General features: G+C 45.2%; 2 protein-coding genes across 6 annotated transcripts; one reads left to right on the top strand and one right to left on the bottom strand.

The window, feature by feature from the left end:
* Nucleotides 1-30,292: 30,292 nt before the first annotated feature.
* On the top strand, nt 30,293-90,284 carry FAM117B (family with sequence similarity 117 member B). Of its 2 annotated transcripts, XM_056533866.1 has the most exons (9): nt 30,293-30,994; nt 45,970-46,055; nt 48,469-48,561; nt 53,378-53,485; nt 73,096-73,242; nt 73,469-73,540; nt 79,495-79,705; nt 82,068-82,188; nt 84,359-90,284. In XM_056533866.1, the coding sequence occupies exons 1-9, from the start codon at nt 30,451-30,453 to the stop codon at nt 84,675-84,677; spliced, it is 1,701 nt and encodes a 566-aa protein (XP_056389841.1). In that variant the 5' UTR covers nt 30,293-30,450; the 3' UTR covers nt 84,678-90,284. The 2 variants fall into 2 exon arrangements, with proteins under 2 accessions (XP_056389841.1, XP_056389842.1); XM_056533867.1 differs by lacking the exon at nt 73,469-73,540 and having other exon boundaries at nt 30,298-30,994; nt 84,359-90,283.
* Nucleotides 90,285-96,516: 6,232 nt separating this feature from the next.
* On the bottom strand, nt 96,517-215,048 carry ICA1L (islet cell autoantigen 1 like). 4 transcript variants are annotated; one of them, XM_056536189.1, is made up of 14 exons: nt 214,698-214,832; nt 200,513-200,647; nt 192,043-192,211; nt 170,861-170,933; nt 170,337-170,460; nt 161,016-161,214; nt 160,145-160,270; nt 144,023-144,121; nt 141,386-141,465; nt 137,158-137,207; nt 135,754-135,810; nt 109,690-109,914; nt 102,624-102,704; nt 96,517-97,022 (listed from the first exon to the last, which is right to left on the bottom strand). In XM_056536189.1, exons 3-14 carry the CDS (start codon nt 192,202-192,204, stop codon nt 96,907-96,909), a joined length of 1,392 nt encoding a protein of 463 aa, XP_056392164.1. In that variant the 5' UTR covers nt 192,205-192,211; nt 200,513-200,647; nt 214,698-214,832; the 3' UTR covers nt 96,517-96,906. The 4 variants fall into 4 exon arrangements, with proteins under 4 accessions (XP_056392164.1, XP_056392163.1, XP_056392165.1 ...); XM_056536188.1 differs by lacking the exon at nt 200,513-200,647 and having other exon boundaries at nt 214,698-215,030; XM_056536190.1 differs by lacking the exons at nt 96,517-97,022; nt 102,624-102,704; nt 109,690-109,914; nt 200,513-200,647 and adding an exon at nt 116,133-116,421 and having other exon boundaries at nt 214,698-215,038.
* Between the last annotated feature and the right edge of the window lie 15,374 nt (nt 215,049-230,422).

The following is a 230,422-nucleotide window of genomic DNA, read 5'->3' as shown; positions in this document are numbered from 1 at the left end:
CATGGAGGGGGCGTGTCGGCTGCAGCTTTGTGCTGAGGTCGAAAATGCTTGTTTCATGCAGGAAGTCGGGGCTCCGTGTGGGAGATGTCACGCCCCCTCCCGTAGGCTTGCATTGAGGGGCGGAGCGTGACATCACATGGGGGCAGAGGCGTGAGGTCACACGCCGCCGGCCGTGTGGCCGCTGGTAATCAGACCCGGAGCGAACATGCTCCGGGGACTGATTACAAATGGGGTGCGGCGTGCAAGATCCCGGGGGTCCCCAGCAGCGGGACTCCCGCGATCAGGCATCTTATAAGCACCAGAGTACCCCTTTAAAAGCAGGTGTAGATTATCTCCCCTTACTAGTTTCTTCTCTAACACCCTTCTTATAGATGGGTACAACACTGTCTATTGGGATTGATGCCATCTGGACCCATTGTCTTTTTTTCTTTAACTTGACAAGTTCACTTAAAACATCGGGCACTGAAAACAATGGAGCTTAAACCCTTACAGCTAGGGGCAATGCTATGCCATGTTATGGTTTACCTTCTGAAAATACTCGATAGAGGTAGCTATTCAAATGAGCAGTGATTGTCTTATCCCCATCAATAGAGATATTTTTCCCATTGCTAATTTTTGTAATTTGACACTTTTTCAGTCACTAATGTATCAGAAAAAGGATTTATCCAACTACCTAATAGATTTAGCCATTTCTTTCTCCTTTACCAGCATTAATATTTTGTTTTGCCTACTTCTGTCTGATCTTAAATGCCTCTCAGATACCTGTTAGCTACACTTTCAGTTTCTCTTGGGTACAAACATATGGTCAGGTTGTATTGCAGTTTGTAACTGCAATGCATCAGTTTCCCATAAAAAGTAATGGAAGCATTTTATTGCAGTGTCAGAAACTGCAATGTAAACTGATCCTATGTTTTCACTCCCATACCGGGAGGCATGGAGGAGATGCTGTACAAGCTGCAGCTACCGAAGGTAACGGCTGGGCGAGCTGGGAGCTGCTGGTGGGGCAGCCATAGGATCTGCTGTGTGGTCCCCCGAGGTAGTGAAGTGTGGGGGGAGCTGCCTGCCATTGTGAGGCAGTTCGTGGGCGGGGCTTTTGGTTGCCCTGGAGACTCCCGTGCAGGGGGAGCACTGGAGTGGCTGAAGGCTGCAGTGGCTCAAGAGTGAGTGAATTGTGCCTGTATTTACCCTTTGGGCTCTCTGTGGACTTTGCTGAAGTGCTGGACCCTCTTTCCCCCTGCAGCTCAGGTGCTGCTGCTGTTGACTGGTGGCTGTGGGAGAAGCTGTGACATCCTTCCTCTTCAGCTCTTTATTAACCTCTTCCCCCCTGTCCGCTATCCACGTTTGTATCCTGCTGGTCGCTCTGCATTATTGGATTGCTGGAGTTTGTGGTGCTTACGGTGTTGCTGACTATGGGGGGACTGAAAGGACGTAACAAGAAAGTTAAGCCTGCAGCTGAAGCTGTGAGACAGTCTACAGAGGATGAGGTTTCCTCGAATAAGGGACCTCCACCTGACCGGGATAACCCTGGCCATGAGTCCTGTGCACCTACCCCGCTGGCCACTAAGTTGTCTGCACAGGACATTAAGGCCCGCGAAGGCTACAGTTGGAATGTCTCCTGCACCTTCCCCTCCTATGTTCTTCCGGCTCTCCTGGCTCTGAGAGATGTGATTGTCCTCATCATTCCTCCTCCCTGGCGGATTCCGTGGATCAGAAGATTACTCACTTGTTAGCAGAGTTCACCTCTTGCCAAACCCTGATGGTTTCCAAAGTTAATGAGCTCCGACAGGGCTTTGTGATACTTCGGCATGAGACTCAAAAGCTCCGTGAACGTAATGGGGAGGTGGAACGCCGGGTCTCCACCATTGAAGATACTCTACAGCCTATTCCTGTGCAGCTTTCCTCCATGCAGCGGCAAATTAAGATTGTGTTAGACAGAGCTGATGATCTTGAAAATAGACTCAGGCGCAATAATATCTGCCTGGTGGGTATCCCTGAAAGAGTGGAAGGAGCGGATTCTGTGGCCTTTCTGGAGAAATGGCTGAAAGAAATATTGCTACCTGACACCATCTCACCTTACTTTACAGTGGAGAGGGCACATCGGGTTCTGGCCCGGCCGCCCCCTCCGGGGGCCCCTCCTAGACCTTTCTTTGTAAAGATCCCCGTATTAAAGGTGCTGTCCGTATTAAAGGTGAAGTGCGTTTTAATGACAGTCGGGTGGCCTTTTATCCGGATTTTTCTGTGGAACTACATAAACAGAGGACCAAGTTCACTGAAGTTCATCTTCGACTGCGAACCAAGGGATATCGTCATGGTATGCTGTTTCCGGCCCGCCTTAGGGTGGTGGATGGGACTACTAGCAGATTCTTCACTTCCCCATCTGAGGCCCTGCAATGGGTAGATGTGGCTCCTGTGGCTCCGGATGCAGCTCCTCCAGACTGAGTTCCTGATTGCCTGCTGCTGCTGGACTTTTCTATCCTTTACTGTTTAGTTAGTTAGTGTTAGAGGCTAGGACTTAGGTTAGTCTCCCCCTAGGTCCTGAGTCTAGATTTCTGCTCTGGACTTTACCTCTGGACTTCCACTATTTGCCCTCTGGAGGGGTTCCCAGTGAGTTGGCCCGGATTAGTTAGTTGGGGCTGGGTTGGGGGGAGAGTGTGGGATTGGTTAAGTTGCTAATGTTCTTGCACCCTCCGTGAGTTAAGTGTTGCAGGGTCTAGGTCTGCACCAGTTTAGTGTTAGACAGGGTTTTGTTGGGGATGCGTTTGCTTTTCACTGAGTGTTTTTTTTTTGTTTTTGTGTATGTTTCCTTGTCCGTTTGTCTGTCTAGTCTTGAGTTTTGTATGTGCAATTCCATGTTCTTTAACCCCTTAAAGGAGTACTCTAGTGCAGAGTATTCCTGCTCCGTCCTGCACGGGCTACAAAATAAATGAAAATGAACCATCACTCACCTCCATGGGTTCCCGCGGAGCGCCACTACAGCTGATCGATCGATCCTCCGGTCCATCTTTTTCATACTTCCGGGTGTAACGAAGCATCACATGGCGCTCAGCCTATCGCCGGCCGAGGCAGAACATTGCGGCGGCCAGCGATAGGCTGAGCGCCATGTGATGCTTCGTTACACCCGGAAGTATGAAGGAGATGGACTGGAGGATCGATCAGCTGTAGTGGCGCTCCACGGGAACCCATGGAGGTGAGTGATGGTTCATTTTCATTTATTTTGCAGCCCGGATTTGGCCCGGATTAGTTAGTTGGGGCTGGGTTGGGGGGAGGGTGTGGGATTGGTTAAGTTGCTAATGTTCTTGCACCCTCCGTGAGTTAAGTGTTGCAGGGTCTAGGTCTGCACCAGTTTAGTGTTAGACAGGGTTTTGTTGGGGATGCGTTTGCTTTTCACTGAGTGTTTTTTTTTTGTTTTTGTGTATGTTTCCTTGTCCGTTTGTCTGTCTAGTCTTGAGTTTTGTATGTGGTGTGCATGTTGTTTGTTCCCGGAATCTCCCAGGAGGGGGTTTGGCCCAGGGTTGCTGGTCTATGTCCTCTGTTCTCTTACTGAGGTGGGAGGGGGCTCTGCCAAGTTGTACATTCTGCCGATTGCTTTTTCTACTGTCAGGTATGGGGTCACTTTGGATATTGAGTTGTAATGTACTAATTCTAAATTTAAATGGGCTTTTTGTGTCTGGACTTTGTCAAAAAACAGTCCCCTCACTTGATCAGTTTGCAGGAAACTCATTTAACCGGGCAGAAAATTCTGGCCTTGAAGAGGGCTTGGATAGCGAAAGGGTTCCATTCCACTTATTTTTCCTCTGCAAGAGGTGTCTTGCATATAAGAGGTGTTATTTTGGTAACTAAATCCTTTCCTTTAGTCATTGACCAAGTGGCTTGTGATCATTTTGGTAGGTTTGTGATTATTCAGTGTTCCCTGTATGCTTTTAGTTTTCTCTTGGTGTCTTTGTATGTCCCCCCTCCATTTCATGTTGAGGTCTTGGATTGTGTTACGTCTAAATTGTTAACGTTTCCCTCTCTGCTAGTTCTCCTTCTAGGTGACTTCAATGCAGTCCCAGATCCAAGTGTCGATCGCACTGGTGCAGCCAATTCTGGTTCTCCTGATCTCAGGAACTGGAGCACAGCATTGTCATTTACTGAGGTTTGTTGCTGCATAAATCTTTCTCCAGAATAGATTTGTCATTTGCCTCCTCTGATCTGCTACCTCTGGTATGCGATGCCTAACACACTACTAGGGGGATCTCTGACCACTCAGCTTGGGCCCTCGCACTTTCTCCAAGGTCTGGCGGATGCACCCTGGCTGGCTGCATGATGATGTGGTGACGGCTTCCATGCTGGAGGCTCGGAATTGTTACTGGGAACATAATAGGTCACACCCTGATAAATTGGTGCAATAGGATGCTTATAAAGCTCATGTTAGGGGAGCCTTTAGGGCAGGGGTGGCTGGTCAGAGGCAGGAGTTTTCAGCTAAAGAGAGGGTATTGCAGGTGGAGATTGGGGTTCTGGAAGCGGAGGTGGTAAGGGACCCGTCCCCAGATGTTGAACGTCAATGGTTGATTGCCCAGCGATCTCTCCTAATCTTACAGAAGGAGAAGGTTCAGAAGAAATTGGTTGATAGGGAGGCGGCATTATTTGAGTTTGAGGATAAGAATGGTAGGCTGCTGGCATATTTGGCTAGAGAGAGTAGACCTGTGGCTGCCATACACTCTATTCGAGGGCCCGATGGGACAATGGAGACTGACGATGAAACTAATAATAGTGTGTTTAGGGAGTTTTGTAGTGACCTTTATTCCTCAAAATTATCCACTGTTCCTGTTGGTTTGGTGTCTTTCTTGAGGAGTCTGCCCCTTACCCCCCTGACTGAGGCTCAGGCGGCCGCTTTAGATGCCCCCTTTTCCGAAGAGGAAGTCTCTGTAGCAATTGCTTCCCTACAGCCAGGGAAGACTCCTTGTTGGATGGCATGATTGGGGACTGGTACAGGATGAATGCAGAGCGGCTGATTTCTATTTTGCAAAATCTGTTTCAGGTAATTTTGGAACTGGGAGCCTTCCTGACTCCATGAGGGATGCCCTGATTGTGGTTCTCCCCAAACCAGGCAAGGATCCGACATAGACAAGGCCTATTTCCCTCCTTAATGTAGATATCAAATTGCTGGCTAAAGTGTTGGCTAATCGGTTATGTGGGGTTATGGCTGCTGTCATCCATCCTGTCCAGACGGGCTTTATGCCAGGGAGGGCTACCGACATTAATGTTCAACGATTACACCTTAACATAGCTGGGGCGGATGGGGAGGCCTCTGGGGGATATGTGGTTAGCTTGGACGTTTATAAGGCCTTTGATTCCATGGAATGCCTGTATCTGTGGGGTGTTTTGGGAGTCCTTGGGTATGGCCCTCGGTCCCGGGCATAGGTGCGGTTGTTGTATAATAGCCCTAGGGCCCGGGTGCAAACTAACTTGGAGGTTTCTGAGTCCTTTCGGGTAGAGAGGGGAACGAGGCAGGGCTGTCCTTTGTCTCCTTTTATGTTTGCTCTGGCGGTAGAGCCCCTGGCTGCAGCCATCCGAGCATCCACTGACATTTATTTGGTACATAGGGGTTCCTTGGAGGAAAAGGTGTCCTTGTATGCGGATGATACGCTGGTCTATTTGGCAGATGTTCAGGGCTCCCTGGAGGCCTTGTTTTCACTTTTAGGCAATTTTAGTTCCTTTTCTGGCCTCAGGGTTAAATAAGGGAAATCTTCCTTGATGGCTCTGTCTATGACTAAGCACCCTGGACTGTCTCTCCCCCGTGGGCTGCAGCGTGTTACTCAGTTCAGATATTTGGGAGTGGAGGTTTCTCCTTGTGTGAAGGACTATGTTAGAATGAATTTGGACCCGGTGCTGGTATCTGTGACTGTTAAATTGCAGACCTGGTCTTCCTTGCCCCTTTCTCTTGCTGGCAAAATTAACATTTTTAAAATGATTTATTTACCTAAATTCCTGTATCTCTTTCATCTTTCTCCAGTGATTCCCTCTAAAAAGTTTTTCAAGCAGCTGAATGGTGTTTTGAGGTCCTTCTATTGGTGAGGCAAGCCTCCATGATTGGGTCAGGCGCTGTTACAGGCATCCAAACAACAGGGTCGTTTGGCTGCCCCTAATATGTACGATTACTTCCTAGCGTCTCAATTGGTGTACCTGGACCTGGCTAATGTTGCCACTGCTCTGGCAGGAGCTCTCATGGGTTCATATAAAACGCTGACTAATGTTCTCTATAGATATACTTCTTCGTCCAGACGGTTGATCCCCATTAGAACAGTGGCTGGGGTGTGGGCGGTGGTCTCTGGGCACTTCCCGCATCCGGTAATGTCTCCTAGGGCACCTCTGTGGGGGAATCCTCATTTTGAGCACCTACAGGGGTTGGAAGCTGACGGTTTCTGGAGTGATCATGGAGTCAGGTTCGCAATGCATTTGTTTGGGGGAGTTTTCCTCCTTCCCTTCTTTTCTCCTTCCCTTCTTAACTCTCCCTCGGAGTGCCCAGTTTCAGTACTTCCAGTTGAGACATGCGGTGATGGTGCAATTTGGCTCTCTTGATGTGACCCTGGCCTTTTCTGATGTGGAGTTGCTCTTGGGAACTGCTGACCTCACTATGTCACTGACTCGTATGCTTTGCTGTGCTCGATAGGTCCAGATCCGTTTGAGTTGGCTTATATTAATTGGGCGACTGTCAGGATTCGGCAGGCTGGAGGTGGATCCTCTGTGTCAGAGAGGGATAGGCGTGGACCATACCGGTGGACCGGTTCTAAGTTGCTACTGGTATTCACCAGAGCCCGCCGCAAAGCAGGATGGTCTTGCTGCGGCGGTAGCAACCAGGTCGTGTCCACCGGTAACGGCTCAACCTCACTGACTGCTGAGAGTGGCGTGGGACAGGAGGAGTAGACAGAGGCGAGGTCAGACATAGCAGAAGCTCAAGGCAGGCGGCAAGGTTCGTAGTCAAGGGCAACGGCAGAAGGTCTGGTAACACTGGTAAGGCAAACACAGAAACGCTTTCACTAGGCACAAGGCAACAAGATCCGGCAAGGACAAGAAGGGGAAGTGGGTTTTTATAGGCATGGAGCAGATGGGAGCTAATTACACTGATTGGGCTAGGCACCAATTAGTGGTGCACTGGCCCTTTAAATCTTAGAGAGCCGGTGCACGCGTGCCCTAGAGAGCGGAGCCGCACGCGGCAGGACGTGACAGCCGGGGAATGGGACAGGTGAGTAGATTGGGATGCGACCCGCGTTTTGATAATGGCCTGGAAGGATACATCCCCTCCCCCTATCACAAGGTGGTTCAATTTAGTTAATAAATATGTTCCGTTGTACAGGACACTTTATATTAGCCGTAAATGCCCCAAGAAATGTTATAAGGTTTGGATGCCCTGGTTACTTATAGGTGAATCGGTGGTTCCCCCGGAAAGGGTTTGTTCTCCGGGATAATTTGGTTGTCGGTGACCGGGCTTGGGTGGAGGGAGATATCCGGGAGTGTGTGTGTGTGTGTGAATGTATGTTGTTTGTCTTAGGGTCTATTGTCTGAATGTTGGCCGGTTGGGTCACCTACGCTTCTATACTCATTGCTAACATATAACTAAGTGTTTGTACCTAGGAATGAGGCGCTGGGGCCCTCTGTTCGGCTGTTGTGGTTGTTATTTTTGTTGTATTATGCTCAAAAGTTCTAAATAAAAATGTTAAAAAAAAATATGCATACAAAAATAAACATATGTGGTATTGCCGCGTGCGTAACTGTGCGTCAAAAACTATAAAAAATATGTTAATTAAACTGCACGGTCAATGGCGTATATGCAAAAAATTCCAAAGTCCAAAATTGCGTGTCTTTGGTCATTTTGTATACCCTAAAAATATGTATAAAAAGCGATCAAAACAAAAATGGTACCAATAAAAACTTTAGATCATGGCGCAAAAAATGAGCCCTCAAACCGCCCCGCTTGCAGAAAAGTAAAAAAGTTATTGGGGTCTGAAAATGACAGTTTTGAACATACAAATTTTGGTGCATGTAGTAAAAAAATTTTTTTTGCAGTAAAATAAAATCAAACCTATATAAATTGGGTATCCTTGCGACCGTATGGACCTACAGAATAAATATAAGGTGTCAATTTTACCAAAAACTTCACTGCGTAGAAATGGAAGCAGCCAAAAAAAAATTCAATTTTGCCCCACAAATAATTTTTGTCTGGTTTCATCGTAGATTTTGTGGTGAAATTATTAATGGCATTACAAAGCAAAATTGTTGGCGCAGAGAACAAGCCATGATATGGGTCTGTAGGTTTAACCCCTTAACGACAATGGATGTAAATGTACGTTATGGTGCCGTGGTACTTAACATTTACTCACCACCATGACCATGAGCACCGGAGCAGTGATCACGTCATGCGCGGCAGGTCCCGGCTGCTATCAGCAGCCAGGGACCCGCCGGTAATGGCGGACATCCGCGATTAACCCCATAGATGCCGTGATCAATAGAGATCAAGGCATCTGCGGCAGTGCGGTACTTTGAATGGATGATCGGATTGCCCGCAGCGCTGCCGCGGGGATCCGATCATCCAGCATGGCAGCCGGAGGTCCCTTCACCTGGCTCCGGCTGTCTCTCGTGTTTTTCTGCTCTGGTCTGAGATCGAGCAGACCAGAGCAGAAGATCACCAATAATACTGATCAGTGCTATGTCCTATACAGAGCACTGAACAGTGTTAGCAATCAAATGCTTGCTATAAATAGTCCCCTATGGGGGCTTTTAAAGTGTAAAAAAGAAGTAAAAAAATTTAAAATTTGATAAATCCCCACCCCCAATAAAAAAGTAAAACATCCGTTTTTCCCATTTTACCCCCAAAAATGCGTTAAAAAAAATTAATACACATATTTGGTATCGCCGCGTGCGCAAAAGCCTGAACTATTAAAATATATTATTAATTATCCCATACGGTGAACGGGGTAAACGTAAAAAATTTTAAAAAGTCCAAAATTGCTGCTTTTTTTGTCACATTTTATATTTTATTCCTAATTTTTGTTAGAAAAAATTTATAAAAAGTAAAACCTACGCAAAAGTTGCACTGATAAAAACTACAGATCATGGCCCAAAAAAATGAGCCCTCATACCACCCTATATGCAGAAAAATTTGAAAGTTATAGGTGGTCAAAATAGGGCAATTTCAAACATACTAATTTTGTTAAAATGGTTTGAGATTTTTTTTTAAGCAGTACAATTATAGAAAAGCATATAACATGGGTATCATTTTAATCGTATTGACCCACAGAATAAAGAAAACATTTCATTTTTACTGGAAAGTGTACAGCGTGAAAACAAAACCTTCCAAAATTTGCTAAATTGCGGTTTTCTTTTCAATTTTCCCACATAAATAATATTTGTTTGTGGTAAACATTTTATGATAAAATAAGTGATGTAACTACAAAGTAGAAAAAAGAGATTTGGGGACTCACACTATATATATATATATATATATATATATATATATATATATATATATGCCGAGGTACTTGTGTTGCATGTACCCTACGTGCCAAAAAAATAGTGGTATAGAGTAGAAAAGAGATGACAGACCTCTAAGGTAAATATATGTGTGTAAAGATGAACAAGCTAGTTAGATATGCATAAACAATTTATTAGTGAAATAAAATTAAAAGTATGTCCAAGCAGGGCCCTTGCTGTGGACTGTATACTTATTGGTACTCAAAATTCATACATGAACAAAAATGAACTGTTAAAATGATCTAAAATCATATAAAATTACTTAAAAGTAATTGGAGGTATATATGTTGTAGAAAAGCTTCATAAAAAATCCTCAATACAGCCACCCGCAAGTAGTTCAATATATTGATATTGTATCTGTGGTATTTAGTAGCAAAGTGATCGTTTGTAATAAGAGGCTCGTGCTATGCACCACTCACCGCACCGCTTCTAATGATCTCCGGGATGGGAACCTCGCTTGTCAGGACTGGCACGGCTGTTCGGCCGGCCCGGGGATGGTGTCCGTGCGCTGGTCTGGCTTGGTATCCGGAGTGGCACAGGTTGGCGTCTGGACGGTATTTGGCGGTGGAGTGAAGTCAACAGTCCGGCAGTGAGTGTGAGCAGACAGCATCCTCGTTTGTGTCCAGCACTGCAGAGAGCTTGTCTGAGCGGTGGGCTGCAAATTGGGGGGTTCCAGCAATTGAAAGTGCTGTAAATGCTGTAGATGGTTGCTTCTTCAGGGTGGTCTGTATTGACAAGGTGGGTAAGTATGCTAGACGCGTTTTGGGGAGACCCCTTTCTCAATAGCAATGTAATTACAGTCCTGACAAGCGAGGTTCCCATCCCGGAGAGCATTAGTAATGGTGTGGTGAGTGGTGCATAGCACCAGCCTCTTATTACAAACTATCACTTTGCTACTAAATACCACAGATACAATATCAATATATTGAACTACTTGCGGGTGGCTGTATTGAGGATTTTTTACGACGCTTTTCTACAACAAATATACCTCCAATTACTTTTAAGTAATTTTATATGATTTTAGATCATTTTAACAGTTCATTTTTGTTCATGTATGAATTTTGAGTACCAATAAGTATACAGTCCACAGCAAGGGCCCTGCTTGGACATACTTTTAATTGTATTTCTCTAATAAATTGTTTATGCATATCTAACTAGATTGTTCATCTTTACACACATATATATACCTTGAGGTCTGTCTTCTCTTTTCTACTCTGTAATTACAAAGTAAAATTGGTGACGCAAAAAACAAGCCCTCATATGGGTCTGTGGATGGAAATATAAAAGAGTCATGATTTTTAGAAGGCGAGGAGGGAAAAACGAAAACCTAAAAATAAAATTGGTCTGGTCCTTAAGGCCAAAATGGGCCTGGTCCTTAAGGGGTTAAAATTGAAATTGTTATGATTTTTAGAACGGGAGGATGAAAAAGCAAAAGTGCAAAAATGAAAAATGGCCAAAGTGGGAAGGGGTTAAAAATGAAAGAAGCCATCTGATTGGTTGTTATGGGCAACTGCACCACTCTTCCTCTGCAGATTTTGATAAATTTCCCCCTATTTGGCCAAATGGTAAGCTAAGAACTTCTATTTTTCTCTATAGCAGTATTGCAATGAAAAATTTTGTTTTATCTATATATATAAAACTCAATTTGTGTGTGTGTGTGTATATATGTCTGTATGTTCCACAAAAACTTCCAGACGGCTAAAGATATTAACATGAAACCATAGGAAAGGTGATTTAACCCTTACTTACCCCCATTTGCCAGGGGCGGGGTTTATGTTTAACCTCTTCAGGACATAGGGCGTATGGATACGCCATGCATTCCGAGTCCTTAAGGACTGAGGGCGTATCCATATGCCCGTGGGAATTCCGGTCCCCACCGCTAGCCGGTTGGGGACCGGAGCCGGATGCCTGCTGAAATCGTTCAGCAGGCATCCCGGCATATCACCCAGGGGGGTCATTATGCCCCCCCATGTCTGCGATGGCCGCAGATCGCTGGACAATTCAGTCCAGCAATCTGCGGCGATTCCGGGTCAATCGGGTCTCCAGTGACCCGGTGACCCAGAATTACTGGCTGATCGGGGCCGTCTCTGACGGCCCCAAACAGCCAGAGTCTGCAGGTGTGAGGTGGCACTGGTGCCACCTCACGATCGCCCTGATTCGTCGGCCGGATTACCGGCAGACCAATCAGGGCGCCTGCTGCGGGTGTCACTCCCGCAACCCGCTCCGCCCCTCTTCCGGAGGACGTGAGCGGGTGCGGGACGTGCACCCCGGGTGCTGGGGACCCCGGGTGCTGGAGGCACATTTTTTCTATTGAAAAGTGTACCTTCAGCTGTTGAATAACTACAACTCCCAGCTTGCACAAACAGCTAAAGTGCATGCTGGGAGTTGTAGTGGTGCATCTGCTGGTTGCATAACTACAACTCCCAGCATGCCCGTTGGCTGTCGGTGACTGCTGAGAGTTGTAGTTTTGCAACAGCTGAAGGCACACTGGTTGTGAAACTTAGAGTTTTTTTTTTTTTTTACCTAACTCCGTGTTTCACGACCGGTGTGCCTCCAGCTGTTGCAAACTCCAACTCTCAGCAGTCAATGTACACCATGCACCGTACATGCTGGGAGTTGTAGTTTTGCAACAACTGGAGGCACACTGGTTGTAAAACACCGAGTTAAGTCAAAAACTCAGTGATACATAACCAGTGTGCCTGCAGCTGTTGCAAAACTAAAACTCTCAGCATGTACAGTATTTCAGTGCATGCTGGGAGTTGTAGTTTTGCAACAGCTGGATGTTACCCCCCCCCATGTGAATGTACAGGGTACACTCACATGGGCGGAGGTTTACAGCAAGTATTTGGCGGCAATTTTGAGCTGCGGCAAATTTTCTGCCGCAGCTCAAACTGCCAGCGAGAAACTACTGTGAACCCCCGCCCGTGTGACTGTACCCTAAAAACACTACACTACACTAACACAAAATAAAATAAAAAGTAAAAATCACTACATATACACATACCCCTACACAGCCCCCCTCCCCTCCCCAATAAAAATTAAAGTGTCTGGTACGCCACTGTTTCAAAAACGGAGCCTCCAGCTGTTGCAAAACAACAACTCCCAGTATTGTCGGACAGCCGTTGACTGTCCAGGTATGCTGGGAGTTTTGCAACAGCTGGAGGCACCCTGTTTGGGAATCACTGGCGTAGAATTCCCCTATGTCCACCCCTATGCAAGTCCCTAATTTAGGCCTCAAATGCGCATGGCGCTCTCACTTTGGAGCCCTGTCGTATTTCAAGGCAACAGTTAAGGGTCACATATGGGGTATCGCCGTACTCGGGAGAAATTGTGTTACAAATTTTTTTTTTTTTGGGGGGGGGGGGTATTTTCTGCTTTTACCCTTTTTAAAAATGTAAAATTTTTGGGAAAACAAGCATTTTAGGTAAAAAAATTTTTTTTTTTTTTTTACATATGCAAAAGTCATGAAACACCTGTGAGGTATAAAGGTTCACTTAACCCCTTGTTACGTTCCCGAGGGGTCTAGTTTCCAAAATGGTATGCCATGTGTTTTTTTTTTTTTTTGCTGTCCTGGCACCATAGGGGCTTCCTAAATGCGGCATGCCCCCAGAGCAAAATTTGCTTTCAAAAAGCCAAATGTGACTCCTTCTCTTCCGAGACCTGTAGTGCGCCAGCAGAGCACTTTTCACCCCCATATGGGGTGTTTTCTGAATCGGGAGAAATTGGGCTTCAAATTTTTAGGGGTATTTTCTGCTATTACCCTTTTTAAAAATTTAAAATTTTGGGGAAAACAAGCATTTTAGGTAAAAAATGTTTTTTTTTTTTTTTACATTTGCAAAAGTCGTGAAACACCTGTGGGGTATAAAGGCTCACTTTATCCCATGTTACATTCCTCGAGGGGTCTAGTTTCCAAAATGGTATGCCATGTGTTTTTTTTTTGCTGTTCTGGCACCAGAGGGGTTCCTAAATGCAACATGCCCCCCAAAAACCATTTCAGAAAAACGTACTCTCCAAAATCCCCTTGTCGCTGCTTCCATTCTGAGCCCTCTACTGCGTCCGCCGAACACTTTACATAGACATATGAGGTATGTGCTTACTCGAGAGAAATTGGGCTACAAATCCAAGTAAAAATTTTCTCCTTTTACCCCTTGTAAAAATTAAAAAATTGGGTCTACAAGAACATGTGAGTGTAAAAAATGAAGATTGTGAATTTTCTCCTTCACTTTGCTGCTATTCGTGTGAAACACCTAAAGGGTTAAAACGCTGACTGAATGTCATTTTGAATACTTTGGGGGGTGTAGTTTTTATAATGGGGTAATTTATGGGGTATTTCTAATATGAAGACCCTTCAAATCCACTTCAAACCTGAACTGGTCCCTGAAAAATATCGAGTTTGAAAATTTTGTGAAAAATCGGAAAATTGCTGCTGAACTTTGAAGCCCTCTGGTGTCTTCCAAAAGTATAAACTCAATGTATGTAAACATAAAGTAGACATATTGTATATGTGAATAAAAAATTTTTTGGGGGAATATCCATTTTCCTTACAAGCAGAAAGCTTCAAAGTTAGAAAAATGCAAAATTTTCAAATTTTTCATCAAATTTACGGATTTTTCACCAAGAAAGGATGCAAGTATCGACAAAAATTTACCACTATGTTAAAGTAGAATATATCACGAAAAAACAATCTCGGAATCAGAATGATAACTAAAAGCATTCCAGAGTTATTAATGTTTAAAGTGACAGTGGTCAGATGTGCAAAAAACGCTCCGGTCCTTAAGGCAAAATTGGGCTTGGTCCTGAAGGGGTTAAAGTCCTATACAAGTCTATGGGAAATATATGTTACTTCATAACTTCCAAATGGCTGGAGATATTTCGATAATACTTGGTCACATGTTACTTATATGTCCACTAAAAATACAGGATAGTTAATTTAACCCTTAACTACCCCCATTTGTGAGGGTCGGGGTTTTTGTTTAAAGTCCCATGCAAATCAATGGGAAATGTATGTTTCAATACCTGGAGATATTTCAATACCTGGTACACATATTACGGGTCAGAATATGAGGACGGGATGGGAGGTTGAGATAGGAGGTCAAGATAGGAGATCAAGATAGGAGGACGGGATGGTCGGGATAGGAGGTCGAGTTAGGAGGTCGGGATATGAGGACCGGATATGAGGTGGAGATAGGAGGATGGGATAGGTGGACGGGATAAGAGGTCGAGATAGGAGGTCGGGATAGGAGGTCAGGCTAGGAGGTCGGGATAGGAGGTTGAGATAGGAGGTCGAGATGGGAGGACGGGATAGGAGGATGGGATAGGAGGATGGGATAGGAGGACGGGATAGGAGGTTGAGATAGGAGGTCGGGATAGGAGGTAGGGATAAGAGGTGGAGATAGGAGGACTGAATAGGGGGTTGATATAGGAAGACGGGATAGGAGGTCGGGATAGGAGGACGGGATAGGAGGTCGAGATAGGAGGCTGAGCTAGGAGGTCGAGATAGGAGGTCAGGATAGGAGGTCGAGATAGGAGTATGGGATAGGAGGTCGAGATAGGAGGTCAAGATAGGAGGACGGGATAGGAGGACAGGATAGGAGGTCGGGATAGGAGGTCGGGATAGGAGGTCGAGATAGGACTACGGGATAGGAGGACGGGATATGAGGTCAGGATAGGAGGTTGAGATAGGAGGATGAGGTAGGAGGTCGGGATAGGAGGACGGGATAGGAGGTTGGGATAAGAGTTCGGGATAGGAGGTCGGGATATGAGGACGAGATAGGAGGTCAGGATATGGGGTTGGGATATGGGGTTGGGATATGACAACAATATATGAGGACGGGATATGAAGTCAAAAGCTTCCTCCTTTGTTTATTTTCCTCCCGAACAAGGATTAGGAAGGAAAAACCGGGCAACGCCAGGTACTCAGCTAGTCTATATATTTAAAACTCAACGTGTGTGTATGTATGTATGTGTTTATGTTCCAGCATCACGTCCAAACGGCTAAAGATATTAACATGAAACTTGGCACACATGTTACTTATATGTCAACAACAAACATAGGATAGGTGATTTAACCCTTACTCGCCCCCATTTGCCAGGGGCGGGGCTTATGTTTAAAGTCCCATACAAGTCAATGGGAAATATATGTTACTGCATAACTTCCAAACGGCTGGAGATATTATGATAATACTTCTTCACATGTTACTTATATGTCCACTTAAAATATAGGATAGCTAATTTAACCCTTAACTACCCCCATTTGTGAGGGTCAGGGTTTTTGTTTAACTCCTTGGGGACGAAGGGCGTATGCATACGTCGCGTCTCCGTATTTCCGATCACTGCCGCTCGCCGGGCGGTGATCGGACCGGAATGCCTGCTAATATCTATCAGCAGGCATCCCGTGGCAATGCCTAGGGGGGTCCTGAGACCCCCCCATATCGGCGATCGCAGCAAATCGCAGGTAAATTCAGACCTGCGATTTGCCGCGATCCGGGCAAATCGGGTCACTGGTGACCCGATCTCCCGGAAAATAAGACTGATCTGAGCTGTCAGAGACAGCTCCGACCAGCCTAAAGCATAGGAGCGAGGTGGCAGTGTTGCCACCCCCTCCTATCCCCTGCCATTGGTCGGTCAGGCTGACCACCAATGGCAGGAGGGGGGCGGGGGGTTAGAGTTAATTTCCCCCCGCTCTGCGCACCGATTGAAGTCGGTACAGAGCGGGGGGAACACGGGCGGCGCGGGGGGGGGGACATGGCCCGGCTTACCCGGACCTGCGGTGGCGGAGGCATCCCGGAGCAGCGGCGGCAGGAGGAAGAGCGGCGGGCGGAAAGTGCGTCGGAGAAGGCTGCAGTGAAATCGCGATAAGTGATCTTCACTGTGGCCTTCTAAAATCTGCAAAACTACAACTCCCAGCATGCCCACACAGCCAAAGGCTATGTGGGCATGCTGGGAGTTGTAGTTTTGCAACATCTGGAGGGTCACAGTTTGGAGACCACTGTGTAGTGGTCTCTAAACTGTGGTCCTCCAGATGTTGCAAAACTACAACTCCCAGCATGCACTGACTGTCTGGGCATGCTGGGAGTTGTAGTTTTGCAACATCTGAAGTGGCACAGTTTGGAGACCACTATATGGTGGTCTCCAAACTGTAGCCCTCCAGATGTTGCAAAACTACAACTCTCAGCATGCCCAGACAGTCAGGGATGCTGGGCGTGTAGTTCTGCAATATCTGTCAATTCAGATGTTGCAGAACTACAACTCCCAGCATGCCTGGACAGTCTGGGCATGCTTGGAGCTGTAGTTTTGCAACATCTGGAGGGCTACAGTTTGGAGGCCACTGTTCTTCCCCAGTTGTTGCAGAACTACACGCCCAGCATCCCTGACTGTACGGGCATGCTGGGAATTGTAATTTTGCAACAGCTGTAGGCACACTGGTTGGGAAACACTGAGCTAGAGTCTGTTTACTAACTCAGTGATTCCAACCAGTGTGCCTCCAGCTGTTGCAAAACTACAACTCCCAGAGTGCACTGACAGACCGTACATGCTGGGAATTGTAGTCTTGCAACAGCTGGAGGCACATGGGTTGGAATCACTGAGCTAGAGTCTGTTTTCTAACTCAGTGGTTCCCCACCAGTGTGCCTACAGCTGTTGTAAAACTACAACTCCCAGCATGTACGGTCTGTCAGTGCATTCTGGGAGTTGTCATTTTGCCACAGCTGAAGGTGAATGTACAGGGTGGGTTTACAGTGGGTTTCCTTCATTGCCTGTGTGAATGTACCCTAAAAACACTACACTGACAAATAATAAAAAGTAATACACTACACATACACCCCCTTACACGTCGCCCCCCCCCCCCCCCCCAATAAAAATGAAAAACGTCTCATACGGCAGAGTTTCCTAAACGGCGCCTCCAGCTGTGGCAAAACCACAACTCCCAGTGTTGCCGGACAGCCTGGCAGGCTGGGAGTCTTGCAACAGCTGGAGGCACCCTGTGGGAAACACTGCTGTAGGGTTTTGGTGGAGACAAGCCCCATCCTTGTAACCGGGTCCACCCCTACCGCAAATTCCTTATTCAGGCCTCAAATGCGCATGGCACTCTCTCACTTCAGAGACCTGTCGTATTTCAAGGCAACAGTTTAGGGCCACATATGGGGTATCTCCGTACTCGGGAGAAATTGCGTTACAAATTTTGGGGGGATTTTTCTCCCATTACCCTTTGTAGAAATGGTAAATTTGGGGAAAAAACATGCACTTTAGTGAAAACACTTTTTCATTTACACATCCGAATTTAACGAAAAGTCGTCAAACACCTGTGGGGTTTTAAGGCTCACCGGACCCCTTGTTACGTGCCTTGAGGGGTGTAGTTTCCAAAATAGTATGCCATGTGTTTTTTTTTTTGCTGTTCTGGCACCATAGGGTCTTCCTAAATGCGACATGCCCCCATAAACCATTTCAGCAAAACTCACTCTCCAAAATCCCATTGTCGCTCCTTCCCTTCTGAGCCCTCTACTGCGCCCGCCGAACACATATCATGAAAATGAGGTATTTCTATACTCGAGAGAAATTGGGTTACAAATTTTGGGGGGCTTTTTCTCCTTTTACCCCTTGTAAAATTTCCAAAACTGGGTCTACAAGAACATGCGAGTGTAAAAAATGAAGATTTTGAATTTTCTACTTCACTTTGCTGCTATTCCTGTGAAACACCTAAAGGGTTTTTTTTTTTATTATAAATTTAATACATACCAAATCCATTAATGCTTACATCACCATCACAAACACCTCCCTTTTCCCTCCCTCCCTTTAAGACAACCTGCCCGAAATCCATTGACTTCCTTCCTTTCCCTACTCCTCTCATACTCTTTTCTCCTTTTCACTATCTGCTCTCTTCATTCTCCCAGGGTAGCCATTTATTCTCGATTCTTTTATTTCTTTCACTGTCCTTGAACCACAACAACTCATAAATTCTAACCTTATTTATACCTCCTAACCATTCTTCCCTTGATGGAACCGCTGGGGCCAACCATTTCCTAAGAATCAAATTCTTTGCCACTCCTAATACTCCAAGTATAAGATCAGTATGCTTAGTTCCCATTGTTTCTAGTCCATAAATTGCGACCTTAGGTTCAAAGAGCAATACCACACCTATTCTAACTTTAATAGTTTCAAACACTACACTCCAAAATTTTAACAACTTCGTGCAATTCCATATCATATGTAACCAATTACTTCCCTCAAACCCACACTTGGGGCATTGTGCATTTTCCCTAACATTAATTTTATACAAAAATTGCGGTGAGTACTGTGCCCGATATACTAACATCAAAAAAGACACCCTATTGTTTGCATTGATCATTGTTGTTCTCATATTCTTTAACACCAGTTTCCACTCTTCTTCTAAAATTCCACCTACATCAAGTGCCTGTCCTAACCGGTTGACTACGTCCTCCCAACCCTTCTGACCTAACATTTTATATAAAGTACTCATTATTTTCTCCCCCCCCCCCCCCCTGTGCACTTTTAATATATTCTGTAATGTGATAACACCCTACCTTTAATTTCCCTTTCGGTTCTTCTTTTCCCAAGGCATCTTTTAACTGTACATAACCGAAGTAGTTAGTATTTTTTAGATTAAAGCGTTCACTCAAACACTCCCAATCTATTATTTTCCCATTTGTGCAAACCTGCTCTAACAACCTAATTCCTTTATCTTCCCAATTCACATATTCTGCAATTTTCTTTATTTCTGGGAAGTTCTCATTTTCCCATAAGGGGGTACACCACACACTACTCATTATCCCTGTTGCTGACTTCATACTATCCCATACTTGTACCAATAAATCTTTAGCTATGTTCTCCTCTTCTACACCCTTCTTCAAACTCCCACTCTCCAACCACTCCCATATGGACCTATATTTCTTACACCCCCTTTCCAAATAATCAAACAGTGTTTGTTGCTCTTGAATAACCAATGTTAATTTGGATGCTATGAAGTATTGATGAAAATTAGGGAGACCCAGCCCTCCTTCCTCTAAGGGATGGTACAAATATTGACTCTTGATCCAGACTCTTTTTCCACCCTATATAAGATTTTTTAATATACTTTCCAATTTTTTAAACCAAGTCTTATTAATCCATATGGGAGAAGCTCTCAAGTAATGTGTTATCATGGGGAGTAATACCATTCTCAGCAGTCCTATTCTATCTGCCATTCCCAAACTCATTTTCCTCCATGTATTTACCTTTCCCCTTACCTTCCCCAACAGAGGTACCAAGTTTAACCCCTTAACGACGCAGGACGTATATTTACGTCCTGCGCCGGCTCCCGCGATATGAAGCGGGATCGCGCCGCGATCCCGCATCATATCGCGTGGGTCCCGGCGCTAATCAACGGCCGGGACCCGCGGCTAATACCACACATCGCCGATCGCGGCGATGTGCGTTATTAACCCTTTAGAAGCGGCGGTCAAAGCTGACCGCCGCTTCTAAAGTGAAACTGAAAGTATCCCGGCTGCTCAGTCGGGCTGTTCGGGACCGCCGCGGTGAAATCGCGGCGTCCCGAACAGCTGATCGGACACCGGGAGGGCTCTTACCTGCCTCCCTGGTGTCCGATCGAGGAATGACTGCTCCGTGCCTGAGATCCAGGCAGGAGCAGTCAAGCGTCGATAATGCTGATCACAGGCGTGTTAATACACGCCTGTGATCAGGATGAAAGATCAGTGTGTGCAGTGTTATAGGTCCCTATGGGACCTATAACACTGCAAAAAAAAAGTAAAAAAAAAGTGTTAATAAAGGTCATTTAACCCCTTCCCTAATAAAAGTTTGAATCACCCCCCTTTTCCCATAAGAAAAATAAAACAGTGTAAAAAAAAATAAAAATAAACATATGTGGTATCGCCGCGTGCGTAAATGTCCGAACTATAAAAATATATCATTAATTAAGCCGTACGGTCAATGGCGTACGCGCAAAAAAATTCCAAAGTCCAAAAAAGCGTATTTTGGTAACTTTTTATAACATTAAAAAATGAATAAAAAGTGATCAAAAAGTCAGATCAAAACAAAAATCATACCAATAAAAACTTCAGATCACGGCGCAAAAAATGAGTCCTCATACCGCCCCGTACGTGGAAATATAAAAAAGTTATAGGGGTCAGAAGATGACATTTTTAAACGTATAAATTTTCCTGCATGTAGTTATGATTTTTTCCAGAAGTGCGACAAAATCAAACCTATATAAGTAGGGTATCATTTTAACCGTATGGACCTACAGAATAATGATAAGGTGTCATTTTTACCGAAATATGCACTGCGTAGAAACGGAAGCCCCCAAAAGTTACAAAATGGCGGTTTTTTTCGATTTTGTCGCACAATGATTTTTTTTTCCGTTTCGCCGTGCATTTTTGGGTAAAATGACTAATGTCACTGCAAAGTAGAATTGGCGACGCAAAAAATAAGCCATAATATGGATTTTTAGGTGGAAAATTGAAAGGGTTATGATTTTTTAAAGGTAAGGAGGAAAAAATGAAAGTGCAAAAACGGAAAAACCCTGAGTCCTTAAGGGGTTAATCTCTCAAAATCCAAGACAGCGCTAGAGATCTGAACACCCAGATATTCCAAACTATCATTAAGTCTTAGTACTTTTACAGGGCCAATAGGGACCTCAATTTCTTCATCCAAAGGCATGAGACCGGACTTCTGCCAATTAATTTTCATTCTTGAGAAATATCCAAATTTTTCCACTAACCTAATCACTTCCTGTACTTTCTCTACCGTATTCCTAACAAACAAAAGCACATCATCGGCATATAATAACATTCTTTCTCTATCCCCTTGTACCCCAAATCCTTGAAAGACTTCTGTATTCCTGACCATAGCTGCTAGTGGCTCTATAAAGAGTGCAAATAATAAAGGTGATAACGGACATCCCTGTATTGAACCTCTTTTAAAAAAAAAAAAACGTATTCGTAAATTTCCCATTAATACTAATTTTTGCTATAGGAACTGAATAAACCATTTTTATAGCTTTTAAGAATAAAGTGCCCAAACTAAATCTTTCCACCACCCCAAAAAGGAAACCCCACTCCACCCTGTCGAACGCTTTGTTGGCGTCCAACGACAGGATGGAGCGGGGATCCCCTCCACGTGTTTGAATGGTAAGGAATGTCCTGTGTATATTAGAAAACATATTCCTACCTACCATAAAACCCCTTTGTTCTTGCCCTATCATCTCACCCAAAACCTTTTTTTAATCTTCCTGCCCATTATTTTGCAAAAATTTTGTAATCCGAATTCAATAGTGATATAGGACGGTAATTCTCCATCTTTTCCCTGTTGCCCCCCCACCTTGGGGATCCATATTATCACTGCTTCAGACATTGAAGGGGTCATAGCCCCTCTTTCCAAAGATTAATTAATAATCTCCAACAAGCAGGGCAACAGAGACCCATGAAATCTTTTATAAAAATCAAATGAGAACCCATAAGACCCTGGGGCGGAATTCCCTGCACATGTTCTCAATGCTTCTTGGACTTCCCCCAGGCTAATCCCCTCATTCATTTTCCTCTTCCCCGCCTCATTTAAACTTGGCAGAACAAAATTTTGTAAGAATGTCTTAATCTCCGATTCTGATTTTTCCCCTTCAGATTCATATAATGTTTGATAATACTCCATCACTATCTTCCTTATCTCCTCTTGATCTGTTACTATTAATCCCTGCTTATTTTCTAAATTACCGTATATACTCGAGTATAAGCCGAGTTTTTCAGCATGATTTTTTGTGCTGAAAATGCCCCCTCGGCTTATACTCGAGTGACTATTTCCATAATATAGAACAGGACGGCCGGGCTTGTCAGGAGCCCGGCGGTCCGGTTCTATATTATGGAAATGTATAATATATAACATAGAACAGGACCGCCGGGCTCCTGACAAGTCCGGCGGTGGGGGCGGGGGTTTCGCGGGTCGCAGAGGGGGGGGGGGTGGGCGGTAGAAGCTGTTACCTTCTTTGCTGCATTCTTCATGTGTTTGCCGGCCGCGTGTCTCGGCGGTGGGGGCACAGATTGGGAGGCGGCGGAGAAGCTCTAACTTACTGCCACTTTGCTCGGCTGCGTGTCTCGGCGGTGGGGGCGCAGAAAGAGGGCTGCCCGGCCACAGAAGCTGTATCTTACGTTCGCAGCAGCTCCCTGCAGCTCCACTGTGTAACTCTCGCGAGACCCGCGGCCGGCAGAGCATTGTCATGGGTTTCCATGGCAATGCTCAAAGCGCGCACAGTGGAGCTGAAGAGAGCTGCTGGGAAGGTACAGTACTTCTCCCAATGTTCAGCCCATGCCACTGGACCACCAGGGGATAGCAGATCCCCCTTCCCTGGCCAAGTAACAAGCAGGGAGGGGGAAGTAAAACAAAAAGTAAAATAATAAAAATTATGAAATAATAGATATGCCCCCCCCCCCCACCCCCACTCAGTATTATATGTGTATGTATGTATATATATATATATATATATATATATATATATATATATATATATACACACACACATACAAACACACACATTCTTCATTCATACAAACACACATTACACAAATCTGCATTCATTATATACACACACACACCCTGCATTCATTATATACGGTACACACACTACACACACACACACATACACTCTGCATTCATTATATACACACAGTTTATTCACTGTACACACTACACAAACACATACACATATTCTAGCATGTACAGTATATTTTGTGCATTTACCTTAAAGGACAACTGTACTGCAGCACTTTTATGTCCCTCTGGTCCCGGGCTGCAAAAATAAACTCACCTGCCTATGCTCCCCCGTTGGACCAGTACCAGTCTCACGGTCCAGCGCTGACATCCTCATTCCACTTCCTGGGAACGGAGAGGGTACAGTGCCGTCAGTGTTTCACCAGCAGCAGCAATGTGGTACATCGCTGTGGCCAGTGATACGCTGACAGCACTGTACCCTCTCCGTTCCCAGTAAGTAGGAAGAGGATGTCAGCGCTGGACCGTGAGACTGGTACTGGTCCAACGGGGGAGCATAGGAAGGTGAGTTCAAGTTTATTTTGTTTATTTTTGCAGCTCGGGACCAGGGGGACATAAAAGTGCTGCAGTACAGTTGTCCTTTAATAAATGGTAAATGTACAAAACATCTGAAAGTTAACAGATTTTTGGCATCAGCCTTAAAAAAAAAAAAATCCCTCCCCCCGTCTCTCATCTGTGGGCGCCTGCAGCCTCTGCGTGGTCCGTGCCGTACTGGGCACTGCTTGTTCCCTCTGGAATATTATATCAAACTATCCAAACCCTGAATTATTGTCTGCTTCCTTGGTGATCCAGCAGGTTTTGGGTCTTGTGGTGTCTTTTTTTGGGTCTTTCAAAGTGTTTTATTTTTTATTTTTTTTACCTGTTAGAAATGGATCCCAATACTTCCAATCCCAGACCAAAACAAAAACGTAGGTCCTACGAAGCTGGTTTCAAACTTAAGGTTGTGTCAAGAGCAGAAGAAAGCAACAACAGTATTGCAAGTAGGGAATTTTGTGTTGACGAAAAACAAGTGAGGGCGTGGCGGAAAATGAAAGCGGACTTGGAAAAGCTTCCAAAGGCAAAAAAAGCTCGACGTGGTTTAACAACTTCATATGGGGCTCTAGAGACTGAATTGCATAAATGGGTTATGGAGTGTCGTCAAAACGGTTACTGCGTAACACGAATGGGAATTCGTTTACGTGCCCTTCAAATGGCTAAAGATGACAAATTAAAAGCACCAGGCATTGAAAATTTTGTTGCATCAGCAGGATGGTGTACCCGCTTCATGAATAGGTTTGCCCTATGTTTAAGGCAAAGAACAAAGATTTCACAGAAGTTGCCAAAAGACCTTGATGAAAAACTGATGTCATTCCATTCATTCATAATAAAACAAAGAAGGATCCATAATTATGACCTGGGAGATATTGGAAATATGGATGAAACACCTATGACGTTTGATCTTCCAAGCAACAGAACTGTGGCAAATTTGGGAGAGAAGACTATTTTACTCAAAACCACAGGAAATGAAAAAAACCATTTCACAGTTGTTCTGTCATGTTTGGCTAATGGAACTAAGTTGCGGCCTGTCATTATTTTTAAAAGAAAGACCTTGCCTAAAAAGGTCAAATTCCCACCAAGAATTACAGTGCGCGTGCATATTAAAGGTTGGATGGATGAAGACGGAACAAAAAAATGGCTGGAAGAAATTTGGAACGGACGACCAGGAGCAGCCTTAAAGAAAAAAAAATCATTGCTAGTTTGGGATATGTTCAGAGCCCACACATCTGATGACATAAAAAAATTGGCAAAGTCTTCTCAAGTTACTTTGGCCGTTATTCCAGGTGGGCTTACATCTGTATTGCAGCCCCTAGATGTGTGTTTAAATAAACCTTTCAAAGATCGTGTGCGAAAGATGTGGCATGAATGGATGTCATCTGGTCAAGTCCGACTGACAAAAGTTGGAAATCTGATGAAGCCCGACATAGAATTGGTAGCAAGGTGGGTTCGTGATGCATGGGAAGATATTCCAGAGGACATGGTGAAACACGCCTTCAAGAAATGTGGCATTAGTAATGCTATGGATGGCAGTGAAGACAGCGCTTTGTATGAAAACGACAGCAGTGATGGTGAAGACGGCGAAATCAGTGATGATGACAATGTCTATGCTGATAACCTCACACCAGCTTTAGCTGAAGCTCTGTTTGGACATACAGATGACGAGGAGGAATCCAGTTTTGAAGGATTTTAACTCTTTTGTTTTAGCTTGATTCATGATTGAGGTTTTTGTACTTTTAAAGTTATTTTTGATACCATATGGTTTTTGTTGACCCTCTTTTCCACTTACAGAGCTAGTTTACAGTTTTTCTTTTAAATAAACATTTAAAAACATTTAAACTACCGATGTCTCAATTAATGTAATTTCATTGGTATTTACCAGTAGCTGCTGCTGCATTTCCCACCCTAGGCTTATACTCGAGTCAATACTTTTTTCCAGGTTTTTGTGGTAAAATTAGGTGCCTCGGCTTATATTCGGGTCGGCTTATACTCGAGTATATACGGTAGTAATTTCTGTATTTTCCCTTTGATTTTTTATTATACCAGAGAGCACCTTATTGGATTTCCCCCCTTCCGCATAGCGTTTTTGTCCCCAGAAAAAAATCCTATGTTGTACCTTCTCAAGCATTAACTCTTTATATTCTTTTTGCGCTTGTTCCAGTTTTTCCCAGTTCTCATCTCTGGCATCAGTTGCATAAACTTCCTCCAATTTTTTAATCTGATCTACCAAGTTATCTTCTTTCTTCCTTACTTTCCTCCTAAACTGGGTTATATTTTGGGACAAAATCCCCCTCAAATATGCTTTCATAGCATCCCAAACCATAAATATATCGGCAGAACCTTTATTTGTAGCCCAAAACCATTTAATCTCCTCCTCTATACCCTTTGTCACGTCTTCCACCTCAAACCAATGCGGATTAATATTTCTATTCATGTTCTGGGGGGGGAACCGATCTTCACAACCGAAACTACAGACCACCATGGAGTGATCAGACAGGCCCTTGGGCTCATAGACAATTTTTTTAATACCCCTTGCTCCACTATCATTGGCCAGAATCATATCGATACGTGATGCAGTTTTATGGCTCAAATTGAAACAGGAAAAATTTTCTCGCAAAGGATTCAGGTTTCTCCATACATCTCTCCATCCTGCTTCTTTACAAAAGTCTGCCAGGACATTCCTCCCCTCCCTCATTACTCCTCCTCTCCGGTCCCTTTTGTTATCCATTACTGAGTTAAAATCCCCCATAATATATAAATCTTTGTAATTTTTATCACTTAAAAAATTCACCAGATTAACCAATACCTCTGTTTTGAAAGGGGGAGGAATATAAACAAAAGCAAGAATAACTTGTACCATATTCCACTCTACGTGGAGAAAAACAAATCTCCCTCTATCATCACAGCAAGCATTTTTAACCTGCATATTCATTTTAACGTGAATCAACACCGAGACCCCCGATGAGTAGTTTGTTCCAAACGAGTGGAATTCCTGAACAGCCTATTTCTTTTTCATTAGATGGACAGATTATTTTGTTAAATGTGTTTCTAGCAAACATACCACTGCAGGTAGATAATTTTTAACCCTATCCATAATAGCTACTCTTTTCTTCCTCTCCTTAATACCTCGAATATTCCATACTAACATTTTACCTCCTTGGCTACCCTGGGTCCCCATACTCTTTTACTCCATCATCTCTACTTCTAACCGATTTCCAGGCTGTCTTCCCACCCCCCCCCCTCCCCCCTATCCCCCACATCAATCCGTTTCTATCCACGGATCCCTTCACTATTCACTTGGCTCCTCCCTCACTCCTCCAGCCCCCTCCCCCCCCCTCTTTTTTTTTTTAAATATATAAATAATAATCAGTACAGAGCTTTTACAACCCCTGACTTTTCATCCATCTTCCCGTCTCTACTGCGGACAGGAAAATTAGTGTTTTTCCATCATGAACCACCCTCAAACGGGCTGGGAATAACAGTGAAAAAGCAATATTCAAATTATGGAGTCTCTTCTTAATGTCTCTATACTCCATTCTTTTCCTTTGAGTCTCTTTTGAAAAATCCGGATAAAAAAAAACACCCGCACTCCCAACTTCAATTTTTCCCCTCTCCCTTGATAACTTCAATAGGGTGTCTCTATCTTTAGCACACATAAATTTTAGCAGTAAAGTCCTAGGCAAAGCTCCGGGCGGTGGTTTAGTATATGGTATCCTGTTGGCTCTTTCTATAACATAACAGGTTGAAAATGTCCGTTCTCCAAAGGTGTCAGCTAGCCATTTTGTGCAGAAGACAATAGGGTCCGCTCCTTCTTCCACTTCCGGAAGGCCAATAACTCTCACATTAGCCCTCCTTGATCTATCCTCTAAATCTTCTATCTTCCTTTTTAAGAAATTATTTTCCTTTGTGAGTTCTTCCTGCACTTTCTCGATGCTTTGTAGTTTACCGTCCATCTGGGGCACCATGTTCTCTATTTTCCCCACTCTTTCTTTCACCTTTTTTATATCTTCACGGATAAAACTCACGTCTGAGCTGAGACTGCCCACTTGAACTGTTAAGTCTTCTAATGCTTTATTACTTTTTTCCACACCACTTAATATGGAAGTTAGCATAGAATTATTCACATCTTCACTCTCTCCCTTCTCTGTTACTCCTTCCTCCTGAAGGGCTGCATATCTAGAGCCATACATGCTATCCCCATGTCTTTGTGTTCTGGTTTTTATTGTTTCTTCAGGTGATTTTAGAAATTTATCCATTTTGCCTGCTTCTCCTGTAACATTCCCGCCTGATCTCCTAGGCTGGATCTTGGGAGCCATCTAAATTTGTTTGGCTTTTTTAAGTTATACTCAAGGAAAACACAGTTCTGTTGTTCAACTCTGCAGGCTCTAAGCTGTAAATCTTAATGCATACGTCCGCCGCTTGGACCCTTCCCACCAGTCTGGCGCTGATCCTGGCCTCTGTTACCCGAGCTGATTGCAGGGCTCCCAGAGCGGCCAGCGTGTTCCGTCACACGCCGAGCCTGCGCACGTGGTCCCCCAAGCTGCTTTGCACCACTCGCACTTGCGCTCCGTCTCCTCCTCTTCTTCCTGCCGGATCTCTTTTCTGCTGTCTGTGCGCCTCTCAGCCCGTTCACCTCCACCACCACTGTCCACTGCAGCGAGGCCGCCAAACCCCCTCCCACACCGGACACCTCCATCTCCATACCACCGGGGGGAGCAGATCCGTCCGTCAGGTTGTTTCCTTTTTTCTCTCTTTCCTCTTTTTCTTTCTTTTTTCGCCCTAGTCAGGGACGTTCGTCCCGGGGTCAGCATCATGCCTCCTGGGGGGGGGGGAGAGGAGGGAGAGAGCCCTGGGGCGGACGGAGCTGACGAGATCACATCCTCTCGTCGCGTGACCCTAAAGGGTTAACAAACTTACTGAATGTCATTTTGAATACTTTGAGGGGTGAAGTTTTTATAATGGGGTAATTTATGGGGTATTTCTAATATGAAGGCCCTTCAAAAATTCCGAATTTGAAAATTTGGTGAAAAATTGGAAAATTGCTTCTGAACTTTGAAGCCCTCTGATGTTTTCCAAAAGTAAAAACATGTCAACTTTATGATGCAAACATAAAGTAGACATATTGTATATGTGAATCAAAATATTATTTATTTAGAATGTTTATTTTCCTTACAAGCAGAGAGCTTCAAAGTTAGAAAAATGCTAAATTTAAAATTTTTTCATCAAATTTGGGCATTTTTCACCAAGAAATGATGCAAGTATCGACAAAAATTTAACACTAACATAAAGTAGAATATGTCACGAAAAAACAATCTCGGAATCAGAATAAAAAGTAAAAGCATCCTAGAGTTATTAATGCTTAAAGTGACAGTGGTCAGAATTGCAAAAAATGCTCCCATCCTTAGGGTTATAATGGGCTCCGTCCCCAAGGAGTTAAAGTCCTATGCAAATCAATGGGAAATGTATGTTCCCACATAACTTCCGTACGGCTGGAGATATTTCAATACCTGGTACACATATTACGTTTCGGGATAGGAGACCGAGATAGGAGGTCGGGATAGGAGGTCGAGATAGGAGGTCGGGATAGGAGGTCGAGATAGGACAGGATAGGAGGTCGAGATAGGAGGACGGGATAGGAGGACGGGATAGGACAGGATAGGAGGTCGAGATAGGAGGATGGGATAGGAGGACGGGATAGGAGGTCGGGATAGGAGGTCGAGATAGATGGACTGGATAGGGAGACAGGATAGGAGGTCGAGATAGGAGGTCAAGATAGGAGGACGGGATAGGAGGTCGGGATATGCGGATGGGATAGAGGACGGGATAGAAGGTCGAGATATGATGACGGGATAGGATGTCGGGATAGGAGGTCCGGATAGGAGGACGGGATAGGAGGACAGGATATGGGGTTGGGATATGACAACAATATATGAGGACGGGATATGAAGTCAAAAGCTTCCTCCTTTGTTTATTTTTCTCCTTAACAAGGATTAGGAAGGAAAAACCGGGCAACAGCCGGGTCCTCAGCTAGTTACACATATATCTGCGCTAGCAATGTGCTGCTGTAATTCTTTTTTTTGTAAATTAAATTCACGTCTCTCCTCCATTTCCTTTGTTTTCCCTATGATTATAAATGTCTCTACACCTTTCCTATCACTGTATGCTATTTGTAAGCTAATATAGGGGCATAATGTTCCACAATGAACACCCTGGTATTTTTACTGACCTGTCGCCTCCCTTCCCCTATAAATCTCTTATAGGTATAGATGACTTTGTGTGTTTTCTGTATGAACACATCGCTTAGCAAGCGCCATTCATCGCCAGATGTTGTACTAGACAACCTCCTCCCCCTCCCAAGCTGATGCCAGAGGCATTCTCCTGTTACTACAGCCATGACGACAGTGGAGCTGCCGCGCAGGGTCCAGCCTCCCTACGCCATGACTGACAACCCCTGGCAGCTGACTGGACGCCTCTGTGCTGCCCATGACAGAGTAGCGGGCGCATTTTCCCGCCTCCTCTCCGCTTCAGCCTCATCCTCATCCCCTGAAGGCCTGGGAACTGCGCGCTCATTGGTCAGCTCGCTCTAGGAGACGCTCGGTAGCCAATCAACCACTGTTGCTCCGCACAACACGGTGCGCCTATTGGTGGAAAGGAGGCGACAAATCAGTAGCGGTGTAGAGTGTCGGTGGGCGGGGTGCAGGGTGTTGTGTTGTTTCCAGACACGGCAGTCGCGGGCTCCACAGGTGCAGCTGCCGCGGACCCGATATCGGGGTTCCTCCCGACTACCATTCTCACTGTGGCTGGGGTACTACCACTGCTACCATTTCTGTACCATAGACTCCTTAGGAAGAGTGGGACATGTCCCAACAGCGGGTGAGGAGAAATGGCTCCCCTACACCGCCGGTGACCCCATCTAACGGCAGCACCGGCGGAGCACCGGGGAGCCGGCTACAGCCTATGAGAGCCACGGTGCCCTTCCAGCTGAAGCAGCACGGCAGCCCTACACGGGTCAATAATAACATCAACGGATCCGCCCACCGCAACTCACCCCGGAGCACCAGCCCCGGCAGGGGGAGCGGAGGTAACGGGGTGGAATCTCCCCCAGCTATCCCCAGCTCCCGGAGCAGCCCCACCGTGTCCACACAGACTGGGGCGTCTCCCACCCGGAGCCACCACCACCACCATCATCATCACCACCATCATCATCACCACCACCATCATCACCAGCAGCCGGCTCTGGGCTCCCCTACCTCCACCTCTCCGGTTATCTCCAGTCCAGCGGCGGATCCCAGCACACCGGGGGCGCCCTCCTCCTCCTCGTCCCCGTCTCCGGTGTCCTTGTCTAACGTCAGCCGGTCGGGCTGGCAGCAGCGGAGCTCTCCTGAGAGTGTATCCCCGAAAGGTAACGCTAACCCGTGTCGTGTCCATGGTTTACAGGGTCTAGTATGGTGGTCATGGGGTCTGTGGGGAGGAAGTACCTGTCAGGTTCTGGGTATTGCCCGCACAGGCCGAGGTCTGCAGGGAGGGATCACCTGTCAGGTTCTGGGTAGTGCCCGCACAGGCCGAGGTCTGCAGGGAGGGATCACCTGTCAGGTTCTGGGTAGTGCCCGCACAGGCCGAGGTCTGCAGGGAGGGATCACCTGTCAGGTTCTGGGTAGTGCCCGCACAGGCCGAGGTCTGCAGGGAGGGATCACCTGTCAGGTTCTGGGTAGTGCCCGCACAGGCCGAGGTCTGCAGGGAGGGATCACCTGTCAGGTTCTGGGTAGTGCCCGCACAGGCCGAGGTCTGCAGGGAGGGATCACCTGTCAGGTTCTGGGTAGTGCCCGCACAGGCCGAGGTCTGCAGGGAGGGATCACCTGTCAGGTTCTGGGTAGTGCCCGCGCAGGCCGAGGTCTGCAGGGAGGGATCACCTGTCAGGTTCTGGGTAGTGCCCGCACAGGCCGAGGTCTGCAGGGAGGGATCACCTGTCAGGTTCTGGGTAGTGCCCGCACAGGCCGAGGTCTGCAGGGAGGGATCACCTGTCAGGTTCTGGGTAGTGCCCGCACAGGCCGAGGTCTGCAGGGAGGGATCACCTGTCAGGTTCTGGGTAGTGCCCGCACAGGCCGAGGTCTGCAGGGAGGGATCACCTGTCAGGTTCTGGGTAGTGCCCGCACAGGCCGAGGTCTGCAGGGAGGGATCACCTGTCAGGTTCTGGGTAGTGCCCGCACAGGCCGAGGTCTGCAGGGAGGGATCACCTGTCAGGTTCTGGGTAGTGCCCGCACAGGCCGAGGTCTGCAGGGAGGGATCACCTGTCAGGTTCTGGGTAGTGCCCGCACAGGCCGAGGTCTGCAGGGAGGGATCACCTGTCAGGTTCTGGGTAGTGCCCGCACAGGCCGAGGTCTGCAGGGAGGGATCACCTGTCAGGTTCTGGGTAGTGCCCGCACAGGCCGAGGCCTGCAGGGAGGGATCACCTGTCTGAGGATGGGCAGTGCCAGCACAAACGGGGGTCTGCAGAGAGGGAGCACCTGTCAGGTAGGTAGTGCCAGCAACGTGTGGGTCTATAGGGAGTGATTACCTGCCAGAGCATAGACAGTGCCAGTACAGGCTGTTGTCTGCAGGGAGGGATCACCTGTCAGGGGTGGGTAATGCTAGCACATGCCTGGGCCTGCATGGAGGGATCACCTGTCAGGGGATAGGCAGTGCCATCACAGGCTGGGGCATTGCAGGGAATGATCTCTTGTCAGGGGATGAGCAGTGCCAGCACAGGCCAGGGTCTACAGAGATTGAACATCTGTTGGGTGGGTAGTGCCAGCAGCAGTCTAGGTCAATAGGGAGTGATTACCTGCTAGAGCATGGACAGTGCCAGCACAGCTTAGGATCTGCATGGAGAGATTGCCTGTTGGGGTGGGCGGAGCAGTGGCCTCACAGGCTGGTGTCTGCAGAGAGGGACCACTTGTCAGGGGTGGATTGTGCCAGCACAGCCAGGGGTCTGCAGGGATGGATCATTTGTCAAGGGATGGCAGTGCCAGCACAGGCCTGGGTATGCAAGGACGGATCACCTTGTCATAGGGTTGGTAGTGCCAGCCCAACTTGGGGTCTGAAGGGAGGGATCACTTGCCAGGGAATGGGTAGTGCAATCCCTTGTAGGGTGTTTGCAGCCAGGGCTCATGTGTCAGCTGCTTCTTTATTCCTTGTATTCTTTTAGTATTAGGGATGTGATTGGTTTATGAGAAATCAAGTAGAACTTTGCACACCTTAGCTGATATTTTATTAAGTATGCATAGTTAATGTGTACTCAAGAAAAATTACCTTGAGGCAAGAAACACATCATGCATAAATGCTTCAGATTTTCTGCAGCGGAAAATGTGCCAAAGGCAGAAGTGGATCCTGCTGGAAGAGAAATTATAAAGGAAGGTCTTATACTTTCATCCTTTCCCACTTCTGCTTTTTGCGCAACATGTGTTTTATTACCCTTATGAGGCTAAATCCTAAGGTGTAAAGAGTTGTATGATTGCCAAAAGGTACGTTCACACATACAGGATCTGCTGCATATTTTGGGCATTGATTTGCTACCCATTAACTTCAGTGGGTTGCAAAGTCAGCTGCCGAAAATATGCAGAAGATCATGTACGTTAAAGGAGAAATGCAGCATAAAGTTATGTCCCCAGTGCCCGAGCTACTAAAAAACACTTTAACTTACCTTCCTGCATTCCATGTTGCAGAGATATCAGCCTCCGATTCTGCGGGCTTCTTAGGCTTGAAACGTCACACTGCAGTCAGTTTATCGCCATCGCATTGATGTGATAGGCTGAGGCGGGGAAGGAGCCAAGGCCCGTCTTCTCCTTGCTTCCCGGGCTTCTTACATGACAGTGCGCTCAGCCTATCACCGGTCGAGGTGGGAGAATCTCGCTGCGGCCAACTATACGCTGCCTATGCTGTGACATTTCGAGCCTAAGAAGCCAGCAGCATCGGAAGAACGGGACGCCGATATCTCCTCAATGGAGGAACATAGGAAGGTGAGTTAAAGTTTGTTTTTGCAGACTGGGCACAGAGGGACTTAAAAAAATGTATGCTGCAGTTCTCCTTTAACGCCTTAAGGACCAGACCAATTTTATTTTTGCATTTTTGTTTTTTCTTCCTCGCCTTCTAAAAATCATAACTCTCTTATATTTCCATCTACAGACCCATATGAGGGCTTGTTTTTTGCGTCACCAATTGTACTTTGTAATTACATCACTTATATTACCATAAAATGTACGGCGCAACCAAACAAATATTATTTATGTGGGAAAATTGAAAAGAAAACCGCAATTTAGCAAATTGTGGAAGGTTTTGTTTTCACGTGGTACACTTTCCGGTAAAAATTACATGTTTTCTTCGGTGGGTCAATACGATTAAAATGATACCCATGGTATATGCTTTTCTATAATTGTACTGCGTAAAAAAAAAAATCCGTCAGACACCTGTGGGGTGTAAAGTCTCACTGTACCCCTTATTACATTCCGTGAGGGGTGTAGTTTCCAAAATGGGGTCACATGTAGGTGTTTTTTTTTTTTTTTTTTTTGGCGTTTGTCAGAACCGCTGTAACAATCAGCCACCCCTGTGCAAATCACCTCAAATGTACATGGCGCACTCTCCCTTCTGGGCCTTGTTGTGCGCCCCCAGAGCACTTTGCGCCCACATATGGGGTATCTCCGTACTCGGGAGAAATTGCGTTACAAATTTTGGGGGGTGTTTTTCCCTTTTACCTCTTGTGAAAATGAAAAGTATAGGGCAACACCAGCATGTTAGTGTAAAAATGTTTATTTTTTACACTAACATGCTGGTGTAGACCCCAACTGTTCCTTTTCATAAGGGGTAAAAGGAGAAAAAGCCCCCCAAAATTTGTTAGGCAATTTCTCCTGAGTACGGCGATACCCCATATGTGACCCTATTCTGTTGCCTTGAAATACGACAGGGCTCCAAAGTGAGAGCGCCATGCGCATTTGAGGCCTGAATTAGGGACTTGCATAGGGGTAGACATAGGGGTATTCTATGCCAGTGATTCCCAAACAGGGTGCCTCCAGCTGTTGCTAAACTCCCAGCATGCTTGGACAGTCAATTGCTGTCCAGAAATGCTGGGAGTTTTTGTTTTGCAACAGCTGGAGGCTCCATCTTAGAAACACTGCCATACAATACGTTTTTCATTTTTATTGGGGAAGGGGGGATGGTAGGGGGGGCAGTGTACGTGTGTATATGTTGTGTTTTACTCTTTATTTTATGTTAGTGTAGTTTAGTGTTTTTAGGTTACATTCACACTGGCGGCAGATTACACTGTCTCCCGCTAGGAGTTTGAGCTGCGGCGGAAAATTTGCCGCAGCTCAAATTTGTAGCGGGGAACTCACTGTAATCTGCCGCCAGTGTGAATGTAGCCTGTACATTCACACGGGAGGGGGGTCAAAACTACAACTCCCAGCATGCACTGACAGACCATGCATGCTGGGAGTTGTAGTTTTGCAACAGCTGGAGGCACACTGGCTGGAAAACCTTGAGTTAGGTTCTATGACCTAACTCAGTATTTTCCAACCAGTGTGCCTCCAGCTGTTGCAAAACTACAACTCCCAGCATGTACTGATTGCGGAAGGGCATGCTGGGAGATGTAGTTATGCAATGGCTGGAGGCACGCAAGTACAACTCCCAGCATGCCAAGACAGCCTTATGCTGTTCCTGAATGCTGGGAGTTGTAGTTTTGCAAGATTTAGAGGGGTTCAAGTTGTAAATCACTGTCCAGTGGTCTCAAAACTGTGGCCCTCCAGATGTTGCAAAACTACAACTCGCAGCATGCCCAGACAGCAAACTGCTGTCTGGGCATGCTGAGAGTTGTAGTTTTTCACCATATGGAGGGCTACAGTTTGAGACCACTTAGTGATCTACAACCTGAACCCCTCTAAATATTGCAAAACTACAAGTCCCAGCATGCCCACACAGCAAACAGCTGTCTGGGCATGCTGGGAGTTGTAGTTTTGCAACATCCGGAGGGCCACGGTTTAGAGACCACTGTAAACTGTGGCCCTCCGGATGTTGCTAGGCAACAACTCACCTAGCAGGACCCGGAAGTATTGCTGCCACCGTCGCACGTGGGGGAGGATCGCGAACGGGGATCCGGGATCCAGGTAGGGACCTCCGGCGCCGACCTTCCCTGGACGGTTCCCCCCGTTTTGCCCGGACACCGATAGGTGGGCAAAGCGGGGGAACCGAAATTTAAACCCCCCTCCCCCGGTCTGCTATCGGTCGCTCGGCCGACCAATAGCAGGGATAGGAGGGGTGGCACCCCTGCCCCCAAACTCCTATCCCTTTAGGGGGATCGAGGGTGTCTTGGACACCCCCGATCCCTCTTATTTTCCGGGTCACCAGTGACCCGTATGACCCGGAATGGCGCAGATCGCAGGTCTGAATTGACCTGCGATTTGCGCACTTCGCGGTCATGGGGGGGGTCTCGGGACCCCCCTCGGCAATGTGCCGGGATGCCTGCTGTTAGAGAACAGCAGTCATCCCGGCCCGATTACCGGTGACGCTGCGCTCCCGGAACCCCGCGACGTACATGTACGTCGCCGCGCGCCAAGTGACACTTCGCGGCGCCGTACATGTACGTCGCTCGTCGTGAAGGGGTTAAAGGTGAGGAGTTAAACATGGAAAAACCCTGGGTCTTTAAGGGGTTAAGCATGAATATTTTTCACATTGAACTAAATATTTATATTTTATAAATAAACAAAAGCTGCTTTCATCAATGTCTTTCCTGTTCTCACACTATCTGTGTTTTCATTAAAAAAAAAATAATAAATTGATCTGTAAAACTTTAACATTAATTAAAGTTAACAATTTAGAATTGTATTTCTGTATTCTTAAAATGTTCTTTTTAAAATTATATTCTTGGAATAGTGTTACATAGTTTAAAAGAAAAGACATGCACTGCATAGAAAATGTATTCCCCATATTTTCCTATTTCTGGTACTTCAAGGTCTATCATCTACTTGCCAAGTGTTCTTCGTGTTCTTCTGTATAGTAGACGTATCCTAAGCATAATGGAGAGTGTGGTATTTTGCTGACTTGACCTTTTGGTGTTTTTACTCTTTAAAACCCATGATATACATTATTATAAAATGGATTTCTACTTGCAAATTAGATTTTGGTTTCTTTAACACATATACCCAGGAATATACACCCAGTATTCCTGTTAGTCTTTTTAATCAAATAAGATATGCAGCACTTTTTAACCCAAATAACACTTTGCTTATGGTAGCAATGTTTACAAACCTGGTAAATTAGGGCTGTAGCATGTGGTAACTTTCCTGACACAATGCAGTGTAATGGCTTTTATGAAACAATAATGCATTTTCCAGTTAGGGTGGGTACCAAGTGTAACATGATCCTTAATATCAAGCTGAGTCAGCAGTGAAAACTGAGATGCAGGAGATCAGATGTTGTTGTGCAAACAATAAGGGTTTGCAGGAATCTATGGCCTGGAAACTACAGTTTCTTTAGGAAAAGTGCAGCCACCTGTCAACAGATGTTGGGTACAGCCATGTTGCCTCCCATGTGCCACTGATCCAGCAGGAGGAGTGCAAAACCAGCTGCTGACTTATCTGTGTTGTATCCCATTCAATCCAATGTCCAGAAGGAGTCGGCTAGTGACCATTTTCCAACTGTATCAAACTTTTGGCCCATACTTAAAACTGCAGCAGACCAGATTTTTAGTCCTATGCAAAAGCTTGGTACAGTCGGGAAAATTACTTAAAGGGGAACTCCCGTGGAAATAAGTGGAAAACAAATGTTTTCAAATCATCTGGTTCCAGAAAGTTAAACAGATTTGTAAATTACTTCTATTTCAAAATCTTAATCTTTCCAGTACTTATCAGATGCTGTATATATACAGGGATGTGGAAATCCTATAGCCCGACGCCCAGGTCAAGTAGTTTTGGGCGCCGGGCAGGTGAATTGTTTATAGATTTAGCCCTGTATCGGGCAGGGACAGACAGACTTCTCCCTTATTTTTCTTTAATGTCGGTGTGAGGTGCAGGAGCCGATGGAAGTCTACACCTCACACCGGCGCTCAGAGTGTATGGAGGGGGCGGCGGACTCCAGCTGACTGCAGAGCCCCCTTATCTCCCCTCCCGGAGGATGGAAGGAGCTCAGAAGACACAGCAGGTGAGAGAAGGGATGTAGACAGCTCCGTGCACAGCTCCATCCCCCGCACACAGATCTATCCCTCCCCCTCACCCTGATCTGTCTCCCCCTCCCCCTGATCTGTCTCCCCCGGACCTAATCCACCACGGGGCGGTTGCTAGTTTGCACAGGGAAAACGCAGAGCAGGGGGGAGGACGGAAATCTCACCTCACATCGGCCGGGACTACAGCTCTGATGTCCACTCATGGCGGCTCAGGTGAGGAGGCCGAGAATGCAGGCGGCGGCAGGAAGGGTGGTTGTAAATGTATGGTGTGAGTGTATGTGTGATGTGTGTAATGTATGGTGTGAGTGTATGTGTGTATGTAATGTATGATGTGGGGGGGCAGTGGCGGGGGTGTGTGTATGTATGATATGGGGGCAGTGGCTGGTGCATGTATGATGTGTGTATGCATGAATGTTTTGTATAGGAGCGGACTGTCACGTCGGGCATTAGGGCAGTTGTGCCATCTAATTTTATTTATTTTTAGTGGCACCCGCACTAAATTGCACCCCCAGAATCCCACCCCTTCATACTCACCCGCCAACCAAGAGCCCCACGGATGCACACAAACACGCCCGAACCAAAACTCCCAGCATGTTGGACCATAAACTAAACTGTAGAACTATAAAGTGTAACATGCTGGGAGTTGTAGTTTTGGTTCAGGTCAGCTGCAGAGCTATAGGCTGCATCAGGGCATGCTGGGAGTTGTAGTTATTAACTGTAATTCCCAGTATTCCTTGACACATCCTATGGCTTTGCAGCTGACACAAAACAAAACTACAACTCCCAGCATGTTACACAATAACCTTAAGTGTCCTACTATACAGTGCAACATGCTGCAACACCCACACAACCATAGGCTGTATCAGGGCATGCTGGGAGTTGTAGTTATCTAGTAACTAAATGCAACTTCCAGCATTTTCTGACACAAAATGCAGCACATAAACTGGAGAAGCAGAACCCCCCCCCCCCCACCCCCCCAGTAACACATAAGTCCCTATTGAGACTGAAAAATAGTGATTAAAATATTTTAAAAAGTGAGTATATATGTGAATAAGCCCCTTTCCTAATAAAAGTTTCCTTTTTAAATAAAAAGAATGTACAAAAATAAACATAAGTGGTATCGCTGCATGTGGAAATGTCCAGACTATTAAAATATGATGTTAATTAAACCGTACGGTGAACGGTGTAAATGTAAAGAATAGTCCAGAATTGCTCATTTTTGGTCACTTAATATGAGAAATTTTTTATAAGGTGATCAAAAAGTTACATCTAGACTTTTCTGTGGTTGCCTCGGGCGTAAGAGGAGCTACAGCTCTCCCGCCGCTATTAACCCGACATGCTGCGATCACCTATTAAACCATTAGATCACCGCTGTCAGCAGTGTCTAAAGGATCTTATATCCATCCCTGGTGGTCTAGTGGGGGGATCAGACTATTTTGGTTGAAATTATTTCATCAACCAGGACAAGTGGATTTTCTTGAGGGACAAGTAGATTGTGTTCCGCTTTAGTCCCTTGGACAAGTAGTTTTTTTTTAAATTTCCACACCCCTGATATATACTACAGAGAAGTGTGAAGTTCTTTCCAGTCTGACCACAGTGCTCACTGCTGACACCTCTGTCCATGTCAGGAACTGAAGTAATTTACAAATGAAGGAAATAGAAGTGATTTACAAATCAGTTTAACTTTCTGGCACCAGTTGATAAAAAAAAAAAAAAATATATATATAGTTTTCCACTGGAGTACCCCTTTAACCCCTTAAGGACGCCGGGTGTATCCATACGCCCCTGTTTTAAAGTCCTTAAGGACTGAGGGCGTATGGGTACGCCCATGGGAATTCCGGTCCCACGCCGCTCGCCGAGCGGGGACCGGTCCGGGTGACTGCTGATATCTATCCTGAACCCCCCCCCCCCACCCAATGTCTGCGATCGCCGCAAATTGCCCGACAATTCAGACCGGCGATTTGCGGCTATTCCGGCTCTATCGGGTCTCTGGTGACCCGGAAAGAGGGTAAATGGGGCTGTCCGAGATCATGACCATGCTGGGCGGCGATCGGGACTGCGATGATGGCAGCAATCACGGCCGGTGGGGTCCCCTCAGGATCGGTGGCAGCAGTGGCGGTTGTCCCGGTGGCAGGATAAAGCAGGAGGTGAGGCCTGTTAACCTCCAGCTGTTGCTTAGCAACAACTCGCAGCATGCACAGCCAAAGGGCATGCTTGGAGTTGTAGTTTTGCAACAGCTGGAGTTCCAACTACAACTCCCAGCATGCCTTTTGGTAGTCTATGCATGCTGGGGGGGGTGGTTATGCAACAGCTGGAGGCACATTTTTTCATAACTGCAACTCCCTACATGCACAGACTCCCAAAGGGCATGCTGGGAGTTGTAGCAGTGTGCCTCCAGCTGTTGCAAAACTACAACTCTCAGCATGCCCTTCGACTGTCAATGCATGCTTATTGTTGCAGTTTTGCAACAGCTGGAGACACATTGGTTGTGCAACAGAGTTTGTTACCTAACTCAGTGTTTTTCAACCAGTGTGCCTCCAGCTGTTGCAAAAATACAACTCACAGCATGCACTGAGACTGGTTGCGAAGCAGAGTTTGTTTACAATGTGCCGGGTTTACCGAGAGTTCTGCTGCAAGTTTGAGATGCGGCAAATTTTCCGCCGCAGCTCAAACTCCCAGAGAGAAGGTCACTGCAGACCCAACCGTGTGAATGTACCCTAAAAACACTACACTACACCTACACAAAATAAAAAGTAAAACACTACGTACGGCAGGGTTTCCAAAACAGAGCCTCCAGCTGTTGAAAAACAACTCTCAGTATTGCCGGACAGCCACTGACTGTCCAGGCATGCTGGGAGTTTTGTAACAGCTGGAGACACCCTGTTTGGGAAACGCTGCCATAGGGTATTTTTGTGGCGGATTCAGATTCCCAATTTAGGCCTCGAATGCGCAAATCGCTCTCACTTCAGAGTCCTGTCGTATTTCAAGGAAACAGCTTAGTGCCACATAGGGGGTATCTCCGTACTCGGGAGAAATTGCGTTACAAATTTTGGGGGGCTTTTTCTCCTTTTACCCCATATGAAAAGTAAAGTTGGGATCTACACCAGCATGTTAGTGTAAAAAAAAAAATTAATAAAAAAAACAAACAAAATTCTTTTTACACTAACATGCTGGTGTTGCCCCATACTTTTTATTTTCACAATAAAGGCAAAAGGAAAATAAGACTCCCAAAATTTGTAACACAATTTCTCCTGAGTACAGAAATACCCCATATGTGGGCATAAAATGCAACAAGGCTCAGAAGTGAGAGCGCACTATGTACATTTGAGACCTTTAATTGGTGATTTGCACAGGGGTGGCTGATTTTACAGGGGTTCTGACATAAACGCAAAAAAAAATATACCCACATGTGGCCCCATTTTGGAAACTACACCCCTCACAGAACATAACAAGGGGTATAGTGAGCCTTAACACCCCACAGGTGCTTGAAGATTTTCATAAAAGTTGGATGGGAAAAATTAAGAAATTTTTTTTTTACCCTAAATTTTTCATTTTCACAATGGAAAAAAGACCCCCCCCCAAAAACTTGTAACCCCATTTTTTTAATTTTTTTATTATTATTATTATATTGCATCGCATATCGCAATTGCCTGATTTAGGTCCAAAATTGCAATCGCACATTTTTCCCATATCGTGCAGCCCTAGCAGAGTGTTTCAAAGTAAAAGAAAAAAAAGCTACATTTTCAAATTTTTCACCAATAAATGATGCAAGTATCGACACAAATTTACCACGAGCATAAATGTCACGAAAAAACTATTTTGGAATCAGAATGAAAAGTAAAAGCATCCCAGAGTTATTAATGCTTAAAGTGACAGTGGTCAGATGTTCAAATAAGGTTGCATCCTTAAGGGGTTAAGGGGGCAGGGTGTGATGTCATGAGGGGGTGGAGCCATGACATCACAAACCGCTGGTCCCTGGGGATGCAGGAGAGATTGTGAGGGTCCCTAGCAGCGGGAGCCCTGCGATCAGACATCTTATCCCCTATCCTTGGATTGGGGATAAGATGTCTGGGGGCCTAGTACCCCTTTTACGGGGATAGAGAACAATTAGAAGGTGGGAGGGGGGGTCTGGTTCTGCTGAGGTGTCTGTAATTTTGGCTGGAAAAAGCAATGATGCAGCTGTTTTTCCCATCCCCAATAAATATCTCAAAACAATGGAAAAATAACCAGAGCCTTACATAAAGCAGTGTGATTGTCATGCACTGTGGCTCAGATTTATCAAACTGTGTGAGAGAAAAAAATAGAGGGATTTTCCCACAGCAACCAATCACGGCTCAGCTTTCACTTTACCAGAGCTCGTTAGATGAGCTGTGATTGGTTGCTGGGGGAAAATCCCTCTATTTTTTTTTTCTCTCTCACACAGTTTGGGTCTGTGTGTCTATTTGGTACATACTGTCTGTAGCACAGGACATGAAGGAATCCCGGCAGCTTTATTGGCTGTTCAGGTCCTAAATATTTACATTCAGGCTTGTGATGCAGCCAAGGATCTGACACAGTAGAACAGTGTACAGTTATTAATAGTTGTCTGCTGGGACGTTGGCATTGCCTGCAGACATGTGTTATGAGTCTCTAGAATTGTGATAACCGTAAAACCTATTATGAATGGGCCCTGTTTACTAAACTAGGTTTCTTCTTAGATTATTTTGTATAATTATTATGTGTTCACTGGACCTGCATTGTTTTTTTTCTTAAGACAACATCTGACCTTCATAAACACAACAGGAGGCATTTACTAATGTGATCCTAACTGCGAACACTTCATGCATGGGGTCTGGACTGCTATTACCGGCTACAGACCCACCAGTAATGGCAGTCATCAGTACTGATCACGGCATTACTGATCAATACTGATCACAGCATCTGAAGCATAATGGGGGCAGGGGGGCTTAGTTATTCTGATCAGACCAGTATGTCAGCATTGTGTTAAAGGGGTACTCCGGAGGAATGTTCATTTTTTTTAATTTTTTTTTTAATCAACTGGTGCCAGAAAGATGCAGTCTTGTAAATTATGAAAACCTATAGCTTATGCCTCTAGGACCTCACCAATGGTGCATAATGGTGTGGGCAAAGATAGTCTTGTAAATTACTTCTATTAAAAAAATCTTAATCCTCTCAGTACTTATTAGCGGCTGTATACTACAGAGGGAATTATTTTCTTCTTAGATTTCTTTTCTGTCTGACCACGGTGCTCTCTGCTGACACCCCTGTCCATGTCAGGAATTCTCCAGAGCAGGAGAAAATCCCTATAGCAAACATATGCTGCTATGGACAGAGGTGTCAGCAGAGAGCACTGTGGTCGTGACAGAAAAGAAATCCAAAAAGAAAATAATTTCCTCTCTAGTATACAGCTGCTAATAAGTACTGGAGGGATTAAGAATTTTTAATAGAAGTAATTTACAAATCTGTTTTCTGGTTGATTTAAAAAAAAAAATAAAAAATAAAAATAAAATAGTAGTAATTTCCACCAGAGTACCCCTTTACCCTCCTTAAGGACCCAGCCCATTTTCACTTTACAGAACCGCCCATTTGGGGGGAGCCTTGTGCGTTTACAAAGCCCTCCCGTGGTGCCAGAACAGAATGTAATAAGGGGTGCAGTGAGCATTTACACACCACTGGCGTCTGACAGATCTTTGGAACAGTGGGCTGAGCAAATGAAAAATTACATTTTTCATTTTCACGGACCACTGTTCCAAAAATCTCATATACCTGTGGGGTGTAAATGCTCACTGTACCCCTTATTTAATTTAGGCCTCAAATGTACATGGTGCGCTCTCACTCCTGAGCCTTGTTGTGCGCTTGCAGAGCCTTTTATGCACACACATGGGGTATTTCCGAAAGAAATTACGTTACAAATTTTGGGGGTCTTTTTTTTTTTTTTTTTTTTTTTTTTTTTTTTTTTTCCTTTTACCTCTTGTGAAAATGAAAAGTATGGGGCAACACCAGCATGTTAGGTTACATTTTTACACTAACAGGCTGGTGTAGACCCCAACTCTTCCTTTTCATAAGGGGTAAAAGGAGAAAAAGCCCCCCAAAATTTGTAATGCAATTGCTCCCGAGTACAGAAATACCCCATATGTGGCCCTAAACTGTTTCCTTGAAATAAGACAGGGCTCCAAAGTGAGAGAGCACCATGCGCATTTGAGGACTAAATTAGGGATTGTATAGGGGTGGACTTAGGGGTATTCTACGCCAGTGATTCCCAAACAGGGTGCCTCCAGCTGTTGCTAAACTCCCAGCGTGCCTGGACAGTCAGTGGCTGTCCGGAAATGCTGGGAGTTGTTGTTTAGCAACAGCAGGAGGCTCCGTTTTGGAAACACTGCCGTACGATACGTCTTTCATTTTTATTGGGGGGGGAGACACAGTGTAAGGGAGTGTAAATGTAGGGTTTTACTCAGACTGCTGTCTGGGCATGCTGGGAGTTGTAGTTTTGTAACATCTGGAGGGCTACAGTTTAGAGACCACTGTATGGTGGTCTCCAAACTGTAGCCCTCCAGATGTTGCTAGGCAACTCACCGGCTTCCGTAGTCTGCACCAGGGAGCCAGCTGCACGTCCATTGCCGCTGATTGTCGCCACCGATGGTAAGTGGACCTCCGGCGCCAGTCACAGGACAGTTCCCTTGTTCTGCCCACACTACTGTGGGTGGGCAGAACGGAGGAACCGAACGTTAACCCCACCCCGAACGCTCACCATGCACACTAGGCTTTCCCGCGGCAGCCTTGTGTGTAGTGAGTTTTGGAGGTGGAGCCGTGTGTCGGCGTGTCTGTGATGTGCGGCTCCGCCTCCAAAACTCATTACATACATACGGCTGCTGCGGGAAAGCCTTGTGTATATGGTGAGCGAGGGATACTTAGCGTATTTCCCACTGCTGCTGTAGGTTTTGCGCAGTCTGAAATACGCTGCGTATATGCCAGGTGGGAATGTACCCTATTACATAGTGTGTGTTTGTGATGTAGGGAGAGATACACAAAATAATTTTTTTGTTTTATGTCTAGAATAATTTTCAGAGAGTGTATTTTACATGTTGGTGTCATGTGGTGGTGGTTTCTCAGCAGCAGGAACCTCATGGCATCTGCAGTCAATGAAAAATGTTTTGTTTTTTCCCCCTCAGGCGGTCAGCTTGCTTGCTGCAGCTCCACTCCCATTTGCTTCTATGAGAGCTGAGCTACTGTGACCCAGCACAGCCACTACACCAGTGTTTTCCAACCAGGGTTCCTCCAGCTGTTGCAAAACTACAATTCCCAGCATGCCCGGACAGCCACTGTCTTTCTGGGCATGCTGGGAGTTGTATTTTTGCAACAGCTGGAGGCACCATGGTTGGGAAACACTGTGTACACTGTCTGCATATGCAGGTGCCACGGCTCTGGCAAACAGCTTATGGCAAGATGCCAGGAGTGGACACCTTACCGATCTGATGTAGATCTCCTATCCTGAGGAAATGTTATGTAGAAGGTCAAATAATCTGTTACGAGACTAGGAATAGAATGGGAGAATTGTAACATACAATACATATGGCAGTGGTTCTTTACAGAATAGTAATCATGTAGGGCCTATTATGGACATTTATCAACGGGTTTAGTCAGGTTTTCTTTACTATAATTGTTGCAAAATTGTCGCAACTGCGACTATGCGATTTTTCGTGCGACATTTTGACTGGAAAGCGAGAAAAGCAAGTTTTCCAAAAATTAACTACGTAGTAATAATTTTAAAATGGACTACGGGTAGTCAGGTATTTATTAACTGCGACAGTCGCAACTGCGCAAAAAAGTCGCAACAGGGTTAAAATTTGACTAAATTTACTCCAGCTCAAACATGGAGCAGAAAAAGCTACTACCAAAGTAAAAAAGGAAAAATTGCTTACGTGAAAGAAAATTATCAACAGGCGGAAACCAGATGATAAATAAGTCACACATAAGCAAAAAAAAAGGAAAAAATTACTAAAAAAAAAAGAATACATAAGCGAACATTGATAAATGTCCCTCTATATCCACATGACTGTATATTGAATGCATCCTAGCCTAGGACACCTTTACACTGAACAAAGAAATGTCTATACCTTTTGTAAAATGTTTATTTTAATAAGGGGTTAAACCATGTAGTCCTTCTAGTTTAATATGACTCACATCTTCCCTAGATACCCTGGCTGCACCGTATCTCTCTGGACAGTGGCCTCGAGACCATGGGCATGTGGCTCCTTGCATGAAAGATCAGTCAACACAGGTAAGTTCAAAGTTTACTCTTCATAACCTTATTGTGAAAATGGCTGCAGTGTAAGTCAATGGGAAGAAGTTTCATCCTACGTTATAGTAACACTGATTGCCTCCTCCTGTCTGGAAAATCTGGAAAGTCTCACTAATTTGCTTACTAGGGCTGCATGATATACCGTAAAAGCAATCGAATTGCGAGTTTTGCGAATTGCGACATGGCCAAAGGCAGGGGAAAGATGTGTCGGGGGGTGGAGTGGTGATCTTACGTGAGTAACGTGACAGTGGGGGCGATTGGACATGAAATGAGGGGGGGATTTCACCCTTGTATTATATCGCATCGCATATCGAAATCGCAATATTTAGGCCCATAATCTACTGCACAATTTATTAATATTGTGCACCCCTAATGTATACTTTCTGCCTCATGTGTTTAGAACATTAAATTATTTAGATAATCTTCCATTGTGGCCTGCTTATTACAATATAACTGTTCACATCAACATTTATCTCTCTACATCCAATGTAGTATCTTGGAGTATGATGCTTGTGTAGAAGGTTCTTGTTGTCATAGACGGTAGTTTTTGGAAAACTGCCCAGGGGTGTGGAAATAAAAAACAAAAAACAAAAAAAAAACTACTTGTCCAAGGGGCTAAAGCAGAACACAATCTACTTGTCCCTCAAGAAAATCCACTTGTCCTGGTAGATAAAATAATTTCAACCAAAATAGTACGATTCCCCCCACTAGACCACCAGGGATGGATATAAGATCCTTTAGACACTGCTGTCAACTTAGACAGTGGTGATCTAATGGTTTAATAGCGGCCACAGCAATCGCAGTATGCCAGGATATTAGCGGCGGGAGAGCTGTAGCTCCTCTTACGCCCGAGACAAGCCCAGAAAAGTCTAGATGTAACTTTTTGATCACCTTATAAAAAATTTCTCATATGAAGTGACCAAAAATGAGCAATTCTGGACTATTCTCTACATTTACACCGTTCAATTAACATTATATTTTAATAGCCTGGACATTTCCACATGCAGCGATAACACTTATGTTTATTTTTGTACATTATTTTTATTTAAAGGAAATTGGAAACTTTTATTAGGAAAGGGGCTTATTCACATATATACGCACTTTTTAAAATATTTGAATCACTATTTTTCAGTCTTCATAGGACTTATATATGGAGTCTTTTGATTGGAAAACACTGAACAACGCTGTTACTGGGGGGGGGGGGGGGGTTCTGTTTCTCCAGTTTATATTGTGCATTTTATTTACTCTAATTTATGTGTCATTATGTTGCATTTAGTTACTAGATAACTACAACTCCCAGCATGCCCTGATACAGCCTATGGTTGTGTGGGTGTTGCAGCATGTTGCACTGTATAGTTAAGGTTATTGTGTAACATGCTGGGAGTTGTAGTTTTGGTTCGTGTCAGCTGCAGAGCCATAGGCTGTATCAGGGAATACTAGGAATTGCAGTTAGTAACTACAACACCCAGCATGCCCTGATGCAGCCTATGGCTCTGCCGCTGACCCAAACCAAAACTACATCTCCCAGCATGCCCTGATGCAGCCTATGGCTCTGCCGCTGACCCAAACCAAAACTACAACTCCCAGCATGCCCTGATGCAGCCTATTGCTCTGCAGCTGACCCGAACCAAAACTACAACTCCCAGCATGTTGCACTTTATAGTTCTACAGTTTAGGTTACGGTGTAACATGCTGGGAGTTGTAGTTTTGGTTCGGGCGTGTTTGCGTGCATCCGTGGGGCTCTTGGTCAGCGGGTGAGTATGAAGGGGGCGGGATTCTGGCGGTGCAATTTAGTGCGGGTGGCCAGAAACCACAAAAAATAAATAAAATTAGATAGCACAACTGGCAGCAGCGCACCCCAACCCCCCCCCCCCCCCCCCCCCCCCCTCCTGGGGATTGCCCTAATGCCCGACGTGTCAGTCCGCCCCTATACTAAACATACATACATACACATATTCAGAGGCCCTTTTTTTTTTTTTTTAAATGAAAGCGCTCTAATTGGTCAGCAATTGGACAGGTTTTTATAAATCTCCCCTAATATGCTGATGTGAAATGGGCCCTACACAGTATCCTCACATTACTGGGTTGTCTATGTAGTGCAGGACAGGATAAATCCTTCACAGCAAGAGACACACTCACTACTGTACGCTCTAATTTTCTAATAGAATAAATGTAAATATATTATTTTAAATTAGACCGCCTCACTTTATTATACTGCTTCCATTCAAACTTTGATTTAAGTCAATTTAATGTTAGTATGTAATTTACATTGCGTGAGTATTTTCCTTTCATTAATGCAAATAATTGTACATTCCCTTAATGCGGTAATTAAACAATGCATGGTACTATAATAGAAAAATGTCAACTTCTTTTTCCTTCATCTGTTATGCAGACTGAGAGTGCTTGGGCCGAGGAGTACGCTGAAAAGAAGAAAAGCTCTCACAAGCGATCTGCGTCCTGGGGCAGCAACGAGCAGCTGAAAGAGGTTAGACAGCTGCTGTGTGCGGATTAATGGGCCGTCAGCCTGCCTGCATATATCCGTTCTTGTGTGGTCACCTATTCAAAGCCAGGCGGTTGGGGCAATGAAAGCTGACCATTGTCCTGTCATAGATTTTCTGTAGGATGTGCAATTTAATTGGTTTTGAATATTTGCACAGAAAATATTTAAACTTGAGGTGACTTGTCAATGATGCCTCTTCTTTGCAGTAAGAATTAGTACTTCTCCGAAGCTTATACACTGCTCACACTCAAATGCTGCATTTACTGTAGAGCATTGTTTCCCAACCAGGGTGCCTCCAGCTGATGCAAAACTACAACTCCCAGCATGCCCAGACAGCCAAAGGCTGTCTGGGCATGCTGGGAGTTGTAGTTTTGCAACAGCTGGAGGCACACTGGTTGGGAAACAATGCTGTAAAGAGATTGTATTTAACTGTGTGGTTATACAAAGAAATATGTTACAATATGTGCTCAGTGTATACCCGTGTTTGATGTATGCTTGCAATGAAGAGTTAATGTGTTTATATGCAATCACTGTTAGGGCAGTATAACTTGTATGTGATCTGGTGCATCAATAGGGGCATAGACGCCCACGACAATGAAATAATTCTACCACTGTACAAATCTCTAGTCAGACCACACATAGAATACTGTGTACAGTACTGGGCACCAGTGTACAAGAAAGATATAGTGGAGCTGGAGAGGGTTCAAATAGGGGCAACCAGAGTAATATGAGGAATGAGAGGACTACAGTACCCAGAAAGATTATCAGAATTAGGGTTATTTAGTTTAGAAAAAAGAAGACTTAGGGACGACCTAATAACTATGTATAGATATATCAGGGGACCGTACAGAGATCTCTCCCATGATCTATTTATACCCAGGACTGTATCTATAACAAGGGGGCATCCTCTACGTCTTAAGGAAAGAAGGTTCCTACACCAGCACAGACTGGGGGTTCTTTACTGTAAGAGCAGTGAGACTGTGGAATTCTCTCCCGGAGGAGGTGATCATGGTGAACTCTGTAAAAGAGTTCAAAAAGGGTCTGGATGCATTTTTGGAGAATAATAACATCTCTGGTTATGGATACTAGATTTATAGGGACAGAAGGTTGATCCAGGGATTTATTCTGACTGCCATATTTGGAGTCGGAAAGGAATTCTTACCTCTAGTATGAGGTTTTTTGCCTTCTTCTGGATCAACTCAGTAGGGACTCATTAGGGATATAGGTTGAACTTGATGGACTCTGGTCTTTTTTTTCCAACCTAATGAACTATGTTACTATAAAGCAGATAATCTAGATTAAACACTGTTCATTGCAACATGCTATTCATTTAATATAAAATATCCAAGTATAGCAGTCTGTAATTTGTTGCCAGAATCCTCTTGTTTTCACAGTATACATAAGTTGGGGAACCAATTTGAACTGCAATAAAACTTTAATACAAACAGTGTGGATATACAGTCCAGTTTGTGAGCTGATGGGCACAATGCAAGCAGAAGGAAGCTATGCACACATACATTGGATATTTGTCACTCTGTGTAATGTTTCTCTAATGACTCCATTAGGGGGTAATAAGGGTTGAATATAGCTAGATTTCTCCAGAGAAAGGTTGTGCCTTTGGTGTCTAGCAGCTGCTTCTCAAAATAAACTCTGCATTTCCTATGTAGGGAAAATACACGTTTTAAGAGGATGTAAAGCTGATCCTTTCATGTAAGGTGGGATTTTAGTTGCAGTCTAAAATTAAGGAAAGGTTTTCCTTCATGTAAGTGTTTCTCTAAAAAAATAAAATAAAATAAAAATTAGTGTACCTGTCACTAATGAAAACTTTTGAGATATATATATATATATATATATATATATACACACCATATTTATCGGCGTATAACACGCACTTTTTAGGCTAAAATTTTAAGCCTAAAGTCTGTGTGCGTGTTATACGCCGATACACCCCCAGGAAAGGCAGGGGGAGAGAGGCCGTCGCTGCCCGCTTCTCTCCCCCTGCCTTTCCTGGGGTCTAGAGCGCTGCTGTCGGCCCTTCTCACCCCCTGGTTATCGGCGCCGCTGCCCGTTCTGTCCCCTTGACTATCGGTGCCGGCGCCGATAGCCAGGGAGAGAGAAGTGGCGCAGACAGCCAGGGGGAGAGAAGGGGCAGCGGCACCCATTGCCGGCGCCGCTGCCCCGTTGCCTCCCCCCCATCCCCGGTGGCATAATTACCTGAGTCCAGTCCGCGCTGCTCCAGGCCTCCGTCGTGCGTCCCCAGCGTCATTGCTATGCGCTGAACGGCGCAGCGCATGACGTCAGAGCGCCGCGCCGTGCATAGCAACGACGCTGGGGACGCACGACGGAGGCCTGGAGCAGCGCGGACCGGACTCAGGTAATTATGGCACCGGGGATGGGGGGAGGCAACGGGGCAGCGGCGCCGGCAATGGGTGCCGCTGCCTCTTCTCTCCCCCTGGCTGTCGACGCCGCTTCTCTCCCCCTGGCTATCGGCGCCGGCACCGATAGTCAGGGGGACAGAACGGGCAGCGGCGCCGATAACCAGGGGGTGAAAAGGGCCGACAGCAGCGCTCTAGACCCCAGGAAAGGCAGGGGGAGAGAAGCGGGCAGCGACGGCCTCTCTCCCCCTGCCTTTCCTGGGGGTGTATCGGGGTATACACGCGCACACACGCACCCTCATTTTATCATGGATATTTGGGTAAAAAACTTTTTTTACCCAAATATCCTTGGTAAAATGAGGGTGCGTGTTATAGGCCGGTGCGTGGTATACCCCGATAAATACGGTATGTGTGTGTATATGTATGTATGTATGTGTGTATATGTATATATATGTATATATATATATATATATATATATATATATATATATATATATATATATATATATATATATATATATATATATATATAATATATAATATAATATATATATATATATATAATATAATATAATATAATATAATATAATATAATATAATATAATATAATATAATATAATATAATATAATATAATATAATATAATATAATATAATATAATATAATATAATATAATATAATATAATATAATATAATATAATATAATATAATATAATATAATATAATATAATATAATATAATATAATATAATATAATATAATAATATTTTAGTTTTATCTAGATTATATGTAATGTACAGTGATTAAAAAATTGGTATATTTTTGGGTGAAAAATTGCCAAATACAGGAACTGAGGGCGGGACAAGCAGGGCTCTGTGCAGACTCCTGTCTTGTCAATCATCCTGATGTGTGAGCCCGTAGCATGTCACAGAGCCTCACTGCACAGAGTCCTGTTTGTCCACCTACACTTTCTGTATTTGGGCTCCTCATAGAGACACATATACTTTGGTGCTGAAAATGCTCCTTGGTTTTTAGAGATGTCCCGATACCATTTTTTTTAAGACAGAGTACGATTACCTTTAATTCTAGTACTGGCTGATACAAAGTACGAGTACCGATACTTTAAAATTCTAGTACTGGCCGATACCAAGTACGAGTACTTTTATTTTAAAGGGAATCTGACAGCATGGTGACGCGGTTTCTGGCGCTGCTTACCGTGCTGATATGTGGGTCCTTGTTGTGTACAATGAAGGCGGCTGCTGTAGTATGAGCCAAGATTTCTCTCTTCTCCATTGGACAGAACAGGGAATTTGAAATGGCGGCAAAACCGATGTCTCTGGAGAGATTGCGCTGATGTTCACATGGTGAGCAGCAGTAGAAACCGGGTCACCTGCACGATCTACCCATAAATTCAAGTTAGTGCAGGTGACTCTGCTGTAAGATTGCCTATAATAGTAGGGAGTATTCCCCCTTTAGACATAAGCAGGGCCCCCCCCCCTTTAGACATAAGCAGGGCCCCCCCCTTTAGACATAAGCAGGGCCCCCCCCTTTAGACATAAGCAGGGCCCCCCCCCTTTAGACATAAGCAGGGCCCCCCCCCCCCCCCTTTAGACAGAAGCAGGGCCCCCCCCTTTAGACAGAAGCAGGGCCCCCCCCCTTTAGACAGAAGCAGGGCCCCCCCCTTTAGACAGAAGCAGGGCCCCCCCCCTTTAGACAGAAGCAGGGCCCCCCCCCTTTAGACAGAAGCAGGGCCCCCCCCCCTTTAGACAGAAGCAGGGCTCCCCCCCCTTTAGACATAAGCAGGGCCCCCCCCCCTCTTAGACATAAGCAGGGCCCCCCCCCCCTCTTAGACATAAGCAGGGCCCCCCCCCCCCCCTTAGACATTAGCAGCCCCCCCCCCTTTAGACATTAGCAGGGGCCCCCTTTAGACAGCAGGCCCCCACCCTTGTGGACAGCTCACCTGCGGCAGTCCTCTGTCAGGTGCTGCTGTTCCGTCCTCCCGTCCCCATCATTGCGTTCTATGGAGGAGCATGTGACACACACATCACTCTGCTTCCTCCACAGGGTTACGCTGGGCGCAGGGGAGGAGGAGTGACGTGTATGTCACATGCTCCTCCATGTAATGCCATGATGCGGATGGGAAAACGGGGGCAGCGGAGCAGCAGCAGGTGTATCGGACATGGTATCGGGGGACAATGAAGGAGTCCCCAATACCATGGAAATGGCCATTATTGGCCCCGATACTAGTATCGGTATCGGGACATCCCTATCGGTTTTATTAGGTCTAGTCTGACCCCTCCATAGTATAATTAGTAGTATGTGTATAGAATATGAAGTCTTCAGACAGTTATTCCTATAGGCCATATGAAAAGTGATGTTTTCAATTATGTATATAAATGTACATTGTAATGCCTTGATTTCTCTTCAGATTGCAAAACTACGTCAGCAACTTCAAAGGAGCAAACACAGCAGCAGACATCATCGTGACAAGGACAGGCAATCTCCGTTCCATGGGAACCACACTGCTATTAACCAGGTAAGAACTAGTACAACCCCACAAGCAATACAACCAATACCCCAGAGACCAGCTATTAAAGTAACAAGCCTTGAGAAAATTAGCACATAGATTTAAAAAACATTTTATCCCCTATCCAAAGGATAGGGGATAAGATGTCTGATCGCAGGGGGCCCGCCGCTGGGCCCCCCCCGCGATCTCCCTGCAGCCCCCGCATTCTATGTAGGAGCTGCATCTCCAGTTTCGGAAACCTCTGGGTTTCCGGGACAGGGGACGTGAAGTCACGCCACACCCCTTCCATTCATGTCTATGGGAGGGGGTTTGATGGCCGTCACACACCCTCCCATACTTCTATTAAAATTATCTTAATCCTACCAGTACTTATCAGCTGCTGAAGTTGAGTTGTTCTTTTCTGTCTGACAACAGTGCTCTCTGATGACACCTCTGTCTGTCTCAGGAACTGTCCAAAGCTGGAGACGTTTGCTATGGGGATTTGCTTCTACTTTGGATAGTTCCTGAGACAGACTGAGGTGTCAGCAGAGAGCACTGTGATCAGGTAGAAAAGAAAGCTCAACTTCAGCAGCTGATAAGTACTGGTAGGATCAAGATATTTTAATAGAAGTAATTTACAAATCTGTTTAACTTTCTGGAGCCAATTGATATGAAAAAAATCGTAATTTTACATTTTCAATTACCTATTGTTCATACAGCATAGAACTTGTGCATGATACAAATTATATCCACATATATACACTGCTCAAAAAAATAAAGGGAACACTTAAACACAATGTAACTCCAACTCAATCCACTCAGGAAGCAACACTGGCAATCAATTTCAATTGCTTTTGTGCAAATGGAACAGACAACAGGTGGAAATTAGCAAGACACCCTCAGTAAAGGAGTGGTTCTGCAGGTGGTGACCACAGACCACTTCTCAGTTCTTATGCTTCCTGGCTGATGTTTTGGTTACTCTTGAATGCTGGCGGTGCTTTCACTCTAGTGGTAGCATGAGATGGAGTCTACAACCCACACAAGTGGCTCAGGTAGTGCAGCTCATCCAGGTATGCACATTAATGCGAGCTGTGGCAAGATAATTTGCTGAGTCTGTCAGCATAGTATCCAGAACATGGAGGTGCTTCCAGGAGACAGGCCAGTACATCAGGAGACATGGAGGAGGCCATAGGAGGGAAACATCTCAGCAGCAGGACCGCTACCTCTGCCTTTGTGCAAGGAGGAGTAGGAGGAGCATTGCCAGAGCCCTGCAAAATGACCTCCAGCAGGCCACAAATGTGCATGTGTCCAAACGGTCAGAGACAGACTTCATGAGGGTGGTATGAGGGCCCGACATCCACAGGTGGGGGTTGTGCTTTCAGCCCAACACCGTGCAGGATGTTTGGCATTTGCCAGAGAACACAAAGATTGGCAAATTCGTCACTGGCACCCTGTGCTCTTCACAGATGAAAGCAGGTTCACACTGAGCACATGTGACAGACATGACAGAGTGGACGCCGTGGAGAACTTTATGCTGCCTGCAACATCCTCCAGCATGACCGGTTTGGCGGTGGGTCAGTAATGGTGTGCAGTGGCATTTCTTTGAGGGGCTGCTCAGCCCTGCATGTGCTTTCCAGAGGTAGCCTGACTGCCATTGAGTACCGAGATGAGATCCTCAGACCCCTTGTGAGACCATATGCTGGAGCGGTTGGCCCTGAGTTCCTCCTAATGCAAGACAATGCTACACCTCCTGTGGCTGGAGTGTATCAGCAGTTCCTGCAAGAGGAAGGCATTGATGCTATAGACTGGCCCGCCCGTTCCTCAGACCTGAATCCGATTGAGCACATCTGGGAGATCATGTCTCTCTCCATCCACCAACGCCACACTGCACCACAGACTGTCCAGGAGTTGGAGGATGCTTTAGTCCAGGTCTGGGAGGACATCCCTCAGGAGACCATCATACGCCTCATCAGGAGCATACCCAGGCATTGTAGGGAGGTCATACGGGCACGTGGAGGCCACACACACACTCTACTGAGCCTCATTTTGACTTGGTTTTAAGGACATTACATCAAAGTTGGATCAGCCTGTAGTGTGGTTTTTCACTTAGATTTTGAGTGTGACCCCATATCCAGACCTCCATGGGTTGATAAATTTGAATTCCATTGATAATTTTTGTGTGATTTTGTTGTCAGCACATTCAACCATGTAAAGACGAAAGTATTTCATACGACTAGTTCATTCATTCAGATCTAGGATGTGTTATCTTTAGTGGTCCCTTTATTTTTTTGAGCAGTGTAAGTGAGGTATATTAGTCAAACCTTTACAAGTAAACAGACTGGCCAGTGGGGCCTACAACTATTGGAAGGGTCATCACTTTCATGCTGCCTTAACCGCAAGTCATTAGAGCAGTCCCCAGTGACTTTTCCCACCCCATCAGCCTTGATTGTTAAATCTGTTAGGCTGCTTTCACACTATAAAAATGTATCTGTTACAAACGTCCGTCAGAAAACAGACTTTAAACGGGCGTTAAACAATCCCATTCAAGTCTATGGGATTTTTTTTATTACCCGTTATGAATCGTTATAGCCCGTCATGAATAATGGCCATTAGTTGTGACGCTAGAAATAACGGGACATGCACAAATTTTTCGCCTGTCACAAGAAACGGGTAAATTAACGGCCGTTATTTTTAACACTGAAGTCTATGGCAAACGGATGAGCCTATGTCATCCGTCTGCACCTGGTTTATAATATCCGTTATTACTTCTGAGCATGCTCAGAAGAGGTGACATCAGCAGACTCCTGCAGTGCTGAGGGACTACTACTACTACTACCATCATTGAACAGACTTGTTTCCATGATGGGAGTAGTAATTCCCTGGCTGCGGGAGTCTGCAGACAGTTGGGGAGGCTACATTAGTGTTTGTACTACTACCCCCATCATGGAACAGAGTCTGTTCCATGAGGGGGGTTGTAGTACAGGGGCTGAGGAATTGATCGCATCGGGTTTCACTTCTGAGACCCGGTGCGATCTGAAGTTATTAAGCAGGGGAGTGGGCGGCATGTTCCGCAACCTTGCGATGTATCAGTGTGTTTTAACTAATTTTTAAATCCCCGCATGGAGCCCTGAATGGTCAGTACCGAGGAGCCATTCAGGGCTCCCAGTGGGGTTTTTAAAATGAACATTGTGAGTAGCAGGGGGCCATATCTATATTAAAAGCGCTGTGGGAGGCAAGATTTACTCCATAAACTGCTGTGCTGTGCTCTGCTGTGTCAATAATGTTTGTTCATAAGATTATTTGCATATTTTTAATATTGAACGCCAAGCCAAGGCAACCAATACACAAATTTGTTGCTGGGCCGAACAATAAACACCCAAACATGGAAAACGTCAAACATAGATTCAGTGATGTCCTTGACAGGGGTGTCCGGAAACACCTGACTGCCTTACAGGACTCCTGACCCACCACTCATAGGGCTCTGTTTGAATACCTTCAATTGAGACATTTCTACTCTGCCCTTCAGGGCACCCTCCTTCGCTAACTCCATTTGAACAGCTTTGCACAGCCGCGTCCTGCCGCCCGGCATTCCATCTCTCACCTGTACGCTCTTTTGCTTTCCCCTGGATTTTATAACCTCCCACTAGGGATCGAGCGATTATCAGTTTGGCCGATAATCACGATTTTGGGCATTATCGGTATCTGCAATTACCTTGCCGATAATGCCCCGCCTCGCGACCGCCCACCACCACCCCGACCCGCCGCACCGCTTCGGCCCCATTGCCTCCCCCATCCCCGCTTCTGGCTCCTGCTGCGTCCTGCGTTACGCTGTGCGCAATGACGAGTAACGTGACGTCAGTGCGCACAGTGACAGCTCAGTAGGACGCCACTGGAGCCAGATATAGAGTGGACCCCGTGAACAGGTAATTAGAAAACCGGGGATGGGGGAGGCAATGGGGCCGGGCGGTGGGGGGGGTGGCGGTGATAGGACTCAGGACCCCCGGACAGGCAGGGTGAGAGAAATGGGTGGCAGCGGTGGTCTATGGCACCACAAAAGCCACTGCAGTTCATTGATTTAAAGCGCCCACTTTAAATCAATGAACTGCAACGGTGTCGCGGGGGGATAAATAGCCGATAACTTATACCGGAATATCTGTATAAGTTATCAGCTATCGGCCCTAACCTGCACCGATTATTGGTATCTATATCGGCCCTAAAAAACAAAACGATATCGGTCTATCCCTACCTCCCACCCTTCTGTGCAATGTGGGAGACAGTTGGGTAAGCGATACTCTCCTGAGCAATGGTCCTGATGCATCACCCTCACTAATAAAGCAGTAATTGCTACCAGGGCCCTGGAGACATGCTATAAAATTCTCTCAAGGGCACGATGTCGCACATCAGGTGGAGTTTCCCTGCTTGATCCTCGTTTTGGGATGTGGTCCTTCATACAGTGTCTGAGGTCACAGGTATCGGTATCCCTCGTAACCTGGGCGCTGTTATTATTCATGTCCCTATGGCCGTGTCTAAATATAGGAGATCACTGGTGCGTCATCTCCTCCAAGCAGCTAAGACTGTCATCCTGCGCCACTGGCCTTCCCCGGAAAAACCCCACATGCCAGGTGTTGGTCTCTGAAGAGGCACAGACCCAACGATTGGAAGAGCTTCTAGCTACTGTCCCGCGGGAGGTGGACCGCTACACCGCCATTTGGCTCCCCTGGATGGAGTTCTGCTCGCCCTCTCGCTCCTCTTCCCCTGGCGCTCGATCTCCTGGTCTCTCTCTTTTCTGCCTTCCCTCTATGTTCTGATGTGTCTGTTCTCCCTGCTTTTATTTTCTTATTTATTTTCTTGATCTGCACTATTTCCTCCCATGCCGTCTTAGTTTTGTCTCATTCTTTTGTGCAGTTTATTATTTATGCCGCACTCGTCCTTTTGGCTGTTCCTGATATATCTGCCATTTTGTATTTGTCTGCATGTTTATCTTTGAGTGTACTGTGATGCCTGTATTTTTCTTGTAATTTTTATATGATCATGTTCAAGTAACAAAGATTTTTGCACTGTAGTTATGTTTGGTCCATCTGATTGTTTGTTTATTACCAGATGTACCTTTTTTCTTCCTGAATAATTCACTCAGATTAGATGTTGTAGAAAGTTGTAACTATGCACACATACTTCTACCCAGAAGACAATGTACGGCATTTTCTATTCTGCTTTTTACCAAGGCACAGATTTGTTTTATGCCCCCTGTGTCCATTTGCTTTACCATATGCAGATATTTTAACCTTTTGTGTGTTTCTGCTCCCCTAGCAGAGGCAGTGGGCCCCTAGAGAGGTTTGTCCCTTCTGCTTTGTATTCTGAGAGCACGCACCCCCTGCTGGGTGCTACAGATTTACTACACACATAAGCCCTAAATGCAGGTTACCAGCTGCCACTTGTGCAAAGCCCAATCTGCTTCCCTGGACTTTTTTTTTTATTTTTTGCCAGTTACATTCAAGAGCTTGAAGTATTCCCTTTCAATGCTTTGAATATTTACTGAATTATGTAGATGAATGTGAGTGTGTGTGTGAAGCCAAATTTGTATGTATTGTAAACTTACAATTTTGAGGCAAGTATTTCAGAAAAGTGCTTTTTCTAAAATGATTTTGTTACCATGAAAATTATTCCTGCATACCCTTGTAATATGAACTTGTCATAAAGATGCCATCCAGCACCCTTAGGTAAATTCTGCATTAAAGCTAAAAAATAGAGATTAAGTGTAGTGACACCATGCTTGATTGACCATCAACCCATTAAAATGGCAAACCTAAGACCCCAGATCTTATGATTGGTGAATAGTAGGACCCTCAGTGAAAGATAGCACTGCTTATGTTGCCCCCATACCTCTGCTCGTCCTGCTATATATCTTCTCTTTAGACGGTTTGTTAGAGTACCTATCGTGAACTCATCTGTCCCTAATCCCCCCCCCCCCCACCCCCCAATCTGTCCCTGACTCTAATCTGACTTTTTTTTTCTTCTAAAACCCCTTATCTTACCTTTATTAGTCCCTACTTCCTTGCTCAGTTCCCTGCCATCTGTGAGAGAGGAAAGGGGAGTGGCCCAGCAGGCGTGGCATCAGCTGAAACCTACCTTGGCTCGCTTCTGCCCTTCTTCCTCGCTGCGGGCCGGCTTGCAATCGGGGGGGGGGGGGGGGGGGGGAGTTTGGCTTTGGGTGTTGCCGGGGCTGCGGGCCGGCTTGTATTGATGGATGGGTTTGGGGGGGGGGGGGGGGGAAGAGAGCTGAGGGTGTCAGGAGCTGCGGGCCAGCACATGTAATCACAGGTTTGCTGAGGGCATCGGAAGCTGCGGCCTGGCACAGCAGCCATCCGGTTTGCCGTGCACATCGCTCGCTCCCGCCTGTCTGACAGGCAGGGAGATGTGCTGTCCTTTTTTTAGTGCCCCGGCTGCACTGAGAGTTCGGTCTCATGCCAGGCCGGCATGAGTCCAAATCTGATGAGCTGGGACATGTGAGGAGACCCCTAGTGGTCAGTTTTTAAAAGTAAAATATAAAGATACATTTTTGTTAATCACATGTTATTAAAAAGTGGTTTCTAATAAATTAACAAAATATAAAGTTTTTGTGGGGACAGGTTATCTCTCTAATTTTCAAATTGTTTGAATTTGGCTGGGTTTAGACATGGTGTATCTGCTGCAGATTTTTTGTGAACATTCCCCAATTAAATGGCCACTGTCACTCTTAAAAGGGAATGTGTCATCAAAAAAATTACCTATTGTTAAAGTTTTTGTGTTAAGAGTACTCCAGTGCAGGAAAACTTACCCTGTATCTAAAGGATAGGGGATAAGTGATTGCAGGGGGTCTAACTGCTGGGACCCCTGTGATCTCCTGTGTGGCACCTCTGCTCTCCCCAGAAAGAGTGTGTTGACCTCCGCACAAAGCGTCCCCTCCATGTACCTCTATGGGAGAGCTGAAGATACAGTGGGGTAAAAAAAGTTTAGTCCGCCACCAATTGTGCAAGTTCTCCCACTAAAAAAAGATGAGGCCTGTAATTTTCATCATAGGTATACCTCAACTATGAGACATAATGAGAAAAAATCCATAAAATCACAGTCTGATTTTTAAAGCATTTATTTGCAAATTATGGTGGAAAATAAGTATTTGGTCACCTACAAACAAGCAAGATTTCCGGCTCACAGACCTTTAACTTCTTCTTTTAAGAGTCTCCTCTGTCCTCCACTCGTTACCTGTACTAATGACACTTGTTTGAGGTTGTGGACAGGTGTCTTTTATACTGATAACAAGTTCACAGTCACACTCCAAACTCCACTATGGCCAAGACCAAAGAGCTGTGGAAGGACACCAGAAACAAAATTGTAGACCTGCACCAGGCTGGGAAGACTGAATCTGCAATAGGCAAGCAGCTTTGTGTGGGGAAATCAACTGTGGGAGCAATTATTAGAAAATGGAAGACATACAAGACCACTGATAATCTCCCTCGATCTGGGGCTCCAAGCAAGATCTCACCCCGTGGTGTCAAAATGATCACCCGAGCAGTGAGCAAAAATCCCAGAACCACACGGGGGGACCTAGTGAATGACCTGCAGAGAGTTGGGATCAAAGTAACAAAGGCTACCATCAGTAACACTACGCCGCCAAGGACGTGTAGTGCCAGACGTATCCCCTTCTTAACCCCTTGGGGTTTAAGGGTTTTCCAGTTTTTGCACTTTCCTTTTTTCCTCCTTAACTTTTAAAAATCATAACAACAGTTTCAATTTTGCAGCTAAAAATCCGTATGATGGCTTATTTTTTGCGCCACCAATTCTACTTTGTAATGACATCAGTCATTTTACCCAAAAATCTACGGCGAAACAGAAAAACAAATCATTGTGTGACAAATTTAAAAAAATGCCATTTTGTAACTTTTGGGGGCTTCCGTTTCTACGCAGTAAATTTTTCGGTAAAAATTACACCTTATCTTCTGTAGGTCCATACGGTTAAAATGATACCCTACTTATATTGGTTTGATTTTGTCGTACTACTTGAAAAAGTCATAACTACATTCAGGAAAATTTTCTAAGTTTAAAACGTCATCTTCTGACCCCTATAACTTTTTCATTTTTCGCCGTACGGGCTGGTATGAGGGCTCATTTTTTGTATTTATCTGACTTTTTGATCACACTTTATTCGTTGCTTTTATGATATAAAAAGTGACCAAAAATACGCTATTTTGGACTTTGGAATTTTTCGCGCGTACGCCATTGACCGTGCGGTTTAATTAACAATTTTTATAAATCGGGCATTTCCGCACACGGTGATACCACATATGTTTGTTTTTGTTTACAAAGGTTTTGTTTTTTGTTTTTTAATTGGGGAAAAGGGGGGTGATTCAAACTTTTATTAGGGAAGGGGTCAAATGATCACTTTTTTTAATTTATTTTTATTTTTTATTTATTTTGCACTGTTATAGCTCCCATAGGGGGCTATAACACTGCACACACTGATCTTTTACATTTATGAATGGTTTCTCATAGGAAACCATTGATCAATGATTCTGCCTCTTGACTGCTCATGCCTGGATTTTAGGAACTGAGCAGTCATTCGGCAAGTGGACAGCATGGAGGAAGGTAGGGACCCTCCTGCTGTCTTTACAGCTGTTCGGGATGCCGCGATTTCACTGAGGCGATCCCGAACAGCACCCTGAGCTAACCAGCACTGCTTTACTTTCACTTTAGACGCGGCGTTCAACTTTGAACGCCACGTCTAAAGGGTTAATAGCGCGGCACCGCGATCAATGCCGCGTGCTATTAGCCACAGGTCCCGGCCAATGTTAGAGGCCGGGCCCGACCCGCTATGACACAGGGCCCTGCGTTATAGACAGGGAGCGGGCTGAGGGCGTATAGGTACGCCCTCTGTCCCCAAGGAGTTAAGCCAGAACATGTCTGGGCCCATCTGAAGTTTGCTAGAGAGCATTTGAATGATCCAGAAGAGTATTGGGAGAATGTTATATGGTCAGATGAAGCCAAAGTAGAACTTTTTGGTAAAAACTCAATTTGTCATGTTTGGAGGAGAAAGAATGCTGAGTTGCATCCAAAGAACACCATACCTACTGTGAAGCATTTCAAGGTCCTGGAGTGATCTAGCCAGTCTCCAGATCTCAACCCCATAGAAAACCTTTTGGAGGGAGTTGAAAGTCCATGTTGCCCAGCGACAGCCCCATAACATCCCTGCTCTAGAGCAGATCTGCATGGAGGAATGGGCCAAAATACCAGCAACAGTGTGTGAAAACCTTGTGTCTGACCTTTTGTCATTGCGAACAAAGGGTATATGACAAAGTATTGAGATGAACTTTTGTTATTGACCAAATACTTATTTTCCACCATAATTTGCAAATTATAAAAAAATCTGACAATGTGATTTTATGGATAATTTTTTTTCTCATTATGTCTTTGAGGTATACCTATGATGAAAATTACAGGCCTCTCATCTTTCTAAGTGGGAGAACCTGCACAATTGGTGGCTGACTAAATACTTTTTAGCCCCACTGTACCTGAATACTTTTTAGCCCCACTGTACCCCACTGTACACTGAATCTCCTGCTCTCCAATGGAGTTACAAGGAGGGGGCTTGTCGGGTGCTGCTTCCTGCAAGGGTCGACCTGCCGGTGCATTGCCGTAGAATGAGATTTGCCATAAAATGAGATGGTCCGCCTCCATCACATCCTATTGGCTCACTCTTGTCACGTGACATATTTAAACGTCACGCATCGATGCGCACAGCAGTGTCAGTTTGGCTATCACAGGGAGAGGATCTCCTCTCCCTGTGATAGCTGAAGCTCCACGGAGCTCTCATGGCCTCTGTGGCCCGACAGAAGTTCACATGTACGCAGCTCATACGGCTGCCTCATATACACTTACTCTATTATTACATTTATTGTTGATCCACAGCGCTATCGGCGCTGTCATCAGTGTGCGTCCCCGCGAGCGCCCCACGGCCGTAGCTCTACTCCCCGTCCCCCGGAGCTGTACTCCCCGTCCCCCGCAGCTCTACTCCCCGTCGCCTGTTAACGCTCAGGGAGCGATCCACATGGGGGATGGGGATTCCTATGCCCGATGGCGCTGTCATCAGTGTGCATCCCCGCGAGCGCCCCACGCCCGCAGCTCTACTCCCCTTCCCGTTAACGCTTAGTGAGCAGGGAACAGAAAGTAGAGCATCGGGCGCAGGTAAAGTAGTACTGCGCATGCGCAGCACTACGCGAATAACTTAACCTGCGCCCGATGCTCTACTTTATGTTCCCCGCTCCCTGAGCGTTAACGGGACGGGAAGTAGAGCTGCGGGGGACGGGGAGTAGAGCTGCGGCCGTGGGGCGCTCGCGGGGACGCACACTGATGACAGCGCCATCGGGATCCCGATAGCGCTGTGGATCAACAGTAAATGTATATGAGGCAGCCGTGTGAGATGCGTACATGTGTGAACTTCTGTCGGGCCACAGAGGCCATGAGAGCTCCGTACAGCTTCAGCTATCACAGGGAGAGGAGATCCTCTCCCTGTGATAGCCAAACTGACACTGCTGTGCGCATCGATGCGTGACGTTTAAATATGTCACGTGACAAGAGTGAGCCAATAGGATGTGATGGAGGCGGACCATCTCATTCTATGGCAAATCTCATTCTACGGCAATGCGCCGGGTTCCATGGGATTGCGGGGGTCCCAGCGGTCGGACCACCCACTATAAGACACTTATACCCTATCCTTTGGGGATAGGTGTTCATGCACAAGATTACTCCTTTAGGGTATGTTCACACGTATAGGATCTGCTGCAGTTTTTTTTTTTTTTCTTTTTTTTTCCCCTGCAGCTGATTTTGCTACCCATTGAAGTTAAGCAAATTGTTTTCCATTTTGCTAGTTCCCAGTCTGGCCACTAGGCCTAAAACAGAGCTAACAGACAGGATTATCGTGTAAGGTGCCCCTTAGTACATAGATTACAATGGTACATACAGTAGCTGCTGCTCACAGCTTAGCCTCTCCCTTCCTCCAGAATTACCTCTGCAAACGTCCCTGAGCACGCTCAGACATCTTTCTTATTCATATCAATGGGACAGGCCCTGTCTATTGTTGCCTATATCTATAACTCTTGCTGCAAAGCATATCTCTAAATTCTGCTAAAACAGATCTGGCAAGAAGGCGGCCCCAATAATTTAAATAAAAAATAAATATAAAACAAATTACAATGTAAGGCTCAGGCCGCGTGCTTCTCTCTCCACTATTTTTAAAACAGCAGCCTGCCTTATCTGCTGAAATATGCAATGAAAAGCCATGTTCACATGGCGGAATGCCAGTGGAAATATTCCGCTACAGTAGAATTGACTGCCTATTTTCAAAGGGGATTCCACTGCCCCATTCACTCAGCAGAATCTCAGCCACAGAAATTCCAGATTCTGCAGATTTAAGACATGTCTTTAAATTTAGCGAAATTCCGTTTAGATTCCAATGAAGTTAACGGGACTCTGTAGTCAAGCGGAATCTGTGTTTTTGAAAGCACAAAAATTCCACTCCACTCTGCTTTTCTGAGTGGAATTTGAACATAATAGCAGAAATTCCACCGTGTGAACATAGCCTTATGGTAAAATCCACACACCTAGCCCATGGTGAGCACTGAACTCGCAGTCTTCTGTACAAACACTTCTATGTCGCTCCATCCATGCTGCTTATGTTCCCACCTCTACCTCTCATGCAATTATACATTTAGCATACATTCTGTATCAGTTAGTCAATGCATTAAAGCATTTGAGAATTGATAATACAAAAACATAAAAAAGGCAGAAGAACTCCAGCTGGGAATGTCAGATAAAAGCTGCTTTGTTAGAAAAAATAAAATAAAATCCAAATCCACCACATCAGAGCTACATGTGCTTAGGATCTGATGTTTCGGTAAACACACCTTAGTCACAAATCTGTGACTAAGGTGTGTTTACTGAAACGTGTCAGATCCTGAGCACATGTACCTCTGCTGTGGTGGATCTGGATATTTTTTATAAAGCAGTTTTTACCGACATTCCCAGCTGGAATTCTTCCACCTTTTGTGTGCTGTTGTTGGGCTTGACTCTGAGCGTGTCCGTGCTGGATGTCACGATGGGGAAGGTGGTAGCTGGACTTGATGTGGATGTCATATCGGGAGTTTGCTATAAAAATACATATAGACAGCCTTCCTAAAACCTCTGTCTGCAAATACCTTGAATTACTTATTTAGTATCCTATATAAAATTCCCAAGAAATTACACATGGCAACCTTTTTATCTAACCAGAGAGTTATGCATTGTACGAGCCCTGCTGTTACAGTTACAGCCAAACTCTTAACCCCTTAAGGACTCAGGGTGTTTCCGTTTTTGCACTTTCGTTTTTCCCTCCTTACCTTTTAAAAATCATTACTCTTTCAATTTTCCACCTAAAATTCCATATTATGGCTTATTTTTTGCATCACCAATTCTACTTTGCAGTGACATTAGTCATTTTACCCAAAAATTCACGTCGAAACGAAAAAAAAATCATTGTGCGACAAAATCAAAGAAAAAAAAGCCATTTTGTAACTTTTGGGGGCTTCCGTTTCTACGCAGTGCATATTTCATTAAAAATGACACCTTATCTTTATTCTGTAGGTCCATACGATTACAATGATACCCTACTTATATAGGTTTGATTTTGTCGCACTTCTGGAAAAAATCATAACTACATGCAGGAAAATGTATATGTTTAAAAATGTTCTCTTCTGACCCCTATAACTTTTTTTATTTTTCCACGTACAGGGTGGTATGAGGGCTCCGTGTGCCATGATCTGAAGTTTTTATCGGTACGATTTTTGTTTTGATCGGACTTTTTGATCACTTTTTATTCATTTTTTAATGGTATAAAAAGTGACCAAAATACGCTTTTTTGGACTTTGGAATTTTGCGTGTACGCCATTGACCGTGCGGTTTAATGAACGATATATTTTTATAGTTCGGACATTTACGCACGCGGCGATACCACATATGTTTATTTTTATTTACACTGTTATTTTATTTTTTTTATGGGAAAAGGGGGGGGTGATTCAAACTTTTATTAGGGAAGGGGTTAAATGACCTTTATTAACACTTTTTTTTTTTGTACTTTTATTTTTTTTTGCAGAGTTATAGCTCCCATAGGGACCTATAACACTGCACACACTGCACACACTGATCTCCTATGCTGATCACTGGCGTGTATTAACACACCTGTGATCAGTGTTATCGGCGCTTGACTGCTCCTGCCTGGATCTGAGGCACGGAGCAGTCATTCGTCGATCGGACACAGAGGAGGCAGATAAGGGCCCTCCCGGTGCCCTGTAAGCTGTTCGGGACGCCGCGATTTCACCGCGGCGGTCCCGAACAGCCCGACTGACTAGCCAGGATACTTTCACTTTCGCTTTAGAAGCGGCGGTCAGCTTTGACCGCCGCTTCTAAAGGTTAATACCGCACATCGCCACGATCGGCTGATGATGAGTGCCGGGACGACACGATGTGAGTGCCGGGACGACACGATGTGATGCAGGGTCGCAGCGCGACCCCGCATCATATCGCGGGAGCTGGCGCAGGACGAAAATATACGTCCTGCGTCGTTAAGGGGTTAAAGGGGTTGTCCCCTGATTATAGGCTTTATTTCTGTTTGATCAGGCAAAACAGAAACCTTTTTCTGAAGGAATGTAAACATTGATATTACATAACTTGTTATGGTACCCCCTGGTGTTCTTTTAATTTCCCCTCAGAAGGTTCTATCCAATGGTCAGAAGAATCCACTTCTAGTATGTGGATTCTTATTTGATGTCCTGGGATGTCTGCTTTTTCATTGATAGCATGATAGGATTTTCATATCTCTTAGACCCAATCAGGCAGGGGAATTTTTCATAGATTTAGCCCTGTATCGGGCAAGCAGGGGCCAGCCAGACTAAACCCTCCCCCGCCCCCCCCTCTTTATTTTTTTAATATTTTTTTATAATGCCTGTGTGAGGCGCAGGTGCGCACACTTGCATGGGACACAAGTCTGCACCTCACACCGGCACTCAGTGTATGGAGCGGGCTCCCAACTCTAACCCGCTCCATACTCTGTGGACCCCAGCTGATTTTTAGTAGCCCGGGGCCACCGCTAATAACACATCATGTGGCGATCGCTGCGGGTGGCTAGTAACCCTTTTGATCACCGCTGTCAAAGTTGACGGCGGTGGCGAAAGGGATCTTATAACCATCCCTGGTGTTCTAGTGGGGTGGATCGCCCTCCGCAGCACGATTTTGGGGGGCGATCCGCTGTGGAATGAGCCGGAGGGCTTACCTCTTCATCTATGGGTGCCCCCAATAGATCTGCATTTAATTGAGCATACCTTGAGCAGGCTCAACCAAATGAACACAGACAGATCAATGGAGTTCAATAGAACTGCATTGATCTGTATGAGGAATCGAATAATAAAGTGTATGAAAAAAAAAGTTTACTTTTTTTTTTTTTTTTTTTTTTTTTTTTTTTTTACTTTAACCCCTACTTAACCCCTTAAAGGGGTAGTCAGGTGGTGAAAAACTTATCCCCTATCCTAAGGATAGGGGATAAGTTTGAGATTGCGGGGGGTCCGACCGCTGGGGCCAGATAGCGTGTATCGACCCCCGCACGAAGCGGTGGCAGACACGCCCCCTCAATACCCGCTGTCGGGGCCCCGTACAGGAGATCACAGGGGGCCCCAGCGGTCGGACCCCCCGCGATCTGCAACTTATCCCCTATCCTTAGGATAGGGGATAAGTTGTTCACCACTGAGTCACCACTGGACTACTCCTTTAAGGACCGGGTTTTTTTTCCGTTTTTTGCTCCTTGCCTTTAAAAATCATAACTTTCAATTTTGCACCTAAAAATCCATATGATGGCTTATTTTTTTCCGCCACCAATTCTACTTTGTAATGACGTCAGTCATTTTGCCCAGAAATCTACGGTGAAACGAAAAAAAAAAGATTGTGCCACAAAATTGAAAAAAAAAGCAGTTTTGTAACTTTTGGGGGCTTCCATTTCTACGTAGTTAATTTTTCGGTAAAAATGACACCTTATCTTTATTCTGTAGGTCCATACGGTTAAAATGATAGCCTACTTATATAGGTTTGATTTTGTCGCACTTCTGGAAAAAATTAATACGTTTTAATTGGTCATCTTCTGACCCCTATAACTTTTTAATTTTTCCGTGTATGGGGCGGTATTAGGGCTCATTTTTTGCGCCGTGATCTGTAGTTTTTAACGGTACCATTTTTGCATTGATAGGACTTATTCATCTTTTAAATGATATAAAAAGTGACCAAAAATGCACTATTTTGGACTTTGGAATTTTTTTGCGCGCACGCCATTGACCGAGCGGTTTAATTAATGATATATTTTTATAATTCGGACATTTCCGCACGCGGTGATACCACATATGTTTATTTTTATTTACACTGTTTTTTTTTTTTTTTTTTTTTAACGGAAAAGGGGGTGATTCAAACTTTTAATAGGGGAGGTGTTAAATGATCTTCATTCACTTATTTTTTTTCACTTTTTTTTGCAGTGTTCTAGCTCCCATAGGGACCTATAACACTGCACACACTGATCTTTATCATTGATCACTGGTTTCTCATAAGAAACCAGTGATCGATGATTCTGCCGCATGACTGCTCATGCCTGGATCTCAGACACTGAGCAGTCATACGGCGATCGGACAGCGAGGAGGCAGGTAGGGACCCTCCCGCTGTCCTGTAAGCTGTTCGGGATGCCGCAATTTCGCCGCGGCTATCCCGAACAGCCCACTGAGTTAACCGGCAGCTTTCACTTTCGGTTTTAGCCGCGCGGCGCCGCGATCGGCGCTGCGCGCTATTAGCGGCGGGTCCCGGCTTCACTATGACGCCGGGCCCGCCGTGATATGATGCGGGGTTACCGTGTAACCCCGCGTTATATCAGGGGAGCAGGACCAAGGACGTACCAGTACGTCCTTGGTCCTTAAGGGGTTAAATATTAAAAGTTCATATCGCCCCCCTTTTACCATTTTCCATACAAATATTGGTAAATATAATAAAAATAAACATATTTGGTATTGGTGCATGTGTAATTGTCCAAACTATTTAAAAAAAATTTACGTTTTATATCCCGTACGCTAAATGGCATTAACGTAAAAAAAAATACCAAATCACAGAATTGCGTTTGTTTATAAAGTTAAAAAAAAAAGTGTTGAAAAGTGAGATCAATACAAACAGCATATTATGGCCCCCAAAAAAGAGCCCTCATACAGCCTACCTAGTATACGGAAAAATAAAAATGTTATAGGGGTCATTACAAAGAACAATTGGTGCCGCAAAAAACAAGACTCGTATGAGGCTGTAGATCAAAAAATAAGGGTTATGGCTATTATAGGAAGAGGAAAAACAAAAGTGCATAAACTAATACCAAGACCTTATTTACTTTTTTGGTTGAAATTATTTTCTCTACCAGGACAAGGGGGTTTTCTTGAGGGACAAGTTGATTGTGTTCCGCTTTAGTCCCTTGGACAAGTAGTTTATTTATTTTTATTTTTTTATTTCCACACCCCTGCGTCTGTGGGGCTGACTAATCCAGCTGATTGGTGGGGTATCCACAGTCAGACCCCTACCAATCTAGTATGTATAGCCTATCCTTTACTATTGATAGCTTATCACAAGACCTAATAACCCTTTTAATTGTAGGACGAATACATGTCTGATTTTAAGGTACAGCTAGAAAGCTTTTTGCTTCACTGGCCAATATGTGGGTTTTAAAAGCAGCTGTGTAAATATGAGCAAAAAAGGATATCTAAGGCAAGGTTCACATTTGAGGCTCCATTTGTTGTTTGCAGCACCATCTTTTTTTTGTCCGTTCTCATAAAGGCAGGGGTGTGGAAATTTTAAAAAAAAAACTACTTGTCCAAGGGACTAAAGCGGAACACAATCTACTTGTCCCTCAAGAAAATCCACTTGTCCTGGTAGATAAAATAATTTCAACCAAAATAGTACGATTCACCCCACTAGACCACCAGGGATGGATAGAAGATCCTTTAGACACTGCTGACAGCGGTGATCTAATGGTTTAATAGGTGATCGCAGCATGTCGGGATATTAGCGGCGGGAGAGCTGTAGCTCCTCTTACACCCCAGACAAGCCCAGAAAAATCTAGATATAACTTTTTGATCACCTTATAAAAAATTTCTCATATGAAGTGACCAAAAATGAGCAATTCTGGACTATTCTTTTACATTTACACCGTTCACCGTACAGTTTAATTAACATCATATTTTAATAGTCCGGACATTTCCACATGTAGCGATACCACTTATGTTTATTTTTGTACATTATTTTTATTTAAAGAAAATTTGAAACTTTTATTAGGAAAGGGGCTTATTCACATGTATACGCACTTTATAAAATGTTTTAGTCACTATTTTTCAGTCTCAATAGGGACTTGTGTTACTGGGCAGGGGGGTTCTGCTTCTCCAGTTTATGTGCTGCATTTTGTGTCAGAAAATGTTGGAAGTTGCATTTAGTTACTAGATAACTACAACTCCCAGCATGCCCTGATACAGCCTATGGTTGTGTGGGTGTTGCAGCATGTTGCACTGTATAGTACAGTTAAGGTTATTGTGTAACATGCTGGGAGTTGTAGTTTTGGTTTGTGTCAGCTGCAGAGCCATAGTCTATGTCAAGGAATACTGGGAATTGCAGATAGTAACTACAACACCCAGCATGCCCTGATGCAGCCTATGGCTCTGCAGCTGACCCGAACCAAAACTACAACTCCCAGCATGTTACACTTTATAGTTCTACAGTTTAGGTTATGGTCCAACATGCTGGGAGTTGTAGTTTTGGTTCGGGTGTGTTTGTGTGCATCCGTGGGGCTCTTGGTTGGCGGGTGAGTATGAAGGGGGGGATTCTGGGGGTGCAATTTAGTGCGGGTGCCACTAAAAATAAATAAAATTAGATGGCACAACTGCCCTAATGCCCGACGTGACAGTCCTCTCCTATACAAAACATTCATGCATACACATATCATACATGAACCAGCCACTGCCCCCATATCATACATTACATATACACTCACACCATACATATACACCATACATATACACATATCATACATGCACCAGCCACTGCCCCCATATCATACATTACATATACACATACACTCACACCATACATATACACACATCATACATGCACCAGCCACTGCCCCCATATCATACACACACACCCCCGCCACTGCCCCCCCACATCATACATTACATACACTCACACCCTACATATACACCATACATATATCATACATACACCTGCCGCTGCCCACCCCACATCATACATCACATACATACACATCACACTTAGACATCATACACACATCATACATTACATACACATCACACTTAGACATCATACACACATCATACATTACATACACATCACACATAGACATTATACACACATCATACATCACATACATACACATCACACTTAGACATCATACACACATCATACATTACATACACATCACACATAGACATTATACACACATAATACATTATACACACATCATACATCACATACATACACATCACACTTAGACATCATACACACATCATACATTACATACACATCACACTTAGACATCATACACACATACACTCACACCATACATATCCACCAGTGTTTCCCAACCAGGGTGCCTCCAGCTGTTGCAAAACTACAACTCCCTCACCTGAGCCGCCATGAGTGGACATCAGAGCTGTAGTCCCGGCCGGTGTGAGGTGAGATTTACGTCCTCCCCCTCACCCCCCCCCCCCCCCTGCTCTGTGTTTTCCCCGTGCAAACAAGCAACCGCCCCGTGGTGGATTAGGTCCTGTCTAGACAGAGCAGGGGAGGGGGAGGGGGAAGCTGTGTGCGGGGGATGGAGCTGTGCACGGAGCTGTCAACATCCACTCTCACCCTGCTGTGTCTTCTGAGCTGCGTCCATCCTCCGGGAGGGGAGATAAGGGGGCTCTGCAGTCAGCTGGAGGCCGCCCCTTCCATACACTCTGAGCGCCGGTGTGAGGTGTAGACTTCCATCGGCTCCTGCGCCTCACACCGATATTAAAGAAAAATAAGGGGGACGTCGGTCTGTCCCTGCTCGCCCGATACAGGGCTAAATCCATAAACAATTCACCTGCCCGGCGCCCAAAACTACTTGTCCCGGGCGTCGGGCTATAGGATTTCCACATCCCTGATAAAGGACACCATTACAGAAATCAGACGGATCCTATTAAAGCCAATAGGGTCCATTGGGTGCTGTTGGGGTCAGGCATGTATTTTTTTTTTTCTTTGTTTTGTATATGTGCATGACCAGAAAAATAAGTGCAAACCTAGCCTAAATTTGGTGCGCTTAGAAACCTATCCTGTTGCTGCTTTCAATATTAGGGATTTGAAAATGAAAGCTGGAATCTGATGGCAGTAGGCACCTATTCAGCTGTTCCTTGGCCCGGGGTTTGAGAAGTCTCCTCCATAGTGTTTTGTAGCCAGTAAACCTCACAAAAGCTTTTGCATCTGTTCCTTTTGCACAGTCTGAAAAATCACTGGTCTTTCTGTAAACCTTTTCCTTACAGACCTCTATGTCTAAGAATGTACTTACTCCAATGACCATACCAATGAACAAATCATCTGGCTCACGATTTCGGAACAGTGTGGAAGGGCTGAACCAAGAGATTGAAATCATCATTAAGGAAACTGGAGAGAAGGAAGAGCAACTCATGGTAAGTGCATATTCCTTTCCACTACGGAGCCATAGCCCAGTTACTGGTTCTTGATGGTAATTTATGACTTACCATTGAGAAGGCTCTTTTCACTTTTCTCCGCTGCACATGGAATCAAGAAGCATTTTTATTTTTTTAAGTTTTCACCCTCCATATTATGGGTTTATTAAGGAGGGTGGGTTGCTCCAATATTCATCTTGAAGCATATATCCTTGTGGTTTCCCAGCATGGAGACTGTTCAGGCCTTCCTGATGTCAATGGGAACATTACAATGAGTTTTCAGCATCTGCACCCTGAGGTAAGTTGTTGTTGTGTGTGGTATCTTATTTTATGTGTACACATTTAATTATATTGTTTTATTAGATTGGATACACTTTTTTTCTGATATCTTTGTCATGTACTTAACATTTTTCTGAGATGTTTTGATATCCTGAGGTTCCAGCAGTGTAGTTTACTTAATCTACTTACCTGCTGTGTTAATGTTAGATAACCTGTGTTACATAGTAGCTGCCAAATGTTATCATTAATAAATCCAAATAGCAATTCAGTTGTAGCAGCTAAAACAGGGTCTCAAAGCTTATTGAGGACACAACCATAATGATGGATTCCTATTACCTACTTAACAGTGTTGCTTGCATAGCCTTTATGGCTCCTGCAGTAAGTCACCTATAGCCATCAATTAGGTACCCACCTTTATTAGTTTTACACTGCTTCCCTGTCAGCTGCAATCTAGGGGTTTTCTAAGGCAAGTGCTTTTTGTGTACACAAGTTTATACATTTCTGTATTTCTGTATAACTTCCTTTATGGAGCAGCACATGTAAACTGACCCAGTAAAGGTATGGCAATATACTTTCAGAATTAGTTATCCAGTGTTATAAATCTTGCTGCAAAAACGCACAAATTTGGAAGAGGTGAGATCCCTGGAAATCACTCAGAGGAATAGACGCTGACTGATCTTTTACTCTGCATCAATGCTGAAGTAGATGAGTTAGGTTAAGATGCCATGTTATGGATACTAATGGCTTCATCATTGCTTTTTACTGTTCATATTATTTGTGATTTAAATGGTTTTTTTTTTAGCTTTTTTACAATAATAATACTTTCCACTGTTCTTGCTGCCCCCTTTTTAATGTTTCAAACCTAGAAAGGCTTATACAGAAGTAGAGCTATTGAAAGAAAAAGGGATCCAGAGCCTACTATGAAATACAGATTTCTCTGCTAATGCAAAGCTTATACCTTACTGCATGCAACACTAACTAAGGAAAGCTATTTTGCTGTCTGATAACAAACATGTTCCAGGCCTGTGGTTGGCTAATAGTTGGACAGTATTGACGAGTGTTTTCATTTTAGATTTATAGAATATTGCAGACTTCTCTCAATATGGATCTCTGTTTTGGGGGCAGGATGTGAGGCCAAACATACTCCAAACGTATGGTGGAAATCTTTAAGATGTTGGGTGGGAAGAGAGTACCCAATTTTTGTCCTGTGAGAAATGATTACTACCAGTGGTGTCTGGAAACAGTCTGTCCATAAGTACGCAAGCTGTGCCATTCTTTGCATCTGTTAATGGGGTGGGGGTTTTTGTATAGAAAAAGCTCACCCTTCCAATAGTAGATATAAGCACAGGATAGAGTTCAGTGGAAGCACGGTTGATTGCTGAGCCGGATCCCAGTTGGATGCATACAAGAAAAAAGTAGGTTTCCAGCTTCCTTTAAAAAAAAAAAAGTAATTTTATTTCATTCCTTTAAAAACGTGCAGAAAACATAAAGGTGACCCCATAAAATCCAAATGAAACGCTGATGCATTTCAGTTTATTAATAAACCTTAATCATAGCGATATTCATACGTGGGAGCCTGTCCCTCCTTATGTACCTATAGTGAGTGATGTTAGCAAGGTATAGAGCCCACCCAAATGGAGGGTGGAGAAAGGAATTTGTTAACTCTGCGTGGGAATTCCCACCTGTGTAGAAGATCAGGTAAGGGAGAAGAAACAAAACAAATGGAAAATGTACAAAATAGTATATAACATCAATCACAGCAGTATCAATAGTATAGTCTCCGTTCAAAAAATGTACATAAGATAATTTTTGTAATAGACCTCGGGGGCATCTGGTATCCAGATGGAGGATCCAAAACGCCTCCTGTCCGAATACCATCTCCCCCCTCCAAACAGAGGCGGTGACTGGGGGGGGTTGATGGTATTCGGACGGGAGGCGTTTTGGATCCTCCATCTGGATACCAGATTCCCCCGAGGACTCGATTACAAAAATGATCTTGTGTACATTTTTTGAACGGAGACTATACTATTGATACTGCTGTGATGTAATATACTATTTTGTACTTTTTCCATTTGTTTTGTTTCTTCTCCCATACCTGATCTTCTACACAGGTGGGAATTCCCACACAGAGTTAATAAACAAATTCCTTTCTCCACCCTCCATTTGGGTGGGCTCTATACCTTGCTAACATCACTCACTATAGGTACATAAGGAGGGACAGGCTCCCACGTATGAATATCGCTATGATTAAGGTTTATTAATAAACCGAAACGCATCAGTTTCATTTGGATTTTGTGGGGGTGCTTGGTCTAGTTATACAAGATGACCTTCTGAACTTTAGTCCAGTATGATATGGTTTCCAGGTCAATATTAAGGCATTTTAAGCAGCGAGATATCCATATTGTAAGAATGTCTGCTGTGACAAATTAAGATGAAAACTAGTGGAAAGGAAAAGTTGAAGTTTCATTACCAGTCCCTAATTCCTGAGGCCTCTCAACTTGAACATGTGACTGCTGTAGCCAATCACTGGCCACAGTGATCACTGACAACAGCCAGACAATCCCTTTAAAGTAGTGGCTTGCTATGGGAAACGTTCACTATCTTGTTTCACCAGTTTATAGAAAATGTCAACAAACCTTTTTGGAGTTGTTACAAAACTGAGCTGTTAAAGTTTTGAAGGGTAATAATTCCATTTTTAAAGAGGATGTTCATCCAGAGCGTAGATTGGCCATATAGTAGAAAGCCAGAAATTGGAGCTGGAGCAGAAGTTTCATAATTTTGTTGCTTGTATTTACAGAGATAATGGAGTTTTGTATGCAGTTGCAGCCAGATCAATTTTCACCTCTGCTTCTCAGAAACGAATCGCTTAGAACTGAACATACCGGCACAATAACTCTAAAGCTAATCCCCAATGTGGCTGCTATTCCTGTTGCAGTTTTTGCACAGGTGACATCGACCACTGCTATAATTTCTGACTCGCTAATAATGGCCATTTTTATGTTTAGGGAAGAATCCTCTAGTTTTTTTGTCTTTTTTTCTAATCTATTTTCTTTTCCCCAGTGGTTATTTTATCATGTATTTTAGCAGTTGCTCTCTTATCATAGTCTTGCATTATCCATAGGTGGTAGATTCATTAGACTATTACATTCTCTGTAAATGAGCAATCGAAACTCTGCTTGACAATATGCATAATTACATTATTATTTATACTTCAATACCGCTTTCCTTCACAGACAACGTTTAGTTGTGGCATAGTATAGGTTTTGTGCTTTCCACTGTGTTGAAGTAACCTTCAGACAAGTTATAAACTCATGATGGAAAATCTGTAAACTTTGGCATTGTTGATTTATAAAATTGTAGTGCATCCGTTCCACACCACTTGGGTATTAAAGGGCCTTTCTGATCGATGTGCATTCTAGGGTCAGAAGGCCACTTTGTTCAGTGGTGGTTTCTGTTAATGAACTTCTGACAAGTTATAGAAGAGTTCATAATCTTGGTTGTAAGTGCAAATTTTACCAAAGCAAATAGATCAGTGGTGAACACATTGGTTGGGATTTATCAAACCATGTGAGGAAAAAGTCCCACAGCAACCAATCACACACCGCTCAGCTAACGAGCTCTAGTAAAGTTAATAGTTCCCAGTAGAGGTGGTGCAGCACTGCTAGTGGTGTCCTGGGGTATGAGACGGCAGATGGATGCTAGTGTAGCTATGTTGCTGGAGGTGGTGCTCAGATAAAGCAAGCAGTGTACAGATCAATCCAGGAAAAGAAAATATCGGCACTCACCAATTCAGCTTGCAAGTCTTCTTTATTGAAGCATACTTACATATGGGGTACAGAAGAGAAGGGTAGTGGGGGGGATAGTGAAAGGCGACCGAGCTCTTGTTTCGCATGCTTGGCGTGCTTCGTCCGGCCATGGCTGCTATGGGAAAATCACTCCACTTTTTCTCACACCGTTTGATAAATCTGGGCCATTATGTAGTTTCAAATCGCCATCCAAATCCATGTTTTCTTGGGAAGGCTAAACCAGGCCAGATTAATGAACAATTATTAAAGGGGTACTCTGCCCCTAGACATCTTATCCACTATCCAAAGGATAGGGGATAAGATGTCAGATCGCCGCGGCACCCCGCTCTCATTACAGCACAGAGTGAGTTCGCTCTGGGCGTAATGACGTAATGAACTCTCTCTGTTCTGTAATGAGAGCGGGGTGCCGCAGCGGGGATCCCAGGGCTCCCCAGCAGCGGGACCGTGGCGATCTGACATCTTATCCCCTATCCTTTGGATAGGGGATAAGATGTCTAGGGGCGGAGTACCCCTTTAAGTGTTATCATGGGAACACAAAAATAGAGTAGCCTCATGCATGCGACCTGTAACGCAACATATTAAAAGGATTCTCCGGTGGAAAACATTTTATATTTTTACTTTTTTAAATCAACTGGTGCTAGAAAGTTAAACAGATTTGTAAATGACTTATATTAAAAAATCTTAATCCAGTACTTATCAGCTGCTGTATGCTCCAGAGGAATTTCTTTTCTTTAATTTATTTTCTGTCTGACCACAGTGCTCTCTGCTGACACCTATTTCCATGTCAGGAACTATCTGGAGCAGGAGAGATTTGTTCCTATTCAGGACAATTCCTGACACGGACAGAGGTGTCAGCAGCAAAAAGGAAAGAACTTTCTCTGGAGCATACAGCAGCTGATAAGTACTAAAAAGATGAAGATTTTTAAATAGAAGTAATTTAAATCTGTAAAACTTTTTGGCACCGGTTGATTTAAACATTTTTTTTTCCCACCGGAGTACCCTTTTTTAAGTAGTTGTGATAGTTGGACAAAAAATAAATAAATGATGTGGCAGTGCTCCCCCTTGAGTCTTTTGGTCAGTATTTTACGATTTAGAAGAAAAAGTTAGGAGTTGATCCAAAACACAGGAGAAGAACAAATCTTTCACTCTATCATTACTATTTCCCTCCTATTTTTAAAGGGGTGCTCCAGGGAAGTTCAGGAAAATAAAAATGCCCCAAATCCCCCACAATATTTGTTCTATGTCCCCTGTAGTTATCCTTGTGATTTTGCCAGCTCCTGTGGCCCCTGTTGTCACCTGAAAATTATTATTTCCTGCTGCAGCCCAGACTACAACTCCTAACAGTCAAAGCGGCTCTGTGTAATGGCTGCCAGCCAATAGCTTTTACTATGTGTGTGCATGCTGTGTTATTGTAAACACGGTGAGCAGTACGTACACACTGTACAAGTCTTTTTTCTTTCAAACTAGTACACACACACACACCATAAATTATGCAATGCTCTGAATGGCAGCAGTCAGTGATTAGATCAACACAGGTGAAGAGCAGGATTATGTGCATAGTTGTGGCTGAGAATCTTCACAGGAGACTCTGGCAAGATCCTCACATGGGGAGGGGAGGTGTTGCTGTGAAGCCAGAGCCCTAGACCAGACAGAAATCACATGAAGTTTGTCTTCCAGGAGGGTGGGGGCTAGTCTCAGTAAGGGCTTTGCACAAAGACAAGGTGGATCTGATCATGATGTCTTTCTCTCACTCCCTGCATGTAAGTGACAACTTAAAGAGGAAAACTGCTGTACATAGCTAATGAATGATATTTAGACAAATAAATAGGTTGGTGAGAGAGGGAGAGGATAGGCTATGGGTTTAGTTCCCCGGAGTACCCCTTTAATTCACAAATACTGATGCAGTTTTGTAAGTTATCTTAATTTTTACATTATACCAGCTTATGGCAATGGTCTTTGTTCCACATTATAGGAGCAGGTAGATGAGTGAAATATGAGCCAACAAGAAGATAGTGGGTGTATTATATGGCGGTCACAATCAGTGCTTGTCATTTTTCATAGATATATTCTGCCCGCTAATATTTTTACTTAGAAAAGAAAATTATCCGCGTAATGTTTCTCCTTTTTTTTTTTTCTTTTGTTTTCTATATGTTTTTATATTTTACAGCCACAAGATATCCCAGATGGACACCGTGCTCCCCCACCTCTTTCTCTAAGGAGTGTAGATACACAGACGCCTGGAGGGAATGACCGTGGAAGCAACAACAGCAGCCGCTCCCAATCTATATCTCCTGCTTCCTTCATAACCATTTCCAATGACTGTAGTGAGGAGAGCCCTTGTACGGTTGATGACACACATGCAGATCCCAGGGACAAAGGTATTACACGTCCTTTCAAATTCTAATTTATAGGATAAGATTTACTTTTAGTTGTATGCTCTATTAGTTTACTGCTTTAAAAGCTGTACAGGACATTTGATGTATGAGATGGATAAATATCACAAGAAATGAAAGCTAAGTATTGGCTATATTTCAGATCTTATAGCATACAAAAATGTTTCAAGTGTACAGTAAAAGTAGAATTAATGGGGTTACTGGGTGGTTTAGCTCCACTGCAATGCCACCACAGGAAATGAAAGAAGCGCTTAGAATAGTGGTTTAACCTCTTAATGGTCTATTCACACATACAGTATTCTGCGCAGATTTGATGCACAGGATTTTCTGCTGCAGATTTCAGTGTAAACTAAATGAATGAACACAGCTGAAAATCTTGCGCATCAAATCTGCGCAGAATACTGTAAGTGTGAATAGACCCTAAAGCTGGGGTCTGTAATACTGGTGGCACTCCAGATGTGGCAAAACTTCAACTCCCAGCATGCCCAACTGCCATTAGCTGCAGCCAATGGATGTCCAGGAAGGTCCAGACATGCTGGGAGTTGTAGTTTTGCAACATCTGGAGGGCCACCAGTTTGAGACCTCTGCCCTATAGGGAACCTGTTTTTGCTGCCCATGGTTTGGGCGGCATAAAACAGTTAACAATTTCCCTTTTAATAATGTGGTAAATAAAAAAAATAAACATTTTTTGTTTTCATTTTTCTTTCCCTCCTCTTAAGAGCGATATATTTTAGGGGGCTTCTTTATGCAGTCATTCGATTGCTTACTCAATTCAATGCCATTGCATTGATTTCACTGTGATCTGCTGGCCTGACCTAAGGTAGGCTGAAAAAAGCAGATCAATCATGGCAGGCACTAAGGCCTTCAGAAGGCAATTCTTGTGACAAAAAAGTAACTTTGTGGACTTTATGAAGTAAGACAGGCTGGTACTTGACCCAATGGAAAGTTTTCAGGGAGAAACTAAAATTAAAGAATGGGTAATAAGTACAGGTCAATCTCTCTGGTTCTTTTCTGTGAATAAAATCAGTAGTTTGGCTCAGTATTACAATTTATTAAAATTATTAGGCGATCCACGTAATACACATATATGTGGGGCCAGAATTCCATAATAAACTACTTTTTTTTGTGTGTTTTGCATGCTTAGGAACCCCACTTGTGCTTATGTGTAGTCCTAAGTAGTGCAGAGTATATGCGGAGTATTTACTCCACCACCTCTGCCTTTATTGCACTCAGTTGATGCTGGTAGGTTACTTGTACAATAGATCTTGGTACTTTGAGGTGCTTTGTTTCCTTAGGGAAGACTGATATAAAGATGGGACTATAATTTTGTAGCTTAAAGTATACCCGTCAGATCCAAGAATTTTTTTTTGTTTTTTTAATATATCACTCAGTACCTAATCCTGACCATGTACATCTAATTTTTGTCTAGCACCTTTATTTTTTTATTACACTTTTTAAATGTAGCTCATTAGTCTGAATTCCTCTCAAAGGGAGGGGGCGTGGCCACACTGTGCAGGTCTCCGCCCCCTCCCTCAGTATGCTGTCTGCTCACATCTCCCCTAGCATTAGCAAAACTCCAACTCCCAGCTTGTCCTCACTGACAGTAGCGGGACACAAGATGACAGTGGGAGGATTTTTCCTCCAGCTGTGAGCCCTGTGCTCACAGCTGTCAATCAAGGAAGTGTGTCCATGACATAGGTGATGATGCATGGACACAGCAGGAATAGTATGTGTACAAGCAGGCAGGGGGGGCAGTTGTTTGGCTTTTTCAGTAAGAAATACCGATTATTGAAAGCAATTGCAAAACCTATTGGTTATAAATGCTTTACTACATATCAAGTGTTTGTTTCTGACAGTGCCCATTTAAACCTGATTACATGCTGTGAGTTGTTGTCCATAGTAATTCCAACCAGTTGTTTATATTTGGTGCATGAAAGTCATTGGTTTGATGGTGAAAAAGAAAGCCATATTTGGCTCCAAAGTTGCATCCACTCAGTGCAAGGTAAAGGAAAACGAAGCCTAAAATAAAGGATAAAAGTAAAAAGGAGATATACTTGCCTGCACTGTCAGTCTGCAGGATCTCCAAAATGCTGGTGAAACAGATATGCAGAAGATTCCTTTTTATTTATTTTTGATCTCAGTCATGTATTTCGGTTTTAAGTGTAGTATGAGACAGGATAGAATAAAGGTAGATTTTATTTCTTGCCCATACTAAATGTACATTTAATGGTATACATTTTTTCATTCATTGATATATTTATTTAAGTCTAGAATTGTCTGGCTCTGTTTGTTACTGATCACTTTAAAAGAAAAATAAACTTAATATAACAATCATTTATTCCTGCAGAGAATGGAAACCACTCTCCATTTCCCAAGTATGCTACATCTCCAAAACCAAACAATAGCTACATGTTCAAGCGAGAACCACCTGAAGGTTGTGAAAGGGTTAAAGTGTTTGAAGAAAGCGTGTAAGTGGACTCTGCTATATCTGCATTACAGTAGGCCTCATTTATCAAAACTGTCATGTTGTCTTCATATTAAGGTTTAATCACCCCCCTTTTCCCAAATTCCATATAAAAAATATGTAAACATACCGTATATACTCGAGTATAAGCCGACCAGAGTATAAGCCGAGGCCCCTAATTTCACCCCAAAATCCCAGGAAAAGTTATTGACTCGAGTATAAGCCTAGGGTGGGAAATACATCATTCCCCCCCCCCCCCTGTCATCATCCAGACCCGTCATTAACATCCTCATCATTATCACCCTGTCATCATCCAGACCCTCATCATCATCACCTGTCATCATCCCCACCCCCCTTCATCATCCCCTTGTCATCATCCCACACCCCCCTTCATTATGCCCTTGTCATCATCCCCACCCCCCTTCTTCATGACCTTGTCATCATCCCCTTGTCATCATCCCCACCCCCCTTCATCATCCTCTTGTCATCATCCTCTTGTGAACTATCCGCCCTCAGTGGTCTTCAACCTGCAGACCTCCAGAGGTTTCAAAACTACAACTCCCAGCAAGCCCGGGCAGCCATCGGCTGTCCGGGCTTGCTGGGAGTTGTAGTTTTGAAACCTCAGGAGGTCCGCAGGTTGAAGACCACTGCGGCCTTCGACATCATCCAGCCCCCTCTCACCCCCTTTAGTTCTGTACAGTACTCGCCTCCGCTCGGCGCTGGTCCGGTGCTGCAGGGCTGTCCGGTGGGGAGGTCCTCCGGTGGGATAGTGATTCCGGGCTGCTATCTTCACCGGGGGCGCCTCTTCTTCGCGCTTCGGGCCCAGAATAGAGGCGTTGCCTTGACGATGACGCAGAAGGACGTTGGCAATGAACGCACCTCTACGTCGTCGTCAAGGCAACGTGACTATTCTCGGGCCGGGCCCAAAGCGCTTAGAAGAGGCCTCCCCGGTGAAGATAGCAGCCCGGAACCACTATCCCACCGGACCACCTCCTCTCCGGACAGTCCTGCAGCACCGGACCAGCGCCGAGCGGAGGCGAGTACTGTACAGAACTAAAGGGGGTGAGAGGGGGCTGGATGATGTCGAAGGCCACAGTGGTCTTCAACCTGCGGACCTCCAGAGGTTTCAAAACTACAACTCCCAGCAAGCCCGGACAGCTGATGGCTGCCCGGGCTTGCTGGGAGTTGTAGTTTTGAAACCTCTGGAGGTCCGCAGGTTGAAGACCACTGTGGGTGGAGAGTTCACTCGAGTATAAGCCGAGGGGGGGTGTTTTCAGCACGAAAAATCTTGCTGAAAAACTCAGCTTATACTCGAGTATATACGGTAATAAAAATAAACATGTGGTTTCGCCTCGTACATAGTGTTCGAACTATAAAAATGTAATCCGCACGGTCAATACTGTACACACAAAAAAATTCCAAAGTCCAAAATTGTGTATTTTTGGCCACTGTGTATACCCTAAAAAAATTATAAAAAGCAATCAAAAAGTCCCATCAATAATACCGATAAAAACTTCAGATCACGGTGCAAAAAATGAGCCCTCATTCTGCTCCGTACATGGAAAAATAAAAGTTAGAGGTAGGAGTAAGAGGACAATTTTTAAACATACTAATTTTGGTGCATGTATAGATATAGAGAGATTATATATAATATATTATAAATTATATATATTATTTATAAGTAGTAAAATAAAACCTATTTAGGTATTTTTGTAACAGTATGGACCTACAGAATTAAGATATGGTGTCATTTTTACCGAAAAGTGTACTGCATAGAATCTGAAGCCCCCCAAATCTTAAATGGTGTGTTTTGTTTTTTTTCAAATTTTTCCCTACAAATTTTTTTTTTGATTTTGCTGTAAATTTTGTGGGGAAATGATTGATGTCATTATAAAGTACAATTGGTAGCGCAAATAATATGGGTCTGTGTGTGCAAAATTGAAAGTGTATGATTTTTAGAAGGTGATGAGGAAAACAAAAGTGCAAAAAACGGGAATAACCCTGCATCATTAAGGGGTTAATGAATCTATTGCTCTTAAAGTAATAAAAGGTGATTTTTTTTTTTTTTTTTTTTAGCTTTGTAACATGTTAAAGACAAAAAAGATTAGTGTGTTCTCTCTTCCTGCTAATGGTACATCCAGATTAATTTTAACATCTGCAAATCTTTACTGCAGGCCAAAGCCGTTACATGAAATCCCTCCTTTCTACTGCCCTGACAAGAACAAAGTGAACTTTATCCCAAAGAGCGGATCTGCCTTCTGCCTTGTCAGCATCCTCAAGCCTCTTCTGCCAAATCAGGAAATAGCTTTTAAAGGCTCCAACCACAGCCTGACTGTTCCTTCTGGTATCCCTGCCTCACTAGTTCAGAATTTTAGCATGACCTCCATATCGTCAAGCCTAGAACAAGAACGTAATTCTCGCGGCACTAATACTTTGGCCTCTCCGATGTCTCTGCTGCATCCCACTGGGCAGATTGAGGAAGAGGAGGACTGAACGCCGGTGTCAATGTTCTCATAGAGATCTGCACTTACCTGATATTTAGAGACTGTAGATGCAGTATTGTCATAAGCTGACCATATTATTGTTCTGCTGTAAATGGACAGCATGCCTTACCATTGTTGGTATCGATATCGGTAATTGATGATCCTAGAAAGGGCTTTGTTTTAGCCCATTACACTTTTTCTTCTGTATTTATGGAACTGCTGATGCAGTTATAAATGGGTAGCTACATGGGAATACTATACCTGTATTCCTAATATATGGCCAATTTGCTGTTATAAATCAAATATTGGGCTTTTATTTAACCATTGTGGTAATGCTAATGTGGGTAAGTGTTCAGGGATGAGCAGCCTTCAGCCACCCATTTATTCCAGATAACTTTTCCAGCTATATTGTCAAATATTACAAGGCCGGCTGTACCTCTGGAAGGGGGATAGGTATGTTGGAGTCTACTCCTCCCAAGTAGTAGGGGAAATAAATCAAATCATTGTAGTCATGGTGAATACATCCTGTTGGAGTCAGAGCCGTTTCTTTTTCTGTCATGCATGGGTATAGGTTTTAGGAAAGTGAGGAGATGTGTTTTCGTGGCTGTGGTATTTCCTATTCACTTCAGCTGTGGGGACCAAACATGGTATAAGCTCTAGCAGGTTCAATGCTCCCTGTTAGGAAAGGTAAAGTGTAAATAAAAGACAAAGCCTTTAACTAGTATTTGTGATATATGGCATTGTATGTGGCTGCTGCATTATCAGTGTAGAAACGTATATTCATACACTGATGTTTTATTACTGTTGTTTTTATGTTTTTTTAACCCTAAGAGTTCTCTCATTGAAATATGGTGCTTTAAAGGTTTACAGTTTTTTTTTTTTTTATGCCAAGAAGACTTTAGTTTAATTACAGGCACCTCAGGCAAATCTATATTATCCTAATAGAATAAATATTTATCTACTTTGGTATTCCTTATTTTTGTGTAGTTCCAGAAGATCAGATTTATCATAGGTCTTTTTTGAGCTACTTCAGACCATCGAATTAGAACAGACTTAAAGAAGTATGTAGCTGCTGTGCTTGTGGTCATGCAAAACTAGCACACCATACACACAAGCAAGTTCCTTGCATTTCCAAAGGCACTGCTACATTCTTTTTGATAAAGGTCAATTAGTCCAATAAAATCTGACCTGCTGCAACTATACAAAAATGAAGAACACCAAAGTGGAGAAATAAGCGTGAAAGTTTGTTCTATTATCTGGGTTGAGAACCTACTCTCAGCGCCTTCGAATATATCTGGAGTGCCATGATTTTTCAATCTAGTCTCTATTATATGTTCTGGCATTTTATTTTACACAACTGCCTGAGAATATTTCAACTGAGCACTATATAAATGATACATTATAGTTGTGGGCCTATAAAACACATGGCACAAGTAAGTTAAGCTCTGCCATTATCCTGGGAGACAAATCCGATTTCTCGTACTAACCTGGTCTCCATAAGAAAGGCTCTTTCAGTCTGGTAAACATGTCTGTTTCTCGCTGGTGGTTTTATCATTTAGTTCCAGATGATTCTATCCTTGACCTTCCATGAAAATTCTCGTGTGCTTGTTGTGGACTTGTTTGGATAGCGGTAAGGGTACGTTCACGCGTATCCAAATTTGATGCGCAGGATTTTCTGCTGCAGATATCACTGTAAACTAAACGACTGAGCACAACTTCTAATCTGCAGTTTCAAATCCTGTGCATCAAATCTAAGCAGGATCCTGTATGTGTGAACGTATCCTTAGGGTCTATTCACACGTACAGTTTTCTGTGAAGATTTGATGTGCAGGATTTTCTGCTGCAGATTTTAATGTAAACTGACTGAACACAGTTTGAAATCCTGCGCATCAAATCTGCGCAGAATACTGTACGTGTGAATAGACCATTAAGGTGTAAAAGCAAACTGTACCTTTCCTAAAGCTGAAGGTGGTTTATTTCTCAGCCCAGTGCCATGGAGGCAGTGTTGAGCTGCTCAAGTGCTGCAGCCTGGCACACCAGCTTGCCTGCTCTCACCTCTTGGCATCTCCTGATTGAGGTACAGAGCACTCTGTGTTGGTCAAGTAGGGACTGGGAGGTAAGGCCAAGCATGGTGTCCCAGGCTGTGGCACTTTAGCAGCCCACTGTGTCTTTATAGATTTACCTTACCCCATGCTTTACCCAGCATGGGTTAAAGCTATTAAGGAAGCAAGCTTAGTATGGCAGTAGCATGCTGTTCCCAGTGCTCTCTAAATTTAGTAAATAAAAATATATATTTATACCGCACAGTGAATGCTGTAGAAACAAAATTTTGAGGGCAGTACGCCATATGAAACTCAATATGGTTCCATTAAAAATACAACTAGACCTACAAAAACAGCTTTCATAGGTCTATAAGGGGAAACATTATCTATCGGTTTCCAGAGTTAACTATACAAACAAATATAATCACTTGAATATCAATATGTAACTGGATTGCTGCTGATTCACCATTACCTTTATGCTACATGGATAATGTTTAGAAGCACCCTTCAGTTCTAGGAGTGCTACAGTAAACGCACTTAAATTTGCATTGCTAAGCTGTCAGTGGGTAGATCACTGCTCCTATTGTGAGCATTACCCCAGATTTTACTTGGTATTGTTGTTGTACTTTATCCAGGCTCATCAGGATGTGTTAAGCTTCATAGCCATTGTGACTGGGGTGCCGGAGGTTTATACTTCAGGCTTTCATCAACCTTATTCTTCAGCTTGCCAGCGACAAGTGTTCTGTCTTATATGAAATGGATGCCAACATTTTGTCATCCTCTTTCTGCTCTTTAGGTACATACATGTTCTAATGGTGGAGCAGCAGAGATCTGCACCACTGTCAGATGTCGAAAACTATGTTAAAAATGTTAACAGTAATTATCAAAATGAGTTGTTAGGGAGGGGTGGGAAGATCAGTGATTGTTAATGCAAATTATGTACCATAGCATACACTATCATGTGACCCTGATCGCATAAAAGATCTTGAGGCCAAAGTGCAGTAGAGTCTCAGAACACATGTAAAAGGCGTCAGAACTGTACATGAGAATCTGAAATCTGCTGCAATTGTTTGACTTATCAATCCAGCCCCAAAGATTAAGTTGTGGAAATGTTCTTCCGGTGCCTATTTTGCAGGATGAAGATCTGCCTGCTTCAGACCTATGCCAGGCTCATGCTGTTAACATGACAACGACTTTTGGTTAGGACTTCCCCTGATAAAGAGGAAGTATCAGGAAACTTGTATGCATTATTATATCTATACTTGGGATTCTGCTTCAGATGATGCCCTTTACATTTATTTTATAGCAATAACTCTTAATTGAAGAGTGAATGAACTGCACCAGCCTTTAAATCATCAGTACAAAAGTAATCTTTTTACACTGTAGCCCAAGCACGGAATGAGCAGTTTGTGTTTGTCACTATGTATCAAACATGGTGAAATGTGAATTTCAGAGCTCAGTTAATAAAACTCTACTTGAAAGCATGGCTTGTTTCTGTCCTTTTTATTACAATAGTGTGTAACTCCAACTATAAGCTCCATTTTCTTTTAGGTGCAGACTTTTGTTCTGATTAATTTCATGATATATTTTATAAGGGATCAGAACTCTCTGAAGGAGATTTATCATTATTTTCAAACATAGCTTCTATATGAGAATGTGTTTTTTTTTTTTTTTCTTTAAACTTTTGCTTATATGCGTCCTATTTATCAAATAGTCACACAACCTTGATAGATAAATCGCACATAAGCAAAACCCGGGAAACCCGCTTACAAAAGCGTTTTTTAAAGCAGAAAAGTTTTGAGCAGCCTCCCAGTCTGACTGGGAGAGCATGGTAAGTGTGCTGTAACATCCTGTTCACACTGGTGTGGTGCTGTGCGGCGTCTGTTGCTGCCGTGTCTGCGGGGAGGTGCGACCCATGGACTGGTTTGGGTGGCATTGGGGCCGCTCTGCCAGTGCGTCATTCCCTCTGTGGGCACTGGTGTCGCGGCGGTGGTGGTCGCTGCCCAGTGCTACGCCATTTTATGCTAGGGACGTTAGGGACCCACTCTAAATAGGTGGCCTTGACGTGGCGAGTGGGCTTGTACTTTTTGATCAAAACGTATATACTAATAACCTGTTTTTGAAATTTATGCTGAGAAGCAATTAGATCATTGTGCGAGATTGTAGACGTGCACCATGTCTGTTTTCTACCTGAATTCACTTTCTATTTATCAAATAGTCGCACGACCTTGATAGATAAATCGCACGTAAGCAAAACCCGGGAAGCCCGCTTACAAAAGTGTTTTTTAAAGCAGAAAAGTTTTCCCTTATGTTAATAGCTGAAGTTCTTTATCTACCCTTTATTACCAGTAGCATTGCTAGAGAGTGACAGAGAGGGGGGGCGTACCGCATCGGGTGACACCCTGACTGGCCTGCCTGGCACTAAATAGCTGCACTCCAACTATCCCGCAACAACCCATCCACCCTCCTCAGAAATAAAATAAAAAATATGAAAACATACTATGCCGCACCATGAATATCCGTACTCTGGAGGCTTTTTTGTTTAATTTTGAGCCCACATTTTGTGACGTTGGTGGGCGGAGTCTTGCGTCGCTGCACTGAGGCCGGAGTTTACGTCAAGAAGGAAGACAGCGCAGCACTAACAGGCACATAAACAAACAATAGTGAAGGCAGAAAAAATAAAGGCTCGGTACGTTACCAACCCCAAAATGTGCATGAAGCTGTATTACTATGGATGTATATTTTTTTTTTTTTTTTTTTTTTTTTTAGTGCCGCATATGGGTTATTTACATAGTCTGTAAAAATTCTTAATTATTTTGTGCCTTATTCTATTTTAATACAAAATTAATATTAAAATTTAGTGGGTACGCCAGCATGTACGTGTCCTAAAATGAACAAGGTGTGCAGTGTATTTCCAACCTCAAAATTAAGTTATTACTTATATAATACATTTTTTCTGTAACATTAATGTAGTAGCTTTGTTTCATGATGCAGAACAAGAACAGTTGTTAAAGTGGGTGTTAACTTTCTGCAAGCCAGGTTGGACCTGGAATACAGATGCAACTTTTCTTCATAAATAGCTACTATCGCATTTGAGAAATACATGAAGACTTCAAAGTAAAAAAAAAAAAATTACTATGTGAGCAGATTTTTGAAATGTGCTTCAGAATAAGCAAAAATCTAAAAAGTTACATGTATAGGAAGGTCGCACATGTAACTTTTTTACGCAAAAAAAAAATCTACGGAGCTTGATAAATCCTCTCTAGCCTTCTGTAAAGCCTGCCTTATGAGTCTCTGTATTGTAGCTAGTACCTGGAGATGGTGCTGTCGGCATCAGCAAGTCCAGGTGAGAACCGCAGTTATCAGGGATTTGCACGTGCTACTGGCTTACATCTGGTTTACATCTAGCCACTAGCATTGAAGATTCCCTGATAACTGTAGCTCTCTATACAAAAGGGGAAAAAAAACACATACCGTATTTATCGGGGTATACCACGCACCGGCCTATAACACGCACCCTCATTTTACCAAGGATATTTGGGTAAAAAAAAGTTTTTTACCCAAATATCCATGATAAAATGAGGGTGCGTGTGTGCGCGTGTATACCCCGATATACCCCCAGGAAAGGCAGGGGGAGAGAGGCCGTCGCTGCCCGCTTCTCTCCCCCTGCCTTTCCTGGGGTCTAGAGCGCTGCTGTCGGCCCTTTTCACCCCCTGGTTATCGGCGCCGCTGCCCGTTCTGTCCCCCTGACTATCGGTGCCGGCGCCGACAGCCAGGGGGAGAGAAGGGGCAGCGGCACCCATTGCCGGCGCCGCTGCTCCAGGCCTGAGTCGGGTCCGCGCTGCTCCAGGCCTCCGTCGTTGCTATGCGCTGAACGGCGCGGCGCTCTGACGTCATGCGCCGTGCCGTTCAGCGCATAGCAACGACGGAGGCCTGGAGCAGCGGAGCAGCGCGGACCCGACTCAGGTAATTATGCCACTGGGGATGGGGGGAGGCAACGGGGCAGCGGCGCCGGCAATGGGTGCCGCTGCCCCTTCTCTCCCCCTGGCTGTCGGCGCCGCTTCTCTCCCCCTGGCTATCGGCGCCGGCACCGATAGTCAGGGGGACAGAACGGGCAGCGGTGTCGATAACCAGGGGGTGAAAAGGGCCGACAGCAGCACTCTAGACCCCAGGAAAGGCAGGGGGAGAGAAGCGGGCAGCGACAGCCTCTCTCCCCCTGCCTTTCCTGGGGGGGTATCGGCGTATAATTTTAGCCTAAAAAGTGCGTGTTATACGCCGATAAATACGGTATAAAGTAATATGCAAGTTATAAAAAGAAAAGACTTGCTAGCATTGCTGGAGCAGGATTAATAAGGTATGTATTTTACAAGTTTAGGCCATACAAATAATAGTTGTAGTTGTTAAGTGTGTCTGTGATTTAAAATGTGTGTATGTGATCAAAAGATGCTGCTTCATCCGAGGGCTAGAAGGAATAATGGAAAAACCGAAGCTAAGTATATATCAGAGATTGTATAGTTTTCACATTTTATGGCTAAATATCCCTAACGTGGATGGAGGTACTTAAGTGTGCCCTCATGTAAAGGTGGTTGTACACTGTGCTGTCGGCATCCTGCTGAAAAAGGGTTGACTACTTCTAGTGTGGCATACTGCAGTGTTCCCAATTCATTTTATTGGCTTGAACGTAGTCATCTAGGGGGAGATTTATCAAAACCTGTCCACAGGAAAAGTTTCCCATAGTAACCAATCAGATCCCTTCTTATATATTTGACAAGGCCTCTGCAAAATGAAAGAAGTAATCTGATTGGTTGTTATGGGCAACTAGGCAACTTTTCCTTTGCACAGGTTTTGATAAATCTCCCCCCTAGTGACTACATTTGGGATGCTTTCTAAGTCTTGTTAAATGTTTTGTGATAGAGGTCTAATTTCTCGGTCAGCTCCATTGGGGACACAGGAACCATGGGTATATCTTGCTGCCACTAGGAGGCTGACAATATGCAACATAAAAAAAAAAGATGTCCCCTTCTGGCAGGATATACTCCGCCTACTAACACTGAGCTAATCAGCTTTGTATCAGTAGGAGGCAGACACTGGTCTGGAGTTCTCCAGACCTGGTCTTTTTTATTATTTTTTTAGCTAGGGAAGTTTAGTTTAGGTTTTTCCTTCCTTTTATTTCCCATTTTCAGGTGGGGGCTCAGGAGCATGGTGCTACCTGTTCTCCCTTCTGCGATGAAGGGGAATGGTACATAGTGTGTGCCATTAATCCCTTCTCGTATATGGCTAGCACCAGGGGTTGTACCTAGGTTCCCGGTCCCCCACAGTCCCTGCTCGTCTTGCTGACACAGCCTGGGATGACACAGCCTGCACTGGACTGAGGCCCGAGTCCCGTCCATATCAGCAATTTACATTCCGGGGGTGGACAATTGGGAGGCGGACTTCCTAAGCCGCTCCTCCGCCAACCCAGGGGAAGGGTCTCTTCACCCGGAGGTCTTCGCAAAGATTTGCAATCATTGGGGAACCCAGGATGTGGATCTCTTTGCGTCTCATCACAACAGGCAAGTTTGTTGCAAAGTCCCGCGATCCTCTGTCGCTTGCCGTGGATGCTCTGGTGATCCCTTGGTCACCATTCGCCCTATCTCTTTCCTCTGCTTCCCCTCCTTCCCAGGGTTGTGAGGAAGCTCAAGGCGGAAGGCGTCTTGGCGATCCTCGTGGCCCCGGACTGGCTCTGAAGGGCGTAATACGTTGACGTAGTTCGCCTGGTCGCCGACATACCACTGCATCCTCCAGTTTGACCCGACCTGCTGTCTCAGGGTCCCCTCTGCCACCCCAATCTACTATCACTGCATTTAACGGCGTGGCGGTTGAAACCGCGGTTTTACGGGCTCTGGGTTTTTCTACCCAAGTTATCCGAACCATGCTCAAAGCTCGCAAGCCTTTCCGAACCATGCTGTTACAAATTATCAATGTACCTGGAGGGCCTTCTTCAGGTGGTGATAGTCTCAGTCTTACTCTCCGCTTTTTTTCTTTTCTGTGCCTTCTTGCCTTTTCTGAAGACTGGTTTGGACCAGCGTTTGGTGCTCAGTTCCCTCAAGGGCCAGGTGTTGGCTCTTTCCATCCTCTTTCAGCGACCCCTGGCTTCCAACTCTCATGTCTGCACTTTTCTGCAGGGAGTGGGTCATGCGACTCCGCCATACAGGTCCCCAACCCCGCCTTGGGATCGGAACCTTGTTGCCCTGCAGCGTGCTCCATTTGAACTCCTCTGGAATGTTTCTCTTCACATTCTCTCGTGGAAAGTGGCTTTCCTGATTGCGGTCACTTCCATTCGGAGGGTTTCAGAGTTGGCTGCTCTCTCCTGCCAGTCTCCGAGTTGGCTGCTCTCTCCTGCCGGTTTCCATTTCTGTATCAGGACAAGGTTGTCTTTTGAATGGTCCCTTTTTTCCCCAAGGTAGTTACTAATTTCCATCTGAATAAGGATATCGTCCTCCCTTCTTTTTGCCCATCTCTGTTCCACCCTCAAGAACGCTTTCTCCAGTGTCTTGATGTGGTCCGAGCTGTTCGGATTTACCTTTTGTCACCTCCTCCTTCCGCCAGAGTGATTCTTTATTGTTCTTCCGGAAGGTCGTCGCAAGGGGCTTCTTGGGTGACCATCTCTGGGTGGATCCGGTCTGCCATCTCGAAAGCGTATCGTTGTTAGGGGAAGGTGCCACCCTTCCAGGTCACAGCTCATTCCACTTATTCCGTTGGGGCCTCCGGGGCTTTCCGTAACAGGACTTCGGCCTTACAAGCCTGTAAGACGGCCACTTGGTCGTCTTTGCACACGTTTATGAAATTCTATCAGGTGCACACATTTGCATCGTCTGACGCCAGTTTGGGTCGCAAGGTGTTGCAGGTGGTGGAGGCTCAGCCTCCAGCCTGATTCTTCTGGTTTGGGTTTTATCCCGCCCCGTGGACTGCTTTGGTACGTCCCACTGTTCCGGTGTCTCCAATGGAGCCGACCGAGAAAAATAGATTTTTCTACTTACCGTAAAATCTGTTTCTCGGAGGATCCATTGGGGGGGGGGGGGGGGGGGGGAGGGTCAGGGACACAGTGCCAATCCCCTTGGTGGTGTTGCCTGTGGTTTGGTTGTCATCATTTTAGTTTTTTTTTTCTGCTGGATCCCTTGGACAACCTCTTTTTTTTTTTTTTTTTCTCTCGGTCCTCTCATACTGCTTTGGGACTAAACAGATTAGCTCAGAGGTAGTAGGTGGGGTATATCCTGTCAGGAGGGGCTGGATTTTTTTTTTTTTTTTTGTTTCCTAGTGTCAGCAAGATATACCCAAAGTTTCTGTGTCCCCCAATGGATCCTCCGAGAAACAGATTTTACAGTAAGTAGAAAAATCTATTTATTCCCTTCATGCAGCCATAAAGTTAAATGACAAAGGGGGAGATTTATCAAAACCTATCCAGAGTAAAAGTTGCTGAGTTGCCCATAGCAACCAATCAGATCACTAAGTTAATTTTTTCAGAGGACTTATCAAAAATGAAAGAAGCAATCTGGTTGCTAAGGGCAACTTGCCAATTTTCCTCTGGACAGGTTTTGATAAATCTCCCCCAAAATTCTTTAACTATGGGATCTTGATAGGACAGGTTTTTACAGCATGAACATTCACATTGTGGACATGTTGCTTATACCAATCAAATGGCAGATTTAATTGGGCATCTTCAGATGCCCTTCACATGCACTAAATATATATTAAGAATTTCTACAACATATCATCTATTCTCTAGAAGTGAATAGGTTATTTCTGTAGTGCACACGTGGGTTTATGGAAGCCACAATTAAAGGGGGGGGGGGGCGGGGAGAAAAAAATCCACAAAAATCTGAATTAAACCTTGCTGTGTTTTCCTGTTTCACTTTGCCATCCAAAGTCAGTTTTGTTGATTCTTGTCATGTTTCACCCACAGTGTGCCAAGGGTCTATTCACATGGGTGGAATTTTCAAACCAATTCTGCTTCCGCTTCTTGGGTGGTTTCTAGCTTGGGCGGATTTTGTGTGGAATCCCATAGAAGTCTATTGGGCTTTAACCCCTTAACGACGCAGGACGTATATTTACATCCTGCGCCGCCTCCTGCGATATGAAGCGGGATCGCGCCGCAATCCTGCATCATATGGCTTCGGTCCCGGCGCTCATCAACGGCTGGGACCCGCGGCTAATACCACACATCGCCGATCGCGGCGATGTGCGGTATTAACCCTTTAGAAGCGGCGGTCAAAGCTGACCGCCGCTTCTAAAGTGAAACTGAAAGTGAACCGGCTGCTCAGTCGGGCTGTTCGGGACCGCCGCGGTGAAATCGCGGCGTCCCGAACAGCTGATCGGACACCGGGAGGGCCCTTACCTGCCTCCTCGGTGTCCGATCGACGAATGACTGCTCCGTGCCTGAGATCCAGGCAAGAGCAGTCAAGCGCCGATAATGCTGATCACAGGCGTGTTAATACACGCCAGTGATCAGCATAGGAGATCAGTGTGTGCAGTGTTATAGGCCCCTATGGAACCAATAACACTGCAAAAAAAATGTAAAAAAAAAAGTGTTAATAAAGGTCATTTAACCCCTTCCCTGATAAAAGTTTGAATCACCCCCTTTTCCCATAAAAAAAAAGTGTAAAAAAAAAAAAAAACATGTGGTATTGCCGCGTGCGTAAATGTCCGAACTATAAAAATATATCATTAATTAAACCGCACGGTCAATGGCGTACGCGCAAAAAAATTCCAAAGTCCAAAAAAGCGTATTTTGGTCACTTTTTATAACATTAAAAAAATGAATAAAAAGTGATCAAAAAGTCCGATCAAAACAAAAATCATACCGATAAAAACTTCATATCACGGCGCAAAAAATGAGTTCTCATACCGCCCTGTATGTGGAAAAATAAAAAAGTTATAGGGGTCAGAAGATGACATTTTTAAACGTATAAATTTTCCTGCATGTAGTTATGATTTTTTCCAGAAGTGCGACAAAATCAAACCTATATAAGTAGGGTATCATTTTAACCATATGGACCTACAGAATAATGATAAGGTGTAATTTTCACCGAAATATGCACTGCGTAGAAATGGAAGCCCCCAAAAGTTACAAAATGGCGTTTTTTTTTCGATTTTGTCGCACAATGATTTTTTTTTTTCCGTTTCGCCGTGCATTTTTGGGTTAAAATGACTAAAGTCACTGCAAAGTAGAATTGGCGACGCAAAAAATAAGCCATAATATGGATTTTTAGGTGGAAAATTGAAAGGGTTATGATTTTTAAAAGGTAAGGAGGAAAAAACGAAAGTGCAAAAATGGAAAAACCCTGAGTCCTTAAGGGGTTAATTTGAGGCTGAATTCTGCAAGTGAAATTTCTGCCATGTGAATAGACACATAGGCTATATTTCCACACTTTTTTCCTGAAGATTTTTGGAAAACTGCCACAGCAGTGGAAACGCAGCCTAAGGGTACGTTCACATAGGCGGATTACCTGTGGAGTATGTTCATGCTAGTCTGCTAAACACAGAGCTGATACCATTGCAATGCGGTTTGTATGTATGTTTTATAGTTGTACAAAACTGAAATGTGTGTGCAAAAGCATGTTGGCTCTATTTAGCTTGTGCTTCTAGCCTTGATTTCCACGTTTGGCTGCCATTTTGGGACCTGTGCACTCTAATACCCAGAACCACAACAATTGGTGTAGTTGGCGGGATTACACCAAATGGTGCTGCAAACAATATTACAAACTCAGAACCACAACAAAAGGTACAGTAAGTGCAGTGATGACAAAGAAATCACCCATTACCCATGACTTCCAGATTTAGTTTTTACCAAGAATTCTTCTCATTTACCTATAATATCATATAAACATTCTGTTACCAAATGTAAAATAAGTGAAGGAGAATGATTGAGAATTCTACAAATGTGAGAGAAATGGTAAAGACTGCTCCAGAAAGCATTTCTGTGAAATTAATTTGCAAATCTGTAGCAACACTCTTTGAATGTAAAGTTCCCCTGTAAAATAAAACCTCTTTTTTTGGAAGATGTAATCAAACTACAATACTGATAACTGGGGAAAGATGGGAACTTCACAGAAAGCTCTTTAAGAATTTGTTAATCTCCTGCACAGTTCAAAAGGTATTCTCTCATCTTGGATTGCTGGGGTCCACAACAGCGATCCCTTCGCATCAACATTTATCCTGTCACGCACTGAAAAGTTCATTGTCTGAAGGGCTGGTGGCACCAATGCTTGCGAGCGGGTCAAGATCTGCAAACATGTTTAACCATGCTGACATGTCTGAATTTCCTGCCTTTGGGTCTGTAAGAAACACGATAAAAATAACCTTAATTGCACGTAAATGAGCAAACAATTGCTGGTTTCCTGCTGTCTAACCCTGTACCAGGATGTTGACAAGTTCTAAACACTTAACTGGAAACATGATAACTGAAAGGCTAGGTTCACACTAAGTTTTGTGACATACTTGTTGGTGTGCATCATGTGCCAACATGATTGCAGATAAGCAAATTTAATGAGTGCACCATTGTTGTAAATGGGGATTGTAGTGCAGTTCACATTAAAACACCAATTAAAGGACTTGTCCAAATAAGTAATTTATGCCATGTAAGGCTACATTCACACTATATCCGGCAGTGTGAAGCCCGTTATTTTAGAATCACGGAGAGCTGGAGAAAAAATTGTGCTTGCACCGTCTTTTTCTCCCACTATACTCTCTGAAAATAGCAGCGACCGACGGACCCCATTGACTATGAGGGGGTCCATTGGGACCCATTATGACCTGACAAAATTACGTCCGTCAAACTAAAAAAAAAATCAAAAATTTGGCGGCCATTATTCACGGGTCATAACGGTAGTGTGAAAGGGGCCTTACATATACATAACCTACAAAAGAGATACTGTAAACACCCCATTCAAAAGAATTTGTGGTAAATAAAAAATAAAAAAATTTGTAATTATATAATTTTATTTAATTTATTTATTTTTTTAAATACATTGGCCAGGTTGGTCACAATCATGAAGCTATGTTTCTTTTTTTTTTTAAGTGATTGTAGTGTGGAAGTTAGGTTGCTTTTTTAGTGCATATTTCGTGACAGACACAATCATGGCGCACAATGGCCCTCATTTACAGTTTGTTCCCAACTGGTTTTTAATGGATTGTGTGTTAGGTGGTCTGCTTTTATACAATACAATCCCCAAAATTGGGCTATATAAAGAGAAAATCAACAGCTTGTGTGTATCTTATAGACAGAAATACCCACACACCAGGACACTAAATATTAATAAACAATATTCATACTTAATTGAAAATACATGGATAAAAACATTTTAAAAGGGACAGCAACAATCATAAAAATTCTGAATGCCACATGGACATGGTATGTGTACAGCAAAAAGATGTATATTAAAGTGACATGTGCTATCTATAAGGCTACCAAAGTGCAGCATGCAATAGATATAGGCAGTATATACACTTCAATATAACAGTACTAAGCTGGCTTAAAATGGTGCGAATGTAAAAATGGCAATAAGACAACAAAAAATCTTCTGGATACTTGATCAATCAGTGAGCTGGGCAATGCTAGGACCTATGGGCATGTATGCAGAAAGCTTAAACACATCCTAACACAGCCTCAGGAAGCCTTCACGGCAAAACGACATTGGGGTCTGAAGTGCTGCATTTGGTATGAGTCTGTGACTGAGTTACTTTACATTGCTGCTTACAGGAGGATCTGTGTTAGGATGTGTTTAACCCATTAAAGACGCAGCCCTTTTTCGCAATTCTGACCACCGTCACTTTACGAATTAATAACGCGAAAACGCTTTTACCGAATATTCTGAGATTGTTTTTTCGTGACATATTCTACTTTATTTTGGTGGTAAATTTTCGGCGTTACTTGCATCCTTTTTTGGTGAAAAATCCCAAAATTTCATGAAAATGTAGCATTTTTCTAACTTTGAAGCTCTCTACTTGTAAGGAAAATGGATATTCACAATAAATTTTATTTTCTTCACAAATACAATATGTCCACTTTATGTTGGCATCATAAAATGGACATATTTTTTCTTTTTGAAAAAATTAGAGGGCTTCAAAGTAGAGCAATTTTCAAAAATGTCATGAAAATTGCTAAATCTGAAGGGACAGATGTTACAGAACTACAACTCCCAGCATGCCTGGGCAGTCCAGGCATGCTGAGAGTTGTAGTTTGGCAACATCTGGAGGGCTACCGTTTGGGCACCACTGTAACAGTGGTCTCCAAACTGTCACCCTCCAGATGTTGCAAAACTACAACTCCCAGCATGCCCAGACAGCCATGCTGGGCATGCTGGGAGTTGCTGTTTGGCCTTCCTAGTGGTTGCCACAGTAAAGATCGTTTTACTTTCACTTTCAATTGACCCGCCCCCCCCCCCCGGTCGATTCCCTACCTGTGCAAGTATCCAGCAGGCTCCAGCGAAGATCCCGGGTCCCCAGGCATCTTCTCCTGCAGGTACGGCCTCCATCTTCTGACTAATGGCAGGGGATAGGAGGAGATCGCAGCTCTGAGACCTCACTCCTATCTCTTAGGCTGATCGGGGCTGTTGCTGACATTTCCGATCAGCCCTATTTTCTGGGTGATCGGGTCACCAGAGACCCGATCAGCCTGGAATTGGAGAAAATCGCATGTCTGAATTGACATGCGATTTTCTCCGATCGCCGACATGGGGGGGGTCTCAGGACCCCCCCTGGGCAATGTGCCAGGGTGCCTGCTGAATGATTTCAGCAGGCATCCGGCTCCGGTCCCCAACCGGCTAGCGGTGGGGACCGGATTTCCCACGGGCGTATGGATACGCCCTGTGTCCTTAAGGACTCGGAATGCAGGGCTTATCCATACGCCCTGTGTCCTGAAGAGGTTAAGCTTTCTGCATACATGCCCATAGGTCCTAGCATTGCCCAGCTCACTGGTTGATCAAGTATCCAGAAGATTTCTTGTTGTCTTCTTGCCATTTGTTTACATTCGCACAATTTTCTGGCTTTTGCCAGCTTAGTACTGTTATATTGAAGTGTATATACTGCCTATATCTATTGCATGCTGCACTTTGGTAGCCTTATAAATAGCATGTCACTTTAATATACATCTCTTTTTGCTGTACACAGGCCATGTCCATGTGGCAGTCAAAAATTTTCAGTTTGTTGCTATCCCTTTTAAAATGTTTTTATTCAGGTATTTTCAATAAAGTATGAATATTGTTTATTTATATTTAGTGTCCTGGTGTGTAAAATGGGTATTTCTGCTTTATACAATGTTTAACCCCTAGAAGACATGCGACCTACATGTATGGCTGTGCCCTGAGACTTTGTGCACAGCGCTGTAAATGTACTTCACGTGGTACTGCGATCACCGCGTCGTCCAACACCGCGATTGGAACCAGTTGGCTGCTGTTATCACCAGTCGGGACCTCATGAATAATGGCCGACATCAACAATCCTGCTGATGTCTGCCATTAACCCTTCAGTTGCTGTGATGAATACTGATCATGGCATCTGAAGTATTGCGGAGGTGCACACACACACACAGTGTAATCGCAGTAGTCCAAAGTGTTAAGCTGGCATCGCCAAGTGTCCGAACTATTAAAATAAAATGTTAATGGTCCCATACAGTGAACTGAGTAAACATTAAAAAAAAAAAAATAAATAAGTGATCACAAAGAGATATAGATATATATATATAAATATATATATATATATATATATATATATATATATATATATATATATATCTCAAACTCAATATATGTGTGTTCCACAATCACGTCCAAATGGCTAAAGATATTGACATGGAACTTGGCACACGTTACTTATATGTCAACAACAAACATATGATAGGTAATTTAACCCTTACTCACCCCCATTTGCCAGGGTCAAGGTTTTTGTTTAAAGTCCCATACAAGTCTATGGGAAATATATGTTACTGCATAACTTTCGTACGGCTGGAGATATTTCAATACCTGGTACACATATTACAGGGTGGGATAGGAGGACGTGATGGTCGAGATAGGAGGTCAGGATATGAGGACGGGATATGAAGTCAAACGCTTCCTCTGTTGATTTTCCACCACAACAAGGATTAGGAAGGAAAAAACGGGCAAGGCCGGGTACTCAGCTAGTAATATATATTACACACACACACGTAGCACCAATAAAAACTACAGATTACGGTGCAAAAAAAATATACCCTCATACAGTCCCGTATACTTGAAAATGAGAGAGTTATAGGGCATTTTTTAACATATTAATTTTGTAGAAAAAAGTTTGAGTTTCTTTAAATGCAGTACAAGAATATAAAAGCGTATAAACATGGGGATCATTTGAATCATACTGACCCAAAGAATATAGAGAACATGTCAGTTGTACCATAAAATGTACAGCGTAAAAATTAAACCCCCCCAAAATTTGCAAAATTTCGGATTTCTCTTTAATTTTCTCACTCTCTCACTTTTTTTTATTGCGCCATACATTTTATGGTAAAATGAAAGGTGTCAATACAAAGTACAATTGGTCACGCAAAAAACAAGCCCTCATATGGGTCTGAAGATGGAAAATTTAAAATGTTATGCCTCTTAGAAGGCGAGGAGGAAAAAACGAAAATGCTAAAATTTCATTGTTGTCTCTTTACAGCCAAAGTGGACTGTGTCCTTAAGGGGTTAAAGGAAATTTGTCACTTAGATTATTATAATTTTTTTTTAAATTAGGGACAGATACTGAAACATGGTATTTTTTTCTAATCTATTTCTATTTAATTTTTTTGCATTATTATATATATTTTTGCATTATTATGGGGGCTGCTATCTTGTCTGAGCTGTTTTTAACAGCATTACATGCTTGATGGTAGGTTTCCAAGACATAGGCAACAATGGACAGGACTTGTCCCATTCAGATGATTTGTGACCTTTTCGGAGGTCATTTTACACGGAGGGGGAGGCTGTTCTCTGAGCAAAAGCTATTGACTCAGATTTATCAATCTAAGACAAAAATGTTGCAAACAATCTCAGCTCATTTTGAGAAGTGAAAGCTAAAAATGTGGCACATTTTTGTCACAGACAGATTGATAAATCTAGGCATGGTGTATCTACCTACTAGTGTCACTTTTTACTGTACTCCTTGTCTGCAGTCTTGTCTGTACAGAGGATAAAGTCTCTGCTTAGTTTTAGGCTTCATGTCTAGAATGGAAACTGCAAGATATCATAATTATTTAAAACTAGCTGAGTACCCGGCGCTGCCCAGTTTTCCTACCTTATTTTTGTTGGGGAGGAGAAGCAACAAAGGAGGAAGCTTTTGTCCTCATATCCAGTCTTTAAATCCTAACCTCCTATTCCTCCTCCTCATATTCCAACTTCATATCCTGTTCTCATATTTTTTCCCCATATCCCGTCCCCAATATGCCATCCCCCATATCCTATCCTCATATCTAATCCTCATATCCCATCCTCAGGTGGGGCTTAGTTGTGGTAAAGATATTGTACGCTGAAAATAAAAGGGGTGTGGCCAAGTATTTTCGAAATATCTCCAGTCGTACAGAAGTTATGCTGGAACATACATTTCCCATAGATTTTCATTGGACTTAAAACCCTCGCCCTCACAAATGAGGGTAGGTTAGGGTTAAATTAACTATCCTATATTTTTAGTGGACATATAAGTAACATGTGACCGAGTATTATCGAATACCCCCCCAGGAATCTACATTACCCCTACCTTGTATTTTTTAGTAATGACTACAGGTCCTCTTTCAAAATGTTTGTGGACAGATCGTTTCTGTTTATTTCAGCAGTTTTTCTTTTACGTCAGTCTCTCAATCTGAAATGTTTGTTTAGCAAATATATCCTTTTCCATGGACGTACATTTTGAATATAGAAACTTGAACTTACTTTGGACTGGAGCATCAGGAGTTTTCTGTAGAGAATAGTCAGACTTGCTGCCACTTGAAGACAAACCTGGGATTGTCCAGTCTAAGATTAAAGAGATAAGTATACTAATGAATGAAAAAGCACATCTATTTCCCAATACAAGTGATAGCTATCACACCCCCTCCCGTAGGCTTGCATTGCGGGGCGGAGCGTGACGTCACACGCCGGCGCAGGCGAGACGTCACACGCCGCCCGCCCTGTAGTCGCCAGTAATCAGTCCCGGAGCGAACACGCTAAGATGTTTAAGCACCGGAGAACCCCTTTAAGGACGTAGGGTGTACCTGTATGCCATACGTCTGGGCCCGGTATTTAAAACGGGGTCACGCCGTGACCCCGCGTCATACCGGGTCGGACCCGGCGGCTAATGATAGCCGGGACCCTGCGCTAAAAGCGTGCGGCACTGATCGTTGTGCCGCATGCTATTAACCCTTTAGATGTGGCTATCAAAGTTGATCGCCGCGTCTAAAATGAAAGTGAAATCTTCCCGGCAGCTCAGTCGGGCTGATCGGGACTATCGCGATAAAATCGCGATGTCCTGATCAGCTAGCACGCGAGCGGAGGTCCCCTTACCTTGCTCCATCGTGTCCGAACGGCGATTGATTGCTCCAAGCCTGAGATGTAGGCTTGAGCATTCGACCACCTTTAACACTGATCCATGCAAAGCTATGGCTTTGCAGTGATCAGTGTAAAAGATCAGTGTGTGCAGTGTTATAGCCCCCTATGGGAGCTATAACACTGCAAAAAAAAAAAGTGAATAAAGATCATTTAACCCCTTCCCTAATAAAAGTTTGAATCACCCCCCTTTTCCCATAAAAAAAAAGTAAATAAAAATAAACATATGTGGTATCGCCACGTGCGTAAATGTCCGAATTATAAAAATATATTGTTAATTAAACTGCACGGTCAATGGTGTATGCGCAAAAAGTCCAAAATAGCGTATTTTTGGTCACTTTTTACATCATGAAAAAATTTATAAAAAGCGATCAAAAAGTCAGATGAATACAAAAATGGTACCGATAAAAACTTCAGATTACGGCGCAAAAAATGAGCCATAATACCAGCCCATATACGGAAAAATAAAAAAGTTATAGGGGTCAGAAGATGAGAATTTTTAACGTATAAACTTTCCTGCATGTAGTTATGATTTTTTTTTCAGAAGTACGACAAAATCAAACCTATATAAGAAGGGTATCAATTTAACTGTATGGACCTACAAAATAAAGATAAAGTGTCATTTTTACCGAAAAACAGAAGCCCCCAAAAGTTACAAAATGGCCTTTTTTCTTCAATTTTGTCACACAATTAATTTTTTTTCCATTTCGCCGGGAATTTTTGGTAAAATGACTAATGTCACTACAAAGTAGAATTGGTGGCGCAAAAAATAAGCCAAAATTTTAAGCGTTATGATTTTTAGAAGGTGATAAGAAAAATTAAAATACAAAAACGGAAAAACCCTGCGTCCTTAAGGGGTTAAATATATATTATATATGTATATGTAAATTCACTGATTACTTAGATTTAAGGTTAGGTCTCCCAAATTGAAATACAAGAAATATTGACCAAGAGGGAACGTTTAAAATATAACTTTTATTATGTCCAATAAAATGACACACAGTGGAAAAAATGATGAAAACATAAAAAAAAAAAAAATAATTATTCTCAAGCAGCCATCATAAAGTTCACAAATTCTAAATCCTTTAGACACCGCACATTCAGTTACCACAAAAATTCAAATCCATCTTCAATCACTAATCGTTGTGAAGATATATACTATTTCAAGTCACAGTTCACACAGTGTAGTACCAATTATGTTCACTTCCAAGTTGCAGTTCATTCAATTCAGTCATGTTCAAGTCTTATTCTTGCTATAAATGTGCCGCTTAACCCCTTAATGACCAAGCCCATTTTCACCTTAAGGACCAGGCCAATTTTATTTTTGCGTTTTCATTTTTTTATAACTCTTTTATATTTCCATCTACAGACCCAAATAAGTGCTTGTTTTTTGCGTGACCAATTGCACTTTGTAATGAAACCTCTCATTTTACCATAAAATGTACGGCGAACCCCAAAAAAAAATTCTTTAGGGAGGAAATTTAAATGAAAACCAAAATTTTGCACATTTTGGAGGGGTTCGTTTTCACACTGTACAATTTACGGTAAAAATGATATGTGTTCTTTATTCTGTGGGTCAATACGATTAAAATGATACCCATGGCTAGATACTTTTATATTTCTGTACCGCTTAAAAAAAATCTAAAACTTTTTGTACAAAATCAGTAATCTAAAATCGCCCTATTTTGACCACCTATAACTTTTTCATTTTTCCGTATATAGGGCGGTATGGGGGCTCATTTATTGTGCCGTCATCTGTACTTTTTTTTTTAGATACCACATTTGTATATATAAAACTTTTAGATTATTTTTTATTCTTTTTTTTTAAATAAAATGTAACAAAAAAAGCTTTTTTTGATTTTTTACGTTTACGCCATTCACTGTACGGGATCATTAACATTATATTTTGATAGTTCGGACATTTACGCACGTGGCGATACAAAATATGTTTATTTTTAAAAAAAATTACGCTTTTTGGGGGGTAAAATGGTAAAAACTGACAATTTTCATTTTTATTGGGGGAGGGGATTTTTCACTTTTTTTTTACTTTTTATTTTTACATTTATCAACTTTTTTTTTTTTTTACACTTTTTATGTCCCCATAGAGGACTATCTATAGCAATCAGTTGATTGCTTATACTGTGCAGTGCTATCTATAGGACACAGCACTGCTCAGTATTATCGGTGATCTTCTTCTCTGGTCTGCTCGATCTCAGACCAGAGCAGAAGACCCCGGGAGACGGCCGGAGCCAGGTGAGGGGACCTCCGTCCGCCATGCTGGATGATCGGATCGCCGCAGCAGCGCTGCGGGAGATCCGATCATCCAATCAAAGTACCGCAATGCCGCGATCTGTATTGATCACGGCATCTGAGGGGTTAATGGCGGATGTCGGCCATTACGGGCGGGTCCCCAGCTGCTGCTTGCAGCCGGAACCTGCCGTGTATGACGCGAGTACCCTTCCGATGCTCGTAGTCATACACAGGACGTAAATGTACATCCTGGTGCGGGAAGTCCCGCCGAACCAGGACGTACATTTACGTCCGTGGTCGTTAAGGAGTTAATATATAGCCAAGATCGTTATGTATAGAAGTATGAATGTTTCAAACTGTAAGACTTATCCACAATATACTGTATAACGATTTATTACCAAGTATATACTATTCGATGAACTTATAGACTCCATAAGCCGCAACTAGTTTCCTTACATTACCGCATTTCCCTGCCGCACAAGACTTGATCCAAGCACCAATGCACACCGTGCGATATTTTAAACAGTCTGTCAATCACTTGCAGTTTACATACAGATTTAATAATGAACTTAAAGCTCCATATATCGCAAATTGGGAGCTTGAATTGCCATACATTCCTGCCGTACAATTCTTAGTCAGGGCAACAGTACACACTCTGCGTTAGACCACTTACAGAAAAATTATATGTCTTCCAATGATCACCGATTCTGCTTAGGCTGGTAACAGTATGTACAAAAATATTCTCAGCCGTATATTCACCATTTTGGAAACGATTTTATTCTGTTAATATAGCCATCAGCCAGAGTCCCTTCATTTAGGACTTAACATTCAAATAGATACTAGTCCATTTCACTCTGCAGATATGATATACAGGGTGGGCCATTTATATGGATACACCTTAATAAAATGGGAATGGTTGGTGATATTAACTTCCTGTTTGTGGCACATTAGTACATGTGAAGGGGGAAACTTTTCAAGATGGGTGGTGACCATGGCGGCCATTTTGAAGTTGGCCATTTTGAATCCAACTTTTGTTTTTTCAATAGGAAGAGGGTCATGTGACACATGTAACTTATTGGGAATTTCACAAGAAAAACACTAGTGTGCTTGGTTTTAACGGAACCTTATTCTTTCATGAGTTATTTACAAGTTTCTCTTTGTTTACAGCCATTGACATCGTCGAGGTTAACACATAAGGAGCGGATAGAAATTGTGTTGATGGCTGGTGAACAAAGTAACCGGGTCATTGCAGCAGATTTCAATGCAAGATACCCTACGAGACCACCCATCTCCCATGCTACAGTTAGCAAACTGCTTGCTAAGTTTGTGAAACTGGTTCAGTGTTGGATTTGCCAATATGTGGATGCATGTAATCTGTCACTAATGAAAAAACATCAGTGGCTGTCCTAGCTTCATTCAGCAAGAGCCCACAGGGTAGCACTCACCGCATGTCACTGGAGAGTGGAATTAGTCGAACATCCCTTCGGCGGATATTAGCTACTCAAAAATGGCACCCTTACAAACTCCAGCATCTCAACGAGGATGACCCAGATCGGCGCACTGAATTTGCAGAATGGCCACCATGGTCACCACCCATCTTGAAAAGTTTCCCCGCTCACATATACAGTGGTCCCTCAACATACGATGGTAATCCGTTCCAAATGAACCATCGTTTGTTAAAACCGTCGTATGTTGAGGGATCCGTGCAATGAAAAGTATAGGAAGTTATACTCACCTGTCCCCACCGCCCCGGACCAGTCACCGCTCGTCACCGCTGCCCTGGATGTCGCCCTCCATCGCTGTCGCCGTGTCCCCAGGGTGTCTCCGACGCTCCGGACGTCTCTGCTTCCCCGGGATCCTCGCTCTCCGTCGCCGCCATCACGTCACTACGCACGCCGCTCCTATTTGATGACGGGACGGCGTGCGCGGCGACGTGATGATGACGAAGGAGAGCGCCGGCGATGCAAGGGATCCTGAAGAGGACGCTCCGGAGGCCCGAGGACAGGTAAGAGACCATCATCGGAGCACACGGGGCACCGTAAACGGCTATCCGGCAGCAGTTGAATCAGTCTGCGCTGCCGGATAGCCATATATGCGATGGCCCCGACATACAAAAGCATTGTATGTTGATGCTGCCTTCAACATGCGATGGCCTCTGAGAGGCCATCGCATGTTGAAATTATCCTATGTCGGGGCCATCCTAGGTCGGTGGGTCACTGTACTAATGTGCCACAAACAGGAATTTAATATGACCAACCATTCCCATTTTATTAAGGTGTATCCATATAAATGGCCCACCCTGTAGATATTCGTGCGGTAATATACAGTACTATTCAGATTGTCAATGTCTTGTTATGGACACAGTATTTTGTGGATAAGGTACGCATAGAAATTCCCTTTAATAGTCCATTTATAGTGTGTCCATAATGCATCTCACTATGCCTTCATCACACTTAGCTAGACTTTGTAAATATTTGTATGCATACATATTGAATTTGTAAGTGAAGTTATCGCAACCACATATTCAATCACAACGCATTGTGGTCACACTTATCTTATTATTTTTCTTAGTTTTATTTGTTTAAATATCACACAGTGTGCATTGGTGCTTGGATCAAGTCTTGTGCGGCAGGGAGATGTGGTAGTAAGGAAACTAATTACGGCTTATGGAGTCTATAAGTTCATCGAATAGTATATACTGCGTAATAAATCGTTATACAGTATATTATGGATAAGTCTTACAGTTTGAAACATTCATACTTCTATGCATAACGATCTTGGCTATATATTAAGCAGCACATTTATAGCAAGAATAAGACTTTTGAACATGACTGAATTGCATGAACTGTGACTTGGAAGTGAACATAATTGGTACTACACTGTGTGAACTGTGACTTGGAATAGTATATATCTTCACAATCATCAGTACAGTGATTAAAGATGGATTTTAATTTTTGTGGATACTAAATGTGCGGTGTCTAAAGGATTTAGAATTAGTAAACTTTATGATGGCTGCTTTTATTTTTTTTATTTTTATTTTTTTAAATGTTTTCATCATTTTTTCTTGAATTTTTCACCTTTTTCCACTGTGTGTCATTTTATTGGACATCCGGTGCAGCAGCCTTCCGTTGTTTTTAACAGGATTCTGATGCACTGTGCACACTGCATAATTTCTGCAGCATAAATTCCAATTCAGGACTCCACCAAAAGAATAAACAAGTTCATCCTTTCAGCAGAATACGTGTGAAACTGCCTCCAATGGGGTCGACAAATGTCCGCACAGTGATATCGCCAATTCATTATGGTAGCGCCTTCTGCACACGGAATGTCTGCCTGGAATATTTCGTAAATATCATGCATAAATACTAGGGATCGACCGATATCGTTTTTTTAGGGCCGATACCGATAATCGGTGGAGGTTAGGGCCGATAGCCGATAACTTATACCGATATTCTGGTATAAGTTATTGGCTATTTATCCCCCCTCGACACCGCTGCAGGTCATTGATTTAAAGCGGGCGCTTTAAATCAATGCACTGCAGTGGCTTTTGCGGTGCCATAGGCCGCCGCCGCCACCGCCCGCTTCTCTCCACTACCTGTCAGGGTGGTCCGGGCCATCCATCCTTCCTTCCTGTAGTGTCCGGCGGCATTCCGGGTGGAGGGTGAACCGGTCCGGGCTGTCCTTCTTCTCCGGCGGTCATCTTCTCCACTCCGGGCAGGCTCCGGCCTAGTACGCTGCATAGACGCCCGTGCATAGACGCCCTGACGGCCAGAGCGTGCCCGGAGTGGAGAAGAGGACCCCCGGAGAAGGACAGCCCGTACCGGTGCACCCTCCACCCGGAATGGCGCCGGACACTACAGGAAGGAAGGATGGATGGCCCAGACCACCCCCATTACGTGTAAGTTTATTATTATTATTTTTTTATTGACTCGGAGGGTGGGGGAGGGGCCCGACCGGTATAGCGGTATGGGCAAAAATCCATACCGGTATACCGCCAATCACTACGGGTGCGACGCGGTGGGTCGAGGGGGAGGAGGGCATTATCTGCTTATCGGCAAGGTAATTGCCGATACCGATAATGCCCAAAATCGTGATTATGGGCCATACCGATAATCGGTCGATCCCTAATAAATACCCTAAATGTAAGTGCAACATTTTTACTTGCTACTAAGTCCCCCGGCAGATTGAAGTCCCATATCGAGTAGGTATGACGGAAGATATCCAGACAAACTCTTCGACTGTTTTGTCCACGAGCTTGATTCACCAGAACCAAAAATATCTTGTTCTTCCTGTGAAAACTCTGGAGACATAGGGGGCTGCAAACTTAGAAACGAGAATTCCTGATCAAAATCCTCCTCTTCTATATTGTCCAATAAAAGGTGCTTTGGGTCTGAAAATAAAACAGACAAAGTTACTGGATGGCAAAAAACCCAAGAAGAAATGATGACAGAAATACAGATAAAATTTTTTTTTTGTACTCACCGTCAAATCTCTTTCTCATAGCCTTCATTGGGGGACACAGATACTGATGGGTATATGCTCTTGCCACTAGGAGGCGCTGACACTGGGAAAAAAAAGTCGGCTCCTCCCTGGCAGGATATGCCCGCTCACTGGAAGTGAGGTAATCACAAAGATTAGAGAATCCAACAAAGAGATATGTCCGAAGGACCCTAGAAAGGAATCCCAGATAAAAACCCAAGAACTGGAAAAGATCATCCAGACAAGAAATGAAGAAATGGGTGGGTGCTGCGTCCCCCAATGAAGGCTACGAGAAAGAGATTTTACGATGAGTACAAAAAAAATCTCCTTTTCTCGGTCGCTCTTCATTGGGGGACAAAGAATGATGTAACGTACCAAAGCAGTCCCTGGGGTAGGAAAGAAAAACCACCAGAGGAAAGGAGCCAGTCTGGAGACTGAATCCTAGTCAGATGTATGGCTCACGGACAAGATCCTGAGCCAAAAGGCAACCGAGGTCTAGAACTGAGCATCCAGCAGATCCATGGAGATGTACTAGGACACCAAAGGAAGAGCCTGTTCGTAGCAGAGACCAAAAACCAATAGGCCACATAGAGAGCCAAGAAAGGGGCGCATCGGAGACCCGATGGGCCGTAACAAAACTGGAAGGAGGTAGGAAACCAATTCCAGAAGCACAGAACCAGACAGAGGGAGAGCCCTGACGACAAACCAAAAAGGCAAAGGGAAGAACAAGAGAACACCATACAGAGAACATGGTGAGAAAAACACCAGGGAGGGCTGCAGACGCCTGAGTGGAAAGGCGAGCACAAGATGAAGACCAGAAACCTCTGGAAGAAGAGAAAGAGACAGGAACCATCTCCGGAGAGGCATGGTGCAGAGGATCAAAGACCAAACAAAGAAGCTGTAGGCTCCCAAAAACCACCATCCCAGAGGTACGGCACGAGTAACCTGGGGTGGGGGGGTTAGGGGGGCAGACTCAGTATGACACAGAGCCTGAAAAGCAGAAAAGAAACCACAGCATGCAATGCAAGATTGGCCCGCCTGACACAATCTGGAAGACCGGATGCCCCCCAGTTCCGGAGTACATGGGCCCCGAAGAAGGAGACAAAATGGCCCCACAAAAAAAAGGAGCGGGACACCCTGAGAAGGAGCCGCCAGGAAAAACAGAGCGGCCGACATGGGAACCGCAGTCTCCCAAGTCACCTGGAAGTTCCACACCTGTAGGGGAAGCAACCCAACAGCCGCAAAATGCTCCGGGAGACATAGACAAGAAGAAGAGCGGTACAGAAAGACCTCCCCGCAAATGGGATCACAGAGAAGTCTGGGCAGGCTCACCACACACGCTCGAGACTGCAATCAACACTAAGGCCCAAAAAACCTAGAGGGCTGACCCAGAAAATAAGGCACACCACAGCAATCTAGGAGAGTGCCAAATACAAGGAGAGTAACCGGTCTTGGACCCCGGCAGTCCAAATGGACCAGAGTACTCTGAAGCAACATCCTGCTAGGATGGGAACGGAGGGGGAGCAAAAGGGAACCCAGCAGGGACCCCCAGGTCCTGGGAACAAGAAGGTAATCCAGAAGACTGTTGCATCAGCGTAGCGCAACTGACATTGAGAAAGGGAAGGATCAACACACCCCTTCCAGGGAGATTGCGCAAGGGGAGGAGGAGCACAAATAGCAGGACCCAAACTACAGATGGTGGCTAGACCGGCTGTCACTGAACCAAACACGAGTGCCTAAATTCCTCCTACAGAGGAGAGTGCCAAGAAACAGCAGGAGATCCAGGCTGCAATCGTGGGCAGGAAGCACACAAGCATAGTCGGTGACAAACTCATCTGACTGTTCGTAGCAAAACAACAAGGGCCCAGCCAGGAACCCCACCCATGTAGGGTTAAGAGAGAGAGAGATGGTTGTCTCTTGGCAGAAGAAAGTGCTCAGTGAAACAGGTCCCCTGGTGGAGAGGAAAACAAGGGGTGGTGGAGAGGAAACTCGGGTACAGACCGTGCCCAGCTTCCCCCCTGAGAAAGGCGGATTGCCCAAGTGTGCCAGGTACTGTAGGGGCGGGGAAATATCGCCCCACGGCAACAGTCTAGGTACTGGGTGGACGTGGCCCCCAGGGACCCTGCGAAAACATACCAAGGCATGGAGGAGCCATTTGTGTCCCCAGAAGGATCTCAATCCTGGACACTGGAGCTGGGTAAAGATACGACACATGACTACAAATGCAGAGAAGAAGCACACGCATCAACCTACAGCTTTGGGAGAACACCTCATAGGGGCGAGACCCTGGACCCTGTGAAAAAAGGGGAGTGAATGTCCCCAGCTGCTGAAGAGTGGGGAGTGAGGGCGGTAGCTAAGACCCGACTCCCCCGGCTCAGATATAATGGCCGCCGGTTTACTTAGTAAGTGGCAGGGGGAAGGAATAAAATCCTCAGCACTGCAGGAGAGGAGACTGGGGGGCGGAGCCATGCTCTGTTTCCCTGCCCGACCATCATGGCCGGTGGCAAAGTGTAAGTGTCGAGCGGTGTAGAGCAGCCCAGGGTTAAGTGCAACAACCCCCATTGCCGAAGCAGTTGATTCATGCACAGTAGAAAAGTCCCCGGCTGCTTGGGAAGGGAGGGAAGGAATACTCACCTACCGGGAAGATGTCCCCTCATACTCACTTGATGGAATCTTCGGCAAGCTAGCATTATGCCAGGCTGCCATAGCGGGGCGAGCAGGGGCAAGAGGGGACCCGGACCCGAGGTACTACCCTAGCGTAGGCTGTTGGCGAGAAGGGGTTAATGGTCCATAGAACAAAGAAGCAGGAGATCCAGCACTATTCTTTGCAGCTTTATTCAGAAACACAGCACTCGGATAAAATCAGCCAATACATCAGACGCGTTTCGAGCGCATGCGCTCTTTCTCGGTGATGTCACAGGTAATTCCAGGTGAGGTTAAATACCTTTCATCAAGGGGAGGGGAAAAATTCCCATATCCTCACCTCTCACTGGAAATCTGTGACATAGTTCACATTAGTAAAAACAAACATTTAAGATAAATAAAATCCAAATGGAACAGGCATGTAATAAATACTACATTATTGTTCCAGTGTGGATTTATTCTATTCTGGAAAACTCCAGACCTGTGTTTTGCCTCCTATTTCACTAGCTAAAACTGATTACCTTACTTCCAGTGGGCGGGTATATCCTGCCAGGGAGGAGCCAACTTTGTTTCCTAGTGAGAGCATATACTCATCAGTATCTGTGTCCCCCAATGAAGAGCGAAATTATATACTATAGAAAATGTAAAAATAAATTGGCCAGGAAATTGTCCTGCATCAGTCCCGCCAAGCTGTCAGTTTTACCAAAGTCTGAGCACTCAGCAAAAGGGGGGGGGGGGGTGATTCCATGTACAATACCAGGCATGCATTAGGTTTAACATCTGTTAGAACCCATTATTGCAATGGAGCATGCTCAGAAAAGAAAAACAATGTGAGGCCAGTACATAGTTAAAAAAGGGTTCAAAAACATTAACTGCTACATGAACAGATTTACACTGATGTTAACAATCCAAGGGGGAGACCTGCCAAAAAAGGAACCCAAACCATCCGGAACTCTAGAATAACTGGAAGAATACAAGTCACTATAAAAAGGCCCAAAAGACCCCATTAACAGCCACTGGATCCCAAACCAAGGTGCCATCTGACCCACGGATACAGGGAATAGATGACACTGGCCTCGTCTCCTTTGCTAAGTAAGCCAAGAACTTCCCATTTTTATCCTCAAACTCAAACAGGACCGCTTCCCTGTTCATCAATTTCCACTGCACCCTGCAGGGAGAACCCCCACTGTAGTTAGAAAAGCAGTCCAGCACCAACAAGGAGAACAGGTCTTAGCAAGACTCACAGTTCAGGGCTTTAGAGCCGTGCAACAGCAAAGCAACAGTGCAGCAACCACAGCACCATGGAGTTCCAGCAGAGCACAGCAGGTCAGGGTCCTCAGCATAAGCACAGAGCAGAGTCCAAGCTAGGGGCCAAAAGCTCACCCCCTCCGAGAGCAACCAGAAAGGGCCAGCAGTAAACCCCCTTCAGCAGCCTCCAGCAGGAGCAAAGCTAGTATGTAGCTCCAGCAGTTGTAGTCCACAGGGATGCGGGCAGGATGTGCGCAGCGCGCCTCATAGACCCGCCGGCAGGAGCTGCCCACGAAAGGCAGTAATGGCGGAGGCCTCCCAGCGCACCCAGGACTCGTACAGAGCCTTCAGACACCCACACTTCGGCCCCTACAGCACACTCCTGCAGCACCACACCTGCCGGTTGTCAGCTCCCAGCGCTTCAGGACCACCTCAGTTTGCGATCTCGGACTTCCGAGTGCCGTTGCAGGGGAAACGAGGACTACAGTGCAGGTAGCCCACCTTTAGCAAGGCCAGGTGGGTTGCGGACCCTCAGGGTGTAAAAGACCACACGTCCGCTCAGTACAGCATGCAGGCCATGCCCCCAACAATCCAAAATTTTATTGAATTTTCCAAGAAATAATTTCAGATTGTTGGCATCTGTTAAAATCTGTTTAGAATAAGGTCGGTTAGATGACAATAACGGATCTAACAGAACGTATGTTCCTAATGATGGTGTGAACATAGCCTTGGGCTGCATACATATACAGTATTTTACCTCATGCACCTGACTCCATCCAGCACATATCTTGAATACAGCTTCCATAGCCATACTGATATTTCCTCTCAGACTGGCTTCCCCCCCGGCATGTAGTATCACTGAGGTCATCTATAGAAACATGCCCCTTTACAGAGGCGCACCACTCAGTGCAACAGGTAGACCAAGACAAGTCAGTAACAAAAACGTAATCCAGTGTGTTTTGCAAGCAAATGGAATTGTGTCAGGGCTTAGTGATGCTAGCAAAACAATAGATGTTTTCACAGATGGATTTCTTTACAGGCAATAGCACAAGATTAAAGGGGTTCTTTACTATGGGAAATGAAAGTTTGAAAGGCCCTTAGACATAAACAGACCACTGGGACTCCTGATGCCAGGCCCTTAATTTATCAGCTATAATCTTTGGGGAAAGTGTTCTAATTCCTTGATGTGCCACTACAGGAAAAATAAAGTCTTACGCTGTGCCATTCACATAAATGAGTTATGTGTTTGATGTAGGACAGAAGAGACACTTTCTAACCTCAGCGCTGCGGAATCTGTGTGCGCTACATAAATAAAGATTATTATTATTAACCACTCTCCACTCTGGCCAATGTCCTACTGAACAGAGGACCCACTCTATAAACTTAGAATTCCCTACTAGGGTATATAGAATGGGGTTTCTTAATTAGAAAACCCCTTCAATGAAACATTTGTCAATAACTTAATACCCCCAATTGCCTGGTAACACAGACATCTGTGGGCTAAACACACCAACTGGCAAATAGTCTAAAATGTGTAAGGAATGAATCGAGTGACTGTTGAGCTCAACCACAGACAGGCTAAGGGCTTTATCTGTTTTGCTGAAATAGAAATGTCTGTACATTGCCTTCTTTCCATAAAGACGTGTGCAGACTGAGAATTAAATCGGTTAACAAAGAATCTGTATTCTGTAATCTGTATGTTGAATTACCAGACACGGAAAAAACACAGCACATAATGATCGCCATTCTTGTTTAACTTTTTTGTTTATTTTATGGATGCTACAATAAAGAATTTATTGGAATATGGAGTCACCTTTAACATAACCTCCCAGCATCACTGCAGTTTTTAGACTTAAAAGTATCCATAAATACTACCTGTTCCAGCCATCAACATCTGCTGCCTGTAGATGAGACCCACCTCTCCCTTTTCCACACTTAGGAAAGAACTTCACGTGAAGCTAAGCAGAGGCTGCTGTAATCCCAGGACTAAGTAAACTAGCAATTACTCTATACTGTCACACAGTTAGCTTGTGTAAGATATTCAAGCTATTTTACCTATTGCCCCCTTCCATAGACATAAATGGAGGGGGTGGGCGTGATGTCACGAAAGGGTGTGGCTATGACGTCACATCTCGGGAGCAGCGCCCGACACAGAATGCTGGGGCTGCACCGAGATTGCGGGGGTCCCAGTGGCGGGACCCCTGCCATCAGACATCTTATTCCCTATCCTTTATATAGGGCATAAGATGTCTAAGTCCGGAATACCCCTTAAATAAATTCTGTTCAATCCAACAATGTAGCAATGTAAGAGACAATTACTTATTCATTACATAAACTTCAATGTGAGAATCCAATTTTCTGTAATAACTAAAGAAAAACTGTGGTGAAAGCAATTTAGCAAGGTCCTGGCTGTGGTTACAGTGGGTTTCATATTCCCATGTCTGCAATCGGTCTGGTGCTTAATTTAATAGAGAAAATAATGCTTGAATTGGTCGCAGGCATTCTGGAGGATCGGTTAAAGCACTCGCTGTAAAAACACAGGGATTACTGTACAAAGACATGTTTTTGGAATTCTCAGCAGAGTAAATGAAATTCTTACAATTTAAAAGGGAAAAAAAACAAAATGGTCTGGTAGAAAATATACAGTCTAATGGCTGGCTTGTACGGAGGCACATACACAGTATAGCCACAGGGAACTCAAATGCACTTGTAATGGGATACATGTGTTTTACACAATCTGACTCTAGCAAAAGCTGCCTGTTACCCCACAAGCACTATTATATGGAAATGTACATCTCAGCTCCCTTCATATGAAATTACTTTCTAACCACTAAAGAATGATTGGTGGATTAAAAATTTATTTGTGACAATCTGACTTATTTATCATTACAACCCCAACAAATAATATATATTTCTGTAGTTCAGGCAAAATGCATATTGTTGCTGAGAATACCCTCAGTGGAACCCAGATGTATCAGTCAGGCATTGCTTTCCTCTTAGCATAAGATGCTGTTGCTGAGAGCATCACTCAGGCATGCAATGTTTAAGAAAGACTATGCACCAACAGGGATCATCACTTGACACTGGCCAGTTATTTATCAATTGTTACTACAGTTGTCCAGTGTAAATGTAGGAACAGATCAAAGATAAAACTTTGTTATGATTGATGTAGATAGATCATGCAACTACCCAATTTACATTTACAATAGGCATTGCTGCTTAAAAAGGAGATTTTTTACACTTACCGTAAAATCTTTTTCTCAGAAGCTCCATTGGGGGACACAGGAACCATGGGTATATCTTGCTGCCACTAGGAGGCTGACACTAGGCATACAAAAAAGAAGTTGGCCCCTCCCAGCAGGGTATACCCCACCTACTGCCTTAGAGACACTCAGTTTCAGTCCCAAAGCAATAGGAGGAACCGAAAAAATACAGAGTCCGGAGGGAGCCCGTCAAAACAAATGAACCAACAGACTGACATGCGACCGACTCTCAGACCACAACTAAAAACACTGGGTGGGAGCTGTGTCCCCCAATGGAGCTTCTGAGAAAAAGATTTTACGGTAAGTGTAAAAAAATCTCCTTTTCTAATTCAGCTCCATTGGGGGACAATGGAACCGTGGGACTTACCAAAGCAGTCCCCGGGGTGGGAAAACAATGCAACCCGGAATCAAGCGGACGGCAGAGCCACCGCTGCCTGCAAAACCTTACGCCCTAAAGAGGCGTCGGCGGAAGCAGAAGTGTGCACCGAAGACCAAGTAGCCGCTTTACACACCTGGAGGGCCGAAGCCCTGTTAAAGACTTCCCAAGAGGCCCCCACAGAGCGAGTGGAGTGAGCCGTGACCCGGAAGGGAGGATCTTTCCCCTTGGAATGATATGCTTCAGAAATGGCGGACCGGATCCACCTGGAGATGGTGGCCTTAGAAGCCGGCAAACCCTTGCGTCGGCCCTCCGGAAGGACAAACAGCGACTCCGACCGTCGGACAGAAGAGGTGGCCGAAAGGTAAACTCGTATGGCCCGGACCACATCCAGATTGTGGAGAGAACGCTCCTTAGGATGAGACGGAGCAGGGCAGAAGGAAGGAAGAATGGTATCCTCGTTCAGATGAAAAGACGAAACCACCTTCGGTTAAAAAGAAGGAATCGGCTGAAGCACTTCCTTGTCTTGATGAAGAATCAGGAAGGGAGGTTGACAAGAGAGAGCTGCCAATTCCGACACCAGTCGGAAGGAGGTCACAGCTACCAAAAAGGTGACCTTCCAAGAGAGGAAACGAAGAGAAATGTCGCGGATAGGCTCGAATGGAACAGATTGCAAGGCACTCAGGACCAAATTCAAGTCCCCAGGTGGGGTAGGAGACCTGTAGGGAGGAATCTCATGAGCTACCCCTTGAAGGAAAGTGCGAACCGATGAGTCATAGGCTAGAGGCCGCTGAAAAAGAATAGACAGCGCCGACACTTTGCCCTTGAGAGAACTAAAAGCCAAACGCGTTCCAAGACCCGACTGCAGAAAAGCCAGAAGGTTTGGCAGAGAAAAACGAACCAGGGAAAGAGAGCGGGCCTCACACCACCGAAAATAAGCCCGCCAAATCCTATGGTAGATTCTAGCCGAGGACGGTTTACGCGCCCTGAGCATAGAGAAACCGCGAGCCTTCAATACCGTGGTTTCAACCGCCATGCCGTCAAACGCAGTGGTAGGAATTGGGGTGGCAAAGAGGACCTTGAGAAAGAAGATCGAGGCGATCTGGCAGCCGAAAGGGCACGTCCGCCACGAGCCGAACCACGTCGGCGTACCAATATCGGCGGGGCCAATCCGGAGCCACTAGGATGGCCTATACGCCTTGAGTTTCCTGAGCACTCGGGGAAGGAGGGGGAAGTGGCGGAAACAGGTACGGGAGAGCAAACCGAGACCAGGGAATAACGAGGGCGACCGCGGCCAGAGCCAGAGGATCTCTGGACTTTGCCACGAAGGTTGGGACCTGTCGATTTAGGCGGGACGCAAAGAGGTCCACGTCTGGAGTCCCCCAACGACTGCAAATGGACTCGAACACCTCCGGGTGAAGGAACCACTCCCCGGGATCGGGAGAGGAGCGACTTAGAAAGTCCGCTTCCCAGTTGTCCACCCCCGGGATGTGGATCGCTGATATGGAGGGAACCATGCGCTTCGCCCAGATCAATATCTTGGCTACCTCGGTCATGGCAACGCTGCTGCAAGTGCCTCCTTGGCGGTTTACATACGCCACGGCCGTGGCGTTGTCCGACTGAATGCGAACTGGGCAACCCCGAAGAAGAGACTCCCAGTACTGGAGACAAAGAAAGATTGCCCGGATCTCTAGGGCATTGATAGGAAGCCTGGCTTCCTGAGGGGACGTACGGTCCAGGAGAATACCCCCCCAACCGAGGAGGCTCGCATCTGTTGTAAGAACCAGCCAGTTCAACGGTAGAAACGAGCGGCCGCTCTGAAGGAGGGGAGAGTGGAGCCACCAAAGAAGAGACTGGCGAGTCGAGGTGGGCAGACTGATCCGGTGATCCAAGAACAGGGGGGATCCGTCCCAGAGAGACAGAATGGCCCACTGAAGCGGACAGCAACGGAACTGTGCAAACGGAACCGCCGTCATGGCCGACACCATTCTGCCCAGTACTGCCATGCAGGCACGAATGGACACTAGAAGCGGGCGTCTGAAGTGACGAACGCCGGACAGCAGAGCACTCCGCTTGTCCAGAGGGAGGAAAACTCTGGCGCTCCTGGTATCGAACCGGAGGCCCAGAAAGACCAGAGACCGGGAGGGAGAAAGGTTGGATTTGTCCTCGTTGATCAGCCACCCGAAGCTGGTTAAGGTCAGCAGGGTGATGTGGAGACTTTCCTCGTTCTGGATTCAGGACGGAGCCTTGATAAGCAGGTCTTCAAGGTAAGGAAGGACAGACACCCCCCTGGATCTGAGAATGGCCATGACAGCCGCCAGGACCTTGGTAAATACCCTGGGGGCTGTGGCCAGGCCGAAGGGCAGAGCCACAAATTGAAAGTGACCCTGCGGAACGGAAAAATGTAGAAAACGTTGATGAGGAGGAAAAAACGGAACACAGGAATTCGCCCTGATCCATGGATGCCACGATCGACCATAGCGACTCCATGCGGAAGTGGCAAAGTCGAAGATGTCGATTAAGGAGTTTTAGGTACAAAATCGGACGGACTGAACCCTCCTTTTTGGGGACAACGAAGAGGTTTGAATAGAAACCCTTGAAACGGTTCTGAGATGGGATGGGCACAATGGCACCCTGTTGCAGCAGAGTGCGAATGGCCGAATGAAAACCTGCCACTAGAGCAGGTGAACGAGGAGGCCGGGATTGAAAAAAACGATCCCAGGGAAAAGAAGCAAACTCTATTCGGTAACCGTCGGAGATGACGTCCCGAACCCAAGAGTCCTGGACTTGCTCCAAACAGACGTCCCGAAAAAGAAGTAAGCGAACGCCCACCCGAGAGGGAGTCCCGGGTTGGGGCGCCCGTTCAGGTCGAGGAAGGTTTGCGGGTTCCCGATTTAGCGGGAAATCGGTTGGAACGACTATCCTGCTTCCATGAGGGGCGAAGTTTGAAGGACGGACCCTGCCTACCCTGCCAGGGGCCCGATTTATCCTGGCGCCCATGGCCCTGGGAACAAAAGGACCGAAAGGAGGTTGACTTACGAAAACCCCCACGAGCCGCAGGGTGGCGCGCCTTGTTCTGGGGAAGCAAAGAACTTTTACCGCCTGTAGCTTCGGAAATTATGTCGTCTAGTCGTTTCCCAAAAAGGTGACCGCCAGTAAAGGCCATTTCCGTCAGAGACTTCTTGGAAGCCGAATCGGCATTCCAAGCTTTGAGCCACATAGAGCGACGAATGGCGACTAGATTGCCAGATGCGACGGACGCACAGCGAGCAGACTCCAATGAAACCTGGCATAAATATTCACCTGCGTTTGAAACCTGACGAGCAATCTCAGCCAAATGATCCGGAGAGGCCCCGGACGAAGCTGAGAAGCCCACACCGATAAAGCCTTCGCGACCCAGGTTGAAGAGAAGGCTGGGAGCAGGGAGGATCCCACTGCCTCAAACGCGTATTTGGCTAAATTCTCGACCCGTTTGTCTGTGGGATCCTTAAAGGAAGCGGCATCCACCAACGGTAGAGTGGTGGATTTGGATAAACAGGAGACTGGGGGGTCCAACGATGGTGGAACGGTCCATTTAGAGATAAGAACCTGAGGGAATGGACACAAAGTCTTTAACCGTTTAGTGCCTTTGAAGCGCTTCTCCAGAAGCTTCCAGGCGGTCTCCAGAAGCTCATCAAACTCCTTATGAGGATGGAAAACCTTGGGAGAGCGATGAGTACGTGTAAAAGGAAACTTCAGGAGCAGGGTCCGAAGGTCCAGGGTACTGTAGGTGGAAGGTGTCCCTGACTGCAGACACGAAAGTGTCCACTAAGTCAGACATGGAGGACAGCTCTTCAGAATCCGAATGCGGAGCCGGGTCTGAGTCCGCTAGTTCACCTGGAGATCGGGAACGGTGAGTGGAGGCTCCCGATCTAGGTGACCGGGATCTGGAAGGGCGGTTCGGAGAATGAGAAAGGTCCCGAGGAGAGCTGTCGCAAGACCGTGAATGCTGCCTAGGAGCAGGAGACCTGGAGCGCGAGTGGCGCCTGTTTTCAGGAGATGAGTCAGGATAAAAAAAAAAAGGGCGCCTGTGGGAGCGTCAACGGTCCGAAGACGCCGAACTTGTTTCCCGAGGGGGACGCAAGGAAGACTGCTTTAAGGCCGTAGCCACCTCCTTGGAAACCTGTGTCAAGTCTGAGATAGTTTGGGAAAGGGAAGACACCCAAACTGGGGCAGGGTCAGGGACCACAGACACCGAAGGGCCATCTTGGGCAGGGGGAGTAGGGTGTGAGGAAGAGCAGGCAGAACAAGTGGGTTCAGTCGAACCCCCCGACAATTTAACCTTACACCCTGTACAAGCATAGTAAATGACCAAAGCAGGGGCCGCCTGTCTGCAAGAGGGTTCAAAGCTGGGGGTGGACATTGCCAAGTACAGCTAACTAGTGACAGAAGAAAAACTGGAACAAGCTCACCCAGGTTCCTGACTGACGTCCCTGCAGCTTCAGGAATACGGGACAGCCGGCTGAATAAGCAGAGATGCCGTGGTCGAGAAGGGAGACCCAAAGGAGCAGAGTGCAGCAGCATCTGTGAAGATGGCAGTGTTGGACCCGGAGTGGAGTCACGTGATCCAGACGGGGAGGAGTCCCCACGCGCGCTAGCACGGGAGAGGCTGAGAGAGGCATGGCGTGCCCGCGCTGCCGCCGGATAGGCCGAACATGCCCTCCCCGCGCGAGCGCTGCGGTGATTGGGAGCGCAGAGAGCGTGAATGAAGGGGCGGAGCTACTCGCGTCCGGGACCAGGCCAAAGCCGCGGACTAGCGGCCTGGCTCCCGGTCGAAATGCCGCCCTGCTGCTGAGAAGCCGGTAGCTGTCTCCCACTGCGGGAACGGCTGCCGGAGATAATGATCGCCGAGACCGCCCGCGGAACTGAAAGCGGGTAGGTCCCAGACCGGACGGGCGCACATGTCGCCCGGAGGAGCCGGCAGCTGACTCACCTTATGTGGGGACAGCTGCCGGAATGAAGTATGCCGCAGATGCGGCCAGATCCCCCCATAAAGAGCTCCCCAACCCTGAATAAAGATTCCCCCCATCTTAACCCATGAGGGCCTAGGTTAGGTGATTCCCAAGATTAAAGATTAACCCCTGAGAGGCCCTAGGTTAGGTGGAGTGGGGGGGGGGTGAGGGGGTACCGGGACTACTCACCTGACTATGGAGGTATACTTACCTCTCTAGAAGTCTGTTCCCCAGAAGTCTTCACCAGACTAAGCCCTCTGCATCATGCCAGGCTTCTGTAAGCGGGGCGAGCAGAGGCAATAGGCGACCCAGACCCAAGGTACAAACCTGTGCTGGCCGGTGGTGAGGAAGGGTTAACGGACCATACTCTATGGAACCGTGCCCTTCAGTTGCATGTGGGGAAACAGGCAGCGCCATGCTCCTGTCGCCCCTACCTAGAAAAAACAAAAAAAGAAGAAAAAAATCTAAACACTAATTCTAAAAAATAACAAATAGACAAGGCCTGGAGCAATCCAGGCCTGTGTTGCCTCCTATGACACTAAGCTAAAACTGAGTGTCTCTAAGGCAGTAGGTGGGGTATTTGTGCGTAAATGAAGAAAGAGTAGTCCAGCAGTGCCTTAAAACGTAGATCCTTTATTAGACTTTTCTTTAAAAATGCAGAGCACACACCATGAACCGTCACCTGGTCAGCAAACCTCCCCTATGGACGCGTTTCGAACGCATACGCGTTCTTGATCAGTAGGTGGGGTATACCCTGCTGGGAGGGGCCGACTTTTTTGTATGCCTAGTGTCAGCCTCCTAGTGGCAGCAAGATATACCCACGGTTCCTGTGTCCCCCAATGGAGCTGAATGAGAAAACAGCCATTTCTACTCAACAATACATCTGCTTTACTAAATAAAAATGTGGAAAAAAAATTCACATCTCTAATCTCTTGGGGACGCAGGGCGTATGCATATGCCCTGCATCCCCAATCCTTAAGGACTCAGGGCGTACCTGTAAGCCCTGAGTATTTCCGGTGGGGACCGGGATGCCTGCTGAAATTATTCAGCAGGCATCCCGTGACAGGGGTCCTGAGACAATGAACGGGAGGTCTCTGAACGGGAGGATGACAAAGTGCACGGGCTGGGGATGTATAAACTTCATGGCTGGGAATTAAAGCTGGGGATGATCTCCATGTGTAAAAGGGGAGTGGGGATACTTCACAGACTGGTGATGATTACTATAATGTGCTGTGTATAACTCTAGACAAGCTGTATATATATTAGTGTGCTGTGTATAACTCTGCACGGGCAATATATATATATATATATATATATATATATATATTAGTGTGTTGTGTATAACGCAGGTTTCCTCAGGCTGCAAGGGGGAGGACGAACTACACGTGCTGTTTTCTGCCTTTTCATGGCGTGTTCATTAGCCCCATAAAGAGGACATAGAAATGCAAAGGGTTCATTCATGTTCATGTCCTGTACAAACCCCATTCATTTCTATGTCAGTGTTCACACAGGGACATAGAAATGCACGTGGTTCATGCAGGGAAGCAGAAAGGCACAGGGTTCATACTAGGGATCGACCGATTATCGGTATGGCCGATATTATCGGCCGATAATCCCAATTTTGGGCATTATCGGTATCGGCAATTACCTTACCGATAATGCCCCGCCCCCCGCACCGCCCCCACCGTGACCCGCTTTAAATCAATGATCTGCAGCGGTGTCGCGGGGGGATAAATAGCCGATAACTTATACCGGAATACCGGTATAAGTTATCGGCTATCGGCCCTAACCTCCACCGATTATCGGCCCTAAAAAAACGATATCGGTCGATCCCTAGTTCATACAGTGGGGGTCAAAAGTTTGGGCACCCCAGGGAAAAATTTGTATTAATATGCATAAAGAAGCCAAGGAAAGATGGAAAAATCTCCAAAAGGCATCAAATTACAGATTAGACATTCTTATAATATGTCAACAAAAGTTAGATTTTATTTCCATCATTTACACTTTCAAAATAACAGAAAACAAAAAAATGGCGCCTGCAAAAGTTTGGGCACCCTGCAGAGTTAATATCTTGTACTGCCCCCTTTGGCAAGTATCACAGCTTGTAAACGCTTTTTGTAGCCAGCCAAGAGTCTTTCAATTCTTGTTTGAGGTATCTTTGCCCATTCTTCCTTACAAAAGTCTTCCAGTTCTTTGAGATTTCTGGGCTGTCTGTCACACACTGCTCTTTTAACCTCTTAAAGACCCATGGCCTACCGGTACGTCATGAGTCCGCTCCAGATCTATAACGCGGGGCCACGGCGTGGCCTCTAACAACGGCCGGGACCAGTGGCTAATAGCGTGCGGCATTGATCGCGGTGCCGCGCGCTATTAACCCTTTAGATGCGGCGTTGAAAGTTGAACGCCTCGTCTAAAGTGAAAGTAAAACCATGCCGGTTAGCTCAGGGGGCTGTTCGGGATCGCCGCTGCGAAATCGCGGCATCCCGAACAGCTTACATGACAGGGGGAGGATCCCTACCTGCCTCCATGCTGTCCGATCGCGGAATGACTGCTCAGTGTCTGAGATCCAGGCATGTGCAGTCAAGCAGCAGAATCATCGATCAGTGGTTTCTTATGAGAAACCACTGATCAATGTAAAAGATCAGTGTGCGCAGTGTTATAGCTCCCTATAACATATAACATGGTAAAAAAAAAAGCGAAAAAAAAAGTGAATAAAGATCAGTTAACACCTCCCCTAAAAAAAAGTTTGAACCAGCCCCCCTTATCCCATAAAAAAAAAAAAAAGTGTAAATAAAAATAAACATATGTGGTATCGCTGCGTGCGGAAATGTCCGAATTATAAAAATATATCATTAATTAAACCGCACGGTAAATGGCGTATGCGCCCAAAAAAAATCCAAAGTCCAAAATAGTGCATTTTTGGTCACATTTTATATCATGAAAAAAATAATAAATAAGTCCTATCAATGCAAAAATGATACCGCTAAAAACTTCAGTTCACGGCGCAAAAAATTAGCCCTCATACCGCCCCATACGCAGAAAAACAAAAAAGTTATAGGGGTCAGAAAATGACAATTTTACACATCTAAATTTTCCTGCAAGTAGTTATGATTTTTTCCAGAAGTATGACAAAATCAAACCTATATAAGTAGGGTATCATTTTAATCGTATGGACCTACAGAATAAAGTGAAGGTGTCATTTTTACCAAAAAATGTACTGTGTAGAAACGGAAGCCCCCAAAAGTTACAAAATGGCGTGTTTTTTTCAATTTTGTCTCAATGATTTTTTTTCTGTTTCACCGTACATTTTTGGGTGAAATGACTGACGTCATTACAAAGTATAATTGGTGGCGCAAAAAATAAGACACCATATGGATTTTTAGGTGCAAAATTGAAAGAGTTATGATTTTTTAAAGGTAAGGAGGAAAAAACGAAAATGCAAAGGGGTTAAAGTCTATCCATAGATTTTAAATAATGTTGAGGTCAGGAGATTGTGAAGGCCATAGCAAAACCTTCAGTTTATGCCTCTTGATGTTAACCCCCTGTGGATTTCGAGGTGTGTTTAGGATCATTATTCATTTGTAGAAGCCATCCTCTCTTTAACTTCAGCTTTTTCACAGATGGCATCAAGTTAGCATCCAAAATTTGCTGAAATTTTATTGAATCCATTTTTCCTTCTACTCGTGAGATGTTCCCTGTGCCACTGGCTGCAGTACAACCCCAAAGCATGATTGATCCTCCCCCATGCTGAACAGTTGGACAGAGGTTCTTTTCATTAAATTCTGTTCTCCTTCTTCTCCAAACGTACCTTTGCTCATTCCGGCAAAAAAGTTCAATTTTAACCTCATCGGTACACAGAACTTGTTTCCAAAATGCATCAGGCTTGTCTATATGTTCATTTGCAAAGTTCAAACGCTGATTTTTGTGATGAGGACATAGAAGAGGTTTTCTTCTGATGACTCTTCCATGAAGACCATATTTGTACAAGTATCTCTATATAGTGTAATAGTGTACCACAACTTCAGTGTCTGCCAGATCTTTCTGGAGGGATTGTACAGTCAAACGTGGGTTTTGAATAGTTTTTCTCACAATCCTGTAAGCTGTTCTGTCTGATATTTTTCTTGGTCTTCCAGATCTTGCTTTAACTTCCACTGTTCCTGATGACTGCCATTTCTTAATTACATTCCGAACAGAGGATATTGACATCTGAAAACATTTTGCTATCTTCTTATAGCCTTCTCCAGCTTTGTGAGCGTCTACTATTTTCAGTTTCAGATTTCTAGACAACTGCTTAGAAGAACCCATGGTGCTGATTGTTGGGGCAAGGTGAGTCTGGGCATTTAAAGGGGTACTCCCGTGGAAACCTTTTTATTTATTTATTTATTTTTTAAATCAACTGGTACCATAAAGTTAAACAGATTTGTAAATCACTTCTATTAAAAAATCTTAATCCTTCCAGTACTTTTTAGGGGATGTATACTAAAGAGAAATCCAAAAAAGAAATGCATTTCCTCTGATGTCATGACCACAGTGCTCTCTGCTGACTTCTGGTGTCCATTTTAGGAACTGTCCAGAACAGGAGAAAATCCCCATAGCAAACATATGCTGCTCTGGACAGTTCCATAAAATGGACAGCAGAGGTCAGCAGAGAGCACTGTGTTCATGGCATCAGAGGAAATTCATTTCTTTTTTGCATTTCTCTTTAGTATATAGCCCCTAAAAAGTACTGGAAGGATTAAGATTTTTTAATAGAAGTGATTTACAAATCTGTTTAACTTTCTGGCACCAGTTGATTTAAAAAAAAAAAAAAAAAAAAAAAAACGTTTTCCACGGTAGTACCCCTTTAACCTGTTGGGGGACGAAGGGCGTATGCATACGCCCTTGCGTCCTGGTACTTAAGGACGAAGGGCGTATCCATACGCCCATGGGAAATTCGGTCCCTGCCGCACGCCGGCGGGGACCGGGCCGGGGTGACTGCTGATATATATCAGCAGGCATCCCATGCAAATGCCCAGACCCCCCCCCCCCACTTGCGATTTGCGCCGATTCCAGGTCATTACGGGTCTATGGTGACCCGGCATAGAAGGGGGATTGCGGTTGTCTAAGACAACTACGATCCCCCTACAGCGATAGGAGTGAGGTGGCAGGGGTGCCACCCCTCCTATCTCTGCTATTGGTGGTCTAGACGCGACGACTAATAGCAGATCAGGGGCGGAGGGGTTTACTTTCGTTTTCCCCGTCCTGCCCACCCACAATAGGCGGGGCAGGACGGGGAAAACGACGGGGACCAAGGCTGCAGGCGACTGTGATCGGCGGCCGGCGGCGGAGATCGGTGCGTGCGGCAGAAGAGGACGGCTCCCTGGATCCTACGGAAGTCGGTAAGTTGCCTAGCAACATCTGGAGGGCTACAGTCTGAGACTGTAGCCCTCCAGATGTTGCAAAACTACAACTCCCAGCATGTCCAGACAGCTGTTTGGGCATGCTGGAATATGTAGTTTTGCAACAGCTGGAGGGCTGCAGTTTGAGACCACTATATAGTGGTCTCTAAACTGTATCCCTCCAGATCTTGCAAAACTACAACTCCTAGCATGCTCAAACAGCTCTTTGCTGTCTGGACATGCTGGGATTTGTAGTTTTGCAACATCTGAAGGGTCACAGTTTGGAAATCACTGGGCAGTGGTCTATGAACTGTAGCCCTCCAGATGTTGCAAAACTGCAAATCCCAGCATGCTGAAACAGCAAACAGCTGTCTCGGCATGCTGGGAGTTGTAGTTGCGTAACCTCCAGCTGTTGCATAACTACATCTCCCAGCATGCCCTTCGGCGATTAGTACATGCTGGGAGTTGTAGTTTTGCAACAGCTGAAGGCACACTGGTTGGAAAATACTGTTAGGTAACAGAACCTATCTGAAGGTTTTCCCAACCAGTGTGCATCCAGCTGTTGCAAAAGTACAACTCCCAGCATGCACGGTATGTCAGTACATGCTGGGAGTTGTAGTTTTGTAACAGCTGGAGGCACACTGGTTGGAAAATACTGTTAGGCAACAGAAGGTTTTCCAACCAGTGTGCCTCCAGCTGTTGCAAAAGTACAACTCACCGTAACACGCCAGTGCGAATGTACCCTAAAAACACTACACTACACTAACACCTAATAAAGAGTAAAACACTACATATGCACCCCCTTACACTGCCCCCCCCCCCCCCCCCCAATAAAAATGAAAAACTTATTGTACGGCAGGGTTTCCAAAACGGAGCCTCCAGCTGTTGCAAAAAAACAACTCTCAGCATTTCCGGACAGCCACTGACTGTCCAGGCATTCTAGGAGTTAAGCAACAGCTGGAGGCACCCTGTTTGGGAATCACTGGTGTAGAATACCCCTATGTAATTCCTAATTTAGTCCTCAAATGCGCATGGCGCTCTCTCACTTCAGAGCCCTGTCGTATTTCAAGGAAACAGTTTAGGGCCACATATGGGGTATTTCCGTAATCGGGAGAAATTGCACTACAAATTTTGCAGGGCTTTTTCTCCTTTTACCCCTTATGAAAAGGAAAAGTTGGGGGTTACACCAGCCTGTTAGTGTAAAAAAAAAAAAAAAATGTTTACACTAACATGCTGGTGTTGCCCCATACTTTTTATTTTCACAAGCAGTAAAAGGAAAAAAAGCCCCCCAAAATTGGTAACGGAAGTACCCCATATGTGGGCGTAAAACGCTCTGCGGGCGTACAACAAGGCTCAGGAGTGAGAGCGCACCATGATTTGCACAGGGGTGGCTGATTTTACAGTGGTTCTGACATAAACGCAAAAAAAATACCAACATGTGACCCCATTTTGGAAACTACACCCCCCACGGAACGTAACAATTGGTATAGTGAGCATTTACACCCCACAGGTGTTTGACGAATTTTCATTAAAGTTGGATGGGAAAATGAAAAAAAAAATGTTTTCACTAAAATGCTGGTGTTACCCTAAATTTTTCATTTTCACAAGGGAAAATGGGAAAAAGGCCCCCCAAAATTTGTAACCCCATTTCCTCTTGAGTAAGAACATACCCCATATGTGGATGTAAAGTGCTCGGCGGGCGCACTACAATGCTCAGAAGAGAAGGAGAGCCATTGGGATTTTGAAGAGAAAATGTGTCCGGAATTGAAGGCCACATGAGTTTACAAAGCCCCCATAGTGCCAGAACAATGGACCCCCCATGTAATGTAATAAGGGGTACAGTGAGCATTTACGCCCAACATGTGTCTGACAGATTTTTGGAACAGTGGTCCGTGAAAATGAAAAATGTTATTTTTCATTTGCACAGTCCACTGTTCCAAAGATCTGTTAAATGTCAGTGGGGTGTAAATACTCACTGTACCCCTTATTAAATTCTGTGAGGGGTGTAGTTTCCAAAATGGGGTCACATGTAGGGGGGGTCCACTGTTCTGGCACCACAGGGGGCTTTGTAAACGCACATGGCCCCTGACTACCATTCCAAACAAATTCTCTTTCCAAAAGCTCAATGGCGCTCCTCCTCTTCTGAGCATTGTATTTCGCCTGCAGAGCATTTTACGTCCTAACATGGGGTATTTCCATACTCAGAAGAGAAGGGGTTACAAATTTTGGGGGGCATTCTCTCCCATAACCCTTTCTAAAAATGGTAAATTTGGGGAAGAAACTGCACTTTAGTGAACATTTTTTTTTTTTTTCATTTACACATCAGATTTTAACGAAAAGTCGTCAAAAACCTGCGTGGTGTTAAGGCTCACTGGACCCCTTGTTACGTGCCTTGAGGGGTGTAGTTTCCAAAATGGTATGCCATGTGGGGTTTTCTGCTGTTCTGGCACCATAGGGGCTTCCTAAATGTGACATGCCCCCCAAAAACCATTTCAGCAAAATTCACGCTCCAAAATCCCATTGTTGCTCCTTACATTCTGAGCCCTCTACTGCGCCCGCCGAACACTTGACATACACATATGAGGTATTTCCTTACTCGAGAGAAACTGGGTTACAAATTTTTGGAGGCTTTTTCTCCTATTACCACTTGTAAAAATTCAAAAACTGGGTCTACAAGAACATGCGAGTGTAAGATTTTGAATTTTCTCCTTCACTTTGCTGCTATTCCTGTGAAACACCTAAAGGGTTAACAAACTTACTGAATGTCATTTTGGATACTTTGAGGGGTGCAGTTTTTATAATTGGGTCATTTGTGGGGTATTTCTAATAGGAAGGCCCTTCAAATCCACTTCAAACCTGAACTGGTCCCTGAAAAATTTAGATTTTGAAAATTTTGTGAAAAATTGGAAAATTGCTGCTGAACTTTGAAGCCCTCTTCCAAAAGTAAAAACATCTCAACTTTATGCTGCAAATATAAAGTAGACATACTGTATTTGTGAATCAATATATCATTAATTTGTAATGTCTATTTTCATTACAAGCAGAGAGCTTCAAAGTTAGAAAAATGCAAAATTTTCAAATTTTTCATAAAATTTTGGAATTTTTCACCAAGAAATTATGCAAGTATCGACAAAAATTTACCACTACCATAAAGTCACGAAAAAACAATCTCGGAATCAAATTTCTAAGTAAAAGCATCCCAGAGTTATTAATGCTTAAAGTGACAGTGGTCAAATTTGCAAAAAATGGGCTCCGTTCCCAAGGGGTTAAAACCTTTGAGATTGACATCACCTGGTCTTCCCAGATGATGATTGAGAACAATCCATGACACTGGCAGGTCTCAGCTTTGCAAAGGGGGCAGTGCATGCTATAAATTCTGCAGGGTGCCCAAACTTTTGCAGACGCCATTTTTTTGTTTTCTGTTATTTTGAAAGTGTAACTGATGGAAATAAAATCTAACTTTTGTTGACATATTATAAGAATGTCTAATCTGTAATTTGATGCCTTTTGGAGATTTTTCCATCTTTCTTGGCTTCTTTATGCACATGAATACAATTTTTTCCCTGGGGTGCCCAAACTTTTGATCCCCACTGTATAGGGAAGCAGAAATGCACAGGGTTCGTACAGGGAAGCAGAAATGCACGGGGTCCATACAGGGAAGCAGAAATGCACGGGGTTCATACAGGGAAGCAGAAATGCACGGGGTCCATACAGGGAAGCAGAAATGCACGGGGTTCATACAGGGAAGCAGAAATGCACGGGGTCCATACAGGGAATCAGAAATGCACGGGGTCCATACAGGGAAGCTGAAATGCACGGGGTTCATACAGGGAAGTAGAGATGCACGGGGTCCATACAGGGAATCAGGAATGCACGGGGTCCATACAGGGAAGCTGAAATGCACGGGGTTCATACAGGGAAGCAGAAATGCACAGGGTCCATACAGGGAAGCAGAAATGTAAGGGGCCCATACAAGAGATGCATGGGGTTTTTACAGTGGTCTTCATGTCAGCGTGTATTGCACAGCAGCTTTGAGAGAAAATCATGTCAGGAGGGACGTACAGGAGCTCAAACATACAGGAGAAATAACACAGTAGAAATCGAGGAGGAGGAGAAAACGGATTTTGGCGGCGGCCGCCACATGTAATTTACACTTGCAGAATTATGTGAGTGGAGTTTTAGATAAAATCATTAACCTGTCTAGGACCAAGGGCGTACCGGTATGCAATTGGCATTTCCGCTCACCACCGGTAACCAGGTTAAAGTTTGATTCCCCCGCTCTGCCCACCCAAAGTAGTCCGGGCAGGGCGGGGGAACTGTGATATGAGCGGAGGTACCTTACCGATTGCGGGCGGCGATCCTCCTCTAGGTGTGGTTGGAGGAGATCCTGCTGGTGACTGGAGCTAGGAGGCAAGTAGTTGCCTAGCAACATCTGGAGGCCCACAGTTTAGAGACCACTGTGCAGTGGTCTCTAAACTTTAGCCCTCCAAATCTTTCAAAACTACAACTCCCAGCATCCCCTCTGCCCCAGGCATTGGCACGGGATGGTTGCTGAATGATTCCAGCAGGCATCCTGTTTTGTTTACCGCCCGGTTACAGGTGGTGAACGGAAACGCCAAGGGCATATTGATGTCAAGGATGACTTGAGGTGAGGCATTAAAATGAGTGACCACTGCTGCATATTGCTGAGGGCCGGCATAAGCAAATTCACACCAGACAGGATGTTAGTATAAAAACGCTTTCCTCAGGAGTGTTCCCAGAGAGTTCTCAAAGAGTTTCTGTTTAATTACACGGAAGTACATTTTTTTTTACATTTGAGGTTTAGTTATGACGTCAAAATAATCATGTTACATTTTGATTGGTTATTTGAGCTTTATCTCTGTATATATTAGCATATTTAGTATTTTATTTCTTTCTTGGCCAAAGTTCTCTCGCTCTCATACTGGAAAATTCCAGATCCTTGTCCTTCTATACAATCTGTATCTTCCTCAAATGTTTTGTCTTCTAATGTCTCATTTTGGCGTCATTCCAAGGTTTTCATCTTAGTCACGAGCAGATAGCAAGATCAGGAACATGACATCAGGAACATGGTGTATAGGTTAAGAGTAGGTAACAAATATATTTTTTCAGCATTAGAAATGGAATATAAATATAGAAGTATTAATATATATATATATATATATATATATATATATATATATATATATATATTGATCGGCAGTCAGAATGATTTTAATCAACTTGTCACCGGTACACCCTTGGTCCTAGTCAGGTTAATGATTTAATTTAAAACTCCACTCGCAGAATTCTGCAAGTGTAGATTTCATGTGGCGGCCGCCGCCAACATCCGTTTTCTCCTCTTTCTCGATTTCTCCTGGATGACAATGTACATGCTACTGTGTTATTTCTCCTGTATGTTTGTGCTCCTGTATGTCCCTCCTGACATGATTTTCTCTTGAAGCTGCTTTACAATGAACGGTGACATAAGGACCACTGTAAAAACACGATGCATATCTGCTTCCCTGTATGAACCCCGTGCATCTCGGCTTCCCTGTATGAACCAGATGCATCTCTGCTTCCCTGTATGAACCCCATGCATTTCCGCTTCCCTGTATGAACCCTGTGCATTTCCGCTTCCCTGTATGAACCCCGTGCATTTCTGCTTCCCTGTATGAACCTCGAGCATCTCTGCTTCCCCCTGTATGAACCCCGTGCATCTCTGCTTCCCTGTATGAACCCCGTGCAACTCGGCTTCCCTGTATTAACCAGATGCATCTCTGCTTCCCTGTATGAACCCCGTGCATTTCCGCTTCCCTGTATGGACCCCGTGCATCTCTGCTTCCCTATATGAACCCCGTGCATCTCTGCTTCCCTGTATGAACCTCGAGCATCTCTGCTTCCCCCTGTATGAACCCCGTGCATCTCTGCTTCCCTGTATGAACCCCATGCATCTCTGCTTCCCTGTACAAACCCTGTGCATTTCCGCTTCCCTGTATGAACCCCGTGCATTTCTGCTTCCCTGTATGGATCCCGTGCATTTCTGCTTCCCTGTATGAACCCCGTGCATTTCCGCTTCCCTGTATGAACCCCGTACATTTCCGCTTCCCTGTATGAACCCCTTGCATTTCCGCTTCCCTGTATGAACCCCGTGCATTTCCGCTTTCCTGTATGAACCCCATGCATCTCTGCTTCCCTGTATGAACCTCGAGCATCTCTGCTTTCACCTGTATGAACCCCGTGCATCTCTGCTTCCCTGTATGAACTCCGTGCATTTCCGCTTCCCTGTATGAACCTCGAGCATCTCTGCTTCCCTGTATGAACCTCGAGCATCTCTGCTTTCCCCTGTATGAACCCCATGCATCTCTGCTTCCCTGTATGAACCCCATGCATCTCTGCTTCCCTGTACAAACCCTGTGCATTTCCGCTTCCCTGTATGAACCCCGTGCATTTCTGCTTCCCTGTATGGATCCCGTGCATTTCTGCTTCCCTGTATGAACCCCGTGCATTTCCGCTTCCCTGTATGAACCCCGTGCATTTCTGCTTCCCTGTATGGATCCTGTGCATTTCTGCTTCCCTGTATGGATCCCGTGCATTTCTGCTTCCCTGTATGAACTCCGTGCATTTCTGCTTCCCTGTAGGAACACTGACATAGAAAAGCACAGGGTTCATACAGTGATGTTCATGTCCTGTACAAACCTCAATCATTTCTAGGTCCTCTTTATGGGGGCTAATGAACACCCCATGAAAAAACAGAAAACCGCAAGTGCAGTTCGTCCACCCCCTTGCAGCCCGGGGAAACCTGCGTTATACAGAGCACACTAATATATATACAGCCCGTTCAGAGTTATACACGGCACATTACAGGAATCATCAACAGTCTGTGAAGTATTTCTTTCTCCCCATCCTAACCCCCCCCCCCCCCCTTCACACAGAGATCATCCCAGGCTTTAAAGCACAACTGTCATGAACTCCGGGCTATATAACCTACACACAGCTTTTGTACTGTGCGGTATTTCCCCCCTCCCTCCTCCTTCTCCCTGGGGAATCAATCACGTGTGACCCCGGCACTGCTCTGAGATGCCAGCCATGGTTAAGTTGCCGGCCGCTGTGCTTTAAATGGTTAAGATGCCTGCCGTGGCACTATAAATGGTTAAGATGCTGGCCGCCCATGCTTTAAATGAATGAGATGCGGCCGCGGCGCTGGAAACGATTAAGTTGCGAGAAGAAAGCTGTCACCGCCCCCTGCAAGTGCTAAAAGCCTGGCTCCCTCTCTCTACCCCCCCCCCCCCCTCTGGATCCGTATTACTCTTTCTGTCATCGTTGATTTCACATGTTTGATTGAGATTAGATCCATTGTGCTCTTTTGTCCTAGAAATGCCATTTTATGGTTATTCCTACCGGGAACCTTGTTCCCCTCCCATGTTGTTTGATTGCATTTCTCTTTTTGTTTATGTAAAACCCTAGTAAACATTTACAGTTTGCGCTGTCTTTTTCTCCCGCAATGAGAAAAAGCCGCACCTGAGTGACCCCATTGACTATAATGGCGTCCATCGGGACCCGCTGTTGCCTGTTGTGCCCAGTCACAATGACGGCTGTGAAACGCTTTTGTTAAAGTGAAAGACACAAGCAGAAAACCTGATGGACCCCATTAAAGGTAATATGAGACTGTCGATCTGTGTTGGTGTCCTGTCTGCAGCCAATAGGCTGGCTCCGTCTGCCTCTGTCATAGTTGTGGACCTAGATTAACATGCTTTTCTCCAAACTTCACACAGAATACCTGCTATACTTCACTCACAAACCATGTATCTGAGAACTCACATGGTATTATTAACAGCAGATAAATACACTTACCTATTTGAGTGTCCTTTTCTGGCTCCTCAAAGTGAAATAGATTGCTATTCATATTATCTGTAAAGAAACATTTATTATAGGATCTGTGAGCAATGCAGAGCTTTGCATAGGTCTTCAGCTCCCCCTTGCATTTTTCTACATTTTGTCATGGTATAACCACAGATTCAAATTTACTTTATAGCCATTTTATGTAATGAACAAACACAAAATTGTCCATCGTTTGGAAGCGGAGGGAAATATTACAAGGATTTAAAAGTTATTTACAAATAAAAATCTAAAACGTCTTGAGTGCATATGTATTCACCCCTTTTACTGTGAAACCTCTAACAAAAATTTGGCGTGACCAATAGCCTTCAAAAGTTACATTTGCAAGTCACATAATTAGTGAATAGGGTCCACCTGCAATATGGGGGGGGGAGATTTATCAAAACCTGTCTAGAGGAAAAGTTCCTGAGTTGCCCATAGCAACCAATCAGATTGCTTCTTTCATTTTTCAAAAGGCCTCTGAAAAATGAAAGAAGAGATCTGATTGGTTGCTATGGGCAACTCAGCACCTTTTCCTTTGGACAGTTTTGATAAATCTCCCCCACAGACTCACTACAACCACACCTGTTCTGAACAAACAACAGCATAAAAACCAAGAAGCTCACCAAACCAGTCAGAGATAAAGTTGTGGAGAAGTAAAAAGCAGTGTTCGGTTAAAAAAACTATTACTAGCACAGTACCTAGCGTTGCCCGGTATTTCTGCCTAATCAGGTGAGGCTGAGCAGTAATTGAGAGATTGCAAAGGCCGAAAATAGAAGGGAAAAAAGGAAACAAATATGGTACCAACCACAAACCTAGCTAGACAAGGCCTTCCACCCAAAATGACAAGCTGGGTAAGGAGAAAATTAATAGAAGAAGCAACCAAGAGGCCCATGGTAACTCTGGAGGAGCTCCAACGATCAACAGCTGAGGTGGGAGAATCTGTCCACGGGACAACTATACGTTGTGTACTCCACAAATCTGACTTTATGGAAAAGTGGATAGAAGAAAACCATTCTTCAAAGTGAGCCATAGGAAATCATGTTTGGAGTTTGCCTCAGGCCATGCTGGAGACACAGCAAACATGGAAGAAGGTGCTCTGGTCAGATAAAACCAAAACTGAAGTTTGAGACCATAGCAAAATGTCCAAGTGGGTGAATACTTATGCAAGGTACTGTATGAAAACCTATGTTCTACTTTATAGGATTCTGTTGGTAATGCTGGTTTTCCTACATTTACGAAGTATTTCATAAATCAACAGCAATATGACAGCAATGTGTGAATACACTCCTTACAACCTGTTTTTATGGAAACTACCTCGTAAGTCATTCAGCCTACACCATAAAGATTGGAATAAAAAGTTTAATGAAATACACTCACCAGATATTGCTTCTGAATTGTTTAGTGTTTGTCCTTGTAATGTAAGCAGCCTAGAGGTTAAAACAAAAGGAAATAAAAAACGAAAATTATATAGATTAGATGAAAATTATCTGTCTATACCCAGTAGAGTACAGGAGGCCAATCACACTGACATTCTGTAACATTTATACATAAATGCCTCCAAATTCTGCTGACAGTTTTGGAGAAAGTAAGACACATATTTTTTTTAATAAAGTACTTTTAAAAGGTTACATGCCTTATAAAGTACTGGGTTCTGTCTATAGATAGGCGTCTCCGGTTAAGCTGAAAACATGAGTCATGTTTCAATATATCTACAACTATTTTATAAAGGCCTGAAAAGGTACGGGATCCTGACACCACTCCTAGAAGAAGGTCCAGCTCCCTGATTCTCTCCAGTGCAGCACTTCATTGTTGTTAATGTATTTGCACTTTTTTTCTCTGTGTAGTTTGTTTTTGTACTTGCAATTTATTATATATGTTCTAAGGGTTTTGTGCAATATGTCTACCAGTTACATTCTGATTATATACCTGGTGCTTTTATGTTCTTTGCAGCACAGCATTTATTATTATTATTCAGGATGCATTTTTCTCTTATGGTTTGCCCAGTAGTCCCAGAGTGTTCCCTTCCTGTCAGTTGCTATAATCTGACCTTTTATTTACATATGAAGTGTTTTTACTGTGATTTGATATGAAAGGGAATCTGTCAACACCATCACCCTCACTAACCTTTGGTATAGGCTTGTGGGACAGGTGACATTGATGGCAATGGCCTTTACCGTTTTCTGATCTGTGGCACCGTAATTGCTGTTTTTCTATTTAAAGGGGTACTCCACTGCTCAGTGTTTGGAACAAACTGTTCCGAACGCTGGAGCCGGGAGCTCGTGATGTCATAGCCCAGCCCCTCAGTGCAAGTCTATGCATTGAGGGGGCGGGATGTCATGAGGGGGCAGGGCTATGAAGTCACAAGCTCCCGGCTCACTAAAATGCAGTTTTTCCCCCAAATTCTATATTTTTACAAGGGGTAATAGGAGAAAATGCCCCCCAAAATTTGTATGGAAATACCCCATGTGTGGACGTCAAGTGCTCTGCTGGCGCACTACAATGCTCAGAAGAGAAGGAGCGCCATTGTGCTTTTGGAGAGAGAATTTGGTTGGAAAAGAAGTCAGGGGCTATGTGCGTTTACAAAGCCCCCTTGGTGCCAGAACATTGGACCCCCTACCTGTTATCCCATTTTGGAAACTACACCCCTCACAGAATTTAATAAGGGGTGAAGTGAGCATTTACACCCCACTGGTGTTTGACAGATCTTTGGAACAGTGGGCTGAGCAAATGAAAACTTTTCACTGTAACGGACCACTGTTCCAAACATCTGTCAGACACCTGTTGGGCGTAAATGCTCACTGTATATTACATTACGTGAGGGGTGTAGTTTCCGAAATGGGGGTCACATGTGGGGGTCCATTGTCCTGGCACTATGGGGGCTTTGTAAACACACGTGTCCTTCAATTCCGGACAAATTTTTTCTCTAAAAGCCCAATGGAGCTCCTTCTCTTCTGAGCATTGTAGTGCACCTGCAGAGCACTTTACATCCACATATGGGGTATGTTCTTACTCAGGAAAAATGGGGTTTCAAATTTTGGGGGGCTTTTTTTTTCTAATTTTCCCATGTGAAAATAAAAAATTTAGGGTAACACCAGCATTTTAGATAAAAAAATGTTTTCTTAATTTCCCCATCAAACTTTAACGAAAATTCGTCAAACACCTGTGGGGTGTTAAGGCTCACTATACCCCTTGTTACGTTCTGTGAGGGGTGTAGTTTCCAAAATGGGGTCATATGTGGGTATTTATTTTTTTGCGTTTGTGTCAGAATCGCTGTAAAATTAGCCACCCCTGTGCAAATCACCAATTTAGGCCTCAAATGTACATAGTGCACTCTCACTCCTGAGCCTTGTTGTGTGTCCGCAGAACATTTTATGTCCACATATGGGGTATTTCCGTACTTAGGAGAAATTGCGTTACAAACTTTGGGGGTCTTTTTTTCCTTTTACCTCTTGTGAAAATAAAAAGTATGGGGAAACACAGCATGTAAGTGTAAAATTTAGAATTTTTTTACACTAACAGGCTGGTGTAGACCCCAACTTTTCCTTTTCATATGGGGTAAAAGGAGAAAAAGCCCCCCAAAATTCATAACGAAATTGCTCCTGAGTACGGAGATACCCCATATGTGGCCCTAAACTGTTTCCTTGAAATACGACAGGGCTCCGAAGTGAGAGAGCACCATGTTCATTTGAGGACTATTTTAAGGATTGCATAGGGGTGGACATAGTGGTATTCTACGCCAGTGATTCCCAAACAGGGTGCCTCCAGCTGTTGCTAAACTCCCAGCATGCCTGGACAGTCAGTGGCTGTCTGGAAATGCTGGAAGTTGTTGCTTTGAAACAGCTGGAGGCTCCATTTTGGAAACACTGCCGTACAATACGTTTTCATTTTTATTGGGAAGGACAGTGTAAGGGGGTGTATATGTAGTGTTTTACCCTTTATTATGTGTTAGTGTAGTGTAGTGTTTTTTGGGTACATTCGCACTGGCGGGTTTACGGTGAGTTTCTTGGACACCCCGGATCTTGGAGAGTGTCTTGGACACCCCCTTATTTTGCGGGTCACTGGAGACCCGTATGACCCGGAATTGACCACCCTGGGCAATATTCTGGGATGGCTGCTGTTCGATAACAGCAGCCGTCCTGGCCCGATCACCTTGTCCAGTGACGTTGTAATCCCGGAACACCACGCCGTAAATGTACGGTGCTGTGCGTTAAGATTTATGGCGCATGTCATTAAGGGGTTAATAATTGCAATAAAAAATAAATAAAAAATTCTGTGAATACATCCCCAATGGCGGCTTTATTATGTTGGAGGTCTATATAAAAGGCAGGATACACACTAAAGTCTGTGTATTTATCTCTGTAATTCCCTGGTCTTTGGGAGAGGAGCTGTACTAATTACCTGGTGACTGTGAATCTATTACATTTTTCTATCAATTTATTATAATTTACTTGCCATAAAGCAGCTGCCCTGCTGCACGGTCTATGCTGACAAAACGGGCAGAAAGTTTGTAACTCCTATAAAGCCACCCCGAGGGATGTTTAAAAAAAAAAAAAATGTATATAAGTTATTTCGCTTCTACAGACTTAACAGGCACTTTAACCCTGAATATAAAGTAATAGTAAATTGTGTTTTGTAGTGTACTTTATATTGTTCCTATTTATAATATTTTCAGAAGTATTCAATATAATGACCCAGTCAAGGACAGTGTCAAAATACAGTAAAGTGGCTATAAAGGAGTTATGTGGCCATGACTCCCCTTGGATTTTCCAAACATGCATTTTTATTGCCCAGGCAGAGGTTATCTCCTGAAGGATGAAAGAATTGGACATGTTGATGCACTTGTCTTAGAGTATTAAAACAAAAACAGAACAAAAAGTAGTAGTGAATATAATAAAGTAACAAAAAAAAAAAAACACACACATATAGTATATCCAAAATAAATTGATAAAATAAACATGCAGCACTCACCTGGTGTATTAGACAGGCGTTCTTTATTAGATACACATGGTCTGGGACACAGCCTAGCAGCGCAACAGCCATTTCATGCGATACAATGCACCTTCTCTGGCCCGTAAGGAAGTGTGTTGTATTGTATAAAAAGCGGTTGTTGCTCTGCTAGGCTGTGTCCCAGACCATGCCTGTTTATTACACTGTGGTTAGTGCTGCAAGTTTATTCCACTTAATTTTTGATAAATGATGACCTAATTCTGCTGAACTGTTGCTTGCTGGGCACCATAATACTGTCCTAGGGTCCATTTTTGAAGCAGAAGTGCATATGTGCAGAAGGTGGTGACAGTGTGTCATGTTAAGAGGAGTGACACACAGTACCTCTTAAAACTACTACCTCTCCAGTGCCAATTGATGGTCCTTCCCCTCCACCTCTTTTAGTTTACATCCTGGCATGTGACAACTGCAGCCAATCACTAGCCTCAATGGTCACGTGCCATTCTTACTGACATTTAGGTAAACAAGTGTATAGACAGCTTTATTATATCAAAAAAGTAAGAGCATGTCTCTACATATTTCATTATGAATGTATTCAACATAAAATACAGCTAAGTAATGCAAATGGTGTACATTTAACATGTGGCTACTCTGTACTCACATGTGATTATCCACCAACTGATCGTCCCCACTGCTGCCTGTATTCTCCACATTATCCTGTTGAAAGTTTTGCTTCGAAGCCTGCAAAAGAATATTTACATTAAAATTGCTGTTTTCTTCAAAAAATCTCACCATATTGCTCTACTGGGGCTCAGCTAAAACAGCAGACAACCTGTAGACAAGTGCAACATCCATGTAAGAAAGTCATGTTTTTACAACCTTGAACAACTGATCAATCCCCCAGACTGGACAGAGATGGTGCTTTATACACATTATAAATATAAAGTTGGGCAAAAAACAAATACCAATAAAGCATACATAAAAACTCAATAATAAGTTACATCACCAGCATCTGCCCTACTGCTGCACAGAGGGTGCTTTGCTCACATCTAGAAATGGCACCAGCAGAGTTTGAGGAGGTAGTTTAGGCTCATGTAGGGAAATGGTGGTCTAAAGCAACCACTATGAGTACTGCTGAAATAGCACCTGTGGTGTTTTTTATGCAATAGATTGATGTAACTGAACAAAAGACTGCTAGGGCTTAAAGGGGTTTTCCAGGAACTTTTGACTGATGGGCTGGTAACTGCAGATAGGCTCCTATTCACTTCAATGTGGGGCTCCCATCAGCAATTGATGAGTTATCCTTTGGGTAGGCCACCAATCAAAAATATTGAATATAGGCATATTATTGACCATTAAAAGTGCCAATTGACCATGTACAAGTTGGTCATCCCTTAATAAAATGACCATTTAGACAGTTGTCTGGAGTAAACACCCACAAAACACTTTCATTATTGAGGGCAGCACATTCCCTGTTTACACATGTGATGATTTTTTGCAATCAGCCAACATATGTGTTTGCATTTTACAAGGGGCAATATCAGGAGCAAACATTCCTACGGACATTTGTTCGACTGATCATCCTGTGTAAACGGTCCTTAAACCCAAACACATATAGCACATGCCCTTGCTCTTAGGATTAGTACCCCAAACCAAGAAAATGGGGATACCCAACATTACCTTTGGTAAGTCTTTCTAAAGTTACTGGTCAGGCAGGATTGCTTTTGTACACTAAGCCAAACATAGAAAATAAAAACAATGCCAAATAATGTCTGCCCTATTCTCCATCTCCTCAGTCACTGCAGACATTATCTTGAACACTGAGAACCCAGGAGGAATTCGTGTTAAGCTTTCAGTGATACAAAACTCCTGTGAAGTGATCTCAGCTCTGCTGCAGGACTGGGACCTAAAAGATGACTAACCCTTAAGCCACCACAGGCAATGTCTGCAACACAGGATTATTAGTGGTCTTACCAGTGGTTTTAACTATAGCCTGCATTTCCATAGGAAGTGATATGGATGAATATGCCTTTAATACCAATATGAATAAATAAGGAATACACAAGTCCTAAGGATATGCGATACTGTAACTCATATGCCATCATGACATTACATCTGAGGTATCAAACATGATTCCATTAAACCAATAAAGGAGAAAACTTGTAATAAGACCATGGAACATGGCGGCAGGAAGCTAAGTTAGGCTCTTGCGAAAGGGTTCTGAAACGATCGTAGAGGTCGAGCGGAAGTTTTCCATTCCCACATGGGTAAGATTGTTTAGCTCACTGTTGCAGTTTCTATATACTGGTCACTTTTACCTGACGCGACATTTGCTGCAAGTACTATCTGGTAGTGTTGGCTGATTACAGGGCTTGTGCAATAATATTTATACTGATCCATGCACATTACTTTGTTTATATGCACATAAGCCACTTTGTAGGAGCTGCTATTTGGGACATGCACTGACACATTTGTATGTGACCATTATTGTATCTCATTATGCATAAGAGTATGCTTTATTCTGCTAGGTATCGCCTTAGTACATAGAACTGCACGATGGCCGGCATTTATCATTGTAGGTGTAAGTCAAGCATTTTTCTACACTTTTTTTTTGTGTGTGCCTGTAATGTGTAGGAGCACCAAATGTATTAAATGGTTGCAGAGCATTTGACAAATTTTGTGCAGGTAATAGACATTTTCTGAAATTTCACTCTTCACATACACCAAAAGCTAAGCTAAGTCTGGGCTGGTGTAGTTTTAGACACTTTTCAGTGGCTTTGCGCCTTTTTACAAAAAGGTGCAGTTCATAAAACCCTTCTATTTAGTGTGTATTGCCAAAATCAGTGGACTGCAACTCAAAATCAGCAGAAATGTGTGAACCAAAAGGCGCAAAAAAAGGTGCCTTTCCTAGAAACAAAAAAAAAAAACAGTCTAAAAGACAATGATAAATGTCGGCCTATATCCTTATTGGAAATACTGTTGAGCCTCTGCGTTGCATTTGGCAACTATCACTTTTTGCTTCATTTGTGCACAATATCATGTTTTTAATGTATTTCAATAAAAAATTATTTTATGGTTATAATTTTCTTTGTGGTGTTCTTGAACTTGAAGTTCTTTGGTATTCTATGAATAAATAAGGGTAAATATTGGCATTGGTAGCACAGCTTCATAAGACTTAAGACACAAGGAACTGATGTTCTCTGTACAGTTCTCAATTCATTCAGTTCTAGCTTTAAGAACTAATCATGTAAAATTTTAAATAGTAAGAGTATATGTAAAACAAAACAGTACAATAAACCTTCAGGCAGGATGGGGTATATGGAAGCAGCTCTTGAAATTCCTCCTGTATTTCAGACATTAGATGTGCGGTCTTCTTCCAAAAGTGCAAAAGTGTTGTCTGTAAAGAAAAAAAGAAAATGTTTATATAATGAGCTATGATCACATTACAAAGAACTCAATCGCAAAACAGTTGTTTTAGGCCATGTACATGCAGGGATGTGGAATTTGTATCACCTGGATGCTCGGGACATGCAGTTCCGGGCCCCGAGCAGGTGAATTTTTCAGGTCCTTAGCCCTGCTTCGGGACCCCGACAAGCATGGCGGCGCTCACAGGGGAGTATGGAGCAGGCTCCCCACTCCGGCCCACTCCCTACTCTTCAGCCCCAAGCTGATTTCAGTAGCTGGGGGCCGCCGCTAATAGCTAGCATGCCGCTGCGGCTGGCTATTAACCCTTTAGATCGCCGTGACAGCGGTGTCTAAAGGGACATGTGAACGCTGGGGGGGGGGGGGGGGGGTTGGGGTGTGTGTGAACCACTATAGAGGTAGCCGGAGGGCTTACCTCTGCTTCCCTGGTGTCCGTGGCACTGTCCTTGATAGAGCCTGGCTGGACTAGGCTCTATCAATGGATCGCAGACCACACAGATCAATGGAGTTCAATAGAACTCTATTGATCTGTATGAGGAATCTAGTGGTTCCTCCTAAAAGTCCCCTAAGGGACTAATAAAGTGTAAAAAATGTTTAATGAAAGTTACACATTAACCCCTTTCATATTAAAAGTTCATATCACACAATTTTCCTATATAAAAACATGTAAACATAATAAAAAAAAACATATTTAGTATCGCTGCGTGCATAATTGTACAAACTATTAAAATATAACATTATGTATCCCGTACAGTAAATGACATAAATCGAAAAAAAAAATACCAAACCACAGAATTGCAATTTTTATAATATCCCAGAAAAAAAGTTAAAAGCTATTAAAAAGTCAGATCAATACCAAAATGGTACCGATACAAAAAACTGATCATGGCGCAAAAAATGAGCCCTCATACAGCCTAGTATGCAAAAAGTTTTTTTTTTTTTTTTTAAAGCTACAGGGGTCAGAAAATTGCAATAAAAATAAATAAATAAAATAAAGATTTTTTATGCTTACCGAAAAATCTCTCTTTCTCAGAGGATCCATTGGGGTACACAGACCATGGGTATATATATGCTGCTGTCAATAGGAGGATTGACACTATGGTAACAAGAAAAGTCGGCCCCTCCAAGCAGGGTATACCTGTCTACAGGCACCTGAGCTAATCAGTTTTAGTCCCAGAGCAGTAGGAGAGGAGCGACAGGTCAGGAAAAAAGGCCACAAACTGTCCGAGAAAACCACAGAATAAAAATCAACTGAACACACCCACGGACAGGTAACTGAACCAGGAACACCAGAGAAAAGAAGGGCTTTTTCCCCAATGGACCCTCTGAGAAAGAGATTTTAAGGTAAGCATAAAAAAAATCTCCTTTTCTCTATCGGCTCCATTGGGGGACCCAGACCTTGGGACTTACCAAAGCTGTCCCTAGGGTGGGCAAAGGAAAACCAGTCAGGTGGAAGGCTGGACCACCGCCACCTGCAACACTTTACGGCCCAGACAAGCATCAGCGGATGCAAAGGTAAGAATCTGGTAGAATTTCGTAAAGGTGTGCAAAGACGACCATGTGGCCGCTTTACAAACTTGCAAAGCTGAAGCCCTGTTGCGGAGAGCCCAGGATGCCCCGACAGAACGAGTGGAATGAGCAGAAAACCTGAAGGGTGGGGTCTTCCCCTTGCAGCAGTAAGCTTCCGAAATAGCAGATCGGATCCACCAAGAAATGGTGTCCTTTAAAGCAGCTTGTCCTTTACGGCAACCTTCCGTAAGAACAAAAAAGGAGTCATATTGTGGAAAAGAAGAAGTGACTGAGAGGTAGGTCCGAACAGCCATCACAACATCCAGCTCGTGGAGCAAACGTTCTGTGGGATGCGATGGAGCCGGACAAAAAGGAAAAGACAACCTTGTCCTGGTGGATGACCAGGAAGGGAGAACGGCAGGAGAGAGCTGCCAGCTCTGAAACTCTCCTGATAGAGGTAATTGCAATAAGGAATGCCCCCTTCCAGGAAAAGAGACGAAGAGGAACCTCCCTGAGAGGTTCGAAGGGAGCACCCTGCAGGGCACCAAGAACTAAGTTCAAGTCCCTAAGGGGGTGTAGGGGATCTGTAAGGAGGGGCCGTGTGGGCCACTCCCTGAAGGAAAGTCCAGATATGGGGATCAGAGGCTAGAGGACGTTGAAAAAGCGCCAAGGCCTGACTCTTAAGGGAGCTGAGAGCATACTATTGATCTAGCCCCGACTGCAAAAAGGATAGAAGTTGAGGGAGAGAGAAAGAGTGAGATTCACACCAGCGAAAATAAGACCGCCAAGTCCAGGGGTAAATCTTCGCAGAAGAGGGCTTGCGTGCCCTGATCATAGTGCGAATCACTTGGGAAGAGAAACCTCAAGCCCTCAGAACCGCGGTCTCAACCGCCACACCGTCAAATGCACCGACAGTAAATTGGGGTGGCAAAGGGGACCTTGAGAGAGAAGGTCTGGATGAAGAGGGAGGCGCAGCGGTACGTCGTCCAGTAGTCGGACCACGTTGGCGTACCATGCCCTCTTGGGCCAGTCCGGAGCCACAAGAACGGCGGGAATGCCCTCTGCTTTGAGTTTCCTCAGGACACTGGGAAGGAGAGGAAGAGGTGGGAAAAGATCCGACCAAGGGATCCCTAGGGCATCCATGGCCAGAGCCAAGGGATCCCAGGACTTTGCCACAAAGGGAGGAACCTTCTGGTTGTGGCGGGATGCGAATAAGTCCACGTCCGGAGTTCCCCAGAGGTTGCAGATCTCTGCAAACAACTCCGGATGAAGAAACCACTCACCGGGGTCGGCTGAGGATTGGCTGAGAAAGTTTTTCACTCCCGGAATGTGAATTGCTAAGATGGCCGGAACTCTGAGCTCCGCCCAGAGAAGAATCTTGGACACCTTGGCCATCGCCGCCAAGCTGCGAGTGCTGCCCTGGCGATTGATATACGTCACAGCAGTGGAGTTGTCCGACTGGACACAAACAGGACGGTCCCGAAGAAGGATCTCCCAATGGCACAGGCAAAGATAGATTGCCCTCAGTTCCAATATGTTGATGGGGAGAAGGGCTTCTCTGGGGACCAAAAGCCCTGGACGGTCTGGTCCCTGAAAACACCTCTACAGCCCGAAAGACTGGCATCCGTCGTGACGACTTGCCAATGGAGGGGCAGAAAGGAGCACCCCTGTAAAAGCAGGGGGGGAATGAAGCCACCACAGAAGGGATTGGCGAGACCTCTGAGGAAGAATTATCCTGCGATCGAGAGATAACAGAGTTCTGTCCCACTGGGATAGAAGCGCAAGTTGAAGAGGACGGTAATGAAACTGGGCAAATGGAACAGCCTCCATGGCCACCACCATCCGGGCGAGGACCTCCAAGCAGAAGCGAATGGAAACTGAAACGGGGTTCTGGAGCATCCGAACTCCTGACAAAAGAGAGTCAGCCACTTGTCTGGCGGAAGCAGAATCCCGGCGGACGCCATGTCAAACTGAAGTCCCAGGAAAATTAGAGACTGGGTGGGAGTTAGGTTGGACTTGTCCTGATTGACCAACCAGCCGAAACGGGACAAGGCCTGAAGGGTGAGAAGGAGACTTTCCAGATTCTGGATCCTGGTTGGAGCCTTGATCAGGAGGTTGTCCAGGTACGGAATCACTGAGACACCCCTCGTCCGTAAGAGGGCGATAACAGGCACCAGGACCTTGGTGAAGACCCTCAGAGCAGTGGCCAGACCGATGGGAAGGGCCACAAACTGAAAATGGCCTTCTGGAACTGCAAAGCGGAGATACCGCTGATGTCCTGGAAATATTGGAATGTGGAGGTAGGCATCCCGGATGTCCACTGAGGAAAGAAGCTCTCCTTGATCCATGGACGCCACAACCGAATGGAGAGACTCCATGCGGAAATGGTGGAGGAGAAGATGTTGGTTGAGGCGCTTCAGATCAAGGATCGGGTGAACAGAACCCCCTTTCTTAAGGACCACGAAGAGGTTGGAATAAAAACCCAAAAAACTCTCCTTGGGAGGAACAGGGACAATTACTTCCTGAATAAGAAGGGACTGGAGCGCGCCCCGAAAGGCCCTTGCCAGAGAGGGGGACCAGGGGGCCCGGGAACTAAAAAAGCGATCTCTTGGAAGGGAGGCAAACTCGATCCGGTACCCGTTGGATACCACGTCCTTGACCCAGGAGTCCTACACATGCGCAGACCAAACGTCCTGGAAGAGTAACAGATGACCTCCAACCCGAGAGAAATCCCCGGGTGGGGGGCTTCCCTTCAGGCAGAGGTAGGCCTGCGGGTGCCCGCTTTGGCCGTGAAACGACCGGAACGGTTATCAGATTTCCAGGAGAGACGGGTCTGGAAGGAGGGAGCCTTCTTGTCTCGCGAAGGTGCCTGTCTGGACGCTCTACTAGAACCAAACGCCCGAAAGGAGGTCGGCTTTGGAGGAGAAGTAGTACTGTGAGCCCTATTTTGAGGTAACAAGGAACTTTTACCACCAGTCGCCTCAGAGATCATCTCATCCAGGCGCTTACCAAACAGTCAAGAACTGGTAAAAGGAAGCTCCGTCAGAGATTTCTTAGAAGCGGCATCCGTGTTCCAGGCCTTGAGCCACATAGAACGACGAAGAGCCACCAGGTTGCCTGTGGCAAAAGCCGCACAGTGGGCGGACTGCATGGAAGCAGAACACAGATAGTCTGCAGCCCTAGAGAGTTGGAGAGCTGAGTCAGCCAATTCCTCCGTAGGGGATCCGGAAAGAATACCTTGGCAAAGTTGAGAAGCCCAGATTGAAAGGGCTTTTGACACCCAGGCAGAAGCAAATGCAGGCAGAAAGGAAGAGTCTCTACCCTCTTGTCCGCCGGATCTTTGAAGGAAGCTGCATCAGCCAACGGCAGAGTAGTTGCTTTTGATAGGTGGGAGACCGGTGGGTCCACTGTTGGAGGAGGGGTCCACTGTTGGAGGAGAGGTCCACGAGCAAGGGAAATTGAAATGAAATTGAAATGGAAATTGAAAAAGGAAATTGTCCCTGGCGAAGGGAAATTGCGCTTGAACCTTCTTAGTTTCTTGAAACCACTTGTCAGGATGCTTCCAGCCAGACTCCAGCAAGGCTTCAAATTCAGCATGAGAGCTGAAAACTTTGGGTGCAGGATGGGAACGGTGAAAGGAAACTTCTGGAGCTACGTCCAAAGTTCATGGGTCCTCCAGATGAAAGGTGTCCCTTATGGCCAAGACCAAGTTGTCCACCAGGCCGGCAATATCTGATTGGTCCTCTGAGTCAGATGCAGAACCAGAAGCCTCATCTTCCAGTTCCCCAGGAGAGTGGGAATGGGTGGAGGTAGCCTTGGATGAGGGTGAAACTGACCTGGTGCGCGGATCTGGAGAGCCAGAGCGGCGACGAGGGGAGCGTCCCCTAGAAGACGGGCGCTTATGGAATGCTGGAGCGGAGGGGCGATACCTATGAGGGGAGCGCCTATGTCTGCTAGCAGACTCCGGAGAGGAGTCAGAGGAACTACCCCTAGTACGCTTGTGAGAGCGCTTAGCATAGGGAGAGGGGGTCGCTCTAGAGGGTCAGCAAAAGGAGGACCTCTCCAAGGCAGTCACCTTGGAATGGGAGACCTGAGCCAAGTCGGAAATGGAATGGGAGAGGAAAGACACCCATTCTGGAGGGATAGCAGAGCCCACAGGGTATGGAGGGGGATCCTAAGTAGAAATACCAGGAAGGTCGGGGAGTGCAGTGGTGCAGGTGGAACAAGTGGGTTCAGCAGAACCAGACATTTTAGAATTGCATCCCTTGCAAGTATAATAGGTGACCAGGGCCCTAGTTAGCTGTCTAGAGGGAGGGACAGTTCTGGGCTCGGACATAGCAAAAGTGAAACAGTCTCACCCAGCGTCTGTGTCCATAGCAAAGGTCGCGGCAGTGAGGAGAACTCTGGTCTGCAGCTGAGGAGAGAGAGACAGGAGGGGAGAAATGCAGGACCAATGAGAAGAAAGGGGCCGGACTAGATTAGGACGCCTCTTATTGGCCCTGAGAACACCTCTGCGCGCACAGCGCTAATTGACAGAGAAAAAACGGCTGGTTCACATGCTCGCACTTCATAGGGCACGATCCCCGCTGGCCGCAAGTGGGCGGGGCTAATACCCAGCAGGAGCCCGCGGCCAAAAGATGATAACTGTCCGAGTTATAATGGCGTTTGCGAGAGGGAAGGGAGCGTGGAGAAGCGCCGCTGGCGAAGTAAGAGCGTGAAGTAAGAAGTGTGCTCCGTACTCATCGAACAAGCGCTTGCCCGTGAGTGCAGGAAGGGAGCTGTTGGCAGCGCGCGGCTGCCGAATAATGAAAGTAAACTCCGCGTTCCTGAGGTTCCGGCGCCTGTACAGACAGGCGCCAAGGGAGGAGGGGTACAGTCCTACATCACTGACAATAGGAAAAGCATTCCCCACATCCCCAGGGGTTGTTAGGGATTGCCTAGTAACAATAAAGAGGAGTGGGCTCTAAGTAGGGCGTCTCCAGAGGATGGAAGTCTCTAAAACCTGAAAGAAAAAGAGGGAAAAATACTCACCTTAGTCAGAAGAACTTAGTCTTCAGTCAGCTTTTGTCACCTGCATCATTCCAGGCTGTAACAGCGAGACGAGCAGGGAGGTAGAGGGACCTGGACCGTGAGGTACAACCCCAGGAGCTGACCGTACATCTACATAGTCTGTGCCCCTTCATCGCAAATGGGGATACAGTGAACGCTATGTTCCTGAGTCCCCAGCTGAAAACAAGAAAAGAAAAGGGAGAGAAAAATCTAAACGTCCCTAAACTTGAAAATAACAAGGAGATTTTTGTACTCACCGTAAAATCTTTTTCTCGTAGTCTTCATTGGGGGACACCTAACTGATGGGTATTTGCTCCTGCCACTAGGAGGCGCTGACACTAGGAAAGAAAAAAAAGACGACTCCTCCCTGGCAGGATATACCCACCCACCTGCAGTGAGGCAACCAGTTTTGTCACAAAGCAGTAGGAGAAGCCCGAAAGAAAATACGTCCGAAGGACCCTAGATGGAATCCCGGAAACAACCCAAGAAACGGAAAAGGAAGAAATGGGTGGGTGCAGTGTCCCCCAATGAAGACTACGAGAAAAAGATTTTACGGTGAGTACAAAAATCTCCTTTTCTCGGTCGCTCTTTATTGGGGGACACCTAAATGATGGGACGTACCGAAGCAGTCCCCTAGGGTGGGAAAAAAACAACCCACAGCGAAGGGGAGACAGTCCAAGACTGAATTTGCATGCCCACAAGGTCTATAGACGAGTCCCCAGGTCGGAGACATACTAGGGCCAGAACAATGAGTTCCCGGAAGATCTCCCCTCCAAGGAGAAGGACCAGAACCCGAAGGGAAGGTCCATCCTCTGCAGAGACCCAAGGCACCTGGGTCTTAAAGAGAGACAAGGAAACACAGGAAAGAGGAAACAGGAAAAAATTCCAGAAAGAGGGGAAGGAGAGCAGAACCGAAATATCACCCCGATCAACGGATCGCTGAGGAGTCAGGGGCCGGCCACCACAAATGTCCAAGAACTGAACCATCACCAAGGCTTAAGGAATCGGAGAGCCGCTTGAAAAGAAGGAACACCGCAGCATCGCAGGACAGAGTCCAAATCCAGGGGACCAACAGTGAGAGATCAGAGTGGTCCGAGTAGACCTGAGCAGCCCCAAAAAACATCCCGTCAGAATGGGAATGGAGGAGAACCAATAAAAACCCAGCTCGGACTCCCAAGGGCCGGTATAGAAAGAAGTACTCTAGAAGACTGTGGAGTCAATGCAGAACAACTGACCCAGACAATAGGGGTAGAAGGACATACAGAGCCCTAGGCGGCGATAGCGGACAGAAAGCACACAAGCCTAGATTGTAAAATCCACTGTCGAATGCATCTTAGCAAAAACCAAATAGTCCCTCCAGAAGGGAAAAACCAAGGGAGGTTGAGACGACAACTCAAGTAGGGACCTATGACAAGCACCCTGGTCCCCGCATCCCAAGTGAAAAGGGGTAGCGGCAAGCGCGCTAGGCGCAGAAGGAGCAGGGAAAAGCAAATACTGGCCCAGGCCCCAGCAGCAACCTTCGCCGCCCGAAGGAGCCACCGGCGATCCAAGAGAGATCAGAGCCCCGTACCCCGAAGCCAGGCAAAAAATACAAGACCTGTTGAGGATTAGTCCAGACAGTGACGAGGAGATGCCAGAGTCACCCCAGACAAGAACACTCGGAAGGACAGGGAGGGGCTGAGCCGACAGACATCCCAGCAGGCCGCATGGCAGAACAGAGGTGCTCAGCCGCCACGGAACTGCAGGGACCGAAAGTCCCTGGGCGCACTCACCGAGCAAAAGGAAGATGGCTCTAACCTACAAAGCGATCCTAGCATATGTAGGACTCCACGACAACAGTGGCGTACAAAGACCGTGGACACGGGAAAAATGCAGACATAGGAAGGACCAGCAGGAAAGGTGTTATGCCCACAGCAGATCAACAGTGCAACATAAGAAAGAGGAACAGAGCGACGCAGCTGTTGCTGTGAAAAGCCCTGGAACCCACAGACAAAAGACCCACACCCCATCTCCTAATGGTGCCAAACACCAAGGCTGCAGCCGCAGACACAGGAGATGCAGAAGGAATGTGGAGCAGGAAAAAGGCAGACACCGTGTGACCTATAGGAAGCAAGGGTCCTAAGAACCCACATGCACACGCTCTGCGGGACTGCACCCGGGAGAGAGACATCGGACAACAGCTGCAGTGGCAGCCGAATGTGGGAGGTGACTAGGTGAATTATAACACCGAGCAGGCACAGTCTGGCTCTGGGGCCAAGAGACTGTGGGTACATCTGGTCCCGCACATGGAGACACCCAGTGGTGAAAGATGACCCAGGGTAGCAGTCTGGCTGAGAAAGGGAACAGCCGGACCACCGGAGATAACCAAGCACTATGACAAAGAAGGAAGGGCGGGGAGGCCAATAAACCCTGCCTCCAGGAGAGAGATAGAGGGAAGCAGAGGGACTGAGGAATGCATCCCTGATATCCCGTATAGTGTCCACGGGACACGCTGGGTCAGGTCCACATATACCACGCACAACAGTGGGGTACAAGAAAACTAGTCGCCAAAAAACATCCGCCGTGGGGCACTCGGCAGTGGAAAACATGCAGACAACTGTCTGGCCAACCGGTGTGAGTCCTCAAGGGACAGCAAGTCGTCCCGGCGGAAACCCCACACCGTAGTGAGGTCGTAGAAGACCATTGCAGAAACACTGGAGACGTGATGTGTAACAAGTGGCGCAGGAAACCAAGCAGACCACTACCTGGCTACAGGTATATGATCAAGAAGACGAATCATGTTATTGGCACCTCGCTCAGCAGAGAAGCACCGGAACTGCCGTCTCAGATACATCATGTGATGTATGACAGGCGGTGCAGTCAACCATACAGACCACTGCCTGGCTCACTGGTATGGGACCATAGCAGAGAAAGGAATACTCCGATAGGCGCCTAACACAATAGTGGGGAACCGAAAAGGCAGAGACACCAGGTGGTTGATGCAGGACAGGCAGTGAAGACAACCAAGCAGACGAGTGTCTGGCATACTGGTATGGGTCCAAAATAGACAACGATGCATCTCATTGGCACCTTACCAGCAATGAGGTACCGGAACCCAAGCTGCAGATACATAAGATACATAAGCCGACTGAAGATTGACAGATAGTGCAGCAACCATGCAGATCACTGCTTGACCAGACAACCGTCATACCCTCGGCACTTCGCCGAGTAGTGAGGAACCGGAACCCCAGGCACAGAGACAGCCACGGGATGTATGACAGGCGGTGTATACAACCATGCAGCCCACTGTCAGGCTAACTGGCATGGAGTCACCAAAGACAATTATTCAAATCATGCAAAAAATTGTCACGGTGGATCTCTGGGTTAATATCCAAAAATTTCCAATCCCCTTCTGGAGGGTTGCCCCTCCGGGGAGTAGTATCCTAAACTAAGGACCCACCTAAAATATAACTTTTATTGATATTTCTAAAATATATAACACACAGAAGGAAAGAAAAAATTTAAATTATCAGGTAGTGTGTTAGGGCACTGTGAATTTCAGCCCACTAGGTGGTACTGTTATACAAACTCCAGCCTATGCTGCTGGTTATTTTCAATATTCCAGTTACTCATTGGTATGGCAAGATCATTTTGTGTCCTAGTTCACACTTCTGGCTAAAATCCGTACACCCGGCCTCAGCGTTTCGCTAGACAACCTAGCTTTATCAAGAGTACAGTGGGTATGGCGTGTCAGTGTTTGGTGGCATTTATATAACTTCTTATTTGCGCATCATTTCCGATGCGCTGTCTGTGTCCGCCTAACCAATGGGCAATTGCCGCGTCACCGGTTGGCGGACGCTTTCCAATTCGCGTATTTTCTGCCTCCAGGTGACGCAATGACGTATTCGCCACATGACCTCGGGTTGCTAGATACGGGTATATGAATTGCGGATCGTTTCTTGGTAGGTGCACGCATGCGCACTCTCTATCCTCTTGCGAATCCACGTGATGTTTTGTTTACATCCCGTCCGCGCATCTCGCTCCATATTGGAGTCTAGCTCATGCGCCTTCTCGATCTTCCTTCTACTCCTCGTGTTGTTCTGTTTACATCACGTGGCCTCTCTCATTCCACAAGGGTATCTTGCGCATGTGTAGTTTATGTTTTTTCCTTATCTTCTACTATTATTAATCTCTAAGTAAGTTATTCTGTATAAGATGTCAATATAACTTCCGTTTATAGTTCATCTATTATTCCGCTTGCTTGATGTATATAAAAGAGAGTGAGGACGGTGGGGGTGGGGGGGGGGGGGTACGAGAGGGGAGGAAAAGAAGAAGGAAAAGGGTGAAGAAAAGGAAAGCACCTTTCTCCATATCTTCTATAGTTCCACTTACTGTTGTCTTGATAGGTAATTCTTTATAGAATGTCAACAAAGTACTTATTTAGAATTCATCTGTTATTCCCTTAACATAGTAAATATATGGTAAGATAGACAGAGGGAGGGGAAGAGGGGGGAGGGGGGGTACAGGGGGGAGGGAGGAAGACTAGAGGGGGAGGGGGAGGAAGGAAAAAGAAAAAGGGGAGGGGGAAGGATAGGGGATAGAAGGGAATAGGGGAGTTATGCTTAATTGATAATGATTTTTGTTATCGGATTTGAATATATATATATATATATATATATATATTTATATATTTTATATATATATATATATATATGTTTATCAATTCCTGCAGTTATGTTGTTGGTTACGCATTTTAGTATTTATTATTACCGTCAGTGAATTCCATTTTACATCAATGGTATTTATTATATACTGTTCCAATCAATGCTTTATTTATATATTCTACTTATTCTTATATTTCATGCTAGTCTTTGTTTTTATTTTTAGGATGGTCTCAACCGAGAACTTCTCTTTCCATCTAATCACCTCCTCCATTAAATCCCTTCTCGTCTTGTCCCCTCCACATCAATTCCTCTACAGGTAGAGGAAGACAATTATGCATCCCATCGGTACCTACCCGGTAGAGAGGGACTGGAACACCAGCCTCAGAACAGCAGCCGGTGGAAGTATGACAGGCGGTGTAGTCAACTATGCAGACCGTCGTCTGGCCTACTGGCATGGATCCACGGAAGACAACCATACATACCATCGGTACCTCGCTCAGTAGGGAGGAACCGGAAACCAGACGCAGATGCACCAGCGGTGAATCATGTGATGTAGGAAACCATCCGGACTACCGCCTGGCTGACAGGGATGGTCCATAGAAGATGTCGCAAGGAACCCTAAGGTCGTTAAGGCACAAGTCGCAAGGAGCCTTAAGGTCCTTAAGGCACATTGGGTCAGTTCTCCCTATACCGCACCCAGCAATGGGTATCGGAACTGCAGCCCCATACACCTCAGCCGTAAAACTTGTGATAAACGGCAAAGGAAACCATGCAGACCACCGTCTAGCCTACTGGTATGGGCCCGGAAGGCACATCGGGTCTGTTCACCATATACCGCAATCAGCCGTAGGGCCGTGAAACAATAGACAAACGGCGAAGGAAAACATGCAGACCACTGTCTGACTTACTGGTATGAGTCCTGAAGACACATCGGGGAGACCTCCATATACCGCACACAGCAGTGGGATATCGGGACTGCAGCCACAGGCATCTCCGCCATGAGACGTGTGAGAAAAGGCAGAGGAAACCATGCAGACCACTGTCTGGCTTACTGGTATGAGTCCAGAAGACACATGGGTCAGTTCTCCAGATAGCGCACTCAGCAGTGGGGTAACGGAACTGCTGCCACAGGCATCTCCGCCATGAGACGTGTGAGAAAAGGCAGAGGAAACCATGCAGACCACTGTCTGGCTTACTGGTATGAGTCCGGAAGACACATCGGTTAGCTCCTCATATACCGCACCCGGCAGTGGAGCATCGGAACTGCAGCAATAGAGACATCCGCCGTGAGATGTGTGGCAAGCGGCAGAGGAAAACCATGAAGACCACTGACTGGCGCACTAATATGGGTCCTAAAGACATATCGGGACAGTCCTTCATATACCACACCCAGCAGTTGTGCCGGCCCACAGGTATGGGTGAATCGGTCCATTGGACACCTCGCACCCATAATGTCTGAGAAGCTGCAGGATTTTTTTTTTTATTCCTAACTCCCGCAATCAGCGGGCAGCCTCAGGAGCGGCGGCGGCCGGAGCAGCACGCTTAGAAGTGTTTGCTAAGCCGCATAGCTACGAGGCTAATAGAAGCAGAACCCTTAGCTTATATACTATGCTTGGACTCCAACATATCAGTTGTGTCAACTGGTGCTTTACCCCTCTGAAGGGGTGGAGGGGGCGGAGCTAAGCTCCGCTGGAAGGCACCGCCGGTGCCGGATAATTGAAACCGAAAGCGGTCCGGACAGGAGAAGCTCCCGCTGGGCCGCAGCTTCGGGAGGCCGGTTAAACAAAATGCTGCCGCCTCCCGAAGAGGTGGAGGGGGCGGAGCTAAACTCCGTTAGAAGGCACCGCCGGTGCCGGATAATTGAAAATGAAAACGGCCAGGACAGGAGAAACTCCCGCCGGGCCGCAGCTTCGGGAGGCTGTTGAAACAAAACAACGGCGCCTCCCGAAGAGGTGGAGGGGGTGGTGGTGCCGGAAAATTAAGACCGAAAAACGGCCCGGAAAGGAGAAGATCCCGCCAGGCCGCAGCTCCGGGAGGCCGGTGGACGAAGTGGTGCCGCCTCCAGAAAAAGCGGAGGAGGCGGAGCTAAACTCAGCTGGCACCGTAGTTCCGAGCACTAGAAGGGAGTATGGGGCGCAGAGCGCCCTTGTAGAGGAGGAACTGTCAAACCCATCGGCTCGCGCAGGAATCAGGGGAAGAAGAAGAGCTGAACTATGTGCCGCCATGGTTCCCCGAACTCCCGCCAGCCGAGTGCCCCGGAACGCACCCCCACCAGAACCGCATAGCGGACGGAGGGGGGACGGCTCCAGTCGGCAGGACGAGCCGTAAGTCAAAAAAGGCAGCCCCCCCCCCACCCCCTCAGCCCATAGATGCAGTCGAGGCTGCATGAATAAAATAGCGAGGGTTAACCCCTCACTGTCCAGGCTCCTCAAAACAGCCCCAGAAGTAGTAGAACACAACTGCTTGTACTGCTAGGGGAAAGGGAGAAGGGGGGGGGAATATACTTACCCGACCATCTTTACATACTCACCTGTCTTCACATACTCACCTGAGATTTCTTCAGCCAGCATTTTAGTCACCTGCATCACGTCATGCTGCTACAGCCCAAGACGAGCAGGGAAAATAGGGGGACCTGGACCCACGGTGCAACCCCAGGCGCTGGCCGTTGGCGGGAAGGGGTTGACGGTGCATTGAAATCTTCGTCAATCACTGAGTAGTTATCCCTTTCCTGACCCAACTTTAGCTCCTGTCTTGGTGGACCCGTCGGTGTTCTTCATGACAGATACTCTTTTTCTTCCGTAAGGTCCCCCCTCAGACATTGATTGACCACTTTTGCCACGGACTAGAATAGTTGGGCAGATCTTAGTTCTGTGCTCTTTGCCCATTTCACTTTAAGCAAACTTAACTACTCGACACGCCACATACGTGGTGTGTCATTGACCTTTTAAGCAGCTGACGTGCATACATTGTTGGGAAACCCTTGTTTCCCCTGTTTTATATAAATTGCTTTGAACCTATGTTGAATAATTGTGCCTTCTGTTTTGTACACTTCTGGAAAACTTTTCAATAAAAATTTTTTTTAATTTGAGAAATCTTCGTCAATGTCCCGTGCCCCTTAGCCGCATATGGGGGAACAGGTAGCGCCATGCTCCTGAACCGCTACCTGAAAAAGGGAAACAAAAAGGAATAAAGAACCTAACTAAACAGCCCTTACTAGAAAGTAATAAAAAGACAAGGTCTGGAGAGCTCCAGACCTATGTGTCTACCTCCTAAGTGACACTAGCTAAAACTGGTTGACTCACTGCAGGTGGGCGGGTATATCCTGCCAGGGAGGAGTCGACTTTTTTCTTTCCTAGTGTCAGCCCCTCCTAGTGGCAGGAGCATATAACCATCAGTTAGGTGTCCCCCAATGAAGAGTGACCGAGAAAAATGTTTGACCAGGTCTGGGGACCAGCGTCTGGCCCCTACAGACACTAAGCTAAAACCGATTAGCTCAGGTGCCTGTAGGCTGGTATACCCTGCTGGGAGAGGCCAACTTTTCTTGTTGCCATAGTGTCAAGCCTCCTAGTGACAGCAGCATATACCCATGGTCTGTGTCCCCCAATGGAGCCGATAGAGAAATTCAGAATTTGTATTTTTTTTAATTAGTAAACCATGACGGAAACTATAAACATCTGGTATTGCTGTAATAAGGCCAATCTAAAGTATTCAAATAACATGTTGTTATCTCAATCACAAGGTAAATGGCGTAGAAAAGAAAACCACCAAATCTGCAAAATTATCTTTTACTATTTTAATTTCACTTCACCAGTGTTTTTGTTTTTAAGAATATGTTATGGAAAAATTAAAAGGTATAATTATAGTAGTTAGTTATGGCTATTATATTGCAATGCGGAAAAAACGAGAGCGAATAAGCGAAAATTGGCCAGGACAAGTGGATCGTCATGAGGAACAAGTAGATTTTGCTCCGTTTTAGTCCTGTGGACAAGTGTTTTTTTAAAATAAAATTTACACACCCCTGTAATGTTTAGATGATTTCTGGAGTTAAAAGAGTTACTGTCAATAACAACATTTGACATGTTGCACAGACATCTCAAAGGTTGAGAACGCCCCAGGTCTCATCCTTGAGACCTACTGCAACCGCGAGTTTCAGCAGCGTTCCCCTCCCACCCTGACTGTCAATCACACCCAATGCATCAAAAAGGTCAGATCTGCCGGCCAGTTGGGGAGTTTTCAGAGGCGAATGTACAAAAATCTAATCCTAATATCAGTATTGAGTTGAAAATGCTAGACTGTAATTTATATGATACACTGAAATAATATTCCAATCACTCACATTGCAGGTAGTGAAGTTATAATTGTATCTTGCATAAGGAAATGTGGCTGAAATAATTTTTTGGTGTCCCAAAATAGTATGTATGTGTTACATGCACAAACCAGCTTCTCAGACACTCAATAATGGATTGAATGGGAGCGAAAACAATTAAAATGTGTCAGCCTGCCATGAATCAAGCAAATCTTGAGAAACTGGCAGAGATATTCGGGATCTGAATCCTCCTGGTCCCTTCCATCATAAGGGAAGGGCTGTGTGAGTACATCTAGGTGGCTGTGAATAAGCGCTTGGTGGTTCTTGGATATAGCATATGTCCCTTCTTTTTACTGCGCTAACACTAGAGTTGAGGAGGAAAAAGGGAGAGACAAAATCTAGGTCTCCTAGTATATAAAAGAGCACACCGAAATACATGTTACAATGCTATTGTTTTTGTTTTGTTTCTTTTAATCGGTCCATATTGTACCTGATAGGAGGCAAGTGAATGTGATAGCAAGTTGCATCGGCTAGCTCCGAGAAGGTCTACTTTCTGGCATACATCCATTTTTGTTTTGTCGAAATGGCTCTTGGTATTTCTTACTTGAATTTGCACCTGGGAAAATGGACCAACAATATGATATCAGATCTTCTTAAGTTCAATACGATGACCTATGTTACAATGTTTAAAACATTCTGTGACAAGCTTTGACATACTTGAATTCTATTTCTATACTTCAAGACCAAGCAGCTCCAAGCTGTAGCACCTCTGTAACTTCAGTGGTGATAAACATGGAGTTCACTTTATAAATGTTAGTTTTTTAATCTACCTTTGATACCACATGTCCTGCATTATCAGGATCCTCAATATGCCCTTTGATTCCTAGTGACTCTATATTTGTATTGATGGTAACTTACAACAGGTTACAACTTTGCATACATCAATTATACATGTGGATATAAAAAATTTAAATGTTTCAATGAAAAATACTTCTTTCTCACCTTATCAGTCTCATTTCAAGTCCCCCTGCCTCCTAAAGTCATCACTTATGGGCTAAAGTCTGTCTAAAGACAAGATAGACCATTAGCTCACTGAGATAGCATATTTCATACTGTCCATAAAAATCTATTGAGAGGGTAAGGCACAAGAGGGAGTGGAGGGGGAATAGAGACTGAAGAGAGCTAAAAGCAAAGTAAGAGTCTGCATGAGCTTACAGTGAGTATTAGATCTCAACCCAGTTAAATAACAGATCCACTATTTGTGCTTAAGTATTTTATCTAAAAATGGTTTACAATCTGGGTTGAAAAAAAACCCTGTGATTATTTTTTTATTTGATCCAAAACTTTCCTACTTTTCTTACCTTTCTGAATTTCTCCATTTGCTTATAGGTGTCAGGGTCTAACTCTTGGGAGACATCCTTCATCCACAGAAGGGCTCCTCTGTATTCAGTCCGTGCCTTTTCCATTTGGTTGATTGTCAGTAATGTATCTGAGACAGCTCGGTTAGTAAAGGTGGCCATTTCTTGCTGAAGCCGTGAAAGTGGAGCACACAAGGATAACCTGAAAAGCCAAAATAAAAGTAGTACTAAAGAAGACATAAGCCTACCAGCAGCAGCAAATGTAATACAATAGAAAATACATCAGGGATTTATTAGACTATACAAAAGTTACACATTTTTACATGTCACCCTTACACAAATATGTGTGACTTTTTTACTTTGCTCTTACCATTTTAAAAATGGATAGGACTTACAGGGGATGTGGCCTCCTGTGGTCTGACACATAAGATACATGTATATATTGTATATATTTATATATATTAGTAAGTCAAGTTTAGTAAGTAAATTTCCCCAATAGTACTTTCATCTTAAACATTTGCACTGTTTCAGTGCAGATGCTTTAATAGTCCCCTAACCTCTTCAGGACATAGGGCGTATGGATACGCCCTGCCTCCCGAGTCCTTAAGGACCGAGGGCGTATCCATACGCCCGTGGGAATTCCGGCCCCCACCGCTAGCCGGTTGGGGACCGGAGCCGGATGCCTGCTGAAATCGTTCAGCAGGCATCCCGGCATATCGCCCAGGGGGGTCATTATGCCCCCCCATGTCGGCGATCGCCGCAGATCGCTGGACAATTCAGTCCAGCGATCTGCGGCGATTCCGGGTCAATCGGGTCTCCAGTGACCCGATGACCCGGAATTACTGGCTGTTCGGGGCCGTCTCTGACGGCCCCGAACAGCCAGAGCCTGCAGGGGTGAGGTGGCACTGGTGCCACCTCACGATCGCCCTGATTCGTCGGCCGGATTACCGGCCGACCAATCAGGGCGCCTGCTGCGGGTGTCACTCCCGCACCCGCTCCGCCCCTCTTCTGGAGGACGCGAGCGGGTGCGGGACGTGCACCCCGGGTGCTGGGGACCCCGATCCCCGGCGCCCCTGTTGGGATCGGGGCCCCAGGAGCAGCTGAGGCTGCGGGACTGACCTGCAGCGTCTGGATCGTTGGAGGTGAGTGACAGCCTCCTGCTGTTGCTTAGCAACAGCTCCCAGCATGCAAAAAGGGCATGCTGGGAGCTGTAGTTATGCAACAGCAGGAGGCAGACCACCACAACTCCCAGCATTCCCTTATGGGCATGCTGGGACTTATGGTTTTGCAACAGCTGGAGGCGCATTCTTTCTATGGAAAAGTGTACCTTCAGCTGTTGTATAACTACAACTCCCAGCTTGCACAAACAGCTAAAGTGCATGCTGGGAGCTGTAGTGGTGCATCTGCTGGTTGCATAACTACAACTACCAGCATGCCCGTTGGCTGTCGGTGACTGCTGAGAGTTGTAGTTATGCAACAGCTGAAGGCACACTGGTTGTGAAACTCAGAGTTTTTTTTTTACCTAACTCAGTGTTTCACGACCGATTTGCCTCCAGCTGTTGCAAACTACAACTCTCAGCAGTCACCGTACACCATGCACGGTACATGCTGGGAGTTGTAGTTTTGCAACAGCTGGAGGCACACTGGTTGTGAAACACTGAGTTAGGTCACAAACTCAGTGATACATAACCAGTGTGCCTACAGTTGTTGCAAAACTGCAACTCTCAGCAGTCACCGACAGCCAACGGGCATGCTGGGAGTTGTAGTTATGCAACAGCTGGATGTCCCCCCCAATGTGAACGTACAGGGTACACTCACATGGGCGGAGGATTACAGTAAGTATCTGGCTGCAAATTTGAGCTGCCGCAAACTTTCTGCTGCAGCTCAAATTGCCAGCGAGAAACTACTGTGAACCCCCGCCCGTGCGACTGTACCCTAAAAACACTACACTACACTAACACAAAAAATAAAATAAAAAGTAAAAAACACTACGTATACACATACCCATACACAGCCCCCCTCCCCTCCCCAATAAAAATGAAAAACGTCTGGTACGCCACTGTTTCCAGAACGGAGCCTCCAGCCGTTGCAAAACAACTCCCAGTATTGTCGGACAGCCGTTGACTGTCCAGGCATGCTGGGAGTTTTGCAACAGCTGGAGGCACCCTGTTTGGGAATCACTGGCGTAGAATACCCCTATGTCCACCCCTATGCAATCCCTAATTTAGGCCTCAAATGCGCATGGCGCTCTCACTTTGGAGCCCTGTCGTATTTCAAGGCAACAGTTTAGGGTCACATATGGGGTATCGCCGTACTCGGGAGAAATTGTGTTACAAATTTTGGGGGGTATTTTCTGCTTTTACCCTTTTTAAAAATGTAAAGTTTTTGGGAAAACAAGCATTTTAGGTAAAAAAAAAAAAATTTGTTTAACATATGCAAAAGTCGTGAAACACCTGTGGGGTATAAAGGTTCACTTAACCCCTTGTTACGTTCCCCGAGGGGTCTAGTTTCCAAAATGGTATGCCATGTGTTTTTTTTTTTGCTGTCCTGGCACCATAGGGGCTTCCTAAATGCGGCATGCCCCCAAAGAAAAATTTGCGTTCAAAAAGCCAAATGTGACTCCTTCTCTTCCGAGACCTGTAGTGCGCCAGCAGAGCACTTCTCACCCCCATATGGGGTGTTTTCTGAATCGGGAGAAATTGGGCTTCAAATTTTTAGGGGTATTTTCTGCTATTACCCTTTTTAAAAATAAATTTTTTTGGGGAAAACAAGCATTTTAGGTAAAATTTTTTATTTTTTTTTTACATTTGCAAAAGTCGTGAAACACCTGTGGGGTATTAAGGTTCACTTTATCCCATGTTACATTCCCCGAGGGGTCTAGTTTCCAAAATGGTATGCCATGTGTTTTTTTTTTTGCTGTTCTGGCACCATAAGGGCTTCCTAAAGGTAACATGCCCCCCAAAAACCATTTCAGAAAAACGTTCTCTCCAAAATCCCCTTGTCGCTCCTTCCCTTCTGAGCCCTCTACTGTGCCCGCCGAACACTTTACCTAGACATATGAGGTATGTCCTTACTCGAGAGAAATTGGGCTACAAATACAAGTAAAAATTGTGTCCTTTTACCCCTTGTAAAAATTCTAAAATTGGGTCTACAAGAACATGTGAGTGTAAAAAATGAAGATTGTGAATTTTCTCCTTCACTTTGCTGCTATTCGTGTGAAACACCTAAAGGGTTAAAACGCTGACTGAATGTCATTTTGAATACTTTGGGGGTGTAGTTTTTATAATGGGGTCATTTATGGGGTATTTCTAATATGAAGACCCTTCAAATCCACTTCAAACCTGAACTGGTCCCTGAAAAATACTGAGTTTGAAAATTTTGTGAAAAATCGGAAATTTGCTGCTGACCGTTGAAGCCCTCTGGTGTCTTCCAAAAGTAAAAACACGTCAATTTTATGATGCAAACATAAAGTAGACATATTGTATATGTGAACCAAAAAAAAATGTATTCGGAATATCCATTTTCCTTACAAGCAGAGAGCTTCAAAGTTAGAAAAATGCAAAATTTTCAAATTTTTCATCAAATTTACGGATTTTTCACCAAGAAAGGATGCAAGTATCGACAAAAATTTACCACTATGTTAAAGTAGAATATGTCACGAAAAAACTATCTCGGAATCAGAATGATAACTAAAAGCATTCCAGAGTTATTAATGTTTAAAGTGACAGTGGTCAGATGTGCAAAAAACGCTCCGGTCCTTAAGGCCAAAATGGGCTCCGTCCTGAAGGGGTTAATCTTACAGCAAGGATGCACCAAACCAGCACATTGTACACAACTTCAGCCACCACAAGTTGTACTCATTGGAATCATTTCTAAGGCTTCACAAAGACTGCAGCAGGATTTTACTTGTGAGTGCTAAGTGGTTTATTAAACAGAAATTTCAGTTTAAAATCTAAAGTAGGCGTACTCAACTACTTTTAGTAAGGGTCTGCTTATTCAGGCCTGCCATCAGGTGAAGGTCTGAGCAGAATATTAAGGCTCTAATAGCACTTCATATTATCCTCACTTCATTCTTTATTATCTGTTCGATAATGGCTTTTATCTAAGCTTCATGTCTCTGATGTGGGGTCTTCCCCGGATACTCACAGAGCCGACCTGAAATAATCTGGACTTTACAACATCTTTACAGCCGGATCTAGGTTATCATATTGTAACCTGGTCTTTTTTAATATGTAAAGACTCTGTTTATTATTCTATGTACTTTTATTTTCTTATTCTCAAATATCTGTTTTAAAGAAAAATTCTTTAATAAAAAAAGTTATATATAAAAAAAAAAAAAGGAATAAATAAGAGGTGCCAGACCTTACCCACCAGACCCCAATGATCGTTTTGCTTCAAATGCTTCCTCCACGCCCCCTGAGGAAGCATTTGAAGTGAAAGGTAAGGTCTGGCACCTCTTATATATTCCTTTACATCCCATTGTTCATTTATGGTGCTTTGCACCTCCACCGTGGCAGTGTTATTTAAAACTGTTCCTCCTATGGTTCATGCCTTTGCTTGACCCATCAGCCATTATTATAATTTATACTATGCCATGTTAGTCTTATGATGTCTAGTATCTCCAGGACCTTCTCCCACCTATTGTTTGTTGTATTCTGGTGCCTTAATTTTCTACTCAATTTTTATTGTAATTTTATGCTTTTTTCGAATAAAGTTTGTACATTTTAAACTTTACCATTGTTCTCTCTGTGCACGATTTATTTTTCTCGTCGGTGACAGAAGTTTTGAGTGCACTACTACTTCCATACATGTAAGCAGGGGTGTGGAAATTTTATAAAAAAAACTACTTGTCCACGGGACTAAAATGGAGCAAAATCTACTTGACCCTCATGACGATCCACTTGTCCAGGCCAATTTTCGCTTTTATGCTCTAATTTTTTTCCTCCTCGCCCTATAATAGCCATAACTACCTACTATAATGATACCTTTAACATTTTCAATAACATTCTCTGAACCAAAAAATATATATTAGGTGAAGTGAAATAGTAACAGAGTATTTTGCAGATTTGGTGGTTTTTCTTTTCTACGCCATTTATCTTGTGGTTGAGATAACATGTTAGTTTCATACTTTAGACCGGCCTGATTACAGCAATACCAGATTTCTATAGTTTACCTCATGTTTTACTAATTTAAAAAAAATTCTGAACTTTTTAGAATTTTTTTAATTGCCATTTTTTGACCCCGTAGCTTTATTTTTTTTCCGCATACCAGGCTGTATGAGGGCTAATTTTTTGCGCCATAATCAGTTTTTTGTATCGGTACCATTTTGGTATTGATCTGACTTTTTAACCCCTTAAGGACGCAGCCCGTTTCACCTTAAGGACTGAGCCCTTTTTCGCAATTCTGACCACCGTCTCTTTACGAATTAATAACTCAATTTGAAGCTCTATACTTGTAAGGAAAATGGATATTCCCAATAAATTTTATTTTTATTCACAAATACAATATGTCCACTTTAAGTTGGCATTATAAATGGACATATTTTTGCTTTTTGAAAAAATTAGAGGGCTTCAAAGTAGAGCAGCAATTTTAAAAAATTTCATGAAAATTGCAAAATCTGAAGGGACAGATGTTACAAAACTACAACTCCCAGCATGCCTGGGCAGTCTAGGCATGCTGAGAGTTGTAGTTTGGCAACATCTGGAGGGCTACCGTTTGGGCACCACTGTAACAGTGGTCTCCAAACTGTGACCCTCCAAAGGCTGTCTGGGCATGCTCGGAGTTGCAGTTTGGCCTTCCTAGTGGTTGCCACAGTAAAGATCGCTTTACTTTCACTTTCATTATCCCCCCCCCCCCCCCCAAACGTGGTTTCCCTACCTGCTCCTGTCTCCAGCAACGATCAGGGGCCCCAGGCATCTTCTCCTTCAGGTACCAGCCTCCATCTTCTACTCACATTCCCCACGACATCCAGGGGTGGGCAGAACGGGGGTTGCCATAGCAACCCACTGTCCTGCGCTGCCATTGGTCAGAATCAGTTCTGACCAATGGAAGGGGATAGGAGGAAATCGCAGCACTGCGACCTTGCTCCTAGCCCTCAGGATGATCGGGGCTGTCACTGACAGCTCCGATCATCCCTATTTTCTGGGTGATCGGGTCACCAGAGACCCGATCAGCCCGGAATAGCAGAAAATTGCATGTCTGAATTGACATGCGATTTTTTGCGATCGCCGACATGGGGGTCTCAGGACCCCCCTGGGCGATGTGCCGGGATGTCTGCTGAATGATTTCAGCAGGCATCTCAGTCCGGTCCCCAATCGGCTAGCGGCGGGGACCGGAATTCCCACGGACGTATGCATACGCCCCACGTCCTTAAGGACTCGGGATGAAGAGGTTAATCCCCTTTTAACTTTTTTTTCTGGGATATTATAAAAATTGCAATTCTGTGGTTTGGTATTTTGTTTTTACATTTACTGTACATAATGTTATATTTTAATAGGTCGTACAATTACGCACGAAGCGATACCAAATATGTTTATTTTTATTATGTTTTTATATAGGAAAAGGGGGTGATTTGAACTTTTAACATGGAAGGGTTAATGTGTGCTTTTTAAACTTTTATTAAAGTTTTTTTTTTTTTTTTTTTTTTTTTTTACACATTATTAGACTTATAGGAGGAATCATTAGATTCCTCATACAGATGAATAGAGTTCTATTGATCTGTGTGCTCTGTGATCCATTGATAGAGCCTGGTCCAGCCAGGCTCTATCAATGACAGAGCAATGGGACAGCAAGGAACAGAGGTATGCCCTGCGACTACCTCCATAGTGGATCGCCCCCTCGCGATCACGCTGTCGGGGGGGGGGATGGACGATACACGCCGCCTCATCTCCCCCTCGCACGTCTGCATGGCAGAAAGAAGGCAGAGCAGGGGAGAGACAGCTTCTCATCTCCCCTGCTCTGCTTCGGATGACGCAAGTTTCCACAGCCAGGGGCTGCAGAGTATGGAGCGGGCAGGAGTCAGGAGCCCGCTCCATACAGACTGCAGAGCGCCGCACGCTGGTCAGGTCCGGTCCTGCTTGCCCGAAGCCCTTACAAAAAATTCACCTGCCCGGCGCCCAGAACTGCATGTCCTGGGCGTCGGGCGATAGGAATTCCACATGCCTGTGTAAGGTATTTTTCTTTGGTGTTCAGAGTATAATACTGTCACACCCTGTTCCCCTGAGTATTTTACTGCTGCACATTGGTCACCTAAGTACAGTGGGGCAAAAAAGTATTTAGTCAGCCACCAATTGTGCAAGTTCTCCCACTTAAAAAGATGAGAGAGGCCTGTAATTTTCATCATAGGTATACCTCAACTATAAGAGACATAACGAGAGAGAAAAAACATAAAAATCACATTGTCTGATTTTTTAAAGAATTTATTTGCAAATTATGGTGGAAATTAAGTATTTGGTCACCTACAAACAAGCAAGATTTCTGGCTCTTATAGACCTTTAACTTCTTCTTTAAGAGTCTCCTCTGTCCTCCACTCATTACCTGTATTAATGGCACCTGTTTGAACTTGTTATCAGTATAAAAGACACCACCTGTCCAAAACCTCAAACAGTCACACTCCAAACTCCACTATGGCCAAGACCAAAGAGCTATCAAAGGACACCAGAAACAAAATTGTAGACCTGTACCAGCTGGGAAGATTGAATCTGCAATAAGCAAGCAGCTTGGTGTGAAGAAATCAACTGTGGGAGCAATTATTAGAAAATGGAAGACATACAAGACCACTGATAATCTCCCTCGATCTGGGGCTCCAAGCAAGATCTCACCCCCTTGTGTCAAAATGATCACAAGAACGGTGAGCAAAAATCCCAGAACCACACGGTTAGTGAATAACCTGCAGAGAGCTGGGACCAAAGAAACAAAGGCTACCATCAGTACCACATTACACTGCAAGGGACTCAAAGCATGCAGTGCCAGACGTGTCCTCCTGCTTAAGCCAGTATATGTCCGGGCCCGTCTGAAGTTTGCTAGAGAGCACTTGGATGATCCGGAAGAGTATTGGGAGAATGTCATATGGTCAGATGAAACCAAAATAGAACTTTTTGGTAAAAACTCAACTCGTCGTATTTAGAGGAGAAAGAATGCTGAGTTGCACCCAAAGAAACACCATACCTACTGTGAAGCATGGGGTGGAAAGATCATGCTTTAGGCTGTTTTTATGATAAGGGACCAGGACGATAAGGGACCAGGACGACTGTGTAAAGGATTGAATGAATGGGGCCATGTATCATGAGATTTTGAGTGAAAAGCTTCTTCCATCAGCAAGGGCATTGAAGATGAAACGTGGCTGGGTCTTTCAGAATGACAATGATCCCAAACACACTGCCCGGGCAACGAAGGAGTGGCTTTTTAAGAAACATTTCATAAAAACCTTTGGAGGGAGTTGAAAGTCTGTGTTGCCCAGCGACAGCCCCAAAACATCACTGCTCTAGAGGAGATCTGCATGGAGGAATGGGCCAAAATACCAGCAACAGTGTGTGAAAACCTTGTGAAGACTTACAGAAAACATTTGACTTCTGTCATTGCCAACAAAGGATATTTAACAAAGTATTTAGATGAACTTTTGTTATTGACCAAATACATATTTTCCACCATCATTTGCAAATACATTCTTTTAAAATCAGACAATGTGATTTTAAAGATTTTTTTTTCTCATTAAGTCTCTCATAGTTGAGGTATACCCATGATGAAAATTACAGGCCTCCCATCTTTATAAGTGGGAGAACGTGCACAATTTGTGGCTGACTAAATACTTTTTTGCCCCACTGTATAATACTGCCACACACTGTTTCCCTGAATATTATAATGCTGCATCCTGGTCACCTAAATATAAGGGATCATTCACACTACAGAATCTCCGCCCAGAGACTCCATCTGTAGCAGGCACCAGCAAAACAAGCCGGCACTAGGAGCGCTTGGAAATGCACCATTTGCCATCTCCATAGAGGAAATGCATTTTTTTGAGCGAATTCAGCGGAAATAATAAACATGTAAATTCTGTCGGAGGAGTTTGGGGTCCTTAATTTCCGTGGCAGAATGTCTGCTGCGGACATTCCATTGTGTGAATGGTGCAGCACAATCTCATTCAAAACAAAAGACGGGGAGAGATTAATGCAGGGAGAGAATTTGCCTTTTCTTGCTTGTTCCCAGAACAGTCTGGAGGTCCAGACAATTGGTAGCTGCGGTTTAGATCTGGACCGTGGTCCACCTGTTGAGTACCACTGATCTAAAGTATTCTAAAATAGTAAATAAATAAAAAAAATAGTATACCTCTGGCCAGCAGATGAGCACAAAGCATCACCAGTGACTTTCATCATTTTTCCAGCTCGGGTACTGTTTTGTTGGGCATGTACTTTCAAGTGCAAACCAAAATCATTTTCTTCCAAGGACAAAGCTAGAAAAAGAAAGACCGTATTAAAGTTTTCTGAGCTTTAAAAGGGGTACTCAGTGCGGCCACTGGGACCCCCGTGATCTCTGAGAGAGGTCGTGGCGTGACGTTGCGACCACGGCCACCCGAACCTAGCTTTCTGAACAAAAATGTTCCAAACACCAGGGTGCCGCCCGGAGATCGTGGAGGGTTCAAGTGGCTGCCCTCCCCCGGGATCAGACATCTTATTCCCTATCCTTTGGATACTGGATAAGATGTCATGGGAAGGAGTACCCCTTTAAAGTAATATAGTTGCATCCATGTGCGTATAAAATATATACAGATGACATCTCTGCATTAAAACAATAATAAAGCCATTATAAATACATGGTAAATCGATATATTTATGTAAATTGCCAATACATACCATTGAGCGCTTGATGATATTTTTCAATTATTTTAAGCAATTCTGATCCTGTTGTTTGAATTGAATGAAAGATCTGCAGATAATAAAGAAAGCAGACTGTTAGACTTATATTAGATCACAGATACACAAAACACCAGTATATGAACAAACCAACATTTATATTACATTAGACAAAAGCACCAGGAGACATTTGGTACACAGAAACGGAGTGTGGTGAGATTTATTTAGCACTAGCTGAATACCCGGCGTTGCCTGGTTTTTCATTCCTAATCCTTGTTGGGGAGGAAAATCAACAAAGGAGGAAGCTTTTGAATTCATATCCCGTCCTCATATATTGTCGTCAGGTGGGACTGATTTGTGATGAAGATATTGTAAGCTGAAAATAGAAGAGGACCTGGCTTTGTGGGACTGGGTGTGATTTGCAAGCCAGACCGATGCACAAAAAGGGTAGATAAAAGGGGTGGGGCTTAAAATGTGGGCGTCTGTGAGATGGGGTGTGGCTTGCTAGCTGGATTGACACATTCACCAGAAGATGCAGAGCGGAGCTTGTGGAGTAAGGTACTGGAAGTCCCATGTACTTGCATGGGACTTGAAACAAAAACCTATCTTTTATATAAGTGTGTAGGTAAGGGTTAATTTAATTATATCTTTTTATTTGACATATAAGTAATATGTGTACCAGGTATTGTTGAAATATCTCCAGCCGTACAAAAGTTATGTGGGAACATACATTTCCCATTGATCTGCATGGGACTTTAAAGGGGTTATCCACCATAAGGTGATTTTAGTACATACCTGCCAGACAGTAATGGACATGCTTAGGAAGTATCTGCGGTTGTCTTGGGGCTAAATGGCTATGTTGTGAGATTACCATAACACTGTGGCTAGCTTTTTGTGAACTTGTATTTCCTGTTTTGAGTTGAAATTAGCTCGACTGGTGTAATCCGGATGACCGGACCACTCTCCATCTCGAGAGGACATGGACCCCAATGGAGAAGATGGAACGTAATAACTGCCAAAAAAGGAGCAGAACGCCCTGAAAAGGGGGCACCGATATGGGAATTGCAGGCTCCTGAGACTCCTGGAAGACTTATACCGGAAGGGTAAGTAAACCCAACGTCCGCAAAACGCTCTGGGTGACAAACTTCCGTGTCGAGACAAGAAAAAGTGCGGTACAGAAAGACCGCCCCACAAAAGGGATCGTGAAGAAGTCTGGGCAGGATTGCTACACATGCCCGAGACCTCAACCATCACTAAGTCCCAAAGAACCAGGAGGACCGACCTAGAAAATAAGGCATACCGCAGCATCCTAGGACAGTGTCTGAGACAAGGAGACTAACTGGTCCTGGACTCCAGCGGTCCAGAGCACTCCGAAGTAACATCCCGTCAGGATGGGAACGAAGGGGGAAACAAAAGGGAACCTAGCTGGGACTCCCAGGTTCTGGGCACAGGAAGGTTATGCCAGAAGACTGTGGTGTCAGTGCAATACAACTAACACTGTCAAAGGGAAGGATGAACACACCCTTTCTTGGAGATTGCGCCGAGGAAGGAGAAGAGCAATGGCAGGGCCCAAACAACAGACGGTGGCTAGACAGGATGTCCTCGAGCCATACATGATTGCATAAACTCCTCCAACAGAGGAGAGTGCCAAGGCTGCCTGAGCAGCAGCAGATAACCAAGAAACAGGAAGAGAGCCAGGCTGAGATAATGGGCAGTAAGCACACAAGAATAGACCGCGAAAGTCTCTTCTGAATGCTCCAGCAAAAATAAATAAATAACTAAATAATAAAAAAGCACACACCACAAGGACCCAGCCAGATACCCCAACTATATCGTGGGAAAAGAGAGATGGCTCCATATTGGCAGTAGAATGTGCCCAGTGAAATAGTCCCCCTAGCGAAGGGGAAAAAACAAGGCGTGGTTGAGATGAAACTAAGGCACTGACCATGTCAATCTCCCTGATCCCCATGCCCCCTGAGGAAAGGGGATTGTCAAAGTGCGCCAGGCACTGTAGGAGCAGGGAAATGCCACCCTATGGCAATGGGACAAAGTACTGGGTGGACGTAGCCCCCAGGAATTCTGCAACAACATATTGAGGTACGGAGGAGCCAATGCGTGTCCCCAGAGAGATCAGAATCCTGGACACTGGTGCTGGGCAAGGATGCAAAGTCATGACTACAAATGAAGTAAGAAGTGCACACACACAGCAACCAACTGTGTAGAGAGGGACACCCCAACGGGGTGAAACCCTGGACCAGATGGATGCCAACAGAGCCATCACGGTTGTGTCTAAGGCAACAGAACCGGTGCCTGAGCCACCCTACAAAGGAACCCAGGAAGATAGCTGGAGGCATGGGGGGGGGGTGCTAAACTGACTGTGTCGCCCCATCAGTCGCCATGTCAGAACAGAGGTGCTCAACCGCCACAGAACTGTGGAAACAAAGATCACAGGAAGGCAAAAGGCACACCAACCAACAGAAGGAAAAGTGGTCTCTACATATGCAGAGGGACCTTAGCATATGTAGGGACACAGACAGTTATCTCGTGACAGTAGTGGGATACCAAGACTGCGGACACAAAAGAGACCGCAGACATCAAAAAATCCAGTAAGGAAGACAGGCTCAGCACCCAATGGTGTGTCACAGCCATACCCCTAGATAATACAACAAAGGTAATCCTGCCCAGGTACTGTGTGTTAAGCACATCTCAGGAGTATGACATGGCAGGTGTGCTTGGCGTGGGGCGCTCAGAGGCGACTGCCGGCGATTTCACGCAATAACGCGCTTCTTCCGGCCTCGTTTACATCATTGCACTGTGCTAGTGAAATAGTGCATAGCAGTGATCATGTGATCAGGAAGGGACATCACCGATACAGGTAAGGAAAAAATAAAACTTATTTAATTTCAACCAAATTATAAAACTTTAAGTTTCTTACACCTATGGGTTATCTTAGCAGACAATTGAAAGCTATAAACTTATATTATGAGTTATTGCTGGAAGAGGTCAGAGGAACGGAGATAGGTCTAACCTATCATTCGTCTAATTACATGGTTGCCCTCCTGGGTCTTATATACTATCCAAGAGGAAAAGGAAATGCATGGCAGAGAAGTCCAGGATTGGATCCACTCTTTCTTCTTTTTCTCTTTCTTCCTCACTTTCATGTACCCATCTCCTCTTTTCTTCTGGATCCATCCCTATTTTTCTAATTAGGGTGGATCCAATCCTGGACTTCTCTGCCATACATTTCCTTTTCCTCTTGGATAGTATATAAGACCCAGGAGGGCAACCATGTAATTAGACTACTGAGGACGGACCCAGGAGGTCCGAAACGCATCTAGTCTTCAAGCAGACTAAGACAATAGACATCACCCAAGCACTACAACCACCAGCACTACCCCGAGGCAAAGTTATTGCCACAGGACTTTAAAAGCGCGCCTGTGATCCCACACGCGCCCATCACCACAAGGAGAGTCACAGTCTGGCTATATGGCATAGTGACCATGGCCACACCGGGTCCCGCATCCAGAACCACACACTGAAAGTGGGTCACCAGCCGACAGCCGTGAGAGCGGCAGGCATGTAGAGAGGGACTTGGTAAAGTAGAGAATCCTGTGAACCAGTATGTGGTGCATTGTACACCGCAAGTGAGCAACATGAAGTGACTTATTCGAAACTACACCTTGGTAGTGGGTTACATGAACTCCCATCCACAGTGTGAGAAGTGTATGGTAGTTGACCTGACGTAGTAGTAAACCATGCAGACAACCGTCTGGCTGACTGGGCTAGGATTCCTGAACGCACAGGATCACTCCTTTGAACCCTCCCACAGAAAGTGGGGTACTGGAGTGCGGCCGATCTAACAGGCAACCTGGTGGTGTAGGAGACCCAGCAGACGAAAGGCTGGCTGACTGGCATCAGTCCCATGTTACTGCAGGGACCTTCATCCAGATTCTCATCCTCATACACCAGCTGTGAGGTACGGGGAACCTGACCATGCCAGCGGCAGTCCTGAGATAGGAGAACGACTGCGGCGGAAACCGTGCAGACAACAGTCTGGCTGAACAAGTACACTTCCAGGCGCTGGCGAAAAGGGGATGATAAGCGATTACTGTGCCCCTCTGTCGCATGTGGGAGGGAGGGGAGGCCTACAAGCCATGGATAGTTTATCCGCCACCATGGAAGAGCGGGGGAAGCTGAGAAGCCGTGGATTGTATCCCTGTCACCCTGTATAGGGACCATAGGACACGCTGGTTCACTCCACACCTCGCACAGCAGTGGGGAACTGGAACTCCAGCCGCAGATGCATCAGCCGTGTGAGGAGTATTCCCTGAGGAAGCCAAACGGCGAAACGACGTTGGGGTGCTGGTGTTGTGTGGGTAGGTACACTGTCTATGTCTCCTAGCTTGTGCTCTGTGAGTGGGGAAGCTTTATGGCAATGCTGCTTTTTGTGCTCAAGATTGGCGGGCATTGATTGGTATCCCGCAGTTCTTTTGAGCTCCTATTTGCACACTTATCATTTGCTTTTCCCCTTCCTCCTGACCACTCGCTGGAGGCCATCTATTCAGTGACCTCCTTATTTAGCTATTGTTTTCTGTGCACTTTCTACATGACTGTTATGTGTAACTTATATTTTGTTGTACTGGTGGCCCTACTGTTTAGATAGGAATAACTATGTCATGTTTTGCACTTATACATTTATGCTAATTTATGATATGTTACCTACCTTACCAACTCCTTTTTTGTCTGGCTATACTGTCCCTTTTTAATTGTTTTTATCTGATGATGTTCTCAATAAAGTTTATTACTGGCGTATAGAATTGATGTTCAAGTGTGTATATGGGATCTTTTGTGGTAACTTGCATAATTTCTTGGTGAAAAATCCCAAAATTTTATGAAAAAATTGAAAATTTTGCATTTTTCTAATTTTGAAGCTCTCTGCTTGTAAGGAAAATGGATATTCCAAATACATTTTTTTATTCACATTTACAATATGTCTACTTTATGTTTGCATCATAAAATTAACAAGTTTTTACTTTTGGAAGACACCAGAGGGCTTCAAAGTTCAGCAGCAATTTTCCAATTTTTCACAAAATTTTCAAACTCACAATTTTTCAGGGACCAGTTTAGGTTTGAAGTGGATTTGAAGGGTCTTCATATTAGAAATACCCCATTATAAAAACTGCATCCCCCAAAGTATTCAAAATTACATTCAGTCAGCGTTTTAACCCTTTAGGTGTTTCACAGGAATAGCAGCAAAGTGAAGGAGAAAATTCACAATCTTAATTTTTTACACTTGCATGTTCTTGTAGACCCAATTTTTGAATTTTTACAAGGGGTAAAAGGAGAAAATGTATACTTGTATTTGTAGCCCAATTTCTCTCGAGTAAGCACATACCTCATATGTCTATGTAAAGTGTTTGGCGGGCACAGTAGAGGGCTCAGAAGCGACAAGGGGATTTTGGAGAGTCCGTTTTTCAGAAATGGTTTTTGGGGGGCATGTCGCATTTAGGAAGCCCCTATGGGGCCAGAACAGCAAACAAAAACCACATGGCATACCATTTTGGAAACTAGACCCCTTGAGGAACGTAAAAAGGAATTAAGTGAGCCTTAATACCCCACAGGGGTTTCACGACTTTTGCATATGTATAAAAAAAAAAATTTTTTCTCTAAAATGTGTGTTTCCACCAACATTTCAAATTTTTCCAAGGGTTAATAGCAGAAAATACCCCCCCAAAATGTGTAACCCCATCTCTTCTGAGTATGGAAGTACCCCATAAGTGGACGTCAAATGCACTACGGGAGCGCTACAATGCTCAGAAGAAAAGGAGTCACATTTGCAAATTTTGCTGAAATGGGGGGGGCATGTCGCATTTAGGAAGCCCCTATGGTGCCAGGACAGCAAAAAAAAACACATGGCATACTATTTTGGAAACTGCACCCCTCAAGGAACATAACAAGGGGTACATAGAGCCTTAACACCCCACAGGTGTTTGATAAATGTTCATGAAGTGGGATGTGAAAATGAAAAATTAGATTTTTTTACACTAAAATGCTGGGGTTACCCCAAATTTTTCATTTTCACAAGTGGTAAAAGGAGAAAATGTCATTGTAAATGTGTAAATACATTTCTTTGGAGTAAGGACATACCTCATGTCTGGGCGTAAACAGCATGCACACCGATCTCAGAGGTGCCGGAGATCAGTCAGGGTCCTTGAGCTTTGGCTTTCTCCTATGGAGCCAGAACAGTGGGACCCCCCCTCAAGAGGCATTACTTGGGGTAAATCAATGGGGTACACTAAGTAACTAAAATGGGGTACAGTGGGACATAAAATTATAAAACAGATTATGTTCCCAGAATGATGACCCAGAGCATAGCCAAAATAAAAAAATATGCCTGCCCCAAACCCTATGCTCTGAATCATCATTCTGGAATGTGATACGTGTGGCCGTCCCTAACTTGTTGCCTCAAATGCGCACCCCGCTCAGGTGGAGAGAGAGCGCTGCGCATTTGAGGCAACATAAAAAGTCCCCGATGATAGTGACCCATGACCCATTTTTTATAAAAAAAAATAAAAATACCCCCAGAGGTCTTATTTTTTTATTTTTTTTTTGGGATTAAATATTTTTTGGGGCAATTTAGTGGTTTTATGGGGTTAAAACTTGAAATGTACTCTGGACTTGGTACATTTGGGTCAAATTGTGGAAAATTAAAATGAAGAGGGAAAATTTAGAACTCCATGGAAGTGTGATACTCCCTGAAGCAATCCTTAATGCAGAGGCCCGGATTATCTGGGCAAGTGTCACATTGAGTGGTGGTGTCCTTCCGAATCCCCCTCTTGTAACACACTCTGCATCTTTTCTGGGCTCGTTCCTTCTTTCCAGTGTGGGGGACCTCACCTGGAAAGTGTTGGCCTGGGACGATCCTGGCACCTATTACTTCAGTTCCTGGGGAAGTCCGGGCTGCTCTTTCCCGGTCGCCAAAGATCAGGACCGTTAGGACTTCTTCTTGGAACTGGAGGAATGTCCCTGTGTTGCCAGCATATTGGGACAGTACAAAAGAGTTGTACATGGCAACCTGTACCATGTAGACCGCAACTTTCTTGTACCATACCCGTGTTTTCCGCATGGCGTTATATGGCTTGAGGACTTGATCAGAAAGATCAACTCCCCCCATATACCGATTGTAGTCCAGAATACAATCGGGCTTGAGGACCGGTGTTGTGGTACCTCGCACAGGGACAGGTGAGCTGCCTTTGCCATGAATAGTGGTCAGCATTAGGACATCCCTCTTATCCTTATACTTGACCAACAACAGGTTTTCATGGGCAAGGGTACGGGACTCACCCTTGGGAATAGGTGTCTTAACAAAATTTAGAGGGAGGCCTCTCTGGTTTTTCCGCACGGGGGGAGTTATGTACTGTGTGTGTGCTTGATGTATACTGTATATAACGATGTGTGATTAGAAATCACACACCGTTATATGGGGGGGGGGGGTAAATGCTGCAGCCAAAAAAAAAAATGGGGGGGCTAATGCAGCACCCTGAACCCCTAATAGGGCCCGGGTCACACTGAAAAACTGCAGAAGACCCTTGGGGACCTATTAGGGGGTTGGGGATTTTTTTTTAACTTTTTTTAACTTTATTTTTAACTTTTTACCCTACCTTTCCCTGGGCTGTATGCTTTCCCTGATCTATGGGGGGCTTCTTTTCTTCTCTGGGGGCTCCGATCTCGGCAGAGGGGGGGGGGGGGTCCCCGGCTTCCTCCAGCAGCTCTGACCGCTTACTGAACCCAGCCAGCCACAGGAGCTGCAGGAGGATGCTGTTAACTCCTCTCCTGCCGGCTGCTGTTGGCTGGACGATCGGCGAAATCACCACCTCCCCATAGATACAGTGGGTGATAGGGGGTGTATCATACACCCCCGATCACCTTGTATCTCCGGGTCAGTGGGTCACACGTGACCCACATCGCCGGAATAGCCGCAAATCGCATTTGTGAATTCACATGCGATTTGCGACGATCGCCGACATGGGGGGGTCTAATGACCCTCCTGGGCATTTGCACGGGATGCCTGCTGAATGATTTCAGCAGGCATCCCGGTCCGATCCCCGCCCGGCGCACGGCGGGGACCAGAACTGCTCATGACGTTGCTACAGGGGCTGTAAAGTTAGTGTAGTTCAAAATATATTGTCTGCACCTGTGTGTGACGGTTTTCTCACAATTCTTCTGTGATTTTCACCCCTATATTTATTTTTAACAGCATACAAAATGAATGTTGTCTCAGATTTTTCCCAGGTTGCAATGCGGCAGAGACCTGACCTCACTAGTAAGCTGATGACAGGGAGCCTGTCTGCTTCAATGGGTGGAGCGATCGCTTGGTGGGAGAGAGATCAATCTGCAATTAATGTAACAGCTGTAGGCACCCTGATTGAAAACCACAGGTCTTTTGAATGGATGCAGCTCACTTATGTTTCAATGGGTGGGGTGGCTGATGTGTAGGAGGGAGGAAAATGGAATTATGGGATTTGTAGGAAAAGAAGGAAATTCAAACAGGAAATACAATTTCACAAAAAGCTAGCCACAGTGTTATGGTAATCTCACAGCATAGCCATTTAGCCCCAAGACACAGTGTTATGGTAATCTCACAGCATAGCCATTTAGCCCCCTTCCTAAACATGTCCGTTACTGTCTGGCAGGTACATACTAAAATCCCCTTATGGTGGATAACCCCTTTAACAAAAAATAATATCTATAACTAAAAGTGCTTATAACAATTTATTATAGGTATATGCATAAATAAGTAGAGATCTAGCACAGGGCCCTTGCGCAGACTTAACAGTAACACTAATAAAATAAATATATAGATAAAATAAATATAATAAAATAAGGAGATTTTTTAGACTTACCGTAAAATCTCTTTCTCGAAGGATCCATTGGGGGACACAGAACCTTGGGTATATGCTGCTGTCTCTAGGAGGCCTGACACTATGGTAACCAAAAAGTCGGCTCCTCCCAGCAGGATATACCTGCCTCCAGGCAACTGAGCAATTCAGTTTTAGTCCCAGAGCAATAGGAGGAGACCGATAAGTCAAAGGAAAAAAACATGAACTGTCCGAGAACCAGAAAAAATTAACTGAACACACCCTCGGACAGATAACCGAAAAGGAACACCAGAAAAGGGTGGGAGCTGTGTCCCCCAATGGATCCTTTGAGAAAGAGATTTTACGGTAAGTCTAAAAAATCTCCTTTTCTCTATCGGCTCCATTGGGGGACACAGAACCTTGGGACGTACCAAAGCCGTCCCTTGGGTGGGCAGAGAAAAAAGGTCAGGCAGTCGGCTGTACCACCGCCGCCTGCAACACTTTGATGGCCCAGACTAGCATCAGCCGATGCGAAAGTATGAACCTGGTAGAATCTCGAAAAAGTGTGCAAGGACGACCAGGTGGCCGCTTTGCAGATCTGCAAGGCCGAGGCCTTGTTTCGAAGAGCCCAGGATGCTCCCACAGATCGGGTGGAATGAGCCAGGACCCTGAATGGTGGAATCTTCCCCTTGCAACGGTAAGCTTCCGAAATAGCACATCCGATCCACCGAAAAATGGTGGCCTTGGAAGAAGGCTGTCCCGTTCGACGACCTTCCGTAAGGACGAAAAAAAAGAATCGCACTGACGAAAGGAAGAGGTGACAGAAAGATAAGTCCGAACAGCTCGTACCACATCCAATTTGTGAAGTAAGCGCTCCCTGGGATGAGAAGGAGCGGGACAAAAGGACGGGAGGACTATGTCCTCGTTAGGATGAAAAACCGAAACAACCTTAGGTAAGAAGGACGGATCTGGCCGGAAAACAACCTTGTCCTGATGAACTATCAGGAAAGGAGAACGGCAGGAGAGAGCTGCCAGTTCAGATACTCTCCTAATGGAAGTAATGGCTAAGAAAAGCCACTTTCCAGGATAGGAGGCGAAGGGGAACCTCCCTAAGAGGTTCAAAAGGTGCGTCTTGGAGAGCGCCTAGAACTAAGTTCAAATCCCAAGGGGGAGAAGGAGTCCGGTAAGGGGGTACAGCGTGTGCCACACCCTGCAGAAAGGTCCAGACATGCGAATTGGAAGCCAGAGGATGCTGAAAGAGAATGGAAAGGGCCGAAACCTGACCCTTAAGGGAGCTGAGAGCCAGCCCTTGTTCCAACCCCAACTACAAAAAGGAGAGGAGACGGGGAACGGAGAAGGTAACTGGAGAAAAGGTCTTAGCTTTGCACCAACGAAAGTAAGCCCGCCAAGTACGATGGTAAATCTTCGCAGAGGAACGCTTGTGAGCCCTGAGCATGGTGCGAATAACCTGGGAAGAGAAGCCGCGGGCCCTTAGAACCGCGGTCTCAACCGCCACGCCGTCAAATGCAGCGACTGTAAATTGGGGTGGTAAAGGGGACCCTGTGACAGAAGGTCTGGATGAAGAGGAAGACGGAATGGAACGTCGTCCAGAAGCCAGACCACCTCGGCGTACCATGCCTTTTGAGGCCAGTCTGGAGCCACCAGAATGGCTGGGACTCCTTCCGCCTTGATCTTCCTCAGAACCCTGGGAAGCAGGGGGAGAGGAGGGAACAGGTAGGGGAGGACAAAGCTCGACCACGGAATTACTAGGGCAACCACGGCTAGAGCCAGGATTTCGACACAAACGTTGGAATTTTCCAGTTGTGTCGAGACGCGAAGAGATCCACGTCTGGGGTCCCCCAGAGGTCGCAGATCTGTGCGAACACCTCCGGCAGAAGGGACCACTCTCCGGGATCGGCCGAGGACCGACTGAGGAAACCCGCTTCCCAGTTGAGCACTCCCGGAATGTGGATTGCCGAAATGGCTGGAACAACTTGTTCTGCCCAGAGGAGGATCTTTGTCACGGCTGCTGAGCTGCGAGTGCCGGCCTGCCGGTTGATGTACGCCACAGCCGTGGCGTTGTCCGACTGGACATGGACAGGGTGGCCCTCAGGCAAAGATAAACCGCCCTCAGTTCCAAGATGTTTATGGAAGGAAGGGATTCTTGGGGAGGCCAGAGGCCCTGAACCGTCTGATCCCTGAAAACACCCCCCCCCCCCAGCCCGATAGACTGGCATCTGTCGTGACCACTTGCCAGTGGAGGGGAAGGAACGAACACCCCTGAAGAAGAAGGGGGGAGCGGAGCCACCAGCGCAGAGACCAACGGGTCCGAAGAGGGAGAACAATCTTGCGATCGAGCGAGAGAGGAGACCTGTCCCACCAAGCAAGAATCGCCAGTTGAAGAGGACGGTAATGAAACTGGGCAAAGGGTACGGCCTCCATGGCTGCCACCATTCGACCCAGGACTTCCATGCAAGTACGGATGGTATCCGGAGGGAGCGGACTCCCGACAAGAGGGCTAGACGTTTGTCTGGCGGGAGGCGAATCCGAGCCGAGGCCGAGTCGAACTGAAGCCCCAAGAAGATCAGAGACTGGGTGGGGGAGAGAACTGACTTGTCTCGGTTGACCATCCACCCGAAGAGACATAAGGTCTGAGGAGTGAGGCTCACACTCTCCAGAGCCTGGACTCTGGAGGAGGCCTTGATGAGGAGGTCGTCCAAGTAGGGTATCACTGATACCCTTCTTGACCGTAACAGGGCTACCACAGGCACCAGAATCTTGGTAAAAACTCGTGGCGCTGTGGCCAGACCGAAGGGGAGAGCCACAAATTGATAATGACCTTCCGGAACCGCAAAGCAGAGATACCGCTGGTGTCCGGGAAAAATTTGAACGTGGAGGTAGGCATCCTTGATGTCCACAGAGGAAAGAAACTCCCCTTGATCCATGGACGCCACCACCGAACGGAGTGATTCCATTCGGAAATGGCGGAGAAGAAGATGTTGGTTGAGACGTTTGAGATCCAGGATTTGTCGTTTTTCTTGGGAACCAAGAAAAGATTGGAATAGAAACCCCGAAAGCGTTCCCTTAGAGGAACCGGGACAATGACACCATGGTTGAGAAGGGACTGAAGAGCCTCCCGAAATTTCCTCGCAAGCGAGGGAGATTGGGGAGCACGGGACTGAAAAAAACGATAGCCCCGGAAGGAGGCAAATTCTATCTGGTATTCGTTGGACACCACGTCCCTGACCCAGGAGTCCTGAATGTGCGTGGTCCAAACGTCTCGAAAGAGCAAGAGGCGACCTCCCACCCGAGAAAAAGCTGCGGGTGGGGGCGTCCCTTCATGCAGAAGTGGGTTTGCGGTTGCCCGATTTGGCCACAAAACGTTCGGAACAGTTGGTGTCCGACTTTCAAGAAGGACGCGCCATGAAAAAGGGGGCCTTCCTGTCACGTGAAGGTGCCTGGCTGGGCCCTTTAGAGGGGCCAGACGTGCGAAAGGAAAGAGACTTCCTGCGGAAAGAAACGTTAGACTTGTTTTGACGCCTCAGAGATAATCTCATCCAGGCGTTTGCCGAAAAGACGGGAACCGGCAAAAGGGATCTCGGTGAGAGACTTTGTAGAAGCAGCATCCGCGTTCCATGTTTTAAGCCAAATGGAACGACGGAGGGCCACTAGATTACCGGTGGCAAAGGCAGTGCAGTGAGCTGAGTGCAAGGAAGCAGAACACACATAGTCCCCAGCTTTGGAACATTGGAGGGCCAGAGCAGACAGTTCTTCCAGGGGAGATCCCGAAAGAATGCCCTGACGGAGCTGGGAAAGCCAAACCGAAAGGGCCTTAGACACCCAGGTGGAGGCGAAGGCAGGAAGCAGGGAGGCACCCGCTGCTTCAAAGGCATACTTCACCAAGGATTCAACCTTTTTGTCTGCCGGATCCTTGAAGGCAGCTGCATCCGCCAGCGGCAAAGTGGTAGCTTTAGAGAGGCGGGAAACCGGAGGATCCACCGACGGAGAGGAATTAAATTTGGAGACAAGGTCCTTGGCGAAAGGATATCGCACTTGAACTTTCTTCAGTCCCTGAAACTTCTTCTCAGGGTGCTTCCAGGCAGATTCTAGAATGGCATCAAATTCAGCGTGAGAGCTGAACACTTTGGGTGCCGGTCGGGCACGATGAAAGGATACTTCTGGAACTGCGTCCGAAGTTCATGGGCCCTCTAGGTTAAAGGTGTCTCTTATGGTCATAACCAATGAGTTCACCGTATCCACAGAATCCGAACGGTCCTCTGAGTCAGGAGCCGAAATGGAAACCTTGTTCGCCAGCTCTCCAGGAGAGTGCGAACAAGTGGAGGTGGCCCTAGAAGGGGAAGAATCTGACCTGATACATGGCTCAGGAGAGCCAGAGCGGTGACCCCGGGAACGTCCTCTGGAAGTGACGCGTGTGGCCTGAAGAAACAGTCGGGCGAGACCTGTGAGAGGAACGCCCGTGTCTGCCAGAAGACTCAGGGGATGAGTCAGAGGAGACACCCCTATTACACTTATGTGAAGCATAGGGAGAAGGGGAACGGGACCTTCTAGAGGGCCGGTGAAGGGTAGACCTCTCCAAGGCAGTCACCACAGAACGGGAGACCTGTGCCAAGTCGGATATAGACTGGGAGAGGGAGGAAACCCAGGCTGGAGGGGCGGCCGAACCCACTGGGTCTGAAGGTGCACCTGGGTTAGAAATAGCAGGGGGGTCTGGGGGAGCAGTGGAGCAGGCAGTGGGTTCAGCAGAACCTGGCATTTTTGCAGAGCAAATTCTACAAGCGTAATGGGTAACTAATGTTCCCGATATCTGCTTTGAGGGAGGAACAGTTCTGGGCATGGACATAGCTAAAAAATTAACAGTCTCACCCAAGTCTTTGTCCCAAGTCAGCTGCTGTGAGGAGAACTCCACACTGTGGCTGTGAGGAGAGAGAAGAGACGCAGCTCAATAGGAGGAAGAGGCCGGGTCAGAGGCAGAACGCTGTGATTGGCGCCTGCACAGCCCCAAACGCGCGCACGGCGCTGATTGGCGGCTATTTCGCGCTGCTGAAACACTTATGCACCCTGGTGGACGGAGCCAACGTCAAGCGGGCCAGCGAAGAATTACAGCGGAGTTTAGAAATGGCGCCCGCTCCGAACCCAGAGCACACGCGCCGCCTTAGGGAGCTCCTATGCGCCCGGGGAACGGAGCAGGCGAAGTGCCGTCGGCAACCGCGGCTGCCGAAAGTGAAAGTAAAAGGCGCACCCGCCCGCAGAGAGAAGCCTACAGCGCATACAGTAACACAAAGGTCAAATAAAGTGCCCCTTACTGTGAACACACTGCCCCTTGTCACAACTGCTCTCCCATAATAAGAGAGAATCCCCCTGCAGGGAAGAATTCCACAGCCAGCCCCAGCTTAAATAAGAAAGGTCCAAAAAACAGAGGATCTCAAACTGTTGCAAGACCTAGGGAAATAAACATACTCACCTATGCTGAAGAACTTACCTTAAGAAGTCTTCAGAATGTAGTCTTCAGTCAGCGTTTTCACCTGCAGCAAGCAAAGCTCATAGCGAGGCAAACAGGGAGGTAGGGGGACCCGGACCCATGAGGTACAACCCCAAACACTGACCGTTGGCGAGAGGGGGTTAACAGTACATCCAAGATGCCTGCCACCTCTCGCAATGGGGAAACAGTGAACCGTAGTTCCTGAGTCCCCACCTGAAAACAGAAATAAAAAAGGAATAAAGCACTAACACATTCCCTAATCCTAAAAAATTTAAAAATATGAGACCTGGTCTGGAGAACACCAGACCAGTGTGCACCTCCTTAAGACACTAAGCAAAAAGGAGATTTTTGTATACCTACCGTAAAATCTCTTTCTCGGAGGATCCATTGGGGGACACAGACCGTGGGTGTATGCTGCTGTCTCTAGGAGGTGTGACACTTTACCATAGTCGGCTCCTCCCAGCAGGATATACCCGCCTTCAGGCCCTGAGCTAATCAGTTTAAGTTCCAAAGCAATAGGAGGAGACCAACAGGTCAAAGAAAAAACCCAAAACTGTCCGAGAATCAGAAGAAAAAACATAACTGAACACACCCTCGGACAGAGAACCAAAGGAAACCCCAAAAAGGGTGGGAGCTGTGTCCCCCAATGGATCCTCCGAGAAAGAGATTTTACGGTAGGTAAACAAAAATCTCCTTTTCTCTATCGGCTCCATTGGGGGACACAGACTGTGGGACGTACCAAAGCCGTCCCTTGGGTGGGCAGATAAACAGTCAGGCAGACGGCCGAACCACTGCCGCCTGCAACACTTTACGACCCAGACTAGCATCAGCCGATGCGAAAGTATGAACTTGGTAAAACCTCGAGAAAGTGTGCAAAGATGACCAGGTAGCCGCCTTGCAAATCTGCGAGGCTGAGGCTCTATTCTGGAGAGCCCAGGATGCCCCAACAGAACGTGTGGAATGAGCCACAACCATGTAAGGAGGAATCTTTCCCTTACAGTGATAGGCTTCCGAAATGGCGGACCAAATCCATCGAGAAATGGTGGCCTTGGAAGCAGGTTGTCCCTTGCGACGACCTTCCGTAAGGACGAAAAAGGAATCACACTGACGAAACAAAGAAGTGATGGAGAGATAAGACCGAACAGCCGAACTACATCCAGCTTGTGTAGTAAGCGCTCCTTAGGATGAGAAGAAGCAGGACAAAAAGACGGGAGGACAATGTCCTCATTGAGATGAAAGGCCGAAACCACCTTAAGCAAAAAGGAAGGATCTGGCCGGAAAACAACCTTGTCCTGGTGGATCCCCAGAAACGGAGAAAGGCAGGAGGGAGCTGCCAATTCAGACAACCTCCGGATGGAGGTGATAGCCACAAGAAACGCCACTTTCCAAGAAAGGAGGCGGAGAGACACCTCTCTAAGGGGCTCAAAGGGTGCACCCTGGAGGGCACTCAGAACCAAATTCAAGTCCCAAGGGGGAGAGGGTGACCGATAAGGAGGAACAGCATGCGCCACTCCTTGAAGGAAGGTCCGGACAGCAGAATCAGAAGCCAGGGGCTGCCGGAAAAGAATAACAAGGGCCGAAACCTGACCTTTAAGGGAACTGAGAGACAACCCCAGTTCCAAACCCAACTGCAAAAAGGAGAGAAGACGGGGAACCGAGAAGGTTACAGGTAATAAATCCTGAGCTTCACACCAACGAAAATAAGACCGCCAAGTACGGTGGTAAATTCTTGCGGAGGAGGGCTTACGAGCCCTGAGCATGGTGTGAATGACTTGGGAAGAGAACCCGCGGGCCCTCAAAACCGCGGTCTCAACCGCCACACCGTCAAATGCAGCGACTGTAAATTGGGGTGGAAAAGAGGACCCTGAGAGAGCAGGTCTGGACGGAGCGGAAGGCGCAGTGGAGCGTTGTCCAGGAGCCTGACTACGTCGGCGTACCATGACCTTTGGGGCCAATCTGGAGCTACCAGAATGGCGGGGACGCCCTCTATTTTGAGCTTTCTCAGAACCCCGGGAATGAGCGGAAGGGGAGGGAACAGATAGGGTAGGACAAACCCCGCCCAAGGAATCACTAGGGCGTCCACGGCCAGAGCCTGAGGGTCCCGGGACTTGCTCTCCGCCCAGATGAGAATCTTGGTCACCTTGTCGATTTATGTACGCCACGGCCGTGGCGTTGTCCGACTGGACGCGGACAGGATGGGACTGAAGCCGTGACTCCCAATGAAGAAGACAAAGAAGAATCGCCCGTAATTTCAATATGTTTATCGGAAGAAGGGTCTCTCGGGGAGACCAGAGTCCCTGAACTGTCCAATCCCTGAACACGCCGCCCGAGCCCGACATGCTGGCATCCGTTGTAACTACCTGCCAATGAGGGGGAAGAAATGACCGCCCTTGGAGAAGAAGGGGGAGCGGAGCCATCAGAGCAGAGACTGACGGACCCTGCGAGGGAGAACAATCTGATGATCGAGGGACAGAGGAGACCTGTCCCATCGAGAGAGAAGCGCCAGTTGAAGGGGGCGGTAATGAAACTGGGCAAAGGGTACGGCCTCCATAGTTGCCACCATCTGACCCAGGACTTCCATACAAGTGCGGATGGGGACTGAGACCTGGGTCCGAAGGGAGCGGACCCCCGACAGAAGCGCCAGACGTTTGTCCGGCGGGAGGCAAATTCGGGCAGAGGCCGTCTCGAAGCGAAGTCCCAAGAGGTTAGAGACTGGGTAGAACAGAGGACTGACTTGTCCCGGTTGACCATCCACCCGAAGCGATCCAGAGTGTGGAGAGTGACGTCCACAATCTGGGCTCTGGTTGGAGCCTTTTATGAGAAGGTCGTCCAGGTAGGGTATCACCGAGACTCCCCTCGACCGTAACAGGCCCATCACTGGCGCAAGAATCTTGGTAAAGACCCGAGGAGCCATGGCCAGACCAAAAAGGGGAGGGCTACGAATTGTAAATGCCCCTCCGGAACCGCAAAGCGGAGGTACCGATGATGGCCAGGAAATATTGGCACATGGAGGTAGGCATCCTTAATGTCCACCGATGAAAGAACTCCCCTTGTTCCAGGGACGCCACCACCAAACGGAGAGATTCCATTCGGAAGTGGCGGATAAGAAGATGACGGTTGAGACGCTTGAGGTCTAGGATTGGTCGCACAGAACCAAAAAGATTGGAATAGAAACCCCGAAACCATTCCCCTGGAGGAACGGGAACTATAACCCCCTGGAGAAGCAGAGACTGGAGAGCCTCTCGAAATTGCTTCGCCAGAGAAGGAGACCAGGGGGCCCGGGATCGAAAAAAGCGATCCCTCGGAAGGGAGGCGAATTCGATTCGGTAACCGATGGACACCACGTCCCTGACCCAAGAGTCCTGAATGTGTGAGGTCCAGAGGTCTCGAAAAAGTAAGAGACGACCTCCCACCCGAGCAAAAACTAAGGGTGGAGGCCTCACTTCATGCAGAAGTGGGTTTGCGGTTGCCTGATTTGGGCGAAAAACGGCACGGACCGGTTGGAGTCCGACTTCCAAGACGGGCGCGCCCGAAACGTGGGAGCCTTCTTGTCCCGCGAAGGCGCCTGGCCTGACCCTTTGCTGGAGCCAAAGGTCCGAAAGGACCGAAAGGAAGAGGACTTCCTTTGGGAAGTAGGGCGAGACTTATTGTGAGGCAACAAGGAACTCTTACCTCCCGTCGCCTCAGAGATAATCTCATCAAGGCGCTTGCCAAAAAGACGGCCACCCGTATAAGGAAGCTCAGTGAGAGACCTTTTGGAAGCGGCATCCGCATTCCAAGCTTTAAGCCACATAGAGCGGCGGAGAGCCGCTAGGTGACCCACAGCAAAGGCAGAACAACGGGCTGACTGCATGGAAGCTGCGCACAGGAAGTCCCCAGCTTTAGAGCATTGGAGAGCCAGAGCAGATAGATCCTCTGGGTGGGATCCCGCTAAGATATCCTGATGGAGCTTTTGGCACCACTCCGACAGGGCCTTGGACACCCATGTAGAGGCTAAGATGGGAAGAAGAGAAGAGCCAGCTGCTTCAGAGGCAAACTTTGCTAAGGATTCTACCTTCTTGTCTGTGGAATCCTTGAAGGCAGCAGCATCTGCCAGTGGCAGTGTAGTCGCCTTAGAGATCCGGGAGATTGGTGGATCCACTGAGGGAGGGGAAACCACCTTAGTGACAAAGTCCTTGTCAAATGGATAACATTCTTGAATCGTCTTGATTCCCGGGAACCTATTGTCTAGATGTTTCCATGCAGATTCCAGAATGTCGTCAAAGTCAGCGTGAGAGCTGAACCTTTGAGGTGCTGGCTTAGCACGATGAAAGGATACTCCTGGAGTGACATCTGAAGATCCTGGGTCCTCTAAGTGAAAGGTGTCTCTTATGGCTGCCACCAATGAATTCACCGTTTCAACTGAATCCGAGCGGTCCTCTGAGTCAGATGCCGGCTCGGAAGCCTCGTCTGCCAGTTCACCAGGAGAATCTGAACGAATAGAGGCAGTCCTGGAGGAGGGGGGGGGGGGATAAAGACCCTGACCGGGTACGCGGCTCTGGCGTGGCAGAGCGGTGACTCCGAGAATGTCCTGCGGAGGAGCGACGTTTGTGCCCAGATGACAGGGGGGGCGGGACCCACGAGGGGAACGCCCACGTCTATCTGAAGACTCAATGGAAGAGTCAGACGAGGCACCCCTAGTATGTGGAGACGAGGAGCGGGCCCTCTCAGAGGCCCTGCGCAAGGAAGACCCCCACAAGGCGGACACCAATTCCCGGGAGGCCTCAGCCACCGAACGGGTGACTTGGGTCAAGTCAGCCATATACTGGGTCAGGGAAAAAACCCAGGCTGGTGGAGCGGCGGAATCCACCGGAACCGAAAGGGCATCAGGGGGTACCAGGGGGTCTGGGGGAGCAGTGGAGCAGGCAGGGCAAGTGGGCTCAGCAGAGCTCTGAAGAGCTCCGACCGCCCTGTGGGCGGAGCTATAGACTGCCGAGAAGAAGCTGTAATGGCGCCCGCTCCTTGTCCTGAGCGCATACGTCAGCCGCATATGCGCTTGGGGAAATAGAGCGGGCGGCCTATACGCCGGCAGAGACTGCCGGAGAAGTGAGAGTAAGCCGGCACTGAGAGCGCCCGGCCTGTACCAGTGCTGCGGCTGACAGCCGCATATGAGGCGCTGTGGACATAGTTGCAAGAAACACACACACATACAGTGAAGTGCCCAATGTAAAACATAGATTGCATGCCCCCTGAGATGCCACTGCTCCCCAGAATAAAAGTCCAGCCCCTGTATAAGCCAGCCCCATAACCTGAAAGGTGGGCCAAAAACAGGGGTTCTCCAGAGGTTGCAAGGAGAAAAGGGAGGAAAGTACTTACCTCAGTCAGAAGAACTTACCTAATGGAGTCTTCAGTGAAGTCTTCAGTCAGCTTTAGTTACCTGCATCACCCCTGGCTGCTATGCGCGAGCAAGGAAATAGGGGGACCCGGACCCATGAGGTACCAACCCAGGCGCTGACTGTTGGCGAGGAGGGGTGAATAGCGCATATACGCAATGTCTGTGACCCCTTACTCGCAATGGGGAAACAGGGAACCGGAGTCCCCGAGTCCCCACCTGAAAACAGGAAAGAAAAAGGAATAAAAAACTAACACGTCCCTATACTAGGAAAACAAAAAAATCAGAAGACCTGGTCTGGAGAATTCCAGACCATGTCCACCTCCTTCAGACACTAAGCTTAAACTGATTAGCTCAGGGCCTGAAGGCGGGTATATCCTGCTGGGAGGAGCCGATTTTTTTTATTACCATACTGTCACACCTCCTAGAGACAGCAGCATACACCCACGGTCTGTGTCCCCCAGTGGAGCCGATAGAGAAAACTGAATTGCTCAGTGGCCTGAAGGCGGGTATATCCTGCAGGGAGGAGACGACTTTTTGGTTACCACCCAAGGTTCTGTGTCCCGCCAAATTTTTTTATTTAATCTATATATTTCTTTTACTACTGTTACTGTTGAGTCTGCGCAAAGGCACTGCGCTAGATCTCTACTAATTTATGCATATACCTATAATAAATTGTTATAAGCACTCTTAATCACTATTGGATATGCTACTTTCCTCTTACCACTACTACTATTTCTACGTACCTTCGAGGACTTTTTTTGTATAATTTTTATTATACAACACTTTCTTAATTGTGTGTATGTGTCTGGTGATATGCCTTTGTGATGTCCTCATTGAGCAGAGGAGGTCTCTTCTTGTTACTCTCTTAAGGATAGGTTAACATGTATAAAATCTATTTTGGATTTCATCCTGCAGGTTTTATGCTGAGGATTTGATTTCTATTGATTATTTCTATTGATTAAAACACTAGCATCGAATCCACAGTTTATAATCTGCAGATTTTGTGTGGGCATTCCTAGAAACGTTCATTTGTCCGATAATCAGCCTATGTAAAAGGGCTTTTCTGGTATGGGCATTTTCTCCATAGGTCTTTATCAACAATTGTAAGATGATTTATGACCAGACCAAAAGTTATGTTTTCCTCTGGTCATAAATAAGCTTAAACAATCAATTCGGGTAGAGCAGATAAGGGCTGCTTCTCTGATGGAGTTTCAAACAGCTGATACACACTATGACTAAACAAACAGCCTGTATAAGTGAAACTACAATTTTTTTAAATAAAAACCTATATAGAGAAAAACATAAGTACAAAGCAAAAATTAAAAGATTCACGTAGCCTTTAACATTAAAGAGTTCATGCTTTTCACATGTCTTGAGCTTAGCGAGTTTGGTAAGCATTGTGGTCCTATTAATAGATTAAGTATATAATGTTACAATAACTATTTTCTACCTCAAGCTTAGCATCCAGCTTTGCATCTGATGCAACCACATGTTCATCCTCTTTCTTCCCTGTAACCTTGATTAACACTTGTTTTGTTTCCCAAAACTTCTTCTGCATGCGGCTGACCATTGATCGGTCTTCTCCTGCCCATAGCTGCCCGCTGTTGTACATGGAAGAGCTGCAAGGAATCAGAGAGTGAATTATATCTTCCTCCCCAGGGCATCACTTTCAGCTTACATTAAACCACTAAACACTGCATTCAGTTCTGTCCGTCTGCTGTTACCAAGTAACCTTCATGAATAATTAAAAACCTTATCAAATAGCAGATTGTGGTCAGAAGCAAATAAATAAAACAGTTTGCTTGTGTAATGCAATGTGATCAGGAGCCACAATAAGCTCTGCTAAATATTTATTATAGCTAGCAATGACCTGGAAGACAGAAAAGGAAAGATATTTTAAAGAAAATAAACTGAAGGCTGTGATTTGATATACTACTAGTCCCTATGGAGTTACCTAATAAGTTCAGAAACACAAGCTTTTAAACAGGTCAAGAAATCGTACTATAGCAACAATAAATACACCATATAGTAACTTTGTTTTATGTGATAGTCACTAAAAGTGTCCATGTCATTATAAAAAAAAAAAAAAAAAAAAAACTTTGGCTGTCACAGAGACATGTCAAAAGTTTTGATCGGTCAGGGTTTCAGGGCTGAGGCCCCACCAATCAGAAGGTGCAGAGTGCAAGTGCAAGTGCTATGGGTGGTCCCAATATAGGTTTCTGTTTGTTCTACTGATTGAAGGAGTCTCACACTGAGAACCCTACCGGTTAAAACATTTGCCGGATCTCTGTGACATGTAAAAAGTTTATTTATTAATTACAGGGACACTTTATATCTAACCTTTTTACAAATTCTGACATATTGTTTAGACTGTTGTCATTGTTGTCTGGATGCTGAGACCTCTACTGATATCCCCTTTGTTTCTGCATATATATCCAAGGAAAGCATACGATATATGGATTTATAGAACGTCTGATACCTGTTACAAGAGCTGGTCTGACTTTCAGAAACTGATGATATACTGGGATCTCCATGCACAACCATCTCTAGGGTTTACAGAAAATGGTGTCTTTATGCTACAAAGTGTAAAGAGAAAAAGGGTTCCAACCTGGCACTAGCAAGGGGTACCCATATTAATAGGTTTCAAACTAAGAAAAATAAGGTAATCCAGTACGATTTTGTCCGTAAGATAATTCTTCCTTTATTAACCCCTTAAGGACACAGCCCATTTTGACCATAAAGAGGTACTCTGGGGGAAAACTTTTTTTATCAACTGGTGCCAGAAAGTTTAACAGATTTGTAAATGACTTCTGTAAAAAAATCTTTACCCTTCCAGTAGTTTTTAGCAGCTGTATGCTACAGAGAAAATTCTTTTCTTTTTGAATTTCTTTTTTGTCTTGTCCACAGTGCTCTCTGCTGACACCTGATGAGCGTATCAGGAACTGTCCAGAGCAGGAGAAAATCCCCATTGCATACCTATGCTGCTCTGGACAGTTCCTGAAACGGACAGAGGTGTCAGCAGAGAGCACTGTGGACAAGACAAAAAAGAAATTCAAAAAGAAAAGAATTTCCTCTAACATACTGCTGCTAAAAAGCACTGGAAAGATAAAGATTTTTAAAAATAAGTCATTTACAAATCTGTTTAACTTTCTGGCACCAGTTGATTAAAAAAATAAATAAAAATAATGTTTTCCACCGGAGTACCCCTTTAACCCCTTAAAGACATGTGCCGTAAATGTACAGCACTGCATAGCACCTCTTAGAGGACATCGCCGTACATTTACGGCGCAGCTGTGATACAAGCGCAAGAGTTGCGCTCGCTTCATTCCTGATGGGTCCCGGCGGCTGTCAGCAGCCGCGGACCCGCCGGTAATGGTGGACATCAGCGATTGCGCTGATGTCTGCCATTAACCCCTCAGGTGCCGTGATCAATACAGATCAGGGCATCTGCGGCAGTGCAGCACTTATAATGGCTGATCTGATCGCCCGCGGCACTGCCACGGGGATCAGATCAGCCAAGATGGCGAACGGAGGTCCCCTCACCTGCCTCCGTCCGTCTCCCGGAATCTTCTGCACTGATCTGCCTTCCAGCAGACCAGAGCAGAAGATTGCCGATACTACTGAACAGTATTAGTAATCTGATGATTGCTATAAATTAGTCCCCTATACGACAAAATTGAAGAAGAAAAAAAAAAACACATTTTGTAAGTTTGGGGGGCTTCCGTTTCTACGCAGTACATTTTTCGGTAAAAATAAAACCTTCTCTTTATTCTGTAGGTCCATATGATTAAAATGATACCCTACTTATATAGGTTTGATTTTGTATTACTTCTGGAAAAAAATCATAACTACATGCACGAAAATTAATAAGTTTAAAATTGTCATCTTCTGACCCCTATAACTTTTTTATTTTTACGTGTACAGGGCAATATGAGGGCTAATTTTTGGTGCCGTCATCTGAAGTTTTTAGCGGTACCATCTTTGTATTGATTGGACTTTTTTTTTTTTTTTATCATTGAGAGCGCAGGAGCCGACAGTGAAGGAGAGGTAAGCCCTCCGGCTACCTAAGAAGTGGATCGCTCCCCTGCGATCGCACTGCGGGGGGGCGATCCACCCCACTGGACCACCAGGGAGCGTTTAAATGTCCCTTTAGACGCCGCTGTCATCTTTAACAGCGGCTATCTAAAGGTTAAATAGCCGGCCGCGGAAATCGCCGCATGTTTGGTATTAAAGCCAGCCCCCAGCTACAGGAATAAGCTGGGGGCCGCGCGGTATGACGCAGGCTCAAGTCGGGAGCATACACCGCTTGCCGTCTCAGGACGAGCCGGCTCGTCCTTCGCCGGTAACCATTTAATCGTATTGACCCAGAGAATAAAGAAAACATTTATTTTTTACTGTAAAGTGTACAGGGCGAAAAAGAAACCCCCCAAATTTGCTAAATCATGATTTTTGTTTAAATTTCCTTACACAAAAAAAAAAAATATTTTAGGGTAAAATGAGTGATGTCATTACAAAGTACAACTGGTCACGCAAAAAACAAGCCCTCATATGAGTCTGGGAATGGAAATATAAAAAAGAGTTAAGAATTTTAGAAGGCGAGGAGGAAAAAACAAAAACGCAAAAATAAAAATTGGCTGCGTCCTTAAGATGAAAATGGGCTGAGTCCTTAAGGGGTTAAGGACAATTTTATTTTTGCGTTTTCTTTTTTTCCTCCTCGCCTTCTAAAATCCATAACTCTTTTATATTTCCATTCACAGACCCATAGGAGGGCTTGTGTTTTGTGTGACCAGTTGTACTTTGTAATGACATCACTCATTTTATCCTAAAATGTATGGTAAACCCCCCCAAAAAATTTTTTTACTTTAAGGAAATGTTCATACATGAAATCAAAGAAAAAGTTCTCAGCTCACCTCCTCCACGATCTGCATGGACTTGAAGCCTGGCCTGGCTTCATACGTATAAGCAATTGAAGAACAAGGTAGTCCAGCAGTACCTTTAAAATGTTGAAACTGTATTATTTTCTTTAAAATCCAGAGCACACTCCAAACCCCATCACTAGAGATGAGCGAACTTACAGTAAATTTGATTCGTCACGAACTTCTCGGCTCGGCGGTTGCTGACTTTTCCTGCGTAAATTAGTTCAGCCTTTAGGTGCTCCGGTGGGGCTGGAAAAGGTGGATACATTCCTAGGAAAGAGTCTCCTAGGACTGTATCCACCTTTTCCAGCCCACCGGAGCACCGTAAAGCTGAACTAATTTATGCAGGAAAAGCCATCAACTGCCGAGCCGAGAAGTTCGTGACGAATCGAATTTACTGTAAGTTCGCTCATCTCTAACCATCACCATGCCGGCAGGCAACTCACATGGACGCGTTTCAAACGGTGATCAAGAACGCGCATGCATTCGAAACGCATCCATGTGAGTTGCCTGCCGGCATGGTGATGGTCTTTGGAGTGTGCTCTGGATTTTAACCCCTTAAGGACGCAGGACGTAAATGTACGTCCTGGTGAGGTGGTACTTAACGCACCAGGACGTACATTTACGTCCTAAGCATAACCGCGGGCATCGGAGCGATGCCCGTGTCATTCCTGATCGCAGCCAGGGACCCGCCGGCAATGGCCGACGCCCGCGATCTCGCGGGCGTCCGCCATTAACCCCTCAGGTGCAGGGATCAATACAGATCCCGGCATCTGCGGCAGTTCGCGATTTAAATGAACGATCGGATCGCCCGCAGCGCTGCTTAGCAATCATGGTATTGCTATGAATAGTCCCCTATGGGGACTATTCAAGTGTAAAAAAAAATGTAAAAAAAAGTAAAAGTAAAAAAAAGTGAAAAATCCCCTCCCCCAATAAAAAAGTAAAACGTCCGTTTTTTCCTATTTTACCCCCAAAAAGCATAAAAAACATTTTTTATAGACATATTTGGTATCGCCGCGTGCGTAAATGTCCGAACTATTGAAATAAAATGTTAATGATCCCGTACGGTGAACGGCGTGAACGAAAAAAAATTAAAAAAAGTCCAAAATTCCTACTTTTTTAATACATTTTATTAAAAAAAAAAATTATAAAAAATGTATTAAAAGTTTTTTATATGCAAATGTGGTATAAAAAAAAAGTACAGATCATGGCACAAAAAATGAGCCCCCATACCGCCACTTATACGGAAAAATAAAAAAGTTAGAGGTCATCAAAATAAAGGGATTATAAACGTACTAATTTGGTTAAAAAGTTTGTGATTTTTTTTAAGCGCAACAATAATATAAAAGTATATAATAATGGGTATAATTTTGATCGTATTGACCCTCAGAATAAAGAACACACGTCATTTTTACCATAAATTGTACGGCGTGAAAACAAAACCTTCCAAAATTAGCAAAATTGCGTTTTTCGTTTTAATTTCCCCACAAAAATAGTGTTTTTTGGTTGCGCCATACATTTTATGATATGAGTGATGTCATTACAAAGGACAACTGGTCGCGCAAAAAACAAGCCCTCATACTAGTCTGTGGATGAAAATATAAAAGAGTTATGATTTTTAGAAGGCGAGGAGGAAAAAATGAAAACGTAAAAGGCCAAAATGGGCTGAGTCCTTAAGGGGTTAAAGAAAAGAATAAAGTTTCAACATTTTAAAAGGTACTGCTGGACTACCTCATTCTTAAATTGCTTATAATTAAGGAAATGTTAACAAAAAACATAATTGTGCAAATTTGTTCACACTGTACACTTTACGGTAAAAATTACATGTTTTCATTATTCTATGGGTCAATTCGATTAAAATGATACCCATGGTAACATACTTTCTATTATTGTACTGCTTTTAAAAAATCTCAAACTTATTTTTTTTACAAAATCAGTACATTTATAATTGCCCTATTTTGACCACCGCTAACTTTCGTATTTTTCCGTATTCAGGGATGTTTGTGGGCTAATTTTTTGCGCCATGATCTGTAGTCTGTTTTAGTACCATGTTTGTGTATATGTGACTTTTTGATTGCTTTTTATTACATTTTATTTGCAGTTTGATGTCTCTTTTTTTTTACGTTTACGCTGTTTGCCGTAGGGGGATCACTAACATTATATTTATAGTTCGGACATTTACACATGCAACAATTCCAAATATGTTTATTATTTGTCTTTTTATTTTTATTTATTTTTTAAATTTTTTGTATTAATATGGGGGAAAGGGGTGATTTAAAACATTATTACTTTATTGGGGGAGGAGCTCTTACACTTTTTTTTTAACCCCTTAAGGATATGTGCTTGCTTCATTCCCGGCGGCAGTCATCAGCCACAGACCCGCCGGTAATGGCAGACATCAGCGATCGCGCTTTTGTCTGCCATTAACCCCTCAGATGCCATGATCAATACAGATCATGCCATCTGCGGCAGTGCGGCACTTAAAATGGCTGATCTAATCAGATCAGCCATGATGGCGGATGGAGGTCCCTTCACCTGCCTCCATCCGTCTCCCAGGGTCTTCTGCACTGATCTGCCTTCCAGCAGACCAGAGCAGAAGATTGCTGATAATACTGATCAGTGCTCTGCCCTAGGCATAGCACTGAACAGTATTAGCAATCTATTGATTGTTATAAATAGTCCCCTATGAGGACTATAAAAGTGTAAAATAAATGTAAAAATAAATAAAAATAAAAAAATTTGAAAACGCCCCTTCCCCAATAATGTTTGAAATCACCCCTTTTCCCCATATTAATACACAAAAGCGTAAAAAAAACAACAAACAAAACATATTTGGTATCGTCGCGTGCGTAAATGTCCAATCTATAAAAATATAATGTTAATGATCCCCAAAGGGAACGGCGTAAATGTAAATAAAAATAAAAAAATAAATCAGCTTTTTTTTTTCCACAAACTGCAATTTTTTTTATAAAAAGTGATCAAAAAGTCCCATATAAGCAAACATGGTACTAAAACTAAAGATAATGGCACAAAAAATTTGCACCCACACATCCCTGAATACGGAAAAATAAGTAAGTTAGGTGGTCAAAGGGTAATTTTAAGCGTGCTGATTTTATAATAAAAAAAAAAAAAGTTTGAGATTTTTTAACAGAAGTAACCATGGGTATCATTTTATTCATATTCACCCAGAAAAGAAAATGTAATTTTTACCGTAAAGTGTACAGCGTGAAAACGAACCCCCTCCCCCCCCCCCCCCCCCAAATTAGCTAAATTATGATTTTCGTTAAAATTTCCTTTCACAAAAAATAAATTTTGGGCGTTTACCAGACATTTTAGGGTAAAATTAGTGATGTCATTACAAAGTGCAACTGGTAAATCAAAAAACAAGCCCTCATATGGGTCTGTGAATGGAAATATAAATAAGTTATGGATTTTAGGCTGCCTTCACACTATAAAGTTGCTCTGTTTTAAAGAACCCTTAGGAAAACCCTTAAAAACTTCAGTTACAAAATCCCATTCAGGTCTATGGGATTTTGTGATTAGCCATTATCACCAGTTATAGCCAGTTATTCCTAACGGATGTTATTTGTGAGGGGAGAAAAAAACGTTACATGCAATAACTTTTCTCCCGTCACAAATAACGTCCGTTATCCATAACGAGCTATAACGGGTGATAACAGCTAATCACAAAATCCCATAGACCTGAATGGGATTTTGTAACGGCCGTTTTTAAGGGTTTTCCTTAACGGGACATTATAACAGGTCTTTAAAACGGAGCAACTTTATAGTGTGAAAGTAGCCTTATAAGACGAGGAGGAAAAAATGAAAATGCAAAAATATAATTGTCCTTAAGGTCAAAATGGGCTGTGTCCTTAAGGGGTTAAACTTTTTTTTACATTTATTTTTACACTTTTTTAGTCCCCATTGGGGACTATTTATAGCAATCATTAGGTTGCTAACACTGTTCAGTGCTGTGCATAGGGCATAGCACTGATCAGTATTATTGGCTATCTTCTGCTCTGGTCTGCTGGAAGGCAGAGCATTGCAGAGAGACGGACAGAGGCAGGTGAGGGGACCTCCGGCCCCCATCTTGGCTGATCTGATCGGCCGTGGCATTGCCACTGGGATCAGATCAGCCATTTTAAGTGCTGCACTGCCGTGATCTGTATTGATCACAGCATCTGAGGGGTTAATGGCCGACAACAGCACGATCGCTGATGTCCACCATTACCGGCGGGTCCGCAGCGGCTGACAGCCGCCGGGACCCACTGTGAATGAAGCAACCCCAGCTCCTGCACTCGCATCACAGCCACTCTGTAAATGTGCAGCGCTGTGCACAAAGTAACTATATGCAGCACCATACATTTACGGCACATGTCCTTAAAGGGGTTAAGATATATTAAAAAGGTAATATATGCAGTATCCTCAGCCATGTAAATCTTACCTGTCAGGATCACCTTATGCTGGATCACCTTATTTTTCTTTGTTTGGATATCCCAGTGCATCACTTGCGCAGAGATTTGTGCACTATGGGAGTATACATGCATTGGTGAGCTGGAGTTTCTATTATTATTTGGCACATCTACAGACAGGAAATGTAATTTAGATTTACACTGTAATTCTTGCCATTTTCTGCCAATATTTCTCTGTCTGTTCTTTAATTATGACCTGGCCATGTTCTGGAAGAAAACTGCTATCTATATATACACACAAGATGTATGCTCATGGGACCCCTTTATTAACACTATAATATCTAATGCACTAGTTGGGTGCAAGTAGACACAGCTGGCTACACACGCAGCAAGAAAAAATGTAAGAAATTTGAACTACAGCCAGACAGGCTATGGCTCCTTACGTTTTTAAATACATGTATATATATTTATATCTCTCAATCAGCCATAACATTAAAGGGGTACTCCACTGGTCAGCATTCGGAACATAAAAAAAAAACTAGAGATAGATGTTGTACAAACTGTACAAAATGAGATTGTTTAAAATACATACCTTTTATATCTATATTTCCAAAGTTCAAAATAATCCAAATCTCGTTACAAAGGATATGACAATTTATATTTTTCTTGGCATTCCTTGATTCTTTGCTTGTCCTTGAATTGATATTATTGTATTGACCGCAAAGTGCTGCAGACCCAAAAAAAGATTATTTATTAGATTAACGTTCATATTTTATTCTATACATTGATAGTATGCCAAACAAGCCAGGAATGTGGCTCAAAAAAAGCCTGTAGAGAAATGTTAAAATATTATGAAATTGTGTCAGTGAAACCTCCACCACTGAAACAAGTCCACCATACATTACGCATAGGGCCCATTTTCTTTAAAAAAGGTAAACTCCATACATTATGCCTAGTAAAAGAAGACCACAAAGAATGCATTTTTGGGCGATTTTTCAAAAGGGGTTTCAACGTAAGCGGTTTTATAACAATCTTCTGAATGGTTTCCTATACAAGCTAGAGAAGTTAACCAGTGGGGAAGTTGCAGGAAGGTCAAATTCCCCACAGTTTCCATATAGTTTCCTGTATAGCAGAAGGTTCTGACCTTAACCCCTTAAGGACCCAGCCATTTTACACCTTAGGACCCGGCCATTTTTTGCACATCTGACCACTGTCACTTTAAACATTAATAACTCTGGAATGCTTTAAGTTATCATTCTGATTCCGAGATTGTTTTTTCATGACATATTCTACTTTAACTTAGTGGTAAAAATTTTTGGTAACTTGCATCCTTTCTTGGTGAAAAATCCCAAAATTTGATGAAAAATTTGAAAATTTTGCATTTTTCTAACTTTGAAGCTCTCTGCTTGTAATAAAAATGGATATTTCAAATATTATTTTATTTTATTCACATATACAATATGTCTACTTTATGTTTGCATCATAAAATTGACGAGTTTTTACTTTTGGAAGACACCAGAGGGCTTCAAAGTTCAGCAGCAATTTTCCAATTTTTCCCAAAATTTCCAAAATCACAATTTTTCAGGGACCAGTTCAGGTTTGAAGTGGATTTGAAGGGTCTTCATCTTAGAAATACCCCACAAATGACCCCATTATAAAAACTGCACCCCCCAAAATATTCAAAATGACATTCAGTCAGCATTTTAACCCTTTAGGTGTTTCACAGGAATAGCAGCAAAGTGAAGGAGAAAATTCACAATTTCCATTTTTTACACTCGCATGTTCTTGTAGACCCAATTTTTGAATTTTTACAAGGGGTAAAAGGAGAAAATGTATACTTCTATTTGTAGCCCAATTTCTCTCGACTAAGCACATACCTCATATGTCTATGTAAAGTGTTCGGCGGGCGCAGTAGAGGGCTCAGAAGGGAAGGAGCGACAAGGGGATTTTGGAGCGTACGTTTTTCTGAAATGGTTTTTGGGGGGCATGTCCCATATAGGAAGCCCCTATGGTGCCAGAACAGCAAAAAATACCCACATGGCATACCATTTTGGAAACTAGACCCCTTGAGGAACGTAACAAGGAATAAAGTGAGCCTTAATACCCCACAGGTCTTTCACGACTTTTGCATATGTAAAAAAAAATTTAAAAAATTTCAATAAAATGTGTGCTTCCCCCCAAATTTCACATTTTTGCAAGGGTTAATAGCAGAAAATAGCCCCCAAAATTTGTAACCCCATCTCTTCTGAGTATGGAGGTACCCCATAAGTTGACATGAAGTGCACTATGGGCGAACTACAATGCTCAGAAGAGAAGGAGTCATATTTGGCTTTTTGAGAGCAAATTTTGCTCGGGGGCATGTCGCATTTAGGAAGCCTAAATGGTGCCAGGACAGCAAAATAACCCCCACATGGCATACCATTTTGGAAACTAGACCCCTTGAGGAACGTAACAAGGGGTACAATGAGCATTTACCCCCCACTGGTGTCTGTCAGATCTTTGGAACAGTGGGCTGTACAAAATTTTTAATTTGCGCAGCCCACTGTTCCAAAGATCTGTCAGACACCAGTGGGGTGTAAATTCTCACTGCACCTCTCATTACATTCCGTGAGGGGTGTAGTTTCCGAAATGGGGTCACATATGGGGTTTTTTTTTTTTTGCGTTTGTCAAAACCGCTGTAACAATCAGCCACCCCTGTGCAAATCACCTCAAATGTACATGGTGCACTCTCCCTTCTGAGCCTTGTTGTGCGCCCCCAGAGCACTTTGCGCCCACATATGGGGTATCTCCGTAGTCGGGAGAAATTGCATTACAAATTGTGGGGGGCTTTTTTCCCTTTTACCTCTTGTCAAAATGAAAAGTATAGGGCAACACCAGCATGTTAGTGTAAAAAAAATTTTTTTTTTACACTAACATGCTGGTGTAGACCCCAATTTCACCTTTTCATAAGGGGTGAAAGGAGAAAAAGCCCCCCAAAATTTGTAAGGCAATTTTTCCCGAGTACGGCGATACCCCATATGTGACCCTAAACTGTTGCCTTGAAATACGACAGGGCTCCGAAGTGAGAGCGCCATGTGCATTTGAGGCCTGAATTAGGGATTTGCATTGGGGTGGACTTAGGGGTATTCTACGCCAGTGATTCCCAAACAGGGTGCCTCCAGCTGTTGCAAAACTCCCAGCATGCCTGGACAGTCAACGGCTGTCCAGCAATACTGGGAGTTGTTGTTTTGCAACAGCTGGAGGCTCCATTTTGAAAACAGTGGCGTACCAGACGTTTTTCATTTTTATTGGGGAGGGGAGGGGGGCTGTGTAGGGGTATGTGTATATGTAGTGTTTTTTACTTTTTATTTTATTTTGTGTTAGTGTAGTGTAGTGTTTTTAGGGTACAGTCACACGGGCAGGGGGGGTTACAGCGATTTTCCCGCTGCGAGTTTGAGCTGCCGCGCAAAATTTGCTGCATCGCAAACTTGCAGCCTGATACTCACTGTAAGCCCCCTGCCCATGTGAAAGTACCCTGTACATTCACAGGGGGGGACCTCCAGCTGTTGCAAAACTACAACTTCCAGCATGCACAGTCTATCAGTGCATGCTGGTAGTTATAGTTTTGCAACAGCTGGAGGCACACGGGTTGGGAAACACTGAGTTAGGAAACAGACAATGTTTCCCAACCAGTGTGCCTCCTGTTGTTGCAAAACCACAACTCCCAAACATTCTCAGGCATGCTGGGAGTAGTAGTTCGGCAACATCTTTAGAGCCAGATGTTGCCGAACTACAACTCCCAGCATGCTTGGAGTTGTAGTTTGCAACATCTGGAGGACTACAGTTTGCAGACCACTAATACAGTGGTTCCCAATCTGTGCCCTTCCAGATGTTGCAAAACTACAACTCCCAGTATGCCAAAACTGTCCAGGCATGCTGGGAGTTGTAGTTCTGCAACATCTGAAGGGCCAGATGTTACAGAACTACAACTCCCAGCATGCCTGGACAGTAAGGGCATGCTGAGGATGTGTAGTTTTGCAACATCTGGAAGGGCACAGTGGTCTCCAAACTGTAGTCCTCCAGATGTTGCAAAACTGCAACTCCCAGCATGCCCAGACGCCAAGGGCTGTCTGGGCATGCTGGGAGTTGTAGTATATAGGGTCCCAATACAGCAATGCATGTCGCTTTACGGCGACGTGCATTGCTGTAAAGGGCCCGACCGCGGCTGAAGATCTACTCACCTGTCGCCGCCGCCGCCATCTTCCCCGCCGGGATCCGGGTCTTCAGGGACGAGGTAAGTACCGGGGCCGGTCCCCAGCACTCCCCCGTCCCCCGCCGCATCCTCCGGTCTTCCTCCCGTCCTCTCCGGACTTCAAGGGGCCGGGCAGGACGGGAGGAAGTAACCGCCCCCCCTCCTGCGATTGGTCGGTTAACTAACCGACAGATCGCAGGGTATAGGAGGAGGTGGCAGGCTTGCCACCTCGCTCCTATGCTTTAGCATGGTCCTGGCTGTCTGTGACAGCCGGGATCATGCGAAATTACCGGGCGGTCGGGTCCCAGAGACCCGATCAGCCCGGTATCGCCGCAGATCGCAAGGGCGATTTCCCTTGCGATTTGCGGCGATCGCCGACATGGGGGGCATACATGGCCCCCCTCGGCGTTTGCCCTGGATCCCTGCTGAAGGATTTCAGCAGGGATCCACTTCCGATCTCCGCCGGGTGAGCGGCGGAGACCAGGAAAAGACATGACGTATGCATACGTCATGGGTCCTTAAGACCCAGGGTGTGATGGCGTATGCATACGTCATGGGTCCTGAACAGGTTAAAGAGTACCTGTCATCATCTAAAATTTCCCTGATCCCCCTTCCCATCTGTCCCTTTCTCTAACTATGCCTATCCCTGTGTTTATTGAGGTTTAAAACACTGTAGAAATACCTTTTTTTATCCCTCTTCATTAGCTCAGGAGCACTGTCTTTCTGAGGGGTGGAAGGAGGCGGGTCCCGACAGGCATGATGTCACATGAAGCCTGGCTGGGGCTCTGCTTCTGCCAGTCTTCCTGTATGCTGCTCTCCCTCTGCAGCAGTGTTTCCCAACCAGGGCACCTCCAGCTGTTGCAAAACTACAACTTCCAGCATGCCCAGGCAGCCAACAGCCGGTTGCCTGGGCTACCGGGACGGTAGCCTGTTTCTCTCTCTCCTTTGTCTCTCTGCACTAAAATGTCAATGCTGAGAACCAGGGGCTGAGGGAGCAATTACAGAGGCAGTGATTAAGATCAATGTCAGGGGGGGGGGGGGGCACAGAGCAGGGAGTGCAGTGAGATAATACAATGTATAAGATAACGTGTGGTGAGGGGCAGGGAGAACACAGAGCAGGGGGGAGGGGGAGGTGACTGGCTGTTATATGAGAGGCATGTGCAGACTTGTAGCTCACAGTGAGCTGAGAGTACTGAACTTCCGGTGGACGGACCAGAGCCCTTCAGCATTAGTCCTAAAAGCTGTACACTTACTATGAAAAGCATAGGATGCTGCTTGCAGACCAGGCATAGAAGAGTGACCCCTAGTGGCCAAAAGTATAAAATGAAAAAACTGGTATAAATATTAATATTTTTTAATGAAGATATATTACAATATCTCTTCATTAATGATTATGAACAACATATTAAAAGTTTTTGTTGATGACAGGTACTCTTTAACTATTTCCACTGATCCCTGGGAAGAGGGTCCCTGCCTTGAATTGGTTCAACAAGAAATTATATCATGTAAACAAAATAAAAGGGGGCATGGCTTGTGCAGCGGTCTGAGCGGTCGCATGTAGCGGTAGCTCCCGCACCGAACCTGGGATATCTTTCTCCTGTTTAGTATCCTGACTCCCGAGACACCACCTGGACGTACCGGAACCATGGGGCGCACTAATAAGGCTGACCAGAACCGGAACAAAGATAAATCTGCAGTGGAAAAGCTGCAGGAGTTTGCACGGGGCCCTGTCCAAGATGGCGCCCGCAGCGCGGCCTGCACGGCCCCGGAGGATGTGGAGGACGATTCTCCTGAGTCCGGAAGCCCCGAAGACCCCGGCTCGGATCTTACCTTGAAGCAGGTGACAGAACAACTACTCCAAGCGATCTCGTCCTGCCAGACGACGCTCACAGGGAAGCTGGAGGAGGTGAAGGTGGACATGGGCCTGCTGCCTCAGGACCTGCAGAATGTACGAGGCCGGTTGGTGCAGGTCGAGGACCGCGTCTCTACTCTGGAGGATACGGTATCCCCGATGCCGAATACTATCTCCACGTTGGAAACGCAGCTGTCCATGTGCAAACAGAAGCAGGATGATCTGGAGAACAGACTGCGAAGGAATAATGTTCGCATCATTGGACTACCTGAGCGGGCTGAAGGTCAGGCGCCGGCCATGTTTGCTGAGCGGTGGTTCCGTGAGTTGTTCCCCAATGCCCCATTCTCCGTGGCGTTTACAGTTGAGAGGGCCCATAGGGTCCCGGCCCGGGCTCCACCACCTGGGGCCCCTCCTAGGCCGTTCTTGGCCCGTATCCTGAACTGTAACGACCGTGATTTATTACTGCGACAGGCTCGACAATTAGGGGACATCACCTATGATAATGTGAAAGTATCCTTTTTCCCAGACTTTTCTGCTGATTTACAGAAAAAGAGGGCAACCTTTGCTACTGTGAAGGCACGTCTTCGAGAATTGCAAATTTCTTACTCAATGGCATATCCTGCCCGCCTGCGGGTACAAGATGGAGATCGAGCGGTTTTCTTCACTGATCCAGCGGAGGTGTTGGAATGGCTGCGCAGAAGGAGAGGAGCTTCCCCCCGCATGGTGGCATGAGTGATCCTGCTAGTCCTGATCCCTTTTTTCATGTTTGCTCCCCGTCATACAGCACCCTGGCCCTGATGGGTGGTAGTTGAAGCCATTCCCGGTGGTGGGAGGGGGACTCCGCTTTATTGATAACATCCCGGGTTCACCCCCGTATATAGAAGTCACCTATATTACATCTACAGACTATGGTGAGCTTGTTATAGCTGGTTGAGTACTGGACTTGGGTTTTTGACTATGTGTTTTCGTGGGATGCTACGGTATCTCAATTTTTGGGTTTTCAATTGGTTAATGGTTTTGGCCCGCACTTATGATTTTTTGCTGGGGAATGTATGGTATGTGTTGCTTCTGGGGGGGGGGGTGGGGGGGGCCTCGGGGAGGGAGGGGAGGTGGGGGGGTTTTTGACTTTCTGTTTAATGCTCTTTTTTGTTTTCTTTAATGATGGCTGCTTATAGAGTGATGTCCTGGAATGTTAGGGGATTGGGGTCCCCTAAAAAGAGGGTACTAGTCTTTTCTCATATACGGAAATTTCAACCACAGATAGTGTGTCTACAAGAGAAACATCTCGTCCCATCCCGGTGTCACCTCCTGGGGAGGCCGTGGGTGCAGTGGCGAGCTCACTCCTGCCACACGTCCTTCTCACGGGGTGTCTCCCTGTTGATACATAGATCCCTTAGATGGGAGCCCGTTACTGTCAAGGTCGACCCCTTAGGTCGTTTTATATTGGTTCACGCCTATGTGAATAATGACCCCTTAATCCTGATTGGTATTTATAATCCCCCGCCAGCTACGTTAGAGGTGTTCCACATAGCAATATCTTTTGCAGCAGCGTACCCGGGTGTTAAATGTCTGTGTATGGGGGACTTCAATATGATTCCAAATATGTCTATAGACCGACATGTGGGGGGTCTGGGTAACCCTTCCGGGGGCCCCAGTCCCTTCGCGGCTCTCATGCTCGAAGTGGGTTGGATTGATTTATTTAGGGTTAGACACCCAAGTGCAAGAGTATATTCCTGTTATAACTTAGGGCATAACTCTCTATCCCGTATAGATCACGCTTTTGGATCCTCCGCTTTGGCGGGGGTGGTGTCCGAGATTTATTACCATACCAGAGCTATTTCTGACCATTCACCCCTGTTACTTTCAATTAATGTCCCTTCTGTTTCTGTTCATAGAAGATGGAAGGTGCATCCCTTTTGGCTGCAGCTTTTAGATCCGGTGGACAGGATCCCTGACCAACTGCAGGTATTTCTGGGGACACAGGACTGTGAGACGGACCCTGGTATACTGTGGGAAACTCTAAAAGCATACTTGAGAGGTTGTCTTAGATCATCCATCTCTTATCTGAAGAGGGAAACCTCAGTCAGAGAGGAGGAACTGGCGGAGCGGTGTGCTGGATTGGAGGCCAGGTACACGGAGGATCCTACAGACGCTCATAGGGAAGCTTGGCTTGCCATGGGTAGGACATATTTACAACATCTAAATGAGAAAATGAACCGTAAGTTGTTTTTCTCTAAACAATTCTTCTTCAAGCATGGCAACCAGTCCAGCAAGCTCTTAGCCCAACTGGTGAGACAGGATAATGCCGCTCCCCCTATTCTCCGCATTTCATCCTCTGCTGGGACGGTTCTACTGGACTCTACCAGTATTGCTGATAGATTTGCTGACTTTTACATTGACCTATATAGATCTAGAGTGACGTACTCGACTTCTGACCTGTTGGACTACCTGGCGAGGATTACATTTCCCAGACTTTCGGACGTGGATAGGGAGGACTTGGACAGGGACATTACAACTGACGACATCGAGGAGGCTGTGACTGGGATGACTGGGGGCAAGGCCGCGGGTCCTGATGGGCTTCCTTTGGAGGTCTATATTAAGTATCTTCCTCAGGTGGCCAGCAGTTTGCAGTCTATGTATAGCAACGCATTTGTGTCTGGGTCCTTACCGGCTTCTCTATGTGAGGCTACCATAGTGGTTCTCCTTAAGCCCGATAAGGACCCCTTGGATTGTGGGTCGTACAGACCAATATCGTTGCTGAATATCGACTACAAAATACTCACAAAGATATTAGCATTGCGCCTGAATAAATGTATACGGATCATTATTCATGAAGATCAGTCCGGCTTTATGCCGGGCAGATCCACTACTGATAATATAAGGAGGGTCCAGACGGCGGTGCAATTGGGGTCCGCATTGGAACAGGACTGGGCTTTGGCCTCGCTTGACGCGGCCAAGGCCTTTGATTCAGTTGAATGGCCTTATCTCCTGGCGGTACTACAGAAGTTTGGCTTTGGAGCTAAGTTCATTCGCTGGAAACGTATTCTTTACACGAATCCCAGGGCACAAGTATGTGTTAATGGGATTTGCTCTACCCTTTTTAGTCTTGGGAGGGGTACCAGACAAGGGTGCCCGCTCTCGCCTCTGTTGTATGCTATTGCGGCGGAGCCCTTGGCTATCCAAATTAGACAGGACCGGGATGTTTCCGGTATAGTGTATAGTGGTAGGGAGGACCGAATCGGTTTATACGCTGATGACATGGTCTTGTTCTTGAGTAACCCGCGGTCCTCACTCCCTCTAGTCATATCTACGATAGATAGATTTGGTGTGTACTCTGGTCTTGTTATTAACTGGTCCAAGTCCTTTTTACTTCCTCTTCGGCCTTCTGGGTGGCCCGCTGTTTTTGCGGGCCTCCAGGTGGTCGAACAGTTTAAGTATCTGGGTATCCTGGTCCATAGAGATATGTCTAATGACTTTGCATGAAACGCCCTCCCACTCCTCTCCTTGATTAAAGACAAATTTAAGATCTGGGGTACTTTGCCTCTGTCTGTCCCGGGCCGGATAAACTTGATCAAAATGATCATTTTGCCTAAATGTCTCTACATTCTGGAGCATGCTGCTACTCCCGTGCCCATGTCCTTCTTTAAGTCCCTCCACTCGCTTTTACCTTCTTTTATCTGGGGCAATTCCCGGTCTAAATTGAAGTTGGTAACCTTGCAGCGCATGAAGGCCCGGGCGGGTTATGCCCTCCCGGACTTCCAGGCGTACTACTTGGCTGGACAATTGAGGCTACTTCGCTCATGGGTCAGGGCGGAGCCACTACCCAACTCGGAACACCACCTTGCCCATTATGCTCATCAGACCCATTTAAGGGCCTGGTTGGACAGGCCTTCCTCTGGGAGCGGTAGACTCTTACCTTTACATCGCCTGGCCTCGCAGGTGTGGACAACGGTCAAGAAGCTTCATGACTTTACGGACGTAGCGACTGACCTTCCGCTTTGGGATGCCCCATATCTGACGCACTTGACGGCTGACTTAGACCCGACCTTTTGGAAATCCCATGGCATTAGAGAATTGTCTCACCTGTACTCGGATAATATTCTTTCTTCCTTTACCCAGCTACAAGGAAAATTCGACCTACCTAGAACGGCTTTTTATAAATACCTGCAGTTGCGCCATGCCTTATTGACTCAATTCCCCCCATCCACCACTAAAATGTCTGATTACCCACTGATAGGAGTTATCAGGTCTCAAGGTCCTGGGGGTTAGTTTCTGTTCTTTACGCTCATATTATTGAAATTAAGCATGCTCGGACACCTCTCCCTGCGGAAGCATACTGGAGATCCCATATCCCTGGTTTGACTGAGGAACAGTGGAGGGAGGTTCAATAGTCTCACACACTGGTGTCCCCCGCTGCGAATAATAAGATTACCCAACTCTACATTATTCATAGTTGCTATCTCACACCGATTAGACTGCATCGAATGGGTAGGACTCAGAGTGACCAGTGCCACAGGTGTAGCTCTCCCAGGGCAGATTTTTGGCACCTTATTTGGTCTTGCCCATATGTGTGCTATTTTTGGAAGGAGGTCACATCCTTTCTCTCCTCTTTATTAGGTAGAACTGTCCCTCGTATACCCCTGTTTTGTCTGTTTGGTATTATTGATGAAGACAGTTGGCCTTATTTCACTAGAGTTTTGCTAAGAGAATCACTGTTCCTGGCCCGTAAGGCCATAGCTTTAAGGTGGATGGATCCTAGACCTCCTAATGTGTCTATGTGGAAGAGATTGATAAACAATGTATTACCATTTGAACGCTTGGTATATAAACATAGGAAATGCGAAGCAAAGTTTGATAAGGTGTGGGGTGTGTGGTGCGCTTCTACTGATACTCTGTTTACAGCCCACGACTACTATACATCTAGGGACGCATTGCTGCCTCGCACTCCACCCTGAGACAATTGTTAATTGTTGTCTACCTGGGGACCCTCCCTTTGATCCCCCCCTCTCTTCCTTCCCCTCTTCGTTCTATTTTTCCTTTTTAGTGCTTTCCCCTTCCTCCCTTTGGCCCTCCCTGTTTACCCCTTCTTTTTGTTTTGTTTAGTTCTGCGCTAACTGATTCTTTCGTTTTCCTTACTCCTCCCGTCCACCCCCCCCCCCCCCCCCCATTTCTCTTTGTTTTCACAGTGGCAGTGGCTTGCGGATAGTGCCCATAGTTATTTCCATCTGATATATACGATACATTGGTTTTATTATGTCACGGAGCACTCCTACGTCTTATTTACACTGCACCTGACCGCTGTACTATGCTTTTATCCCGGTACATCAATGTCTCCCCTGCGTGGGAATTTTGTCGTGTGTAAGCATGGCTTGTGCGGAGCCATATGTTTTGGTTTTCTGTTTTGTTATCTTTATTTCCTGTTCAATAAAACGAATTAAAAAAACAAAACAAAATAAAAGGTCATTAGCCCAAAACCTGTACACTTGTAAAGATACAATGGTTTCTTTTGTAGCTTAAAGGGAACCAATCAGTAGATTTTAGCATATATAACAATTGGCAATGCGTTATATATGCTAAAATCGTTATCTTCACCATCCCCGGGGGACGTTTGTGCCCTCAGGGATGGTGAAGATATTAAGTTTAGACACGGCGATCAAACTCAATCGCCGGATTTAAATTAAAAGTAAACATTGCCGGTTAGCTCAGTGGTGCTGTTCGGGACCGACACAGTGAAATCACGGCGTACCCAAAGAGCTTGCAGGAAGCAAGGATGATCCCTATCTGCCTCCTCGCTGTCTCATCACCGAATGACTGCTCCGTGCCGGAGATCCAGGCAGCATTCGAGTGGCGATAACACTGATCAATGCAATGTGATGTGATTGCATGGCAGTGATCAATGTAGGAAATCCCTATGGGGGCTATAATATTGCAAAAAGAAAAAAAAGTTAAGTGTTAATAAATGTGATTTAACCCCTTCCCTAATAAAAGTATTAATCACCCCCCTTTTCCCATAAAAAAAAAAAAAAACATTTATTTTTATTTCTACAATGTGGTATCGCTGCATGCGTAAATGTTCAAACTATAAAAATATATCTTAATTAAACCACACAGCAAATGGCGTACTCGTAAAAAATTTCAAAGTCCAAAATAGCGTGTTTTGGTCACTTTTTATACCATAAAATTTTTCTTTATAAAAAGTGATCAAAAAGTCCGATCAAAACAAAAATGGTACAGATAAAAACTTCAGATCACGGCACAAAAAATTTGTCCCCATACCGCCACTTATACGAAAAAAAATTCAAAATTTATAGGGGTCAGAATAGGATATTTTTTAACGTATTAATTTTGGTGCATGCAGTTATTTTTTTTAGTACTAAAATAAAATCAAACCTATATAAATTGGGTAACCTTTGCAACCGTATGGACCTACAAAATAAATATAAGGAGCAATTTTTACCTAAAACTGCACTGTGTAGAAACGGAAGCTGCAAAAATAATTTTGTTCTGGTTTCTCTGTAGATTTTGTAGTGAAATTATTAATGGTATTACAAAGTAAAATTGTTCACGCAAAGAAAAAGACCTCATATGGATTTCGTGGTGGAAAATTGAAAGTGTTATGATTTTTAGAAGGCGAGGAGGAAAAAACAAAAGTGCAAAAATTAAAAATCGCCAAAGAGGGAAGGGGTTAAAGGAGACGTCTAATAGTGAAAAGTGTATCCCCTTTCCACAGGCTCCCCTGTGATCTCCCGTACAGGGCCCCGGCTCTCCCAGGTAGCGGCGCTTCACAACCCCTGTCTGAAGTGGGGGCCGCTATACCCGCTCCATATATCTCTATGGAAGAGCCAAAGATAGCAGTTCTCCAATATAGATATATAAAGGAGGCGTCGTGGCCCCCTCTTCGGGCAGGGGTTAAGACGAGCTGAAAGCCGGGACCCCGTACAGGAGATCGCTGGGGGTCCCAGTGGTCGGACCCAGGCATTTTAAAACATATCCCCTACCCTGTGGATAGGGGATACGTTTTCACTGTTAGACTTCCCCTTTATGGCTATGTTCATACTGTAGAAATTTTGCGGAATGTCCACCCAAAAACACGTACAGACATTCTGCAAATAGTGGTGCTGGCAGAATATGCTGGTGCTGAGACCCCTCTGAAATGCACCGTCTCCATAGATGGCAATACATTTACGAGCAGATATGGGCGGAATTTTTGAGCAGAATTTTTCTCCCGGATTACGTTGTGGCGGAAACGGGGCACTGAGGGCACACTGTCATACTTTTTTTGATGGATGCCTCCAGCTGTTACAAAACTTCAACTCCCAGCATGCCTGGACAGCCTGGGAGTTGTACTTTTGCAACAGCTAGAGGCACGCTGTTTGGAAAATACTGCTTTAAAGGAAATCCTAAAAAAAACTAAGATCTATAATACCATACTGTACCCCCCTACCCCCCCCCCCCCGTGTTTTCCAATTCAAAAGAGGTTTTATAGTCAAAGGAAGTCAAATGTAATAACAGTGCCAAAGTACAGAGGATTTCTCCCCTTAGCGTCCTGAAGCATGGGGGCACCAATAGGGCCTAATGCTTGGACCCTCAGGTGCTAGTCTGACATGTTTAGTAAAATAGGGCACCACCTGTAAGGCCATTTTCATGTCAGAATTTCCATGTGGTATTCAGCATTGAAAATCTGCAGGGAGATTCCGCTGCAGCAGGTCCTGTTAATTTCAAGTGAATTCTGCTGTGCTGTGCACATTGCCGAATTTTCGTGCCAGACTTTCTAGCACAGAAATTCTGATTTAGGTGTTTGCAGACAGAATTAACCTGTCCATGTACATTCCCGTGGGGTCTTAGCACAAGCATGTTATGCCGGAGATTTTCCTTGCGGACATTCAGAGGTGTGAACATAGCCTAAGGGTTCACATGGCAGAATGTCTATGCGGAATTCCACATGAATATTCTGCACAGACATTCCGCAGCAGCAGCATCCTTTTGATTTCAACGTAATTCTGCTGCACTGTTCACATGGAAGAATATTTAGGCCAAATGTTTATGGCACGGAAATTTAGATTTCGGCATCAGCAGAAAAAATTGTCAAGTCTATTCTTTCAGCAGAGCCCACAAGGAAATGCATTTCCAAGCGGTCCTAGCACCTGTCAGTTCTTCAAACATGCAGAATGTCTGCACCTATTTTTTGGGGGCGGGCACGCCACTCATTTTTCATCCTAGTAGCACATCCATGCTTTGCTTTGTGAGGGATATGTTGCCATCTCCATAGATAAAGTCCATAGCTCAGATTTATCAAACTGTGTGAGAGAAAAGAAATGGAGAGATTTTACCACAGCAGCCAATCACAGCTCAGCTTTCACTTTACCAGAGCTCATTAGCTGATCTGTGATTGGTTGATGTAGGAAAATCTCTCCATTTTTTTCTTTCACACAGTTTGATAAATCTGGGCCCATGTCTACCACGAGCCCTGCATATGTTAGTATCTGTCCAAGGTTTCCTGACTATAGGAAGCAGTGGGATTATATGTTTAGTTATAAAGGTGACTGGGGGGGGGGAAGGGAACCCTTCCTCCATCACCAGCCGGCATCTCTCATCAGTTGCCATGACAACCATCCCGGGAATCAGCCAAGGAAATGGTTCGTAGCGCAATGCCAGCATTGAATGGTTCAAAGTAGAAGACGAGAGGGATCTTACCAGGGATGTCTCCAGGCGGGAGAGTCTGCGCTCCTCCGATAAGACCCGCCGGTCCAGGAGCAGACTAACGGGACGAAGGCGAGCGCTGGGCGGCCGAGGGCGCATGCGCCACAGTTCCCAGTCGGCCACCGTCCAATAACAGGAAGTGTCTGAATTGTAGTCCATAGCAACCAGGATAATGCTGTCAGCTGGAGCGGGTGTCTGAGGGCGATTTCACAAAGCTGTTTGTTTGCACGAAAATGTGTGTTATGGCTCATCTTGCCTACATACAGAAGCCAGAGCTTCCTAAATACCGCCAGCCATAGTTCACGCTATAACAGCGCCATCAGGAGTGTCCATACATAGGTACCAAATGTGTCTTTGTTGCCCATAGTTACTAGTCATAACTCAGCTCTATAAAGGGGATTCCAGGATTAGAAAAACACGGGCTCTTTCTTACAAAAACAACGCCACTCCTGTCCACAGTTTGAGAAATGAAAGCTGAGCTGGGATTGGATACAATGGGCAGGATAGACAGTTTATTGTTAGACAGTTCTAGTTCTTCCTTCTATAAACCGTATAATGTGCTAGAGTTCCCCTATAAGCAAGAACAGTTACTATAAAAGAGTGTTCCCCAACCTGTGGCTCTTCAGCTGCTAACAAAATTGTCCTGTTAGGGACTTATGGGAGTTGAAATTTTGCAACAGCTGGAGAGCCACAGATTGGGAAATGCTGCTATACACCGTGCCAAAGTTTTCCTATAAACTATACTAGCTACAGTCACCCTATATACATTGAGCCATACAGAGGAATTGCTACAAACCAAAGCTTTGTAAAGGGGATCTGGGTCCGGTCTATTTGCTGCTAATAACTGCTGAAAGCATTTGATAGCTGTTAGGACTAAAAAGCTGATGCTGGTTGGCAATGTTATAACATTTTCTTTTTATTTCTCCGCCATTTGTCAAGGAGGTGGAGCTAAGTTGCTGAAGTGCCACAGTCTTGCATGCCTCCTTGCTCATCCTTATCACCCAGTCCCCTTCTTGACATGCAGAGCCGTGTGCCATCAGTCAAAAAAGGTCTAGGACAGGGTTTCCCAACCAGGGTGACTCCAGCTGTTGCAAAATAACTCCCAGGCATGCTGGGAGTTAGGCTAGGTTCACACTGTGTTATTTCTGATCAGAATTTCTTCTCGAGATCGAGCCGGCGGCACCAGGACCATGTGAACTACATTGCCGTCCCCATAGATGGCAACGCATTTCTGAACAGATCTCCCAAAAGATCCACCCAGAAATGCATTGCAGTATATGGGAGCAGCAATGCAGTCTGCTCGGCCCTAGCGCCGCCGGCTCGATCTCCAGCAGAAATTCTGCCCAGAAATTCCCCAGTGTGAACCTAGCCTTATAGTTTTGCAACATGTGGCACCCTGGTTGGGAAAAAATGGAGTAGGAGGTAAAGATAAATGAGGAAGTGTGCTAGGTTGTGCCAGCTCCATGCTAGATTTCTAGTGCTGCTGCAGGAGCAGCCTCAGATATGCCTGGATTTATCAAGAAGAGGACGTCTCTTGATAAATCTAGTGCAATCATACACTGGCAGTGGTTTACTTAAAACTGGTGTATGAAACGCCATTCTTAGTACATTCCCCCTTTAGTTCTTGATTGGCTGATCTGCGCCTCCCTTACCCACTATAATAAGAGGAATTGCGGCAGGAAAAATTCTGTCTAGAGATTTTGAGTGCGCCCGACGATACGACCATGTGGACAGCAATGTCTTTCGCATGAATTCCCCCAAAACAAAATTCCACTCAAATTCTGTAGTGTAAACCTAGTGGGTTTAAAAGTAGTATTATGGTCAGTATTTGTTTTTAGCCTAAATCAGGAGTTAAACTGACAGAGAAAAACTATAATGGAACATTTTGCACTTTTTTCTGTGTTTTGGACCCACTCGTGCTATTGGCTAAACGCTTATTGCAGATTGCCGTAAGCGCTGATCCAGTGGAGGCTGCTGTAAGCAGAATTCTGTAGTGCAAGCAAGGCCTTACTGTTACCAACTAGTACTATTAGCCCTCTCCGACTCCTCTGTAACTCACAAAGACAGAGCAGCAGTCATGTGGCAATTCACAATGACATCATGGGCTGATACATTACATAGTGATTTGATATAGAAGAAAAAATTGTGAGGAATGTAATGTATCATAAGAAGTTTTCATCGTAACTTGGTGTGGAGATAAGTGATGTAAGCAATGCAATGACTAAATTGCTTGTATCACTTTATTTGCACACCAAACCAATCTGATGCATTACATCTGTATGCAGCACCTGCTACGTGGTTTTCCAGTTATTTAGAATGAATATCCTATCCAAAGTGAGACGCATATTCAAAAGTAATGGCAAATATAACAGAAAGACTTATATTTCTCACTATTACTGTATCCACTTCTGACTTTGGCTCAAAAACTGCAGTGGCAGTTTTCCAAAAAACATTCGAAAAAACCTGTGTGGAAACCTAACCTTGGGTCTGTGCGTTATTCCACCGAAATATTCTGCACAGACATTCTGCTGCATTGATTTCAATGGGATTGTGCTGCATTTTGCACATGATGAAATGTCCACAACAGAAACATGTCCCGATTCTGTTGTCTGCAAAAAGATCAGACTTGTCTATTATGCAGATTTTGCTCGGAAATGCATTGCCGTCTGTGAAAAGGCAGTCCTAGATCCTAGCAGATGCTGGATTAGGACGCGTTCTCACGGACAGATCTGCAGCGTATTTTACGCTGCGGATCTGCCGACGATGGACCCCTACATTGTGCCTCCATCTGTGGCTGCTCATAGTGTGGTGACTTGCACATCGCAGCATGTCTGCTCGTAGAGGCGGATTGCCACTATGAGCAGGCACAGTTGGAGGCACAATGTAGGGGTCCATCGTCGGCGGATCCGCAGCGTAAAATACACTGCAGGTCCGTCCGTGTGAACGTGGCCTTATTCAAGTGTGTGGAATGTCTTCCCCAGTTTGGCTTTAGGCCATGTTCACACATCAGAATGTCCGCACGGAAAATCTCCATGAGGACATCCCAGAGACTGCGGCGCCAGCATAATATCCCCCACAAAACAAGCCCTAATACAGCTTTGCTGACAAAAAGTCATCTTTCTCAGAATATAGCAAAAACAAATGATTTTTAAAGAGTTTTGTCACACAAAAGTAATAAAACTTAAAACAAAACTGTACTTTAAATTTGGTAACACAAGGTTTGTTTTTAGAGTGTTTACCATGAAGTATTAGGCTAGGTTTCCACACAGGTTTTTTTCGGGCATTTTTTTTTTTTTTTGAGCCAAAGCTACAAGTGTATTCAAATAAAATAAGAAATTAAAAGGGCGGCCTTTAGGGAGGACTTCTTTCTACTGGATCCACTTCTGACGTTGGCTCAAAAACTGCAGTGGCAGTTTTCCAAAAAATGTCAGAAAGAAACCTGTGTGGAAACCTAGCCTAAGGGTGCATTCACACGCTAGTAACGAGCAGTGGGTTTCCCACTGCGGTAAACCCACTGCAAGTTACGCTACCATTCATTTGAATGGATCCGCGGACAGTCCCCAAATCTGACACTTGCAGACTGTCTGTGGACCCATTTAAATCAATGGTGGCGTAACTCACAGTGGGATTCCCGCAGCGGGAAACCCCCTGCTAGTAATAGCGTGTGAAGTACCTAATACTTCATGGTAAACACTGTGAAAACAAACCTTTAGGGCTCATTCACATGGGCAGATCCACAGCGTATTTTATGCTGCGGATCTGCCGAAAATGCTTTTACCGAATATTCTGATTCTGAGATTGTTTTTTCGTGACATATTCTAATTTATTTCGGTGGTAAATTTTCGGCGTTAATTGCATCCTTTTTTGGTGAAAAATCCCCAAATTTCATGAAAATTTAGAAAATTTTGCATTTTTCTAACTTTGAAGCTCTCTACTTGTAAGGAAAATGGATATTCACAATCCATTTTATTTTTCTTCACAAATACGATATGTCCACTTTATGTTGGCATCATAAAATGGAGATATTTTTGCTTTTTGAAAAAACTAGAGGGCTTCAAAGTAGAGCAGCAATTTTCCAAAATTTCATGAAAATTGCTAAATCTGAAGGGACAGATGTTACAGAACTACAACTCCCAGCATGCCTGGGCAGTCGAGGCATGCTGAGAGTTGTAGTTTGGCAACATCTTGAGGGCTACCGTTTGGGCACCACTGTAACAGTGGTCTCCAAACTGTGACCCTCCAGATGTTGCAAAACTTTGGCTGTCTGGGCATGCTGGGAGTTGCAGTTTGGCCTTCCTAGTGGTTGCCACAGTAAAGATCATTCTAGCCCCCCCCCCCCCCCCCCGATTCCCTACCTGAGCAAGGATCCAGCAGGCTCCAGCGAAGATCCCAGGTCCCCAGGCATCTTCTCCTGCAGGTACGGCCTCTATCTTCTTCCCAGGTCCCCTCGACATCCAGGGGCGGGCAGAAAGGGGGGTTGCCGTGGCTGATCAGGGCTGTTGCTGACAATTCCGATCAGCCCTATTTTCTGGGTGATCGGGTCACCAGAGACCCGATCAGCCCGGAATTGGAGAAAATCGCATGTCTGAATTGACATGCTATTTTCTCCGATCGCCGACATGGGGGGGTCTCAGGACCCCCCTGGGCGATGTGCCGGGGTGCCTGCTGAATGATTTCAGCAGGCATCCGGCTCCGGTCCCCAACTGGCTAGCGGTGGGGAACGAATTTCCCACGGGCGTATGGATACGCCCTCGGTCCATAAGGACTCGGAATGCAGGGCGTATCCATACACCCTGTGTCCTAAAGAGGTTAAGGACTGAGCCCTTTTTTTGCAATTCTGACCACTGTCACTTTATGCACTGTCACGGATGCGTTTACCGATTATTCTGATTCCGAGAATGTTTTTTCGTGACATATTCTACTTTAACACAGTGGTAAATTTTTTCTTGGTAAAAGATACCAAAATTTCATGCAAATTTTGCATTTTTAAACTCTCTGCTTGTAAGGAAAATGGATATTCCAAATAAATTATATATTGATTCACATATACAATATGTCTACTTTATATTTGCATCATAAAGTTTACATGTTTTTACTTCTCGGCCAATATTCACAATTTTGGAAGTTATCGGCATCAGCAATTACCTTGCAGATGCGGTGGCGGTGATAGGACTCAGGACCCCAGGACAGGCAGGGGGAGAGAAGCAGGTGGCAGCGGCGGTCTCTGGCACCGCAAAAGCCGCTGCAGATCATTGATTTAAAGCGCCCACTTTAAATCAATGATCTGCAGCGGTGTCGCCGGGGGGGGGGGGGGGGGATAAATAGCCGTTAACCTATACCGGAATATCGGTATAAGTTATCGGCTATCGGCTAACCTCCACAGAGTATCGGTATCGGTCCTAAAGCAAAAAAAAACGATATCGGTCGATCCCTATTAGAAATATCCCATAAATTACCCCAATATAAAAACTGCACCCCCCAAAGTATTCAAAATGACATTGAGAAAGTGTATTAACCCTTTAGGTGTTTCACAGGAATAGCAGCAAGGTGAAGGAGAAAATTCAAAATCTTCATTTCTTACACTCGCATGTTCTTGTAGACCCAGTTTTAGAAATTTTACAAGGGGTAAAAGGAGAAAAAGCCCACCAAAATTTGTAACCCAATTTTTCTCGAGTAAGGAAATACCTCATGTGTGGATGTCAAGTGCTCTGTGGTTGCACTACAAGGATCAGAAGGGAAGGAGCGACAATTGGATTTTGGAGAGTGAGTTTTTCTGAAATGGTTTTTGGGGGGCATGTCACATTTAGAAAGCCCCTATGGTGCCAGAACATGGCATACTATTTTGGAAACTACACCCCTCAAGGAATGTAACAAGGGGTCCAGTGAGCCTTAACACCCCAATGGTGTTTGACGACTTTTCGTTAAAGTCGGATTTGTAAATGAATGTATATTTTTTTCACTAAAATGCTGGTTTTCCCCCAAATTTTACATTTTTACAAGGGGTTATAGGAGAAAATGCTCCCCAAAATTTGTAACCCCATCTCTTCGGAGTATGGAAATACCCCATGTGTGGACGTCAAGTGCACTGCGGGCGCACTACAATGCTTAGAAAAGAAGGAGTTGCTTTTGAAAAGCAAATTTTGCTGAAATGGTTTTTGGGAGGGCATGTTACATTTAGGAAGCCCCTATGGTGCCAGAACAGCAAAAAAAAAAAAAAACACATGGCATACTATTTTGGAAACTACACCCCTCAAGGAACGTAACAAGGGGTACAGTGAGCCTTAACAACCCAAAGGTGCTTGACAAATTTCCGCTAAAGTTGGAAATTAAAAATTAGATTTTTTTTCACTAAAATGCTGGTGTTACCCCAAATTTTCCATTTTCACAAGGGGTTATTGGAGAAAAAGCCGGCAAAAATTTGTAAACCCATTTCTTATGAGTATGGAAATACCCCATATGTGGATGTAAAGTGCTCTGTGGGCGAACTACAATGCTCATAAGAGAAGGAGCGCCATTGAGCTTTTGGTGAGAAAATTTGGTTGGAATAGAAGTGGGAGGCAATGTGCGTTTACAAAGCCCCCTGTGGTGCCAGAACAGTGGACCCCCCCACATGTGACCCCATTTTGGAAACTACACCCCTTACAGAATTTAATAAGAGGTGTAGTGAACATTTACACCCCACTGGCCTTTGACAGATCTTTGGAACAGTGGGCTGTGCAAATGAAAAATAATTTTTTTTATTTTCACGGACCACTGTTCCAAAAATCTGTCAGACACCTGTGGGGTGTAAATGCTCACTGTACCCCTTATTACATTACGTGAGGGGTGTAGTTTCCAAAATGGGGTCACATGTGTGGGGGGTCCACTGTTCTGGCACTATCGGGGCTTTGTAAACACACATGGCCTTCAATTTTGGATGAGGTTACAAATGGGGTTACAAATTTTGGGGGGCTTTTTTTTCCTATTCTCCTGTACGGTAACACAAGTATTTTAGTGGAAATTTTTTTTTCTTCCATTTTCACATCCAACTTTAACGAAAATTCCTCAAACACCTGTGGGGTGTTAAGACTCAATATACCCCTTGTTAAATTCCGTGAGGGGTGTAGTTTTCAAAATGGGCTTACATCTGGGTATTTATTGTTTTGCGTTTATGTCAGAACCGCTGTAAACTCAGCCACCCCTATGCATATCACCCATTTAGACCTCAAATGTATATGGCACGCTCTCACTTCTGAGCCATGTTGTGCGCCTGCAGAGCACTTTACGCCCACATATGTACTCTATATCAGTGGTTCTCAACCTTTTCGGCGACCGTACCCCCAAGGCCTGAAGGTATGTCCGCGGGTACCCCCTCACGCGGAACTTGCCGTGAGGGGTACCTGCGGACAAAAGGCGTGTTCTTACCTTTATACTAATGCATCCCCCCTCCATCTTAATCCCCTTGTCCTAGTATACCCCCTCTATCTTAATCCCCTTGTGCTATTATTCCCCCCTCCATCTTAATCCCCTTGTGTCATTATTCCCCCTCTGTCTTAATCCCCCTGTCCCACTATTCTCCCCTCCCTCTGATCCACTTTTGCCATTATTCCCCCTCCATTTTAATCCCATTGTGCCATTATTATCCAATATGGCAAAAAGGGATTAAGATGGAGGGGGGAATAATGGCACAAGGGGATTAAAATGGTGGGGGAATAATAGCACAAAGGGATTAAGATGGAGGGGGGGGGATAATCAACCCCCCCCCTCCATCTTAATCTCTTGTGCCATTATTCCTCCTTCCCTCTGATCCCCTTGCACCATTTTCCCACCTCCATCTTAATCCCCTTGTGCCATTATTCCCCCTTCCATTTTAATCCCCTTGCACCAGTCCCCCTTCCTCTGATAACCCTTTTGCCATATCTGATAATAATGGCACAAGGGGATTAAGATGGAGGGGGGGGGGGATGGCAAAAGGGGATCAGAGGGAGGGAGGAAAAATCACACAAGGGGATTAATATGGAGGAGGGGAGAATAATGGCACAAGGGGATTCATATGGAGGGGGGGGGGGGGGTTGATAATTCCCCCTCCCTCTGATCCCCCTTTGCCATTATTCCCTCCTCCATCTTAATCCCCTTGTGCCATTTTTCCCCCTTCCTCTGATCCCCTTTTGCCATATCTGATAATAATAGCACAAGGGGATTAAGTTGGAGGGGGGAAAAATGGCAAAAGGGGATCAGAGGGAGGGGGGAATAATGGCACAAGGGGATTACGATGGAGGGGAAATAATAGCACAAGGGGATTAAGATGGAGGGGGGATAATCAACCCCCTCCATTTTTAATCCCCTTGTGTCATTATTCCCACCTCCCTCTGATCCCCTTTTGCCATTTTTCCCCCCTCCATCTTAATCCTCTTGTGCCATTATTATGCAATATGGCAAAAGGGGATGAGAGGGAGGGGGAATGGTGCAAGGGGATTAAGATGGAAGGGGAGAGGGATAATGGATAATGAGGGGGGGATGGGGAGTAATAAAGTACAAGTGCTTTATTACTCCCCATTCCCCCTCCGACATTATCCCTCTCCCCCTCCATCTTAATGTGTTGTGCTCAGTCCCATACAGTCCCCCCTCCGTCCCATACAGTTGTTTTAAATTTTTTTTTTTTTTACCTGGCGTCCTGCGGTCACCTGTTAGGTGTTCCTTCACGCAGCGCATCCCGTTCGGTGGGGCCACACTGACGTGTGATGTCCTCCTGCGCTGTGCGGCAACTCCGCACAATGTCAGGGGAGGTCACACGTCTCCCCGGCAACCACGTAGCTCACTTACAGTAGCCGCGGTCGCAGCTCTGGCCGCGCTACTGTACAGTGTGCTGCCGCGGCTATGCGCTGGCAAATACTGGCCAATGCATGGCAGGTATTTGTCAGCGCTTTCGCGTACCCCCAAGCAACCCCTGACGTACCCCTAGGGGTACGCGTACCCCAGGTTGAGAACCCAGGCTCTATATAGTTCTGTACTCAGTAGAAATTGCGTTACAAATTTTTTAATTTTTTTCCTTTTACCGCTTGTGAAAATTAAAAGTATGGGGCAACACCAGCACGTTAGTGTAAAAATTATTTTTTTTTTACACTAACATGCTGGTGTAGACCCCAACTTTACCTTTTCATAAGGGGTAAAAGGAGAAAAAGCCCCCCAAAATTTGTAACTCAATTTCTCCCGATACCCCATATGTGGCCCTAAACGGTTTCCTTGAAATATGACAGAGAGCTCCATGCGCATTTGAGGCCTGAATTGGAGATTTGAATCCGCCACAAAAATACCCTACGGCAGTGTTTCCCAAATGGGGTGTGTCCAGCTGTTGCAAAACTCCCAGCATGCCTGGACAGTCAGTGGCTGTCCGGCAATACTGGGAGTTGTTGTTTTTCAACAGCTGGAGGCTCCATTTTGAAAACAGTGCCATACACGATGTTTTTTTTTATGAGGGGGGGGGACTGTGTAGGGGTATGTGTATATGTAGTGTTTTACTTTTTATTTTGTGTAGGTGTAGTGTAGTGTAATGTTTTTAGGGTACATTCACATGGGCGGGTTTACAGAAAATTTGCCGCATCTCAAACTTGCAGCAGAAAACTCGCTGTAGACCCGCCTGTGTGAATGTACCCTGTACATTCACATGGGGAGGGGGCAAACCTCCAGCTGTTGCAAAACTATAACTCCCAGCATGCATTGACAGAACATGCATGCTGGGAGTTGTAGTTATGCAACAGCTGGAGGCACATTGGTTGCAAAACACTGGGAGTTTGTTACTTAACTCAGTGTTTCACAACCAGTGTGCCTCCAGCTGTTGCAAAACTACAAATCCCAGCATTTACAGTCTCTCAGTGCATGCTGGGAGTTGTATTTTTGCAACAGCTGGAGGCACACTGGTTACGAAACACTGAGTTAGGTAACAAACTTGGTTCCACAACCAATGTGTCTCCAGCTGTTGCAAAACTGCAACAATCAGCATGCATTGACAGTCGAAGGGCATGCTGAGAGTTGTAATTTTGCAACAGCTGGAGCCACACTGCTACAATTCCCAGCATGCCGTTTGCTATTCTGTGCATGTTGGGAGTTGTAGTTATGCAACAGCTGGACGCACACTTTTTCATAGAAAAAATGTGCCTCCAGCTGTTGCATAACTACAACCCCCAGCATGCACAGACTAACAAAGGGCATGCTGGGAGTTGTAGTTGGAACTCCAGCTGTTGCAAAACTACAACTCCCAGCATGCCCTTTGGCTTTGCATGTTGCAAGTTGTTGCTAAGCAACATCAGGAGGTGAACAGGGCTCACCTCCTGCCGCATCCTGCCACCAGGACTGCCGCCGCTGCTGCCACTGATCCTGCTGCTCCTGTCACCACCACCGCACACGAGGGGACCCTGCCGGACCAGGGCAAGGTAGGAGAGCCCCGCCAGCCCTGATCGCTGCCATGATAGCCGTCCCGATCACCACCCATCAGGTTTGTGATTTGCTGGGTAAGGGTGAATGGGGCTGTCTCAGACAGCCCCATTCACTCTTTTTTTTCTGGGTCACCAGAGACCCGATTGACCCGGAATCGCCGCAAATCGCCGGTGTGAATTGACCGGCGATTTCTGGCACCAGTTGATAAAAAAAAAAAAAAAAAAGTTTCCTACTGGAGTACCCCTTTAAGGACTTTAAAACGGGGGCATATGGATACGCCCGGTGTCCTTAAGGGGTTAAAGGGGTACTCTGACCCTAATACATCTTATCCCCTACCCGTTCAAAGTGCCGCAGATGCCGTGATCCGTATTGATCACGGGATCTGAGGGGTTAATGGCAGACATCAGCGCGATCGCTAATGTCTGCCATTGCCAGCAGCTCCCTGGCTACTGATAGCAGCCGCGACCTGCCGTGCATGATACGAGCATGATCCGGTGCTTGCGTCATGTGTATGACGTAAATGTACGTCCTAGTGCGTTAAGTACCACCGCACCAGGATGTACATTTACGTCCAAAGTAGTTAAGGGGTTAATGACCAAGCCCAATTTTTCAAATCTGTCCTGTGTCTCTTTAAGTGGTAATAACTTTGACATACTTTTACTTAGCAACGCGATTCTGAGAAAGTTTTTTCGTACATATTGTACTTTATATTAGTGATAGATCTTTGTTGATTCATGCAGCATTTTTTGTGAAAAAGTCCAAAATGTTGTGAAAAACTGGAACATTTCTGCCATTTTTTTTTTATTGCATTTGCTGTATGGTAAAAATTATGTTATTTTTATTATGGGGGTTGGTATGATTATGGCGATACCCAATCTATATAGCTTTTTATGTTCTTTTTCCTTTTCTCAACAAAATCCTTTTTTTTTCCCTTTTTTTGTGTTGTCATGTTCTTTTTTTGAAAGTATTTATTTAAAACTTTCAAATAACAATAACCGACAAAAAAAACAGTACCGCTCTAGTACAGAGTTCCTCCGGCCCTTGCGACCGTATAAAACCAGCAAATAAAAGAACGATCCATCCTTGAGGCCTATAACTAGGTTGCACCGTACCAAAACAAACAAACACCCATACACTCTCCTCTCACACACCCAGAGAAGCACCCCCACCCTCACCCTTCCTCTTAAGGATAAAATGTATTACTGTGGAGAACTAACACACTCCTGAGGGACCAGTTACTCACCCAAAATCAGCCACGGCATCCACACTTTATCAAATTTCTTCGGGCACCCTCGACTGATATAACAGTCTATACAGGGGGATATATTTAGTAACCATGTTAAACCACCTAGAAATAGGGGGGCTGTTAGTGCACTTCCATGCCATGATTACAACTGTTTTGTGCACAGAACAATAGGAAACAAATCAGCATGCATCTGTGGGAACCCAATTCCAGGTCATTGATAACTCCCAACAAACAAACTACCGGGGAAAGCACGTATGGGAAATCTAACTGATCAGACAGGAACTGCATAACAGCTCTCCAGAAGGGTTCAACACACTGACAACTCCACACAGCATGAAGAAAGGAGCCTACTTCTGACTGACAGTGGAAACAAGTATCAGAAGAGGAGACCACTATACGAAATAATTTAACAGGAGTATAGCATAGACGAAGTATCAGCCTAGTCTGTGTAAGCATATCCCTGGCACTTACCACAGTAGGATAATATGTTTCAACCTCCCATTGGTCCTCTGTCAACTCCGGGATATCACCCACCCACTTTACAAACGCTAAAGCAAAGGGATCAGGACCCACTGACTGTAAAAGCTCATAAGCCTGCATCAGGGGTTTGGCGAGGTTTTTGGTACCCAACAGCAGCTCCACTTCGGAAAAGGCTGGAGTCACATCAAGAGAGCCAAATTGCGCCACAATTGCATGTCTCAACTGGAGATACCGATAATGTGCACTCTGTGGAACATGAAAGCTCACACAATTCATGAAAGGAAGGGAAAGACTGAAATTCCCCAAATAAATGTATAGCAAACTTGATCCCATGATCGCTCCAGAAGCCAGCCGCCTCCAACTCCTGAAGGTGCTCAAAGTGAAGGTTACCCCACAGGGGTTCTATGGGAGACAAGGCTGGCAATGGGAAGTGCCTGGAGACAACCGCCCACACCTCCGCCACCGTTTTGATAAGAGATGGTAACCTAGAAGAAGGAGTGGATCTATACAGGGTGTTAGTGAGAGTCTCATACGAACCCATAAAGGCTCCGGCCAGTGCCGTAGCTGTATTCACAAGATCCAGGTTGATCCACCAGGCTGTGTACACAAGCTGAGATTCTAGAAAGTAATTATGCATGTCAGGGGCAGCAGCACCACCCCTCTTCTTTGACGCCTGGAGCAGCGCCTGACCCAGTCTTGGAGGTTTATCTTGCCAATAGAAGGATCTCAGGATACCACCCAGCTTTACAAAAAATCTTTGAGGGGGGGGGGGGACAGTCCAAAGATAATGCCACTCCACCGAATCAAAAGCCTTGTATACATCAAGACTGACCACATAGCCTAGGGAAGAGTCCCTCTCTGCCGCAGCTATATTAAGCTGTAGACGTTTAACATTAATGTCTGTAGCCCTCCCTGGCATGAACCCAGTTTGATCAGGGTGAACGATTGACGCCATGACCTCCCTCAACCGATTAGCCAAAATCTTAGCAAAAGTTTAATATCAACATTGAGGAGAGAAATTGGTTGGTACAACTCCAGCAGGGAAGCAGAGATGCATGGGGTTTTTACAGTGGTCTTCATGTCAGCGTTCATTGCACAGCAGCTTTGAGAGAAAATCATGTCAGGTGGGACATACAGAAGCACAAACATACAGGAGAAATAAGTCAGATGCTTTCCTGGCTTGGGGAGAACTACTATGAGGGCCTCTTGCATGGAGTCCGGAAGCCTCCCAGTCTCCGCAGCAATGCTTTGCAGGAGAGGGACCAGACGCTTCTCATTCACCCCGTACCAGTCCCCAACCATACCATCCAAACCCGGAGTTTTCCCTGACTGCATTGAAGCAATAGCTTAAGAAACCTAATCAGTGGAAAAGGGGGCATCTAAGAGAGATGCCTGTACCCCAGTTAACGCTTTAATGGGAAGTTCCTGCAGAAATGGGGTTAGGGCCTCAGGAACTGCTGATAAACAGGAGGCATAGAGACTACTATAGAAGGCCCGAAAGACCACTTTGAAGAATTTTCATTAAACACCTGTAGGGTGTTAAGGCTCACTATACCCCTTGTTACGTTCCGTGAGGGTGTAGTTTCCAAAATGGGGTCACATGTGGGTATTTCTTTTTTTTTCGTTTATGTCAGAACCGCTGTAAAATCTGCCACCCCTGTGCAAATCACCAATTTAGGCCTCAAATGTACATAGTGCACTCTCCTGACCCTTGTTGTGCGCCCGCAGAGCATTTTACACCCACATATGGGATATTTCCGTACTCAGGAGAAATTGCTTTACAAATTTTGGGGGTCTTTTTTTTCCTTTTAATGCTTGTGAAAATAAAAAGTATGGGGCAACACCAGCATGTTAGTGTAATTTTTTTTCTTTTTTTACACTAACAAGCTGGTGTAGCCCCCAACTTTTCCTTTTTATCAGGGGTAAAAGGAGAAAAAGCCCCCCAAAATTTGTAGTGCAATTGCTCCCGAGTACGGAAATACCCCATATGTGGCCCTAAACTGTTTCCTTGAAATATGACAGGGCTCCGAAGTGAGAGAGCGCCATGCGCATTTGAGGACTAAATTAGGGATCGCATAGGGGTATTTTACGCCAGTGATTCCCAAACAGGGTGCCTCCAGCTGTTGTTAAATTCCCAGCATGCCTGGACAGTCAGTGGCTGTCCGGAAATGCCGGGAGTTGTTTTTTTGCAACAGCTGGAGGCTCCGTTTTGGAAACACTGCCATACAATATGTTTTTCATTTTTATTGGGGGGGGGGGGGGGACAGTGTAAGGGGATGTATATGTAGTGTTTTACTCTTTATTATGTGTTCGTGTAGTGTTTTGTAGTGGGTACATTCGCACTGGCGTGTTACGGTGAGTTTCCCGCTAGGAGTTTGCGCTGAGGTAAAAAATTTGCCGCAGCCCAAACTTGAACTTACTGTAAACCTGGCTGTGTGAATGTACCTTGTACGTTCACATGGGGAGGGCAAACCTCCAGCTGTTTCATAAATACAACTACCAGCATGTACTGACAGACCGTGCATGCTGGGAGTTTGCCACAACTGGAGGCACACTGATTGGAAAACCTTCAGTTAGGTTTCGTTACCTAACTCAGTATTTTCCAACCAGTGTGCCTCCAGCTGTTGCAAAGCTACAACCCCCGCCCCCGATCTGCTATTGGCCGTCGCTTCTGGCGACCAATAGCAGGGATAGGAGGGGTGGCATCCCTGCCACCTCACTCCTATCCCTTCAGGGGGACCGTGGGTGTCTTAGACAACCGCGATCCCCCTTATATTCCGGGTCACCATAGACCCGTAATCGCGCAAATCGCAATTGTGAATTCACTTGCGATTTGCCGCGATTGCCGACATGGGGCATTTGCACGGGATGCCTGCTGAATGATTTCAGCAGGCATCCTGGTCCGATCCCCGCCCCCGCGGGGGCCGGAATTCTCCATGACGTACACGGACGTCATGGGTCCTTAAGTACCAGGGTGTCATGACGTACGCGTACGTCAAGGGTCCTTAAGAGGTTAAACAGAAGAAAATACGCCTTCTGGATTGGCCCAGTCAGAGTCCTGACCTCAACCCGATTGAGATATTGTGGCATGACCTCAAGAAAGCGATTCACACCAGACATCCCAAGAATATTGCTGAACTGAAACTGTTCTGTAAAGAGGAATGGTGAAGAATTACTCCGGACCGTTGGGCACATCTGATCTGCAACTACAGGAAACGTTTGGTTGAAGTCATTGCTGCCAAAGGAGGTTCACGTTCCATGCGACAGAATTTAGGCGCAAAACCCGACAAAAAGAGTTGGAATCCTGTTAGTAAATGATACTATGGTCCATAGTAAGTCTGTGTGTGATATATATGGGCTCTCTGCAGACTGGACAGCTTTAGGCCTATAGCGTCAAATTGCAGCAGCCTGGACAGCTTTAGGCAAATACCGTCAAAATGCAGCGGTGTTAGTATAGACCTAAAGCTTTTCAGCCCCATCCCCCCCCCCCCCCCATAATGCCAGCCCTGAACCCAGCTCCTGTATAGTACACATGGGTGCAATATGCACCAATGTATACTATACGGCTGGCAGTAATGCT

Source organism: Hyla sarda, chromosome 8 (assembly GCF_029499605.1).
Source record: "Hyla sarda isolate aHylSar1 chromosome 8, aHylSar1.hap1, whole genome shotgun sequence".
Taxonomy (NCBI): domain Eukaryota; kingdom Metazoa; phylum Chordata; class Amphibia; order Anura; family Hylidae; genus Hyla; species Hyla sarda.
The sequence above is the reverse complement of the archived record's forward strand: the minus strand, read 5'-3'. Positions and strand labels throughout refer to the sequence as shown.

What these genes read in the sequence shown, in the direction of transcription:
- ICA1L (XM_056536188.1), bottom strand. Translation starts at nt 214,954, where the DNA reads ATGAGCCATAACACACATTTTCGTGCAAACAAACAGCTTTGTGAAATC. An exon ending in AAATGGAGAAATTCAGAAAG is followed by an intron (nt 160,271 to 161,015) that starts GTAAGAAAAGTA and finishes CCATTTTCCCAG; the next exon opens with GTGCAAATTCAAGTAAGAAA. An exon ending in AGAAAAGGACACTCAAATAG is followed by an intron (nt 109,915 to 135,753) that starts GTAAGTGTATTT and finishes TTTTATTTTCAG; the next exon opens with ACCCAAAGCACCTTTTATTG.
- FAM117B (XM_056533866.1), top strand. Translation starts at nt 30,451, where the DNA reads ATGTCCCAACAGCGGGTGAGGAGAAATGGCTCCCCTACACCGCCGGTG. An exon ending in TGAAAGATCAGTCAACACAG is followed by an intron (nt 46,056 to 48,468) that starts GTAAGTTCAAAG and finishes TCTGTTATGCAG; the next exon opens with ACTGAGAGTGCTTGGGCCGA. An exon ending in TTCAGCATCTGCACCCTGAG is followed by an intron (nt 73,541 to 79,494) that starts GTAAGTTGTTGT and finishes TATATTTTACAG; the next exon opens with CCACAAGATATCCCAGATGG.